At 44.9% G+C, this 288358-nt stretch overlaps 10 protein-coding genes, 1 long non-coding RNA gene and 2 other non-coding genes across 28 annotated transcripts; 5 read left to right on the forward strand and 8 right to left on the reverse strand.

Annotated features, from left to right (window-relative positions):
- The first annotated feature begins 4606 nt into the window (after positions 1-4606).
- On the forward strand, positions 4607-7313 carry LOC131664454 (heat shock protein 68-like). Its single transcript, XM_058935549.1, has 2 exons — positions 4607-4903; positions 5221-7313. Exons 1-2 carry the CDS (start codon positions 4680-4682, stop codon positions 6911-6913), a joined length of 1917 nt encoding a protein of 638 aa, XP_058791532.1. The 5' UTR covers positions 4607-4679; the 3' UTR covers positions 6914-7313.
- Positions 7314-14293: 6980 nt separating this feature from the next.
- On the forward strand, positions 14294-16108 carry LOC131664423 (lymphokine-activated killer T-cell-originated protein kinase). Its single transcript, XM_058935482.1, has 5 exons — positions 14294-14509; positions 14583-14819; positions 14926-15219; positions 15475-15711; positions 15789-16108. Exons 1-5 carry the CDS (start codon positions 14386-14388, stop codon positions 15959-15961), a joined length of 1065 nt encoding a protein of 354 aa, XP_058791465.1. The 5' UTR covers positions 14294-14385; the 3' UTR covers positions 15962-16108.
- On the reverse strand, positions 16012-23391 carry LOC131664424 (syntaxin-1A-like). Of its 2 annotated transcripts, XM_058935484.1 has the most exons (9): positions 22373-23391; positions 22182-22277; positions 21918-22011; positions 21771-21845; positions 16789-16986; positions 16643-16716; positions 16450-16587; positions 16270-16380; positions 16015-16200 (listed from the first exon to the last, which is right to left on the reverse strand). In XM_058935484.1, exons 1-9 carry the CDS (start codon positions 22403-22405, stop codon positions 16126-16128), a joined length of 894 nt encoding a protein of 297 aa, XP_058791467.1. In that variant the 5' UTR covers positions 22406-23391; the 3' UTR covers positions 16015-16125. The 2 variants fall into 2 exon arrangements, with proteins under 2 accessions (XP_058791466.1, XP_058791467.1); XM_058935483.1 differs by having other exon boundaries at positions 16012-16200; positions 21771-22011.
- LOC131664422 (condensin-2 complex subunit D3-L-like) lies at positions 17162-21909 on the forward strand. The gene is made up of 2 exons (XM_058935481.1): positions 17162-20780; positions 20874-21909. Exons 1-2 carry the CDS (start codon positions 17263-17265, stop codon positions 21367-21369), a joined length of 4014 nt encoding a protein of 1337 aa, XP_058791464.1. The 5' UTR covers positions 17162-17262; the 3' UTR covers positions 21370-21909.
- Positions 23392-23395: 4 nt separating the features above from the next.
- LOC131664426 (ankyrin repeat domain-containing protein 29) lies at positions 23396-32205 on the reverse strand. Of its 5 annotated transcripts, none has more exons than XM_058935486.1 (8): positions 31923-32205; positions 30639-30746; positions 29944-30042; positions 27180-27278; positions 26935-27033; positions 26296-26493; positions 26139-26234; positions 23396-24250 (listed from the first exon to the last, which is right to left on the reverse strand). In XM_058935486.1, the coding sequence occupies exons 1-8, from the start codon at positions 31932-31934 to the stop codon at positions 24041-24043; spliced, it is 921 nt and encodes a 306-aa protein (XP_058791469.1). In that variant the 5' UTR covers positions 31935-32205; the 3' UTR covers positions 23396-24040. The 5 variants fall into 5 exon arrangements, with proteins under 5 accessions (XP_058791469.1, XP_058791468.1, XP_058791473.1 ...); XM_058935485.1 differs by having other exon boundaries at positions 30639-30749; positions 31923-32204; XM_058935490.1 differs by lacking the exon at positions 30639-30746.
- A 1212-nt stretch (positions 32206-33417) lies between these two features.
- LOC131664636 (serine/threonine-protein kinase S6KL) lies at positions 33418-66806 on the forward strand. Of its 3 annotated transcripts, none has more exons than XM_058935911.1 (10): positions 33418-33633; positions 33843-33908; positions 33987-34081; positions 34144-34411; positions 34467-34551; positions 34619-34726; positions 34821-34979; positions 35047-35135; positions 65638-65862; positions 65935-66806. In XM_058935911.1, the coding sequence occupies exons 2-10, from the start codon at positions 33852-33854 to the stop codon at positions 66076-66078; spliced, it is 1230 nt and encodes a 409-aa protein (XP_058791894.1). In that variant the 5' UTR covers positions 33418-33633; positions 33843-33851; the 3' UTR covers positions 66079-66806. The 3 variants fall into 3 exon arrangements, with proteins under 3 accessions (XP_058791894.1, XP_058791893.1, XP_058791895.1); XM_058935910.1 differs by having other exon boundaries at positions 33847-33908; XM_058935912.1 differs by lacking the exons at positions 65638-65862; positions 65935-66806 and adding an exon at positions 35320-36072 and having other exon boundaries at positions 33847-33908.
- On the reverse strand, positions 34771-36385 carry LOC131664638 (uncharacterized). 3 transcript variants are annotated; one of them, XR_009301956.1, is made up of 5 exons: positions 36297-36385; positions 36085-36237; positions 35326-35407; positions 35026-35120; positions 34771-34946 (listed from the first exon to the last, which is right to left on the reverse strand). It is a non-coding gene; the product is annotated as an uncharacterized LOC131664638 (long non-coding RNA). The 3 variants fall into 3 exon arrangements; XR_009301958.1 differs by having other exon boundaries at positions 35026-35123; XR_009301957.1 differs by having other exon boundaries at positions 35326-35411.
- Trnaw-cca (transfer RNA tryptophan (anticodon CCA)) lies at positions 35382-35453 on the forward strand. Its single transcript has one exon. It is a non-coding gene; the product is annotated as a tRNA-Trp (tRNA).
- Positions 36057-36130, reverse strand: Trnan-guu (transfer RNA asparagine (anticodon GUU)). The gene has a single exon. It is a non-coding gene; the product is annotated as a tRNA-Asn (tRNA).
- LOC131664634 (neurofilament heavy polypeptide-like) lies at positions 41192-47042 on the reverse strand. Its single transcript, XM_058935906.1, has 3 exons — positions 46589-47042; positions 42549-42977; positions 41192-42491 (listed from the first exon to the last, which is right to left on the reverse strand). Exons 2-3 carry the CDS (start codon positions 42963-42965, stop codon positions 41412-41414), a joined length of 1497 nt encoding a protein of 498 aa, XP_058791889.1. The 5' UTR covers positions 42966-42977; positions 46589-47042; the 3' UTR covers positions 41192-41411.
- A 145-nt stretch (positions 66807-66951) lies between the features above and the next one.
- Positions 66952-179368, reverse strand: LOC131664633 (phosphatase and actin regulator 1-like). 7 transcript variants are annotated; one of them, XM_058935903.1, is made up of 16 exons: positions 171824-171878; positions 138195-138239; positions 128425-128589; positions 128194-128304; positions 127472-127828; positions 78588-78893; positions 78027-78065; positions 77702-77914; positions 77188-77404; positions 76743-76775; positions 75751-75902; positions 73373-73529; positions 72363-72418; positions 72150-72253; positions 71523-71695; positions 66952-71433 (listed from the first exon to the last, which is right to left on the reverse strand). In XM_058935903.1, exons 1-16 carry the CDS (start codon positions 171861-171863, stop codon positions 71418-71420), a joined length of 2184 nt encoding a protein of 727 aa, XP_058791886.1. In that variant the 5' UTR covers positions 171864-171878; the 3' UTR covers positions 66952-71417. The 7 variants fall into 7 exon arrangements, with proteins under 7 accessions (XP_058791886.1, XP_058791882.1, XP_058791883.1 ...); XM_058935899.1 differs by lacking the exons at positions 138195-138239; positions 171824-171878 and adding exons at positions 159499-160009; positions 162165-162385; XM_058935900.1 differs by lacking the exons at positions 138195-138239; positions 171824-171878 and adding exons at positions 159499-160009; positions 162165-162384 and having other exon boundaries at positions 128206-128304.
- Positions 179369-184930: 5562 nt separating this feature from the next.
- Positions 184931-188430, reverse strand: LOC131664637 (uncharacterized). Its single transcript, XM_058935913.1, has 4 exons — positions 188400-188430; positions 186330-186903; positions 185963-186235; positions 184931-185891 (listed from the first exon to the last, which is right to left on the reverse strand). Exons 2-4 carry the CDS (start codon positions 186506-186508, stop codon positions 185573-185575), a joined length of 771 nt encoding a protein of 256 aa, XP_058791896.1. The 5' UTR covers positions 186509-186903; positions 188400-188430; the 3' UTR covers positions 184931-185572.
- A 665-nt stretch (positions 188431-189095) lies between these two features.
- LOC131664688 (uncharacterized) lies at positions 189096-199153 on the reverse strand. The gene is made up of 20 exons (XM_058935987.1): positions 199090-199153; positions 197898-198097; positions 197616-197820; positions 196922-197268; positions 196754-196855; positions 196556-196673; positions 195396-195528; positions 194837-195068; positions 194553-194762; positions 194348-194459; positions 193970-194180; positions 193739-193902; positions 192703-192861; positions 192030-192305; positions 191729-191960; positions 191373-191600; positions 190662-190845; positions 190313-190504; positions 189576-189793; positions 189096-189304 (listed from the first exon to the last, which is right to left on the reverse strand). Exons 2-20 carry the CDS (start codon positions 197912-197914, stop codon positions 189096-189098), a joined length of 3549 nt encoding a protein of 1182 aa, XP_058791970.1. The 5' UTR covers positions 197915-198097; positions 199090-199153.
- Between the last annotated feature and the right edge of the window lie 89205 nt (positions 199154-288358).

A 288358-nucleotide genomic window follows, 5' to 3' on the forward strand; every position in this document is an offset into this window, starting at 1 on the left:
ATATATATAATAGAAGCATCCCTCCACGATATAAATAAATTTAAAATTCGTATGCACGCGCATACGCGTACGAATACAATCAAGACGGTATAAAATGAACCAAAAAGCAGACGATTATGCAGGCTCCCTTAGTAAGACGATAATAACGTCATTGTCAAACAAAATCGTGGAAAAAAATATAATATCCCGGACGTATGAGGGCCCGGAGATTTGAATCGTGTGCGGGAAGTTACTGTCTTACGCTATCCGGTCCGTATCTACTTACGCGTGTATAACGAATGCGATTTCTCAGTTTTCATATTCGCAATTAAAGTTTTTCATTGCACAGCAATGCCTCCGTTGTTTTATAATTTTATTCATAGCTAGGAAAATTTATACAGTGAGAAAAGTTTGGATAATGATTCCTTTAACCGCGTGAAATAAAACCCAACGACAACTCAGCCGATCACATTTACGAATCGATCGTCAATTTCGATGAGCGCTAGCGGAGAAAAAACATCGATCGCGGCGATTCGAAGCAACGACGGATCCATTCCGTACGTAATATCGAGCATGAGCAGCGCAATTTCCAAGTCCAGTTTGATAACCCGAATACCATTTAATTGAGTGGCGCGCGGCGGCACGAGGAAAGCGGCTGCAAAATCGGAAAACGAGATCAGGAGTATCAAATAAGGAAAATAAAGGGAAAGAAAAAAAAAATAAAAAAAAATAAAGAGAGAAAAAAAGGAAGGAGGCGCCGAGCTGCACAAAAAGAGCCGGTCTCCGGTGCGCATATCCGCGCGCGCACAGCTTGGGAGGAGAAGGAAACCACGAGCGGATCCTACGCGGACTGGAGCACCGTTATGTGCTCGCCGCACACTCCGGGCTCTCCGATCTAGATAGATACCTTTTATGCGCCGGCAGTCCTAGTCCTCCCACACGCGCGGGTCCTGCGTATCCCCCTTTTTTCCCACAGCTCCAATTCATGCCTAGCACCCCCTCCCCCCGCCCCTCCCCTTCGCCGCGCGCTCGGGGTAGGAATGCCTACTTAATCGCACGAAGCTTTGCAGGAACACGCTAACTGCGTAATCCCCGTGATGATACGCTTAGCGCTTTCCTAATGACATCGAATTGTGCTGAAGAGTCGATTGAACGTTACCGCGCGAACGCCGTCCGCTCGTTTATGGAAACAGCTTTGTGAGAAAGGCGTTTATTGATTGTCAGGCTTAATGCCGACGTGAGAGAGCTTTCAGCTATGAGGCCGCAACAATTACTGTGATTATCGCGTCGTTCCCGAGACGGTTGTCATGGCGAGTCTTCTTGTGTCGTATGAAGCTTCGAATTTTCACTGTGGAAACTTTACGCAATAATTTTTTTTTATTGCTAAATTAAATGAACATTTTTCAATGTTTTAATTACTATATTTAGCTAAGTTCAATTAATTTTTATGTCGGATCGATGTATCGTTTGGAATTTGTCGTTGAACGTGACTTTTAAATAGCAATACATTATTATTAGAAGACTATGCAGTCTTCTTGAACCGATGTAATGTGCAAACAGACATTTGTTTGTCTATAAGCTTAAAATGTGTTATGGAACAGTGGTTGAATCCACCTATAAATTGTAGATGCCGGGGGAAGAGGGCGCTCTTACAATTTATGGCCGATGGAATCTAGAAGTAAAGCTATAGCCACGTTTCTTGCGAGTGTATTGTATCCTGCGGAACGTAAACTTCAAAGGCATATTCTCTCTAGACTTAAATCTGAATATTTTCTTACATTTACCACATAAGTATAGTTTCAATTTATGCCGTTTTAATTTTTCATCCTGACTGGTTGAAAGAACGACTCTTTGGGAACCTTCTTAAAAATAGCTTGTCGAACGAGTCTACCTCGTCGTACAATCATAGTAGTATGTGCAATTGAACAGCTAGCCTGAGATTTAAAAATTTAGTGACGGTATGCGGTGCATCTATCAAGGCTCGTTTGCCATCACCCATCGGAATGAAGATATTTCAATTGCTTTACATGCCAAATAGTTTCTGTCTTTTTCTGTATAATAACATGAGTATCAACGGTAATATATTCATGTCGTCCGCGTAAAGTATATAAATTTAATTAGCGGAACAAGATTAGCTTTATATATAGAACAATATGAGTCCTAGGCGAGATTCCTTGGGAGCACCACACGTTACAGCTGGAGTGCTGCCCTTTCCAGCCACTTGCCTTAGCTAACAGCTGAATCACTTATCAATCTATGAACTAAAGTTCATTGATCTACTTAAATCATTTTTGGTTTAACAATGAACAAGCCACTTTTTATCGGGTTGGAATAATAATAATAACTAAAATTCGAAAATGGAATTCTATGCTTTGAAAATAGACGCGATAGGGAAGCACGTTACTTAATACAAAACGCCATACAATGTGTTATTAAAAACTAATAAACGTTAATATCGCGATTCATAATTGCTTTTAATGCTATCGGTTATCTCAAACTTCGATAGGAGATGCATCTTTTTTATGTACATCAACAATATACATATATTATTTGTTTCATTTAAATAAAAAAGAAAAATTAGAAAAAAATGAATATTTGGTAGAAATAGACAGATTCGAGTTATTTTTATGGAAACCGTTCTATAGATAATCGTACCTGATTCAACTGATGAAATAAGCAGTGATTCCCGAATACATCACTGAATACAATGTGCAAACACTGTAAGCTTCTGCATTTCATAACATTTTATTTTTTATGATCAATGATTTTACAAATATTTTAAAGAATTGCCAATATATACCTACAAACATATGTATTTATTATAGAGCACTTTTTCAAACAAAACTTTGTTGAAATATGTAGGAACAAGTAATTTGTAGAATAAGCCAGTAATCATGAAAAGTTAAATTAGATTTCTGTACGTTAATTGCTAATTTGTTGATCATTCACATCTAGTGATCACACATAACATCTAGTAATAATATACGATTAATTATAATACAGATTAAAAAAAATATTTTTTTAGATAAAGTTATCGACGATTAGATTAATTTTTTTCATTTATTAGACAAAAAATGTATTCAATAGTGTTCTATCGATTATATTATGTGATATACAATGGGCCAGAACAAAAAAAAATTCGAGTTCTTTCTAAACAAAGACAACTTAACGCGCAAAACAAATCTAGAACGATTCGCAAGGCTCAACGACCCTTAATCTGCCCCACGCACTGATCTGATACAGTTGACCTAAAACCGAATTCGATCCTTATTCCAGTAATGCAACTATTAGAATCCACGTTACAAATATAGATAATATATAATAATTATTTATTTATTACTTTATCGCACACATTAACTATCTTAAACTAGTATATAGTAGCACACTACACCATAATCATTATACTCAAATATTACAATTACAATGAAAAGAAATTAAAAAATAATTTCAAAATGTTTAGAAAAAACAACTTTCAATAAAATGAAATGTATGAATTATAAACAATTACAATTGAATGCGCAAAAATTGCAACTTAATCCGGCGGAATATTTAAAAAGTTTCTCGGTGACTCATAAACGAAATTAGTCTTAAAGCTCATTTAATATTTTTATTTTTACGATGTAATACGGAAATAAATTTTTTTTATCTATGGAAAAATGTACTCTACTGTAACAAAATTACATGTACATAATAACTAATTCGGAAATGGAATTGTATGCTTTGAAAATAGAGTAAAAAAAATATTAAATTACATAACTTTGATCTGTCGAATCTCACAGTATATCGTTACATATCAATTTGAATACGATCATCATTTTATAACGAATAAAATTCTCTTATATAAATGAAACCGTCAAAACGTAAATAAACGTTTTTCGCAGAATGTTCTACAAACTCGTAGACGTAGCTAGCCGTGACCCTGACTTATGAATACATATGTATAAAATAAACAACCAACCGTTGATATCCTAATATTAAGCATTTTATGGGTTCACATCTCAATCTAAACTAACACTATTATAGTAACGATTACAATAAATAACGATTACAAGTTGCAAATATCCAATGAAACGTACAAAAACAAACCACCCAGAATATTCTACAAGTTTGATGCTCCGACTCATAAATAAAGCTAACCCTTAATGGATATTTTAAGAAACTTACGCATGATAATTTTTATTCGAAACAACGTTATTTTTAAATAAAACACTTGGCGTAAAACAATTAAAGCCCACGCATTCGCGCCCGAAAACGGAAAACGTAAACAAAGCAGTCGTCAAGGTAAAACCTATTTACCGGCTGTCAGATCTGGCCCTGTCTAGAAGCTTCGTCTGTACGTCACAGCCTTCCATGGCGCCTCGATCGTTCTGTTCTGATTTGGAAAATAATTTCTTTTCAGCACTTCCACGAAATGAATTGCGACAAAATGCACACCAACGTAAACCTTATGAAATAAAACATAAAATGCGATAATTGGAAAATTGTAACAACTTTGTAAAAATAATAAAATTAAGATGGAACGTCATAGAAAGATCTCGAAAGTGGAGGAAGGCGCGCTCGAGAAACGTCGAGCATCAGTCGGCCGAGAGGTGGCGGGTATAAATACGACGTCTGTGCGCTCAGCCGCTCAGTATACGAAAAGCAAGAATACGAATCACGTCTAAGCAAACTAGCAAAGCGAAACAACACAACAATACACAATGGCACCAGCTATTGGAATTGATTTGGGAACAACCTACTCCTGCGTTGGAGTATGGCAGCAAGGCAAAGTCGAGATCATCGCCAACGATCAAGGCAACAGAACGACACCATCATATGTTGCTTTCACGGACAGCGAGCGGCTCATCGGAGATGCCGCTAAGAATCAGGTGGCGATGAATCCCTCCAACACAGTCTTCGATGCCAAGAGGCTTATTGGTCGAAGGTACGTTTTCCAGAATTAATTTATATTTTTTACAATTTCCATAAAATTTACATCAATTTTATTTCTATTTCTTTTGTTTTGCTATGCTTTTATTTTTGACGAAATTTTTTATGGGATTGAAATTAAAAATCTACGTGATGGTGTTTAAAATTTTAAAATGTCATCATGAATAACTGAAACCGAAATTTTTTATTTTTATAGAAATAATGCGTCTTTTACATATTTTTCCGTTATTCGCATAATTCAATAATTTGTATTCTACTAATTGACTATTTTTTTACATTACACTAAAATAATATTGGTATTTTGTGTTGCAGGTTTGACGACTCAAAGATCCAGAGCGATATGAAACACTGGCCGTTCAAAGTCGTCAGCGATGGTGGCAAGCCGAAGATCGAGGTCGAATTCCGCGGTGAGAAGAAACGTTTTAATCCAGAGGAAATCAGCTCGATGGTCCTGATAAAGATGAAGGAAACAGCTGAGGCATACTTGGGACAAACGGTGAAAGACGCGGTTATTACAGTACCCGCGTACTTCAACGATTCGCAGCGTCAAGCCACCAAAGACGCTGGAGCGATCGCCGGTTTGAATGTGCTCAGGATCATAAACGAGCCGACGGCTGCGGCACTGGCGTATGGCCTTGACAAGAACCTGAAAGGCGAGCGCAACGTGCTGATCTTCGACCTAGGCGGTGGCACCTTCGACGTGTCCATCCTCAGTATCGATGAAGGTTCTCTATTTGAGGTGAAGGCCACAGCCGGCGACACCCACCTCGGCGGCGAAGACTTCGACAATCGACTAGTGGACTTCCTTTGTAAAGAGTTCGAGCGCAAGTACAAGAAGAATCTGAAAAGCAATCCCAGGGCAATAAGGCGTCTGCGTACGGCAGCGGAGAGAGCCAAGCGCACGCTGTCTTCCAGCACCGAAGCCAGCATCGAAATCGATGCCTTGTTCGATGGCATCGACTACTACACCAAAGTCTCAAGGGCGCGCTTCGAAGAGCTGTGCGCTGATTTGTTCCGCTCCACCCTGGAACCAGTTGAGAAGGCTCTCGCTGACGCCAAGTTGGACAAGCGATCCATCCATGATGTGGTCCTCGTCGGTGGCTCCACGCGCATACCCAAAGTTCAGAGCATGCTGCAGAACTTCTTCTGCGGCAAGCAGCTAAATCTATCTATCAATCCCGACGAGGCGGTCGCCTACGGAGCGGCCGTACAGGCGGCCATTCTCAGCGGCGAGGGTAACAAGAGTTCTACCCTCCAAGATGTGCTTCTGGTCGATGTTGCCCCACTATCTCTGGGCATTGAAACTGCCGGTGACGTGATGACCAACATCATCGAGCGCAACGCCCGCATACCATGCAAGCAGTCTCAGACCTTCACCACCTACGCTGATAATCAGCCGGCTGTCACCATCCAGGTGTATGAGGGTGAGCGCGCCATGACCAAAGACAACAACCTGTTAGGTCGCTTCGAGCTTAGCGGTATTGCCCCAGCGCCGCGCGGCGTGCCCAAAATCGACGTTACCTTTGATATGGACGCCAATGGAATTTTGCACGTCACCGCCAAAGATACGGCCAGCGGCCGCAGTAACAACATCCGCATCACCAACGATAAGGGTCGCTTGTCCAAGGAAGAAATCGAACGCATGCTTAATGATGCTGAGAAGTACCGCGAACAGGATTCCGAGCAGCGCGAAAAGGTCTCCGCCAGAAATCAACTCGAGAGCTACGTCTTCACGGTTAAACAAGCTATTCAGGATAGTGGTGACAAGCTCAGTCAAGGGGATAAGGACATGGTCTTGAATTTGTGCGAGGATACCATCCGCTGGCTCGACAATAATACTCTGGCTGAGAAAGACGAGTACAAGCACAAGTTCGACGAGGTACAGAGACAATGTTCACCCATCATGACCAAGATTCACACCGGTGGTGCACAAAACTGTGGTGAACAGTACAGACAAGGCGCTGGCGACAACCACTCTGGCCCAACTGTCGAGGAAGTTGACTAAACCATTCAATCTCTTGGCTTAGTATGGAAAGCTTCCTAAGGTTTCAATATAAAGACGCTAGTTATAGTATTTACATTCCTAAGAGACTGAATGATAAATTAATGGCACATTATTGTTTCATTGATAATAAACCAACCAGTGTAATTTAAACTAATAACATTTTCATGTCAAGACTTGTTAACTTTGCTCCTTAAGTTTATTTGATTTTGACGGCTGATGTGAATTATCGGTTTAACTTAATTGACAAATTGTGGATCGCTACAATTAACAAGTTTTGCTTACTAGTTTAATTTACGTTCAGTAAAATTATCTTTATTTTGGTTTTAGTATGAATGATAGATAAAATTTATTCTAAATTGTGATACTAGTTACATAAATAAATTATTTATTTATTTTAAAATTGCAGTCTTATTTTACAATATATTACTCTGTCCTTGACTGTTATCCTTCTTAAAGTTGTATTGTTGCATGTGTTTAATAGTTTCTGCTATGACAATTATACCCCTTTCCCAATTGTTGTGGTAAAAACTAAATATTTCCATGTATACACTTATAATATTCACTGATGATTCAGCCATATTAAATTTAATGTTGTGTGGGTTGTATGTATCTCTTCAAATGCCTTTGGATGTTAATAGCCCTATTATTTAAATATCTGCATTATGTTCTAATAAAATTATTGTAGCTCTTTCTTGAGCAACCTTTCATTATAATTATTAGAAAAAATGATAGTATAATTAGCTGATCATAGTGGTTACTTACAAGTGCACTCAGCTCTGACATCAATTTATGATCCGCGTATTCGAAAATCGAATTTTTCTGGTAAATTGCGGGAGTACAATTTGCCACAATAAGACCTAACTTCCTTTGGTGTCATCAATGCTCAATCGTCAAAAATACTTCGGTTTTAAACTTCGCGGGTCACGAATTAATGTCCGAGCAAAGTATGAATTTTATATTTTTTTTTTATTTCTCCTATAATAACTTCAATCTGGTTCAAGCATCGAACTGAAAATATTACTGAATACAAACAAGGGATGAGCGCACAAAGTATACTTAACGACACTAGTATAATAATATAATAATTAAAATATTTATATGTGAGTAACAATGAATAATATATTTGAATTAATGAGATGCAGCGTTGCCACTGAAAAATAATTTCTAGGGACTTTGAGAAAAATTTTCCCAGATATAATGGTGTTGGTGATATGGTGACATTGTAACGTAATGTGTGAATTAATGTGACTGTTTTCGATAAGATGGCAACACTTTCCGCGTTCATTTCATTTCTTTGTGGAGAGTTGATCATCGAGCATCGAGAAAGATCGAGCCTTTCCTTTTCTACAAAGATCTTTCATATATTTCGAACAACCTGTCACTGTTTTTAGAAGTAAATATATAGAGTGACTGTGGCCGAGGTGTACACAAGCAAAGATCGTTGTTTCTGGTGTTATCAAGCTATTTATCCGGGCTCGCCCGGCTTCACATAACCTCTTCTGAAGGCACGTGCTTATAGCCCCCGTTTAACGGGCGGCGATTCAACTAACAGCCAATATGGCAAATGTGGGAAATGAACAATCTATGAACTCAAAGATGGATGTTGACGATTCAATCGTCCTAAACCAAACGAATAATAACAGAAAAAGAAGCGCTGATGAAACTCTACAAACCAGCAAGAAAATTCATATATCAGATACGCTCAACGCAAACAAGGATAACTTGCATGAAGTCACCACTACACAAGCGCCAACGACATATGCTTTTAAAGCAGATAATAAGGGTCCATTTGGTGTATGGATTAAGAGAACAGATAATAAAGCCCTCAGCGCATACAAAGTAGGCAGCGTTCTATTCAAAAAATACAGAGACATCTCAATTAAAAATAGAGGAGACTTCAAGGTCGAAGTCGTAGCCAAAATGAGAGAAGAAGCTAACAGACTTTTACAAGACGAACTTATCAAACAAAACAGCTGGGAAGCATTTATACCGGGATTTCGCCAATTCAGAAAAGGTTTGATTAAATTTATACCTCTTGATATTTCAGAAAAGGACATTATCGAAGGCCTTGAATCCCCGGCCATAGTTACAGATGTAAGACGGCAAAACCGAAGGAACAGACTTGCTACTGGTACGGACGATAAATGGATTCCTTCACAATCTATACTTTTAACCTTTTCAGGTCAAATTTTACCAAAACAAGTATCTCTCTTTTGTGTAAAAGCAGAGGTAGAGCCTTTTGTTTCCAAGCCGATGCAATGCTATAATTGTTTTGCTTTTGCGCACACAGCTAAAAGTTGTAAAGGCAAGAAAAAATGCATCATGTGCGGCTCGCTCGCACACGAAAATGGAGAGAAATGCATTGCTACCACACCGAAATGCACGAACTGCGAAGGACCGCACAAAAGCATTGATTCCACATGCCCAGTATACCAAAGAAATTTGAAAATAAATACAATTATGGCATTCGATAATGTCCCCTTTGCTGAGGCTAGGAAACTAGTCGCTGAATATAGGGTAGGTGATGCTCCTCCTCCTCCCCGTAAAACGAAAGAAAATTTCCCAAAGATTGGTGAACAGAGAGAGAACTCGTTTGCAAGCATCGCTTCGCCGAAAGAAGGCCCACCGACTCGCAATAGAAGAGCACAGTCGGCTACAACGAAAGTGACATTAGATCAACCAACACAACCACAAACTCAATCTCAATCTCAACTCATTGAAAGTGATGAAGAGGGCGCTAAAGAAGACGCTCGATCTCAATGGGAACTAACATACAACGACTCGATAGGTACAGACAACGGCTGCTCCCAGCTATCAAATGATGAAGACAAGGAAAACAACAGCGTATTGACACCTAATGTTAATAGAGATACTATACCGACGCAAGGTACCAAAAAAAAAGGTAATATACCAGTACAAGCAAAACTTAACAAAACTATTAAAAAACTTAAAGAAAGAATTGAAAATGAAAATGCGACTAATGAGTATATTTCTGATAATATCAAAAATTACCGTAAGAATCAAAATAAGCCAAATAAAAAGGAAAATTAATTAAAATATTTTCCAGATTTCTTAATTTTTAGTCTATTACATTTTTGCATACAATCTAAATTTCAAATTTTACACTTTTGCATACAACTTAAATTTCAAAACTTTATTTCATTTTTACTAGATATTAAATACCAATCTTTTTTTTGTTTTTTTTTTCTCTCAACTTTTTTTTTTTTTTTTTATTCACGTAATTAAACAATTATTTTTCTTTTTATAATGGATATCTTAAAAAACATGAAAATTTTACAGTGGAATTGTAGATCGTTATCAAATAAGCTTTGTATACACAACTACGCAGTTAACTATGACATTATAATTATTAGCGAAACTTGGCTTAAAGAAGATAAAGCCTTTGTATTAAAAGGGTTTAATACCCTTAGGTATGATAGAAACATAAATCAGGGAGGAGGTTTGGCATTTTTCATAAAAAAAAATATCTTATATAATAAAATTGATTTCAATTTGAACTCTACAAGTCTAGAAGTTGGAGCCGTTTTGGTGTCCACTAATTTGGGCGACTTAGCCATTATTTCTTGCTATAGATCTCCCAAACAGGGGAACGATTTAAAGCGTAATGAATGGCTTTTTTTACAAGAAGAGATAACAAAAAAATTTAATAACTTCTTATTAGTTGGAGACTTTAACGCTCATCACCCCTACTGGGGCAGTAATAGATACTGTACAAATGGTAATATCATTTTTAATGACACAGATTTTGACGAATTCTTTCTATTGAATAATGGCAAACCTACTCGCCTGGAACTATCTGATAAGGGTGTGACCCACACAAACATAGACTTATCTTTTACATCGATGAACCTAGCTTTTATAGCGAATTGGTCTGTTCTCGAGGACTCATGGGGTAGTGACCACTACCCTATTGAAATCTCTTTTAATTTATCAGTGAAAGAAAAAACTAGAAAAGACTATCGAATTAATTTAAAGATTATTAATTTCAATAAATTTTTCAAAATACTAGAAACAGAAAAAGATAAATTTAACAATTTAACGTTCACAAATGATACAGCTATAAGTAGATATTCTACTCTATTAGAGTTTCTTTACAGTTCCTTAGATAAAGCTAAATATAATGATAACCCAAAATTAGACAAAAATGTTAAATTTAAGAAAAAACAAAAAGAATGTATATGGTGGAACAACGTTTGTGATAAAACTAATCGACTACGGAACGCCTCTTTTAGGTCCGTCCATTATAGATGTAACCTAGAGTCTTTTATCAAACATAAGAAGTTAGAAGCTCAATGTACTAGAACTCTCAGAGAAGAAAAAACTAAATCCTTTCAGAATTTTTGTGCTTCCATTAATAGAAATACTAAGGTCTCTGACGTCTGGAGAAAGATTAGGGCATTTAAAAACGGTAGTAATAGACCAATTTCTTTAGAAGGCAACAAAAACTCCATAGAAAATGCGAAGGTTTGCCTAAACGATCTCTGTATTCCTAAAGACTGTAACTTATGTCCTCACGATAACTTAAATTCGTTCATTGATTCTCAATTTCCAATTTCATTAGGCGTAGAGAAGGATCACTTTATGGATCTTCCTTTCACGTTTGAAGAGCTTGAAAATGCTCTACACTCAGTAAACATCAAATCAGCTCCAGGAGCTGATAAAATTAGTTACGCGCTAATAATTGCCTTACCAGAATTTTATAAAAGAATCTTACTTGACCTTTTTAACGATTTTTATGATCAAGGCGACTTTCCTCAATCATGGTCTAATTACCTTATAAGTTTTATCCCTAAAAATAACAGCGATAAAGTACGTCCAGTATCTATGGCATCCTGTATACTCAAAACATTTGAACGAATGGTTAACAATCGTCTCACCTTTTGGCTAGAAACTAATAATTTCTTTTCACCTTCACAGTACGGATTTCGCAAAGGCAAATCATGTGCTGATAATATATCAATTTTAACAACACACATTCATCAATCTTTTTTTTTGAAAAAAAGTTTGGCAGCTTTCTTTTTGGATATTAAAGGCGCTTTCAATGAAGTAATTCCAGATATTTTAATCAATGACCTCATAGAACTTGGCCTCCCGAAAAAATTCATTATCTTCATAAAATTTGTAATTTTTAAAAGGGTTCTTATTCCAATAAATATTGATGACAAACTAAAATATACGGTTAACAAGGGACTCCCTCAAGGAAGCGTGCTTAGTCCAGTGCTATATGCTATCTATACCAGATTTTTGAAAACTCTCACTACACAAGGTGTAGAGATTTTGGAATTTGCAGATGACGTTGCTATTTTCACCCAATGCGAAAACCCACACCAGGGAGTTGAAAAATTGAAAACAGATATCGGAGTAATGCTCCCAGCTCTCAAGAACAAAGGTCTTGAATTAGCACTTAATAAATGCGACCTGCTTATTTTCAATAAAAATAATATTAACATAAAAAATATATCTCTTAATATCAGCAACGAAACTATTTTCCCAGTTAAAGAAGTAAAATTCTTAGGTATGATCTTAGATCAAAGGCTTAATTGGTCCAAACATATATCGTATTTGGTCCAAAAGAGTATATCATCAATGAGAATAATTAGTTGTCTAAGAAGGACTTGGTGGGGAGCGGATCCAAGTATTCTACTTCTCCTATACCAATCTCTGATAAGATCTAGAATTGAATACTGCGGATTTTTATTATCACCTTGCGCAAATTCACACTTAGAGAAGTTACAAAAAATCCAAAATACTGCTATAAGACTAGCCTTAGGTTATCAAAAGAGTACCCCTATTAATGTAATCGCTGGCGAATCGAAAGTGCCCTATCTTTCTATCAGATTCAAATTTCTAGGCAAAAAATTTTTACTGAAATGCATGTCAATAGAAAACAATGTAACAATCCAAAACATCGAAAAAATATTAGAATATGCTGAAAATTTCCAATTTGATTTCAACTATGAAAAATCTACCCTGGTTTCAAGTTATGAGGAATTAAGATGGCACTCGGATTCAATTATCAAATCAGATAAATTCTTTATGTTTTCTCAACCCTGGGAATACACCTTTGCCAACTTTTATATTGATATCACCTCTGGTAAGAAAATAATACAATCATCAAACCCCCTCAAAACATTCAATGAAACTTTTGAATCCAAAAATAAAGCAATAGATATATACACAGATGGTTCTAAAATGAATATTAACTCTAAAGTTTGTGTTGGATTTTCCTCATGGAGTTTATCACCAGAATATAAATTTTCATACAAAATACCTGATTCAGCCTCGATTTTTTCCGCAGAGACCTTAGCGATTTCCTTTTGCTTAGATAAAATAATTTCAGATCAAAATAATAATGTTTTTAGAATCTTCTCTGACAGTGAGAGTGCATTAAAATCACTCGATAACAATTTTAATATAGGCGCTTCATCTCCTCTTATTGCTCAAACGAAATCTAAGCTTTTACAATGTAGAAAACTGCATAAAGAAGTAAAGCTAATCTGGATACCTTCCCACAAAGGTATTCCAGGTAATGAAGCTGCTGACTCTGATGCCAAAACAGCTGCAGAAAACGGCATCTTGGCTAATGTTATTCTACCCTACACTGATTTCTTTAGTAAATATAAAATAGATTGTGAACAAGAAAACACTAATAGTTTACTTTCATCAAGCCTCAATAAAGGAATTTTTTATTTTAATAATTACTACACAGCATCAAAAAAACCTTGGTTTCACAAATTTTCTCATTTAACCAGAAAATCAATAACTACTCTCAATAGAATTAGAAGTGGCCACATGTCTTTAAACGCATATCTTTTTAAATTTAAGATTGTAGATTCTGACTTATGCCGTTGTAACAAAGAGAAAGAAGACGTTGACCACGTCTTTTGGCGATGTGAATTATATGTCAACGAAAGAAAGAAAATGCTCAACGAATTAAAAAAATATGTCAATACAGAACCAAAGACAATTGTACCTTTTCTTATCGATATGAATATACATGTCATAAATAGCCTATCAAATTTCATATTAGAAATAAAAATTAATATTTAATCCCGTTTCTCTAGATAATTAAGTTATTTATGTATTTATTTTTTTTACCATTAATGTTGTACTAATTATTACTAAAGTATTTCTGTATTTTATATGCGTTATCTAATTTTATATTGAAAAGCGATTTATTAATATTAATATTGGCGAAAATATATTTGTGATATGAAACTTTGTATTTATATTTGAATTTGTAGTTCAGCGCGCCCTCACCGGCGCCACTGTGGTGGTGTTGTGGCTCATATGATGTATACAGTTAAGCCAATAAAAATTTTCTATTCTCTATTCATTTCTTTGTGGTCGTTTGAAAATTTCAAACAGGCGTGGGTTTGTTTACTAACAGTGCATGCGGGAATCTCGCGTTAAAAATTTTATCGTTATTTTCAATCAATTAACAATTCATAATGACAGAATTCAAAACACCTGTGTCAAAAAGGACAAGAAATAAATTAGCAGGCAATCCAGAGTTTCAAACTCCCATCAAAATACCTGCTTCTCCATTTTTACAACAAATAGGTTATGGATGTGGTGAGAATTACAACTGATATTTTTACAATTTTATTGTTTCGAGCGATATTTTATTATAAATACGTTGAACTAGGTGTCAATGTATTTACATTCCAAAGATCTCCCAAAGTTGGATTTACAAGGTCACCATGGGCTATCAAAAAACGTAATAAGAATGTTATGAAGGACTCTAAATATAATGCTAGAATTCAGTTAGAAGCTGACATACTCAGAAAATTAAGCCATCCAAATATTGTGGGTTTTAGAGCACTGACTTATTCATCTGATGGTGAACCATGTCTTGCTATGGAAAAGTTAGAAATATCTCTTGGTGAGTAGTATACAACATTACACATACCAAGTAGATGAGAGGGATTTAAAAAAATGTTGTTTTGCTTATTATTCTTCTATTTGATTAATTTAATAATAATTTATAGGAGATTTAATAGAAGAAAAGTTAGAAGCTGGAGAAGTAGAGTTTCCAGCAAATATCATTTTAAAAATTGGTTTTGAAATTGCAAAAGGTTTAGAATATTTGCATCACACAGCTTATGTACTTCATGGTGACATAAAAAGCTACAATATTTTGACAACAAAAGATTATAAAACAGTTAAAATATGTGACTTTGGGGTATCCATTCCTCTGACAAAAGCTTTAGAAATGGACACATCAACAGGAGAATTTATGTATATTGGTACTCAATGTTGGAGTGCTCCAGAAATAATTAATGGTAAATATTTGTATTATACTAGTAGGTTAAAAAAATTTATTTATATTTTGAATCATTTTTAAATATGGTATTTATGTACATGGTAGGATATCTGTGCAGTCTAAGGTGCTAGTTCAATGTACTAGTCTCTTTGGAGACAAAGGTTTAAATTCCACAGCTGACAGATTTTTTTTTGAAATATATTTAAGAATAACTAATAATATTTATTATTTTGGAATACATAATTCTAATAATTCATTTTTATCATCAAATTAGAAAATGGACCTGTTACCAATAAAGCAGACATATGGGCCTTTGGTCTTGTACTTTGGGAAATGATAGCATTATCACCTCCACACATAGAAAATGAAGATGAATCAATGAATTTAGATACAGATGATTCCATGCTCGAATGTGCAGTTCTAAATCAAAGCAAAGAGAATGATGACCCAAATTCTGATATGGAAGATGACTTTCTACAAAATTTGAAAGATCCAGATACTTCTAATTATGGTTGGTAGATTTAATTATCTATACATAAATTGTCTGATTCAATCTCAAAATATTTTCCTTCTATTCCACATTCACAGGTACCCGACCTCCATTACCAGCTATACAACTTGGTAAAGAATATGACAAAGTGCTTGAGTTATTCTATGCTTGTACAGATGAAGATTATAAAACGAGACCAAGCGCTAAGGGCGTAGTTATGTTTTTTAAAAATTTCGTAAAAATAACTTCAGACGAAACTTCTAAAGTGTAAATAGGATTACCGCTATTTTCAAAAGAAAATTTTGAATCAAGGCAATAGATCAAAAGTAGAACAAAATAAATTATTTGCTATCAATTTTTATTTTATTTTTTAAGTATTATTTTTTACTATAAAATGTATCACTGTGCTTTTTATATACTTTTATAAAATGAATTTTATGAACAAATTATCACTATGGTGAAAAATATAACAACTATAGTACCTACGATTATGGCTATCTTAATTTTACGCTGAAATCAAAAGTTGCAAGATTTAGTATTTTACTTTATATATAAAAAAAAATGGACAGGAAAAAATACCTTTCTTTGTGTTTGTTTTTTTTCTCTAGTTTTCTTAATTTTAGTATTGCCTTTATCTACGTCATCAGTTGCTTTGCTAGCAAAATATTCTACACAGTTCAATTGTTCTCCCTGAAATAATTTAAATTATATTGAATCAAATCTGAATTAAAAAAGTTTATTATTGTATAAATATTACACCTGTCTTTCGACTAAAAATGCCATTTCAAAAAATATATCTTTAACTTCAGCAATAGACTTTTCCAATTTCTGTAATTCTTTATGCCTAGTTTCTAAGTCTGACAGTTGCTGTTGAGCCTCTTTAGTCTCTGCTAAAATCTGTAAAAATTTATAATTATTGTAAACAAGTATGAGTATAGAAATAAATACCTACATTATCAACAAATAAACTTGTTTCTGGAGATTCAATCATATCTTCTATTTCTTCACTCGTAATTTGCTTTCTTACTAAAAATATTTTAAATTATTGCAGTTTAATTTTTACAGATGACGTATAAAATATAAAAGTAAATTTCTTACATAAACGTCGTTGACGATGCAAAATTGATGAACACTTATTGTGATATCTGAATAGATTCTCATTATAATCTTGCATTATATCACTGTACATTTTAAACATTGTCATATATTGCAAAGCTTTAATTCTGTTATATACCGGTCCTTGCCTGGCAGTGTTAAATGATAAATCGTCACCGCTGTTGACATTTTTTCCTAGTTCTGAATTAAAATAGTATTATTAATAGTGAAAGTAATTTAAAAAATCAATACTGCCAATCTTTTAATTAAAAAATAACTAGATTAGAGAATTATGAGTTTCCACTATGTACAGTTACATCACCATCTTGTTTGTTTATCTTCGATCCGAACTTGTCGTGCTTATGTGTAAAAAAAAAGTAGGTTATGTTTACGTGATATATGTATATTATCGACAGTTATTGCGAACGAGTGTAAGTTAAAATTGTACGAAAGAAATGACTTGACAAAGGATAAATAATGGATCCTCTTCAAGTATTTGAAAATTTCAAATTAGATACACTTGACAACAAGTGGAGCGATGAAGTTTGGGATCGAGAGTTTCTGTCATTTCCTGAACCTCCAGTTGAATATTCCATTCTTCTGGGAAGCGAGGATATGGAATTATTTTTGAAAGAAACTCGTGATACTTTAAAAAAGTGGATGAATCAAAATCAAGATTTAGATAAATCTAATGATCAACAGAGATCAGAAGTTTCATGGCAAACACTCACTGCCTTAGATATCAACATCAGAGGTTTACTCGCAGTACTGGCTTACCTTATGAAGGTAGGCCAGGCTGCAGGTGCCGATGAAGATTCTCGACAAGCTTGTTTAGCTAGTGCAAGCCTCTATCTGACTTTACTAAATATACCTGGATGTAGCACATTTCATGTATTTCATCCCCATCTATATCAACGAGCCCTGGAAACACTTAAGTTATCTGAACATTTAGTGGCTAATAGAAAACATCAGAGAGCAAATGATTTAGAATCTTTGTATGGTGATCAACCAGATGAGATGCTACCCAGTGAAAAAAAGACTTTGATCAAAGGTTTAAATAGTATTCTATTTGAATTAATTACACTATTGGAGACCTTCTATATGAAATATCAAATGAGGTCACTAGAGATAACTATAATGAATTTAGTAGAATTAACAAAGTTAGAAACTGATAGAAATGTATTTCTAGTTGATCATATTAATTATTCTGAAGCTTCATTAACTACTTTAACATACAATGCATACGTCGCTTTACAAGATCTTTGTGATCCAAGACATGGAGATCCTAAAAATACTATAATATTGATTATGGGTCATTTATTTCCTAATCTTTGTGTCAATGTTTTAGATTTACCAGCAAAAGCTGCTAATATACTGTGGGATACAATAATACTTTTTGTGAAAAAATTGTTAAATAGTCAAGGAACAGCTGCTGAAATGGGTATGGAAATTTTAGTTCAGAATTTATTAGCAAGACATCCAGAACGTTCAGATCCAAGACAAAAGCAAGCAGGCATTGTTGCAAAATTAATAAATATTTGTCAAGGAAGAAATTTTTGTAAATCAATAACAAACTTAGTTTTGTTTTGCCATAACAGTAAAGTATCCTACAGAATTTTTGGACAAGAGGTGATAATAAAGTTGTTACCAGAATTATCTGAAAATACAACTGAAAATGAATTAGATATGAGGAAAAAAACTAAAGCAATTTTGATTGCTACGGCTTTCAGCAGATCCATTGATACATCTAGTATGGTCAGAGGAAAAGCAATGTCAATAGTTGAATCACTCATCAATGACAATAAATTCAAAGTTGAAGATTTGCTAAATATGGAACAAACAGAGAAGCCTCTTCCCTCATTGAATGAATTATTGGAAGCTCTTGAAGAAGATATTAATCCACTTCCAGGTCCAAGTACTTTCAATTCTGTTTTGTTAGATCGAATAGCTGATGAAAGAGCTTTGGTGAGACGTAGCACTATCCATGCCATTAAAAATATTGTAACATATTTTCCAACTCTTATAGATCAAATAGTACCCACACTTGGGAAACATTGTCGAGATCCTGCATTATCTGTACGTAGAGATGCTATTCAAACATTAGCAACTCTTTTAGAAAATAATCCAAATAATAATATTCTCTTACATGAATATGTCAAATCTGCATTACCAAGAATATATGATGTTGAAATCAAAGTACAAGAAAAAGTTTTAGATACCTTACAGTATCTAGTTTTAACTAAAATAAAGCCTTCTATTGAAAATAGCAGTGAGGAAGTTGATCAATTACCATGGAAAATAATACAACTGATAACAGCATTGAAAATGAGAAAAAATTTGTTAAAAATCTGTGAATACTGGGTGAAAAATGGAGTCATTACTAATTCTTTAGTTAGTAAAGTACAAATGCATGTTGGAACAGATCATGACATGGAATCATGGGTATTGTTATCGGTATTTGCTGGGTATACAAAGCTAACAAATATGAAGCAATATTATGAAGATTACAAAAATATGTTGGAAGATAATGATTTTGTTTCTTATTTAAAATTAGAAACATTAGTATTCACATGGCAAGGTATGGGAAGGGATTTTTTAGAAAATTTGCATGGACATATTTTTGAGTGTCTATGTAAATTTCGTATAAATATTGAATCTATCAGTATATGTTTAGATTTATTGAGTGGAATGACAAAGCGATTGAATCCTGGTACAGGTGATGATTTGTTACGTTCCTATGCAAGTGATTTAATGAAATTGTCAGAGGCTCAGATTGATAAATTACCAGAGGAAAAGGAAGAAATTGAAAGTAAAACCATAGATTTATATTTAAAAGCTATGAATACTTTGGGACATGCCTCATTTCTTTGTAGTAACATTGCATCTGGAACAAGTTTGCATATTGTGCAGAGTTTATTACTAGATTGTAGTAATATCCCAACATCAGCTCATAATGCAGATAGACTTAAAGCAGCTGGTATTATTTTAATAGCACAGCAGTCTATGAGAGACCGTGAATTTGCAGAGACTGCTATGCCAGTCTTGGGACAACTGATGAGCAAAAGTGGTTCTTCCGAGTCTCCTACTCAAGCTGCTATCAGAATAAACGCTGTGAAAGCATTAGCAGATCTTTGCGTCAGATTCACTGCCTTAGTAGAACCATTTTTACCTGACATGTGTATATGTATGAAAGATCCAAATCCTCAAGTAAGAGAGACTATCATTGTGATATTTGTTCAGCTGCTGCTTGAAGACTTCATCAAAGTGAAAGGTGCATTCTTTTATCACATATTAACGATGCTATCAGATGAGGATGAAACAATCAGAGAACTGACAGTGTTTTTAATAAAGCAAAGATTATTGGCCAAAAATAAAAATCTTATATCACAATCTTTTGTAAGGAGTATATTTCATTACAACAATTGTCAAACAAAGAATAAATTCAATGATAGGGCAATCAAAAAGAAAGAGAAAGACGCTTTGACACTGCCGGGGAACAAAAATCAAGCCAAAAGACGAATAATTTATAACTTCATGATGGAGCATCTGGATCCACCAAGTAAGATAAAAATTTTGATGAAATTAAATTCCGAAGTTTTCGAAGCAGCTTGCGAAAAATTTATTCCCGTGAAGAAAACTGAAGGCGCATGTGTTCTTAAAGACGTTATGTACATAATTTCTAACGAAAGGTTGCAAGCTAATTATGGAAGTAAAGTGATAGACGACGAGAATCAAGACGAAGCTCCAACCGCGATGGAAACTCAAACCAGTAATGCGGTCAACGTTATTGTAGAAGGTATGAAGAAGTTTAAGAAGGAAGTCATGTTTAACACTTTGATCAAGCTAAGAGAAATGTTGAAAAAATCTAAATCACCGCTCATGGTCGATGCTTCCAAGTTTTTCATCAAGTTTCTATCCCAATTTAACAAAGATCAATTAGCTGACATGTTTGACGAACATGCCGCATTGAAAAAAGAAATTGACCACGACATGAGGTACGTCTTTTGAGTCTTTTTTTATCCAACCAATTTAAACATGTAACTTTCATATGTATGTATATATGTATATATATTTCTTTTTTCAAACAGTCTATACGGTAGGAATCCCGAAGAGGATGAAGAAGAGGAAGAAGACGAGGCAGTATCCGAGGCTGACTCCGGCGTTGAACAATCTACTCTAAATAGAAGTGCGACTGAAGATAGTGAGAGTGAGTGCTCGAAGACCCTAAAAGACATTAATGCAAACGTATCTCCAAAAAAATTATCGCAAGAAAAAAAGTCTATTTCATCGCCGACAAAAATACAAGATATATGTTGCCAACAATATCCGAGGATAGTTTTGCGAAGATTATCCACGTTGACATATCCTGGAATAAAAGCATGGAGAAGTCCTCCACGAGAGGAAGCCACCTGTTCTAGACTCTCGGATCCAGGTCCATCAAGTAGCGGTATATCCGTTTCGTCACAAATTACTACCGAAAGTACAACGTCTCCGGATTCGTCAGAATCGGAGTCCACCAGTTTACCAAGGCCAAAAAAAATGCCTCGATATTCCGAGGATATCAGTGATGATGAAGACTCTTAAAGGTACAAGCGTTGAGCGGTTGTTATTTCAATGTTACTGACAAAATTGTTATAGAATTAGTGCCTCTGCGTCTCTTACTGTTATTTTTGTATACTATTACTAAGATTTCCCGTCTGATATGCACATATATATTATTTGTATATATATACGACGTGACTCCACTTTGATTACATGGTTGTCTATTAATAAGAATTAAAAGATAAATTTGTCATCATAATGAAGAACTCAGGACCAAGCTATGAGTAACGGTATAGAAGTAGGATCGTTCTAATAAGTTGACCGAACTTTGACGCGTAAAGAGATGACAAAAATTTTTAGATATCAACGGTAATAGACGCAGACGAGACCTATATTTTTATGAATTTCGAGTGAATGATTACCTATTGAATCGACGCACCTACCTCTTAGTTTATTGTAGATTCTATGCGCTAGTTGATTAATTGTATACGTCCGAGCATTCAACTCGTTTTGAATGTCTGTAAAATGAGAAAACGGCTTGTGTTGGATTTTTGTGAAGTGACTCATATAGTTAACTAGCAAAATTTCACCTCGATTTGTGTGCAGAAGTACATCGTTGTGTATATTTTTAACGATAACTACATTTTCAATCATTACATCTATTAAGCCGCGAGTTTGCTGAGCCTGTTAACATATAATTTTCCAATCAGTTAATATTCCTAGAGATTGTGTTCAATTCCACAGTATTAAAGGATGCTATTGGAGATTATAACCACGGCTATCTTGTATAATAACACACTAACTATAAATAATTACGAATATGTGATGTTAATATAAGATAGACGCATACGTACTTCGTCCAGGAGATCATGCAACTTTTTGTTATGCTTCCTAAAGCTCTGCGCATATTTGGAAGAGCTGTTGCTCGGCGCAACATTGCACTTCCTGTCCTACAAAAAACAAGAGTATTCCGAAAAAATCGCTGGAAGCGCAATATATCGGTCGGCACTAATGGTAAACTATTAATGAAAGCGTTCGAACTTACTGCACACAAATCGGGCAATCGGTCGCGCGTCATGGTGTGCGTAACACTAATTCGCTATCTTCTGCGGCCGGTACTACCGAAGCATCGCCGGTTATCTTCGTTATCAGAGCAACGTGTTGATCATTGATAATGTCGGCCTGCTATTGGTGGTGTATTCTCATCGGCGATTTTATGCCTCTTCTGTGCTTTTGACTTTTAGTGCTCGAGCGCGACGAGCGACGCGTTAATGTTCGCGTGTCGCGCGCGAAACCCGCTTTCAACTCGAAACGTTCGGCACAGTTTCACGCTTAGACGCGCGCGAGCAAGCCGACCGCACCAATTTGCTTTGCATTCAAAATGGAAAGGAGGAAGCGACCACTTGGCGAACTAGAGACAAGGACAAACTTGGACTTCTTCGTCGACGGCTCGTACAATAGATCTTTTTTACTTTCTAACAATCTTTCATGTGTATCAGAGATGCGTGATTCATTATACTGTCGTCGTTTTTCGTTCTGGCTTGTTCCATTGCAGCGTGGGAAATGAAAAGTGTGCGGTGCCTATATCATATCTGTTACATACCGTAATCGAGAATGTAATGAGCGCGCATGAGACCGCGCGTACTATTCAATGATTTATTTCGTATTAACGAATTTAGCTCATCAGATTATTTATCGTTGCCTGATACTCTATCTCGAGTTTATTAATATAAAAAACGTTTTGATTTTCTTAAATATATATTACGATTAATGTAAATCTGATCCTTATAATAGCCATTAGTTGTGTTTTTGATTTCTCTTTGTTATCATAGTTTAGTATAGCGAGGAGTTTGATATTTGTAGGGTTAAAGCGAGCAGAAGAGTACAACAAAGTAAAATGTGCACTTGCGTCTCTACGTGTACTTTATCGGGCTTCAAAACCGATAAGTAAGCAGATCTGTGATATTTGGCAGAGTGACACTATACACTAGCTAGCGTGTAAATTAGAACAAAAACTAATGGTTTGTGAATTATACCAATTCAAAATAATAATAAAAGCGTATAGTTTTGCATAAATCACTGCAATTTTTATTATCACTCGAACTTCTCTCAAACCTTATGTGTGTATATATATATATAGATTTTTTTGCTGACTGCCAACAGTAACAAGGTTTCAACCTACGGTATAGATTCCGCGTTAGGAAGACATTCGCAAAATATATATAATATATCTTGTATAAATCATTTAAATATACAAAATCAATAAAATTCTCTCTGACTTTCGAATTACAATATAGAAAAAACGTACGCGCTTGGTAAAAAGTACACATACTCGTTTTCTTTTTCTCGACACTCGTCCGAGCAAATTTTACGTCGCGTCAGTCAGTCTTATCGAGTTTCAGCGATTACTTAAAAATCATGTTGTTTGAATTTTTGCTTAGAGACTGCTGATATCGTCGCGTAGAAGGGCGAATAAAGCGTCAAAGATAAGTTTCCTAACAATAGCTGCACAATCGTCGTGTTTTATTTATAAGTAATGGACGTATTCGAGTCATCGGTAAGCTACTGAAGATTGCACTGGTTTGGCTCTATATATATAATTGCATCGTCACAGCGATGGTTCGCGGCACGTCGCGTCGTCGCGCGAGGAACTTCTCAGTCGATCGCCACGTGCGCGCCCCGTACAAGCGCTAGCATGAGAGATCAGCGGCGGCTAGCAGGTCTGCGGGGGCGCGGTGGTCCTGGCGCGAACTTTCTCCTTGAGGTAACGGGCGACCTGGCTCTGCGAGTGCCTCATCGCCAGCTGCAGCGGAGTGATGCCCTCCTGATTGGCCAGCAGGGGATCCGCGCCAACGCCGAGGAGTTGTCGCGCCACCGTCATGTGACCCATGAGCGCCGCGGCGTGCAGCGCGCTCTCACCGTTCTACAACAAACGTACTAGGTTCGAGACTAATGGTTGAGGTGCCGGGGGAAAGCGGCGACGCTCCGTTGCCGAAGGTCAATGTCGAGCCGCCGTGAGTTTTCCGTGGATCGGTCGAACGAGGGCGTATCGGATGGGCTCCCTCCCCTCCAGGAATAGGCCCACCCTTTAGGAACTCCAATGGGAGAAAAGTTAGAGAAACTAGTGTGCAGAGGGTCAAGCCCGGAGGACAAATGCGTTTTCGGCAGACTGGTGTTTGCGACGGACGTAGCGCGTCCGACTACAAAGTCTCGCTTGGGCAATCGCTTGCCTGGCTGGATTTTCGCGGCTGATCGGCAATCGCGTCGGCGACGTGGTGTGTGACGTGCTGCAGCATAGTGACTGGAGGAACGGTCGTTGGGCGCCGAGCATCCGAGTGCATCGACAGATCTTGTGTAGTGATACGTGCGGACGTCGACAGATTAGTATTATTATTAGTATTAGTGGCAGAAAACGCCTGAGATTCGTGCGACATGGCGCGTCGCCGACAATAAACCTCAACGGAAACCTGGACACTGACCGCGACGCGAAACTAGTCAAGATGTCATTAATGATTGTGAATCAATGGGAGGTGCACGATCTCAAAAGTATCATTCGAGTTCTGGCCAAAAAAGTCGCACAAATAGTCGTGCAATCGAGGAACGGAAGGACAAGCAAAACCGAGTGCGAAGAAAATCCACTTGTTCACGAATGGTTCAACATGTCGATACCAGATGTACAAGAAATTAACGCGAAAACGGAATGCGCGTTACAGAAAGGTTCGATTGATGCGCCAACTCCTCTAATCATCGAGATATCATTGAACACGGCGGAAAAGGATGCGGTTCTGGAACTGTGGACTCTTGGTGTATTGTCGCATCACAGCGATTCCTCTCTGAAAGTGTCCAACAACGAAGTGTACGCGAAGATGGAAATATTACTGAAGTCATTGCTCCTCGTGACGAGGATGGTGCCTGGTTACAAGATAAGTCGTCGACAGGATCCCAACTCGTACGTCGTCAATTTTCGCATACTCAAAGAAAAACCGTATTTAGGCGTGCTCGGTCCCCGGTACGAGAGCGTGCGCGTAGGAAAGATGCTGACGAAAGCAGGCACCATTCATCTGGCTGGGTTTTATCGATCGAACATGGATTTGTCGTCCATCCCAACGAGTCGCAGCCCGTTAATGCTGGTGCAAAATCATTTTAAGGCGTCAAACGAGCCTGAGTATCGAGAGAACAAGGACGACGAGAGTTCCTACGACGCCATCGTGGCAGTTTTCGCGTCTAGTAAACACGAGCCTGTCAAAAAGGAGAACACCAGCATCGCGTTCGATTCGCTTCTGTCGATCTCGGACTCAAGAACGCCGTCGGAACTCACGGATAGCGTCGGCTACGGCAGCGACGAGCCAAATATTCTTGACGAATCGACCATAAGCGACTCCCGGGGCTTGACTGACGACGGCGGGATTCCTATACTAGGCATCACCTGTCCATTCGCCAATGAGAAGAAAGGTATGGCCAACCGCGAATTGGAGCGTTATTATCGCGACATTCGACTTGCGCCGTCGCTGTGCGAGTCCGATGAAGACAGAACGCTCGCGGAGCAGCTTGGCGATCTTGCCAAGCTTCTGGAGGTGTACGAAGAGCGATCAAAAGAATACGACGAATGCGTCGAGTTTTTACGCTCGGTCAAATGACCCTGCTGTCTACCAAAGTGACGCTCGGCATTGCCGCGTCGATGTACATTTGTTACAATAATTAAATGCTTCTTCCTATCAATTGTCGGCTTCTTTTATTTCTCGCCGATCCCACTTCGCTGCGGCTCCGTGCGCCGCGGACAACTCGAGCAACCACACTCGACATATACTTACGGGAAGAACTCCGAGGTTCGGACGGTACTTGAGCAATTCGCCGATGACGGCGGTGTGGCCCTTGTGCGCGGCTTTGAACAGCGGTGTCGCGCCATCCTGAAAGCCAGCACACGGTTAGCGCCAAGTCGGCAAGTGCGGACCGGCGGCGCGTACTCACGTGTCGCTTGGAGTCGACGTAGGCGCCGGCCTTGAGCAGCCTCCTGACCACATGGTCGTGGCCCATTTGCGCGGCGATCCAGAGCGGTGTCGCGCCGTCGGTGCGGGCCGCCTCCGCCTTGGCGCCGTACGCTAGCAGCATCTCCAAAATTCGCACGTGCCCGTTCTGCGCGGCGATGAACAGAGCCGTCGCGCCGTCCTGCGAATTCAGTCCCGAGCTACAGTCTTCTCGCGAACGGAGCTGGCCGACGCCGAGTGCGTCGCTCGTGAAACTTTCGATGGCGCCTCGCGAAATAACGAAACGGCTGTGCGCTCGACAGGGGAGAGGGGCGACTGCTCGCGAGGCTTCGGTGCGATCGATTCGTCGCGAAGCGGCGAATAACGAGAACGCCGTCGCGAGGATGATCGAGCCGCTCAGCGAAGAACGAGAGGAGGATCGGCGCGTTGGGCGCGTGCACTTCCGCGAGTGCAGCGCGCCGCGAGCCCGGCAGTCGCGTGTGCATGGCTCGCACGCGAGGGCGGAATCCGAGCGATACGCGGCTAACAGCACTCGAGCACGTCACAGCCACGCGAGGATCTCACTCGACGCACTGCTGCGCGTAACAGGCCAACTTTGCCTCCCTCCCCCCAGCCCACTCACCTTCATGTGCGCGTTCACGTTCGCGCCCTTGGCTATGAGACCCTCGACCACGTCCAGATGGCCACACTGACACGCCACGAACAAGGGTGTACCGCCATCCTGCGGACAGCGAGATGCAATAAGCAATTAGCCTTCCTCGCGAGCTCTATCGTGGAAAGTTGTAGAGTAGTTCTCCTTTGCCTCGGGTGTGGCGCAGCCTGTTGATCGATTAACGGAGTGAAGGGTTTGAGTCTGATTGCACTTACGATGCTACAGGAGTCGACGGTAGCTCCGCTTTTTATCAGGATCTCGGCGATGTCCATGAAGCCGCCTTGAGCGGAGAAAAACAGCGCTGTCGTGCCCGTCTGCGAACGAGACAAGAGAGGAGCGTCAATTAGCGACCGAGAAAGAAAAACGGAGATTAGTACCGATCGCGCGTCAATTTGCAATCCCGTCGTCAAACTCTAAATTTAAAAGACAAAGTTGCGCGCGGCGAGCGTTCAGCGAAACATTCAGCGGCGGCGGAGCGGCATTACTCGGAGCGCGCGTGTACACGTATAGGCAAAGCGGCTTGCGTAACGTCTACGCTCGATCATCCGCGCCTCTCTCCTTTCGCGAGCAGTGTACGCTCGGCGCGCGCCAAAACTCACCTCTCACCGCGCATGCAAATATACCCATTCGGAATCCTCGCGAAAATCGTCCCTTTCGCGTAGTCGTGCGTGCCGCGCGGGGTCGGCGACCTTATCCCCGCGCCTGTCGCGAGGCGCGATGCACTTTCGCTCGCGCGCCGATAATTGCGCGTCCGAGCGCGGGAGCTTGCGATTCGGAAAAATCGCTCTGGCCCGATTGCCGCGCGCGCTCTTGCTGCTCGTTTCGCGAGCCGGGGCTTTCACTTCGGGAAAGTGCACCTCGGCTGCTGCGCCTCGCGCGACTTTTTTCTCTTCTTTGCCGAAAATAGCGCGTATCCTCTCGCCGGCCTATCGCCCGTCGCCGACAGCGCGCCCGAGCAACGTGGAACGAGAAATTTTCAGCCGGTCGATTTGCCGGAACATCCTCGTTAATAAAGACGCGAGCGAAACTCTCGCGGAATGCCCATCGTGCCCGCGCGCGCGCAAGAGATTGCCGATGAGATCCCCAACCCTTCCGTCGCCGTCGCTCACCGCGCCGCAGTCGAACGTAAAACTACGGCTCGCCGCCGCCGCCGGCGAGGGACAATAATACCTATCCATTACGGATACCGCAGGAATTCTAGAGTTTTGCCCGTCCGAGCCTTGTTCTGCATCGTCGGCCGTTTTACTGTTTCTCTCTCTCTCTCTCTCTCTCTCTCTCTCTCTCTCTCTCAGCTTTTTTCTCCTCTTCGCGAGCGAAAAATATGCGCTGCTGCGCTTCGGAGATGCCGTTTATCGAAATGAGCGTTGCTGCGTTTCGTGCGCGGAAAATCAATTTGACGAGACGCGGTGCCTCCGACGCGAACGCTCGCTATTATTTCGCGCTTAGCGATTGATCTGGAGTCCGCGCTATAGCTTTCCCGTTGTCGAATTGGCGACTCTGTGCATGCGCTGCGGCACAGTTACTTATCAAACGCGCTCATTGCCGGGACAGCTCCGTTCGACGCACATTCAGCGATCGAGCTTGAGTCGATGGCTGCGGTATCGCGATAAGCGTCCCAAACGTTCGAACTGGCGGCGCAATTTCAGCTCGAGATCGCTCGTTCGCGCATGGTGTCGCGCGCGACATGCGATTATCAAAATGTCACTCTTCGCACTTGACGTCGCGGCTCCCTCCGCGCGATACTACGTCGGCCATGCGATCAAACGCGAGTTCGTCGATCGTGCCAATTGCAAAATGCCTGAACTTCCTGAACTTCCAACAGTATATCGTTTCGCGAGACGCTCGAAATAGACCACGCGGGCGGTGTTCAGGGTTCGATATTGCCGTGCGAGCGCGAGCAGCTGTTTTCTGGGGGAAGACGCGAACAAAGCGCGACGCCGCGCCGGACGTCGTTGAAAAACAGCTCTTGAAACACAAGCTCGATCACGAGTACATACACGCGGTACATACTCGTGTGTACATAGTACGACCTTCGCGTTAATTACGTGTGTTCCGCGCGATAACAAGTTATGTCACCCTATCAATTAACAAACGCGCGCACTGTGACGCGCGGACTTTCGAAAGTAGCGCGCGACTTGTCCAATCGCCACGAATAAGGAGGACAAAAGGCGTCCTCGGAGGTTATTTTCGGCAACGAGCGCGGATTTCGCGGAGAAGGCACGCCGACTATACAGCACGATCGCGTTCTCGCGGCCGCGGGGGCGCACGAGTGTTTTATCTTCACGTCGGCGATATAATAAAACGCACCGAATGTAAATTCCATGTCGCGCGTTTGGCCTAAATACGAAATTTTACAGTTCCTCACTTCCTGCTTTTCGAGCAGCGGTGGCGGCGGCGGTGGCGGCGGCGGCGGCGGCGGCGGCGGCGGCGGCGGCGGCGGCGGCACCGCGTTGCACTCCATAGTGACGTGCGAAAAAAAAAAAAAAAGAAAAGTGCAACGATGACGCCAAACAGCTTTATTCGGCATTGTTGTCTTTGCGGCGGATGGGCTTGGGTGTTTTATACGATCGCTCGCTTTTTGTGTGTACTTTGCTCTACAAAGACCGTCGCTCCTTTTGTTTGCTTTTTTTTTTCTTTTTGCGCAAGATTCTCGAGAGAGGAAGTTCGTCAGCACGGCAAACACTAGAGTCGTAGCGGCTTTGAGCTCATCGATCGTTGTCATAGCGCATTCTCATAAAATTTCTACGATTGTAGAGGCGACCGGCCACCGCGAGCACAAGACATCACAAAAACCGCACCGCTTCGTTAGGCGTCGATCAACCGCAAAATGTATATCTACTTTCAATTACGGCGCTTCCGTCGATGCTTTTTTTTTCGACTCGGCGGAGATCGATCGTTGAACTTTCGACGCGGCGGCGGTGGCGACGGCAGTGCTATAGATCGGAGTGAGAGGACGAGGCGGGAGGAGGGAGAACTCACCAGTCTCTTGGCATTGGGATCGGCTCCCTGCTGCAGCAACTCGACCACGGCGTCGGTTTGACCTCCGGCTGCTGCCAAAATCAGCGGCGTCGTGCCATCCTATCGGCAACGAGAAAACCAAAACGTCAACTTTGGCTTCGGCAAAAGCGCGACAAGCATGCCTCTTTGCCGCCTGTTTCGTCGAGAAACCAGTTCCCATTGGTGTCGCTTTTATCGTATTACGCGACTTTTCGCCCTGCTCGTCAGCGTGCCGTGCAGTAGCGCGCGAAGCGTGTAATTTTCGCGTCGCGGACCGGCACGACTCGTCTTGTGATCGGTGCGATCGAACGAAATCAATCGGCGGTGGCGTGCGCACCCTCGGATTAATCCGACGAGTCCGCGTCTGCCGCGATCAAATTGCTCTCGCGCGATGATCGATATCGCGCGGTGAAATTCCCGACTGCCGTACCTGACGCCCAGCGGATAGCACGACGCGCGAACAGTCGAGGATAAATAAGCCGGTCGGAGCGCAGACGCAGGAAACAATGACGCCGGCACCTCCCACACGAACCACGCGGCCCCGTTAAGCCGCGCCGGCTAATTGAGGCTGTTGCGCAACGACCACGACACGCGACGGAGATGCGCCTCGGCCGTGTCGACGCGAGAGCGCCTAACGAAAATGGGAGAGGAAGAGAGAAACTGGCTGACTGACTGACCTTGTCCTTGCAGTCGACGTGCACACGGCCCGAGTCCAAGAGCACCTGCAGCCGCTTCGCATCGCCGCGCGCCGCTGCCAAGTGCAGCTCTACGTCCCACGGCGACTCCTTCTGCAACAGTTTTCACGCGCATCATTTATCCGTGTCGCTTGCGCTGCTACGCGTCGCCTGTCATCGTTGCACAAAACGGCAAAGCTCTCGGAGTCGATGAGCCAGATATTACGCGCGCATACTTATCGCGGCCTTCCCGCGAGAAAAAAAATATTCTTCATTGGGCCGATAAGCCGTTTAGGGAAGACGAGCGGCGATGGGATATTGTACAAAAGACTAGAAAACTCGCTAGGAGAATAACGAGAAACCGCACGCGATAAGAAATCAATGTCACAGCTTTTTTACTTGTTTGCCGAGAAACGGATTATTCGCAAAGGCTAAGCACTGGTCGAGGTGTGTGTTACCAGGGACGTCTATTTTCAGCGTTATTGTTACGCTCCGCGACGATCCGATAATAGGTGAATCTCGCTATCAGTCGACGACACGAAGCTGCGGGACAACTGCTAATCGTAAAATCACCTGCTCTGCCCGAAAGCTCGTTCTATTTGAGTCTCTCGATGTCTCTCGATGTCTCTCGATGTGTCTATAAATAAGCAAGGACGCGCTCGTTCTTGCACCTCTCGTCGCGAACAGCCCAACGCTGCTTATCGTACAACGGAACGCTTTTGTAGTAAAAGTTCCCTGTTCCTAAAAGCAAGACTGCGCGCGCTTTCGCTCTCCTACTTCGCGGAATCCCGTATTTATTTATGCTTCCGCGAGATGATCGAGATAAACGAGCTTGATCTCGCCAGCGCGCTGTTATATTCCTCGAGATCACTCGGCGCTTCGTGAGGCGAATGCCAAAAATTATCTCAACTCGCTCCTCTCAATTACCGTGCCGGAGATAACAGATACGCGTGCCGATGCCACGATTCGCTGTGTAGAGTAGCAGTGTTGTTTGTAATTAAAAAAACAAGTAAAATAAAAAAAAAGGCAATGATAAAAAGAGCGTAAAACGAGTCTCGCCGACGTGCAGGGGGAAAAGCAACCAGCAAGGTACACGCTCTTTTTTTTTTCGAAAGGCTTCGGTTGCAAAAGAAAAAAAGAAACAAATCTAACGGTAAAGAGTTTGTGCAAGAGCGCACGGCCAGAACGCGTGTTCGTCGATTAAGCGCGCGGCGAGCTTCCTGGTGGTTTCGTCCTCTTGCGAAATTGAGGAATTGGCGACGAGCGGCGATAGACAGACTGGCGTACCTTCATGGACATGTCAGCGCGGTGCGGTGTGTCATGTGTCGGCGATCATTGCGCGAGAGGCACGGTGCGCCCCTCGATGCTCGCCTGGCGGGTTGGATTGCCAGCGAGATTCGCCGAGCGACGATCAGCTGTAGAGCAGCCGCAGCCCTCTGCGACACTGGGTTTGCGAGTTTTGTCGTCCGACTTCGGCTGGTTCCGCGCCGCGCTCGGCTATCGGACCGCGAGACAAAACGACTGGCGAGCGACGTACTCGACGCTGCAGCTGCTCGGGTACACTGAGCCGCCGTTCGGCGCGGTAGCTCACGAGCCTCCTATCGAAAGCAGTCAGCGAGGGGGCAGAGGGCAGCAGGCGGCACAGGTGTCCGTCTGTATGTAGTTTCTCATTTGACGTTCGCTCTTATGATAACTGACAACGCGCTGTGTCAACTCTGTTTAAATATAGCTTTCATGTTTTACCAACTGCACAAGCTATTCAGTTTATTAAAGACTTTTTGTGTTTCAAGGCGCGTATTATTGGACGTCCCGGGAGTTAGTTGCCTGAAGTTATACTTCACAATTTACATGCGAGTATACCCGGAAGACCACTTGATTTCATATGTTAAAATCGAACAATCTGTGAACATTCACATATCACTGATAAATGATGTCTCATCGAATACACAATAAATGTGTCAGTCTTTACCTGCAAATGACGAAATGTTGATGAAGAGCGCGAGAAGCAAATAATTTTTAGTAAATTGATGTTGCAATATAAAATTTCACGTCTATATTATTTTTAGTAATTTAATTTTTCTGTTTTATAAAACTACTCCGAATTAAATTTAATTGTAATTTACGAATATTACGATATATATAATATATATTATTATAATATATATTATAATTATATATAATATATATTACAATAGTCACAAGATTGTTTAAAAACGTTCGTTTAATCGTGTATAATAACTATCATTAAAGAAAAAGTATATAACAATGAATTATTTAACTAAATTTTTATTTACCTTTCGATACAGTGATACTTATCACACAGTCTTAACTTTTCACTAAATGTTTCTGCAAAACAACCAAAACTCTTCAAGTAAAATTTACATTTAAATTTACCAATAGAAGATATTTGGATTTGGTCGATTTCTTTTAAAAAGAAAAAATAATCTATATAAAGTAGAAGTTTTGTTCAGTTGGATTCATACAAAAAGAGAAGTATAATATAAATATAATATAAGAGAAGTATAAAACATGCTTGACCTCTATTTTTTCTTCTTTTATTTACTGCTTCGTCAAAGTCTATACCTCAATAATAAAGTATTCAGTTCACGAGCATAATTGATTCTGAACCGTAATAGTGCATGAGAATATTCAGACTACTATATATATGTGTACCCAAGTGAATTTATCGATTATCGGCATAAACGAAAACAAATAGAGTTTAGTTTCAGAAAATGCCTGTAGCTATCCATATATTAATAGGTTTAGAGCGGCATTTTAAAGATCTGTCAAAACAGCAGTGAAACTGTGAAAAGTGTTTACATCGCTAGTAGAGCTATTTTCAATTGCTTTTTCACTTAATTATTGACACTTACGACTTCTTAGCCTAAATGTTTATTACCTGCAAGTAGTCATTTCAGTTAATTCATTGCTAAAAAGAAACAACTAAATGATTGGTGGAACAAATCACAACGATTATTTATTTATACTCAGATAGCAAGTAAGTAAATAAAATTTTATCGAAATATTATATTGTAAAATGAATTTACAAAGTAGTTATTATTTAATTATTTCTAATTATGTTTCACTACCGATATATATATTCTATTTTTATCGTTTGGCATATGATAATATCCACTTGTTGATGTTATATTTACCATTCTAATTATTCAATTTTAGAATGATTAATGATTTTTTTTTCGTATTGAGTCAGATCGAATGGGAAATACAAACACCAGAAAATATCATTATGCCCATCGACAATATGCCAGTCAGGTAAAAGCCTAAATTTTCTAATTTTCTAACCTAAAAGCATTTTTAAACAATTTACTAATTTGTTATTTTACTTTATAGTATAGCATTAGTGATATTATAAGTGGAAGATGGGGAAGGTCATCTAGAACATCTTGTGAAGATCTCAGACCTTGGTCTAGATTCTCTCGAAGAAGGTATTAATTATTTACTTTTAGCTTATCAAAATAACAATTTATTTACCTCAAGTCAATTTCAGTTGGAGTGTTAACACTTTAAATGATTCGTTTAATTTGTCAAAGACTGCCTGGCCTGTGCCAAGATTTGAAGCTATTTTTTTACCAGAATTTCCTGTTCGAGAAACTCCCTTAAAAAATGACTATATATTCATTGATATTATTTCCAAAGGGGCTTATGGTAGAGTGTACAAAGTAAAACATAAGGAGACAAAAGAGGTTTTTGCTTTGAAAATAATTAGTAAAGCCAAGATAGTTGCTGAAAGTGCAGTGGAACAATCCAAACAAGAGGTAAACAATCTTATAATTGATTCAAAGAAAAAATCTCATCAATTATATCTTCTAGGTATCGATACAAAGAGCAGTTGGTCATCATGTGTTTATAGCTAATTCTCCCTATCACTGGCAAGGAAGAAAAACATTGTACATATGTAAATATCTATAGGTTTTGTAAGATGTAATTTGCATTGATAAATTGTTCAAAATATTGTATTTCAGTAACACAATTCATCAGTGGAGGTGAATTATTTTCTCTAGTCGAACAATATGGCTGTTTACCAGAAGATGTGGTAAGAATATATGTTGCTGAAATAGCTCTTGCATTAGGTAATAAATAAATTTACATTGTTAATTATACCTATAAATTTATTTACTTAAAATTGTAATTATATGGAAACTAATACAAAAAACTCTGTTATAGATTTTTTACATAATGCAGGAATCATACACAGAGATTTGAAAGCATCAAATATTTTACTTGATCATGAGGGCCATGCAATGTTGATAGATTTTGGTTTAGCCAAGTGGTTGCGACCAATGCAACGGACTGCAACAGTATGTGGAACATTTGAATATATGGGTAATATTTTTACAATATACTTATCTTTTTGATGACTATTATTTACATTTATGGGAAACTTATTTAGCTCCGGAAATTGTAAAAAGACAGTATTATGGACATGAAGCTGACTGGTGGTCATTGGGTGTGTTGGCTTGTTTTCTGCTAATAAACAAGGTTAGTAAAAAACATTGTTTTTTAAACAATCAACCCAGTAATAAACATAATTATGTTTCACTTATTTTTCATATTGATAATATTGTAATGATTTTGTTTTTAACAATTTCATAAATAGTAAATGTCATATTTATTCATAATTAAAAAGATTCAGTTGATTGAATCTGAAATAATATTTACAAAGGCATACCTACATATATATATCCTCTATAAGTGTGATCTATACTCAAGAACAGACAATCACTCGACTCCGTGGCGCAACGGTAGCGCGTCTGACTCCAGATCAGAAGGTTGCGTGTTCAAATCACGTCGGGGTCAAATTTTTAAAAAATTTTTTTATTTAAATATTTTAGTTTTTTATGCGCATATTTTTATCATTTAATTTATGATTGTGTAAAATTATTATTTATTTTAATTTTAAATTTTGAATTTGTACTATATAGACTTTGTTTTTTTTCTTACTTAATGTGTTATTACGTGATAAAAATAAAAATAGATTGTTGTATTTGTTTACTTTATTTATAGCAGTGCATTTAATGCCATGTTTATTCTTTTGGCAAGTTACGATATTTATAGTTCGAGTACAACGAGCTAATTATAACTTCTAGCGAGCTCAATCATAGACGATTAGCAAAGTAATGAGAATGTATATTTAAAACATTTATATTTTTAATAACATAGCCTATTATGAAAAAACATTTCAGCAAATAAAATTTTTAAATTTATATTTTTTATATTTCTTGACGACTTTATTGATTTTCGTTTAAATTGAATGAATAAACTATAAATACTTTGAGTAAAATGTTTAACGATGAAAATTATTTCTATAATTAATAATTCAGAATCATAAGTAGACTGGTGATACATCTAGCATAATTTAATTTATTATAAAATAAAACGTATGGTATAACAAAAAAAAAACGCCCCCGGGTGGGCTCGAACCACCAACCTTTCGGTTAACAGCCGAACGCGCTAGCCAATTGCGCCACGGAGGCTTCGACAGGTTTAGCTATAATATATATGACGCTTAGGAGCGACGGTCCTCACGGAAGCCAGAAGGGAGGACGTCGTCGAGCTGGCACCAGTTGCTGCAGTGTTCCGGCTAAGTCAACGCACATGCATGATTTAAAAATTAAACAATATACTCACACACATACATACATATATACTGCACCAGGCTTAAGCAAGCTAGACTTGCTATCAGAAGCGGGTGCTGGAACACTGCTGCAACTGCTGCCAGCTTGACGGCGTCCTCCCTACTGGCTTCCGTGAGTACCGTCGCTCCTTACATATATCTTCGCCGGTATGGTGTTGTCTCCATCTCGCGCCGCTTAGGGAGCTTAGGGCAGCTTAGGAGACGCGGCTTAAATTGATTACACTATTAACTCCCTCCTTCGCCCTAAGCGAATTGTTTAAATTATTTGTATTATATGATTGTTTTTTTAAATGTATATACATATATGTATATACATATATGTATATACATATATATAAGTATATACACTCACACTGTGTGTGTGTGTGTACGTGTATATATACTTATAAATGTATTTATATATGTATATGTATATGTGTATATGTATACATGGCACATTCCAGACTGACGATCAGCTTTTTAGGGGTAGGTTTCGGATTTTCTTGAAACTTAGTCTACATATTGATTATATGGTACTGTATTCAAGCATGGATTATTAAATTATTATAATAATTATATCAAGAGTTATAAACAATTGAAAATTTTTTACGAAAAATTTTCAAAAATTTATATCTTCGCAATCATTTAAGTTATTAAAGCGAATTTTTTTCAAATTACGCATAAAAGGGTGTACTTTAAAAATATTGAGTGAACAATACTTTAATATCAATTTTTCCAAAAGTTATTAACATTTTTTTTAAACAATTATCCCTATCTCAAAAAGTATTATTTTTATTTTAAAAATTATTTTTTTATTGAATTACTTGACGTTTTATCTTTAAGAATACGTTTTAAAATTCATCGAGCGATCATTAGATGCGACACAGTGAGCGATAATAGTGGACGCCCACAGGCCCTACGACGCCGATAAGTTGGTAAGTTTGATAGCAGCGCCGATGCGCGGCCGACAAGCGTCGTAAGGTCTGTCAGCGTCCACTATTATCGTTCACTGTGTCGCATCTCATGATCGCTCGATGAATTTTAAAACGGAATCTTAAAGAAAAAATGTCAAGGAATTCAATAAAAAAATAATATTTAAATAAAAATAACACTTTTTGAGATATGGATAATTGTTTAAAAAAAATGTTAATAACTTTTGGAAAAATTGATATTAAAGTATTGTTCACTCAATATTTTTAAAGTACACCCTTTTATGCGTAATTTGAAAAAAATTCGCTTTAATAACTTAAATGATTGCGAAGATATAAATTTTTGAAAATTTTTCGTCAAAAATTTTCAATTGTTTATAACTTTTGATATAATTATTATAATGATGTAATAATCCATACTTAAATACACTACTATATAAACAATACGTAGACCAAGTTTCAAGAAAATCTGAAACCTACCCCTGAAAAGTTAATTGTCATAGTCTGGAATGTGCCTCATAAGTCTTCTGCTCCATTGTTAGATCAAATATTTTTAATAAAATTTCCTCTGATTTCTGAAGTTTTAAGAACCGTTTCTATAATATTTAATTTCATGAGTAATTTTCTCTCCTTTTGATCTAAAACAAATTATTTTATTCAAAGAATTTTATAAAATAATTTTCATTTTAGCTTATTAAATTATATTTTGATAATGATAATTTATTCGCTCTGATATTAATTTAAACTTTATTTATCTTTATTAAAATGTCAACATATTTTCTATCGATTTGGCATTTCATTGTACTTCACCAGTAAGTGGCTCCATCTATGTAGGAGAAATTACAATCTCGACTAGTGAAAAATTTGTACGAAACCACAAATTCTCATTTGGTATAAATGGAAAATCGGTATTCGAGATATTCGAAACATTTCTGATATGATGGATTCTAGTTAAACAAAATAGTACGTAATTTTACTTCACTGCTCCAATATCGAAATTCGTGGCTAACCATTAATCAGAAAAGTGCTAACTAAGCGAATTCCTGCTTTCAAATCTTTTCGAGTGTATGAAAAATTACAGGTTTTTCAAAGAGTGGAAAAGTAAATCTGCACAGGCCAAATTAATTAATTTAAAAAAATAAGCGTCTCTTGATGTCGTAATACATAAAGTGCATTTACAATTTCGCTTTGTGTAATCAATTTGTCGATTGCCATGACACTATGTCTACTGACCTAATTTTACTTTGATTATATAAATTAATACCCGAGACACTGTATGAAAGGAGCTGTAACAAGATTATTTTAATGCCTTTAGAATGAAAATAAGATTGAAAAATGCGAAGGGACATATGTGAAATCACCGATAGAATGAAAATTTCAGCTCTCCAAGATATGTATTTGAAATCTAATTCAGTAAAAGAAGTGTCTACAGACGCTCTTGAATTGATCCAACCATAAGTCATTTTCCGCAATCCATTTGTAGAAAACTAACATTTCGTTATCTAAAGCTATATTTACCAGATTGAAAAATAATTAGCGCGCTAATGAAGAGTGCACGCCGATAAGCGAAACGGGAGCGCTGCTATTTGCAAATTAACGCACAGGAAAATAAAGCTTATCGGGAGTTAAAAAAAAGAAAGAAAAAAGCGTACGACGCGACGTGAAGTTTGTCTTCCTGGCGGCATGGCAGTGTGGTTAATCGAACAACGTGTATAATCGGCGCGACGGAACGGAAGCCCACGATTATCACATCTAAGCCGCGCACGCCCGGAATATTCAAGAGAGCTGTGAATCAGTTCGCGCTGCTGTGTACGTGTACAACGTCTACGCGCGCGGCGCAATTAATTCGCACGCGATATATCGTTGCACGGGACCGCGTGACCGATCGGACGTGCTGCTCAGCCTGATTAGCTCTGCACGCTTTACATAGCATTTTCCGCTTTTTTCTTTTGTTTTTTTTTTTGCTGATAATATATACATATGCGATGGGATTGGAATTTATGAGATTGACAAGGATGATTTGTTGCTTGGTAATAAGTAATTAAGCAAGTGCGGAGATTATTTATAATTGTTTATTTATCTAACATTATCAATAAGGACAGAACAGAAGCCAGCCAGTAAAGTATTCTGATTCGATCGTCGTGTGAAAATACAAAGGATATCTATAACATATTGATTTATTACTAGATGTTCATGCAATTAGGTACTAATTACTATACAGTCGCTACTTGAGAGACACCTGCTTTGTTTTGTCTAGTAAATTCGATACTCCGTTGCTGTTATTGTTGTTTCGTCAACGAGAACCTTTACTTTTTTAAGAAGTACTAGAAAATTTATAAGATACCCAATAAAGTAAAAAAATCGACGGAAGTACAAGTATAGGTTATTATTTTTTCACGACTGATATGACGTGTGCCTATATTTTAAAAGGTCCTGTGAATTATAAAGTGATCAAGAAGACTTTCGTCGTTACGATAAGTCGCCAAATTGATATCAAAGAGATTCTCGAGGCAAAATCATTGTTCAATCTAAACGAGATCGTGAAATCACGCGTGGACGAGCACCAAATTCCTTGCAACGTAGTAGCGACTCTGACAACTGAATTAAGGTTTTTTTAGCTGCTAGCCAACTTATCTTAATTATAGAGCTTTTCTTCTCAACCGTGGAAATTGTGCTGCTGTTTTTTTTGTTTTTTTTTGTTTCAGTTTCTTGATTTTCAATGAAAGACAGCCAACTGACGTGACAAAATAAACAATATCGATTAACAATTCTAAATTTATCTATAATCCGACGTCAACGTTATTTATATACTTTGTTTTTCCCTCATACAAATGCAATATATAAACTACAGTAAATTGTGTTATTCCTCGTATAATTAATTATTTCACATGCAAATATGTATAGTAAGTACATTTACGTTTATACCTATTATCAAACTGGATTTCAATATCTTTTATCTATCTTATCATCACGTTGAATTCTTGTCAACATATTGCTCACATTACAGTAATAAGTATAATGAACGCATTGGAATTGAATTCACGTACTTGTTACTCTCGGTCAGCGTATCATTTTTTTTTATTTCTTTTTCAATTTTTTATTTTTATAATTCAACATTAGTGGATTTGATAAATTGATCGTACATAACTGGAATGTGTGGGCTCTTATCTTTTCAATAAACTTTCTTCTTACGAATTGGAATTACTTATTGTAAAGAAGAGAAAGATGCATATACTCATATGGACTGTATAGAAAATATAAAGTATAACACCCTTGAATTAAGTCTTCGACGGCACTTCGTTTACTTTCACGAAGCGCGATACTGTGATTGTTGTAGAGTGTCTGCAGTTGTGTACGTGTTTCATTTGCTTTTTTTTGCTTGCTACATTAATTCTTGCGCTGATACATGCGAGAGAAAAAAGAGAAAAAATATGGTGTAGTATATGTTGGCAGAGTAGAACGAAAAAAAACATCGTTGGAGTGTGTCATTAATAATTATTATTTTAACGAGGATGATAGCAAATAATACAAATAATAAAATACGAAATAATAATTATAATAATAGCGGTACTGTCACTAACGATAATAATAATTATCAGTAATAGGGATACTGAGAGCATGTGTGTGTCTGTATGTCTGTGCGTGCGTGCATATGTCTGTGTATATGTGTGTGTGTGTGTGTGTGTGCATTATGCGTGCAGGTGTATTTATGTAGGCGGGAATTGCAAGGAGGGGGCAATGAAAGGAATATTAAAAAAGAAAAGAAATGCAATGTTAAAGACAACTGATGAGAAATGGATCGGATGATGAAAGCGTGCGTCCCAGGCGAACTTTATAGCACCGGAACCGTATTCAATACTCTCTTTCTTTCACTCGGTGGCATTCACTCACAAATCGTGTGTGTCGAGGATGACCGGGTATTAAAGTCCCATAGTCATATTGTATAGGGTGGCTCGACTCTGCACAGGACGGTCTGGTCGCGCGCGTGCCTATGTGTGTGTGTGTGTGTGTGTGTGTGCGTGCGTACGTGTGTGTGTTTGTGTCATTCACGCGCAATACACCGTTTACACGTTCGTCAAACACTCGCTCTAGCGCTAATTTGCGCTCGGTTCTCTCTCTCTCTCTCTCTCTCTCTCTCTCTCTCTCGCAATCTCGCTCCCTCACACTCGGCGTGTTGTATTAAAATCGACGTAACATCAGATTTCGGAGCGTTTAAGATATCGGCGCCTTGGCCTCTGCTGCTTGGTTCTCCGCCGTGATCGGCGCCGATTCCTTCTTCATCTCCTCCTCGCTGCTGTCCTTCTCCTCGCTGCTTGCCTCCTTCTTTTCATCGTCCTTCTTCTTCTCCTCGGGCTTCTTGTCGCTCAGCTTCTTCTCTTCGCTGCTGTCGTCCTTCTCCTCGCTGCTGTCCTTGTCCTTCTTGTCCGTCGTGGATATCTTCTCGTCCTTCTCCTCGAGCAGCTTTTTGTCCACGGGCATGGCGTCCTCCTTCTTCTCGGCGGCAATGGGCTGAGCGACGGGCGCGAGCTTGACCTGGTCCTTCACCTCCTCGGGCTTGGGCAGCTTCTCGGCCTTGGCCTCGTCAGCCACCTTGGCGGACTTCTCGATGGTCTTCTGCTCCTCCGCGGGCACGGCGCGCTCGGGCTCCGCCTCCTTCGCCGCGGGCGCCTCCTCGCGGGCCGCCAAGGCCGGGCTCTCGAGCTCGGGAGCAGCGGCGGCGACGGCGGCGGCAGCGGTGGCGATCGGGCTGTCCTCGGAGCGCTGTTCTTTCGCCGCGGCGGTCTCCTGCGCGGGCTTCAGCGGCTCCACGGACTTGGCCTCGACTGGCATGGGCTTCTTCTCGAGGTCTTCGACTCTCTTCGGCTCCTCGGCGGCGGCGTCGAACGGCTTGATCTTGGGCTTGTCCTCTTCCTTGAGAGGCGTGGTGGCCTCGACGCTGGGCTCGGCCGCCATGACGGCCAGCCCGGCAGCGGACTTGGCCTCGACGGCAGGTGTCTTCTCGACCTCGAGCTTCTTCGCGGCGGCTTCCTCGGCCTCGCGGGTCACGCGCATCTCGTCCGGCTTGGCCGCCTCCTTGGCGGCCTCCTTGGCCGCCTCCTTGGCCGCCTCCTTGGCCGGCTCGAAGGACTTCTTCTCGATCGTCAGCGGCTCCTCGACGCTCTTAGGCTGGGCCGGCTCCGGCACGAGCTCGGCGGTGGACGCCGACTTGGGCGCCTCGGCTGGCGCGGCCGGGCTCTCCTTGGCCGGCTCGCTTTTGGCGTCCTCGGACTTCCTCTCGAGCGTGGGCGCCGCCTGCGAGAGCGACGACGAGTCAGCGCCCCGGGAGCTCGCCGCGGACGCGCCACTCACCTGCTCCGCGAGCTTCTCCGTGGGCGCCGCCTCCACCTCGGGTTTCTTCTCCTCCTCGAGCAGCTTCTTCGGCTCCTCCGCGAGCTTCTTCTCCTCCTCGAGCTTCTTGGCCGGCTCCGTCTCGAGCTTCTTCTCCTCCTCGGCCTTCTTGGGCATCTCCTCCTTCTTCGGCTCGTCCAGTTTCTTGGGCAGCGAGTCGTCGATCTTCTTCTCGGGCTCGATCGCGCGAGCCTCGGTCGGCACCACCGGCTGCTCGCCGCTCAGCAGCACCGGCGCCGTCGACCTGCTCTTCTCCAGGGGCACTACGCTTGCCGGTGCCGGTTGCTGCTCCGCGGCCTTGCGGTCGTCCTCGGCCACTGGCATCGCCATGGCCGACACCAGCAGCAGGCACAACGTTGCGAGCGTCAGCTTCATCATCTTTCGTCTCAACTGCGAATCAGACCAAATGCAAGCTTTGCGTTATTCTTTCGTCCCACGCGGCAAGTTGCTCTTGATCGCGGGCGCGCGAATCGCCGGAGTTCGGCTCGCTGGTTTTCGTGTTCGTCGGCGCGCGAAACCGACAGCCGGATAAAGTCTGGGGGCCGTGCTAGCGCGGCGCCGAACCAAACGCTAAGTCGCGGGCTGATCGATCGGGCAACCTCGCGCATCTCGCCGCAGCGAGTCGTAATGAAACGCGCGGCCTGGAGTAATTTCGATGATCAAAGAGTGTCGGCGAGCAGCAGCAGCAGCAGCAGCAGCAGCCGCAGCAGCAGCCGCCTATCAAAGTTCCGAATGTGGCAGGCAGGAGGAATAGAGAAAAAGGGTCGATCGATCGATGCGAGGCGCGCTTGGCGGCGGTTGCGACGCGCGTGCATGTGGTAATGCCCCCGCTATGACTTACTAATGGCGCGGGGGCTTGTAATTTCGCATCGGCGACGAGAACGGCAATTAGCCCCGCGGATTATTAGCAAGCAGCCGGTTTTACTCAACAGAGGATGCCGCGCGGCTGTGCGGCTCGCGACGACTCCTCCGCCAATCGATTGCGAAACGCAAACTCGCTCGGCGAGCTATTATCGTCGGCAAAACAGAACGAGAATCGGGCGCAGCAGGTAAGAGGCGCGAGAGATGCGCATCGAGCGGCGGCGCGATCCGACTAATGACTGGATACGGTGGCGCGCGACACACCCGCAAGCCGTCCGTGAAAATGCGCAGAAAGTGAAAAAGTTTATCGCGTGACGGTTAGGGACTTGCCCTTCTTTCCAATTGTTCAATGGCTTCCCGTTCATATCTGTTCTCTATCTCACTGGCCGCGGCAGAGCTTCTCCGTTGCGTAATTAACGCGACGATTATCTGTCGCTCAAAGAGGATGTGGCGTTCGGGCAAATCGATATGCAGGCGTTCGTCGAGCGAAGCGAACGGGGGAAAAAAAATTTGCCGTTTTACGATCGCGGCGTCAAGGTTGTCGACCAAGTAAGAAAACGAAGAAACGATGTTGTCGTTGACGTCGATGCACGCGCCGCTGCCACTGCACGCTGCCTGGCTATGAAAAAGCCACGTTACTCAATGCACTTGTCAATCGTTCGCGCATGGCTGGCTACCGTACTTACGAGGCGACTAATCAATTGCGCCGCGTCGCTCGTAATAACGAGCCTAGCGATGCTCAAGAGCGTGAAAGCCACTCAAGTCTTTCCAAGCGACGACTTTGTTGACGCGCTGGCTAATCAAGTCGTTTGTCGCCGTGCATCTTCGCCTGCGCGCTCGAAACTTCCCGGGGGAGATCGATCAGAGCGACGAGCCGCCGAGGGGAAGAGAGTCGAACAAATGCCAGCTCTGGCTGGCTGTTACTGATGCACCGCGCGCGCGCCTCGAGATTACAAGTCGATTCTTTCTCTATCGAACTTTTCACGGCGGGCGATAAAAGTTTCGCTCGAGGGCGATGAGGGGAAGGAGGCTGGCTAAGACTACCCTTTTATCGCGATAAATGAAACCGTCGACGGATCGTCAAGAGTCGTTCGCGATCCCGTCCCGCGGTAAGCCAAGCGAATGGGCCAAAAATTATCTTTGCCGTAAGGCTGATCGATACGACAATCGCTCGTTCGCGAGGGGAATGCCGTCACGAAAGGACGAGCCTCCATTTCGATGGATGGCACATCGAGGCGAGGCCTTTGCTCGGATATAGAAAACTAATGCTCGGCCGGATGGCGCGCGAAGCCACTGGTTCGATGGAATATTTTTTTTTTCCCTCGCTCCCCCTTTACCGACGACCTCGGGCTAGCCGAGGAAAATGCGTACACACACCGTACGTAAACGAGGCGTGCCCCATGGACTGGCGCCCTTTCCACGAGACTGCGGCGCGTCGAATCGTCGTTTCGTCAGTTTCCGACCAATGTAACAAGCTTTCGTATACGCCCCCCCCCCCGCCCCCTCCACACCCCAACCTCCCTCTGTTCTGGTGGCACTTATTTTCTCGCGTTGTCTTAATGGAAACCAACTGTATTAGGCGAACGCCAGACTCTCTTTGTCACGATAAATATTACAGCTCGCCCTGAGACCTCTCGACGCGCTTGTTTTTCTTTTTTTTCCTTCCTTTTCGTCGCTGGATTATTGAGCTTTGTCTGGCACGGCCTCTCGCGAGCGAGCGAGCACGCGGCTTTCACAGTTCTATTTTAATTTTTCAGCCGTTAGAACAGAAGTTTACGCTGACTTCCCGAAGGCTGGGCGCAGAAGCGAGCAAGGGAGCCTTTATCAATTTTTCATGCCGCGGAGGGGGCATTGCGCAATTACTTTGCACGCTCCGAAGCACGTATATGAAATTGAGAAACCTCACGTTCGATCAAATGTTGTCAGTTGTTCGCGCGAATAAAGCACGCGGCCTTCTTACGCAAAGCCAGAGCTGTTAATTTAACTGGAAAAGTTTTCTGCCGAGGTGTGTCTCCATTAAGGTTTTGCCCGCCTTTGCAATTAGAACTCTCGCAAAAGCCAAGTCCCAACGCACCAGATTGCTCGTCGCTATCACATTCGTTCGTTAGTTCGTTTGTTTTTCGATAAACCTTGGAAGTCCGAGTTACTCGCAGGAACGGCGGAAAAAGTGGAGCTCCGCCGCAAGCAAACTCCGCAAATCGAGCGTCTACGCGCTGTAATCAGCGAGCAAACAGTCGATCGTTACGGGGATGACGATGAAGATGGGTTAAGAAGTGCGCAGCCAGGCAAACATTTGCGATCGAGTATCTCGATAGCTACATCGAGAGAGTCTCCCAGGTGTACTTAGCGAAGTGGCTCCACGGAGAAAGAGAGATGATCGATAAGCCGCCTGCTGCCGAGAAGTAATCCGCGGCGGCAGATCGCAGCGACGCCGTCGCTCGGCAAAGAGGCCGACGATGCTAATTGGCCGAGGGGCTAATTAGAGGAGCTTGCGCCTCGCGATCGCCCGATTCGCTCGGGGCTCCCCGGTCTCTCCAGACTGCATCTTCGCTGCGCGTTCCCTCGGACGAGAGAAAAAGCTCGCGAGAAGCGCGCACCGTTGGCCGAGGACGCCTCCGGAGCTACGAAATTCGGCGCGCGATGCTGATACGTCGAACGGGACGACACGCTCGCGCGATCGATCCGACTTTTCTTACTCTTTTTACTTGGTCGACGCGCGAGAACCGGTCGCAGAGGACGAACGAGTCGAGCGACAAAGCGATGTCGACTCTCTCGCCTTCGCGCGTATACCTGTCCGGCCGGAATGATGCACACGTAATATGATATAACAGCCGCGGTCTCGCGGATCAATCTGGCCCTCGAGCTCTCGGCGAACCAACTGCAAGTCATCTCGCGACAGCGAGTGCTTTCTCCAATGAAAAGGGACACGAGTAAGCGAGAGCCCCGAGCGGAGGGTGGGCACGACGCAAGTGGGCCAGAGGCGAGCGATCGGTCGGGGGTAGGAAGAGCGAGATGCACAAGGTAGCAGAGGCGAGTCTAGTCGTCGACCGAGGGAGACGAGTGGAGAGCGCACTACATCTCGGCCGCAAGGGGCGAGCGACAGACAAAGGGCATGAAAAGATACATGTGCAGTTACTCACGGCTACGAGTGGAGATCCAACGGATGCGGTGGTCGCCAAGTGTTGGGCGTGAGCGGTCAGCAGTTACACACAGAGCACTAGACAGCGGCAGCAGTGGCGTCGGCGGCGGCAGCGAGCAGTTCACTGGCGCGGTTCGTCTATCGTCGTGTGCAAGAGAGCGCAAGAGTTGCTCTCTCCTCCTCTGCGGCGGCGGCGACGGCGGCAACGGCGGCAACGGCGGCGGCGGCGGCGGCGACGGCGGCGGCGGCGGCGGCTGTAGCGCGGCGGCACCGGGTGGGATTTTCGAGGGAGAGAGGAGGGCTCGCGCGCGCGTGCGTGAGCGTGTGCGATAGTTCAGTCCAACACCCAGAGAGCGGAGAGTATCACTGAGGCGCGCTCGTCGTCGTCGCTGGTGGTTGTGTGTGCCACGTCCCTCGGAGTCGTGCGCGACCTGTGTCCAAGCCGATTCCTCGGGGCTCCGGCTTTTATACGCGACGCACACAGCCGACCACCGCCCGCCCTTCTTCGGCTCGCTTTTTTTCCAGCGCCGCTTACTCGCTCGAGCGCCGCGGCTGCTGTCGTGCGCCTACGGGGAGCAGAACAGTCTCCCCCCTCTCTGTCTCTCTCTCTCTCTCGCGGCCGACCTGGCTACCCCTCTTCACCCTGCCCGACTCCCTCTCTCGCGCTGCTGTGCTGCGCTTCTGCTTTGGCCTTTTTTCTCTCCTCTCCGACTTCTCTGCCACGTCTCAAAAGGGTTGCTCGAACTTAACAATTTGGCCCGCAACTTGGCGTTCACGAGCTACGAGCCTGACGCTGCGGACTCGCTCTGAGAGAGACAGCAAGTACTCGACGTTTAATTTCATCGTGATTCCTGATGATGTCGCTAGCGAAAGATAGAACAAAAGATACAGAAGCGGCGACGAGCTACGTGAACGATTGCCAAGTACAATCGGACGGCAATTCGAAAAAGTGCACTTTCGTGCAAAAAGCCTAGAGTTCTCTCTCTCTCCCTCTCTTTCTCTCTCTTGGGAGTATCGATCGCGAGGCGCAGCGAGAGAAAGAAAGATCTGTCCTTGAACTTCTCCAGCAGCAATGGCAGCAGCGCCGGCGGCATTCCGAATCGCAGCATCCATTTGATCTTTTTCCACGTCTGCTTCTTCCTAGGCCTATTCGTATTCCCTTTAATTTCTCTCTCTCTCTCTCTCTCTCTCTCTCTGGTTTTTCTGCCGCTACTATACGTGTACTCGCTCCCGAGCGAGGGACTGGTTTTCTTCTCCTTCGTCGTCGATCTTGATCGATTAGATTGTTTACCGATTCGCCGAGCTTTTCCCTTCGGCTCGCAGTGGTTCTTGCTTTCATCTCAAGCCGCCAGTACGACGTCGACGACGACGACTAACAGCCTATCGCTTGATATTTGTTCTCTGCCTTTTCGCGACAAGCTCCGTCGCGTTCCCCGTGCTGTTCTTCTGTTTCCCTTGTCGTTCGTCTACTCGTCGCGAGCTTGCAATTTGATTTTCATAATCGTCCCGCTCCTTTTTCTTTTCACCGCGCCGCAATTGAGGTCTACCGAGTTGCCGTTCACTGAATATTCTCTCGCTAGGCCGTGAAAACGTCGAATCTGTTTGTTATATAATCGTAGAGCTCCTTGCCCCTCCCAGAGAAAAAACGAAAAGAAAAGACGATCGAACGCGAAGACCGCAGCGCAAATCGAATTTCTCGAGTGCTCGTTTCGAATTCTCGCTGGGGAACACGCAGCGTTGACAAATAATTTATTCGCAAGATTCGTCAGAATCTCCAGGGAATTTCGATAAACGTCCCAGTTTGCCGGGAAGTCAACCTACGCGAACCTTTCTTTCGCAAAGCCTCGCAAATTGCTTTATCAGCACTCGTTGAGCTAATTGATCATTGTTTAGTCATCCAAGAGTGCTCAAGTGAAGAGCAGACTCCAGCCAAGTGAAAAATCAGGATAAGACTGGCATAACCTTCTAAGCGCGCTGCGTTATCTGGTCCTAAGTTAAGTCCCGCAGAGAAGAGAAAACGACACTGGAATTGCATCTAACGGCGGTGACTTGGCTGGAAGAGAGATTTCTCGAAGGTGCATGTAGGAATGCCCAATTACTTTCGGCGGAGCTTCTCTCTCTCTCTCTCTCTCTCTCTCTCTCGCTCGCTCTCTCGCTCTCGGGTTCGACGTTCTGCTGCTCTCCCCTTTAAACGCGAGACAGACCAGTCGAGCGAGTATTCGTCTTTCTACCCCGTAGGTGTAGGTCCAAAAAGACGGCGAGAAAATCGGGACACACGAGGCTGCTGCGCGCACCGACGCCGACAACGGGCTGAATCCTGCCAGGGCAGCCTAATGCAGTGCCTCGCTCTCTCGCTCCTTTAAAGGAGCGGGTTAATCCCCTCAACCTTTGGAATTCAGAGTTTAATGCTCCGGGAGAGAGGGAGAGAGAAAGAGAGAGAGAGAGAGACCAGCTTGGCTTTATTTTTTTCTGCCTCTTGTCCTCCGAGTCCCTCTCGGTTGGTGATCCAGCCTCGTTTTTCAATCGCGCACGCACGCTTTCCTTTTGCATTGCTGTTATGCATGCGCGCTCATGGAAATTCGACGAACGAGAGAGAGAGAGGGCGACGGTGGGCGCGCGCAACGGATTACGTAAAATGGATAATGAGTTGATTTTTCGTTGCCTCGTCGAGGGGCGGCGTTCAGTTTATAACGAGCGCCAACCGGAAAGGTTGTGTCGCGCGCGTTCGTCGCTGGAATTATTAATTGCAACAAAACGCGTCGCGCTGCCGTTCAATTGACGCGCACGCAGGATTGATTTCGCGGTAATTAGATCTGTGTTGGCTCGCGTCGACGCGCGCTCCCGCGTTATTCCGCGTTCGGGTCAATCGATGAATTGTAGTCTCGAACCGAATGCTGCCCGGCGTCCGACGCGGAGCACCAAGCCATCACGTGTCCAAACGACAGTGCGTCGGTCGAACGTTAGATCGCCTCGGAAACGAATAAAACGAGGTGCGCTTGCGATACCTCGAGGAGAAAAAGCGCGCGCGACACTCAATTCTTACGGGCATTCTTAATGGCCAGGCTGCACACTTTCATTGAGAAGGGAGCTTCTTTTCGAGCCTGCACTCGGAGAATTTCAATCCAGTTATGCAAATGCCTCCGGCGAATACATTATTTCGCTCGCGCGGGTCATTATCAGTCGTGCGAAGAGCAGCGGTGCGCGGTGTACGTGTCAACAGAGCTTGCGCGAGGAGATAGTGCCGATAAAAGAAGAACGAGAGAGAGAGAGAGAGAGAGAGAGAGAGAGAAAGAGAAAGAGAGAGAGAGATAGAGGCGACTAAACCCGATCCTTCTCGGGTGCTGCACCTGCGTTCCATGTCTCTTTTTTCTGAACCCTCGTCGTACAATTCTGCTGTTACGAGCCACCGCCTCGCCATCGCCGGCCGACTGGTTCTGTCTGTTTGTTTTTCGCTCGACTGACGCATGAACATTTTTACCGAAGCTCGCTGATTATTTTGATTTAATCGGCTGCATCGGTTTATGGCGTACCTGACGCTTTTCAGCCAGATAAATAACACGTCTATGAACACTTTTATTTTCCAATGTATATTCTATAAAAATTATTTTATCATCGATTCTAAACCTGTTCGAGTTACGTTAGGATGTTGAACTTGACTCTAAATGTCAGCCTGTTCCCACAACCACTTGAAATCAGGAAGCGTTTGAAGATTTTAAAGAAACATTGAACCTCGAGTGTGTTTCAAATATTTGCTTTTCAAACAGAAGTTACTTTCAGATGTGCCTAATTATATGCCATTTACACTCGGCAGTTTCGTTGCAATTATCTGTAAAATCCAGATCGAGAGCGCGTTGAAAGAATTAGAAAAGCAATGGGGAAAATAACGCCATAGCGCATCGCTATCTTGAGCCTTTCGGTCTCTTTTTTCCAATGATAGAAGTAAAACACTGTTGAGCTCTTGGAAAACAAAAGGACGGATTTGTTCCTTTTTTCAGAGGCATTTTTTTGAAGGGACAAAAGCAGAAGTTGCACTCGAGCTCGACTACACCACTGAAGCCATCGACGCGCGCTATTATTCTCTCCAGAATGCACGGACGATTTTTTCACGAGTACAGAGTTGCCGCGCGGACCGTACAATGCATGTCAAGTTGCTTCTGTTTAATTGGACGGCTCACACAGTAGGTGTTTGTTTCTTTTTTTCTGACCTCTTACAAACATCCAAGTTTTTCAATTTTCACGACGAGTTTCCTCGCATTATCGAAATTAAGCTGCTCGGCTGTATTTCGACGGTGTCAGGACCAACACTGCGTCGAGGTCTTGTTTCGTAATTGTTTCGTTTGAGTTGACAATTTGAAAAAAACCATTGTAAAGAAGCGAAAATCCTTTTTTTAGGATAAATGCTAATCTTTGGTTCTGACATCAAAATTGGCGTCCTCGTTATCTTTCTTCGGCTCAATCCTTGACCACTATATCTCGGAGTCTTTAACAATTCGTTGCATGAATTGTGTAAAACCTGTTTTTTTTCCTCGGTCTTTCCAGAAATTTATGATAAATAACGTTGTTCTACCGTTCATTTTTATGATGGATGTTATTCAAATGCCGAAGAAAACAGTGCACTGCGTTTAAAAATGCATAAAATATGTTTTGCTCTGTAAGCGCTGTAGCAATTAAATGATTATATATCGATAGCTTAAATGACAAGTTCCTGGAAAAGTAAACTTAAAAAATTGATGGATTGCAGAATCATTTGTAATATATATTTATATATATATCCAAATAGCAATAAATTGCTTCGTTTTGAGAAAGACAGCTTTCGCCCTAATATTTTCGCTGGTTGCTGGTAAAATTGACAAAGGTTATTTTTGCGATTTGCGGATGTGGATTGATAAAAGTTACTCCTCAATAATAAATTATTATCTGAAGGCTATACTTTGAATTATTATTAGTAAACAAGGAATCGTTGCACATTGAAGATGTCTCGATAAATTTTTCAATAAAGTCATGTTTATAACAATATTAAAATTGCAGTCAAACGTTTTATTGACTTTTCAAAGCTACGATAAAAGTTTTTTTTATTTAACATTGAATATACGTCCGTTTCTGTTAAAGCACCAGTAGTCGAAAGAAAAAATAGCCGATGTATCTGACAAAAATCAAATACACCACACTAGACATTTGTTCTGGCAAAGTTGGCTCAATTGGCCTTATCTTTGTTCTTGTCGGAGCAAACAAGTCGAAGCCGTAACGTCGTTGGATAAACGGCTGACGCATTGGAAATAAACTAGGAAAAAAGCATACGAAAGAATGTGACGTTCGTCGCTGTTTTATACGAAAAAAAGCAAAAGGCGCATTCCAGATGAAAAAAAAAGCCCGCGCCGATGTTTCTCGCGCGCATCAAGAGGCGAAGACGCAACAAAAGCTTGCCGCCAATTTGCGTTTGCGCAAGGCTGAAAAATTACGCGACTAATTGCCGAATCGAAACATTCTCCGCTGCGTCTTTTGTGCTCCCCCCTCCGGCCCCTTCTCGACGTGGCGCATATCATCGCGGTCGTAAATAACGCGTCGCATGAAGCCCGCTAATGTCGTCGCAGCGAGCGTACCTAACGATGTCCCATCAATTGGAAGTGCGAACGAATCACTTTGTCAAGTCTCTCGGCCGTATCGTTCGCGAAAAGGCAATCTCGTTGTTCTCCCCCCTCCTGGCTCTCTCGGCGCTACGTGAGTTTGCACGTCCAATTGTGGAATATAATGCGCGCAGCGCGGTAACCCAGATGCCACTGATCCTCTGACAATCGACCCTCTCTCCCGGGTTGTCGGCACATTATGCCTTTTCTGTAAGCGAAACCCACACGTTGCATGCATTTCGCCGCGTCATTAAGCTCTCGCGCGTTCAGCGGCGGCAGGCCGAAGCGCTCGGGTTCTCGTTATTTCGCTGTGTGCTCTCGACGTCGGCTCGAACGATTGCGCAATTAGATCGCGACGGCGACGACCACGCCGCCGGTTTCTCCGTTCGGCCGACTGCGCCGTCCTCGCTCTATCGGCGATCAGCGGTCCTGCGAAGCGCCAACGGCTCGCCTGCCGACTTGGACTGGCCGTCGCATCTGCGTGGCACGACTGATGCAGCCTGCGCGCCGCCGTCCGATTCGAGTTTTTCAACGCGCCCAATTTTCAACGATCGACCGGTTCTTCTCGATTCCCCGAGAGTGGGTCGCGCGCGAATTTCGCACGGCGAAGGCTCGGACTCTCGCACCGATCGATCGCTCGTTAGTCGCGGATATTTGACAACCGCGCTAATTGAGCGATCGGCGCTCGCAGAGGCGGCCGTAAAATTGGCCGGCGATGGTGCGGCGCGGCTTTGCGTCGCGCAATCGCACCAAACGCACGACTAATTGGAGCTGACTCAGCGGGCGCCGTTATCCCCTCTACAGCTTCGGCGGCGCAAATGTATTTACGATCGGTATCGTTGAAGGCACGCTGCTCTCGCCTAGACACATTACTTACTGACTCCCCATCGCGGCGAACGCGTGTAAGCAAACAGCCCGGCGGAGAAAAAAAAATGGTGACACAGAAGAAGATGCTGGCGAAAAAGGAAAAGCGAAGGAAAAAAGAGCACAGCGGCGGCAGCAGCGGGAAGAAAGAGAGATTGGAGAGCAGGCTGTCTAATGGGTTCGCTGAGAGAGAGAGAGAGAGAGAGAGAGAGATTTCTCGTACAGCAATGTACGTCGTGCCTGGCGCATTACGCCCGTCTAACTTCCATGATTATCCCACAAGGAGTCCAAGGTCTCCAGAGAAAGAGCTCTGCAATTGTGCGCCGCATCGGAGAGCAAGCCCCCCCCCCTCCTTCTGTCCCCATACGGATTTTTCATCTGCCATGCCGCACGCGCTATTCAATTTGCCAGCCATTGATTTACGAGCCTTCCCGCGTCACTTCTTCGCCGCGCTCCGGCGGCAAACGATCCAGCAGCTCCCGATGCGCTTTTCCATCCAGTTCCGACACAAAGGCGGCCAGAGCCGCACCGCTCGACGCGTCGTTCGGCCGAAGCGTTCGACCGGTCCCCCTCGAGTCTCGCCGCATTGTCGCGGTCCCCTCTGCTTCTTCGACGGCGCTCCTGGCTCGAATCTCGTCGTCTGCACCGATGCGGGTCCGCGACCGAGCTTCCGGCTGCGACGCGACCACGTCGACGATGTCGCGCCCGGCATATCGTCGGAAAGTGCCGACGCGAGTCTCGCTTGGCAGAACGACGGAGCCGCGGACCGTCGACAAGGCCGAACGGGAAATCAGATAAGACGCGGTTAACAGCAGCCAGACAGGCGATAAAGCGATGAGTTTAGGGATAACGCTGTGGTAAAACGCCGGAACGAGATCGCGTCCGAGAGATCCGAGGTGCTTCGGTGCGTAGCCTCGCGAACCGGAGCGAATTCCATCGGCCTCTCTCTCTCTCTGCGCGCGTCCTGAGATTATACAATTTGTCGTTCGCTTTGGTGGCGGTGGCGGTCCTCTGGCGCGCCGCGCGCATCGTCAGCGGTGCTCGTTCGCTCTCCGCTCGCGGTCCGCGCGACTCTCGACGGAAGGCCGCGCGCGTCTGCCCACGGGCAGATGTTCGCCGCGAGGCGAGCTAATGAGAGTGCAGCGCGAGAGTCTCGGGACGTATACGCCCGAGCGGCCAGTTTTATTGCGCGCGCGCATCCTGGCGTTCTAGCGCGGCGTGCGCTCGACCGAGGCAATGTTAGGAGGAAGATATCCGCGATTATCTTAACGATTCCCCCGGCGGCGCGAAACCTGCGCGGCAACTGCTCCCTTCGAGTCCCGCGGCGGCTCTTCCTCCTCGCGCTCCTCGCGCTCCTCGCGCTCCTCGCGCTCCTCGCTGCGCTACCGTTGCGACCGCGCGAGATATCCCGTTTCAGACGGGTTTACAGCCGGCATCCGCTAATCACAGCCGCGGCCGGACTTTACGATTGGCCGCTCGCTCCGCGCCGTTCGTTACACCGCGAGCCGCGCTCGCGGCAACGTTTCGCTCCTCTATCCGTCGGACGCAATTGCTGCCCGCGAGAGCCGCGGCGGTGCAGTGCCCGAGCACGCCTCTCCGCGTTCCTCTGCCCGACGAGACGCGCCATCCTCGGGAGGAACGACGAAACGACGACCGCGGGCAGCGGGAAAGCGCATACGACGCGCGGACAATATCGTCGACTCGACACTGACACGGTTCTCCTTTTCTCTCTCCGCGTGCCTGGCAAAATCGATAGCGCGCCTCGGAGGCGCTCGCTCGCGCGTCCAGAATGTTTAGAATGCAAGCTGCATTCCGGGAACCATCCGCGGCGCCGGAATATCTCGATTGTTTCTCTCTTGTCCGCGATCGACTCGGCTTACGGCGACGGTGGCACCTTCGTTGAGCGTCAGCGTCGAGTGACTAACGCTGCCGAGTGCGGGACAGCGGCGCGCAACGACGAGCAATGACAATGTTTTTAATTCGAGTCGGCGGAGATGCTGGTGCCAGGATCTATTCCAGCGCCACTTTGTACGACTATTATCGTGATTGTCCGAACGATTGCCGCGCGTTAGACAACGATCCTACTTTTTGTCGCCGCTTCTCTCTTTTTTTCTTTTTCCTGCTCGATGCGCGCCGACGTAACTCGACGCGCTCTACGTCGTGCTGCTGCTGCTGCTGCCGCTGCACCGATCGAGCTTTTTATCTTTTCGTTTTTGCAGCGATGCTCGTAAAAAGGATTAGTTCGCCGGCGGCGCCGGCGCGCGGATGGGACGCGTTTCGCTTGGTGAATTAATTAATCCATGACAATAAAAAACTGGCCGGCACGGTGCCGTGTTAAAAGCAAAGTCCAACGATCAATTTGCCAGCGGGTAATGAATGGATACCTCTGCGGCCCGACCGGGTCCCAGAGATCGGATTTTCCACGAGCCAACCCATTTCCATTGCACGGGGAATGGCGAGAGCGCTGGAGCAGTACGTATCGTTCGTATCCTCGTCTCCGCGGAAGATAATAAAGTCCTCCGGCCAACTGCGGAAAAGTCGGCGAATTCGATGTCCAGCGCGGCGGCGTGCTTGCAACTGCATCGTCGAAGACGCCTCGGGGACTCGAATGGTCAGCGCGCGCCGTCCGACGCGACGATCGGCCGATTCGATTGCTCGCCGCTCGACGCTCGTCTGGAATAACGACGCGCTCGTTGACGGTCGCGAGTCCGCGACTGACGTTCGCGACGCGAGTCCCAACGGCGAGAAAAGACGAGGGAGGAGCGCGGAGCCGTGCGTGGCGCGCGTTGCGACGGCGAGCGGCGTCGTGGGCGTTATACGTATTACGCGTGTTATGGGTATTACAATACCGGTGAGAGTGACCTCGACAGGGTGCAGCTACCTTTCCGCGCGCCTTTTTCTACGCGCTCTCCTCGTTCGTCCTTTTACTTTCTTCGTCCGCGCGCGCGCGTCTGGCTTCTTTTTTACGCCGGCATGTCGCTCGCTCGTTGACTCGTGATTTAAGCCGATCCTTATCTCGCCGATTCCAGTTTTCGCTTCTTTTTGTTCCGCCTCGGTCTTGTGCGCGCATCCCCCCGCCCCGTCCCGTCCTTCTCGCGGCTCGCCGCGGATTCCCTTCTGTTCGCTCGCCTTCGACGCATCCCTCGCGGGATCTCGTGCTTTTTGCCGCGAGGAAACGCGACGGCCTTTTCGAGCTCGTTCGCGAACTGGTACACTGACACCCATTTCCGAATGGCGATCGCGCATATCGGTATTCGTCACGCAGGGAGTCAAGCTGCAGCCCGCAGAGGTATCTACGTTGTCTACGCGCTGTCGCGCTCTACGGACGCTGAATAATACATTGCGCACCCTTTGCGCTGCCAACACAGCGACCGATCGTCGCTCCGACGCGAATCAACGGGTCCTCGAAACTGCCGATCGTAGCAGAGAGAGAGTGTGGGCCGAGTGAGACGTCGGGTGCGCGTTTTTAGTCTCTGCTGTCGCGCGGAGCTCGATCAACCAGACGGCATCAGTGGTCCAGAGGGTGAAACAGAGTCAAACGTCCGATGATCCTGCTGCCAGCGATAAGGGCTTCGATGCGTTGTCGATCCACCCGATCGCGCTTGCTTTCGTTTTCCGGCCGAGCCAGCCCATAGGCTTCGCGTCGCCGCGGCGAAAAAGTCATCGCGACAAGAGCCTCCCTCCGTTTTCAACGCCGCCGGTCTCGCTCGTTGTTTCGCTCGAATGCAGTTTTCCGCGAGTGAATTCGCCGCGCGATAAGCTCGAGCGGGTGCCCAATGAGCTTATCGGCCGACAAGGGGGCCGCCGAGAGCGTCCATGGCGCCACGGCCGCGTCGGCGAACGGCAGCTCTCGCGAGCGAATCGCGCGCCCGCACAGCGCTTCGTTGTATGCGGCTCGCGAAGCGCTTATCCAGCGCTCGCGACTGCGGCCGTCGCGCGCGTAGCCCTCGCTCCGTCCCCGAGAAAAGGAATAAGGAACGACCGGTTACTCCGTGCGCGTACCTGCTCCGCAAACCGAATCAGGCTTCCTCTATCGACAGCCCGCGCTCGTACACTTTTCGACGACTGCGCGTGCGTTCGTTACGAGCGACGGAACGGTCGCTGTCGGATTTCGGGATGGAGGCATATCGATACTTTTTCTCGATGATGCTGCGGTTGTGCACGGCATCGCGTCGCTCGCCAACGTCGGGTCAATGAAGTGCTTCTGCCGGAAATCCGCAGGCGCATTTTACTTTGTCTGATATCGCGCGGCGAATACTCGGACGGGAAATTGAATCGATATCCGATAGTCGATTATTGAATCTTCCTCTCTTCCGGTTACATTTTCCATTCTGCGAATTAATTAATCTCGAGCGAAGCTTTCCGCCACCCCCACCCCCTCTCTCCCCAATCCTCCGCCAATCGCGGAACACGGCCACGCGCGTAGTAGCTTCCGCGAAACCGTCGATAAGAACTCGCGACGCGCAGACGGCCGTCGGCATCGCGTACGTGATCGTCCGTCCGATAATCCATGGCCTAGGCCCGCCGAGGCCACGCGCAATGCGCACACCGCCATGCGTGTCTCTTTCGGTCGTTTGTATCGCCTTACCTCAAACCTGGCGCGCATACCGAAGTCGCGTCGACGGCCTTCTCGTCGGCAAGCCGCGTCGAGATCGTTCGTTCGACTTGGCCCTCCTCGGCTAATCGAATGCCACACGCGGAACGCCTTGCTTCGCTCGAAAACCCGCGAAGGCTCGTTTATGAACGCAAATATTCCGTGACCGTAATCGCGGCGAGAGCATCAGAGGCAAAAACAACCAGATAGAGAGAGAGAGAGAGAGAGAGAGAGAGAGAGAGAGAGAGAGAGATAAAACGAACGTGAGGTCGAGGTCGCGCGTGACATTAAACAGGTACGCGCATTCTCACACCGATTATCATTGAGAGATCCTACTTTTCCTTTCCTCGAAACGCGCGCATTCTATCAAATCCACCTCACGTCCAAGAATACCACGACGCGCTAATTACTTTCTCGTAAACGCGGGAATGATAGTGGCAATCTAAGCTTGGCGAGCGAGCCCAAAGCAGCTTTTTAATTGCTGCTTATGCGAGCATGCTTAATGAGAAATTGATGCGCGTCGAGTGCAATTTTTTTTTCTCTTTCTTTTTCTTTGCAACATCTGAAAGAAAATTGCATCCTGTTCTTTGCCGATGCTATCTCTCTTTCGCGAACGCGTTCCCCGTATGAATCAGTGCTTTTAATTATTTCAAATGCTCGAGCGATATCAGGTCTGCAGTATCGCCGCGCTGTTCTCCTTGGTCGCTGGGAAAACGACAGAGAGGGAGAGAGAGAAAGAGAGAGAGAAAGAGAAAAAGAGTAAAGAAATTAGGTTTTTTTTTCGCGGGAGGATGCGCGAGATACATAAATTATTTTAATTGGCGTTTTCAATTAGCGCGGCGATGCGTCGCTCGCGTACAAAAAACGAAGCGGGAGCTGGGCGCGCACTTACACGCGCGGACGCCGCTCGCGTGCTTCCGAGATTACAATCCAAGCGCTGCCTGGTCGCGGAGAAGCCGTTGGCGCGATTGCACGGAGATTCCTGCAGTTTCGATTCCAGGCGACGGATAGCTAATTAAAATATCCATGCTCGCGCGACGCCAAGCCGACGCCATTGAATTTCCTCCGGCCGTGCGCGAGCCGTGACAAACATAACGAGTAGCAAGTCGTCAATTATCGGATACGCGCGTGCTCGTAACGACGTGACGCTCTCTCTCTCGCTCTCGTTTGCTTGATACTTATCGTTGGCAGGGTGCAGCTCTGCGAAATTCAGCCTAGCGATTTAATTGGCCGGCCCACACGACGCTTCATTTTCACGGTGGAGTCGCGCAATAATCATCGGGACGGCTGGTCGAAAGCGCAGCTAACGCGAGGCAACTCGAAAGCACCCCAAGAGAGCAGAGCGCGAAGAAGGAAGTGCGACGTATCTGTGTATGCGGCGAGCCGAAAGAAAGTTCTCGTTGGCAATTTCCTGATGGCGCGCATAGTATTGAATTCAATTGAATAATAGTCGAGGAGAGCGAGAAGCCAGCGCCCAGATCATTATATCCGTATTAGCGCGCGTCCGAGATATGTTCCCGCGCTATCGCCGTGGTTCCAGCTCAATGGACGGCTGCACCGCCGCTGCCGCCACCGCCGCCACCGCCGCCACCGCCGCCGACGGCAAATCAGCTTCGTCGACTTTTCCGCGAATCCCCAATTTCGGATGCTTCTCTCTTGCTCTCGAATGGACCAACCTCCTCGTCTGGCTTGATTGCTCCTTATGTGAATATTTCGAGGAGATCTCTTCCGTCGCGGCGCGGAGGCTCTCGTCTGAAATGCAGCTCGTTTTCACGATTCAACTTGCTTCAGGTTCGCTTCCGTAAAAAAGACAGCGGCGACGGCCGGTCGTCGTCGAGATTAATCATTCTCGCGCGCGTGCGCGCAACGTTTCGCATTGGTGTCAAGAGAAACGCGCTGCTCCGTTCGAAGAGTTATGTCCTCTCGTCATCCGTCGACGTCATCCAGGTTGTCGTCGCAAATTCAAATTTCAGGAAAGATGAAGAAGAAAGAAAAAAATGAACGACCAAGGAGGCGCCAAAAAGACGCGCGTCGATGGCCAAACAGCGAGGCGCGCAAGCGCACCGCACGTCAGCGCGCCAACTCGCGCGGCTCGCGCGCGCGTAAGTTTACAATGTACGAATCGATCGGCGCGCGCTCGCAGCATCAATTATTTACAGCCAATGAATAGCAGCCCTCGCGCGCGCGCGCGCTCGTCCACGAATAAATTATAAGCATCGCGGCGATGGGCGATAAATCACGCGAAATGAGCGATGCAGTTGGCATCCTGCTATTTGAATTTTATTGCGTCATCTCTCTCTCTCTCTCTCTCTCTCTCTCTCGCATGGCATTGCGACACTGTCTTCTTTCATTATCCCCCCTTCCCGGCCTCTGCCGCCCCGAGTACGCCTGTTGAGCGGCGCGACGCCGAAAAGACAGAGAGAAAAAAGTGACGCCAAGATCGCGCAATGATAAGTTATTTATCGCAGCCTCTTATTCTTCTTCTCAGTCGCGCGAGAAAGTGCGCCAAACGCAACGCGATGCCGTGAAAATTAATCTCTCGCGCGGAACGCGCTGTGGATCGTTCGTCGAGGTGCCGCTGCGCCAAATCAGTGCTTTCCTGCTCGGCCGCTCGGAGGTGATATACCCGTCTGTCGCGACGCGATTAGGAACTTATACGTGCGCGCGCGCGCGCGCGTAGATGCCGCGCGACGAGCTTTCAGGCGCGCGCGCTCAATATCAATCAACGCGTCGGCACAAATTGGCTTTGAAAGAAAGAGAGCGCGCCGAAAGAGACGCCGCGACAAAGGGAACATTAGGGACTTGTGCATTGAGTCGTGGGGCCGTGATTGCAGTGAATGGCATTTTTTGATTGGCTCCGATTACGCGCCGCGAGCCGGCCGAACGGCAGAGGCCAGCCGCGTCGGGAATCGGCAACGCGTAGACGACCGATGGCGATCGGCGCTCGCGCGGCCGCTCGTTGCGCTCCCATCCGACCAAGGTACGAGCACTCTGCTCGAAAGACGCACACGTGCGACGCTCTTGTCTTCTTGTTTTTCTCTCTCTTTTTTTTTTGGTTTTTAATGAGCGCGCGACAGAATCCGGGCTGTGGGCGCAAAGTCGAGGGAAAAAAGCAGAAGGCACTCGAAAGAAAAGAGGAGCGCAAGGGACTTCTCTCTCTATCTCTTTTGAAATACCAGCATCATTAAATCTCGTTTGACGTATTCATGGAACTATATATCCGAGGCTCTTGCTATTGGCCCCCTTCCTGCAGGCCGCGCGCTCGCTAAGGGCTCTTTATGAAGAATAAGTGACATCAATCACGTCATTCGTTACAACGCGAGCGAAAGCGACAAGAACAAGAGCTCGCTCTGCTATAGACGCCAATGTATTTCTCGTCCGACATTGCCTCGTCCAAAAAGAGAAAGAAACAACGGCAAATCCAATTGTTCGTTTGGGCAAAGCGTAAATCAGCAATCAACTCGGACGCTCGGCCGTCCAAAGTACGTACACGTCGGAGTGACGCAGCGAGTTCGGCCTCCCGCGAGCGTTCTCACAGCGCGCGGCGCAGGTCCAGCGGCTTCTGCGCGCGCGCGCGCGCGTCGAAAGTCGTAATTTTCAGCTGTGGCGCCGTCGAACAGCGCCGGACGACGATGGTGCCGCGAACGCGCGCGGAGCGACCTTGACGCCGCGGCCCATCCCGCGCTGGGTTTTCCCGAGGGTGACCGCGGCGCGGAGGCCGAGTCGCTGCTTTTTTCTCTTCTCTCTCTCTCTCTCTCTCCCCCCGGCCTCACCGAGGAATCTAGTCGCGCGAGCGCGCAGGTTTTTCTCACGCCTCGAGCCACGTCGAGCGCCGGCTAGATCGCCCTCCTCCCCCTGCCCCGACGAACGCGGCTCGGCTGCTTTTTGTTTTCGCCGTCGCGCGCCTCGTACCTACGCTGCCAGTGTTTTGTCGCGCCCGTTCTGCGTGCGTGGCAAAGCAGTGGCGTTAATAGTGCTCGTGATCTCTCATAATTTAGCTTATGTCACGTCGTTGCGAATAATATATCGCGTGTCGGATGTTTGCCGCTAACTAGTATTGATTCGACTCGCGCTCGTAAATTTCATAAATAACGACCAACGGTCGTTTGCTGAATCGTCGTCGACAATGTTCCGTCCGTTGGATGGATTTTTCAAATTTTTTTGACGAATCATCAATTGACCGTAAGTTCGTTCGTCGGCAATCATTCAATCGACCGACCTTGCCCGTTTAAAGTCATTCGAGCCAAATAAAAACAAGAAATTCGCGTCCAGATCGTCCGGCATTTGTCGCGCGTCGATCCTTGACGAATCCCCCTTGCCACGAGAACAATGCGTCGTACTTGGATTCGTCGATAAAACTTTGCGTCGGAGATTTTTCTCGGGGGGCACGTTCGTTGGCGCCACGGTAATCGCCGGTTCGGCCGACGAGCAAGAAAAAGCAAAGGACACGTCGACAGAGACGTTTCAACGGTACCATCAATTACCAGCAGCAGATCTTGCTATCGGTGTACCTGCACTTGAGAAGCTCGCTCGGTCGGATAATCGTCGCCGTCGCGGTGCAATTTAAGGCTCGCGCGTATCGGCGGACGAGCGGCGCCAGCGGCCTTATCCGCTCGCGCGCGCAAAAGGAAGGCGGCGAGTACGGGCGGGAAGCCTTGGCGCCACGCCGATGTCCTTGCCAGGAATTTCGCGAGGATCAGTGCTCCCGAGGCGTCGGGGAACGGACGCCTTATCTAAGCCCCGGCGACGGGCGCGTCCACGGGGGTAGGGGCGAGGAAGGCCGCGCCGAGATTCCTAGAGGCGAGCAGGATAACGAGCGCGCGGGGAAAAAGACGTGGAAAAAGGCGCGGACCCCTCCCCGACGCAGCTATTATTAGAAGCGATCCGAGCCCGGCGCTGGCGGCAGCGCGAGCAACAAGTCGCGTAGCGCGGATGCTCGCCGTCTCGCGGCACGCGGACGCCGGCCTGCCTCTATAAATAGCAGCTCGCAGACGCGGTGCTGCCCTCGGCTCCCCGCCGCGTTTTTGCACCTGCGCCCGGTGCCGCGCGCGCACGCGACCTGCACTTTCCGCGCGCGGCCGCTGACTCGCGCCTCCGGTGCCCCGCCCGGTGCCTCTTTGTGTCCCGCGGGCGAGCCGAGGCGGCGACCGGCGATCGGGGGACGGTGCCAGGCGCCGCGCCGCGCGTCCACCGTCCGCGGCGAGAAGCGCGTCGCTCGGCCTCTTCCACTCGCGAGGCGTTCTCTCTCCCTCTCGCACCTGCGGCGCCGCCTCTCGCCGCGCGAGCGCGAGCGAAAATAACGCGCGCGGTGTCGTTCGCTCCGCGATCCAAGCGCCGAAAGGCTAAGAATAGCGGCGAGCGGTGCCAAAAATAAACGGTAAACACGAGGACTGCATTCCGCGCGCTCGGCCGCGCAGATAAACAGTCGGATTTTATTAATCGGCGGAATCGTCAATTGCCCTCCCCTCGCAGTAAAGTCTATTTATAAAGGCCCGAGCGCCCGTAAAGCTGCCTCGACTCGCTCGCGGTGCTCGCGTCGCAGATTATACGCGCGCGGCCGCGCATAAAGCGAGGCTAGAGAGGCCTAATCAGCGGCGCCACCGGCCGCCACCGGCCGCCACCTGCCTGCCCGAGCTCGTCCGATCGCGATTATAACGCCGCTCCGAAGCGGCCCGTTCGTCATCCTGCGATCTCTCCGCTCGGCTCTGTCGTTTATCCTCGGTCGCCGCGGTCAAGGTTAGCGATGGACGCGCGTGCGAGAGAGAGGCTCGACCACGGCGGCCAACGTTTTTCGGACTTGGCATAAATTAACGGGCCGCCGGGGATAGCCAAGTGCCAAGTGCCGTGCCAAGTGCCGTGCCAAGGCTGCTGTGCGATCGTCTCTCGGTCGCTCAGCTGGCGCGCGATCGATTCCGCTCGACAAAGATGCTCAGCTGGGAGCACCGTCGTCGCGAGGGATCGTCACGGTTATCAGCAGCCGCGGAGCCCGACCGATCGATCCGCGCGCGCGCCGACTGCCCGGCGATAACGCTCTGCTCGGAAAGTAAGCCGCGGCCATATGCACGAGATCGATAAACAGGACAAAGCTCGCGCCGCAGTAGAGAAGAGACTGTAGAGAAGAGAGAGAGAGAGAAAGAGAGAGCCTCCAGCAGCGCGTTAACCATCGGCTGGCGTGTGTCGCGCGCCGTCGTCTGTATAAATGATGAGCTTCGTCGGCGCTGACGCGCACACGACGACGAAGCACCGTGTGTGTGTGTGTGTGTGTGCGCGCGCAAATCGATAAGCCGGCGACGACGAGCGCGCCGATCGCGAGAAATCTCCTCCCATTCGTCATCGACGATCCGTTTCCCAACGACGCCTCGGCGCGCATCCCGAAAGAATGCCCGTACGCGACGCGCGCGGCGGCGGCGGCGGCGGCGGCGGCAGTCGACGAGCCAGTCGCAACAGTCGCCATTATTATTATAACTGACGAAATCCGTGCGTTGCGAGAGCGGCAATGAGAATCGACGCAACGCTTTTTTCCCCTCTTTGTGCGCCACTCGGCGGTATGCGCGATGGGCTCGCGCTGATAAGCGGCGTGAGACGACAGGGGAGAGAGCCAGCGAGCTGATAATTGCACGCCGGCCCGAACTCGCGTCTTCTTCGTTTCTTTTTTTATTGCTCATTTTGCCTCGTGGATAATTAATGAGGTTGGCTGCTCTAAACTCTTTTAAATTTACATTTTTCAATGCGCCTGCCGTTTCTTTGAAACGAGCTTCTACATATGCATTCGTACGTATGTACATGTATATGTATTCGCCAGGATATAGGTTTGACGAAACACTTTTTCACCTCGGAGATTTCGAAGACGTCAGACGTGATGCATTTAATTTTCCATGACTCGAAATCTGAATACCTTTTAGATTTAATAAGTCGAGTGATGCAAATGCGATATAGCTATATTTCGCAAGACTCCAAAACTGAAACGGGACGCTTGATTAAATGTAAATAATCTGTAAGTCGAGCCTCCGTTGCCATGTAATACGTGACGCGATATCGATGAGTCGCGATATGATTTTATTATATACTCGAATAAATAAATAATGTCAATTGAAATAAATCAAGTACTGACTTAACTTGACGTTAATTTCATAATTTTTCATTACTTCGACCAAGTTTGCCGTCTGCGGCAATACAATGAAAACCTGGAATCGCAAACGACTGCGTATTATTGAGATCTAGAGCGCGATCGCGTATATTTTCAGAATGCTCGATAAAGCGAATCGATACACAATCGCAAAGTTGTACTGTAAGAAAGTGCAATGTTGAAAATATCTTTCGGGTGAAAATACAAGTATCGCGTGAAGCACATGACCCAATTGCTATCGCGGATCCCATTAGCGGTGCGCTAAAAAAAAAGAAAAGATAGAGTGGTCAGCGCCCAATGGAACGAAAAAGTGGGATAGAGACAAGAAAGGCTAAGGAAAATGGAGCAAGCATTCATCTCTCCAGGGAAAAAGCTGCAGCGCGACTATCGCACGGTTTTGAAGCTGCGCGCAGGTCGCCACGAGAGCGAGCAAGAGAGCCGGATAGGTTGAGGGTCGCGTGTGGCCGTTGACCCTTTGCGAGCGTGTGTGTGCGCGCCGCGCGCTGCCGCCTCTCTCGTCGGTCTCTCATCTCTTCTCACTCGCTTGCCGCCGCTCGGCTAACAAATCCTGCCACGGCTAATTCGACCGTGCGATATTCGGCCTCGGCTGAAATCGCGCGCTCCTCGTGGCGACTTTTTTGGCCGGCAAGTGCCAAGTTTTAATGGAAACCTGGCTTTTCGAGATCAACAATGTCAGGACTGCTTTCGCTATCTATTCGGCCAAATCTCTCGTGCTCTTAGCCCCGAAAGAAAGTTTTTCCACGGAAATTCTCTAGCCAGCAACTTGGACAACGGCGGCAAATCATTTTCCCCTTCTTTTATTCATTTCTTTTCGTTTGCAGTATCCGAGCAAGAACGTCACGAGTGACCTATTGGAGAACACCGAGTTCGCTGCCGTGAGTTTTGGTACGTTGCCCGAAAACCTGGACAACATTACGCCGGCTGCGATTGATTTGCTCAAAAGACTTTTGCAACCGGAGCCAAGGTTGCGTATCAGGTCTGTCATGATGCTACAGCGCATTGCATTTTACATGGGTCACGACATTAGAAGTTATACCGAGAAAAAGGTCAGAGCTTTTTCTACAAAAGTAGTGGCGCAATGATTTTTTTTCGAGTGTTGATTCAAATGGAATTTTCAGATGTCGCCATTTAGACTGCTAGGAAGAAAGATCGAGTCGACCGAAACTTCGTCTATCGAGGATAATTTCTATGATTTCGATTCTTTTGTGGGAGCCGGCAGTACTAATCGTACCTGGGCTCTCTCTACAAACAGCAGTAGATAGTGAACGATTACCGATTGTGTTTCACGATAATGTTCGATATTGTGATATTTCGTTTTTAGCCGTCCTATTACGTCATGCTGCGATATTAATTTTTAACTTACTGAGTTTTATTTATGTATTGCTTAATTTTCCCGTAAAAAGCATAACTCTTTTTTATGCTGATTATACATTTTATGTATCATGAACAATTATTTATCGTCTTCCATTTATACTTCAAAGTACAAATTTATATTTACATTGTTTACAAATATAAAAACTCTTTCCGTGATACGCTAACATAAATAACATTAGCATATCCTAATTATATATTTAACGTCTGTATTGCTGATCAAATTTGCACAATTGTGAATGAAACGAAAATATAGTAATAAAATCTTTTCACTTTATACAATATTCTTTGTATTTGAATTTCTTGAATGTAATTATGAACCTAATAAAAATATTCCTCTTCAATCAAAGTTTCTTAGTCAAAGGATTCAAATATAGTTTACACAAATTCCAAATCAGTTTACAAAAGTTTTAATTTTTTTAAGAATAGTTAACAGTATTTTTGTTTGTTACAATATTTCATTGATAATACAATAAATTGCGATAATCGTGGTGCGTATAAACTAATAACAAAAAATAGAAATGGTTACTAATCCAAAAAGAAAAAAAAATGAAACGTAGTGTTTCTTGGAAAATCGCTTGAGTAGAGTGATCCGCGATTTTTATTTATTTTTTTTTTTCAGAAACATCGATTCGTTTTTTCCCTATTACTTTAGATTTTCGAACACCCCCCTCCCCCCATCCCTTTTTCGCATTCTTGGCCTTATTACGGGTAATCGCTTCGTTTCCCTCCTTCGGTAGAGGTGCATTTTAATTAGAGTTTACATTATGATAATTATATACAATGTTCTTACAGTTAGTGGGCCTCGTTTTTTACTTGATATAATACAATAATGCATTCATTTCTTTCACTTTTGGCCAACGCACAAAATAATCTCGTAACTTACAATTTTACGCTTATTTATTACCTTCGCTGTTTCTCGAAAAAGTACGCATTTGACAAATAAAAATATACATGTTTTCACCTCTTAAATCCAAAATACGGTTAACGAGCGACGCATGACATAATTCAACAAAACCAATAAATCAACAATACAGAAGCATTTGAGATAGAACAACAAATGAAGATGATTGTGCACGTTGAAAGTACTTATAAAGTTTGTATTCAGAGAAAAAAAGATTTTGTTATCAAAGAATTTCAAACTGCGACTAATCTTCCTACTTATCAGACATGCGTAAGCACGCAGACTCATATTTGTTTGTAAACATCACCGTCGATGCATTTTGAAATTTGACACTTCAACTTCATTCGTATCGAACAAATGGTATCCACTAATCAACAGTTCATCTGTTTAGAAAGGATAATGATTATAATTCTTTTCTTTTGTTTGTTGGATACTCTACTTATTTTTTATTTTTGGTTTCAAAACACGAATGATTCTTAATTGTGCGCCATTATTCGTCGCATTATTCAAGTTGTTTGTTGGTTTATTTGGTAAAGATTAGAAATGACAGGTTTTTCAATGTAGTAACAGCTTGCGAGTGATTGTTTACTTATCTCTAAGTCACGTACAATCAAGCACGTATACACTGATTTGTTTGTTTGTTTTTTTGCAACTTTGCCAACTACATCGCGAAAGTTTGCCTTAAAATCTGGTTAACCGTTGTACCGCAATGGTAGAATTTTGAAACAAGCCCTTTGAATTTTCTTAAAGTATTATTGTTGCTTTTAAATATACCGATAAAACTACTGCTGCTATATCTAGTATATATTACAAATAGAATGACCGTCCAACCAGGCAACAATACTGGTAATTAGTTTTTATTTTAGAGTTACTTGACAACCCGTAAAATTAAAAAATTGTCAATCGTATCATTTTTTAAACAAGTCCTTCAAATATTTGTCCTTATTTCACGGTTCGCTCATACTCATTTCTTTCAAGCAATATCGCTTTTAAAACATACGCTCTTTTACTCCCTTGCAAATATCTAATTAAGCACTAAGACACTCAGCTTTGAGAATAATCTCGACGGAAAAATGAAGCTCGGTTTATTGATTATTTCACGAACCGTGGAAAGAAGTACTCAAGTATTTTTTTACGTTCGTATTATCGCTGCCCTTACAAAAAATGTCGGATGAAAATTGTAAACATTATTTATTATTGAGACAAGTATCACATGGAATTTTACTGTTATCAATCGAATACCAATGATAATTTGTAAGTTATCAAAACTATTTCTTAGTAAAATATTATAAATACACTAAATTTTAAATAGTCGATAAGCAACTAAAAAATACCAGGTCTGTTTCATACAAATACCAATTAAAAATTGTTTTTTATCAACATAATGCTTTTATAATGAAACACAAAACATAAAATCGTATTTCTTAGAAAAGATGATACTATTGAATATGTAAACTTTCCACGGAAAATTCAATTGGAAATTAATTGAAGCAAGTATTCAACTTAAAATATTTCTACAGGAATAAATATTTTAATTACATATTTGACATTCTGATCATTATTAAAAATGGTCAAATGCACGATTATATCATGTAGACTATTTTATTGATTAATAGTTAATTAATCGTTTGTTAATCTTTCTGTAGAACAATATAATTTTAAATAATATTTCATTTTTTAAGAAAATAGTATTTATTCTTCGTGTTCAATAGGAAAACATTATGTCAAATAAATAAAATAAAATAATTCGTGTTCAATCAAATCACGTAGAATCGGTAAGTGTACAAAACAAACTCTGCCCTAAAAGAGGTCAAATTAATTATTTGACGTATTTTATAAATTGATTACAAATTTACAACAAATTTTTTGTAAGGATAATGGCACCATTGTAGATTTCATTGCTGCGCATACCACACTGCGCAAGGGCGGTCGTTCAAATATTTAGCATAATGCACATTTTTATTTAATCGATAGGTTATAGTATGTTTTTTTTGTTATCTGTTATTACTGGTATTTGTGTTTGTCAGACAAAGTGCGATGATGTACACTTTGGCAATTTAAAGAAGTACGAGAAAATTTATATTAATAGCCTTAATATTTTTTGTACACAGAATACCGAATTTCCCGATGAAAAAAAATGCATTTTTGCCGCTTAAACGTCGCCATATAGTAGTCACATTACTATAAACGTGTAATAATATATCTATGCATATGTATAATATTTATATGGTGTATCGTTCGCATTAGGACGTCATATCTAAAAATTAGTATTTATAAGTAGTTTGTTCATTTTAATAATCGTTTATGCAGAATAATATCGTAGCGTATAACGTAGTTTCCTTTTCTATTACAGAGCTTCCATCTATTCAATTTCCACCTTTTCTGTGTATGTATGTATATATGTACAATAAAATTTAAGCTTGATATTATTAAACGCAGAGTTTCATGTATGTTTCGCTAATCGTACATAAATTCGTTCGTCGTTCATGTAAATCCTTAGTAACTGTTTTCTAGGTGAAAAAACAACTGTGTCTTTCGCTCTTTTCTGCACACTCTTTCATTACGTTTAACCAACTAAAAAACAGAGTTGATACTAGTTGAAACATCTCAATTGCCTACATTTTTTGACGACATCTAAAACAATAGCATGAATCAACGCAAAACATTCTTTTGATTTTTAGACAAATGATTATTTACGAGAAGTTATTCTGATAAAAAAGGAGATTTTGATCAGATGCTTATTTTTTCCCGTTAAACTACTGGTAATCTTCGAAAATGGAAGATATTATTTAATTTCTTTATTTTATGATCGATCAATCGATTCAAGTTGTTTTCAATGACAATTGATTATGTCGCTGACAATAGCGACAACAATGAACGTAATCATTGAAAATTTGTGTTAAAAGTCCTACACATTACATATTCTGTACAAGATTAATTGCACGATATAACGTTTTATTTTCGCATCAATACATACTTAGTATTTATAATAATTAGAAATCATGCATGTTTTTCGAGCTTACAGAAGTCATTTGAGTAAGTACAAAGGACAAAAAAGTCATAAAAAATCGACTTAACTAAAGTTCTAACAATCAATATAATCAATAATAACTTCTATAAAAGACAGATACAAAGAAACAAGTATTTCTTTAAACAATTTATAATTCGTCAAGATTAAAATGTTTCAAAAACACAAAATTTCACACAACTAACAATAATAAGCAGGGTAACACTAAGTTATCAAAATATCAGAAAAAAATGTCATTGTAGCAGTTACGTGTACGTCAGATGACTCGTGTAAGCTTCAAAAAAATTACGAACATGATGTTTACTAACGCACAAATATTTTATAGGGCTCTTTCACATGCGACAGACTTAAGTCAAAGCGCGAAAAAATCAACTGTTTTTTATTTATTTTCATGTTATTTGTTGATTTTTCGTTATAGAAACTCGAAAACTTCACTAAATATATTCAGGAATGCGGCCGGAGGAATGGCCAATTCTCTCGCCTTTCTCTCTTTTTTTACTTTTTTCTACGTATCTTCAAGCCAAAACGTTATAACGCTGGCGCATGAGTAACTTAAATGATCTTTATATCTTCTTTGAGATACTAATGCAGAATTATTGTATGTTGAAGCTTACAACTTTATCGAACAATACATGTTTTTTCACGCAAACATCTTTGCGCTTTTTACACGTGATGTGCGCTTTTTGTTCGTTCTCGTCGATTCCCAACGTGTGTTTATTATTATTTTTTTTTTCGATACTCGAGTTAATTAATTGCACGACAGCGTGAATTCTCATCTATTTCACTCTCTTTCTCTCTCTCTCTCTTCAATTAGTTAAATTGCGCAATCCATCCAGTTGCATACTTGATTGCGAGAATTCAGCGTTAACTGAACTAAATGAGACACACAGTAAGCTTACAATTGTCGTGATTCGGGAATTATTTACGAGAACTGAGCTTGAATCTACAGATGTATGAGCCACTTGCCATTCGGTTACGAAAAAAGAGAAAAAAACGCATTACAACAAAAGGAGAAACGAACGAGCGGTCGAACGAAGACGAAGTAAAGTGAAACAAAAGGTCGGTCGAGTGGCGCCTTGTGTCCACTCTATATCACAATCGAGCTGCCGCACTTGACCGGCGGATGGTGGTCGCGCATGTGTGTGTACGTGTGTGACTTGTATTTTTCGTTTGTTATTATTCTTCTGCGTGGTTGCCTCTTCACGCGGCATCCGGCATACACTGGTGCACACTCGCACAGAACCCACATATTCGTTAACTGCACCATCACACTCTATCACCTCTACACATTGCAATTGTCATGGTTTATGGAACCTGCAACGGGCAAAATAGAAACCGTTATTCTCGAGCACTGAACGCGCTCACGTGAAATTGCTTGTTTAGATGAACGCGAAGAAGCGTACCTTGTAAGGTGTCGACTATCTTCGTGAACAGCCATCTCCATGCTCTTGAATTCGTTGAGCTCCTTCCTGATGGCAGCTTTGTCCTTAGGAGTGAGCCGCGTCCACGGCTTGTCCGCTCGCCTGTCGTAGTCATGAGCCTGCGTCACCTCGATGTAGTCGTTGAACCTGATAATCTGTCAAAATATATGAACGTCAGTGCATCGGCATTGCAATTGTGACTGTTACGATTATCATGAAGGCTATTTAGAGCCGATTTATTTATTTGTCTGCGGGGGGTTCCCTACGTGTACACCGTTATTTGCGCGAATACTTTGCCGGAAAATTGCAACGCGAGCATGATTGATTGACGCATCCACCGTTGTGCAGTTCGAGTTTGAATATAAATGAGACTTTTGAAAAATGTTTCGGGTCGCAATTTTGCCTGGTTGAAAAATAATAAGCAAGAAAACGTGTTCACAAGCTGGCTTTAATCTTGAAACAAGACGAAAGAGAATGCTTCGAATGAAAAGTTGTTTCATCAACAAAGAAAGCGAAGATCGTTAAAAGTTGGGCAAACATTTTCGAAAAAAAAACGAAACGAAAAAAGAGTCTACCAACTGAAAAAAAAAGTGTGGAATAAAGATTTACCTTCTTCTCCTTTAGCTCGTCGACGGTCGGTCGAAAGCTGAGCTTCCTTAAGAGATAGCGTTTCTTTTCCTCTTTCTGCTTCTTCTCCTCGGCGGGGCTTTGCTCTGAAACGAGCGAAAGAGATTATCGTCTGAAAGAGAGATACATACGCTCGTATAGCGCAGCTTTTATGCCGCGCGCCAACGGGCTTCGCCTTATCACGAGCGAACTTACTTTTGAGAATGTTGCGTTCCTCCAGCTCCTCCTGAGTGGGCCGCATGCTCAGCCGCCTGCAAAGATGCAGCGAAACACCCAATTAAGACTTTGAAAAGTTTCGCAGATAAGTCGGCTGCTTTTCCCTTTATCCTAATGCGATATTTTCTTTCGATCGCGCATACAATTAATAACCGACAACTTATTACCTGCGAAACCTCTATCTCCTGAGCGAATTAGCTAGAGGAAAAAAAATCGTGCGATTCGCGAGCTCCTTTTAATTATTCGCGCAAAGCTGCTGGCGAGTATATATTTTTTTTTCTCGCGTGCTCGTAAAAGAACAATTAAGAAACGGTTGGGTTGCGAAGCGCGAAAAAAAGAGGATTGAGAGAGATAGAAGCAACAAAAAAAAACGATAAAACAAAAGTGCACAGGGTGTGAAAATCAAAAATAAAAATTTACAGCTATCCCCGAGGCCATTATTAATGGTCGCGTGTCGGCGGTGCGTAAAAATGCTCGGTTAACAGCAGCGAAGTATAAATCTCCAAGTATTTAGTGGCAGGGCAGTCAGCATGACGCTGTATATGTATAGCACAATTTCCTGGGTACCTGCATGCCCGAATGCCCGATAGCTGATGATGGACAGGCACACTACGTATATCCCGACAATCGACTTTCAGAATAGAAAGTCAGTTGAATTTCTGCGTGAAATTAAAAATAAAAGCAACAACAAACTTAACCGACAGAATGGCGGTTTCTCTTTCGCGTTTTAACGAGAGGAAAACCAACTAAAGTTGCAACGCGGTGGCCAACTTTCCAGGTGCAATTAGGGTGCATGCGCGAACCCCATCTGAATAACGCGCCAACGCAAAATAGCACGGCAGCTCGTTATGCGCCGAAAGCTTACATAATTAAAAGGAGGGACGACCTTCGCAAACGGCGCACTAGCGAATTAAAAACGGACGCGATATTTATAAGCGTATCCGGTTTCGAATTGCCGCGCCGCGACAGACCGAATCTTTTCGCCTTACCTGATGAGCCTCGCGCCGATAGCCTCCTTCGTCTCTTGGCGCTCATTGTCCGACTGAACTTGCAGGATATTTCTATTGATCAGCTCTTGTCTGTCCGGTCTGAGCGCGAGTTTCAGCGAGAGCGACTCTTTGCGCGCTATTTTCGCCGCCAACCGACCTGTAAATCCGCAGCAAAGTTTCGTTAGTGTATCGCATCGGAATGACGCCGCGTCTTCTTGATTTCACGTTCAATATGTTTCAGCAATTATAACGAGTCTAAAATGGGCAGGGTAAACTCCCGACGACAGTCGAAGGGTAATGAGAGATCACGCAAGCAGCAGTGGCACAAAGGAAGCGGGTCTATAATAATAGAAGCCAATTTCGCACGGATGAATGCATCAACGCCAGTATTGCGCGACGTATGTACACTCATACCCCCTCCCCTCTTCCCTGCATACACACACATACACACACAGGCAGGAAACGCCTATTTCAAATCACAAAACAGTGTGCACCGTCTGGCGTGCGTGTGTACCGTCGAGCTCGGAGCAGCTAAGGCTGCGCTGCAGTTGATTGGTACTACTCGTGCAGTTGGTGGGCATCCTCGAGGCTGTCGATGCGCCGGTTCTGGGCAAGTCGATCGGCACCGGTGGCCAGCCCAGTGCGTATGCCGAAGCGGCGCGCTGCACCGTCAGCATGTTTCTACGGAGAACGAACAATGATGTCATCTCTGATTTGAAGAAGATCCTGTTTGCACTTGTATGCTATTTCTCTCGAATGGCTCCGAAAGGGTTCACGGCCAGTGGGGTAGGTTCGGTCAGTCTGGGCTGAAGTGTAATTTCAGGGAGGCATTTTTTACGACAGACCTTTGTCACTACTTTTCTACCAGTTTTTTTTCTCTGTCTCTCGGATAGATACGACGGGTATTTGAAAAAAATTCCAGCACCGGAATGCCAATCAAAGTCTGCGAAATCCGATAAAAAAGGGTTATGAAAAATAAAATGGAAAATCTGTTGGTTTCACATACGCAGTGAATATTTCAAATGAAAATCTACTCAAGCGATATTTGATAAATTCTCCCAGTTACACAAATTGACTATATTGCGCAAGTTTCTCTAGTCCCGTTAGAAAAATGACTATTTTTTTTGCAACCTACACAACCACACTATCACTCGTCTTCCGACTCTTCCTTTATATATCATCTAACGAGTTATTTTTTCCGTGACGAGCAGTATAAACAGGCAAAACTGACCTACTTCCTGCGAGACGCGTCGGGTGTCCCAATGTTTGCTATGAAAACATCGATTTTAATGCATCGTCCGAGCGAACCGACAATTTCTTCGGCATGCGACGCGAGTCGCTCCATTTATACGCCTTTTTCGTTCGACGATATTTACGAAGTAGAAAATGAGCTTCGCCAAGCGGATGCATTGTTTTCAAAACAAACGGATTTTCACGCAACAGTCGCCAATTCGTTGAAGATTCACGCCGAAAATAGAAGGACGGCGTTACTTTGGCGTGTCGTTTGCGAGCGAGAGAAAGAGGAAGAAAAGGCGTCGATCGCGTTGGCATGCATTCGCGAGCGAGCGACGCGCGGCAGCAGCTCTGGAATTCCAGTGTTTTCTTTTCTTGTTTTCACGGTTGTCGAGAACATTCGAACAAGTGGCTCTCGCGATTATTTTGGTCGGAGCGTCGAATACGTTGAGAGCGGCAATTACCTCGAGACGATCGAGAGCGTCGGCGACGACGGACGGACGCACGCACGTACGCGCGCGCGCGGGCGCGCTCGGTTCTCCACTGAAGGCACGGGGACGCGCGAAGGCTCCTCGCCGAAGCACTACTGAGCGTCGTGTGTGCCAGCCGCGTTTAATATAAACCTCAAGGTGCGGTTGGCGCGCGCGAAAACTTGGAAGTTCGCGGGCCGCCGGCAGCCGCGCCAGTATAATTAGTATACGACAACGTCGATCGCGGACTCGCGGCGCGCTATAGTCACTCGGCTAATAGCCTGCGAGGGCGTTTGCTCTCGCGCTCGCTCTCTCTCTCTCTCTCTCTCTCTCTCTCTCTCTCTCTCTCTCTCTCTCTCTCTCTCTCTCTCTCTCTCTCTCTCTCTCTCTCTCTCGTTTATTTTTCGCTTATACGCTGACGCGCATCGATGTGCGCGCGAGAAACGGCTTTTCCATCGGCCTCTGCCTTCTTACGATCACTGCACTTTTCAACAATGCTTATTCATACGCTCGATTGATTCGAGAGCTTTTTCGTTGGGAGAGGATAAAAGCACGGCAGGTTCGGCCGTGTAGCTGCTGCTACGTAGAAGGCAAGTCTCGCGATAACTGTCTTGAACTTGAACATGAAATCAAAATGGAAAATGCACTTTGGACAAAGGTGTTTCCAATACTCACTCTTCTCGTCGTCGTAGTCGTCCCGATAGAGCACCTGGCTGTCATTCGAGTCTGTGTCAGAATCCTCGCGTATGACGTAAGGCCTGGCATTCTCCTTGTTCTCGTTGTTGTTGCCGCTATGCAGCGCCAAGCCAAATCTCACCGGTCGGCTACTGTAAAGATTTTAGTATAGCGATGAGTCGATTTTCCCTTTTGTTTCTCTCTCTCTCTCTCTCTCTCTCTCTCTCTCTCTCTTTCGTGTTATTCACGCAGGTCGATGAACGTGTATCGTACGCTATATTGGAAATGTGAAAAAGCTACATGAATAATCGACGAGTTCGCGCTGAGACTGTGAGCGAAATAATAAAAATTTACTTGTTTATTCATCGGAGATAGCTACGCACGGATGGCGCAGGTCAACAGTGAAATTAAGTTATTTTGGGAGCCGATTGTGCCAGAGTTTTATTTGGAATACATACTTTTATAACTGCGTTTGCAAACTATGTGTGCAAGATAAACATTAAAGTTTATAAAAAGGAGTTTACGATAACTCCACTGCGCTCGTTATTTTGCCAACGTGGGATACCATTCAAGAGTACGTTAGAGATATTTTTAAAAGGTAGTTCTAACCTTTGCCGGTAATAGAAAGTTTTCTTGCGTTAGGAAAACGAAGCTTTGACCATGAAGTTTAAAAAATAAATGATAACTAAAAGCAAGCGCGAATAGTTTTCGCTGTGAGAGAAAAAATGGGACGATACGATAATAAAAAGTGAAATCCTTGAATGGGTTCCCGGACATTTTCTCATGCTTAAATAAATAGACATGCCATACCGAAATAAAGATAATAAAAATGATTCGTAGAGTTAATTATCAAGCAGTGATATACAAATAAATCATACATGCTTCAAGGGAAACGTAAGAATCATCAAACAATGTAGTGAAAAAAAAAAGAAAACAATTGAAGAAAAAAAAAACAGAAGGGAACATTAATTGAGATAGGCTAGCCGAATTACCATAGTTTCATCCTAGACCTTAAATGAGGCCTTCTGGTGAAGCATAAGAAACATACGATTGTTTGTCTTTTACTAGTGACTGCATACAGAATGTCAAGAAAAAAATTAATGGACGAATGTACGATAAAGCATGATTCACTACTGTAATCGTTTATCATTATTTGTACGATATATTATCTGGAACATTATTCGATTTATATATATATATATATATATAAATATAAATACAATAACACTTGCTCTACTGTATTTGTACCAGAAATATATATTTAAGAAGGGAAAAGGAGAGAGGAAAAGAGGGAGGGAGGGAGGGAGGGAGGGAGGAAGAGAGAGAGTATCAACAATGAAATAATGTTCCAGTCAAATAACTCAATGGAAGAAGAAAAAGACTTTTACGCGCGAGATTGATGCTAGCTATTGGTGGGAAAAAAACGGAACGGCGTACTTGAAGGATGCGTGCAGCTCCTGGCGCAGCGTGAGTGGCCTAATTTCTTGGGTGGGTGTGCTCTGGGGAGTACCCGGACCGCTGCCACCACCCTTCTTCTTGAGCGCGCTTTTGAGTGGCATCGCGTGGAACTTAGGCTCTTTAGCCGGGATCTCCTCGACTCGCGTCGTGTCGATGCCGTACATGTCCTCGTCGTCCACATCGATCTCCTCGTCATCTGAAAATTGCAGCAAAGTGAACGAAGCCGTTTACCAGGAATAAAAATTCTCGAACCCCGTGCTTAAAAACCCGAATGAACTCTCTCAAAGGGAGCCACTCCGTCGAAAGGAGCTTCAATTGAATTTCGCGCTTACTTCTGTCTTCGCGTGCGCGAAACTGGAGCACTTTTATGAAACAACCGAACGACCAAGACGTGAAAATGTAGAAAAGCGCACAAGAAAAAATCTTTGGTATTTATTTTCTGGAACGAAGGGCGAACTATACTCTCTAGGTGAGAAATTGGCAATCTACTGACCGTCATCCTCGCAGTCCAGAAGTGGCTGCTGCTGCCTCTGCCTCGACAACAGCGTGGGACTGGGCGAGCTGAACATGGGCGGCGGCGGTATGGGGCCGATCTCGCTGAGTGGAATCGGCGGCTCGGGCAGCTCCGACAGCACCAGGTTCGGCGGGTAGCATCGTTCTATCACTTGCTGCTCGTCCGCGTTCGAGTGCAATACTCCCTTTTCCGCTGCAACATTCACACGCAAAGCACGCATTAGTACACGCCCTTGCGCTTGTCTGTTGGTACTTTATTTGGTAGGGTATACAAAAATTTGGCTTTTAAAAGGAAATCGGCTTACTTTTAAACCGTACTTGAGGCCGGCTAGCTTGGCCAAGAGCTACAATTACAATAATTTATAGTAGAGAGTTAGTAGATATATATCAATGTATACATAATAATTTTATATGTGCTTATTATAGGTATAGGCATGAATATCGCAATTAATATCGAGCATTAAAACGTCACTTCCAAAACACTCAACAGATTAGTAAACCGCAGTCTGCGAGTAGTAGAAACGTGTATATATACTCTACGAGACATTTTAAAAGTTTACGTACTACTGAGACAGAGAGAGAAAGTAAAAAAGGGATGTAGCAATGAGACAGAATGTCAACGTTAGTTCGAAGACTACCAGTCTAACCGCAGTCTAGCGATTAGGATTCCATTGCAAGTTCCTGCGCAAATTAGTGTTAGTACAAGCACACAACGACACCTTAAAACCCAAATTGCAATCAGGTTAGTGAAAAAAACTCGCGCGAGGCACAGCACAGGCTCGCAAGCACTCTCGCTTTGATCTTTGAACAGACACAGCTGGCCAACACAGACGGAGCTGATGCCAAAGACGCCGGGAGGCCCTAACCTGCGAGGCTGTCCTCGGTCGGATGGTAGGCCGGGGGTTTGCGCTCGCTAACGAGTAGCCTCTGGGGCAGATTGGCCACCGGATTAAGAGGACGTCGAATGATCCTCGCGCTCGTGTCGAGGCTATTCGGCCGAATCGGCTTCTTGTTCGCCGACGCTTGCTCCTCCGTCGCGGCGGCTGCCGACGACTGCACGTCCGCGTTGTTCGCCGAGGTCGCTGTCCCATTGCCGCTGGCGCCGTTGCCGTTGACGCTGGCACCGCTGCTGCCATTGCCGCTGCTCTGCTCGCTCTTATCCTTCTTCGGCTCTGAAATTAGCAACGTCGTCCAAAATTTCACTCTCTCGTGTTACGGTAGCACACGCATACACAGAAAAACAAATCGCAGAGGTTTTTGTTTTTTGTCAGGAAAAAACACGGTCTGTTAGGTAGCAAATGCACAACTCGCGTGGTTCTAAAATCGTTCCCGGATAAACATTCCGCGCACATCCGTAAATGACTCACCAAGGCGATGACGACTTGACAAGATTATATTTCTCTGTTTGGTTTTTTTTTCTTGTTTGCTTATTTTTTTTCGAGAAAAAACAAGAAACGTAACGATCGTTAGTAAAGTAATTAGCGATGATGGTGGAGGCGTGCACGTGACGGTTTGAACACGTGCGTGACCATCCGACTTTTTCCGCAGAGTTGTTTTCAAAGTTGTCGTGGTCGTAGATTGTGCTGCAGCAGACATCCGCATCTATCCACGGGTGTCCTAAGTTGGAGGGAGGCTGGGCAAATCGTATTTCGCAAGTGTGCCGAACGAAGGTGTTACGTGGCAGTTTTGCTCGTGCCAAGTGTCGCCCCCCTCCCCCACTATGTACACATCACTGTATGCACTTTATGAAATGATTACTAAACAAAGATTGTTGCGCGTGCTTGTATTGAATGTCTGCACTAATCGAGCACTAAATCTTCATATGTACGAATTGACTGCCAATCGTTGAAGCAAAGCTAACGAAACAGTTGGCAAATAACAAAAAAAAAAAACATAACTGAAAGAAAAATCGAACGCGGGGTCTCTTTTTCCTCGAATTTTTCGCATTGCCGATGCTGGCCATGAGCCAACTCGACCGACGCCACCGATCATCGCTGAAAATTATCACATGGATGCGCGATTCTCTCTCTCTCTCTCTCTCTCTCTCTCTCTCTCTCTCTCTCTCTCTCTTCCTCTATCTCTCTCAATGGATTTGCGAAAAAGGTAAAAATAGCGTACGCGCTGGGGAAGACCTCGAGGATTTTCCGGCGTAAACTTTTGGAACGGATGCGCCATCCTGAGTCATGTGTATTGTTAATGACAACTGCAAGATCCGGTGGGAAATACGACTTAAAATAGACGAATTTGCAAATGCGATTATTTAGGGGGGGGGGGGGTGATAGATAGTTCAATTATCTTCTGAAAAAGGAAAAAAACTATTTTCGGATACAGAGGATTTTTCGCGATTCCAAAACGGATATTTTTAGCATGCAGTTATCTATTCTAGAAAAGAATGTTGCTGTTAACGACACGTGCACACGTGAAGTATCCAGCGGATTACACAAAAAAGAGAGAGAAATACAACTTGTCTAGCGTAATAATAAATACACGTGTATAAAATGTTCTATCAATCCAGCCAACCAAATTGACAGCAAAACGGAAAACAACGTTCGTCAAACTCACTTTAACAAACTAATCAGTCTGTATCGAAACCGACAGACCATCGAGCCGCGTAGTCGCCCCAAAAAATTAAATAACCGAATGAATCTCACGCTTGCGCGCACTTGTCTGTCTAATTCTGAAAAAAGACAGATAGAGAGAGAGAGAAAGAGAGACGTTATTTCTCACACGTGAGCGGACATGGTCAAGGTTGATTTACTTACCTTGCCACTTGAGAGCGACGATTCGGCCCATCGTTCGGTTCGCGCTGCGTATGACACTGGCTTCTGGAGTCTCGTGCGCGAGTCCGGGCGAGCGGACAGCCGAGGTGGAACTGGCTGCGTGCGCGACGGATCCGGAAAGCGTGATCGCGTCTTACGCGACCGCCACGCGGGAACGTGACGCCGATCGAAAATAGCTCGTTGGTCGTCGTTTGTACGCGCGCGAGATCGAGAGGCGCTTTGCCACGATACACCTAACGAAACCACTTTAACCCATGAGGAATTCCGTCGAACGAGCTTTTCCGCTTCGTAAACAGATTTTTACGACGACGCGGCCTTGGCTATCGAGTGCGAGTTCCAGCCGATCTATTTTCACCGCGGGAAGTACGTGCACACGCGCGCAGAACTGAGGCTGTTCGCCGTGCGGCATTATCCGAGCGAGCAAACTGGCAAATTTCCCTAACGAATAGTGCGCTCCCGCCGAGTGGGTAGCACGTGTGTTTTCACAGTCGCACGACAATAAAATCCAACCTCGATCAAACAGAACAATTAAAGAAGAGGTCGAATGAATCGTCGTCGTAAGGTTGATGCAAGTGTTGTCGTAGAGGCTCGCGTCGCAATGCGGCTGGCTGCTACTGCAGCTTCTCTCCGCCTCTCTCTCGCTCTCTCGAACTTAATCTTCGCCGCAAGCACACTGTTCGACCACTGACCACGCAGTGTAGACAAACGCCTTGTTGTTTGAATAGTGAGAGACAGTGTGAGATGCGTAGGTTCTCGCATCGCCTTCTTTCAGACGACAAAATTACACGGACTTGCTGCGACGAGGGAAGAGCCAAAGGACTTTAGTAGTGGAGGGATTGTAATTATAGGCGGTGTGCTTCCGATAATACGCCATATCACGTAACGCACCTGCGCGTGGCGAGAGTAATTTTCGCAAACGAGCGCCGCGAGATGGGCTTCTGTCCGAAAGTATAAACAAGGAAGCGAGACAGAAAGAAGGCCGTAATGACGCTGTCGGCGGAGCTGATGAGACTCTTAGTTATGACGACAACCTCGCAAAATCCAATTCAAAATGTACGCGGCAGAGCGAGAGAGAGTAAGAAAAATAGCTGCGGGAGTTTGTCAAGTGTAGTCGATATTTCTGGCATGCGATAAAAGAGAGAGAAGCCAGACGAACACTGGCGTTTGCCGTGGAAGCGGAAGCTCTAGAAGAATCTCCCGCGGCGTTCGCGCAATTTCACGCTTGCGCATTGCAATCGAAGCTCGTCGTCGTCACTCGTCACTTCCTAGGTGGTATAATTAAGGCATTGCGCTACGAGTCCTACGCTTCCGTATATATGGAAAATACGATCAGCTTTGACGCGTCGAGGACGCGATTCACCAGTGACACGTGTTGTCCCAGTCATTAATTTTAGACCAAGTTCGTCACACCTCCTTTGACTTTTCACTTAGGACTTTGAAGTTCGTTCTCTCTTGCTCGACAGCGCGTGTTTATCCAATTGCAACGGCGCTGTTTATTCGCCCTGTGCCGCGGTGTCAGTATATACGTGTCTAATTGATCATTTCATTAATTGCTGTCGGGGACAAGGCTATAAAAATCGAAGAATATCCGTTGATAAATATCTTTCTCTCTTGTTCAGCGATGTAGAGGTTAATGCTGCACACGAGAGAGCGAGAGAGAGAGAGAGAGAGAGAGAGAGAGAGAGAGAGAGAGAGAGAGAGAGAGAGAGAGAGAGAGAGAGAGAGAGAGAGAGCCCGCGTTCATTCAATACCCCCATGCAACGAAAATTAAAAGGAGAAAAAAAAGTCAACATCGATAATTACGCCGGGCTGTGACTGTATATACGTAGAAAATATGTATGAAAAACTCGAAGCCGTAATGAGGTGTGATTAGTCGACGAGTTTTAAGCAGCCTGCGTATCATCCTGTTAATAATTGCGATCGATAATAATTCTACGATATTCAACGTCGCGCTAGAGAGAGACGGATAGCTGCATTGTTCATAATAATACATCGTCGGCGAGTGCGTGCTCGATACTTTTTGTTGGATTTGCCCTCGCACAGCTGCTGCTGAAGTGAAATTCAAATCAAAGTCAAACTAAAGTTTTTCGCTGATTTATCGACCACGCGAAATTCCATATTGGATTTATAGAAATACGATGATTCGGCGTGTAATCGGTAAACTGCATGCCTGCGAAAAATACCTGCGAGTTATGCGACCTTGAATGAAGCGAGCATAGTTTTCGAGAATATTCACGAAATAATTGATAGTTAGTCGGATATTAACGAAAAATAAAAGAAAAAAGAAGCGATCGGATTCTCTGTTTCTTTTTCTTTCTTTTTCCGCGTGTCTCCCGCGCTTTTTCTCCTAATTAACGTCCAACGCGAAGAAAATCCGATAACAGGTGCGGATGCAATTAGCCAACGCTGCAAACTGGCGAAACGCACAAATACGAAGTTACCTTGCGCGTATGACATATTCGGGAAAAGAGAAGAAAGAAGCATATCGCGAGACAAATTTTGCGGAGATCGAGAAAAGGCGAATGAAGAAACGCGTTGCGGATTTCGAGGAAATGTCTGGCCTCCTTTTTGCTTCTTCGTCTTTTTGTCGATCTCGAGTGGCTGACTTCAGCGCGGCAGCGCAGCAGCGCAGGACGCGCGCGCGCGCGCACGCGTATGTATTTTTTTTTTTTGCCTGCGCCGACTCGCCTAGTCGTTCTTCTTTCTCAAGGGTTTCCAGCGAATTGGGATTTTCACAAAGGGAATGAATACTACACACGCCGTTCCCACCGCGGAGATGGCTTAACCACGCTCTATTTTTCTTTATACTTTTGACTTTTTACATTTTCGCGTTGCGACGTTGGAATCCTGAAAACGGTGACGTTTCAGTTGCTTCGTTGGACCAATAAATTATATAACCAATTCGTATAGCATTCGATTGTAATTACACGAGCGAAGGGTACCGCATACCCGGGGGAAACTCCATACGCGTTTTCAATTACTACACTTCATTCGTATAAATAATAATTAACAGACAAGTGGAAATGAATACTTTCAATATATATTCCAATCGCATAATTGAACCGTCTGCCTAATATAGAAACGACGGCTGATATTTATAAAGTCCACTTGCTGATTTTGAAATATCGCGAGAGTAATTTGAGTATTAAATTATAACGACAATTAAAGCGCATTCACAGAGCAACGAGCTAAATTTGTCCCCATGCTTGTCGCAAAATGAAAGCTCGAGCGTCTTTGTCGCGAGTCGACGCTTCCTCCTTTGTTTTAACTCTACGAGAGAGCGCCTCATTAATAATGCATGCGCTGGCGTGAAAATCCAATTGAACGCAGTCGTCGAGTCCGAGTTTACCTCCTCCGAGAGCAACGCGCGTATTCTCAGTCGGCGCTCACTTTGTCGCGTTTAATTCACCGCTGCGCGAGCTTTCAGCACCCAAGTAAAGAATTGCAGTTTATTTTGGCTGCGCGACAACCCAGTTCGCGAAATAGGCCGAACATCTCCCTTTATTTTTTTGTTTTTCGCTCTGCCAGCGCCAAGAGAGCGTTTCGTCGATAATTCAACGGGTGGCTATCTCTCGCCTTGAATTAAATCTCATGGGAGTCGCACAGGAATGTTAGACTCTTTGTCGAGATACTACTGACGCAAGCTCGTGCGCGTGCAGGTTGAACTTGAACTCGATGCACGCGCGAGGTCAACAACATCTCTCCGCGACTTTATTATTTTGTCTTTTTCGCGGCGTACGCGGATGCGTGAGTTAGCCGTCAGTGAGCTTTCGTTTATTTGCCTTTATCCTCGGGATCCGCGCACGCCAGCTTTCCTGTTTCTCTCTTGGCCGAGCTGAGCTTTTGTGGTTGGTAACCTTTCCTTAGACCTTGCTTCTTTCTTTTGTTTCTGCCAAGATTTTGCGAAAGAAACCAAAGAAACTACTCCGCGCCTAAAATGTATCAAATAATTTTCACGCGTGTGCTCGCTTAAAGGAACTTGAAATTCATATAAACTTGCGAGAGAAAGAGAGAGTGAGAGCTAAACTCGTTACTTTGCGTTAATTGCTCGATGCTTTTCTGTCATTAAGAAAGTCGCGAGTTCGTAATTGAGTTTAAAAGTCCGACGTTGGACTTTTAAATTTAATCCGATTTACGTAACTTCGCCGCTTCAAAGCAAAAGGAAGAGAGAGAGAGAGAGAGAGAGAGAGAGAGAGAGAGAGAGAGAGAAAGGGGGGGGGAATGAAAAACAAAATTAATTAAATAATATCAATTCGATGCTCGACTTGCTCGAAGAATGATATAAAGATCTTAGTTAAATATTTGGACATCAACTCAAAGTGGACGGAAGTTTACATTAGTTCAATCGCGTTAGCAAACACAGAGAGAGAGAGAGAGAGAGAGAGAGAGAGAGAGAGAGAGAGAGAGAGAGAGAGAGAGAGAAAGAGAGAGAGAGAGCTGGATGTGGGCAAAGCAGATAGAGATCCAATTTTCGGACTTCGTCGCGCGGAATTCGAGCGCTTGGGCTCTAGTGATCGTAGTCGTTGGCTTGTCCGTTGAGCCCAACAAGCAATCGAACTCTTGATTGAAAAAAAAAGTATATTACGCCACTAGGAAGTACAGTAGGTAAACAAGCACTATGTGAAATGCCGACTGAGCGAAGGGGCATCGCTTAGTATATCTATTGTACGTTGTACTCCCTTGGTGCATAATGTATTATTTCCCTGCATTCGAGTTAAGTTGCGCCCTTAGAATGAGATACAGGCGCATGCGCGAGGTATACTCTCAGCCTGTTCGTGTGGATTCTGTGTTCCCTGCTAGAAAAGTGAGTAGTAGTAAAAGTGTGAAAAATCAGACGGGAATTAAACGAAAACGGCACGAGATTTACAATCTCTTCATTGCGTATTCATCAAACTCTGTACACATGAGTACCGTCAATGTTATGATACTATATAACAAGTTTTATTTCTGACAGCACCATAAAATATTCATAGCTTTTTTTCTAAGTGCACACAATATTAGAACTTGATGTGAATCGTAAATGCGAATGAGCGAAAATGGAGATTGTCTGCAAAGTGAGTTTTGAACGAACACATAAGAGAAGTGTGATACATATATGCGCATAAACGTTACATAACTGGCGGAAAGACATCTGCCGTGCACAGTAGAAGTGCTCAGACTGTGGTCAGGCACTCATCGTGAATACGTTACGACTGCTCAAAAACTTTTCTCTCCCTACTCCGAAAATTTGCATATCATTTTCCACTAATCGCATTTCCTTAGTTAAGGTGATCACGAAACTTTCTCGAATAGTAGCCTCATTGTACAATTACATCACAGTCCTACAAGTTCACATTGAGTCTATTCGCTGTTAGACACAATGTGCGGTAACTTTAACTCTTAACTATTTTTACGGAACAGAAAAGATGAGTTTTCTCAAAAGACAAATGCAAACAAAAAAAAAAAAAAAGAAACAAATGTACTTTTAGGACAACTATACATGTACTTTTAAAACTGCCACTTCATCGTTCGCGTGCAATCAAAACAGACGAGCGCCGTTAATTCGCCATCTCCCAACAGCACAAAACTCGCGCGCAATTGCCGAAATAAAAAGTTAGGAAAAGCGCACCACGCAGCTCCTTGACTGTTTTATCTCGCGATCAGCGCTCGGCTCGTCGCTCACCTGAGCGAGTGAAGCCCTTCTTGTAGCCGGGCGGCAGAAAAGCCGCCGGTGGTGTGATGGGTGGCGCCGAATCCCAGATTTGTACGTCGGGCAACGGCTGCTGCTGCTGCTGATGCTGATGGCAAGTGTAGCCGGGCAGATCCATGGCGCGACGACGACGTCGACCAGTCGGCCCGTAAGTATTCATCGCGGTCATGTAACCGACACCGCTCATCCCGTCGCGGAAGTCAATCGTATCGAAGAATCGTAGATCGAGAGGGAAGAGAAGATCGTTCGCACTCGGAGGACCAGCCTCGTCGCTCAGACGGAGAATCAGATGGAGACAGAGGCAGAAGAGCAAGATAAGGGAGGAGAGAGAGAGAGAGAGGGAGAAAGAAAGAGAGAGGCGGAAGTCCGGAGCCAGCCGGACCGAATAGTCAGACGCGCGGCATCCGCTCTCAGTGAGAGCGTCTCCCGTACTACGCTTCGTGAGCGGGGATCAGAAGTACTCGGCGACTCGTGCTGCTCGCCGGCGCGTGCGCTCAGCGTGGGCGTCTCTCTCCTGCCTTCGCTCGTTCTTTTTTTCGCTCCGCCATTCATCGTCGAATACTCGTGTGTAAAGCGATGCTGCTGCGCGCAGCAAATGAAATTATAGACACGGTATGCGAGCCCGATCAGGTATCAGATTCGTCTACCGAGTATCCGGTTGTTACTGACTCTTCATCATTGGCTCGACAAGCCTCATGTTTTTCTATTTCTTTATTTATTTGCGGAATGTTTGTCAGCACTGTTTTTTAACGCATAATAATGGCAGCAAATGGAATGGCTACGCAGATCTCACGTCGAAAGCCAAATAAAAATTGCTTTGCTCGCTAATCTCGACAGAAATTCGAAGAGATTGATTTATAATACACCAGCACAAGAAAAATCATTCACGTAGCAGGGAACCCACTTGAAGAAAAGGTAAAGGGGGATGTTGTATCAAAAAGTTAGCTTAATACTTTTTTGCCTCTCTCCGTATGTCTGATAAGCAAAAATATTTCCTTTGAGGGTAGTAAAAAAACAAAATCCTTAACATATCAAACCAAGCCTTGTGACCTTTTTTGTTCTTTTTTATGAAAAAAAACTCCTTAATGAATTTGTTGCACCCCTCTCCAGAACAACTTAGTTGGGCAACTGAGCTGTCGAATAAGAGATTTTTTTTCCTGGCTTTCAATTTATTTCTTTCTTTGTTTGAGCTTTTAATCATAAAAATCATACGGTGTTCATAGATCTCTGTCAGGCGTGTAATTGGATTAACGAGACATTTCTGGAGATTTAACTTTTTTTATTTCTGTCTCGATAAACGTTAACAACGTCGCACGTGCTGCCAATTAAGCCGAATATTTTTGCCTTTCGGCAACAGTATTTTCTTTCGAAGCCAAAAAAGTTCCATACCATTACAATAGACGTGAGGACGACAAAATTGGACGTGGCCAATGCTTTTCACGTAAAAATCGCGTCCGACCAAACTCTCTTTGCTCTACTTCAGCGTCAGCCAGATTTTCCTGCCAAGAGCTTGCACGCGCTTACGAGCGTACTTTCCATGCAAATAAGCCATCGCGTCGGCTGACTCTCTCTGTGCCGCTACTTTGCGCCTGTTAACAAGTGCGGCGAACTTACATCCCGGCTTGAGCTGTGACTCGGCAGCGCAGCTCTCGAGCGCCGATTTAACTTATATTTACGGTAACTGCAGTCCATTCACAAATTTACGAATTATTGTGCGCAGAGTCAACGTTTTTTTTTGTTCGGACGTGCAAGAGAACTAAGTTTCTACCAGCCGACCTTGGTAGCCCCTGGGGTGTGCGACATTGATTTGGGAAGAGTAAGAAAGAAATCGGGAGGGGGGATCTTTAAAGAGAGGATATTATTGGAATACCTCGGGCGAAGAGCAAACAAATCTTTGCCGGTCGGCACAGAAGAGAAGCTTTGTTCGCTGTGCCACAGGTCTTTTATTTTTGTTTCTCTCCTTTGTTTTTGCGCATACCCTTTGCACCTCGATATACAGTTGTTCGTGTTTAATTCGTTTGAGGTGCTTGCGGGGAAGAGTTGTAACGATGGGAAAGGTTCATTTGAATCGGAAAAATGTAGCTCGATGGACGAGCGAGCAGCCAGTCATCTCTCTCGTTGAGTTACATGCTTCTTGCGATTGGCACGGGAAACTTTGACATGAATGTTCATATATTTATACTTACTCGTACGGCGAGTGATTTATCTCTAACGAAAACAATTAGTGCTAGCGTGCGTCGTAGTTTCATGGACTCACCTGCAACAGAAATAAGAGAGACACGTGTTATTCACGAAGTGGAAATTCCTTTGAACGCCAAGTCAAAAACCGATCGCGGTGATGAGCGGAAGGAATTCATGACTACGGGTGATTTGAGTAAAGTTCGACTGAAGAGTCAGTTTGTCGCACCGCACAGAAAATCGCCGTGAGCGGCAGATTATCGGCGTTCCACCACTTAATTTCAGCGGCAATCGATTGCTTTTAAAAGCTATCCCAGCCTTCTCGTCTTCTACGATTTGATTCTCCTACTCAAGGTAAACTGACCTCCCGCATCTAATTGAATTTCTGCCATTGCGTTCTTTTTGCTCCGGGCGAGATCTGCTCTTTATTGGCTCATTGTTCTTGGTGCGAAGGCGTTGAGGCACAATCAACGGTGCTGCCTTTGTACCGCGAAAAATATGTTTTCATTCCCAAAGGTCAAGGTCGTGCAAGAAGAGCGTTTTCTTTACTGTGTGTGTCTTTTCGCATTTACATTGGAGTTTTAGTTGCAGGGGGAGCTTATCAATGCATAATGAAATTCTAGCTGAATCAACGGATATACATAGCGAAATAAAGTGGCCCCCCATCATCTAGATTACATCGCTTTATTAATATCAACTGTCGTTGTTCGTTGCTGAGATATATTTGGATTTCTATTAAATCGGTTCATCATCGAGAAAGGACAAACCCCTTGGGAGCATTAAGGTACGATTATCGCCGCTCAACGTTACGAGCCCGAGGGATAATTCGCTCACGTGATATCTTTGTTTCGTGCGGTTTCACTGCGAATGCTTCTAAAAACGAGACAAAAAACTTTAGCAATTTGGTAAGCCAATAGAAAGTCGTTCTTCATACGTCCCATGATGGCAATCTAATTAAAATTATGCACTCTGGCCATAGTTGGTTTAGTCGCGAAACAACTGTTTTCGATGCAACGCCACCCCGCACACGCGAATTGTCTCGAAATTTGCATGATTTCGGCATCAAAATGCGAGCCACAAGGCTTCCTTTTCTGAATGTCACAAACGCGTTACTCCACGGGGCGTAAATATTTCACCTTGGTATACGCAAAAGTTGGACGAAAGGGCTTAACTGTCGATGGGATGACTTGTGCGAAATAATGATCAGCAGTCAGCGGAAGCTAGCTCGCTTAATAAAATTAGCTCTTTGCTGTTTTGGCACGCTCTCGTGTGACCCACATTCGGTATGTCTTCTGTCTCTCCATCTCCCTCTCCCTTCATCCGGCCAATTCCAATTCTCGAATTGAAGTATCTGGCCCTCTCTAACTCGCTTGAAATTGCTTGGACAAGCCGAGAGAAGGAGAAAGTGAAATGCACGTAAAATGGCGTTTACACATTAGCTGGATTGGCCATGTGAACACTAGCGTTACATTTTCATCCTCCGCGATACGTTCGTCAGAGCAAATCTATAGGTAAACTTAACCAAACTGTTTCAACCGAAAGGCCGCCGAAATGATCGAGCCTCGTTATATCTTCCTCGGTTTACGACCAACGTTTATTACATTCAATTAACCTGCTCTTGACACACTCTTCTATAATCGCTCGTGTGGTCAAGCAGAGAAATCACATTGACGAGGGAGCGCGCAACGGATTGGAAAAGAAGAGCTGAGCTAACGGCTCGTTTGCGCCTTGACGATAAAGTCATGAATGTTTCAGTAGAAGGAACGGCAGCTGACGTCATCCCGTCGTGGCTTAAGATGCCTGGCATCAACAATGCTCGCGTACGCTCTCGCCTTCCCTTTCTCGATCTTCCGATGAATGGATCGTGCCGAGCTTACGGTCGCTACTTGTTCTTTTTTTCATGATATCGCTTTTTATTTTTGGTCGTCGACAACGAAATAAAGCGCGACATTCTGATTTCTTTGATCGATCTCTCGCCTCTCTCCCCTTCCTCTCTATCGATACTTTTTCCATTACACGCGTCCGCAATATTTTCAAATTTCTCTACGGTCGTTGAGGATGATGGAAAAAGTCGCTTCCATTGTTCCGATGCGAACAATAGCTGCGTGTTTCGATGGATTTTTGTTCTTGCTTCTGCGACCATTAGGAAAAAGGAGAACGAAGAAACGAAACGTATATCCTCAATTAGAAAAAAAGAAAAAATATGTCCTCGCGCTTTAGCAATATAATCCTGAAAAATACAATCCATAAGGGTGCACAAAAGCACATGCGCGCGAGCCATCGCAGCGATAACGGAGGGTCTGTCCGTGGTTGTCGCCCGCATCCGACGCCCAGCGCGCATTTTTCAAGGTCCGGAAGCGCCGTGGCGCCCCCTCCCCGCGATCAACCAAGCTTTTCATACTCCTCGCAGGGGTTTCCCACGGGTACGATGTCTTTTCTCTCTCTCTCTCTCTCTCTCTTGGATATCTCGCAATGCGCGAACCCGGTCAGCTCCTAGCCAGCGACAAATCGATTCACGCTTCTTGCCGTATAACTTTACGCGGCAGAACAAACATAATAGACCTTGACCTTCGCCTTGGATTGTCGGTGCTGCTGTATTCTGAGAAAATGAGAATCGCACCGATTGAGGTAGCTCTTTGAAGGGCCGAAGAATTTATTTATGTGTGCATTCGTCGTGACTTGATTTCACTTGGACAAGGATATCTTGATAAACAAAACCTTGGTAAATTGACGATTTGCCCGACTTGATGAGAAACAGTTGGAATGGGAATTGCCTTCGCTCGTAATTTACTTCAAAGTTGGCGAAAGATCTGCCGGATGTAAAGTAAACAAAAGTTCGAAATGAACCCAGCAAGGTCGCGACTATACTTTGCAATGTGAATATTTCAATCAATGGTTCACAGCAAAAAAAAGAAAAGTAAGAAAAACGAGTCCATAGCGAAATTCTATTTCGCTGATTAAACAAAAATTGTCTATTTTCTAGCAAAATAATTGAATAAAAGATGAGCGTGAAATCACAGGTCGAAGGCAGAAGGATTCCCCGAAGGATTGGCGAAGCGCGAAAAATTGTTTACACGAAGTGAGAAGAGAAAAGAGAGCTCTATCTCTCTCGGCAACTGTATACATGCAAAGTCAATTTGATTGATTTGACTTTGAATGGTCGCGCTACTCCGTTTTCGTTCTTTCTCTTTGAATCAAGAATTTTTCCTAGTGATGAGTGTCGAGCGTGTTAAACAAGTTCCTGTTCGTAGGATTTAAAAAAAAAAAGAGAAAGAGAGAGGATAAGTGAAAACTTATGCCTCTTTCTTTCCCTCTCTCTCTCTCTCTCTCTCTCTCTCTCTCTTTCTCTGTTTTTCGCCTCCCCGGAGAGTAAAAAAGCTTACCTTTTCTCCAAAGTTTGTCGACTATGAATGATCAAGTTCCTGAACGACGGGCAAACATCAGCGCCACGGACAACGATCAAATAATGTTGTTCGGCATAAAAAGAGCATAAAGGGCTTAACGTCTCGTCCATTAGCCGCAGCAAATATTGAACAAAGTTATTCCATTGGCTTCTAAAGCTACGACTATGTCAATACTCGCTAATATTTCATACAAAAGTCTAAGCGAATTTCGGCTGCGAATGCTGTATAATTGAGAAGTAGTCGCGGACGTCAAAAATTCAGAAGTTCATGCATTAGACGTCAACGTAGCCGGCTCGATCGAAACCTTGTTCAAATATGTGTAAATAGAATCTGTTTCCGAACGCAAAAGAAAGAAAGAACATAAACTTCGTCGGCCTCAACGCAAAGGACGACGTCGACAACGATTCGCTTCGGAGGCTTTGGCTGATGGAAACGAGAGAGAGAGAGAGAGAGAGAGAGAGAGAGAGAGAGAGAGAGAGAGAGAGAGAGAGAGAGAGAGAGAGAGAGAGAAAAGACAGGGCGGATAAGCAACGCGCGAGAAGTGAGAGAGTATAACACGTCAGGCGCTGATAGCATAATGTCAATCAAGGTCGATGGATTCTCCGCGACCAACGCGTACTACACGCGCGCTGCTTCGTTCTCGCGACGACGAAAATCGTAACGCAACATCGAGCGTCGATCATCGACGCTGCGGCTTTATAATTTGCTTCGAGTGAGGCGCCGAGGAGAAATTTGAGTAAAACGCAGCTTGAAAATGAAGCGAAGAAAGCAGAGCAGTTGACGCTTGAATGCGAGTGGTACATCTCGACGTTCCGTCGTACGAAATCGAGATCCGCGTCTCAGCATTAGCGCTCGACAAGCAATCAAGTTTGTATTTCATTCCGGTTGGCTTTCGCTTACGTCTCGCGAGTGAGGGGTAAGGGGTGCACGAGTTACGAGAAGCTATTAGGCTACGTTCGCGGAGAGAATGCGAGCATCATCCTAAAGCACCAGCTTGATTTTCGAACGCTCATGGGGCTTGCAAATGAGACGCCCACGACAAAATACCGCCCCTGGTCATGTCAAGAATGAGAAGCACTTTCGTGTCGATTGCTCGATGAGGGCTGAATAGTGCGTGAAGCGAGGCGAACGTGAAAAAATCGGAAGGTTAACGCGCAGGATGAGGTTGCAATCCTCGTGTAACGAGAATTCCCACAACAATTTCGCTCTGCTTGGTTTAGCTCGTGACAGGCAACTGCTGTCGAAATCGCAAGACCTGCGTTAGCGCATAATTCGCTCGAGGCTTGATGCCCTCTCAACCGGGTTATCATATGCCAAGCGAGGGGAAAAGCTTACAGCCTTCGACCTCGAGCGCTCGCCGCTTTGCCACGTGGAGCCTCTGTAAACGCGCCAAATACTCTTCTCGTCGAGTCCCGCTTTTCCATATTGAACGCCACGCTGACGTACGTACGTTACATGCGAATTGTGGCTTCGAGCTTCTATGAGCGTTATTATCAGCCAGGATTCTCAATATACATTAGAGGAGAGAACGTCAGAGGCAGCTTAGTGCTCGATCATACTCGCATCTTGGAGTGACACGCAAGGCTGCGAATCGTAAAAGCGCGCGGGCAGCGTTGCGAAAATGCTCTGAGAGCTGACTAGGCGACTGCCCGACGAGAGCGATTGCAGCGCAAGAGCGCCCAGGCTGAATTTTTAATGCTGGCGGCGCTGCGAAAATAACAATTTGCGTGTGAATAGCGCCGAGAAAGTTTCACCTCTCGCTGATTCGACATCTCGCCGAAGCTCGTTTCTGCAAGTTGTATTATTTGCGATTTTCGGCAGGGGCACACGCGGTCCACTCATTGTCGAATCTAGCGATCTAATAAGTATGCGCGCGCGAGTTGACTCGATAAACAGATGGAATTGCGTGCCGTGAATGAGCAAATGTTTCTCCCTCGCCTGCTCATTCTTTTTGTGCCTCGAGTGGTAGCAGCTAGCAGCAGTGACTCTCGTGAGACGGAAAATTCTTGCCCCGAATAATCGGATGAAAAGGTTGTGCCATGCTACGGCACGTGTCTGTGCGTGTGTGCGTGTGCGTGCGCGCGCGAGCTGGTTCAGCGAACCGATGGAAAAATATTGATTACAATTGAACAGTCGGCTTGGGCTTCATATTGCAGATGATTTTCATTTGTACTACAATGAGAATATTGGCTTTCAGCAATTCAGTATCGGGATTTCGATATTTCAAAAGAAACATATTGTCCCTTTTTTACTACGGTCATTCTCATCGGCATTCTTCGTTTCTCTCTCTCTCTCTCTCTCTCTCTCTCTCTCTCACTTCTTCTTTTTCATTCTTATACGTTACAAGTGGATTGTAAAACAATGTCTACATTTTACGCTGTCCTCGTATTTCCCATTCAGCAATATCGCGAATAATGCCCAGGGAAGATTGAAGAACTTGCTCCACTATCGTATTTTTTAACGAATCGTATTATTCTTGGGCAAGAAATCTTGGTACGAGCAGGACGAATAAAAAAAGAAACGTAATGTTCTGGAAGGCAGACGTTTAAGCGAACAGTAAACAATGCATGAAAAACGAAATAAGAAAAGAAAAGATGAGGTACGGGAAGAGGAAGGCCAAGGGAGTGCGAGAAACCGATCGCGCTCGGCAGCGTTACACGGCGCGTGGCATCGTCGTTCGAGGGTCAAGGACGACAAACGCGAGGGAAGCCGCCTTCGGCAATTCTTATATTTATCCCCGTCGCCGTGGCGCGCCCGCATTCTGCACGAGTTCGCGGCTTTCGGAATAATGAAAATACGATTTTGCGTATTGCACTGTCGAGGCCGAGCAGAGTGTCGCTCGAGGGCACCAGACAACGCGAGCAGCCATGTCGGTTCGCTGCTGATTCCACCAGCTGCGACTTCATTTGTCGCTCCCCTCCGGAAGACGCTTTTCTTCAGGCTACGAGTTTCCCTTCGCCGCGCTCTCCTCGACCTCCCGTTTCTCGCGCACTTGTGTTACATTTGGACAGTCGTCTTCGACAGGCGGCTAATCGACTGGACTAACTACAGCTAACGTCAGGCGAGATCGAACGTTGCATAATTGATCGAAAGGGCGCGCGGCAAATGCAGCGTTCAGTATTTTTTCGGAGAACTGCCGTACCGCCCTTCCCTCCTCTCTTTGCCCGCGTTGGAGTTTCAGAAAAATTGCTGCAATTCAGCACTCGGATAGGAGCACGTATTCGGGCGTGATCTTGCAACGCGTTCGCGTCGAAAGTTTGCTGCGCGCTACATCGCATGCCCGACAAATGTTAACGAGCAAAAACCGATGCTTTTTTGCTTTGTCATATTTACTCTACTTATTTGGATCAAGTTGAACCACTTGATCGAACGTTCGAGTGACCTTTAACTCGTTGATGCAATCGAAGGCGGTCCATTGATTATGCCATGACTTTCGAAGGAAACGATTAGGACATGTTTGCATGTCATCGTTTCGCGACTATCCACTCCGATACCAAAGCAACGAGCATACCGTCGGTGCGCACGAGCCGGCAAATTGACTTGTTAGCGAGCCATGGAGACAAATTTTCAGCCGGACAGGGACACACGAGGGCTACGGATTACGTGTGAACGCGCAAGTTCGCCGACGGCCGAGTAATTGCGTTTAAACATGTCACGTTTGCAAAGACTGAAAATAGATCGACAGCTCGAAATTGCTAAGGGTGCTCTTTGATCAAGCTGGAATTACAGACGTTTGACGACGGCAACAAGCTAATAAAGAGCGCGCAAGACGTCCAAGTCTTAGAAATGAGTTTTTCATAAAAAAAGGAGAAAAGTGAACTTGAAGAAAAAGGAAAAAAATAGATGCTTATTTATAAAGCTCTCCCTCTCCGTCGTCACCCGAGAACTGTAATAAAGTCAACTCACAGTTGAGTTCGGCTAAACTGACTAAAGTATCAACTGAGGCGCTTGATTTTCGCTTCTGAAGTTGGAAATGTTAAAGAAGAAGCGCTCGTGAGAGATACTAAATAATCTACACGAAATATACAGAGGCACAGAAAGGAGCATATGCTCAAGTCCAGTGGGCGCTTAGTACAAGTACTCCAGTGGGAGAAGCTCATCCTGCTTTGCGACTAACCGTCCAACTCCCGAGAGTTGCGTATTCCAGCGGATAAGCCTGAATCCGCTACTTTTTTCTTTCCTCCAACTCGCATCCGCTAGAGTGAGCAAATAGATATTACGATTGTGATTTTGACGCGAGGGCGGAGTTTTTAATTAAAAAGCTGACGCGCGATTAACAGTCTCGGAGATAGCTTCGAAGGAAAGGGGATGAAGCGTCGTCCTTTTCGCGCACTCGGCAGTGCGAGCCAGACAGTTATGAGGGCGCTAGACTATTACATTCACCCTCTAATGTTTCTTTATGGGTTCTGCGGGATTACGGAATTTTTTACAACACCCATACCAGATTCTTGCCTAGTATAACGCTCAGGGGACATACTTTCTTACTTACGCTCTAGAAAGAGGAGAAAAACGGTCAATTAATTGTTGACAGGCTTGTAGTTTATAGATGCGGAGTGCGTTCTTGAAAGGATTTGTCCGTCTACGGGAGTCCGATAATTAATGAACATCGAGAGCGAAGCAACGGTTCCCGATACATCTCGCACAATTTTCGCAATATATATAGGTATATATGCATAAATTAGTAGCTTCGACAGTTCCCTTTCTTTTTGCTGCGAAAGTCTTAAAATAAAGTCGGCTATCGAGTCTCTAATGAACGAATACAGTAGCACTGAAGGCAGGTGGGTGGCAAAAGAGAAGCTATTGAGCCCCTAACGAGTGTCTTCCGTTCTCGAGTCGTCTTCCATTTATATCGCTCAAGTTAGTCGCTTTAATGGGTGCACTGTCGGCAATAGCTGTCGATGCGACTGTGTCTCTCACTCCCTGTACGTATGTTTGTGGGTGTCCACCGCAAATGGCGCTCGATCAATTGACGACAGATCGTTGTGTTGCTCCTCGTCGCTTGTTTTGTTCTTACACTACGCGTACTTATTAATACGTCAATATACTTTCCGCGAAATTCCCTTTTACGTATGGATTAAAGTTCAACACACGCACAATCAAATACTAACGATGTTCAAATAAACTAGGTTCTTCCTAGAGTTCGTTAATCAATGACGAGCTTGAACTTCATTAGCGATATAGCTCTTAAAATCCACTCGCTTTGAGTTTCCGTGCTGTGAATGATTGGCAAGTATGTAAGGGCTACGTCAATTTGTTCGCGCGCGCAGCCCGGAATTCCGGAATTATTTGCACGCGTGGTTCAGCCGAACGTAACCTAAATTCGCTTAGCGAGACGTGCGATTTGTCAATTTCGCCACGCGCGCACTGGAGGGAGAGTTTGCGCGACGCGGCGCGAGCGTGACGCGCGATCGATGGAATTTCACCGCTTTACGCAGCGAGTAAAACGTGTTTTCCAGCGCAGCCAATAGAGGAGGCCTTGAGTGATCGAACAAGAAAGAGTCGTTTGGGTCTTTCGAAACGAAAATCAATAGGAGGCAGCAAAGCTTATTCCGAGTTGAAAAGAGGATGCGGCTGAAGCGAAACGGCAACACTGACAGTTTCTTTTCGTTCTCGCCTCTCTTGATCGGTCGTTCGTAATTATTGCACGTCATTACGAGCAACGGTTGGCGATTGGCGCCGGTTATACCTACGTAGCATCCACGAGTGATTCATTCGGCGGGCGAGGGCGTCTGAATTTCAATCGTGCCTTTCTTTCTCCGTGCCGGAAGCAAGATGAAAATATCGCGAGCAATGTGTGATTTATTAAAGTCTCCTCGGCGCGAGGATAGGCGGTAAATATGGGATATTCAACGATAAAGAAGCGAACTTTCAATAATGCACATTATTCATGGAATATCAACAAAAGGCATATCCATTCTTTCTCCCTCTCTCTCCCCCCCTTGTCGGCGTCAATGTTCCGCTGGAGAGGAAAAGTTGAATTCACGAAGAAACGACGGCCGACATGTGGAGAGGAAATGTGCGCAGGATATCAGAGGACGAAGGAGTCTGCAAAATGCATCATCATTTCCTGAAGATGTATGCGCGAACCGCTTGAAGATCGATGTGCAAGTCTATTTACGCTCAGTTACTCGTAAAAGCGCGAGACAATGGGGAAAATTAGGTGACATTTTCGAAACGACTCGAAATTTCTCAGGCAGTACGGGCACAATGAGATAAATGAAAAGCCGGCGCCCGCACTGCCTTCCGCAATGGCCAACCCCTCTCACAGGCGAAGATTTTAAACTCGGCCGGCAGAGTGGGATGCGCGCGGCGACGCCATTGTGGCTGCTGCCAGAACAAAAACCAGCAGGAGAGGCCCGGCGACCTCTGTCTTACCGAAACAATTTTTACGTGGCTGCGCCGAGAAACTAATTTACCAAGGCTTTTGTCGTTACAACTGCTGGCCTCCTTCTCGACAACTTCGCGTTACTCGTGGAACTCGATATTGCAAGATGAATGTGCGTTGTCAGAAGAGCTGAGCGATAAAGATGTCTTATTTATTACTGGCGGTATTTTGTTTTGTCGAGTGATGGTTTGTGCGCGAAACCGGTCGATACCAAAGCTCGCTGTCAAGTTGAAAGCTGCTTTCCATTTGCTTTCGATTTTCTGATTCGAATCAATCGACGCATTTTGCCGACGAAGCGAAAGCAGTATCCCAAAATTGTCTTTTCAATTGTACGGCATTTGGGGGAGCTCACGCGCATCTCTCGAGTCTCATTAGGAAGGCGTCTCGGCACAGGCGTGTAATTTGCTAAAGCAGAGTCGTCGATCCTTCGTGGTTTTGACATTCACCCGCGCAAGTAGATCAAGTCGACTCGCAGTCGGACCTTCCCCACCACCCCGCCGTCGAGTATAATACGATCGCACGAGCGAGCTCCTCTTTCGACCGACGGTAATCCGGAGTGTGCAGCACGCGCACCCGCCACGACCTTGGACTATCCCCGCTGCCGCTGCCGGGAAATCCGGCAAGGTCGCCGGTTAGAGCTCACGTGAATTGAACTGGGCGTGGCGGACGCTCGGGCTTCATTAAAGAGCAACTCCGAAAAATACTCGAGAGCTTGATTATGTGTCTTGACTCTTTTTCTCGCGTCGATTTGCCGACCCCCTGCGAGTGCTTCTTGGAACGCGAGTCTTGGATGAAAAAGAGCGCGCGCCTATGCTGTCAATCGGAGGGGAAGAAGCCGCGAATCGACCGAGCGTGAAAGAAAAAGTTTTCAGATTTTCATCCGTGAAAATGCGTGGACGTGCATCAACCACGAAGTTTTCTTTCGCTTGAGCCGCGCGCGAGCTAGGGCTTCGCGCAATCGGCTGATTAGATTTCTAAGGCGAACTGTTTCAAGATCTGCGAGTAAATTGGCGACAACTAGAGTGAAGTCTTGTGCGAGGGCAGGCACAACGAAATTCTTTCCGAGCGAGAGGAAACACGCTCGCATAACAAAGAGGCATTGTCATGATGATTGGTAAAACTCGAGGCGAACGTTCATTGTTGCTCATTAAACTTCTCAAACGAATCTTGACGAGTTTTGTCTAGCGGCAAGTAATTACCAATTCTTTTGGTTTTGTTTATACGTAAGTACGGCCGAACTTATAAACTCGCTTTTATACGGATATCGCAACAAATCATTTGTTTTCTATTTAAGCAACGTATCACTTACTCGCAACGAGGCATGATATTTGTTGTTTTTCAACGCAGGGACTTCCGCGAGATTGACGACTTAGTTGTGGGAATAAAGCTTCAAGCAGTCAGGGATGGAGGACAATAATGGCCAAGTTTATCCTCGCAACTCTCTCTCTCTCTCTCTCTGTTGAGACAGTTGAAAACCACCTCGTGAGTTATTGCGATTTCGCGAATAGACTTTGCTCGAGCGAGAGCGAGGATTGGCTGTATTCCCAACCAAGGTGATCATCACGGTTGCAGCTTAAGCGCACACAGGAAAGCAGCTTTGCTTTCGAGATGTAAGCGCGATATTTGCCCGAATTACGACTATAATTTGGATAATTTATTCGTGTTTAATGGTACAGAGGCAACTCGAGAGCGCGGAAAATGATTAATTGGAAAAGTTGTGAGGGAATTTCGCGCAAACGCCATCAATCATAATGATTAACTTGCGAGTGTCGAAATTGTAATTCGTTAGAAAGTCCTTGGCGCAAATAAACGCCGAGCATTTTCAATTTAACGACGCTTGTCCCGACGCGCGCAGTGCGAACAGCTGCAAAACGCTCCGCGGAGCGAAAGATCAAATGCTTATGAATGGCATTCGCGTCTCTCCAAAATCGCGCAGTCGTTGGCGCATATAATTTAATCGGGAGAATGATCGGAGCCGGCGCGAAAAGTCGCCTACGGTATACACAAGCGGCACATAAAGCGACCACTGCGAGGCGTGTGTGCGACGTGAAAATTGTTCGCAATTACGCGCGCAATATCGCGTGTTGATTTGATGCTGTCAACGGGCTGTCGATCTAATCAATTGTTCGGATATGTGTCGAGGTTATTACTATCCTCGAGTTGACGAAATGCTTCGCGCTGTGGAGTTGTGAAGCATGTTGCCATCTAGAAAGCAATCTGTCCGTCGCTCGTGGCGCATCACCATTTATACGACTAAATTGGCAAATCAGCGCTGTCCGGTGAAAAATGCGCAACGCTAACAAGCTCCTTTCTCAAACGAATGGATACACGTCCGACCGCACTCGGATCTTACTACTTGCATCAGCAAGTTAAATGCGAGAGGATAGCATTTCAGCCAATTGTAAATCGAAATGTCATCTGTTTGTCGTGGGCTAGTCGAAAGCTTTCGTGGATAAGAGAAATCTCGGTAGTTTTGGATTTCGTTTGGCGGTGATCGATCCTTGCGATCAGTAATACGATACTCTGTTTACACTGTCGCCCATTCGAATTTCACGCACGACTTTTGTCCCGGAGATGCCAACATGAGCAATTGGCTTTAGCCGTCGGTGTAACTCAGCGAGAAAGATAGCCAAACTGTAAATCAATGGCGCGTCTCTAGTCGACGTAACGGCCACAGGACTGTTGCGCTTGTGCGAGAGATAGTGGGCGGGAGCAATGCTGTGCCGCGGGGACGAATCGCAACGATTTTCCAGGCAAGAGGGCTGAATATATCCTTTGAGAGCAAGAGCGAGGACGCGCTTATCAGGGACAAGGACGCGGAACTGCACGGGTGCTTGTGCTCTCTCTCTCTCTCTCTCTCTCTCTCTCTCTCTCTCTCTCTTCCGAAATTTTTCGACCGGCGCGCTCTCGCGGAAGAAGAAATTTATTTATAGGCGTAAGTTTTTCAGCGGCGATTATTCATACCAAAAAAAGCAGGTGATTTTTCATCGAGTTTATTGTATCTGACGGAGAAAGTTTGTCTTCGTTATGTACTGGACGAAATAAGTCTTATGATTTCAGCAACTTCGACATGTAAAAGCCAAATTCCACGAATCCATTGACGTTTCAACAGTAATTTGAAGAAGCCAAGAGCGACTCAAGTGCTGGATCATTAAAAGCCGTATAAGAGATCTCGTTGACTACGCGGATTAATGAAACAAAAAAAAAAAAAAAAAAAATAGGAAAAAACCGTAACGTGCTACAGGTAGTTAGCAGGAGTGGCTCGGCAGCAATCGTGGGCAGTACTACACGCCCGGAAAGTTCTAGCGAAGGTAAAATGTTCAGATGGCGCGACCTAATCGCACGGCCTTCGTCTGCTGTTCAAACGCGTGTTTTTAAACGCCAGGCAGCCATGCATAAACAGCTTACTTTGTCAAATAGCACAACCAAGGCTGTTCCGGCAAAACGAAGTAATTTTTCTTCTCTAGTCTGACAAAATGACTTCTTGACGTGCGAATGTCCTTTCGAAATGTTGTACACATATTCGTAGACTCAGAAAGTAATTTCAAAATGCACCAAGGGGAAGAGAGAGAAAGAGAGAGAGAGAGAGAGAGAGAGAGAGAGAGAGTTGAATTTTCGAACTGAATTCCAAAAGAGAATGCTGCTGTTGATGCGAGAGCTTCCCTGGGATATATCGATTTTCCCTAACGCCCGGCAACCTTAACTTTGAAGGATTAACAAACGTGCTAAGACTTTCATTAAACATTTCGTCCACTCGCAGAATAGTTACCTCTTTGTTACCGGAATAAAATTCTTATCGGGGACAAGGCAGAAGGAGAAAAAATAAACAGCATTATAGACGCAGTTTTCTCGTTTATATCTATTCAAGGCCCTTAGATGCGCCAAACGTAAAACTTTCCAGCGGAAATTTGCCAAAGCCGTAACTTTGATAATCTACGCGTAAGCCATACAAAAAATGGAGTTGCCAAGGCAAGAGAGAATTTTAATCCAACGACGCAGCGGCGGCTGAATTACCCGGACTACGGCATTAGGCTGTCTCAAGTTTCGCCTAACGATCGCCTCGTGTTTGACGCTTAGACAATTGTCAAGCGCGCGTGCAATGACGCGCTCGTGAAAATGGACTGCATTAAAGGATAAGCGCTGTCACTGTGGACGGTATAATCGCATGTTCGATAAAGCTACAGCTTTGGCAAAGAACGCACGGAGAAAAGTAAAGAACGATAAACTGTCAATGTCGGTCAGCGGTGGTAGCAGCTTGACATCGAAATCCCCGGTCCTCTCCGCTAGTGGCCAGGATGAACAAATCGAGGTCAGCGTGTCTACACGGGAGAGCGAGCTCTCGCAGGCTCAACTTGGCCGGACACGATCGATATACTCAGCTCCGGCTTTACCGGCCGTTTCGCACAACCGCAAGTTCCACTCCTACTCGTGGCTTAGCGCCCAAATCTTGCATTACTGGAGCTTGGCAGCGATACCTAACCTTTTTCTCACGACGGAGATGGAAGAACAGCGTCGCAAGATTTCATTTGAATTTATTTTTTTTTTGTCGAACACAATCGCGGACGCGGACGAGGAATCGAGCTCGCCATTAGCAGTTTCAATCAAACCGAGCGGTATGACGTTCCGACGAGTAATTCACTTTAGTGGTATTTCGACAAGGCTGGCCGAAATAACTGTACGTCCACGCGCGCGAATGACAAAAGGCTTTTCAAAGTCGGCCCGTCAAATTAAAAAGTTTGGCCGGCAGTGAGGCGGAGCGGGGAAAGTATGCGCGATAGCCGATCCGATCATCGGATCGTCCTCTATTTATTCGGGCGCCGGCGAGGAAAAGCAAACCCCGAGATATCACGCGCGCAATTTCGCAATTTCACGCAGTCGGCGACGCGTGGCAACAGCCAGAGCGCCGAGTATGCGCGGACGAGGAGATAAGCATCGATGTAAATCAGTGCCCGCTGCGGTTCATCTGGCCCTGCAACGGCGATACGACACGGCAAGGCAAGGCGCATCGCTCGTTAACGAATAATCAATGCTACGCGGGCCCGACGACGCCCAACGACGCCCAACGACGCATCGACCGAATTGATTTCCGAGTGCTGTACTCCTGCTGGATTGATTAGCTTGATTATAATGGATCCATTGTCGGGGATATTAGCATAATTAGAACGGTCTTCCTACGGGCTATAATTGCCAACTGAAATAATTATACTGGCAAGGTATGTGATTAATTGGCCGCCGCGAGTGCAGAAGACACGCGGCTCGGTATTAAATTCGCGGCTACTCTGCGCGCGCAAAGAGCTCGCCAATACAAATATTTGAGAGCTTTCCAATTAAGCCCCGATTCTTTTTGATGATTTGCAAGCGTTGAATTCTCTGGAAGCTTTATTTGGCCAAGCACAATTTTGCGCATTTGATGAAATGACTTTAGGCACGTTCAACTCTACGGGGTCGACTCGAATTCGCGCTAGAAATCGAATGACGTTTGCAGATGCCATTTCTAATATCATTTCGGAAAGTGCAGCAGGTGGAAGAAGGGCTACGTCAAGATTGTTGCTTAGACTCGTATGCTCGTCGAATTAATGGCGCACGGTCGCGCAGTAAACGGCCAATCGTCAGCGGACTCGACGATTAAGCATTGAGGTGCGCACTTATGGCATTTACTCTTTCTCTTCCTCGAGACTGGCAGCTTTGTCCAACGCGGTGCGCGAACAAGGATAAGACAACGGCACGAGACTCCACAGTGTATCCGCGTTTATACTCGTAAACAGTTCCAATGTACGACTGTTGCCGGCGTCGCGCCGCCGCCGAGTTTATTCCCCGGGATCAAGTTTATTCGTCCCTAGGGGCTTCCTATACGGATAAGTCTTTTGTTGTCGGGAGACTGCTATCGCGCTGGGAACACGCGCGGGGAATCAATAGTCCACGCGAAAAGATCGTTAAAACATCGTAACTGTCTTTCGCGGTTTCGCAACGCTGCGTCGCTCGGACACCGCGCCAATTCTCGCTCTCTGTATACCTGGCGCGGGAGAACCCCGGCGTATCGATAGTTTGCAGGGTTCTACAAATACGCCGAGACTATTTTTTTCACGGGGCTTTGTGTCGTTAACTGTTTCGTAAACTGCCGAGTTGATTACTTCGAGTTTGTTCCAGTCACCATACGGCTTCCTTTAACTTTCCAATTTTTCTCATTACACTGTATGTTTTGCGATAAGAACAGAGTCCAAATATTAGACTAGGGGATCGTCTATTTAATTATACGTATGCGCGGAGCCTCTTTTTTTTCTATTCTCTGCCTTGATGTCTGAGAAACAGACGGGCGAAATGGTTGACAAGGTAGTCGTATTTACCGCTCTTTTCTCTGCTGACTTTGTTTGACCTTCACGAGATTATGTACTCGCGTTTTTTTACGATTGTCGCAAATCTAATTTTCTTGTCGTTTTTTACTTTGTTTTGCTTTTACGCGGCTAGTAAAGAAACATCAACGACATTAATAAAAAAAACTTTTATCTATTTTATAGAACGGCAGCATGAACTAGATTTTTTTTATATTTCATTGGAAAATATCGGCGGAAAGTTATTTTCGTTCACCTTTTTTCCCGACTTCAATGCCACGTACGCTCTGTATTTTAGTTCGTTGAGTAGTTAATCCAAGTCGAAAGCACCATGCGCCTGCAAGGTGCAAGCGTACCAAGAAGAGATAATTCACGAGTTATGCGCATGTCAGTTCGTTAAGCTTAATTCAACTGAGATAGTAAAATCAAATTAAATGCAGCAGCATTATAAGAGCTCCGGATGATTATCGCTACCTCCGGTTTCAGCCGCACGATAACAATCAGAGCCGCCCTCTCTACGCGCTTTCGCCAAGCAAAGCGTTTATCGACTGGCTCGTACGATAAATACTTCTGATTCGTGCTTTCGTTCGATAAGACGCGCAAACATCACGCGATATAATGTTATTTACGAATGGCACGATGACGTATTTGTTTTATTATTATATGAATTTTTCGCTCTAGAACAATAGTTAAATTTAGTAGTTATCGATAATTATTTATCGATAATTTTATCCTAAAAACTCTAACGATTTGTTAATAAATGGCTTTCACGAATAGAAATGAAAATAATACAAATCTTTATCGACGCGAGCCCTTGGCAAGCAGATTTCTGTTATCACCTCGCAGGATATCGAGCAACCGTGAAAATTGAGCGTAGCTGACGGGATGGCAGCACCAGCTCGAGCTCGTCGAGCTTTTCCGCAGGATCGATCGATCTCGGCTGGCGTCGCAAGAGCGCGGGATGGCGCCACGTGCGCGCCAATGCGGAATCAACGAAAACAAATGCACACGCACACACGCGTGCCGCGGAGCGCGTCTCGTCCAACAGAATGGCGCGATCGATCACGTTTTCTTCCGCGCACACAGTCGTCCGAATTATATTCGCGCGTGCCGTTGCCGCGACTCGTCGAATTCGTTAGCCAATCGCCATGCAGTGTAGCCGAGAGAAAAATGCGCTCGTCGCGCGACGATAAGGCGCGCGGAACATTTTTCACCGCGAAAAACTTTGATTGCTCCGCAAAAGTTTCAGGTCAAGACGTAAATTTCTCCATCGTATTTTTTTTTTGTCGCTTGTTTCTTACGAGATTCTTTTCTCTTCCTCAGTAGGTGTATAAGCCGCCGCTAACGTTCGTTCTACTTGACCTAAAACGTCGCTCGGAGTGCTTTTCTAGGCAGCAAGATTCAATTTTGGAAAGGCACACCATAGTCGTGCGCCTGACGACGAAAATTCAGATCCGCGACATGAAATTCCCATCGTTCGACGGCTATTTATGAATAATTGAGCTTACGTTCGGTGGCAGACGTGCGGTATAGCATGATATTTACCTGAAACAGACAGAGAAAAATGCGTATTTATTGATACAGTTCAACGGTGAGACAGACGAAAGCGTGCGCTAACGAGAATTTCTTTTTATTCCGCGTCGGGAGTCGTGTGGCGCTCGACGATCACGACTTTCATCTCGAGTACACCTGGCCTGCCGTCGTTTACGCGTGTACGTCGTTGCCCGCGATGGCATACGTCCATAATATTTTGAGGCTGTGCGAACTCGCACGCGAGAGAGAGAGAGAGAGAGAGAAAGGGGGCAAGCTCGCTCTCGCCAGCCAATTCAACGCTTTTGTAGATCGTAAGATGCACTCGTGGGCAAGAGAGCTCGTTCGCTGTTTCATCGACAACGTCACCAGTTGCTCTATCGCCACGCGATATACGTACGTAAACGCGATGGTTTACATCGAATGTTCCACTCGAGTGACAAAGAAGTTAGTTGCAAAGCTGCAGCTCGGAGTATTGATCGGCGAAATGGACAGCGGAAGGTCGAAATGCACACACTGCTCCATACAAAATTGCTCTCTCTAACTACGATCGATACGTGCACATTCTTATAATCAGGTGACTGATTCGCGCCGGGTGTCTCTTCAATCAGCTCGCAATTGTCAGGCAGACACAGGTAGTACGTCGGTGGATCGTCTCGGATTTCTGCGAGTGCGAGCGAAGGTCAGCGCTCGTCGCCGGTTCCAATTAGTCCTCGGGCGGGCTCACCTTGGCGACGCGACGAAAATCCGAACGATCGACTGTGTCGGAAACGAAGCGCGTCCGACTAATCGACGCCGATTAACTCGCCATTTCCGCGAGATTCTCCTTTGTCCGGGGTCGCCCGCGCGATGGTTTTGCCTGTGCGAGAGAAGAGTAATTGGAATATCGAAGCGCAGGAGCCTCTATTTTGTTTTTGGCACTGTGCATCGTCTGCTGTGTGCGCGACAAAGAGGAAGGGTTGGGGCGTCGGCGTGGATCCGCTACAGCGCGAACGAGCGACCAGCTCCGACTCGCGCGTACGCAAAGGAGCGGGTAATTAGCGCTTAATTTGCCTTTGCCACGACGTCGGGTTACTGCAGCGAAAGGAGCCGCGATGCCGCCGCCGCCGTCGACGACGACGACGACTGACGTTTTACCCTCGAGGAGCTTTTCAATGCTACCCCGAGGCCGCGGAGCCTGCGACAGTTTCAATTAAAATTCGTCGCGGACGATATGAAAGGCCTACCGTTGCCACTCCTATAATTTCGATGAAATATTTAGCTTCAATTAAGAGAATATCAGTCGTGCATCTGTTCTGCAAATGAACTACTAGCTATTCAATCATCCAATTGCTTTTAGAACAAAAACTTATTAAAATAACATTTGCCACTCTGAATGTCGCGTCATAGCTTGTCTAGTCTGTTTCGGTCGAACAACGCATGTACACCGCAGACGCACGCACGCGCGTGCACACACACATACACACACGCGCGCACGCAAAAGAGCGTTGCGAGACTACATCGAAGCCGGAAGAGTAAAATCGTGACAATGCGATAAACGATGCTCAGTTCTGCAGATACCGTTATATCGCAAGCTATTAGGTCGACTAAAAAAATTTACAGGACAACTAGTTGAGTGATAAAAAAACGCCTCGTGTTGGCGGAAAAATGGGTCCTCGATAGGATTCTATCGAAATGGAGATGCATGCATATGAAGAGAGAGAGAGAGAGAGAGAGAGAGAGAGAGAGAGAGAGAGAGAGAGAGAGAGAGAGAAATGAAATGTTAGAGTGAGAGCACGAACCTTGAAAGAGATGATTCAAGCTGGTACCCTTGAAACACGTGCAGCCCATAATAAATCCCATCATCGGGTTTTCACTGGCGCTTGTGCGTTTCTTATGCCTGATGATCGAATCGGGACCGACAACTGACACTTCGCCGACACAACACTGCACTGGCGACGTCGTGCGCGGAGGAGGGAGACGTCGAGAAAGCTAACGGACCAACGACGCCTCCGCCGCTCATCGTCACTGCTGCTGCTTCGCGCCGCGCGCGAGTCTTTACTGCTAATGAGTCTAACGAGCTGCTTAGGTTAACGAACTCCAACGATAAGCTTTGCCGACGCTCACGATAACGCCACTCGCATTATCTATCGGCATTGTTTTTACGTTTCTCTCTCTCTCTCTCTCTCATCCTATTTTTTTGCTCTGCTGTCGACGATCATTGCGTTGCGTCGAGAGTAATTGAAAACTTTCGGTGCTTCCTTACGCGGAAACGGACAATATCTCAGCAAAAATGCATTCGGAATCGCACGCTGAAAGTCACATCGCACGCACAATGTTGCCGAAGCGAGCTCCCCAATAAAAATGCTACTCGTAACCTAAATAGCACGCGATGGAATGTATAGAATAACATTGAAAACAGTGCGTGTCGCAGCGAGCAGATACATTCAGTGTTTCCTGTCCACTTTCAGTCTAATTCAGGTACAAATAACTCGCCGCGTGAGTCATTGTGTAACGAACAAACGTTTACGTTAGGTAAGCAGCAGGTAATGATGCTCATGCGAGCGTGTCAACTGAAATCGGCTATAATCGAGCATATACGGTTGTCACGCGACGTCCTTTCCGATTTGATCGATGCGTGTTAAAAGTCGTGCCTGTCTATTTGTCCCCGTGCACGATCATCAAACACGGCATTTGTCGAAAGCTGCTTCGACGCTTTATTTAATTATACGCTCTTTGATCTTTCGCCCGCCGCAACCGTTTATTGGATTTATCCGACGATCGCATGTTTTTTGACATGACATCTACGTTATTGCAATATTTTGCTAGTTGAAAAAATCGTACACGATCTTGTCCTTAATTAATTTTTAAAGATCACTTAGTTAAGAAATTATATTAAAAATGTACGAAAAGTTCAACACGTTCTAATGGTCTCGTGGCGGCTTAAATTTTACGACTCTCGAAGAAGCAAAAACGATGTCAAACGGATTATGTACTTATTCAGGAGAGTAAACATATATACGCTTTTATTGACGGATAATTATTTTTCCAGCAATTCAATATTTCGCTAATTCCAAGATTCACTTTTTCAGTTACTACGGTATGCAATTAAAAATACAATATCTTTTTAGAGTGATCATTGAAAGGAAATATATCACAAAAATTATAGCAGAATTGTATAAAGGTGTAACATAAAATTTGTTTTTTATTGAGAAAATGGAATTTGGTAATTTCACTGAATTTGCTTTGCAGGGCATTAAATAACTACGAATCAAAAGCTGCGCTCGAATGAACGTATGGAATTTAAATATTAACGTTTAAAAAGGCTCCATTAAATTTTCCCTCTGAAACTGTTGAGGTCAAACTGAACTTCCGCGAAGTTGCTTAAATTGCCTCTCCCGCCACCCCGTGACAGTTTAGTTTGCAAAATCAATTGAATCCAACTTATCATTCTACAAGAACAACCAGACACATAAACAATCGACTCGATTCGCATGATACACAGGAAATAGAGTGCTTACAATGCAAGCTTGCCGCATAACATAGTATAATGGATGCCCGTTGATCCGCGGTAAGCCACAGTCCCGGATAATCTCGGATCAGTTTCAGGACTCCGCCACGCGTACAGTGTTAGTCAAGCAATTCGATTTTCAGCATTTCTAGCCTCTTTCCAGTCCGTCTCTGCATGCCAATTACGCACATCGCGTGCTAACATCATAAATGAGACGCCATTCTATTTGTTGCGAAAGAAAGACACGATGGAAAACATGATTAATAAATTTACCTTAATATAATAATTCTTGTGCATTATTTTTATGAAAATGTCGACCGCAGAGTGGATTAACGCATGACAGTTATTTATGCGTCGAATCAATAATGCACATTCGAGAATCAAGACAATCCGTAAACGCGTATCTATTTTTTTGGACTGTCATAACTAGTTTCATAAACAGAGCACGGCGAGTTCCAGCGAGTGTACATCCCGACGTATAAGACTTGCAGCAGCAGCAGAAGCCGAAGCACTAACTCGCCGCAACTAGAATGAAAAAGCACTAAGCCAAACTTTTCTCGATGGCAGAAATAATACGGTGGCGATGATTGCTGCGAAGTATCTTTCTCGAGCATCCGAGCTGAAAGATACTTCTTTCTTTTTTGCGCGGTCACTCGTCACTCCGTATAAGCAGACACGGCTCTCGGACAAAAGATATTTCCCATGCCATGTAATTGCAGCCCAGGAAATTCTTTTCTCTTTTTCTTTTTACAAATGATAAAGTATCGGCGGAGGTAAACTCAATAGCGATTTATTGCGAATGGAAACGCCAAGCTCTAGCACGTCGTGCCATATTTCCGCGGGGATACATCAAATTTACGGTCAAATGAAACGGAACGGTACTCGAGAAGATGCCGAGATGCCGCTCGGATGCTAGAACCGACAAAGGCGAATGGCGAACTCTGATATTTTTTGCTTCTCTCTCGCTCCTTCTCTTTTCAAAAATAAAGTGCATGGGCCGAAGCGAGTATATCTTATTGGAAATCCATACGACAGGTCGTATTTAATGGTTCAACCTCAAAAGACGATAGTTTTTTCATTTAGCCAATTGAATCGTATCATGAACAGCAAGAAAAGTAGAAAATGGACGAGTCAAATATCATTAAACGAGAGCTCGAACGTCGCTGCTATCTGCAATGGAACGCAATTAAGAGTCTTTTGTCACCGACTAAAAGGCTCAATTAACCATCGTGTCATAACTCGCAATGTGTGTGTGTGTGCGTGTGTGTGTGTGTGTGTGTGTGTGTGTGTGTGTGTGTGCTACAGGATCGATGACGCTTGGCAGTCGGGATTTTTTCTTTCTGTGCTCGCGTCACGGCTTGCACGCAAGAACAGCGGGGAAAATGCCAGACCCAGACCCAACAGGAACAGCGCTGAGTGGATAATTTCGAGAGGAGTCTGTTTGAGAAAGTTACTGGTGGTGAGAGACTTGGGCAAGTCGAGATGCCTGAGCGATTCACATACTATTTGGTTTTGTTTACTAATTTCGCCTCGAGAAGATGTGACCTTCTGATGAATATTTTTTTAAACTATCAAACTTCTCACGATGAAATGTCGGAGTCGGCACCTAAGTATTTTGGATTTGTTCTATTCTGTTGAGTAATCGAAAACCGAGTCGGAAATGAATTGCTCGGATAAACGCATTAACGTAGAGTAGGTAAAAAGCTCCTTTTGAATGAGCAGTTTGCGAATTGGGGCGTTTAGTTATTAATGACAATCTACTCTTCTCGAGTAGCACTTTTTGCCCAGCTGTACTTAGCGAAATAAAGCTTAATTCAATTGCATTTGCCCCGTGAGAAATAGCTCAGGGCGCATCAATAAAAATTGCAAAGAGCATCTTGGGCGCCAAGAGCAACAGCGAGCTGTCTGGGAAACTTTGTCGGGCAAAGAACGAGCGAGAGACGGTAAGTGAGTTAGGCGCGGGAAGCCGAAACAGGGTAGAAAGAAAGAGAGAGCGAGGGAGCTTGCGGTTCGGAGCAACGTTGTCTTCGAGAGTTTTGCACGATCCATGCTCTCGAGCGTCGACGGCTGAATCAGTGCCGGCGTGCAGCTGAGAATGGCAGCAAATCAGCACCGGCGATGTCGCCGGTTGGCTGTTTGTTTGGATCGCAACGCGCGCATTTGCATTCGAGTTGTCGAGGTCGCTCGTAATAATCCTATTGCGCGAAGCCGCGCGTGCGAAGACTCGGATGAAGCGCGTTATCGGCGCTGTGCGGCGAGTTGAACGTCCTACACCCGTCGTTCTCATCGATTGGTTCACCTGGCGAAGCTCTCGCGCGCTCGCGCGCTCTCTATAAATAAACACTCGCGAATTAACCCACTTGTTTTCATACATCCGGCCTTAGCAGCCGCGCAAGAGGAATTACACGGAGAGAGTAAAAAAGAGAGAAAAATTTTCGCGTTGGCCATTACTTTCAATCACCCGCGGCTCTTTCCGGTTTTTTTTCCTTTCCTCTCGCCTCCCTCGCCCAACTCGTCCATGTATATGTGTCTGTGTGCACAGGGCGGAGGGGCTCGAGGGGAAAAGAAAGGTTAAAAGTAAAGGTGGTAAGGAACGCGGCAGAACGAATCGCTCTTCCGAAAGAATAATGCATCATCCGCAGCTGCGCAATTAGCGAGTGTGTTATATATCTTTATAGAATTCGCTCGTTATAACCCAATATCATTTTGCCTTCCGACGCCGACATTGAATCATCATCGCCGTCATTGAAAACAATAGACGCGGCTTATGCGAAAGTGTAGAGGAGCGGGAACGGCCTTAATATCGACTGCATAATGCTGGTCGTCTCGGCGCCTGGAATTTCTGCAAAAACTTCAAGATCGCTACGAGTTTACGTCACGCCATCGCGATATTACCGAGGAAATTGAAGAAAGAGAGTTTCTCGCGGCGCGATACTCTGCGGAATATTAAAGTACGAATCTTTCTCTCTCCTGCCTATATTCTCATTGAGTTTGTTTGTTTAATTCAGAACCCGGACTTTGGCACTCGACTGGGCACGATGTACACGTTAAGCACTGACGTTGCATATATATATATATGAATGCACGTGAGAGCTAAATTCGAGAAAGGCTGAAAGAGGCCGTGATCAAAGTATTTCGGTGGCGCGCCAACGAGGATATCAAGGCAAAAGCCCTTTCGCCGGTGGAAGGCGCGTACGAATAGTTTGCGAGCGACTAGTATCCAACTATTCCCGACGCCGGGTACCGCAAGCGCAGACTCGTAACGGCAGCAAAAGAGTGAGAGAGGCGGTGATGCATTATGCAGCGAGGAAGCGGAAAGCGCGCTGTCGGCCGAGAGACTAACTGGATAGAGGCTGCAGCAGCAGTGGCGGATCAATCGAATTCGCCTCGTTAAAGCTCGCGTGATTGACTTCCGCCCTCTGACCCTGGCTTCGAGAGCCACGCTGCTTCTCGATTTTACCAAGCCTGCGGCGACCTTTGATTATTCAATTTATAATTGGCGCCTGCGACGGTATTTCACCATGAATTCCTCTCTCTCTCTCTCTCTCTCTCTCTCTCTCTCTCTCTCTCTCTCTCTCTCTCTCTCTCTCTCTCTCTCTCTCTCTCTCTCTCTCTCTCTCTCTCTCTCTCTCTCTCTCTCTCGTGCACGGCCTACGATATCAGCTGCCTCTTCTGGACTGCCGAACTAACGGCAGAATTAACGAATCGCAGAAGCCGAAGCGATCTATGAAGTCGAGGCAGCGAAATATATAGACGCTGTAAAAAAAGAAAACGCATCGCGACATGCGGTCGATTATTCAATCGAGCATTCGCAAATTTGTATCGCATTCCGCGGGCCGAGGCAGCCTCTTGCTCGCTACGTCACCGCGGCTATAAATATTAACATTGAGTGTCAGCCGACTCTCGACCGCAGCGTCGTCGCAGTTATACTCTTGGAAGAATTAGCAAGAATTTCCTATCGTTTTTTCGATATGTTTCTTGTGCTTGGAAATGTTCTCTTATGATTCTTCGTCGCGCTTATCCGATCGCTGACTTTGTCAACCGTATTTGAAAGTATAATTTTCACGCAGGATGTTATTTCATGTGTATCATAACACTGCTACCGATAACTTAAAAAGAAAATGCATTGTGGAAATGCTCGAATAATAGGAAATAAACGAACGAACAAGCAGTCGGATAATTGAAAAATGAAGCTGGGTCGCTTGGGCATTAAGTTCAAAGCTGAGCTCTCGCACACTGCGGCATCTTCACCTTTATTTTGGATGCGCGCTTTTCATGGTCGAGCGCTATTTTTACAGATCTGCCCGTCGCACGCGCACGCGCCTCGGTGCGATGCGACATTTTTGTGCGCTCACTCGCTCGCTCGCTACGACCGTTGAGCTTCTGTCTGCTGCTGCTGCTGCTGCTGCGCGATTTTTTCCCTTCCTCGCTCCTTCTACTTTCCTCGCCATTGTGTGCTCTCGAGAGCTTTTGTCTCGCACGCTTTCTGTCTGTCTGTCTGTCTGTCTCTCTCTCTCTCTCTCTCTCTCTCTCTCTCTCTCTCTCTCTCGCGAGTATTTTTTTGCGATCGCAGATTAACGTTTGACGAGCTACGTGAAATAATTATCTTGCTAATGAGTGCACCGATGTTTTTACAGCGGATTACTGACAAATTAAATTTTCGTTGTTTTAGTTTTCTAGCACGATATTACTTTACTGGGAAAAATGCCGTTTTGTTACAAGTGTTATTGAGGAATTGACGAGATCTGATGAATTATGCATTCGCGCATCGAGAAGCCTGTACAAATTGAGCTTTTTGCAACGCACACTAAAAAAACGTGGGGGTGGGGGCTTCAACAAGTCAAACACAAGCAACAATAAGGGTCAGATTGCCAGCTAGCTCGCAACATATATCTAGGTTCGCCTGTGTGCGTTCACTCTAAAAATGTTCACAGTCTCTCGACTGCATTACTGAAGTTCCGGCAAAAAGAAAAAATGATAACAACAACTCGAAAAGCGCTATCGCTCAACGAAGTCATACAAGAACCTATCGGAAAAAGGAGAGATGGAAAAGGGTTGAACGTACCACCCTTCTAAAGTCGCTAACGAGCTTAGCGTTGTTCGATGACCGGAGCGTGAAATCGTAGTCTGTCGTATTAATTGCATCGACAATTTCGCCTCGCACAAGGGACGACTTTCGAATTTCTCCTTATTTTTTTTATTTCTCATTGCTACTTTGAGTTCAGAACAAAGGAACGATTGACGTTTCGCAATCAGCCTATTTTTAATGATGCGTTGAGCTTCGAGAATAGGCTATTATTTGGCAGGCAAAAGTTAACGATATTCATCAAAAGTTGACAATAGCGTCGGCCACAGTTTCCTAAATAAATCGAATTTGTGCATTGAATAGAACGTCATTAAGCGCCAAGGAGAGGATGCACAATCTGCACAACAATAGGGCATTTAAAAGAAACGGCGGCGGGCGAAAGTCATCCGTATACGCGGGTCTATGGTTTCAGGCGAGCTCGTGACATTGGATCCACCAATTACACTGAGCGAGGAGGGGCGGATATTGGTTTGTAGGGCTGTTGGCTCGCTGCCTGCCGCCTGGCCAAGTCGACTCGAGTGCTGACCGGAGCCGAAGTTTGAACGTGTACCGAGGCGGAAATTTCAGATATGGATCGAGCGCCTTCGGGGTCCGGGAAGGCGTTCATCATTGTTGGTTGTAGATGTGTTCGTTGCTCGCCAGAGCAATCGCCGAGATTGTTTTTTTCTTCTTCCATTCTACTTTCGCGCAGATGTACACATACGCCTCTTTAATGGCGTTTTCTCACGGGTGGAATAATACCAACTGGCAGTAAGCGGATCTCGCACGAGAGTTTTGTGAATTTTTAACCGCGTTCTCGCGCACATCGCGCAGTTGCGTGGTGCAAGCGAGCCTCGCTTGGAATACTCGAACGCACTCGAAATGAGTTTAAAATGAAACCTGCGGTGCTCAAGAATTTATACTTTCCGCAAAGAAAGCAGAGAGGAGGAGGACGTAACGAATTCAAATCCTCGTTGATGATAAAACTTGAATACGCTTCGTATGAGGCATTACGTGCGGAGAGCCGCTGCGTCAAAACAAGTCGTAGCCGTCGTTGTGAGAAAGAAGGAGGAAAAAAGAAAATCGATGAACGAAAAGCGGCTTATTAGACGCAAAAAGAGGAAATTCGAAGAGATAAGGACCCTCGCGGAACAAGCTGTCATTGAGGATGGTCGACGCCACTCGAGTAAGGCACGTAGTCAGTGCGGGTCGATCGCTCGCGGCCGATAAATGACAATGCACCGAGCGAGCTACATATCTGCATGCCAAAGTCAACAGTCAACAGTCAAGACATTACAATAACTTTCGAATCTGCTTGTGGATCTGCTTGAGGCAATTTCAAGGGCTTTTTGCCCGAATGTAGGTGACTTTTCTAAGCACGATACTACATTCATACTCATCCCCGATTTATTCGCGAATTCGCGCAATTGTTGCGATAAGAAAACACCGAGCACAAGTTTCTGGCAATATCCGCTGCTTTTTCGAGCAACTTCTAAAAACTTGCCGGCGTACGTATGAAAGTAGCCGAGGATCAAATTTTCACTTCTATTGATGATTTTTCTTTGAGCGTTCGCTCGTGGCGCCCGCAGATGAAGTTCGAGAGTCACGAGCAAACGTTTGCAAATTGATGAATGGCTGCGATCCGTCATAATTAAGCCGATCGGATTTTCTTATGTTATTGTAATAACATTTCAATAATCTTTTTCCGACGAGTTGGCGGCTTCTGACATTTTCTCCACGCTAGAGCATGATTTTATGACGCGGGGCCACGACGAAGAGGCACCGCGGATAATCGTTTATTCCAAGCCATATATATAGGATGCATCGTTCCCCGGGGAGAGTGGATGCTCATAAGCGAGAACAACAAAAGTTTATGGCCGTAGGATATCACAGCTCACTTTTTTACAGCCACAGAAACTTCGCTGAAGTGATTTTTCATCGTATTCCTTTTGCCACTTGCATTAATATCAGCGAGCTGTGTGCAATATTCACGAGGCACGTATATAGGCACATCCCGCGGGATTTCCGTCGCGAAACTTGGCGAAACAATTGAGTCATCCGACAGTCGTATATGCTTAGACGTTATCTCATCGATTGAAAATTTAGCATTGGCTCGTCGTTGCAGAGAGCGGTTAGCTGCTATTTGAAGCGCGCTTTCGCAAAAACTTTTGCGCGCGCATAAATGTTTCACGAGAAGAAGGGGGGGAGCAATGCTTTTATAGACTACCGTCGAAGTTCTTCGTTCTTTCCTCCTATGACCATTAACTAGTTTAAAGTTATTCGCAAGTTTTTGAAGTCCGTTCTATATGTAGATACAGGCACGCGAATGTCAAAGTTGGATGACGATGATCGAGCGAGCGTTACACACTAGCACACACGAGAACAGAAACATCAAAATGGACTGTCGGGCGATGTAACTGGCACGATAAGCTCCGGCCGCGAACGCTCGCGTATCACCTGTGGCCGTGATACAGCGAGAGCGCATTGACCCCATGGACGAGAGAGCGAGCAAGACGCTTTTCTCGGCAGAGCCGTGGGCTCCGGAACGGTGTTTGGAAAACAGTTGTCGCCGTGCCAGAGCTTATCGCGTCCGAGCGAGTGTGTGTGAGTGTGAGGGAGAGAGACAGAGAGAGAGAGAAAGAGAGAGAGAGGAAACGAAGCGCACCTTTGCGTCGACGTCGTATGAAACACCACTGCAGCATGAAACATGACACTCTGCGACTGCAGGCGGCGGCGAGTGTGTTGGTCCTAGGCAGAGCGTGATCCGCATCGGCACTGCGCTCGCGTTATCGAAGCGAGCATGCGCTGCACCCCGTCGAAGAGGCTCCGCTTGCAGGTTAGGTCGCGTCGCCGCGACGCGTAGGCACGCACAATCGGACCCGCGGACAGCTGATCTCGACGGCTACACGTACGTAGGTGTGCCGAGCAGCGTAGCGCGCTGACGCGCGCGGGACGTATCGGTACGCTTAGGCGCCTCGAGGTCGGCCCACCGACTGACTCGGGCATCGCGACGCCGACGCCACCTTCCTGCGCGCCACTGCTATATGCTCGTTCTCACCCCTCTCCTCCTCCTCCTCCTCCTCCTCCTCCTCATCCTCCTCCTCCTCCAATTCCTCTTCCTCCTCTTTCCTTCTACATCGCGACTCTCACTCGCTCGCCACCGAAAGCGTACCTATAATACGCTTCCTTGCTCTCTGGTGCTGCTGTTGCTGCGCGCGAAAATATTCACGACCGGCCTTTTCTCTCCTTTTCTCGTGCTAATTCACTCGCGAATGTTCTAATTTCCACTGTTACGTCGGCATTTTAATTACGAGAGGAACGCTGAAATCGTTGTTTCAGTAGTGTGCAGGACGCAAAAGCGTTGGGTAAATTTAAAGAAAATATTTTTGCTTATCCTCGCACTCTCCCTCTTTCCTCTCTCCTCTCTCTCTCTTTCTCTTTCTATCTCGTTGAGCTTGCTCTTTTACATTAAAATTGCTGATGCTCATACTCACGGATAGTAACTTGAATCATAAGAACACATTCGGTATTTTAATGAAACGTTCGTTTGAGACAACATTGAGATGTGCGGTGTTATTATTAGAATATTTGAAAGTTGTATAAAATAGTAGTATCGAGTCAGTGGTACTACTCTGTCGATTCTTTTCTATCGGTATGACTAATCGGCAATCGATTAGCCTTGACTGACGACACGACTAAGCCAATCAATTCCACGTTTATTCTCTCTCATAATATCTATTCAGTGAGCACCTACGTCAATACTAGGCGTAATATCACATCCGCGACCTGCGTTATGCAGCGATAATATGTGTGTCGTTACTCTATGCACGCTTGAGTTTGAGTGTGCTCCAGTAAGGTTTTTATTCATTATTGACGAAATCCTGATGAAGCCGAGTGAGAGAGTCGGAGTGGCGTCATTAATTTGTCCCGAAAGTAGATCAAATTTTCTAACCCGTGCAGCGCTGTGATTCTATGGCTGTAAAAATCCAAGTGCATTCATTTCCTCTCACGCGCGGAATATTCAAATGCAATTTTCTTTCTACGAGGTTTTGCTCACCAGCTTAATGAATCAGAGAGCGAGTACTTAGCTTCCGATTCAATTTAGTTTTTAGGCGTTTCAATATTGATGCTCCCTTCCAGCTGGGAATAACTTTGCGTTCACTGGTATTGATCTTAGCAGCTGTGATATGGCGTGTCGTACTAAACTTATAGTCGTACTACTGACGACTTGCAGCGCGCCGCGGTGATGGCGCAGAGTGCGCGAGAAATTTTATGAATTTACGATGGTGTTTAGACATTAGTTTTCACGCTAATTAACGGCATGCATGGCGCGCATTGTAATGCATGAGATTGAACTAATAGTTAATTTGTGAGTTCACGCCAGTTACTATCCCACTAGCATACGCCCACTCGAAATTGCTTTATGGAAATTAAGAGCAATAATGTCGGAGATTATACGACGAAACTATCGTGTTGTTTGTTAGTCCGAGAGCGTATTTTTGTTAGCCCGAGAGTTTATTAATTCACGTAAAATATATTTTGTTTCTCGACAAATACCACGCGATCCAATAAATAACAAAACCGAAAACAAACAAAATTGAAACCACCACTGTCTATTGAATTCGACGTGCGTCACTATCGACAAGAAATACCGTACGGTAATCCAGCGCGGTCGTCATTCGAAGCGTACCGCTGAAATAATCGGCGTCGCGCGCAGAGCCTCTCGAAAAAACGTGTCTGTCGCGACCGGACGACAAAAAAGAAAAAGAAAGAACTGAAAGTGAATACAAAAAGCCCCGAGTAAAAATGGAGGCGCGAATATTTTTTTCACGAATGCGAATAAAAACGTCCCAACGGCAGCGAAAAACGTGACGCATGGCCGAGGATCAGAATGGACTTTTGGCTCACCAGCGCTCTACCGCTCTCGCGCGAAGCTAGTCTCGCGCCTGAGGATTGTCCAATTGAAAAAATTCAGCTCGCTGAATTGGGATCGATAGGGGCAAAGTTCTCTTTCTCAAACTAAATTACCAACGCGATTGCGAGCTTCGCCTTGCGAGCGAAAGGGGAGAAACGATCAACTCGATGAGTCATTCGCGCCTAAATGAAGATTGCGCGCTCACGTCGGGATGCTGGCTGGAAAAGCGATTGGACACTATTGGTCTCAATGGGAATCGTATGGATAGTTTCAAGCGCGATCAAAGTCAAAGGCAATTTCCTCGAATATCCCATTAGAAGCTAGAGCAGAAGTCGTTGGCTGACGGTCTATCTATCAAAAGATGCGGGACGCGCGATAAAGGAATGGAAAAGCAAGGGAGAGAGTGCCGAAGCAGAAGAGGGTGGCAAGTCTCGAACTAAACGGCTTGATAAATAATTGATACGCGCGTATTACTCTTGCCGTGTCTTACGACACACGAGATGATCGAAGGGAGGTCAATGGTGATGGGGAATCAAGTGTCATCGGAATACAAATGTCGATACGTGAGGACGAATACGATGCGCGGTAAGCCAGTCCCGAGATCGTTCCCGTGTAAACAGACGGCTTTTTTTCTGTCCCCTCAATATATATCGTCGACAAACCAGCGCGCCAGTGTGACGGCGCGGCTTTTTGGGTTAGCAGCAGAGTAATCAGCCAGAGCGAAGCCGTGCCGACCGCAAACTACTCGCTGCCGAAATGATGCATACAAGTATATGGGTAATTCTTGGCTATTTCGATTGACTTGTAACCCTTAGGTTACGGTTTTTTTTTTTTAATTTGGCACAATTGTTGTACACATAAAAGTGAGATTTTTCCCAAATTTTGAAGACGATACATTAATTATATAAAAAGTTATTAACAATTAAAGAAAAATGATAAAAAATGTTCAAACGGCTATATTTTAAAAACTAATAAAGATATCGAAGTCGGATTTTCTTGAAAATACTTATAATGCCTTAAAATTTTGAAATAATTACAACAATAAACAATAAAGAATTTTTTTCGAAAGTTATTAACTTTTTGTTTAAACAATTGCTAATATCTCAAAAAGTATTTTTTTTTAAATTCTTGCTCCTGCGTGTTCCTGAGAATTTTTGCTATCGAAATCAAATAACTTTCGAAAAAAATTCTTTATTGTTTATTGTTGTAATTATTTCGAAATTTTAAGGCATTATAAGTATTTTCAAAAAAATCCGACTTCGATATCTTTATTAGTTTTTAAAATATAGCCGTTTGAAAATTTTTTATCATTTTTCTTTAATTGTTAATAACTTTTTATACAATTAATGTATCGTCTCCAAAATTTGGGAAAAATTTCACTTTTATGTGTACAACAATTGTGCCAAATTAAAAAAAAATCCGTAACCTAAGGGTTACAAGTCAATCGAAATAGCCAAGAATTACCCATATATCGAATACCGATCCTCGTGCACCTTACAATCATCCGCCGCGCTATAAAATACGCCAGTCTCGGGGCAGCTACCGTACTTCTGCAACGCGTGATGGACAGAAAAAATTTTAATATAAATTGCTTGCGTGCGAATCGCAATTTTCGAATACTCGTTTGCGTTCTTGTCTTTTTTCTTTTGATTGAAAATAAGAGCCTCGTAAAGATCACAAGTAGGAGCCAACCCGAGTTATTCGAGTTATTTCAGTCGAATACCAGCCAGAGAGAGAGAGAGAGAGAGAGAGAGAGAGAGAGAGAGAGAGAGAGAGAGAGAGAGAGAGAGAGAGAGAGAGAGAGAGAGAGAGAGGGGGGGGGGGGGCAAATGAGCAAAGTGAATTTTACCGAGATGCGGCCGCGGGGAGTTTGCTCGCTTAATGCAAAGCGAAACGAAGCTGAAGATATTGAAAGCAACGGGCTCGCAGCCGTGAAATTCGTAAGCGGGAGGATACTCTGCACGTCGAAAAAGTGAATAATCCCTCTCCTTCATCGGCGAGATTGATGTTAATTGGATTACTCACAGACGATGCTTTTTCAAGTGATTGTTCGTAATGCGAATTGCTTTTCGATAGTCACGCTCGTGAGGACGGCAACTTTTTTCTGATACACAGAAATCCAATGATATTGAAAAATGGATTATTATTTTAAAACACTGATTCTCGTTCTCGCTCGCTCTTTCCGTTCGATCAAATAGTCGTATATGTATGAAGGAGCGTCAGTTTTAAAATTATCAGGGAATCTGATACAGGTCGAGATCAATGTTTCATCAATCAATGTTTCATTCCATTAAATTCTTTATTTTCTCAAATACAAAGCTGCTCTGACTTTTTGAACTTAATTCGAATATCATGGGACTGGTGATACTTCATATATATCATTTCTTTTACCAACGAGAACGTAAACGATAAGCGCGTCTTTTGAAAATTGATGATCCAAGAGGAACTCTTCACAAATCTGCATGACCTATCAGTTCTCGAGCCATGAAAATGAAAATATCGCGAGATCAGCATATCATCGAAATCTCAACAGCAAAGGCACATAAGGAAGGAAAAAGAAAACGGCAAGGAAGAAACTCCCTTGAAATACCAAGGCGCTGTATAGTTTCCATCGCCTTTGGGGAATTAACAGGAATTTCATTCGCAATGGGCTTATCGTCCCCAGAGTTCTTGAGTCGTACATTTATTTGTCACGCGAAACGCACAAGCGGCTTTAATTGGTTTTGCTGACTTTTATAAATGACCGATGTCTCCCAGCAAAATTTTCTGCGAGCGCATCCGCCAGCACCGCGATATTTTTAAGAAGGGTCGTGCAAACAGATTTCGATTATCCAAGCTTTTCGCTTGTGCAGGCCGCGACGGTGTATAATTTTACTTTCAAGCAGGGCGGAGGAAAGAAAACTTTGGTTAGTGCTCCGCGTACGAGAGGAAAACTGTTCAGACGGTTCTGCATTATTCTCACATTCTATGGGGTGGGCTCTGTAGCTTACTCTGGCGAGAAATCGGTGCGAAATTATTCTACGTGGTGAAGACTGGGCGAGTTAAAGGAGAAAATCGAGTCCTGCCGTTATATTGTATTTTCCGCGAACAATGGCTCGGCTAACGTTGGGCACGAGTGTAAGTCGATAGAGCCCAAGTTTTTCCTCATTAGAGGCCACTTGTCTTCTGCTTCGTTTGCCCGGATGAATCTATATAGGATTTCTCTCATTTCTCCACGCTTTGGATCGTGCATTCCTCTTTCGAGCCGCTCGCTATCTGACTAAACGAAGTGAACGGGGGCTAAGAGTTCGATCGAATACTTCTCGAGTGCACGCGGCTAATGTGATTACTTTGGCCCTCGGGAAAATCCGATTTTTATGCAAACTTCAACATTACGAATTTTTCTGTCTCACCGAGAGTGAATAGTTCAGGTTTTAACTAGTTTTCAAAAGCTAGTCGTGAGGACTCGCTGCAAGCCATGATGCAAGCTTATGGGAATGCAAATTGAATCGCATTGCACTTTGCTTTCACTCTCTTGGATCTCTATTGGAACAACTAAAATAACATTTCTCCTTCTCACTCTTTAGCGGAGCTTTCGCGCTTTGTAGTAATTAACAGTCTTGCGTAAATGGATAAAATAATGGATAAAATAAAAGCTATTTGATGAGAAACAACGCGCATGCGCGAAGAAGTAAATAAATGTGGAATAAGAGACTTTCTTTTAATCGACTGGTAGTTAATAATTTTTAATCGACATTATTCTTGTATAATATTTGCACCGACGAAATTTAGCATCCAGTAGTTGAGGTCAATGAGCGATCAGCCGCTATAAGATCAAAGATTGACCCTGAACTTCAGATGGTCAAACAAGTGCCATGCCGCTTCCATTGTTCATCCTATCTCGTACTAACTCAAAATTAGTGTAGCATCGATGCATCAATTCGAAACTGTAACGACGGTGTCGGTGTGTGCATTATCCGCACAGGAAATTCGATTCAATCGCAAGTTTGCGAAATTGCCCGCAAAAGCGGGAACGTGACTTAACGCCTCCTTAGCGCCGATCCATGTACAACTTTTAGATTGGAAAATTTCTAAGCGTCGTTTTATGCTACGTCGCGCCTCGTAACTGCTCCCCCCCCCCCCCGCCCCCCCGAAGATTTGCGGTTTCCTGATTTTGCGACGTCTCGCTTGCGCTCGGATTGAAAAGCATTGAGAATTTGTAGTGCGAACCGCAAATATCGCGGTAAATTTACGGCGAAAGCTTATTTACGACGGGAAACTTTTTTTTTCTTCGAACCAGGCAAACGGCAAATGCTCGGTCATCGTCTGTTATCTCGCAGATCTTTGCGCCCAAAATTGGGTTCCGACCGAAATTACTCGGTGGCCGAATTTCCAGAACGGATTCCAACGCAGTATGAGTCGTACGGAAGTTTCGTTGTATACAGGCGAGCGCGCTTTTTTCTCCAATGAGGTATGCTACATGGCTCGAAAGTGATATTTCATGTTGCTTAAGCGATTCGTCAAAAAGGCGCATACGATAGGTTCATTTTTTCTCTTATTATTTTTGTTAAAGAGAAATCTGACTATTTTGCGACATTGTCTACTTTGAGATAAAGACTATTTGGAAGAGACAGCAGAACTTTTATTTTTGAAAGCGCGAGCTCACTTATTTCTCGTCACATTCTTATAGATCGAGGATATAACGAGTAGGAGGATCTTTTCCCCAACGCGCAACTTGATAGTGAGTGCTTGTTTTATCGAAAGCTTCTTTACATATCCTAAACGGCTGGCACGAAGGGCTGCTCTTCCCACTATGAAATTAACCTAGATTCCGGTTGGCGAGCGCATGTCCTTTCAATATACCGCGCAACATAAAACGAAACTTAGTCCGCGGCGGGGAGACCATTTTCTGCGGAAGAAAACATTACACACGCGCTTCCAAGGGAAGGAGGGTACGCTGATAAAGTAAATCGACACACGCGAGGGAAGCCCACCAAGGAGCCGCGAAAAAGACCAAAAGAACGAAAGAGAGCGAGGATAAGCGAGGCAAGAAAAAGAGGTTGGCCCGTTAAAGTCTCGAGCGACGACGATGCTGTGTGTACGTTGGCCGAGCTGCTGCCGCTGCCGGGGGTATTGATCGCTCTTGGCTGGCGCCTATCGGGTCGCTTCCGCCTTATCATGCGAGAAACTCCTATGTGTGTTAGTGCGCACTCAACTGACCGAAAGTTGGTAATTTCGACAGCAACCCGGGGGGGGGGGGGGGGCAGGGAGGGATGCAACAGAGCCACCGTACGTGGATTTTTACGAGCCTTTAATTGAGAGCGATTTGTTTTCATCCCGTTTCGATTGGTGGCTTTCGCAGTAACCACGCGCGAACGCGTTATTTCGATTTCCGTGAATTATTGCCGCAGTGGCTCTGAATTAGCGTTTAGGATTAGATAAGCGCACGCAACGCGAGCAGTGAAGAGCAATTAATTCGAGCCAATAAATATCGAGTATCGTACGTCGACAGTGCTAATGTATACAGCAAATATCGAGAATATATTTACCCTTTCGGTTATATTGAAAAAAAAACATTCACAATCCAACAGCGGCATTCGCGCAAAACCCTTGTGGAAGCGATCGAAACACGAGACGGAGAGGGAGAAAAATCGAGAGGAAAGAAACAACAATGGCTCGGGCCAATAGAATCCAATTAGCACAGCGCTTCTGAGCCAACTGATATTTCTCTTGCACGAGGCTACAATTTATATCTACAGAGCGACTTTGTGCGAGAATTAGCTTCGTCGAGCAAAGCTCAGGTCCGCGAATCCCTTTTGAAATATTCAATGTGCGAGCTAAGAGCACGACTGACGCGAAAATAAAAAATGCGTCGAGACCTCAATGCGACGTTTAGAGAGAAACAAATGTAAGGCCGTCCGCTTTTTCAATTCGTCGAGCAAATAGAAGTGGACTGCTGCCGTTGCTGCCGCGCCGAGAAAAGTAAACACCGAATCCCGAAGGCACGCGCATGCATATATGTCGCGCGCGAGCTTTGTTTTTCTATTCCCGGTGCCTCTTCGCTCGCATTAATCCAAAGATCGCGCGCAAGCGAGACGGCAAACGTCACCAGTCACGTAATGCACTAATCCTGTGCTTCGCAAGCGTCGACACGACATACACTTGGAGAAATTCGATGCACAAGGCGCATTCATTCGGACAAATGAAGGTTTGACCCATGGGTGCATATACACTGCACTTTACTTTAAGACTAAAAATGTGAATATACTCAAAGCGCATTTTTTTTTATTTTTTACTTCGCGTGATATCGATAAAGAAGATGCTAGCGTCGGGGCAAACTATTGACAGCGATAAATGTCTCCGCGAAGTTTCTCTCGGTTCGAGGAAAAACGGCCGCTGAACTTTCGCAGTCGATAGTCTAAATGAATTAACGCCGCTCGACTTGGCGCTCGTTATTTATAATTGCCAGCACGTCGCGCAAGGCATTCCGACTTTCCGCGCTTCGGATAATCGATTGCTCCTTTCATTCGTGCGTATCGCGAGCATACCAATGGACAAGAACAACAATGAAAGCTTCGAAGAATTCCAGGAAGGAAAATTCAATTAGAGAGAATTCAGTTGAAAGTTACTTAACAGTGCGATTGAGAGAGGGAGGGAAGTAAGCATCTCCTTACGCAATATAATCGATGGGGCAATTAAGCGTGCTGTAAGGGGGTCGGGGGGGGGGGAGGGTAGTCACGTAAGATCGCAAAGTAGATGACTCGACAGCAAGGCAAGCTTGTTGTAGAATAATAAAGACAGTGTACATTCAATTACTCGAGCGTCAAGCGATAGCCCAAGAGCATAGGGCTTACAGGTCATTGATCCTCCACGGTCTACGGCGGTGATGCACCGCGCACACAAGTATGCGACTGTGCAACCGCCGCCCCCTTCTCCTTGGAACTCGCGCGGACCGGCATGAAGGTGTAAGAAAGTACCAAAATAACGAGAAATAAAGGACTTGCCGACACGGTAGGGTGTCCCATCCTTGTTGATCATCGAAATGCGACATTCTGTTTTTCGTTCGGTTATCGAAAATGCATTTGCCTAATCTGCTTCAGCAAGAGATGGCTTTTTCCTTTTTACCGGCACGGATTGAAGGGTTTCGCATTTTTCTTTTTCTTTTATTCTTCTTACACTGGTTCGCTCTAGATCAGGGTAGATATGCTTATTGACTTTTTGAGAAAGGCAAAAAATATGTGACCTCGTGGCTTTTTCTATCTTTGTGGTAAGTTGTGGTTTCTTTTGTTTTTGTATCGAGGCCTTTAGAAAGTTTTAGGTAATTGAAAAAATCGAACTAGAGAGGAGTTTGTATTTCAGCGGTTTCGAATTAGTAAAATCATGAATAAGCACAAGCTCCCACCAATATAACCTAATATATATTGACGAGGAGGGGGAGGAGAGAAGTGGCATTTTGCTTGGCTAATCTAATCGGTCCAGCAACTTGTACGTACGTTTGCCTATGTATGTATGCGTGTCCTTTTCTACCCGCCGTCGCCGACACGGCGTTACACATTGAGGAATTGGGTCATCGCCGCAGGCTGCCTGGCACTTCCATGCCTAAACCGCGCTAGTGCTTCCTACTTCAAGTACGCGCGCGGGATGACTTTTAATATGAGCTTGCGAAGCCTTTCCTTGACACTCTGCTCGAAGTCGCTTATACATATTTTGTCGGAGAGAGTCTCGGTGATGTAACCAAATTTGGAAGTCATTTTCTAAATCTCTATTCACCTACATTTTCGTCGTGTCTTTTGTTTCAATGACTTTTCTCAGAAGCAAAGAATCAGACAGGAGATTAATTCTCAGCTATATATGCGAAAGTCTTCGAATAATTCAGTTTCAATTGTGATATTTTATAAGCGTATATAAGGGGTTGTTTCATCTTTTCTTTACTTCTTTTTGAAGAGGCGCAGACAAAGATAGTAAGCCTTAAACTTAAATAATGTGAGCAGCGAGCTGTGACTTACCTTGGGAGTTGTGCTGATTGGAGGAGGGTAGCGGGGGCATTCCAGGGTAGAGCGGCGACGGATGGGGCGAGGCCCTGTTACTGCCGGGCGGTTGCTGGCTGGCATTGGTAGGTGTCGGAGTTGCCGGCTGCTGAAACGTTTGCGTCGGCTGCGAGGTAGGCGTCGCTACGGGTGTACTCCCGTGCTGCTGCTGCTGCTGCTGTTGCTGCTGCTGTTGTTGTTGTTGTTGTTGTTGCTGCTGCTGCTGCTGTTGGAATTGTTGTTGTAACTGTTGCTGCAGTTGCTGCTGATGCTGAGCTTGCTGCTGCTGAGGCGTCGGCGGCTTCTGAGGCGCGCTTGTGTTGTCACCCATGGGACCTGCAAAATAATATTGTATTTTAGATGTTCCGAGTTACTTGCTTGAATTTTGTGGTACAAAATTGTATGAACTTTTAGTTGAGTAATTTCGATTATTTATTCGTAAAATTTACTGAAAAGATACGGAAAAATAGTAGAAAACTACTTTTCATTTTTCACATCGATAAAATAGATTGCCACTGTATCATTAGCTAGTAAGTAGTATAAAATTTACTTTTTTACTAAAAACCTACTTTTACAGTAACAAATACAAATTTTATAAGCTTTCGAACATTTCTACAAATTGCTAAACATTGTGGCAATAAATATTTTTAACGCGTTCTTTTATAAATTTATTTTTTTTTAGATTGTAAAATAGTACCTACTCGAATACTCACTATTTTCGGGAATGGGAGACGTAGGACTTTCAGGCAACAATATGCCTTTCTGTACAAGTTCATCTCGGTTTGCTCGAACCGAAATTTTCCTCTCAAGTGCTAAAACAAAAAAAAAATAAACCCATCAGTCAATAGTATCAATGTAACATCAAAATAAGCTTGAGAACAATCCACCATTTGATTCATGAACGGAAAAAGTAACAGTTATTGTCAACTCACATCTGGACGCGGCCTCAAACTTGTCAGATTTCTTTTTCCGTTTCCATTTCCATGGCTTAAAGAGTCTACCAAGGGCTGAAAACTTGCTTTTCCTTTCGAGCGGCGGTGTCCGCGTTCCGGAACCCAAACTGTTTGTTCGAAGTGCTGCTCCATTCTGTTTTTTCGCTGCAACAAGAAAAGAAAACCATTGAAATCCAGTGATAGGTCAGTTCGCGTGAACATGTATCCAACAATGCGTTTTAATTTATAGCGCATTGTTTTTAACTGAAAGAGAGAGACGGAGGGAGAGAGAGGGAGAGAGAGAGAAAGGGAGGGAGAGCGAGAAAAAAGTGCGAGTTCCGCGATACCGACGTTAAAGTTTCGCAACCTATTTCGCTTTGCCGCGCGACCTGCATTACCGCACTATGGGATGCGTGAGGCTGCTGCTCTCTCTCTCTCTCCCTCTCTAGCGGTTAATGGATCAACGATGAATAAAAATAACTCTGCTCGTACGCGAATAATAAAATACAATGGGATGACAATGATTTAGCGACGTGAATTTCGATCGAAAGTGAGTGTAATTGTTACACCTGCGGTTATATGAAGAGAGAGAGAGAGAGAGAGAGAGAGAGAGGCGATTACGTAAATGAAGCACATGAAATACGCTCGTATTTTTCAAAATTACAGCTGCTGTGGCACTTGCAATTGTACAAAACTTGGTCTGGTCATCGTCTTGAGTTGCTGTTGTTGGCGACTTCCGTGAAACATAATGCGCAAAAGCGAAGAGCCTCTCCCCCCCCCCCCCCCCTCCTCACCCCCCTCGCTACTTGTAGTTTCTATCAGTGAGAAAATATTTCTCCGCGAATGTGAGAATAAAGCAAGGACACTGGAAAACAACTTTTCAATCGTTAAATGAAAAAAATAAAAATGCACGTTAATCATCGGGAATTTCCAGCGGGTGAATCAGCAAGCAAATAATCCACGCGCCTCGCGCGTACGTAACACGGCGATCGCTCTTAAGCGAAGAGTCGTCAACTCGACGTCGAATTAGCCGAGCGATTTCTCAGCGAAAACGCGCGCGCGACAAGCGCGACAGTAGCAGCTACGAACTCCACGTGCCGATCAATACCTCGATATACGAGTATAATAGCGCGCAAAAGAGACAACAACCCTCCTTGGAGACAGACGATCAGACAAAGTAGAAAACGTCAGTTTGATTCGAGCCAGTGCTCTCTCTTTCTTGTGCTTTCAACGACCACCAAGTGTGCGCGATGCGTCTCGTTGCGCAAAGCCGGAAGTCTCCTCTCCTATCCGACACCGGGAGTTTTTCTTTTCTTCCTTGATGATGCACGACAATAAAACGGCTCTTGCGCGAGCTCGCGAGAGCTTTATGAAAATTAGTTGCACAATAGATTCGCGGCCCGCGCAGCCATCGTAATGAGCACGTTCCAAGTAGCAATGGTATACGTTTCGTTATGCTGGCGGAGAGTCAAATCGATCTCGAGCGGGGCAATCTACGCCGGGGCAGGGCTTTTTTTCCGAGCGCCATTTCACAGAAAAGCAAAGATGGAAGAAATGAGATCGCGTTATAGGGCCATCCGACGCCTGCGTGTGCGCTTAAGATTTTCGGGGCGGTTAGTGCAATGCAGATAGGATTCTTCGGGGGATTCCAGAAAGCCGGTTTCAATTCGCTAAAGGGTCAGGGACCTCTGCCGGCTTTCGTCCGGGCGCTAGCCGATTGAAATGGGATATCAGCCGGGCGTAGTGCTCGCAGCTCCCTTTTGCCCGACATGCTAATCTTCTTTAATGGAATGCGGTTTTTCGCGTGGCAAAAATTCAACGCTCCGCGCTGTGCTGCGGCAGATCGTAGCCGAGATAATTGCCGCGAAGCCCTCACGCTGCAATTATTGATTTGACACCTGTCCCGTTTGAAAAATAAAAATGAGGATTGCAAGCGTCGCCGTGCATTCCAGACGTTCCCACGCTAGAACTAAGAGGCTAATTTTCTTGAGGATATCTCCGCTGATTTATTAATATTTCAATTACGGGAATAGCGTACTTAGCAAACAAGCAACGAGCGATGGCCGCACTGTTTTTAATAATGAAATTCTTCGCTCGCTTAAACAGCGATTCGGTATTCCGCGCGGTTAATTAAAATTTAACGAAGGGCAAAAAATTTTTTTGCAATTAGCTCGGCAAAATGCATGTGTACTTGGTTATATATAGCGCACGCCACTCCTTCAAGTCAGCGGCCTTCTTCGTGCTTTTTCTTGCTCTCTCATCTCTTTTTCAGTGCAGCTGTAGCGGACGCTCTCGGAAAAGTTCTTCGCTCTCTTTGTGCGACTACCGCGCGTAAGTTCTTTAATAAAAATCCTCGGAAAACTTTCTCCCGCGTCCATAACGATCGGAACTTCCCGTTCGAGCGGCATTCAAATGGAAAAAAAACACCTGCAGATCGAAAAAAGGATAAGCGTGATTGTGTACCTACGCACGCTAATGGCGATGCTACGGATGTGCACACGTTCCACGTGTCACAAAGTACTTCCGCCTGCCCCTGGAATTTTCGCGTGATACGCAATTAGAATAGCCTCGGGGCCCGACGCGCCGCGTTCAATGCGCTCTGGAATTTCCTTTGCATTGAGCATCTCCTTTCAATGTTGCTTTCTCTTTTTTGCCCAGCTTTTCAAACGAACTGTTGAGCACTGCTCTCACAGACGATGCCTAAATGACACCTGTTCGTGTCCCAATTGAAATCACGTTGAGACATTCAATCACACTGTAATTGTGCTTTTAAAGAGATGTCAGTAAATACATCACACAAATAATTTGAGGTAAATCGAGTTTAACGGAATAAAAATTGTAAGAGAAAAAGCGTTACGTTCATAATGACATTGTTTGACAAGATGTAATGATCAGTTACTGCACCAACGATTCAAGTCGTTCGTCCCTCTAATAAATTTCAATTTGAGATCTTTACTTCAGAGGTACTTTTCCAAGTTGCTTGGCTAGCTGTGTGCGCCGATTGAAAATCTATTATATCCACCGATAAATCTCAAGGAAATATAGCTTTGTGTATATGCGCGTCGCTGCTACAGAATTTATGAGATGAAGAAAAAGCGAATTGCATTTCGTAAAGAAAAGGTGCAAAAGGAGAAGAAAAGAATCAGATTTATGCTATTTAGTTTAATAGATGACACATAAATGTTTCACGTAAGTCGATAGGGAAGTTATACTTTTTTATTCAGGATCGTAAATTCATTGAATTACTGATTTCTCGGAGTAAATTTGGTCTCCACATGAATAGCAACATTTCTTTTAGACGTTTAAGAATAATATTTGTGCAGCTGTTATAGATGTACAAACTGGCATTGCATGTACAATTCGAGTATGCAAATTTATCGCAATGGAGGTTCAACCAGCAAACAAGATTCAATGAAACGAGCAGCTGCTAAAGAAATACTTTGATACATGACACGAACACATCATACAAATTTTATCAATGGTATATTTAACATTTTAAGATTTCAAAAAGAAAAAAAAATACATATCAATTGCGACGTACGAAATCTGTCCTTTCAATGGAGATTGCTAAAATTACCCTGTGAAGCTTGAAAGAGAGAAAAAAGAGCGATCGATCGTTGAGCTACAGACTCCGTTAGCCTATCGCGTCTCGCGCGCGATAAAAATGCAACGACGACGACAACGACGGGGGAAAGAAAAGTTGAGAAGCTGCTGCTGCTACCGCCGCGTGTGCTTTACGAGCGCGATAACGGCGATCGAGACAAAGAACTAAGAGGCTTTCATACCGACGATACTTGGCTTCGATATATTTGGAGTATCGATTCTTTTAGGGAAATTCGCGCGAGAGTATTTTCTTTTAATTTCAAAAATTGGAATTAGCCGAGCGAGACACGTAATCATTTGTGTAAAGTTCGTGTTTAATTTGAACGTCACGTACCGCAGTCGAAGTTTGAAAATGGTGGATTTTCAAAAATAACTGGTTCAAACTTCTGTTTAGTTTGTACGTTAATCTGAAACATTTTAATCTTATTGGCAAATATCTTGTTCTTTTATTATCAATCTACCATGCTTAATTAATGGAAAACATATAGTTCAAAAGTTAAAAATAATAAATGTTCTGCAGTCAGGCAGTCCTTATGAGTAAATAAACTGTTACGCTGTTTATACAGTTGATCCGTGAATTTCACTGTGAACGTGGGGTAACTAATTGAATAATTCATTAGACAATGATTTGAGTGAAACTGAAGTGTCTTATTGCAAAGGCGAATCCTTCACTTTTGAGGTTCGAATTTTGAGAAGTAAATTGCACAACAGCAACTCGATTGGAATATCCGAAAGTTTCACAGCTTGAAGTGCCAAGGTTCCATTTCAAGCCGTCTAAATTGAACTGGGCTGACCTTGCGAGCAGAGCTGCGTTAAGTCACTTACGCAGCCGACTAGGGTCTTCAGCAGGCGATAGCCTGAGAGTCGGGCCTGCCGACGACATCGACCACTGTAAGGCTACGCAGAGAGAAAGTGATTTGGGGCGCAAGCAGTGTAGCGACGACGGCGGTGCACCCGATGCTGCAGATCGCTTGCGTTTGCAGGGATGGGGCGTTGCCATGGCTGCCGCGGACGGCACTATATTTTCCGTTTCCAATTAGTACCTGGCGAGCGTGCACACACGGGCAGGAGAGCGCCCTCGGCCGTCGAGCTCTGGACTTGACCGTCACTCTATGCTGCCAGTTCGCCGGCGCTATCAATGCCGAAGCTACGGCTAGGCCGTAATGAGCGAGCTTTCAAAGCTGCCACTGCCTCGACAGCCGTGGGTGGGGTGGATGCAGCGCAAATGGATTTCCATTCATGTCTATTTTCGGGCCAAATTTGTCGGCGGATTTCTCTTGTAGCCACAACGTGGGTGGGACGGTAGGCTGCGCAATGTAATAGGGTGCCGCAATTTTCACGTGTATGCCCAATTATTTCCTTGCGCGAATCGCGCAGACCAAAGGGGCGAGCTCTTTAAACGTTATTCATGGAATTTTTCAACGGCAGCTTCCAAGCAATAGCTCATTTCTCTACGACACGTTCACTCGATAAACACGTGCGGACGAATAACTGCGTGCAAAAGTCCATACAATCGATATCGCTGCTCGCGAAGGACTGGCGCTCGCGAAAAGGGCTGCTACTCGCCGACGGCGTGCGGCTAGGTGAAGCAAAAATCGATGTTACAGGGACAAAGAGAGCGAGCGAACCGCCTCCTTCGCGGTCACGCCAGATTTCTCATCGATGTCGCGAATATATATCGCTGTCCATTTAACTGGCACACGATGACTCGAAAGGTTTGGGCTGGGGTTCAAAACAGAACAAATGTCTTTCGCTTCTGTAATGCCGTATTTTAGCAGTTATTGAATTTCAAAAAGTTGGAGACACCACCAAGAGGCTTCTCCAGCAGCGTCTTGGTGCAATTACGCGAACAGCCAGTTGGAATCTCTACGATCGAGCCAGATGCCCCGCTGCCTGGTAATTGGATCGCACACGAGGCTGCCGAGCCAGGGAGGACTTATCAAAGTCGGATTTCCGCTAGGGTTCGTCTTCTCTCTATCTCTTTTTTTCTTATTTTTAGACGCGAGCTCGAAACTTTCACGTTAGGAGCCTTAGCTAACCGACGTTCTTTCAATAACGAGATCATTGACGAAGCGCCCACTAAATTCATATTTTGAAGAAAGAAAAATTTAAAATATCAAACTTTGGGTCACAATAATATTTCATTTTGACTTTGCTTTACTTTGAAAAATTATCATTGCGAATTCCGTTTGCCTGATATGGATATAAAACTTTGTTCACGGCGAACATTTCGATATTTCGATCCCGACTACTAAACCGACTACTTCAGGTAGAAGACTCTTTGATTTTGTCTTTGTCAATGCAATGCTAATTTATACGGTTTATAAGAAGTTTAATAAATAGCTCGTAAACAACTTGAAAACTGCATAATTTCTTTCTGACGCAAACGCGCATTCCAATTTCCCCGTTCGTTTTCATTCATACTTCCAAAACAACAATGAAAAAAGAGAACATACAAGTTACGTATCTCATAAATGATTCAAAACCAGCTCTCTGCGTTCGAAACTTGTTTTTTCCTAAACGTAAATCCCATCGCTCCGAGTGTTGAAATTTCAGTGTTCCTCGGAGAAACAATATTTTCCTTCCCAAAGCTCGCTATGACGATGGTTATTAAAAGGCAAGGAGGAGAAGCAGCAGCCGCAAAATGAAGTCCGTTAATTCGCGCGAACAAACGAGAAAGTAAAAATCGCGGCGTCCAGAAGTGCGCACCGGAGAAAAGCCCCTGAACAAAGAGGCGCAACAGTGAAGCGATTTGTCACGGCGACTGATTTTCTCCGAAGAACCGGTTGAAAAAGCAGCACCGTTTCTCCCATCTGAAAATATCATCTTGAATGTGGCACCAGCGCTGCGTCGATGATGGAATCGAGCTAAGTTGGAAAGTGCGACACGCGGGGCCGCGGGTGCACCTTGTGGCGTGTGCGTTCGCGCTTAATAAAGCGCGCGCACGACAGGCACCGCTATGACCGAGCGCGAGAGAGAAAGGGACACGAGAGCGCAGAGCGCCGTGATACGGTAACCCCGAGGCCGCGCTCGCCGCCGCGTCACGCGCGCGCGCGAAATAAAAACAGCCAGCGTATTCACGTACGTTGTTCGGCGGCGCGTGCAGCCCGGCCGAGAACTGCCAGAGCAGGTGCGAGACGCTTGTCGCTTTTGCGATTGACGTGCGCGCGTGTACCTCGAGAGAGATCGATATGCACCCCACTTCCGCTACGTATTTCAATACGCGGCCATTACTTATTCCAACCGGAGACTCCCATTCGCCCGACTTATATTTACACTCGGCACAATCTCGTTCGGCGCCTCCTTCCTTCGCTTTTCCTTCGCTTTTCCTTCGCTTTTCCTTAGCTTTTCTTTCGCTTTCCCTTCGCTTTTCATTCGCTTTTCATTCGCTTTTCATTCGCTTTTCATTCGCTTTTCATTCGCTTTTCATTCGCTTTTCATTCGCTTTTCATTCGCTTTTCATTCGCTTTTCATTCGCGGGGAAGATACGAATGAAGATATACAGCCAGCTAGAATTTCAATGTAAATGCAAACCTGATAACACACGTTCTGGCAGAGACAGCCCCAAAGTTCTAGCGCATCGATCGCTAAACAAACGCCAAAAGAGAGGGAGAGAGAGAACGGAAACGAAAATAAAAGAGTACACGCGTTCTCGTATACGCGCCACGCAGTCGTGGGTGCATGCACATGTATAACGAGTTCTATTATTAGGTCGCGACCTCATCTCGTTAGACGCGCGGGGGCGTTCAACACTCAAACATTAAACGACTCTTGTCGATCTTCGCCTGCGTTCGCAGCGATTTCGAAACGAATGATCCGAGCTTCGGTAGAGGTAATGCTTGGCGATTCGAACCGACAAGCTCTGATCTCAATCTTCACGGGGTACGTCACGGGACATCGATTCCACGTTTTATCGGGGCTCGCGTCTCGTTGAAATTCAAGTCGTCGCGAAAAAAATAAACGCGGGAGGAAGAAAAACGGGACTCGGCTGTGAAGGCAGACGAAGTAGGCACATCCGAATCCCCGGGGATCCAGGAGAGGAGTCCCCGTTCCCGACGTCGTCGTCGCCGCCGCCGCTGGTAGCTGACGCTGACAGATTCTTACGTGGGACCTTTACACACCAATACACACATGACCAAATCTGCAGCACGTCGTTTACAGACAACTGTCGACAGCAAAATCGCTCAACGCAATTAATTCAGCCGGCTTTTATACGGCGGCGCATCGCAGTTGTACGACCGTGAAAAATCCAATCAGCGTTCGGTCGAAAAGGACTGAATGAAACAGCACGTAAAGAAGTGCACAGCGGACAACTCCGGTAATCGAGACTGATTACCCGGCCGCGAAGGATTCGATTGACGCTCCCAAAGAATGCTCTCCGATCGTTGCTGCAACGAAGAGGGCTCGTCGGGCATGTCGCAAGCTCGCGAGAGATCCGCGCCCACGCACAGCGTCACCACGACGCTCGCGCGACGCGCAACGATCGAGGACAGCCTTCGTAACGCGATGCGGGTTGCTCCGGATCGATCTTCCGTCGCTGCTCGGCTTGGATTAAGGCCGTGGCTCGCTTTGCAAAATCGTTCGTGAAGCTGCGCAGTAATATTTTCACGCCGATCGAACAAACGTTATTGCTTCTTCTTAAAAATTTTTAACGGCGCACACGCTCAGTACCGGAGTTAGGTGGCCGTCACGACAAACGTATTTCATTCTGGAATAAAACTTCGCTTCGAGACGAGACTCTGCCTTTTGGCCTTTGCATGCCTACGATTTCTCGTGAGCTATTCCCTTCCCGTAAAAAATGCCTTTTGTGAACTTGGTTGCATTCTCAAGCTAATGAAAATTCACTTTGAGAAAACAAAGAGAAGATGGAAGGAAAGTAGCATATCTCGGCGTTGAAAACGAAAGAAGAAAGAAGAAAATACAAAGGCGAAGGGTGTCTGAGGTGTAAAGATACGCGTCGTAGCAGTGAGTCAAGTGGCGCGGATAGTCCGTGTTCGCTGTAAATTTTCATAATGCGAGGAGGCTCGTTGTCGTCGCCGTCGTCGTCATCGTCGCGAATAAAGAAAGCTGCGCGAGCTCGAACAAGGAGAAGAGGCAAAAGAAGAGTCGGCTACGAGCGAGAGAGGTGCAAAGCTGGACGAGAGAGGCTCGTCTTGTTAACGGTGTATTGCGTAATTCAACTCGCGCAGCTATGCACATACAACTACACTTACGTTGAGAGGCTACGTCTCGAGACGCATCGCCGAGTAACACGAAACGCCGCGGCATATCATCGTTTCTCCCAAATGGAAAAAAATATTTAATTTTTATTAAGCCGAAGCCGAGGAAAGTTTGCGGACTGCAAACGCGATGGATTTGGTGTTTCGAGCGCGGAAACTGTGGAGGAAAGTATCGAGGAGTCAAGTGGCTCGAGGGCTCCGAGTATGCTCGGAGCTCGAACTTGAACGGTGAGGAAGCTAGGAGGCTGTTTATCTTCGTCTGCCTGGGCTGCCGAGAAGATGACGGAGTAGGAACGCGCCGCTTGGGTACCGACCAAAGCGATCGAGCAAAGATTACCGTCCACTTCCTCAACGGCCAATTTCTTTTTTCCCGCCGAGGGCTCCCTCGCCTTTTGATTTACTTTATGAGCGGAGCTTATTAAGCCAAAACGACGTTACGCAGCTTAGATAGGTGAATAGATCGCCGCTACGCAAAATCTAATGTTTTGGCTAATTAGGCGCGGACTGGCTCGTCGGAGCGCAACGTGCATTCGCGGCGCACTCGCACCATGGATAACGAGTGAATTATGAAAACATCCATTACTCGAGTTCGCTCTCTGTTAGCTGTAAATTATCGAGAGAGAGAGAGAGAGAGAGAGAGAGAGAGAGAGAGAGAGAGAGAGAGAGAGAGAGAGAGAGAGAGAGAGCGTCTTCCGCTGCGCTATGGATAAACGAAGCCTCTGATGGTGAATTACCAACGACAAACAAAAGCGAGGTGAAAAGAGAGTTCGCGCGAAACAAAGAGCCAGCCTGACTTTCTTCTTCTCCGACGATTTTTTTTTATCTCGCGTGGGTGGTGAGCTTATAAGCCACGGATAAATGACGTGCGAAGGATAATGGAACGATGCAGCACCTCTCTTTCCTTTACTTTCTTTTTGTTTTTTTGTCTCTACGAAGTGATCAACTTACGTGTCGTGGAAACTTTTGCAAAGCGGTGGCTTCGTTTTGACTCACCTGCAACAAAGGAAAAACAAATGATTGCATTAGCCAATGAGAAAGAAAATTCTTGCTGAATTTGTTCGAAAGGTGAAATCATATTTGAACGGAGAAAAGGGGGATTTAAAGAAAAAGTACAACGATGGGTTTCCCGGTTTTAATTTCAAAGAGATCGGGGTCACGGGTGCGACGACGACGAGTTTGCGAATCCATTGTGTAGACGCAGTTTTGCGTGCAATAAGCTTCTCTCTCACGTAGATCATACACGCCTGATGTGTCGGCTATTTTACGTTTTGCATTCCGACATGGTATAATCTTTTTGTGTTTTTGCTCAGGTATAAAATATACTCTCCATTTATGAATACGCCTTATAAATAGTACTATAGGAATATGAAATGGGTGTTTAGAGATGACATATGTACCTAAGAAAACGTGTAAGCTATACAGTGAAATTTCTGATTTGTATTGTGTATCTAAGAGGGTCCATTTTTCTAAAAACGCAGTACTTGAAACCTTCCGAAAATGCAAATCCATTTGAAACATCGAACGCATCACCGTACGAAGTGAACTTCATGGTGAAGTCATTTTTTTAAGAAAACCACGCACATACGCGATGGATAGACGAATAGAGAAAAGGGGAGGGGATCAGAAAAGACACTGAGCGGGCTAAATTATTCAGCAGACGCTCATCTGCATCCGGGGTTCGTTTAATGCGAAGAGGCATAGGCTCGTGCACAGGGGAGAGCAGAATTTCCGTGGCTCCGTCAATGACCACTTGGTCGCGCGCGGCATTGCATGCACATATCCCCGAGGAGTTTGCCGAGGCACGATCGCGCCCACTTTACTTTTACAAACTGCGAGGATTTATCGCGCACGATTGCCTCTTATCGTGCGAGTTTGCCGTGCCGTGGATGACGCGTGAACGCAGAAGAGAGACAGAGAAAGAGAGAGATCAAGAGTATACCGTTTGTGAAAATAGCCGCAACGCACTTTTGAAGCTTTGAACGACGTGGCAGCGCGTCGTTCCGAAAATATACGAGTCGCACCGAGGAAAAAGAAAACAAGCAGCGGACTGTCAATCGCGCTGTCGATTTGCGGTAACGACGAGCGTAGACCAACTGGAAAATGGTTGGCGGTGAGCGCGCGAAAGAGAACGGCAAGCCGAGAACTGTCGATTGCTCGCGCTCCCCGTGTTTCCCAAAAGATAGCTGATGGCCTGCCGCCTGAGTTGGTCGCGCGATCAATCGATGTAGGTCGCGAGCCACGAGGCCGGAAGTGATTCGGCTGAATAAGATACGGCGAAAGGGATCGAGAAGCGAGCGCGGACGTGCGTCGAACGCAAGTCTGGAGAGGCGCGTAGGCGTACCGTATGGCAGCAACAGGTAGCCTAACGTAAAGGCCGCCCGGCTACAACGTTGAATTTGACTCCTGGGATTCGTGCTTCTCTCTCGCGAGCAACATTTCTCTTTTTCGGCTGCGCTGGAGGAGTCGATGGGAGTACCTCGAGGATTGTACATGTACACCCGCGAGAGAAATCTTATCGTATTTTGGTTCTAGTGCCCATCGCGAATACCTCAAACAAATCTTCCACAAGAGTTATGACTAATGGCCGGCTAATGCGAAGAAATTGTTTGGACTGTCGGCGCTGTTACTGACACGCTATTTTTTATTTTTCGCGTGTTTGAAGCCCAGTCAAAGCACCCAATAGGCCCATTGAGAATAGTAGCGGTCTGACGCTTTTATGTCGGCTAATGGCTGTTTTAACATTGTTGCTGCGAATTGCCTTTGCGCACGCTACCTTTTTCATTTTCATTTGATCGATCTTCACCGAAATAGCGCTATCACTCGCATCTCTCTTCTTTGTTGTTTTGCCTGACGAGTCTGCGAGTACAATAATATTTTTCGTGCTTGCAGTTCTTTGTTCGAAAAGAAAGTGAACTGTTGAGTAAAACCGTGTAGACTGGGTGCAAATTATCGTTCGCTCGCTCCCTCCCTCTCTCTCTCTCTCTCTCTCTCTCTGTGCTTCCAACTCCTAAGTGTAATTTAGAAGCGCGAGCGCGGAACTTGACGACTACGCTATACGGCAATAGCCTTTCGCGCAAGCGAGACAGTTGAATAACAATAACAATTGTGCAGAAACCGCCACCGTGACTGCACTTGCGGCCAGGAGAACTGAGAGCGTATAAGTTAAAATCGATAACATATACCCCGAGGACTGTACCCACCAAGATGTGTCTGCAGGCCTTTCAGGGTTATTACCAGTGTACTAATATGTCCGCTCATGAGGAATCTATCTGGTCGATATTTCTATCCATAGGGGAGATCCGGACAGGGGCCGATTATTTTGATATTGGTTATAACGAATATTATAAAAATCTATAGATATATTCCTTATATTTTAATGATAAGAATTTCAGTATGTATGCGGGTTCGCGGCAATAACACCAAGTCTAAATGATGTTTACTTTTGACGTCTTACCATATGGTATGTATAAAAGTGTATTATTTATTCAGTCTACTAGACACTTTAAAAATGTATAGCAATATAGTATTTACTTATATTTAACATATCGTCATCTCAAATTGTGATTATTTCTTTTTTTATAACATTACAACTGATTCTGCAAGACGGACACCCCCTGAAATAGACATTTTTTAAATATTAATTTCTTTTTAATTTCAGTAGTTTTATAAGTAATTTCGATAAATTATTTGTTTTTTAGAATTTATTAATGAAAATGGTCAACAAATATAAGAGAAAATCGAACGACTTTCGACTTAAAAAAAAAAAAAAAAAAAAAAAAATTCTGTCATTTATTTATTGTTATATATACACAGAATTTATTTATTTTCATTTAATGTATTTTATTGGAGAGTGTCCATCTTGAGCGACAATTTTTCAAGCACTTAAAATTTTATCAATTCTTTTATCAAATGTTCGGATTAGTTTAAATAGTTTGTCATGGCTACTATTGCAGAAATGTATTGGTTACCATACCCACTTTACATTAAAACTATAATAATATAAATTTGCTTTCTTTGGTACGTTTTTTCTCGATTTTCCCCAAAGGTGTCCATCTTGCCCGGATCTCCTCCACGTACTCTCTTCTTAGCATCGACCGTTTGTTGGTGCGCAAGCAAATTTTACGATCAAATGGGAAAAATGACGTTGCTCGTAAAATAACGGCTCTGCGCGAAATGGTCGTATAGAAAGGTCAATTGTAGGACTTTATTTGGTCGAAAGAAAATATCCATGCCGTGGGTAATTTGAGCAACCTCCTTCGCAAGATACTTTTCTCTTGTACGTTTCAAGACAAAGGACGAGAGTGGACTCTCTCGCCCATCCGACATTCACTCAGCGCTTGCATGACAGATTCGACAAAGTTGTTAGCTGCAGCCCGTCAGGAGTGGTAATAAAATAGAAAGACGCAACGCGCACGAGGCAGTGAAGGCACACCCGAAGACAACCGCAACGAGCTAATTGCGAGCGAGCGATCGGGCGCGTCGGTATGCCAAGCCGACAACGGTGTCAGCGGGCGTGCGCCGCGAAGCCTCACGATAGTCGCGAACTGCCGGATAAACAGCGAACCACAGGGCTCGCCATTGATAGGAGCAATGGGAAATCGGTTAGATGCGTCTCGGAGGCAAACTCGTTAGCGCGACTATCCAATACTGCGGCTCGGCCCTCTCGCGCTTCGCTCGGCCATTACGGCCGATCGTACGGTGCCCGGGAACGGTAGCACTGCGCGTTCGAGTGCTCGTTCGCTGCAGCATCGGATTGCCCTGTTAAAGCTGCATCGCTTGAGCTCCGATTTCCCGTTCTAGCCACCTGCCGATTCTCGCGTCCGCCGATCTGTTCCGTTGCTTTTGGCATTGATCTTCTCCATCGCTGCGAGTCGTTCGACGACAAGCTACTCGCGCTTTTTGATGCGGCAGCATCCTTTGCACGTTTCATCCGCGGATCATATTAATCTTGTTTATCCGTTCGCGGACACAATCCGTTTGGAGCGCGACAGGCGTACATTTCGATCAGTCTTTCAAACTTGACATCACATTCGGTTGCACTCTGAAAGCACGAATAATCGATCGTCGCGAAAAATGCAGCTGACAAGGGCTTCGCGGGTGAGCCGCAATAAACATTGCGTAATTTAGCGGTATTGCGGGAAAAGTGATAACGAATCACTGGCCGCGATAGGAAGCTTCGGCTTACCGCGCGACTGCGGAAGTTCAAAAGAATTGCTAGGCCGCGATGCACTCTTCCGTTACACTGCTGATGGGATCAACTGTCGCGTGCAGGCTTTATTATGCTAATCTTAGAGCCAATAAAAACTCTTCATTATGCGCCAGAGGGGCCTCGACCAACAGTCTCATCTCGAGAGAGGCGGTTTTCGCGTACGCGCGCACCTAGCTGAGGGCAACGAGAATGAGCCCATGAAAATTCAATTGGACAAAGCCGATAAATCTGCGAGCTATAACCCGAACCCAACCCAAGCTCGGCCGTTGAAACGAGCTTCTGGAACGTCGATTCTTTTTTTTTTCGCTTTGTGTTCGCGTTTCTTTTTTTACTGTGGCTCGTAATTGCTATCGTTTTTAATGACTTTCCATTACTACGTATATTGCCCCACATATATACTTTATTGAAAATTAAATGACTCGCATTGAAATAACGATACAAGAACGGCTTTATTACTTATGTCCGGCGATTCGCAATTTCCTTGTAACCATTCAGACGCTCGTATATGCATCGACATTGTTGCACCTGGTATTCCGTGCCGCAGTGTAATTCAAATTAATCGACCAGCGGTGTTTTTATACAGGCTGCTCATCGATTCCCACTCGATATTCCATAAATAACGAACGAGCGGACATCAAAATGAAATTTGCAGTGTATGTCAAAGACGGTCAACGTGTTCAATCGCCGGAATGACATTTCTGATTTCGCGCGAAGAGAACCTACGGAGGAGCGACGAGAGCGATTAGAGGATAGAGAAAACGGGTTCGACTATTTTTGCGCTTGGCTATAACGCGCGAAAGGTAAATACACTCTAGCTCGATTCTCGACGACGACACGACCCTGGAAGCTATGTTGAGCCTAGCGCGAGGTTGACGGTCAAGGTTCAGACTGGTCGCCGCCTCTGCTAATTCCCTAGAGATTTCTGCGGAAATTGCATTGGGAAAGCGCGATGAAAGTCTCGCGTCTAGCCAATTTTTATACGAAGCTGTATTTTCATTAAATTTCTGGGTACATTTAACATGCTTTTATTTGATTTATTCGGTTGTAGCGTGCGAAAGGAAATTCGTCATTGAAATTGACTTTCGAAACGAGTTCTTGATGGAATTGTTATTTTCCACTTTGATACAATGGATGTTACGTTTCGAGCTTGTATACCCCTCAGCATCAAAAGTTCTAATTTTATTCCCATTTACTAGTAACACGAAGATATAACAAAAAGATTGTCCACCTTTTTTAAGCTTTCTTCAAATATGCTGCTCGTCCGTTTTGGACTGTGAGCAAGGCAATTAATCACCCGACGTTCAGTTTATTTCATTTGCTGTAAACATTCTCGAAGCTCGTAAACGTTTGCGCTGCTGACTATTAAGACTCATAAATTATTTAAGAATGTAGCTCAAGGAGGGAAATGACTAATATCCGATTTTGCAGACATAAACACTTACTTTATAATGTTGAATCATAGTTATCGCTCCACTTTCTCATTGAACTAAAAAAGAAGCAACGAAAATCACGACGAGTTGATTCACGAAAATAACTATTATCTCTCTCTAAGTAAAATATTATTTCTTATTTGTAGAAGTTAACCTGTTTTAAGATGAAAGCGCAAATACAGCGAAGTAAGTTGAAGGATGTGGCTTTAGAGAATAGAGCGTGCCCGAAATTCTCGCGAGCAATGACATTTAATCGAGTTCTCCGTCTCTACTTCTCGTGTCGCAAGCTAATTTTCTGAGTTTAACGATTATTCAGGAGATCGAGCCGCTCATTTTAATTGTTCATTTATGCTAATTAAATACACTTGCATCCGCGGATCATTGCACGTAGATTCGTGTGAACAAGTAAAACTTTGCGCCTCTCTCTCCAATTAAAATTTTAATTGTATTTTTAACGAGATCCTCGAGCTTGCGGCATTTCTCTGCCGCTAGAATACACAAGTATAGACTAATCAGATCGACAAGCTTTATGTATAGCGTTCGTTGTAAGAGGTTCGCACGAGTCGCGTAGTCGGTAACTAGATCACGCAAGCGAGGTCGGCGGTGCGCGGCGCGGTCAGCAATAGATTTCCGCGATGATGCGCGTAGCGGGATTTTCTCCCTACGGCGTGTTCCGTTGCGCGAGCGCGTGCCCTCTTCGTTTCCTCCGACGTTCCCGGAAAAATCTGTTAAATTCGGTCAATTAACCGCAGCCGCGACGCTGATAGGCTGCGACGTGCTTGTAGCGTGATTTTTGTTTAGCGCACCCTTCTGCCAGCCAAGCTTTGTGGGTCGAGTCTCGAGTAGGAAGTGGATGGGCGTTTTTAGTGAAAACTTCGATCGTCCCACGAGAGTTCGAATTAATGATGTACCATGCCGGCACTCTTTCGATTATTTAATGTAACCTGGTTTCTTTCGTACCACCTTCTGACTAATTACTTTTCGAGCGCAACTTCCTCGATGGTCAGAACAATCACGAAGGAAGAAGCTATTCGGATAAAACTGAAGTATCGAATGTCGGTTTACACTGTTAATAAATCAAAAAATATTTAGCTTGCATACAATACTGGTTTATAGTGGTTAAGTGGGTAAGAGCTTTGGCTTCCGTGCACAAGGTCGTGGGTATTCATACATTTGTTACCGTGATTCCGGTGGTTCAGATTTCACCTTAAACTGGAGATCAAGTCATGATGCGTGTAAAAAATGTGTCCTCTCTCACCATTTCAAGAATGCTAGGGAGAGTAAGTCTACGTGCTAGTGACTGAGAAATCAAGACTAATGCATACTAGTATCTAGTATACTCGTACCTTTGCAGCGTTTCACGAGAACGTAAATCTTAAAGTAATAATGACAATAATAACAACAATAACGACGTGGACTTCGTATATGTTTTTGTTAATGATTGGTTACTAACCAAAAATTATTGATCTCGAGTAGCGAGATTTATTAAAACTATGGTTTTTACTAATGCAGGAAAAAATGTTGCACTTGTTACATTCCATTTCTATTAGCTCTATAGTTATTCGAATAGGTCGATTTTCAGAAATTGATATGTTTATTATTGATATTTTGTTATTTAAAACCGAGTTTACTGAAAACCGTGCAACCTGAACGCTCGAAACTTCAGACTCATCTCTTCCAATGAGGAATAATTAGTCTTAGAAAACAAATTGACGGAGCTTATCAAAGCTAAATCCCGGTATATAACGTGGCTGTAGCTTCGGTTTGGCCGTTAATGAATCATTTAACGCGGAATCGTGAAATATTATGATGCTACGAGTAAGCAGGTGCTTAATTGAAACTTATCGTATCGCCTTTATCAATTCGCTGGCAGCGATCTTATATAACGTAAAAAAGGCAATCGATTTGTCGTTCTGCTGTGGACCTGTTTCTTTTTTTGTTCCGTTGCAATTTCAAGCGAGTCTGTCTTTGTACGTTTGGCCGATAATGGCAGAACAATGCGAGTTAGCAGATTTTTCCGCGAGAAATGTGTCGAAAGAGAGTGGCTATTGTGCGAAAAAAGGTGGATGGGGTTGCGAGCCACACGGATAGCTATGAGAAATAGTGCGATTGGACCAATTAAGGGTACGCCATAGAATGCGGAATTCAGGATGTTGCGTGACACGCTTACTTTCGATTTCGAGCGGTTGAATAATGACGGAAAGAAACAAGGATACCCGGACTGGATAGACGACTAAAATGATAACTTTTGCTATCGTTTATAATGCCGAGATTATACAACGACAGTTCGCGATTAGAAATTATATACGGAGCTTTACTTATGCAACCTGCAATGCACAGCTCGAGCGCGTTTGTTTCTTTTGACTACGATATTGAGTCATGGATCTGCAAGTTTGTTGCGACTTTTTCAACATTTCGCAATTTAGCGCAATCCTCTAATGGAATTTCGATTTGTTTGTCATTTTTTAGCAAAGACAATTGTCTGCCAGGGTTAACAAGATTATTGGGAACCAGAAAAAATTGCAGTTAATGAAAACGTCGATCAGCCTTCCGAGTTGGTAACCCTTCGCTGCAGCAAAATCGATTGAGGCAAATAGCGATTTAAATAATTGGTGAACGCTAAAGTAGAAAGTAACAATCTGCAGGTATCTGTGGTCGTGTAGATATGTGGTCTGATGAACAAACATCAATCTAGTCTGGTTGCAGTCCGCGATACTAACGAGAAACAAGTGATATTACACTATCCAAGTTTGCGGTTAGCATCATCGCTAGGATGATCTAGCTTTGGTGATTTATTACCGCATTCGTCACGTACACGTACATGCACAAGTGAAAAGCAATCAGTCACTGACATCGATAAATTTTGAGGTTTGCGAATTTATACTCTAATATTTTTGGAAGTTGAAATTTGGTGCCGAGCTTTCTGGCCTAAACAAAAATGAAAAGAAATAAAGCTTTTTGTTTTTATTTTACTTAATCAATAGCGATTCCTCGGCGTTCGATTGGCTGTCCAGAAAGCGAGCCGCTGGACAGAAAGTCCGCGGGAAGGAAATAAAAAGTGTTGAAGCACTTACAACGCGCGAACTTTGACAAAGACCAGAGAGGGAGAGAGAGAACTACAAAGCCGCAAGTGTTTCGTATGTGTCGAATCGTCGTGCAACGAGCATAGACAGAATTTCGCTTCCGGGTAGCAAAGCAGTTGTTCTATTTTGTCATGAAAAAAACACTGTGAGTATCAGCACGCCAGAAGAAGCTCTGCGTATCTGTGTTTTGGAAAAAGTACGAAATGCAGTTGAACGCGAGTGCGACCGGTTCGATAAGCATGGATGAAATTCGAATCGAGATTACGCGCGTGCAAACTATCGATTAGGGGTCCTCTTGTGTGCGTCTGTATGGTGCCGTGATTTCGAAAGATAGAACGAGAAAAAAAAAGAAAAATGCACGGCAAACAGTCGGATACATAGACAAGTATCTATCTCGTGGTATTTGGAATATTGCCTTTGGTTATCGATTCGCAACGATCGTTTGTGTGTAATTCAATCGGAAAAGCGGCGTCGAAAATGCGAATGGCCGGCTGGAATTTTCAGTTGTCAAAGAAATTTACTTACTGATCGTTCTTGGGCAATTGTACGGGTTTATCTGTGCGCGTAGAGTTTAACTTCCCGAAACAAAACGCGACAGGATTTCTATGAGCGATATCAATCGATTACAATCGAGTAGCGTGAAATAAACAAAAAGAATGGTTTTTTGAGGGTAATGTCGGGTTTTCAATCCGCTCATGAGTGACATGATTCAATCGTAAGCGTACGCGCTTTCTTCGCGCTTGTTTCAATTAAAAGCTCAACATTGAAAAATGCAGGGTAATTCTCCATTTTATCAACTTTGAGATACAGTTTAGCGAAATCGACTGCTTTTTTTCGCATAAGTGCACCGCACCGGGGAGTCGATTGAGCACTTCGAGTTATTGTGTCCACCGTGTATAAAAGGATGAAAGAAAGTCAGAAGCTCCCGCTTCGAAGTTGCGCTGAACCGATAGCTTATCATTCAAATGGCTACGGAAATGATTGGTATTTTACAGCTCTCGTTTTCGCAAAAACAGTCACAAACCGTAGCGCGCGGACGCGATTCTTCGCGTAGAGTTGAGTTTACAGTCGATCGTTCACTCGTGCAAAAACAGTCACTGCTACTGTCGACACTTGGAAATAATAATCGATAGACAACGGGCAACGCTGTACCGCTCGAAGGAAGCGCAGTTCTCACGATGGAACAACAAACAAGGCGCCGAAGAAAATCGAGTTTGCTCGCATCACTCCGAGCTTGCGCTAGCCATATTCACCGGCTCGGATTTCCTGGCAATTTCGCGGCACCGCCCAAAGCGGCGCTGCTCTCCTCCGAATGAACACGTTAGCGCAGAGGCAATGACAAATTAATCGCGTACACGGCCGTACGCGAGTGCGCCCTTAATCGAATGAGCTGCGGGCGTCGCTGCAGTTTCGCGGGCGTGTCTGCGTGCGCGTGTGCTCATAATTCGCGGGCAACAGCAAAGCGGCAGCAACAGCAGCATCCGACGCGCTACAATTAATTCCCTCGCGACTAGTAGCTTAACGCTCGTGTGCATGACTTGACGCAGCGACTCGCGCGATTATTGGACGCGACACGCGCGTCACGTGCCAGCGGCGCTACGTTCATTCGGCTATCCGAACGGCCGACCGACTTTTTCTTTTTTGTTGCTGTTGTTTTCGTTGACGCAGCAATGGACGACTGCTCGCGCAATGCGTATAACCGCCTTGTGTACCATTGTTTGTCCTCGATCGTTAGAACGTGTCTGCTGCGCGCTACAACGCCTAACGATCTAATTAACAACGATACGCGTTCAATCGGAGTCGTAATCTCGATCGCTGCGTCGATGTTGTCGATAGATCACGCAGCAGCGATTGCACACGCACACACACACACGGACACACGCAGGCACCATTCACGCGTCGCACCATGAGAAACCGTTGGGTCGGCCGCGCCGCCGCTATATATTCTCTTCGATACTTTTCACTTTCGAATAGCAATTCCACGCTCGGCACAGCGCCGGCTCATCGATCAATATTCCCGAGGCATCTCGCGCTCGCTTTACTTTCCACGTCAGCCTGTCGTAGCGCGCGGGAATGCCGATGCACTTGGCCCTGGATTCCGCGCGCGCTCTCGAAAATGCAGACGGGCAGTCGAACATCAACGGAGTTTGCCGCGCGACGACGGCAAAGTAGGCGTACGCTCTGACTTTTACCTCGTTGTCGAAGCGAGCTATCTTTCAGCGATCGATCGAGATTTCTCTAATGCCGTATCGATCGCACCAAACTCCACCGGAACTACACGATGCCTAATAGCGAAAACCTGGCACGTAGTACAGCGGTGCAATTGTGTGTTTGCGTGTGTGTGTGTGTGTGTGTGTGTGTGTGCGGCACACGCGAGGAAAGCGTAGACAGCCGAGTAGTCCGTTGTGTCGCGCAGGCGGGCCGAGCGCGGGGCGTAGTCGGTTGTCTTCCTCGGGCGCGTGCCTTTATTTCGCTGTGCCGTTCGCGACCGTAATGCCATCTCCATCGGCAGATATGCAGGCACGCTCGCGCGCGCGCACCGAGATCGTTCAACTCGACGCAGGCACAATTGCAATTAGAGATGCCCCGAGAGCAGCGCTCGCGCCGGCGGCAATTGACGCGTGGGAAGAGCACAGCGCATCGACGACCGCGCGAGATCGAGCAGACGAGATAATGGGAAAGTGGATTCGACGCGCCTGCATTTGACTGATGGCCCGAGTGTTTTCCCTCTCTTTTTCCTTTTCTTTCGCGATACCGTTTGCACGCGAACCGAACTGTTCGCTCGCCTTTCAACGCTAAACAAGCGAGAAGACATATTCAGTGCCGCAGGGAGCTGGGCATTTCGAAAACACGCTCGAAAGGCTTTCGGGTCCAGCTCGGCCGGCAAAACACAATGTCTTTTTGTCGTCGACGATCGATGTGTCGTGACTAAGCCTACTTAATGAGCGCTCAGGAGGAATTTATATTGCGGCTCGCAGTATATAAAGACATCGAATCATTTAATACTCGCCACACACGCGCACACACCCAAATGTGCACGCACGCTTCGGTTTTTAATTTCGCGTAGACAGCTTGAGCTCGAGCGATCCATCACCATTGACTTTTACAATGATGAACGACCGTTACGCTCGTATCGTTATTATTACTATAATTTTTGTCAACACTCCCACGTAATGTATTCCCTTGATTGTTGTTATTATTTTTCGACGTATCGAATGAAAAACAAACCAAAGCGAACTGGTTGTCTCGATAGGCAACAGCAGCAGCAGCAGCATCGATTGACAAGAAGCTAATCTCGAGCAAAGTAGAAAGGCCAACGCGTCGTCGCGAGAAAGTCGATCGCGTCTAGTAACCAGAGAAAATCCCACGGAGAGCCACGGCAGTACCACACCCGCTATAGCCACTAGACGATGACAAAATGACGTCAAGCCATACGACTCCGGTTTCATTTTGCTCTTGGCCGCTTGCACGCCCTGTTAATTAATCGGCGAAAACAAGAAAAAGCGTCAACGATTATTTCGCTCGTTAATAGTTGCACGGTCGACGGTATCCAATTTATCCAATGGTTCATTATGTGCCGCCGCGTGCGTGAAATAATTCATCACTGGTAGCTGAGCCACGAGTACGATTAAAATGTGATCAAGCACTTTTCTCATTACGAAAAGGAAATTATGTGGAGGCTCGACCGATGCATTTTATATCCGAACGCTTTTGTTCTTGTTGTTTGTTACTCTCGATCGATTTAATTTGGAAATAAGCGAAAAAAATGAGAAACAAAAGATTGTTTTACGAGTAGAAAGTTCGGCGTAGAAAACCAAGTCGTATATTGTTCTCGTCTACCTGCGCCTAATTACCTCGGGTCAAGAATGGCGAATAAGAGGAGGAGGAAGAAGAAGAAGAAGAAGAAGAAGAAGAAGAAAAGGTCAGGCTTGTCTTGCTTATATTGGATCTCGAGTCTGGAGAAACAAGTAGAGAGAGAGAGAGAGAGAGAGGGAGAGAGAGAGAGAGAGACACACACACACACACACACAGAAATCTCAGCATGCCGAGATTCAACAGAGCGCCGGCTTCTCTCGTCCCGTCATTCTATCACATTTCGTATGTTTTTATAACTGAGTTGGCCAATAAATCGTGATTGACATTCGTTTGGTTCGTTGCACGACAAAGGCAATGCAAAACATCGTTTGGCCCTGTTACCTGGTCGAAAAAACGGTAGGACCCTCTCGTACACTTTGGAACCATGTGTTTCGGGCCGGCGCTATTTGTCGAACCAACTTTTGAAAATATACATTTTCCCTACATTTTCAAATAGAAAAATGTACATAAGTGACGGATGATTGAATTTGTTAGCGAAAGGCCAATGATTTAATTAGCAATCGGGGAAACGTGCTCTTCGTCTGACTGACGCATCATCCATCGATCAACGTGGCGCAACAGCGGGTAAAAAATTCCCTTATCTCCGTCTCTCAATCACTTAACCTGCTGGTGGATCCTTTGTCTGTCTGGCATGAAAAAAAGGGACGAACTAGGGGGAGTGGAGGAGGAGGGGTATTTTTAACGTTGCCGTGGCCGGTAATCAGTGCGATTCCACGTTGAAAAACCAAACGCGGCAGAGATTGTCTAAGCTGCGGCACAATGGCGCGAAACTCTCAATTAGCCCTTTGCCCGCTCGCATTCAGCCAATGGCATTAAGCTGAGTATGTGAGCGCGAAAGAGAGAGAGAGAGAGAGAGAGAGAGAGAGAGAGAGAGAGGCGCCGGGGAGAATGATAAAGCTGCACCGAGCGCATTGTTTAATGTGACACAGGCGTTCTGCATACAAACACTCGCTTCGCAATAATAATTCAGCCGAAAGGGCGGAGGGGGTTGGCTTTTCCGATCGTTGAACTTGCCAAGTGAAAAGCTGTCGTTGCTCTAATTACGAATCACGACAAAAGCGTGCTCGCGAGAGCGTGAAACACAGTCGCGACATTGCAAGGGCGTTGCTGATTGTCACGGTAGCTGGCCTGTGATCCAGTTCGTTGGACTCGCGCGGCAAGATGCGAGTGTTGGCGTCGTTGTGAAATTTCGTTCAATCGAGTCATTGACGTGTCCACACAGCCAGCCTGACGAACTGAATTTCGACAACTTTTGATCTCTCTCTCTCTATCTCTCTCTTTCTCTTTCTCTCCGCGCCTCGCCGCACCGCGCGGTTTGTTTTCAATGTCGTACTCGATTGTCCCGCAGTCCTCGGTATACTATATTATTTTCGATCTAGGGCCACGGCCGCGATTGAATTTCAAAAAAAATAATCACCGCGCATTAGAAAAAGAGCGCAAAAAAGTAGCTTCGAGCGACGTCAGGGCGTTTTACGTCAGGCGACAGAAGGTTCTTGTTCGCACGATTTTCCACGAAATTTGCGACAGACGAGATAGCTACACCGCGCGGAGTAATAAAACTTGGAGGAGATCAAGATATCATGGCTTTTTCGTCAAAGAAAAACCCTTAAAAACTTCCGTCTCTCGCTCTATCACAGCTGGGGAAAAATATAAAACTAGCGCTCACGCATGGAGAACTTGCGATGCTACAAATCACGTAGCAGCCTAGTTCCATGTCTCATTGCTCCGTAAGTTTTTCCACGACCGGCAATACGTGCTCGCGCGTAAGATAAACCGAGAAGCCAAGTTTCAGGCACTACGTCGCACGCAAACGCCCGGCGCACTCGTGAGAGCGTCTATCTCGCGGCTGCACCTTGCGCTACCGTTCGCCGTCGCGCATGTAGCCAAACGAGGGCCGCATGGAAAATTATATGCAGAGCGCATATGGCGCCGCCGGCCCGCCTGCTTCGCGCGATCGATGCGATGCGCGCGCGTAGGCCGAGTTCTTCGCCCCGCAGTCGAGGCAGCCTTCTTTTCGTTCCGTAGCGAAAAGGCTAAGCGGTCCAAAGGACACCTACGTAGCGCCGGTCGTGCGGGCAATAAAACGAGAAATACGCGCTCAGCCTTCGCATTCCGCGACGACGCACGTGGCGCGGAGACAAAGTTCTGGCCGCGACAACGGCGACGAAAGGCAGGAGGATAACGCATCTACCCTCGTTCACACAAATCATCCTTTGTCGAACTGCTTGCCCGACATCTCTATTGCCCTTCGCGTTTCTCGTTTCAGTGTGCGTGAGTGCAGTTCATTCTGCGAGTCACTTGTCGGCGTTTATTTCTTCTTCTCCTCCTCCCCCGCCCTTCATCTTTCTCTCTTGAGAATTGAAAACGGCAACCGCTCGACGATATCGGTCAGTTCGCGCGCACGATACATCGGCAAGACTCATTTCAGAGATGCTTACTATGCGCGGAGTAACAAGAGATGAAATCATCGATCTACTATATCCTGCTAATTTCTCCAATCAACTCCGATTTTGTCGTTCGCGCCAGCAAGCAGTCGCGTTTTTCGCGTAAATGCTGGAATACCCGCTCGGAGAAGCTGAATTCCAATCGACGAATCGCGAGATTTTCCGCATCGCGAGCGACGTTATAACCGATTAGTCGCGCGCTTTGTCTCGCGAAGATCCGAGGCGAATATTTCTGGTGTCGGATGTTGAAATTCGCTCGCGCATTGCCGGAGAAAGAGAAATAACCAAGTTTTCATCCGAGAATGTCGCGTGACTGTCGAACGGCTTTTCTCGGAACAAATCAACTTTATCACTGCGTAATTACAAGTCGGAGGTGTGCCGTCGCCTGCTCCTCTAGTGCACAAAACACAAACAGGTTTTGGAGTCACCTTGACGAGGCAGGCAATAACGAGCATCGAGCCGAAACTAGACGAGAGTAGCGGACGGTCAAGGCTCTGCCACGTAAGTTGCGCGCGCGCCCGCGTCTGCCTCGGGCGTAGCTTTAGTCTCGAAAAAAAAAAACACGGGGGAGGGAGGAGGGGAGCGCTTTTCCGTGACACAGAAAAGCGAGCGCAGTAACGCCGCAGATGAGAAGCTGAATAATCCATGAAGCGTTGGCTTTCAGGCTTTCCGTTTGCTCCTCGCGTCTCTTTCGCGAGCGCGCGCAAACATCACTTCGCCCAGTCGCTATTAATTGGCGTAAGCGCGAAGGAGGAATGAAAAAAAAAAGAACCGACCGTGCTCGCGGACGACGTTCGACTGTAGCTCGAGCGATCGAACCAAATTGCAATGACGACTTTAGTCAGCCGAAGACGATGGCGACGACGATTCGTAAAATGCAGCGGCGCGAGGAAGACATTTGCGCGCGGCTGTGCGAGGACGTGACGCGCGAATAATGGAAAATATGACGACGAATCGGCTGCGATGGACTCTCAGTGCGCGAAAAAGGAGGCACCGAAGAAGATAAAAGGGATTCCTTGCAGTCGACCCTCAGGGGAAATAACCCGAGAAAATACGGAAGGAAAGCTGAAGCGCCAAAGTAATAAGCAAATACTTGCTTTTCGAGCCAGACCGCCCCGGCATTGCGAAACACTTGGCCGTGCCGGCGCCTCGATCTGCATCGTCGACTTCGTTTTTCGTCGTTCTTAATGGATTTTCCAATATCTCGAGCTACGCGCCGAAACGGCTCAGCCGCAGAGCCCGTTGTTATTGTCGCGCGCGCGCACCTCAGCCGCGGCAGCGGAATGCGAGAGTCAAAGTACAAGCAAATCTGTACGATCAAACAAACACGTAGCAGACGTTCGTCAGAGCCGGAAAGGATTCGCTGGCGAGATAAATCGCAGATTCGTGCAAGCTTGTCGCTCGCGCAAAGTCAGTCCCGGCGGCTCCTTTCCTTAGCCGCCGACACTTGTGAAACTCTCTTTCGACGAGAGTTCCTTATCTTTTTTCCTTTTTATTGTTTGCTCTTTTGGCTGTCGAAAACTTGGTGTTTCTTAGATTGAACGAACCGCGAGAGTGAGAGGAGGAAAAAACGCGAAAACACCGTTGGCTATGGAAATCAATGCGCGCGATAAATCGTCCTCTTGCAGGTTGTGCGCGTATACGCGTTTTCACACCCTTTTCGAGATGTGTATAATACGCTCGGAGCGCGATGCTCTCTGTGCTCTCCTGCCATATGTACACACTCGATGAACGATTTCCGCGCGCGCTGCTGCCACGTGTACGTGTCTGTCTGCGCGCTCTCGCACGCACGCACTCTTCTCATTTTGTACACTTATCGATTTTATAAGATTCGCGCAATAACAACTGGCACTGGCGAGACAGACAGGACTCGACCGATTTTTGCACTCCGTTTCTCGTTACGTCCGAGGCTTGTGCGAGGCAGTGGAGCTAGCGAGCGCAACCTAAGGCCCGAGTTCTGCAAACAAGAATCGTTATGAAAAAAGTTGAGTGTTTGATTAGAGCGGGAGAGGCACGATCAACTGCTCTAAATAAACAAATAATCGCAATGAATTGAGCCTCGAAATTCGGTCACTCAAGTCAATGGGAGCGACTAATTGGCAATTAATCATGGCGGTATAACAAGTTGCGACGCGTAATAGAGCTCAAAATACAGTCAGCACAGCCATGTCCCGCCTCGAATTTGTTCTGTCGCAGTCTCATGAGCGCTATCATAATTACAGCTCTGCGATAAGCGGCCTAAAACAGAGCTCTGCGGTGCGGCGTCCCGCGGTGTCCCGCGGCGCAGGTCCGAAAAGCTCGTCGCTCGCGTTGTAGCTTACAGCGAGAAAATTCCGCGACCTTACTCGACATGCTGCGCGCGCGAGAGCATGCGATAGGTGAAAGGAAGAAGCGCCGCTGCTTCTTTCGACGCGTTACGTCAGAGCGAGGAGCCGAGGAAAATCGCTGCGTGGAATTTCGCGAAATGAAAAGGAAAGCAGCCGTTGTAGCTTCTTTAGCGCTCGGATCGCGAGCACGGCGCAACGCGGGAGTCAGCGAGCGAAGAAAGAAAAAGGACAAGCAACCGAATATTGCGCGCGTCCTTCCGAAAGCAAGGGTCAATTATCCACTCCGTCAGTTGGCATTCAATAGCAGCGAAGGCCAGCGCGCGCGACGCGAGAGCGTGTGTAACGCCGCCGCTGCGCGGATGCAGAGTGGAAAGAAACGAGGAAAAAATATCCGCCGGTTACGTAAAGCCGCGAATGGTGCAATTTACTTCTGCTTCGAGAACAGAATTGTGCAGCGCGAAGCACATTGTGCGCAGTGCTGCGGAGGCGAAAGCCATAGACCGATGGGCAAGAGCAGCCTAGACTACGGGGCCGTTTGTAATGGCACATGGTCGTGGAATTTAAGGCAAGCTAATAACAGGTTTCGCTGAGTCGAGCGCGTGACTAGTGACTTTCGATTAATATTAAGGTCCGCAGGTTATCTTGTCGCGGCACCCAAACATCAACATTTTTCGTACGAGGATGTACACAACAAAAGGAACTATGCCGAGTAGGATACAGGTACGAGCAGTCTTGGTTCGACTCTCGAGCAGGCTACGATTCACTTAGAACTGTAGAACAGAAATAAAGTCAAGTGCCGTTGAGTGCATAAGATCGCGTCCCGGGAAGTTTGGCAACAATTCGTTGGCCACGCGAAATCACGCGGATCGTCGCTAAGAACACATTGTAAGTCATGCGGACCCACCAAGTAGGAACTGCAGCGTGCGAGACCGAAAGAATACTTCAATTTCGTTATTTTACAGGAAAATCGCCAATCCATTGTGGCAACTCGAGGCAGCACTGTTCGTGCTATCATCACAAGTTGCCTAAATACAATTTCACGCGAAAATCGTCAGCACTCTCTGCTCAAGCTGTACGAATAAACAAGACTTGTTGCGTGATTTTGGTTTCTGTTCTGTTTCATAGTAATTTTTATTTGTGTCTCGTATTAACGCTATGAGACCGTTTTTTATTCATATTATATTATTTATTTTCATGTTACGTATGACAGATTACATTATGAGGTTGCCCTTACTACGTAAACTTATTAATAATCATGTACTGGAATATCGCATTATTCCGGAAAGTCGTGCCAAGTATCTAATTAATAATACCAGGTTTACGAATTTAAAATAGGTGTTCTTATACTTTTGTATTTCATATATACTGCGGTTATTATGGCAAGTGACGTCCACGATAACCACAGCATATATAAGCTTTTCTATACGAAATCCTTGCAAGCTCAACCAGAACGCATCTTATTTAGATAAAGAATTTTAACAATGAAGTGTAGAAAAGTTATTTGTCACGAAGTGGAAATTTTATTAATCGAACAAATTTAATTTTAAATATAAGGAAATACCCCGAGGATCGACGCTAAATATAAAACTTTGAGCAATTTTATTAAACGATTCCGATGTCTTGTCTTGTATATTTATTGATTTGCGAAATGATGTTTCATCGATATTTTACGTAAAACTGAAAACGACCGATACGACTTGTAAAATGGCTTCAATATTTTATATTTTATAATAAGATCCATCTTGTGTCAATCGTCAAGCGACTACACGTGTACAAAATTCAAAATAGAATTGTCTTAAGTCATTCAATTTTCTCATTTTCATTATTGTAGCGTTCAAAAAATGTCTAGCAATTATTGTAGATAAAGTATTTTCTCATAGCATGTAATCATTAACAAATCGACATAATTAAAGTACTTACACGCGAGAGGATTCAAGTGTACTTGAAAAATTCTTACCACGTAGACGTTATTTACATCCATCTTACTTGTGGTATCTTACAGGACTGATGATTGCGTTGGCGAAATGCGAAAATTCAAATGGTCCGCATAAACCAGTGGCGCGTTCAACGTGCAAAATGTAAAATAGTAATGCTGCAAGAGGTCGTCGATCTACACGCCTGTCGATTGGTTTTGCCGGTTGGATGGGATCGCTCGCACGGAAGCTTTTTCCCGAAATACAGCGAAGCGTCGATTGGTTTTACCTGCTCGCGAGTACGGCCGCCTCCGAGCTCGGTCCACGGCGCGACTGACGAAACGAAGCTTCGCGCGCGCTAACTGCAAAGCAACGATGCACCGGGCAGGACAGTAGTCCTCGCCAGCCTTGACCAGGTAGCTATTTACCCGTGGTCGCATTCCGCGCGCGTTTCTGTTTACTCGCGCGGCAGTGTGCGCCGGCCGTTCTCCGGCGTGCGAGCGCGCGAGAGTTCCTTGACTCCGAATCGAAGTGGCAAGCGAAAGGCCAGGGATTCCCTCTTCGTCCGCCCCCGCGGCGGCGTCGTCACTCCATTGCGCTGCCACACGCACTTCTGCGGGCGAAAGCGCGTTACGACTCTCTCCTCTCCGCCAGTGCACGTCGCGCTTGCTTCCGAGCGCTTTGACCTCGCGAGCCCGATTTCAGTGCTTATCGAGGAAGCGCTCCGAGCTGGAACGACCGTGTACGAGCAATCCGTCACGAGCGATCGATTGCGCCGCCAGCGAGTTATTGAAAAGTGTCGATCTTTGACTTGAGCGTTCCGCGAATTTGAATAAGCTTACGCAGTAAGTGGCTCTGTTGAGAAATTGTCGTGTGCCATATAGCCTTGCGCGCCATTGTTTGTGCGTCGTTTTAAGCATTTCATTATGATTCGTCCGGAATGCCATTACGGCAAAGTGGCGATTCTGAAACTCCATGGAATTCTCGTACGCTTGCGACGTGTAATTTTATGACGTACTTATGCCAATCCCATTTTTCTATGGGACGACGAATCAATTTTTTTATGTCTTTTTTTTTCATTTAACGTATCGGGAAATGAAAGTTCCGTAATAACGTTCATCCTACTGGTAGAACCGTAACAATGACAGCAGGCCTCGTGCCTTGGCCGCTTTATATCGTGGCGCAAGATAAATTTCAATAATAAAAGTCCCGCGAGCCTTTCCATCGCAGAGAGGAAGAGAGCGATTTCACGTGGAAAGCCTCCGAGGCAAGTGCGCTAGCGATGCGCGTACACGCGGCTATTGCCGCCACTGCAGGCACGCGGAAGCAGACGAGGAGAGAGCAAAGTTTCTCATCTGCGGTGGCGGCGAGAAGACTTCAACAACAACAATAACAATAACAACGACAGCAATAGCAACAGCAATGGCAACGGCAAATCGCGCTATAGGCGTGACTGCCGACGCTACCGCGCGCAAACCTTCACGGCCTCTCGCGCTTCGCTCTCGATAAAAACAATCGGCCCGTTTCGGCTTTTCTTTTCAAGCCAATTCTTCCGCGAGGGAGTTCTCTCCCGTTTTTGTTTTGCCTGAATGTTTCAGGTTCAGGAGGGGACGAGGCGACGGAAAAAAGCGCGTCTCCGCACGAGATTGAATTATTCACGGGGAAATTGGGAGAGCGGAAAAGTGAAAAAAAAAAGAAAAAAAGAAAAAAAGAAAAAGAGCGCGAGGCTGAAGTGCACGCTCGCGAAGTTTTACTCTGGAGCTTCAACAACTTGGAAGTAATAAAGGAGAAGGCAAGGGAAAAGTTGGCCTGTTTTTCAAGAAAGCGGTGGTCTAATAATGCCTCTGATCTAATTGAATTGAGAAAGTTGGCGGGGGCGGGGTGTGGGTCGAGAGACGAGTGACAATTTCCGAGTATTTGCGACTGTCGTAAATCGCAGAGAGTTGCGACAAGTTTTCCGGCAAACTCACCTATGACAACGGTATTGGCAGCGACTTCCTTGGCGGCGGCGGCAGCGGCGGCGGCAGGCCCATGTGCGAGGAAGTCACTGAGCGACAGAGAAGACGCGATAATCTGCCTCTTCTCTTCGAAATTCAGGTAATCCAAACTGTTGCTCCGCTGCGGGCCGCCCGTGACAATGGTCACCGTCTTGCTCTGATGATGATGGTGATGCTGATGATGATATCGCAGATGATTGTTGGACTCGTTGTTGTGCTCGGAAATGGGCGACGGTGACTTGTCGTTGCTTGTCTCCTGCTGCAGCAGGTAGACACCGCTCACGCGTATCGACATTACCAGCACTTCTTGCCGCCCGTCATTTCGTCGTGCTTTCGCCGCTCGTCCAGCTCGTCGTCGACTCTCCGGTAGTTATTGTCGTTGGCAGTAGGCGGCGAGGACAGCGCATGACGGAGACGTCGCCGACTGTCGCCGTCAGGGCAACATCCTCGCGTTGCTTTACGACCGGGCAACAAGCATTTCCCGCTAAGACACAAAGAGACAAGAAACGATGGATTTAACGAGCCAACTCTCATCGGCTGCAACAGAACGTCGACGACGATCAGCCCCGGGCGAGAGAGTTCACCTCCCCGTTCACGGCGGTGCGGCTCGTTTGCATACGTTCGCGTCGACTGCACGCCGCCACTGCTGCCGCGACGTATCGCTCGGCTGGAATAATCCAGCCTGCTTTGGCTTGACGCGCGCTCTCCGCTTGGATTTCACAGAGCGACTCCGAATCCGACCGAATGCCGCTGACGTCGCGTCGCCTCGCGGCGCACAGCTGTCGAACAATTACACGCTTCGGCAGAGAGAAAACGATGAACCCGCGAGGTCGGCTCGATGGATAAAAACGCGAGCGTAAAAACGAACAGCGCGTCCTACTTTCGACAGTCGTGACAAAAGAAAAGCGAAGAGAAGCTGCGAGGACGCCGCGTCTGAGCGCACATCCGGCGTTCCCTAAAGCCCACGCACTGTAACAACACACGCGGGTCCCTCGTCAGAATCTCCCTTTCGCGTCCTATAAATAAAGCAACGCGAGTGCTTTGCAAGCCGCTGCGGCGTCGATCTCTCGCTGAAAACTTTGCGTTCTTTCCCTTTTTTGCTCTTAGGGGCGTTAATGATGGTGCGCGCGCGAGAGAGAGAGAGAGAGCGCCCATAGAAATAATTGCATTCTACCGCGGGCGCCGCGTAGGAAATCGTTCGCGTTCCACGGATAACTGCGGCGCGCCTTCTCCCTATCCCCGTTCACGGATTGTTTTTGCTCGATTCGATTTTTCCTTCGATACCATTCATTCGGAGCTTGAATTATTGTCTCTCCGCGACGTGAGCAAGAGACAACGACTGATGCAGTTCTCTATTGGCAATCGGCGAGAGCTGTTTCCGCATGAGAGCGAGCCAATAATCATCGACGATCGCGCCTTCCGTGCGAATCGAAGCCGCGAGCCTATTACAAATGGTAACGAGCAATCGGGCGCGCAGACGAGCGAACGAGCAGCAAGTGAGTCACGTTCGCAAGTGTGAGGACCGCATTCCTCTCCCGTACGTATGCATGTAGTCGAGCTTTTCAAAGTTCAATCTACATCCGCTGTGTGTACAGCGGAGTCGTCGCACTTACGAACATAACCTGTAAAAGTCTATGGGGCTGCAACATCGTCGAGGCCCCTTGTCTTTTTTGGGCAGCGAGAAAAATATGCGACCACCACCAATCCCTCTCCTCTGTCTCTTCTTCTCTCGTGTTTACGTCTCGATTATTTTTTTCCTCCTTTTGCCGCGCTCGAGAGACACCTGTGGCAAGACGGTGCAGGTATACAAATGCAGTAAGAGAAGGCACGTATTCGGCAGTTTCCTCTGGCTGCTTGTCGTCGATTATATACGATGCCTCTTTGACCATTTTGAAAACAAGCCCCGCAGTGAACTTTAAATGATGAACGATTTGAAAAGAAAAAGTTTGCAACAAGTACAAACGACGGAAGGACTTTTTGCTTCTCGTCGGCAAACAAAAGCTGCGAGCATCGGGTATCCCTATAGCTCTCCGGACTATTGTTGGGAAGACCGTTTGTTGCTATTTTTATGCGCTCGTCATTTTAAAGTGCATGCCATGCCCGCGCTATTAATAAACCTTCGCGACGTAAGTTTCCTGCTTCCATACATCGTATTAATTTAATACTGCTGCTATGTCTAGCCGGCAGTAGCGAAATATTGAAGGCAGCGAGATTTCCGAAACAATTAAAAGAGGCCGCGCGCAAGAGCATGTGCAAAACTAGTGCAAGCGTCTCGACAGGCGAAGGCTAATTTGTAAGCGGCTTAAAACTTGCTAACAATAGTGCAGTTTGTTAGAGCACAAAGTAGCAAAGGCGGAGTGGAGCCGAGCCGGGGTTGTAATGGTAGTGTATGCGCGGTGTACACTAGTTGGTGCGCAGGCCCGGTACGGCGGTGGTGGCAGCTTACAACATATTTCGGAGCGAGACAGACAGGCCGTTGCACTTGTTCTTCGGCGAGGCGGCGAGACTAACAGCCATGGCTGCCGATTAAATCAGCCGCGCGAGCAAGAGAGACAAAGAGAGCAAGAGAGAGAGAGAGAGAGAGAGAGAGAGAGAGAGAGAGGTAGAGGGACGCCGCCGTTGGACGAAAAAACACTTACACCCACAATACGCTTCCCTTCTTCTTCTTCGACGGAATACAAAATCACTGCTGCGTCTCAGCGATAAAACTCACTCACTTCCGTGCGTAGAAAAACACTCACAGAGGCGCGCACAACTGAAGACTATTGCGAGACGTAGGCGAACTAGCGACCACGACCACGACAACAACAACAAAACACATACACGGCCTAAAGAATGCGAAAGAGAGAGCCGCGACCACGCCGAGCAGCTACTACACACTGTTAGTCAGAGTGAACGAGCGGTGGCAGCGCGAGCGGCGGTGGCGGCGGTAGTACGCGGCGAGGCAGCCATCGGCCGACACCAGCGCCACGCAACAGACACGCTCAACCTGCTGGTGTTGCACCAGTACGGCACTCCGTACTGTTTTGTGGGCTGCAGCCGCCCGGCGTCGCCGTGCATAGAGTCGGCGGGGGGAGGGACGGGCGGCAGCTATGCTACGTTAGCACGACGAAGATGGAGCGATGAATGAGTAGCTGCAGCGACGAACCGCGAGCTAACGACTGAGCGATACACGCGCGAGTCGGGTGCGCCGATGTAGCAGGTACACGCTGCTTGGAAATTCGGGGAAAAAGGAGGGACGGACGTACGCGGAATCGGACGTTTTCCAACGGAAAATTCAACGAGTTTCGCGGGGAAATCGCAAACGACGACTTGATTTCTGGGGACAATTGGAAGAACCGACTGTAGAAAGCCGCAGCGCGAAGCTATGAATAGCAACGCAGACACGAGAGACAGAGAAAGAGTAAATTGATAGGAAAAGTTTAGCAGTCCGTGTGCGAAGGCAATCAAAGATAAAGATCTCGAGATGAGCGAGCTGGGAGACAAAGAGGAAAAACAGGTTTGTAAAAAGCGAGACATCGTCAAGTCGAAAACTGAGTAGACGACTGGTCACGTGGACGCCTCTCTGCATGAAAAGCTGATGCGCGGCATAGGCAGACGTGTCCGTGCTGCACGATTAGCCTTGCGGTGATGCCTACGAGCGCATGTGTACTTGCGCAACCTGATGAAACGAGAGAGTGATGGGGTATGAGACAGGAGGGCTCCTCCTCCTCCTCCTCTCCCGATTGATTTTTATTTCCGCTCGTCGCGATGCGCATGCAATATGCAAGCCTCGGTTTTGCTATTGTATGCCCCCGCGGCAGACAGGTACTATTGCGTGATTGATTTTGAAAATCATCCTTACCGCCGTGATTCAAGGCATATTGATCATAGACTTATGTGTTTGTTTATTGTTGAGTAAGCGCATTTATAGTTGAAAGATTATTTGCTTCAATAATGCACGATGCGCACAATATTCCCAGGAATCAGCCGTTTATGGTGGTCTTTCTATTTTCATCCGCAACTGACCTTGTGCATAGCATCGAAAGTTTTCAGTATGAAAAAAATTATAGAATACAGTGTTTTATAATTATTGCAATCATTCCTTTTTTCTCCCGACGAAAAGTGAAAATTGTAATTTACATATTTCACATGGTTTCTTAGACGTCCAAACGATTTCTAACTCGTAAAGTATACCTAAGAAAGTCATAAAACGAATTGTTCCAGGAAACCTCACATAATTCAGGCCAAATTCTATTTTGTAGGTGCAGACAAGAGAATCGTTTCAAAATACAAGTCACGTTTTTAAACTTCTTATCACATATGAAAAACTCGTACAAAACAGAGTAGTAAAGTTAATGCCTTTTCTAATGTGATTATTGCCATATGCTGAAAGATATCTCATGTAACATTGAATCCCCTGATAATCCAAAAATCCCTAAGAAAAAAAAAAAAGAAGTTTCAATATGTAATAAAGCGACACATCGAGAGCATCCAATACGAGCGAAGATCGCTTAGAGCGTGTCGAGTAATAAAACGAGGCAGTAGAGCATTCGCCGCGCGCCCACTCTCGCAGCATAGCCACTTTGATCAATAAATGGTTCTTTTTCTTGTTTTCTTTGACTCGCTCCTCGACAGTGTAACACGGAGTCGAGTAGGTAGCCGCCAGCACATATCGCGAGCGCTCAACTAATAATGCATACGCCGAAGTGGGAGGAGCAATTATGCGTATACGCCATCGGCGTCTAGACTACTCATTCCAAACAATCTATTCGAGCGCCTTTCGCAGCACACACGCGAAGTCTAGTCACTGTCGTAACAGCAAACACACGAGGAAGCTTCCGAACGAGATCGACGAACTAGGCTCGTTTTATTGGCGTCCGTTTTTAGAAGTTCTGAAGGATAGACACACAGCTCGCACTTTCCTCGATATTTGTCCGAACGGAAACGAGCTAATGATTGTACTCACAAGTTTGTAATTTTGTTTTATGAGTTTACACTTGGGAAGTCGCTATTGTCCGTACTTTCACGAGAAAAGAATCCTTCGATCGAAGCAGCGCACAAGAGTGGGAGACGCGTGCTTGTGCTTCGACGTAGATTAATCAAGAGTATGCTCCTATCAGAGGAAAAGCCTATATGTGATAAGCCGAGACGTTTTGTCCGACAAACACACCTACAATGCCAAATATTCTCTGAAAAACTCGGTCTCTCGCATTCAAAATAATATATTGAGTTTATGACTATATCGCAATGTATCATAACTTTTGTAACGTAATTTTTGTGATGTTGGATTCCTGTTTATAATTGTAACCAGGAAACATTATGCTTGAAAAAGAATGCATAGTTGTGATTTTAATAAATGTTTGCATTAATGTGTCTACCATGAATAAAATTTATATAATAAAGTTGTATTGGCTATATTTGTATTAATTTTATTCATTGGACTTATAAAATTTGTATAAGTCACATTGAAATGGTATACATATTGAAACTCAAATGTTTGTTATACCTAGCGTCGATAATGAAGAAGCCTACTCAATTACCATTCTATTTTTTTATTTCTCTTGTATTGTTTGTAAAAAGTAAAGTGTTGTTTATTATTTTTATATACACATTTAATTTTACATTTTTCCCCACTTACTGTTCATGCTTATTATTTTTTACGCGCAAGTTGTGCTGTCGAATTACAATTTTAAAGATTATTTAAAACAAACATTTTATTATAAAGCACTGATTTCACGTTACTCGTACTACCGTGAAGTCACGGATCAAATACATATAATAAAAAAAAAGAGACAAAATTAAAAAAAAAATTAAAAATATAATCTGTTTGACAGGTTTAGTATATGGTTATTGCCATGAAAACTGCAATCCAATGTGGATCCTGCCAATTTATTCTCCCTCGCTAATCACCGTTTCGTCCAGTAGACGGAATCGAAACCATTTTATCAGAGCGAGGGGGAGAAAAGGATAGGAGGAAAAAATCGCGCAAAGGAGAAAGTCGACACCACGGCTTAACTTAATTTGGGAGCGGTCTTTCGCTCCTGCGATAGACAGTGTTCACCCATCCAAGTACTAACTACGGTGAGCTCGCTTAACTTCGCTGAGTGAACGTGCTACGCTCAGGCGTACGAGCCAAGAATAGGAACCCTGCGGCATCTTATGCTACCAATCACGTTTTCTATTTGCTTGCTACGCTATACTACGATTCTAATTAGTTACAGTGACAATTATTTATAATAATATTTTTGACTTTAAAAATTATTATATAATACAGAGTTACAGTAAAAAGTGATAATAAATTGTGATTTTATAATGCTATAATCCGAGCTCCGATAAGATTTGTTGACCGATGTGCTTATAAAAACTGATAATACATAATAAGTAATAAATAAAAGCAGCATTATGAGCACTCCATATTCGATGTGTCATAAATACACACGAAAAAGTTATCTTTTCCCAGTCCATTAGAGCTCGCGCCAACTAAGATTATCAGACATCAGAGAAAATTGGGTAGCTCGACGCCAGTAGACAACGGGACGACGATAATGACGGAGAAATGAACAATGGAAAAACAGTCAACTTCTATCATATATATTTTAATCTTTTAGAGGCGCGTCGACATTAGTTCAAGTAGGCTATGTCAGTTTATTGATACGAGCCGTTAACAGCAGCTTGAGAATATCGATCGAGCAAGCTGTAATTGAATAGCTTCGTTGTACAAGACAACGGCGATGACGACGTCGTGCCTTAAAGAATCGGCTATACGCGAGCCGGGGTGTAATGTCATTAAGGGAATTGATATCTAATACCTGCACTCATCGAGGGCATAACTTGATTTTCCTCATCTTCCATTTCGTCCACGTGCGGATTAATTAACATTTGATCTCGCTGATGAAAATATGATCTCGCGCGAATACTGATTGCCCGTTGGCTATTTATTTAAAAATTGAAAATAATGAAAACTGCCGAGGTCCATACCAAAATATTGCTGCGAGCAGCTCGAATGACAAAGTCATGGAGTTTTAACGAACCCACGGAACGTAGGACGCAAGGAATGAACATTATCCGGCTACGCAGCGAACCTCCGCGGAAGTTTGAAATGCCAGCGGGACTCTCCTCTGTGCGCGTGTTTCGCGCAAGACTTCCTATACAGCCTAGGCATCATGGAGGAATGTCGAGATGACGGAGAACCTTCGGTAACTTCTCCGATGTAGAGTGGTTCCCCATGATCAGAGGAAGACAAAAACATCTCGCAATCGTTGACGAGTAAAACGACGCAAAACAATTTGCCATCATAAAAAGTCCTCTCGACATCAGTCAATTGTGTATAGAAAAAACGCGCAAGCTCAAATTTTCACGTATCTCGTTTGATCAAAATCAAAAGTTTTTGTGATCGCCCAGTCAATTTGAAAATCAAAGCATGGGAGTCGAAAAAAAAAGTGAAAAAAAAAAAAAATGCTCTCGATGAATTTTCACGATTGCGGCATTTAGGGCTTTCCACTCGGCTGTTTGAAAGTTCGCAATAAAAAAAGAAAAAATGAAAGCGAGGACGGAGAGCTGGCTTGGTCTAGACGAGGGCACGTCAGTGCTCATAGTGTATAGTAACCGGTAGGCCGGAACGACAGGGACGAAGCTTCAAAGAGAATTGAGTGTTCCGTGGTGGCGCTGAAAAAACTGACCTACTATCGCATAAAACGACTAGGGGAGTGAGGCGCACTTAGCATGCCGCGCCGCATCGAATGAAGATTCTTTAAAAACGTCTTCATGGGCGGTTAGTATTCAGATGTGCCGACATCGAGGGGAATTACATTTCTAGTATCTTAAATTTCAAAAAATGTTGGGATAGATTCAATAAACTTACGTGCGAGGGTGCATTAAACAAGAGTCAAAAACTCACCTGAAACAGACAAAAAAGTTGCAATTAAATTACTTTCCGTAATTAAGTACTTATGGAGTATGTATTAATGAAATATGAAAAGATTCTTATACAAATGTACTCTTGCTTGTTTTAATTTTGAAAAAAGACTGCAAGTTTCTCAAGTGTTCCAACAGTGAAATCCGGTTTGTTAAGTTCGCGAGTATCAAGTTAGTACAAAGCAACAGCGCCGACGAACTTGCGCCGGCTAAATTAATGCTCCGCATTATTCTCGGAGAACTCTCAAAAGCTTTTTTTCAGAGCAAACACGCACGCGCTAAGCAGACTATAATAAGGTTATAAGCTACTGTCGTCCTGCCTACTGGACACCGCAAGCTCTTTCCTTTTCTCGACAATCATGCAAAGTGTGTCCACTCGCCAGTGAGAAAAAGAATGTGAGAGCCCGACCAAAATGTCTGCCAGATTACGGAGACTTGCTGAAAGAGTGGAAATGGTCCCTTGAATATGAGCATCCATTATTCAAAATAAAAATGTACAAGTTTCGCGCTTGCACTAACGGCCAGTGTATAAGTTCGTTGAGATAAACTGAGCTTAACCCACTTTTCAATGCAGCGCCTACTCTCCTCGACTTCTTCATACAAACAAGCTGTTCTCGATCGCAATACCATTCGTTACTAGTGTCAACACCTTGAAAAGAGCCGTTCTCTACAATTTTTTTCAGTATCGACAGTCTGTATTTTTTAAAAGTTGAATATTGTATTTATTTTGGTTTCATTGAAAAGCACCGAATGTGGATGATGTACTTATATAGGGGATGCAATTAACTTAAACGGTAAATCAAATTGAAAGCATCGCTTGTCAATTACACTTTCAGCGGTCGATTGACGTATTTCATATAGAATATCATTTCCCCTCTCGCAAGTGCACCTAGGAAAGTATAAAAAAGAGAGCATACGCGATGTGTTTTTCTCTCGACGTACACGCCGATGGATGAGACAAAAGCGCGCATTGAAAAATTTTTTCACGACACAAAATCAAAGTAACGAGCCCTCGAGAGCGCATAATGGAATAAAAATGTAGCGACCGGTTGCAAAAGCACCGACCGCAGTTACGAAATAGATAGAAAATTCTTTGGAAATTGAAAAGTCAGGTAGACACTTGGTTTTGCAAAGTCGAATCCGCGTTTTATGTCCTGGCGCGTTTCAAAACCGTCTATCTGAAAGCACTCTCTCTCTCTCTCTCTCTCTCTCTTTCTCTTTCTGTCTTTCTCGCTCAATGGAAAAAAGCTCTAGCTCAACCATCCATGCAGTTCAAGGTTGCAAGCGGCCGGGCAAATCTATCTGGTTTTTTTTTCTCTTTGGCCGCTCGCACATACTATCGTCGATTTGCCATGCGCTGCTGCAAGCAGGGAGCGCTCTATTATTAGACGCCGAGTGGAGCTGCGTTTGGAGGCCGTATAGAATAGCAGCGCCGGTGTACACGGCCCTCCAGGCATTACAATGAGAGAGGCCGACGCGCGCGAGCATCTCCTGCACACACGCTTTGAAAACATGTAATTTCGCCGAAGGCGATGGCAGCTTAAGCGTTGAAATTTTTTATTTGTTTCCCCTGTGTTCCAGCGGCGTCGCTCTTGCAATTTAATTATGCCGCCGCTACTGCAGTCAAAAAGCTTTTCAGCTAATGTTCTTTTCCTCGTATTTTCGTTAAAGAAAGGAAGCCTAGCGTGGTGCTTCTGTTGCGAGGACGCCGCGCGCATTTTTATTGCACGAGTGCACTCGGTGAAAGTCATTTGACAAGCTTCGCTGATACTTTGTTTTGCCGCGAAAGGAAAAACTGTTGTCGCAAACTCGAATGTTGCTCATTTTTATGCATCAAGGGCACTTTTAATATTTAATAATAACAGTGTTTGATTATTGAAGATATAAATAATGAACAAAAATCATTGAGCTATTCATTGTGTATATGCATCTTGCATATACGAAGCACATTGTTGTACCATCGAGCTAAAACCCGATAATTGGTTACCCGTGCATTACAATACAATGCTTCGCTAGAACGTGTTTCATCGAGCCAATCGATTATTAAAGATGCACGTAGGCTCAAATCGCTGAATGTAAAAATAGCCGTGCACACTGTAAAAATACTGTCTATATGCAGCGGACTGTCGCGTTTACAATCTGCAAATCTTTCAGAGCCCACGCGCATGCAATCGGACGAAATCAGCATAAAAGGGCCTTCTATTTTCTTTTTTTCCTTTTTTTTCTTTTTTTAATAAAAAGCTCCGCTCGTGAGTTCGCTTATATGTACGCTAACGTCAGCAAATCAGAAATTCCGAGTATTATCAAGACTGCAGCACCATTTGCATTGTATTACGCGTTTGCATAAAATATTTCCAGCTGGTTGCTTATCACGTCGAATATTTCCGTATAGAAGATCCGTCAGAGCACCGCCATCGCCGGCTACATTCTCCCTCTTTTTCTGTGGCGGCAGGGCGACGCGCTGTTAACGAGCTTTATCTCCCTACGCCGCCCTCGCGTGAAAAAATATACAGCACGACAAGTGAAGAAGCAATCCGCGCGGGAAGGCGTTTAAGCGGAAGCGATTTTCTCACGTCATCACATATCCAACACATGTCGCGGATTTTCGCGTATCACGCGCCGATAGAGCGGATAAATTACGTATGCGTAAAGAGCTTCTACAAAATCCACACTGTATATTTCTTTTTTATAAGCTTTCTTTTTGTTCGTTAAATACAAGCAGGAGAAAGAGATAAAGAGAAAGGAAGTTTTTTCGTTGGAATTTGCAATGTCACTCATTTTGCCGACTTAAGTAAAAGGAAGGTTCTGTACTCGATTTCAATTTGTGTACACATGTTCGCGCATATCTCTGGAACGGTTCAACCGATGTCGACGTAGTTGAGCTAGACTCACTCGATAGGGTGTGCTAGCGAGCCGTTCCTATTTTATTATTTAGTCGTTCTGTTTTTAGCAATAACTCACTCCAGTAGTATTTTCTTCGACATAAGAAATGATTCACCCTTGGCGGGCTTTCGAACATTTATGAAAGAGTAAATAATAGAGGTGTAATGCTCGATCCACCCTCGATTATCGTCTCAGGTCTGGTGATTTTTCACTGGCGCAAACTGTGGCTCTTGATTCAATTGCGAATTAGACCGACCGCGGCGGACGACGCAAGAGAGAAAGCTTTGTAAATTAGCAGCTTAATGCGAAAGCTCCGCTACCGCCCGCGCGACGATTAAGCGCAAAATTCGACCCGCACATTTGTCAGGAGACAAACAACTGCTAAACTAATGAATTAGGTGCGCGAGTTTTCTCTCCATTTCCAAACGATTTCATTCTGTTCTACAAGAATACCTTTTCTCCGTTTCATTTTCAAAAAAAGTAAAGCACAAAGAGAGAGAACTTTTCGGAAGAGACGAAATAGGTACACGGCAACGAAACCTCATAAAAGAGCTGAGAGCAAGGCGAACGCGAAAAGTGCTAGAATTGTATCTTTGAAGGAGCACTTGGGGAAGGATGCAGACAAGTGGCGCGAAATGAAAGTGAAATTCGGAGACGGAGAGAAGGCGACGCAAGAAAACTGATCGATATCCGTTCGGTATAAGCATTGCCGTGGAGATTTCATTTATTCATCTATTCCAAACGAAAGAAAATCATATAATCAGGACATTCCTAATAAAGGCGTAGGATATACGGAAAAATATATAAAATAAAAAGGAAAAATGAATTTACAAATAAATACAGAACAAGAGGTCATTAGACTCTAAGGAAGATTGGAGATTTTTCGGTTAAGCAGACTCTCTCTCTCTCATTCTCTCTCGAGCTTGACAAATCATCAGGGAATGACAAAAGAGTTTATGCGAAAAGATGAGACGAGGGTGTGAGAAAATCGAAATCTCGTTGACTACAGCTGCCGGACGTAAGTTCAATGACTTGAGATGTGGCCAGTTTTTTCATTATTATGTAGGAGATGTCGTCATGCGGCTCAACACCCCCAGAAAATTGCTTCACGTGCGAGTATGCAACCCTCGATCGTCCTTCTTTACCGAGTTTTCGGATAGAAAGCAGCTTGTTGCATAATGCATTCTGCGTATCCCTTGTGGCTTTCGGAAATGTGGTTTATTCTTACGGCCATAACAGTTCACACTAAACGATAATTGAGCGATTCGCAAACCAATGCAGGGTATTTACGAGGTGGTCAGCTGATTGGCCTTGTTGGACCTTTTGGACTTATGCATTGTGAATGTGGTCTAAGTAATAGTCGTCAAAGCTAATTATCACTTGTGCAGAGCATTTTATTTCTTAATGAAATATAGTAATGATTAATAATTAACACATTGTTAAAAGAATACAGAATGATGAAATGCTCGAGTGACGCTCAGGATAAAAAAAGAGGAAAAATACATGAAATATAACTCACCACCATCCTTAAAAGGAGCAAAACGTAAAATGCTGTTCATTCTTGTTGTCAGACACAGAGTTAGAGTAAGTACGGAATGCCGTAAGTAGAATAAATGACCCGTAAAGGATAGGATCACGTTCTGCGGCTGCAGCAGTTTACTTTCATTTGTCTCTGATCAAATTTGTTTTAATTTGCCCATTATTTTCTACAACTCTTGATTTTTTTCTTTAAATTCAATCTATTAGGCATGAACCGAGTGTTTAGATAAAAATGATCAAGCACTTTTGCGTGTTTCCATGTAATTTGTTAATTGTCTGTTAGACAGGTCTTTTTAATTCAAGTTGTAAATAATTTTTCATAAAGAATTTCGATGACATTTTTTTCACAGGTGTTTTAAGAAGGATAAAAAGTTGAAAATCAGTTTTGAAAACTTTTACGCGATGCGTCGATTGAAAGTTTTTATATCCTTTCAAGATCAAAGACGTGAAGTGTGCCAAAATTTTTGAAAGATTTTACTGTTAAAAAGAGTCTTTGGAAAAATGATGCTGAAAGCTATTACAAAAATAAACAAAAAATTAATAAATCAACTGTCACATTCTGCCTTGCCTCCCTTCCGAGCCGTCAGTCAATGTAAAGAGAATTAATTAATGAAACCGCCAACTAACTTGCGGTCGAGCCGCACACTCGAAAATCGTAAAGGTAAGATAATCAAATCCATCAAACAAACTGTTAAATCAAACTGGGAACGCGCACTGCTGCTTGAGAAGGGCGATGATCAGCCAAATACAACGTACGTGTAGAAAGGCAGAAGAGTTAAACGAGATGGCGAAACTGTGCGCAGTGGTCGGTGGTATCGGGTGTACTGAGACTAGTAGCAACATATTTACTGGCAGGTCTGGCGCGGCACACCTAGGCTTCACCAACACAGAAGCCCTTCGTTATATCACGGATCTGCGACGTTTATAGCTTGACACAACTAACTGAGAAAAAGAGGCTTGGCCTTTGTGCGACCGGCCAAGCGGGAACGATTGGAAAAAGGGGTATGTTGTAGCAGGTGCATCCACGCCTAACTGTAGCGAAAAACAAAGGAGTGCCTCTGTGCGCCTGTATATACAAGCTTGGGATTTTTATGATGATTGTTCGCTATTGGAAATTCCCTTTTTTCATTTTTTTGTTCGCAAAACTTTCTGCGGATTTGTCGTTGCGGGACATGTGACTTAGCTGCACGTAATCAGTATTGACTTGATTCACATTCACGTTGCTGTAAAAATCTATCACGCGGCGATGGACTACGAGAAATTCTAAAATTGTCAATCAGCTGTACTTTCAATAACAGATTTTAATGCATTAAGCTTACATATCAACAGCAGAGTGCAGGAAAAAAAAGCGAAATCGCCCGTTTCGAAATTACACAAATTATCCTCGCCATTAACTTAATTACTGTTTAACGCGTTATTAGTATACAGTAGATCGATACCGTTGTTATCTCGCGCTGTCTGAATTGATCTAAAAATCATATTATCTGCGGGCCTTTTTGTTGAGAAAACCAAGTCATTAACGTGAACTCGAGTGGCACTTCAAATTATGACTTATGGTCATTAAAAGAGCAATCTGCATTTTAATCTTTACATTTTGCCTCTCTGCATTTAAAAAAAAGAAATTATTTAACGAAAAAGAGGGAAAATTTCAAAAGCAATCTTCAGTATCATACAGATACAGATATTATCTGGACTACAAAGTTGGTTAATTCAAAGCGCGCCGAAAATATGCAAAGTTTAATAATACAGTGAAGCGAAAAGGGAATATAAGCTTTCGAAGTAAAACCGGGAAAGAAGTTGCAATACTTGTGAATGAGGCTTAGAAGACAATTCCTCTCGGTTTGGCGAAGCCAACGTCCGGAAATAGGTTACTTGCTCAGGGAGTGAAGGGACTCTTATCGGAATTTCCTGAGGAGTCCAGACCCTCACACTCTTCCCTCCTCCGATAAAGCTAGTTTTGCAAAGTGAATCTTACACTGAACTCGTGAATGCCAAAATCTTCAAAGTCAACACGAAAATAAAGACGTCATCTTCTCGTAGGCTTTAACTGTATATATAATCTTGCATCAATAATATGATGGCCTAGTAAAATTTTAACGAACGCCGTTTAGAATCTCATATACAAATTTAAGAATCTTGAATCACTCCACGGCATTTTATAGGATCTGGTTGTATAAATTTAATTGTTTACTTTATGAGCAAAATAATAAAAACACTTATCATAGAAATTGCTGTTTGTAGAATTTAATGACACATAAACGTAACTTTGTGTAGTTTCAATAAGCAGCTTGTATAAGACGACACTTTTATTTTATGAGCTACATACGCGTTTATACAGTTTTAACGAGCGTTAGATACATGATCGTTTGGAAAGCTTATGGGAATAGGCTGGTCGGGAAAAAGATAGAGATAATAAGATAAACTTGAAGTGAGAAATGCACTCAACGACTTGACATACGTTTGGTGAGCAAACAAAGAGGTTTCTTTCGCCGAAATAGACCACTACGAAATACATACATTCATTCATTAGTTGATAGGACATAGAGGTTTCTAATCGAACTTAATTTTGTCCACAAAATTTTTCAACTTTTGTTGAAAGCTTTTCATCTCATCGATTAAAAACACGTATCAAAGTTTTATGGTAATCAGTTTAATTGTTTTCCAGAAAATTTCGATAAACTTGTGAGGCGTATGTGTAAAAAACAATTCGAACAATTGTCACGAAATTTTAGCACATGCTAATCGATAAAACGAACAGCGGCTCACTCCGGAAATTAGAAAAAATAGATATTCTTTCCAGAAAAGGTGCAAAGACTGAAAGTAGATAAAATAAAAACCTTTATTGACCCAACGTTCACTAATCAATGGTTTATTTGTAGATAGCTGTGGTTTGTTTTCAAGTCTCTAATACTAGCTTAAATATATATTATCGTTGAGTACGTTTTTTTCTGTATAGCATCATAATTTCCAGTATTAACAAGAATATGCTAACTTGCAACTACTTACAAAGTTATTTTCAATTAAATCAATAGCGAAATGTGATTAGGCTGTGAACTTGACTTTTGAAGTATTGAAAATTCATTTTATAACATACACGTGAGTGTTTTTATAATATTACTTTTTATTGTTTATTTTAAAGATATTTAGAAGAAGCTGTAATTTTCATAAAATTATATTGATTCATTTTTACAAATTTCCATTAAATAAGCAAATTGATAGCAAAGTAACCAGAACAATAAAATATCGAGTAGTCACAGTAAGAATCACAGTAGCAAAGATGACATTTTCAGGATGCGTTATTCAGCAGCTCTTGTGCTCTCGGCAAACTCATAACAACAGATGATGCTAGATTGCCATTAGGGGTTACGTTTTCATCTCGCACAGTGTAAAAACTTTCAGAGACCCTGACAATATCGATTTTGTCAACATTCACTACGAGCATCATTTGAACAGCGAGAGATCAGAATCGTTTTACGTCAGTGTGGGTTATACGAGTTTGCATTATGGTCATAAGAAGTGATAGACTTTAACCGAATTTGTTGTTATTACACATAGGATGATAAAAATTGAATATTTCTCCGCTTGTCAAATCACTGAATTCTATTATTAAACAAACGAACTAATCAGTGATTTCTATTATTAAATAAACTAACTGTTAAGGTTAATAACGTTATCGCATCAACACAAGATTCTGCCGAGAAAATATAGTTGTACCACAAGTTATCGCAACTTTACATCATCGTAGATCGATGTCTAGAAAGTGAATGAGCTAGAGTGTGTTGATTATACCGGGAGACAATGCAAGATGCGGCAGAACATAAATTCATAAGAACATTAGGAAACAAGAGTTACTCTGGTATTTGGTAGGAAAATTTTCTCCAAAGAATCATTAACAATAAGCCACATACGTCACCATTTTTATTATTAGAAGATTGCCGAAAATGATAAAAAGGAATTTTCAATCCTATGTCGTATTTATAGTGTATGTATACCTTGTTGGCATAAATTGGCCAGAAGCTCCAGCTACGTCTACATAATGTACCAAATTCAAACCACATTCCAATAGCTCGTAAGAATGTGCTGGTTCGAATTATCATCGCATAAGCGAGAGAGAGAGAGAGAGAAAGAGAGTTGGCTTCTAGCCAGACTTCGGACTGTTAGTTTTGCGCATAGATTCTTCCCTGTATGCGTGTTTTCCGTTGCGAATGTCGCTATCGCCATTCGTTTACTTGCGGGCGGACGCCAAGATCAAGGGGAATGCGATAAGTTTCTTTTTTGGCAGAAGTGGTCGTGGATGATCAAAAGCAAAGAGGAAAATGCTTAGGAATTTGGCATTATGTGCACCTGCGGTAAGCATCATTTTACAGTCCGATGAATTCCCTTAATCGCCACTGCTGCTGCTACCGATGCGCAACTTTCAATTTCTTTTTCACTATCACGAGATTCGCACGAATAAATTCGACGATTACAATTTAACGTTAGGTCGAGCGTTAAAATGGAAATTCCTTGAACAGCAACATTGAAAGATCTGAGAAAAGAATTTGCAGTTTGACAGCTGAAAAGTGCAGTACATGAGTATGTATACTGACTTAGCTCGTGTATTACTCAATGAGAAATACTTCCTGCTAAGGTCAAAACGGAAACATTGTACGTGAACGCGGCCACTCGCTTGGTCAATAATTTTGTAACGGAGTTTGAAAACTACTACGACACGGATCGAGCAGAACGCTTATGTTCGCTATTCCGAAACATCGAATATGAAGGCTTTGCGAAGACGTATAAAGTACGCGACGATATCTCGTTTAATTGATAACATACAACTTCAAGACGGGAGAATGACATTTCAGCGATGAGTTGAGAACAATAAGTTTTTTATCACTGAAACTTCATTTGTATGTTTTCATCGAGACAATTATGTACGTTACGAGCATGAGATTAAGAATTTTAATTCTCAAATAAACGGACGCATGTTTAGTTGTGAAAGTTTAATTTGATGTCTAGAATACGTATAATCCTTCAAAAGGGCTGATCAGAATTGCGAACTTTTTAAACGTCAAAATATTATTTTGTATTTTTTTAGACTGAGAGAATTGATATTATAAAATTTGCCATAATCTAGTAAAAATACTATAAAATATAGTAATCTCGGTATTATTATTACTATAGTAAAAATTGCTATCTAACACAGTAAAATTTAAATGTTGAAAGTTTTACAAGTAACGTTGTAAAATTTCAGAAGAAACTCATAGTAATTACTATTATACGGAGAAAAGTAAGCGCAATAAAGATGAACAAATTTTTATCATAATACAAGTGGCGCCGCCTAGCAACGATTAAGTAGATTTTGGGTTTATACTACCTCGAGATTATAGTACCTCAGGAGCTACTCAGTGGTACGTGCATAGCTTGGCATCTAAGCGAGCGCGAAGATGAGAATTCTCGGTATAAAGTGCCCGAGTCTCGATGCGGATAGACTTACTTGTATGCGTGAGGGTTTTTTTCATTTTAAGAATTTCCGGGCTGAAATTTATTTATATGTTCATTGACATTAACGTAATTATATTTTGTAAATAAAATTGGTTCTATGACTTTAGAACATTATGATCCATTCTACAAAAAAACGTAAATAGAAACGAACTATGATAATTCTTTTTCTTATTTACTTTGGTATTCTTTTATGCTTTTCATATGTATACATGATAAATTATCGTTTCCTCTCATTGATGAGTTTTAATTGAATTAATTGAAATATTTATTTATATGGTTACACAGTTGTCTATGACTTTAGGGTTATTATAAGGGTGCTCTTACATGGGAGCAGAAAGCGGACAGAGCGGCAGCGGACAGACGCTCTCCGCTGCGTCCCTAGCCGGCGTCTTACGTGGTGCATCCCTCTTCCACCTCTCCTCTTATTTATAGCGTCTCTTTCTATTATTCTAAACATGCTATCATTATAATTTTCTTATATATACATGTGTATACATAGGAGAGGGGGAAGAGGGATGCACCACGCAAGACGCCGGCTAAAGACGCAGCGGAGAGCGTCTGTCAGCTCGAATCGGCTGTCCGCTGCCGCTCTGTCCGCTTTCCGCTCCCATATAAGAGCAGTCTAACTCGTAAATAAAATTAATTTAATAAAAATACAATTACAACAATTCAATTACATTAACATTTTTTGCAGAATTAATTTATAATGTTTTAAACTAATTAAACCAATGTTTTTTATAAGATATTACGTTAAAATCATTGGCAATTACGTTAGCGTATAAACAATAAATATTTTAGTCAGTTAAATTTTGAAGTGAGAAAACCCGTCAATCATAGAGCTCGCTCATTGCGCAACGGTGTGTATACCTGAGGTACTATCAATTCAGGGTAGGGAGTAGTGCCCAAAGTTTGGTTGGGCGTAGCTAAACGGCATCACTATTATTATTATAAAAATTTATCTATTTCTACTTTTCTTGCTTCTTTTCCATTATATAAACAGAATAAAGGATATTAGCTCGGTAATTAGGTTGTTTCTACACAATATGCAGTTATTACTGTGCAAGCGTTAAGGATTTCAGTCCGACGTTAGTAATGTCTGCTATTTTCATTATAAAATTATGACCTTCGTAGTAGAAATTAATAAAAGTTTAATTAAGTCTTGTGTAACTTTAGCATATTTTATTATAACAACTCTCTCAAAATAGAAAAGCTATCAGCAGAAAAGCGAGGAGTGTCGCTCACAAAAAATCATTGGTCGGCGCAGTGACAAGTATACAGATATTAACTTTGCTGAGTGTTAAAAAGATCATTTTTTTATTTTCACTCTCGCTTCGCGTTATTTTTATTTTAAATTTATGCAATAATTTATGGGATGGAAAAGCAATTTATTTTACACTATACAATGTAATGTTTACTTATACAACTATAAATTTACGCACTTGAAAGAATTTATTTTAATTTTTATTACATATAAATAAATGTTATATTGTGATGCATAAAAATAACTAAAATGTCAATGTGAAAGATAAAACAATTAATCTGAAAAAATTCCAAATTAGCAGGCTTTCATGCCTCATTTCACACTCATTTCAGCTCTTCCTGGATCCGTCGACTGATAAGATTTTCTATAGCCGAGACTTTTCTCATTTTCTTATTATCAGCTTCAAACTTAATCCATATCATAAATCATGTGTTGAAAAAACCATTCGTTAATGAAAATTAGCCCAGAAAGTTCATCGGTAGAATTTTCACCCTTTCCCCGCTCGGCAGGTTCACCAGTCAACACTATAAAACGGGGTTCCTGTCCGGGAGTGCCTGTTCTAATCTTCCCGGGATATACAATAATCATACGCAGAATTTTAATCGAACTATCTCGATAAATCACGTAATCATACAAATTTTGACATGGCTCTGAAAAATGTATATATTTACAAAAGGAAAGAAAAGAAAAGAACGTTCAGCAATGTCCTGTACCTTGCGAGTAAATTGGAAATTCCCCGTCGCTGTGGCTGTGCGTTAGCATTCCCGCGGAGTAAAATTGCCACAGGACTGATTTCCTGGCTGCTGCTGCTGCTGCTGCTGCTGCTGCTGGATCTGGAGCAGACTTGAGTCGAGAACTGTGGTGCGCGGATCGCGAGCTATTTTCCGGCCACTCGCTCACTCTCGATCGACCAATTCAATTATTACACCCTTTCTATATCTTCTTCTTTTTCTCCTCCTTATCGCTCGGCCTTGCCATTAATTAATTGCATCCTATCATCCATGGTATCTTTAACTCTGCTTTGTTTCATAAATCACGGCGACACCTTTCACCCTTTCTCGCGTCCTTTTTTTCAAATGCTGTTGTTGTTACCGCTAGTCCCTCCTGCTCTTATCTTTCTCTGGAATGTCAAAGTTGACGACGACACTAAATCAATCTTTGTCTCGAGATGCAGCGACGACAACGACATTGTTTTCGGTGCGATTTCCACCGAAAAGATATACATTTGTATATGTACGTCTCTTTATTTTCGCGCTTCATGTCAAAGCAGATGACTGAAAGACAGATCGTATAATCTACCATTACGGCTGATTATTTCGAAATTTAATCAAACTGCCTCGTAACAGTTTATTAAATTCTATCGTGGATATTGATGAACGGAAAAAAATTTCATAAAGCTAATGGTTTCCTCTCGTGTTTTTTTTTATTTCATCATAACGTTTTTGTTTGAGCAATAAAGTTATCGTTAAAGTATTCATCACGTTGCTTAGATATTTAGAGCTTAATTAGCCATATATACAAGTAATTTATGATATGAGTAAAGAATTTTTAATCGAAAAACTGTCGATGTATAAATTGTAGTATACACGTGAAAATGAATAATTGCATAATCAACGTATTGACGGGCATTTAGAGGTCCGTAAAATCAATTTTCGTTGTTGGCAGAGTGAAAAAATGTGTTATCAACGAGAACAGCGGGAACAAAGCGTACATATCTATGCGAACGATTGATTGGGCCGAGTCTCAATAAATGGATTAGAAAACGAAGCTTGGATGCAGAGATGTTGTTATGTTTGATAATTACTAACTTTTTTTTTACGACGTGACAACCGAAAACAATGAAGCTTTTGAATTAGAAAAAAAAAATTTCTAACACACTTGAAAATCCGCCGGATATTTTATGATTACCTACTTCGAGGACTATCATTTGGACTGTATCAAGAGAATCCAAATGAGAAATCGTACTTGGCGAGAAGTTAGATGAAGAATACGAGGCGCTATCTTCCGAGGGAGAAGAGAATCGATCGCCTTCTCACAAGCGCATAATGCACAGATACTGCAGTAGCGTCAGGGATCCGAGTGACACGCTTTATTATCAAAACCGAGGCAGTCAGTGTATTTTTAATATCGGCGCGCTTGTTGGGCCGACGCGGATGAAGAGAAGCGCCTGTAGTGAGGATTTTCGCGTCTTGATGTTGCAGGCTCAAAAATAATAAGCTTTCGTAATTAAGCGTCTCGTGCAAGTATAACACGCGGAGTGGACAGAAAAAGCAAACTCGAAAAAAAGAACTGCTGATATTAACTCGGGGACTGAGCCTAATAGGGCTTTAGTTTTTTCTCGGTATTATATCAGACTATATGTTTCATCAATTACATTCAATTTCCAAAACAGTAAAAGTATCTGTCAAACAGAGCTCAATGACAAAGCTTTTTTATAGCTCTTTCCACTGTAAGTGCATTGGTCCGAACGAAAATAATTTGAACGAGACGCAACTTTTTACTTTGGATACCACAATGAAATAGATTGAATATTAATTAAATGTATCGATATTAACTTAGTCGTAATATCATGTTTCGCGTTGGAAAATGATATTTCAGCGAAGCGGCGTTGAGGTATTGAGGTATTTATAAACCACATTTATAAAATAATTCAATGAAAACTCATGAAAACAAGTAATTAATGGAAACGCGGGTCGAGTGTAACTTTAGCACGGCCGTTAATCCAAGTGCTACATAAGGTGCGCGCGTAAATAGGGAGCTACAGTCTGTACGAGTATTTATATGCAGCGGTTCGCGTGACATTGCGAGGAGCTGCCATACGCGGAGAATATTGCTGCAGCTGTCTCCTGACCTCACGCGCGCTTTCCATCTTGCTTGCGTATAGAAAAAAACAACAATGTTAAGACCGTGGGTACTCTGGTGATATTTTTTCTTTTTCTTACTTTCAGTTTACGTAAAGATAATTTTTGCGAGAGCAAAAACTGTATATTTTCACACGATGGCGCACCGTTCACTGATCAGCTTTAACTCATCGAATAAGTTAGCTCGTAAAATTTATGGACAGAGTAAGCATCAAAGTGAACGAAGAAAGATTGAGTGCTGCGTGCCTAACGGATGAATGGAGCAGGGACACAGATGTCTTAATAAAGAAACGTAAGTGTTTTTCAGTATGGTGTTGATCGGAAAAATTGCTCTCGCGGCATTCGTTAAAGAGAACGAGAAAGTGCAGCATTAGCTTATCTCGTCCGCGATGGTGCCGTCGTTCAATTTGCAATTTTCATCAAGCAAGGCGCTTTCAAAGCCGTAATCGTTCGATACAGTTAGTCCATCTATGCTAGTGGCTATAGCGGTTTCTTTGGTGCGCGCGGTTATCAAACAGCAGGTTGATCCATTGCCGACAATCATTCGAGAACAGTGAAACGCACGCCAATGCATGTACAAATAAAATAGGGCGCGGAAATACCGTTATCTCTTTTTGTTGGTTCCACAACTTTTCTTGCAATTCAGCGTGTCCACGGTTCGAACAACAAACACTTCTATTCATCGCAACTTCACCAGCGTCTCTGTATATACTTGTAATGCTTTTTCATCAAAATTACACTGCACGCGAGTAAGATATTTTTAGTCAAATTAAATGCATGGCCGAATTGTTTGCATTGACAATGGAATTGCTGAAATACATGGAAGGCTATGTAAATATACAGAGACAGTCAAACAATACCAGATAATAAGTACAATGTGCTGATTGTACGGGAACGTACATGCTTATGCTTCTGTAATGGACGCTAATTAGGTTAGTCAAATGCGCGATTAATTAATTATTGATTTTCTGTGCCAGTGCATTTAATTATAAAAAAAAAAAAAAAAACAGGAAGCAAACTGATACAGCGGGATTTAAATAAAAAAATGTTAGATTTTCGAATGGTGTCATGCAAATATTCATTGGGTATTTACACGAGATTAAATGTAATGTTTACGGGCCGGTATGTAACAGGGTCGTCTATTGTGCAACCCGGTATTTCCGTGACATCAATCGCTGCATCGAGAGACACGAACTCGAGTCAAACTCAACTAATCTCTCGTTAAGTTTGATAAACAATGAAAAGCTTGGCGCTACACAACAGCTCTGCTCTGTAGGCTGCCTGCCACGCGACAAATTTCTAATTAATTTTTGTCCGGTGAAGTCGCGAGACGCGTTTCACCGGTGCAAATCGTCCGCCACAGTGCTAATTGCGACTCGCACTTAAGAGCGTAAAAAAGTAAGGAAACGCGCACAAGGAGCGTGGCGATGAAACGAGACACAGCTGCGATACAAAAAGTGTTCTCCAGTTGCGCACACTGCTGGTGGTCTTCGCGTTTGTCCTTAAGGCAAGGCAATAAAAAAGCGTGTCGCGTGTTGGCAGACGTGGCCCGACTGAGGCAGCGAGCGTATGAATCGCGCGAGCGCGTGTGGGGTAGGGTGGGCGCAGGCGCTAAGGACGAGTCCAGACTCACCAGTCTCTCTCTCTCTCTCCCTCATTCGCGGCCACGAGTGAATTGCTTTCAACCCGCTGTACCTATCCCCAGCTAGGTGTTGCAAGTCCGCTGACCCGCTTCTCCATCGTCGCTGCTGCTGTGCTATTTGGACGTGTCCGCCACCGCTAATGACTTGTCGCCGCTTGCGTACCGTACTTAAAAATAAAGATAGTTTCCCCGGATAGTTGTCGCCTTTTTCTCCCTGGCGATATCTAGCAGCGCCTGATTGAACGGTGAACTTTCCAATTGGACTGCTTAGCAGCGCCGTAACGTTGCTAAGTAGCGCGCTTGCTTCTGATGCGCAAGATTGCCTAATTAGTCATCTCGTGTAAATTGAGCCCTGAGCTTTGAATGTAATTTTGTCAAAGGTTCTGCGCGCGAACTCGTTAAATGATCATTGAGTCAATGAATCGTACGCGGCGAGCCCGTGGAACGCACGCACCCGAAAATCCAGCGCGACCCAGTTTCTACTGAGAGATAGTCTATCGGAACCGTGGGCGAGGGTAAGTGCGGGAGATCCCATCAGCCGATGCCGATGAAAAGGGCTCGTCTTTAGGCGCGCCGCTTTGATCCGATCAGTCAAGACAGAGCGATTATCCACGCGCCGGGAGACGGTTCGACGGGACAGAGTGATGATATTAGCACGGTGAAGAAATGACAAATCTCATAATTGCACGCTCCCGCTCTCTCTCTCTCTCCCTCTCTCTCTCTCTCTCTCTCTCTCTCTCTTTCTCTCATTGTTCCGATGCACTTTCACTTTTCGCTCTCTCGGCAGCAGCTGTCGAGTGCCGAGGTGTGCTTCGGGAGCATTAAAGCACCATCCCACGGCTTGCCGTAAAAACATAAACTCATACTGTAGTTGTAAAGCTTAGATCAGCCGGACAGCGGAGCTTAGACAGAAGCCGGTACAACGCTACAATAGCAATAGGTATTCTCCACTTGGCAATCAATCATCCCGCCACGCCTTAATTGCCCGGCGATGGACTCGGCCCGTAGCGTTCCGACAACTGTTAATTTATTATCCCCAAATGCAAACAAGTCGAGCCATCACTCACGATCGCAATTTATTAGAGTTCCAGCGCTGTTACAGCTGGTCCTCGTTGCTAGTATTACCCTCTGAAATCCGAAAAGAACATCCGAAGAAATGCTCACGCACAATGAGCAGCCCTGTTTTCTCGGTCTCGACTAAGGTCGTAGGGATGCGCAAGTGCGAGTCTGCCGAGAGCACGTTAATTTACGATCCACTTAGGATAGTGCTGCTGCAGCAAGTCCTCAGCCAAAATTCAATACTTCCTAGCCGACGAATTTCCACTGCTTTCCTTGCATTTCTCGCTTTTATCTTAATACTCGTGTTTTTATTTCAAAATTATTAAACGAACGACTTTCCTCGGGTAATTTGCTTACAATGTAAATAATGCCAATGTGCTTTATTTTGCGGAAATACAAATAAATCTTGCGAAGTTTATTCAAGTACGCGTTGCCAAAAAAAAAGTTTTATTCTTTTATTTACGAATTATTGTTTCATTTATTTTTATATTATATTTTTATTTTATTTACGAATGATTGCGTAATACTATGAATTTGTAAAAAGTTTTAGTACATTCTTTAAAATTTAATGCACTCACCGATATCGCCATTGCTGAGCGCTTTATCGAGCTCTTCTAAAATACTGTCATCGTTAGTTTCATCATTTCGAATATCTTCTGGCTGATCTGAAAGGGTAAAGTGAAAACTATAATTAAAGTAATGTTCAATTTGTAATAAAAATGTAATGGTCAGCAAGGTAACGCAGAATAATAGCGACAGTTTTTTCTGTTATTGCGAATGACATTTCTTTATTTCGCATGTTTCACTCATACAAATATAAGCTAGGAACGTTATATTTACACTATTATTATCTATAAACATATCACTTTATAAAAATAATGTCATTTCAATTGTTTTACTTTTATAAGAAATATCTGATATTTGTACAATATTTATCATCAAGATAAATTTGAATAAAGATTGTATAAAAATTTATAACTTATGATTACTATATACTATTACTTTATACACTTCATCATTATTGAATATATCAAAATTAGCATTTACGGGTCTTTGCATTTCATTTACGTTGTATATTAATTTTTAAATATTTTTCAACATGTCGTTCCGAAAGTATGATTTTGCGGCATACTCGGCACAAAGCATACACCCAAATTCACCCTTTCCATACGTCATTTTAAAAAATACTGTACCTAACATATTTGACAAAGAAATTCTTGTTTTGTATGCCTTTCCACCTTCGATTCGCTTGGGCATAAACCTCACACTAGAAAAGAATCTATTTTTCCGGACTAGTTAGGTAATGTACTATTATTCATCAATATCAATTGATGTAACAATCAAAAAACACAGAACATAATCACGTGTAAGACTAAATGTGATCAATTGCTTAAAACAAATATTGAACAATTGAGATATTTAGTTAAATATACTAGCAGGTCGTTTTCGAGATCTTCTCAATGCTTCCATTAACCGTGGTCTTGGTTTTGGTCTTGATAATAGCCGTCTAGTTGGTAGGAGTGTCACAGTTGGTTCAACAGTTGAACCAACTGTGCTACTCCTATCAACCTTAATAATTTGAGGGCATATTTGTGCTAAACTTGACCGACTTTGCTTGTCTAACATGTCAGCAATGAGAAACTTGATTTCAAGAGGAAGTCCTAGAAGACATGGACCAGCCACACCAATTTCCATCATCATTTCGCCATGTAAAGGTGCTAACAGCTTATTTTTAAAACTGCAAAAGTAAACAAGTGATAAATAATACAATATTTTAACTGATGAATATCATTCTGTACTGAAACATACTTTAGACCTAATTCTTTCATGTGCCAGAATTTTCCAAGCTCTTTAAGGCACAAGTTAATATGCTTGTCAACATGAACCGTCATTGACCTTGTATTACACTTTTTACTTGCACCTCTTGCCATTAGATTTAAAATAATCCAGTCTCCCATAGGGATACCAATAAGTTTGCACTGAGCTTGTTTTCTATGACCTAATATAAATTTAATCTCATAGAACTTATTTCTTGGTGATTTCCAAGAGTTCCACACCAATGAAAAATCATCAGACCAGGATCTATAATATAGAGAATGAAACGCCAGTTAAAATATGTAAAATAAAAAATTAAGCTAGAAATGGTGATAGATTGTGACATGATAATAACACTTACTCAGCTCTTTCGTTGTATAAGCAAGCTGCTTTGTATCCAAATTCTGACATTACAGTGACAAAAAATGTCATAACATGATCAAACTTGTTAGCTGTTTTGCTCAAATTATTAATTCTTCGCGATAAGCTTGGAGCTATCAGCGAAAGATGACTATCTTCTGCCAAAAACGGAGTTGACATTTTACTAATATATAAACAAACAGTTCACATAAACATAACCTATCAATTCAGTTTATCTCTCAGCAACCGCTCACACTGAATAAAAAGTCTGTAAAGACAGTCAGTTCATTCTTTCACTTTCATTATTACTGAGACTTGTAGTAATTTATGAAAAATATTTGAAAAAAACCAACTATTCGCGGCAAGAGTGTTTATTTCAGTAAGCTTCGTGAAATCTGACAAGTAACACAAGATGAGGCAAACGCTCTTGTCTCTACCTTGGCTCGACGTTGAATGGCGTTGTTTGATTTGACTTAGCATGACCTGGCGGCTGGCGTGGCCAAGCGTGCCTCGTGAATGTCAGTGGGCGGTGCATAACAACATCACTCAGCGCCACCTGTCATTGCTTCACTTAACTGGGAAAACAGGTGAACATGCAGTGGGAAAGGTCAAATTTGACAGTTCGACGGGTCTCATAGTTTATAATAAACACACTCGCGTCGAAAGGAAATTGGCAGACTGAAAATTTTATTTTGCAAAGTAATCAATAATAAATAACATGATATGCGATTGATATCACTATTAGAATACAATATTATTAATATTGTTTGGTCCTTTTACTTTACAACTACAACGACGACTTTAATAAAAATAAATTAGTTACGATTCTACAACGAAAATAGTTATCTATATAAATTCAAAGCCGATATTAAAATGTACCGCAATCCGATCGAAAAAATATTCGTCGTATTTTATTTAGATTCGTCGGCCTTTATATATAAGCTTCAAGATTAACTGCACCATAGCGCGTAAAAAAGCTATAATAAACAAAATTCATCATTACAAAACTACGGCCAAAGCGGTTTATTATTGTGACGACAACTTGAGCGTGACGATCGAGGAGGGAAAGACAAACGGACAGTATCTTATCATTGTCAATCGTCTAGATAAATCAGACTCCACCTGCCCGGTCTCATATAAATAAAAGTAAGCGCGCGCGTGTGTGCAGAGAACGATCAAGCGACATTGGCAATCCTCCCTTCTTTTTTATTTCGCAAAGGCTTAGAAAGATATAGCATGCAAATTTGGCGCGTTACGCCTTTACAGTTACGACGGGTCTCCTAAAAGCCGATGCTCGTTCTTTTATTTTTCGGGTCAGGTTTCCTCCGTGGGTAATCGAGCGAGAGACACGATAGCTTATCGAGCTCGATGTGCGCCTGAGGAATTTAGATGTTCAGTTGGTTTTTCTCACTGTCATCGGTTATGACAGCGAAATTTTTCCGGCCTTGGCAAGCGATCGGTTGAATTCTACCTCGCGAATTCTGTGGCTTCTTTCTTCTACCAGATGATGCCAATTAAAATAACTGTATTGTCCGAGGCACGATCGCTTTCATACGTTGGAGAACCGGCCGACGATCGCCAAAAAATAGCGAGCGAGCGAGCGGACCTACACCTCTCGGATTTTGCATTATGCCAACGAGATAAATTTGCACGCATAACGAGACAGCTTCGCCGTATAATCCAACCGATTTCCGAATGTTCTCCATAGTTATCTGACTCACGTCGAATTCCTCGGCCCGCTCGCGCGCCTACACCTGAGCGCTCTTAGCCTACAAGCGCGCCCGACTATATCCTTGCCATATATACTGTACATTACCTGGCGAACGCAAGCAACAGAAAGGAAAAAAAAGAGGTGTACGCAGACACGCACGCACGCATACACGCACGCATACATACACACACAAACACATACGAACGCGTATATACGCGGACAATAGTCCGGCCTGCAAAAAAAGTCGCCGACTTTTCCGAAGGCCGTCTACACTTTCTCTCAGTTTCTTATAGGCGCATCCTTATTGAAACCACTTGTTGCTCGCTTGAAAGGTATACGTGTGAGTAAGCAAGCGCGTACCTGCTACTGCTGGAGTTGAGTGTTCGGCGAGCGGCGTCGTCTTCTCCTGCTGCTGCTGTTCGTCCGATGCCATAGCTTTTTTTCGAGGTTAACTACGACCGCGGCACATTCGAACTGCACAACTATACACGCACTACACTGCACACGGCTTTGCTTTACGTTGCCCCGTCCGCGCTTGTGTTGTTCTTGCTATTTTCTTTTTATCGCGCGCGCACGCACGGCCGGAGCACTGATCGCGCGCCGCGGCGGTACCCTCTCTCTCTCTCTTTTTCGCGATCGCCACAGGTAACCAGCGAGACCTGTCGTTACTGTTTTTGACATTTGAGCGCCGCCGGTATGCCCAGAGTCCTAACGTTACCACTTTACCTGATTGCGACGTGGGACTTGGGTTGGGAGGTTACTCAAGGTAACCAGAGATGGCGATGAATGGCCAAACTTGTAGGTGCTGCCATCGCACGGCAGAGCGTTACAACGAACGGCGCGCTAACTTTTAATATTTACCTAAGCGATATTAATGCTTAATTCATTTAATTATAAACAATCTTCACGTTTTGCCTTTAAGATTTGTTTACTGTTCCTCTATAAACTGATGAGTACAAAAGTAACCGTATCGCTGAAAATACTAGTCTAAAATACACGCTTAAAATAATAAATACGAGTATTGTCTTCGCCACATAAACCTTTGTATATATAAAGTCATTCACCATCGGTGTAATTTTTCGATTGCGAAGACTTGTCGAGTATATTAGTGAGTGGTAAAGAGACTGTTCCGTGACCGGAGATGGCAAGAGGCAACGAGGAAATGCCTCTTGTCCAGTTATCCTGTGCGAAGCAGTAGCATTCGACGCTTTTCAATGCTTTCGTGTATTTGGTCGTCACGCCACCCATCACCAGCAGCTGATTACCTACGTCAAAAACCAGCAGCTTGATTTTCCATTGGTAATTTGAGTATAGCTTTTGAATCTTGAAGCTCTACTGAAAACGGCAAATTTCAAAAAGTGAAAATGAATCGGTACGCTTGCAACCTGAATCAAAATGAACGAAAAAAAAGAAGAAGAGGACGAGAAAAAGAATGTAGCTACCGAACGACAATGTGAACAAACAAGCCATACAGAATACGGGGGGGGCGTCTGAAAAGGAACAAATCGAACGTCACAAGCGCAGCACAATGCTGACCAATCGAGCTAACGGCATGTCCGTGTCGAGCAGTCCGTAGTTGGGTGTATCGCTGCCAGCTGCAACGACTCACGTCCCAAACGTCGATGTAGCCTACGCTCTCGATGCTACTTTTGGTGCAGGTCTCGCTCGCGCCGCCTATTATGAACAGCCGATCCGCCACTACGTGCAAACACGAAAAGCACCTTGGGGATAGCAATGGCTCCATTACGTACCATCTGTTAAGAATGCCATGAGTTTCAACTCTGTATAGCCTTTCCAAAGCAATTCAATTTTATACCGAATATTCGCGCATCGAATGTACAGGACGTGTTTTTCTTTGTTTTCTTAGATTTTTTACCCGAAGCCGAGTTTTAATTTTACGATGTTCATTTGAAAAAATATGGGTAAAAGTACCGCACTGTCAGGACATTTTTTATGAAAAATTTCTTTGATTTCATATTTCACCGAGGACATATCAGAATCAAAACAACACGCAGCGAAATATTTCATTTGATCTGACAACTTTTTTTTTAATCTAAAATATACGGCCGATACGCCGATTAAAAATAATGATCGCTAGCTGTCTTTTAAATTAATATTGAAAGCTATAGGTCTAAAATTTGAAATTTTCGGTGCTTTCGGAAAGAAAAACAGAGCAAGCGATCGTGCCATCGCAGTAAAAAGATTGCCCACGAGAGCAAAGTGAACGCGACAGCTGCTATTTAATTATAAAAAAAGGAGATAAAGATACGCACACGTTGGCAATGGCATTATAGCACTCGACGTCACGAGTGATGGGCTCTCTGCTGGAATTGGTCATACCCCCGGCGACCCAGATCCGGGCGTCGTATTTGACGGTGGCAGGGCCTATCCTGGCAATACGCATCGATCGCCGCACCGTCCATTCGCCTGCCAACGGATCGAATGCCTCGACTGTTTTCAATGCCCTGAAAGCCACCGCCGCGAGTTGACGCCACCGCCCTTTCCACAGATGTAATTGCAAAAGTTTCCGCGCGTTTTTGGGTCGTCTACTGTTCCAGTAAAAGGTCACGCGAGCGTCGGGCAGAAAGCGAGGAAAGCGTTTGAAAACCCGACGACACTAACAGTCCGTCGGAGCTCTGGCCGCCGATGGCGAATATTTTGCCGTCGCTCGCCACCAGCCCGAAGTTTTGCCGGCAAGTCAGCATGTCAGCCTCGCTGCGCCAGCTTCTCGCTCGGGGATCGTAGCTCCAAGCTGTGCCCAAGGCAACGCTTTTGTGGATCGCGTCGTCGCGGGGGTTACTCCCACCTGCTTGTACGGATGTCAACACTGATAAATCACGCGATGTGCTCTGCATCGCTGTTTCGCTCGGCTTTGGTAAATCGCAAGCAATGTGATGAACTCAGTCAAAGACAATAAATATTTGCGAGGTTTTTATGTGTTTTTATGGGTTTATGGATTTTCATGGGTGGCCAACGTCGTTACGCAGTGATAAATTAATGAATTCGCGCGTAATGACTGCTTCATAACAACAACGATCGTTTAAACGAGCATCGAAAACTGCAAATAAAATTGAGGACGTGCGTGCGTGTTTTCTCGCGCTAGCCTAAAATCGGCCAAATACGTAGACGAAGCGCTCGCGGCGCTATGGTAACCTTGGATCTGAATGGCATTCGTAAACGAATTGGCCGCGCGCGATTATCCGGCAACGTGGAATAATTGAACTACAACGGGTGACCTGGACTGGTCTATGAAGTGGCTCGGTATAAACAGATCGAGGCAATGGAGCGGCTAGCAGCAGCGGGGAGCGTGTCGATATCGGTTAACTCGCTTACCGGCCAAGTAGACGCGACCGGCGAGGTAAGCCAGCGAGTGATGGTGCCGCGGTTGAGGCATCTCGGCGACGAGTCTCCAGCCGTGACGACGACGGTAAGCGAGTACTTCGGCGCCCCGTTGCTGCCGCTGCCGCTCGTCATGCGGATCGATCCCGCCGAAAACTAGAACGGCTTCCTTTTCCTTCGCGCGTGACTTACGGCGCAAGGTTGAACTTCCCCGACGCTCGACTGCAAGCCGCGAGCGCGCGCGCGCATCAGAACAGGGCTTTCCCTTAGTCAAGACTAATAGGCTGCGAGCTACAATTGATTCTCTGCGAATTCTCGGAGACAGTTTTTGCGACTCTCGGCAGGCTTACACTTCGACAATTGCTGCAGCAGGCTGTCTTTCGTTTTCTTTCGCGCTCGCACTTCGACGTTCGAGGTGAGGCCTGCTGTTGTTGATGCTGCTGCTGCTGCTGCTGCTGCACCTGCTGCTTCGTCCATACTGTCGCGCGGCGTGATACTGCTCTTATCGTCGGTCGAGAAGTGCGCCGGCGACATAACTGTCTTAATTAGACTGCCGTTCTCCGTCGATTCATCCTCCGACATCTAAGCAAATTGAAATCGCAGCTGATTACAAGACTTCGGTGCGCAGGCTTTGTTGGCAATTCATCTAACTTGAGTCTTCTGCTCAAGATCGACAAAGGTCTTCGTGACGCGATTATCGAGTCGCCTATCTTGGTCGGCAATAACCGAGGGCACCGCTATCGTTTCACCTAAAGCTGTTTCCTTATCTGCTGGCGATTCGCTTCGCTGCCTAGCGGCGGCGGCGGGACAGGAGGCAAATTTGATGGGTTCGAGGGGTTTGTGCAAACTTTGCCCGACCGGAGTAGTCAAGAGATCCATGACTCTTTTCGTCCTCGTCGCTGTATTTTCAGAACCTCCCCTTTTTATCTGCGCGTATTCACGACAAAGGAAACCAGACTTTATTTTTATTTTTCCTTTCTTTGCTTGAGGATATTGCGGTTTTTATGCTCTTGCGGACTTGCAAGGCTATTGACGGATTTGCTTGTGGAATAAGAGAGGGGCGAAGAAAACAGCTATTTTATGCAGAAGGAACATCAAGTTTCTCTCGCGAGCGTGATTTGCGTTCTCAACTTTAAGAAAGTTCGCATTGAGAAAAATCCGAAAGTCATGTGGTAGAGGATGGTTTTGTGCTCGAGTCGAAGGAAAAAAGGGGGAAAATGAAATTCGGACAAACGCTTCCTTTGTGAATCAACCGAGTGTGTATAGATGAAAACTTGAAGCAGTTGCTTGTGTACTTTCTGATTAAAATATTTGCCGAACTAACTTGAGCGACTTTCGTTCTCCCTTTGTATCCACGGTAAACAGCTTGAGCAGTGGTAGCAGCTTCCTCTTGCGAGTTTGAAGAGTCGCTCGGTCGCTTCTGCTTTTCTTCGACGCACTTCATGCTCATGAATTTTGTAGGCAGATTGCTCAAAGCGGAATGCTTCGAATGCGAAATTCCGGGCGCCTGTTTAGCGCGACACGAATTTCCACGCCGCTGCGAAACGGCGGTCAAAGTACTTTTAAACTCGAACAACTCTGGCCGACAAATACGTTAAATTATTCATGCGATATACTTTGATATTGGCCCACTCGCAAATATTTTTCTCCGATTGTCCACTTTCAGCCTTGGTAATCGGACCTTCGTCATCGCCGCAATTTCGTCGGGTGTAAATTGTGCGTAACTCTGCCTCGCTGCGTTTACCAACCCTCTCTTCGCCTGCCTGCGACAAAACAATGGTTAACGTATGTCAATTTTCTTTTCAAATCTCAAGGCAAGAGCTTATGTGTTGCAAGTGTTGTTACCTGGTTTTCTTACCGCGCAAAATACTTGAGCCGAAATTGTAAGTTCGATACTTGTTTGTTCTTTCTAGTAATACATAAACTCTGACCTCGATTACTTTCTCAAAGAATTACCATGTAAGCCGCCACTTACAGACACGCAGCGATACCGAGAGATTTTCTTTTAAAAATACTGTAAGATAAAACTGTAATTTTCGCTAAAAGAGAATTCAGTTATTAAATTTGCAAATTCAGTATCTTTCAGTCTGGACGTTAATTACTATTTCTCATTATATTCATATTTATTTCAATTATAAAATAATGAAGGTATCGTCATAATGAACGTACGAGATATCAGGTTATACTGTATATATCTTATATTTGTACAAAATCATTTTAATGGCTTTACAAAATTGCAGCAGTGCGAGTTCACTATAAATTGACAAATTTTTACAGAAAAATCAACGATACACACAACAGAATGCAAATTTAAGAAAGAACAAGACGCATTATCGTGTGATTTCAAAAGTGTGTCAGTGTTTGGGTCTTGAAATCCCATTGGTTGATTTACTCACCAACTTGCTACTGTTTCTACCCATACTATCGAGGTATTGTTGCAAAATTTCTGGCGACATCATCATGCAAGGTGGCACATTGCTAGCTGATGCTTCCGTCGGGTTTTTCGATGGCCTTGCATTGGCTGCTGCGGAACGAAACGAGCTCGTTAATAAAATGGCCCAGCTCAGAGAATGAACGCCTTTCAATCTTACTCATCGAAGCTATCTCTGCGACTTTAGAATTCTGATGGCTCGTCGTGCGTTTCCTGAATACGAGTGGAGTCGTCTGCGGCGAAGAATTTTCTTTCGGAGGTGAACTGGGCGGCGACGGCTTCGCATGTGACTTTTTATTTTTCAACGCCAAAAGCTTCGTCCGCTGATATTCCTCCAGGTATAGAAGGAATTCTCTGTAGGTGACGTAGTGCTACGAAAATAAGGCAGGTTTTCCTTCCACGAATAAAAGCTTTTCCTGGATTTTCATATTAGCATTTTCGGGAAACGATGCCGCTGACGTCACGTAATTAACGACAAATATTTGGAGTCGTTGCTTACAACGCTCTTGTATCATGTTTACTGCTCTGAATTGAATACCTTATCTTCACCGGCCCAATTCCTGTTCGTCGGCTCCGTTAATCCCAGCAGGTCAATCCAGTGGTAATAATCTTCAGTTTGATTGCCGTACCAGTACTTGATGATAACGAAGCTAAAAATATCGTTCGATAATTCATGATAATATGAAACGTGCCATTTCCGGATTACGCTATGTAGTTATATTGCCCAAAATATTGATATTTACGCAAGGCCGTCGTCGACCATTTTCTGAATCTCCGGATAAGACATTAACTCCATGAATTCCGGATTTTCGGGGTTGCGTTTGACGTCGACAAGTTGCCAGGGTGCGATCAGACCAAATCTGACACACTTCATAACTTCCAGCAAGTACTGCTTTCTGCCCTCCCAATCGTACATAAGCCATCTTACCGCGGACATCAAAACTTCCATTTCGCTGAGGCGCATTCAAAAGCCTGTTTAGCCGTGTACGCGGCGTTAATTATCCGTTTGGCCACAAGTTTTAAATACCTATTGACGCAGATGTAATTGGAGCGCAGCAGCAGACATAATTCGTCGACGGTCAACTGCAAAAAGTCGCGGGTGCTGACGAGCATCAGGAAGAATTTCATGATTCTCGGGACCATTAGCTCCATCACCGCGGTATTTCCCGCTTTTCGTGCCTCCAGGTATAGCAGGAATGCCGTGTCCTCCGAGAATAGCTCGTCGTTATCGATAAATGCCCAGCATTGTTCCTCTAATTCTTTTCACCCGTGTAATTCTTTCGTTACTTTTTCTTTTTTTTTAAATATACTCAACTTTGAAGAAAGTACAGACTTTCTCAAGGTTACTCTCTTTTTTTTTACAATGCTATTCAAGCCTATTCTCATTTTCGCTTTTAACAGCAACAAAGCCTCGCGAAAAAAGAAAGAGAAGATGCCGTTCTATTTTTCCACTTTTTCTTTTGTCATTTAGACATCAGCGCGAGTACAGAAGTAAAAAGCGAGTCGAAACAAAAGATGCCCGAGAACGAAGCGAAATAGAGAGGGAAAAAGCAGAAGATGCTAAAAGATAGGCGAAAGGGTCGAACCTTTGATTCCAAGATGCTGAGCAGCCCTGAAAATCTCAAGGATGTTGTCACGCCTGAGTAGATGACAGCTCTCGCTCGTTGGACTTATCATCCAGTCGTAGATAATGGAGAAGGCTGCCGAGGTCACGCTGCTCTGCATTTTACTCACGTGATTGTACTGCTCTCTCTCTCTCTCTCTCTCTCTCTCTCTCTACACCTACACTCACTTATAAGCTATCCGAACGCGCTCGCGCTGCGACGACTTATTTCCCCGAGGAAATTACTCGGGGCTTTGAAAGAAAAATACGCGGGCTTGCGCGAGCTTGCGCACGCAAAGAAGAGAAACCATATTGTTTCTTTGCTTGGCGCGTTTTGTCGCGTGATCAAATTCATTAAGAAGGTGCCTGATAATAGTAGTGCTACGTGCATCGACAGTCGCCCCTCCGCGCGTTAACCGAAAAAAAAAACTTGCTACTACCTCTCGCACCCGCTACATAATAATTACAGCTCCGTCATTCAGAGCAAGACCGCAAAGAGGAGGCGAAAAATTAAAAGGTTCTCTCAGAAGGTCTGCATTCAATTTTTTGTCCGCTCAAAAACGAAGTGGAAGTTGAAAAGGAAGAAGAGGAAGAGGAAAGCACGTCTGTGAAAGCCCGGAGCGCGGGCAATCATTAGAGCTGCCCTTTCTCAAGTCGAGGGTCTCGCCCCGGCATTTCAACCGAGCGAGAGTCAAATATAGCCCTCCAGCCCCAAGGTCAGCCCTATTACTGCAGCGGCCTGCTGACACAGCCAAGAGAGAGAGAGAGAGAGAGAGAGAGAGAAAGAGAAAATCGGGGTCGAGCTGTGTGCTTTGTTATTTTCATCGGAGCCGTTCTACGCCTGAAGTGCTTGGCGGCGGCCTCCGTGAGGAGCAGGCTTTGCTGTCCGAGAACGATTCTCTGCGCGGTTATACGGCCAGTCGTAAGTTTGTTCACCAATGTTTACTGCCTCTTGATGGCTCATTTTTGCCGGAATTCCCGATTTATCGCGGCCCCCGCTCCGTGCTTCCTTTTCGTCGTCGATTGAAATTAATTGCTTTCCATCCCCGCCAAGTTTTACGGGCTGTCGCGTCGTATCAATTAGGCGTCGAGTGCTTTTCATCAGCCACGAGTTTTTGATGCAGAGAGGACAACAAGGCTCACCCCACTGAGTTCGATCTCTTTCACGTTTCTCTCATCGAAGAACGTGCTGTAGCTCTGCAGCACCAGCAGATGGCAATGGAATTCGTCATCCGCGATGCGGACGATGCAGTCGGCGTTCCTGCAAAGTGCGCACCAGTCTCGCTTGCGGGCTTTCGAGAAGGAATGTAATGTAGGAAATTAAAAGGGATTCTCCCACACGTGTAGGTGGTGATGCGCCTGTGGAGCTCGCGATACAAGTCGGTCTTCTCGGGCAGCGCAATGTTTTGCCAGTCGATGGGTTGCTCGGCCGTGAAACCCAGGCTGCAACGTCAGCAGACGCCGTGTACACAAGCGACAAGCGTAAAGCCCGCGAGAGATGCATCATACCTCGCCAGCGCCACCTCGTTAACGCCACGAGCATCGGCCTCGTGCTGACTGGCAGAGTTGGCAGCGGCATCGGCAGCCTCGTGTCTCGGTAGCATTTGCGCTGGCCTTTCGCGAGCGTCGCCGCTGTTTTTGGCTGCTCGACTGTGGGGCTGAGTGCGCGGCCGCTGCTGCTGCTGCTGCTGCTCCGGCTGCTGGCGGTCGGCGCTGCTGGGCGCGAGCTGTGCCTGTAGCCTCTCCAGCGTCGAAACCGTGACGCTGGGCGGCAGCCGCTGCTCGGCCTTAACGTCGACTTTCGCGTGACGCGGCGACGCTACCAGCACGCTCACCTTCTTCGACTCGAAAACCACCTAACGAACCTCTGTCGCTTGCAGTCGCAAGCTTTGCGATTGGATTTTTGCGTTGTACTTTTCGCGATATAATTAGATCGGACTTATTATTCTCATGACTTGGATGCTTGATCGTCAAAGGGAAAGCACTTTACATATTTGTTGTGTTGAAATCGAAAGCATCAACCAATAGATTCCCGACGACGTTTTGCCGATATACGTTTTCCACGACACCGAGTGAAACTTAATTTTCAGGTAGTTTGATGGACATCATATAATACACGGCTAACAATTTAATTTAAATACAAATAGAAGATTAAGCCGAGAACGATGCACCTGTGGGCGCTCCCGCTAGCCCGCGAACTAACCTGGTTGGGAATAATTTTGAGGTTGCCGCTGGGAGTCGACTGAAATGGGAATACTCTCTGCGAATCGTTGGTGTTTAGCGCAAGTGGATTGGCCGGCGACTGGACTGCTTTCAGTTGTCTGGCGTGCAAGTGTTGCATCAGCTGTCCCAACTCCAAGTTTCCCGAGCCGTGTCGCTGCTGCTGCGGCAAACTCTTCGCCTGAGAACTAAACCGCGAACGAACAGAGCTATAAATAACGAGCTCGAATTAGTTCGCAGTCAAAGGTTATGGGAATTCGATCACTTGGAACGCTCATCCATTAGTACAAGCTCAGAAGATGCAAGGCATGGCGTCTCCTCAAAGCCTCGTGCCGTCGTCTCTCGGCCTTCGCTGGATAATCGCGCGCTAACTCCGCTTCCCGACTTGCTCGCTTACTTGCTGGATACCCTTGTATTCAAGGACGTTTTCCGTGATAGTGAGTGCCACAGCCAGCAGCTTTCAATCTGCAACGAAGCGCGAGTCAACTCGGAGAAGTTTCTGCGCTGCCAGTAGTGCGGGTCAGAGTTTGGTCGGGCGCAGCGGCACCGGCCGATTACTTTGCGCGCGTAGTCGAGCGTAACCCCCTTCCCTGAGAATTCGAGCAACGAGTTTACAACAACGTCAGAGTTCGCCACGATGAATCTCCCGATCGAAACAAATTGTCGTCTCCTCTAATAACGAAACTGATCAATTTATCCGCAACGAAATTAATTCCAATTATGGCTTGCGAGAATTGCGTCGGTTAGGATGAAATCGATAATTCAGCCGAGCTTTTCCGAAACATTGCTCGAGCGCTTCGAACTCTTAGCTCGCTCTCGCGGAGCCTCTCGAGACTGTGCGCGATGGCCGATGTATACACTCGACTTTCAAGTGGACGTCGCACTACCACCGCGATGCAACGCCACTGAGCTGCTTTCACTATTGTCCGTGCTCGCGACTTTCGTGGCGACTTTGCTGCACTTGGCTCTACAAAAGCGAGCCAATTTCCAATTCGATTACCCGCAGCTGTTAGCTTATGCTTTACGATGGCTTTGGGAATAACTTGCGCGATAACGGCCGCGCTTTCAGTTTAAATTTCATTTTCTCCGATTTAAGTTCGATTGAAGAACGCGAAAATAAAAAGAAAAACGCCTTCTTTAGAAATGGCGAGTTATTCGACGGCTTATTTCATTTCGAGGTAGTAATACCCCGCGATTCGATCGAGGGTAAGTAGCTCACTCTTCTCGAACGGAAAAAACGGCAAAGGAGCAACGATGGTCCGAAAAAAGCCACTGGCGAGACTTCCGGTCGGCTATTCCGTTTCAAATCAGATGATCGCCAAAATAAGAATCCAACACTTCATTTGTGATTGCGCTCTCTCGCTCGAACAGAACGTCAAATGACAGTTCGTCATCAAAGTTTGTCGTATTAGTCAGTTCAGCCGCTCCTAGAAGAGGTTAATGGCTTTTATAGTTACCCTGAATTCCCGTTTGCCGCTTACTGCTTCGCTGCTCGTGGATACTTTGTTTCGACAAGTTTGCTCCTCTGCCTGCTGGTACTGCTGAAGCAAAGAACAACATATACGGTTAGTTTTGCGGCAAATTCATTTTGCCAAAGTAGAGCTATGATTTCGACGTTGACAGAAGAGTGAATATGCACGAGTGTGAGTACCTGTTTTGTCGGCGTAATTCGGAGCGCCACTTGAGGCACAAAACTCGACGTAATTTAGCGACTAATTGAATTTTCTCGGCTCCAAAGAGGATTACTTGGTCTTTTTCTTTCGTAACAACGAATTACAAAAAAAAAAATAAATAAATAAATAAATAAATATAACCGAACGGCACGGCTGTGCCAGAAAAAAAAGTTGAAATAATCGGACTAACCTAATACGTAGAAAAAGAGTCTAATTGCAGGCGTAGCGGTGAAAGACCACGCACGTTAAATACAAAGGTATTAACGGCTAGGTGAGAACGGCAATTGGCAGTGACTTGCATCACCGGTGTAATTTAGTCTGAAAGGCGTCGTGAGCAACGCGACGGAGGGTCGCGTGGAGTTTCGTCACGTCGTTGCTGGCGGCAGCGAGGATTAGGCAAAAGTCGGTCGCAGCAGCAATAGCCTCCCCGCCACTTGCGCACTAGTCCTGCGGGTTATACTCCACGGCAATTTCGTGGCTGGACACGCTGACCTACATTCCGCTCGCATTCGGCCTCAAGATTATGTGCATCAAAGCGTTTACTCGCAGAGAGCCCGGCTCTGGCTGTGATGTATTACCTAGGAATTGCGGCGCTACAATATGGCCGCCTGGCTGGCACTGTAAGACTTAACCAAACGCTTTTGCGAGTTGCAAATCGTTGTCGGTTAATTACTCTCGGTCCCCGTTGATTTGTCGAATTGACGTGTACTTTTAACTTACTTTACGAGGAGTGCGAGCACGGTAATAATATTACGAGTCAGACGTTCATTCAGAAGCGAGGCGAATTTGACGCGCTTACGTCACGGCGAATTTCAATGAATGTACTTATGCTGACATGAAAGACCATGCAAATAGATGCTAAACTATTCCGAAAATAATCAGGACATTCGCGTTGAAGAAAGGATTGGAAGCGGGTGCGCGCGCCTGACTGCGGACAAGTTCTGAGGAAAAGCGAAACGAGATGGCTGACAGAACCGCGTGAAATTGTAGTTTTTCACGATCACTTTTTATATATTCATGAAACTCGTTGCCTATTCGACGCGTGCACGCGTTGTGCGCTCTGTTAGCTTGGAATTCGAATCGTAAATCCCGCGAACGTTTATCGACGAGTGGAGAGGCACACGCCTGCGTTTACATTTTCAATCGCGCTCTTTTCTAACCTACACATTTTATCATTTTTGACAGTGCGAGATACGAGTCATTTTTACGAAAAAAAAAAAAATAAATAAATAAATAAAATAAAATGTCCGACTTGAAATTTACTTTTGAACACGCGAACGTTAATCCGCGAGGAAATCGCTATCGCGAGCGAGCATTTTTCGAAGCCAAAAACGCGATTGGGCGCACACGAATGACTGGCAATCGAAGACAGCAGTTTGCTTGCTGGCTAACGGGGAAATGACTCAATTCGCGTGGAAATAATCCGAGAAAGTGGCGCGTAACACGAAAAAGTATACGTAGCGCGGGGGTGGGGGGTAGACGAGCGAGTGCAGCGTCGAAAGCTTTTCGGCGCGGCCAACTTCTTTTATCTAATAAATATGTAAGCAGCTCGTTGCTCGAGAAGGAGCAAAAGAAGAAGAGAAAGAAGAAGATTCGAAAGTACGCCCGGGGCCAAAGTAGCAAGAAAGAGATTTTTCGGAAAAAGTAGAGCGCGACAAACAAGAAAAGAACGAAGACTCAACGACGACGAAGACGCTAAAAGTGTAGAGCTGGAGTGCTGGTTTTCTGACAGGGGCTATTAGGAGGCCAACTAACTGCTGTACATAAACTTCTCGAGAGCGAGAGAGACGACAGGGGAAAAAGTTGCAGCTAAGTGGTGCAGGCCGGTTATAAAACTGCATTGAATTAAAAAGTCGTTAAAAAGAATAAATTGAATGCCGTAAATAAGGCTGGCGAAAGTTGCGGCAATAGGGGATCGAAAGTGCCAATTAAACAGTATTCGCGTGCTCCTTGTGCGCTGTCGCTCGCGTCTGACGGCCGCTCAACCTGCAGCTTTTCCAAAACTAATTTTATCTCGGGAGCGAGCGAGCTATTCAGCTCTGTTGATAGATCGCGGTCAAACTCCAATCGATGCGCGCTCTAATGAGCCGTCTACCCTTTCACGCACGTACAATGGGCTAGCGGTAAAGAAAGGCCAGCGCGCTCGCAAGACGTCCGTTTTTTTTTCACGCTGTTCCGCGAACTCATCATCTTTGCAATTTATCCGCGGGTAAGTTACTTGCCGGCCCGAAATTCCGGCGATCGTTCGGTCGGTGAAAAACGAGGAGGGGAAAGACGGATCCCACGAGCCAAGCCGCACGCGCGAGGCAGGGAGAGAGTGAGAGAGAGCGCGCGCCGGCAGAAGCGAGCGACGCTACATCGATCAGCCCGCCGTTCTGGTGACCTCGACCCAATGCCAGAGCTATGCCAGCCCCTCGATTCTCTCCTCCCTCTCTCCCCCCACCATCCCACGCATTGCTCCTACCGTATATACGGCTCGGTCACTTGGCAAGCATCAAAACACACGCGCGCGCGCACATGATTTTCGATAGCGGCTCTAGCGAAAAAGATTCCTCTCTTCGTCGTCGTTTACCGACCTACTTCCTTTCTTGCTTCCTCTCGCCTCGGCTAACTCCATTGTAAACCGGCGAAAGAGTATTATTTGCCTCGATAAGGGCAGCGAGCGGAATTACCGGGCGTCGAGCGCGCCCCGGTGGAGTGTAATTATCTGCGAGGGCGGCGCGCGAGCTGCGTTTGTAAATGGAATTTGCGAGAGAGAGAGAGAGAGAGACAGACAGACAGACAGACCGATTGCACCCACGCCGAGAGTGGGCGAACTGAATTACGCGGCGATGAAGTACTGAAAAAGAGAGAGAGGTGAAAATAGAATTTGACGCTGGATGCTCGTGCCAATGTTAACATCACACGCGAATATCAACGCTCGTGGCGCGACGCGCCATCGGCATGTCGTTCCGGAAATCAGCGGCTTTCATTTCCAACTGGCGCCTCGATTAACATTCCACGCGTAATTGTTTAGGCACGTTAATCAAAAGCGAGCAATTGCCAGGCTGCTGTAATGCGAGGAGCGAACAAAGCGAGAGTTTAGCTTGCGTTCTACTTTTGTACGTCTTTCCGCAAAAGTTCGCGGCAGTTAATTATTTAAACAATGGAAGATGATTCTGTGGGGATAAATGTTTTGCTTTCCATTCATTCAATTTATTCCTTGAAAGTCAGCGAAGCAGAAGTAATTTAGAAACGTACGTAAAGAGAGAGAGAGCGTTTAGTGCGAGATGAAGTACGAGTCGGTAGAGAACGATCGCTCGGAAAATCAGTCGAAATCATCGCAGGCACGCGCGCGCGCAACAATCGTCAAGCGTGCAGCAGCGCGTCTATCCAGTCGACGACGACGGAGGGGCGTAGTTGCCAAGGTTACATTCGCGTCACGCGGCCCCCGCCACACACACACCACCTGCGCACCTCCCTCTCTCGCTCCATCCTTCCTCTCGCTTCTCCCTGGGTCGCTACTGCAGTCTTACTTTTTTTCTCTCCCTCGCGAGTTTTCAGCGCTTTCTGATAGAGCCTTGAACTTTGAAGGCTACTGCCATATTTTTTAATGGATTCTCTTGGTCGGAGCTTTGATCGCAATGTTAATTAAGCCATCGATGCGCTTGCTGTAACGCGATTCTACAATTTTTGTTTTTCTTCGACGATTTTCATTCTACTCTAAATCTGGATACCTTCTTGAAAATTCATTGAATTTCATGAGCTGGTTTCCATTGAGGTATTTAATCTATCCTTTTCAAGAGCTATAGAAGGTTGGCAAAGTGCGGAAAAATTTTGTCTTGTTAACACGATAACATACTTGCGGCTTCGTGAAAGTAGTAGACACGAAAAGAATCAAAGCAAATTTTCAGCCAGGCTAGACATTTTCAGTAGAATAAGCCAACTTACGATCAGACTACTCTGGCGTGTTTTTCTTCGTCAGCGTACATAAGCGATAGTGCCACGGAGAATTTCTCAGGGCGGTGGTAATCTTGTTACGTAAACGAGAATGGTATCTCTTTCGCTCTCTTTTTCTCTCGTGCACGCCTTCGGGGATAATGTTTTCTTTGTTCAAATGAAGCCCGCGCGCGCGAGCGAAGAAGGACAAAAAACGGCCCGTGACGGATATCTTGTTCGCGGCCCCGCCGCGACAATGGGCGGAGCTTTTTGGAACACGATCGAATCCGGTAAGGCGCTTAAAAGCTCGCAGAGCTGATTGTAATGCTTTCGCGGCTCGACGCGGGGTGACAGCGATGTATTTCTTTTTTTTTTTACCAAAGAGTCTTTTGCATTTCACGATGACGCGCGCATGGAACAAACATTGCCGTTTTCTAAGGTATTTCCGAGGCTAATTTTCATTTGGAACGAGGTTTTCTTTTCATTCGCATTTTGTCGCAACTTTTACGAGCCACAGCGATTAACGTTTCCACACATGAGAAATAAGTTGTTTTGATACAGCGCAGTTGTCCGTGTATTTTAGGATTTGAGCAGATAAAACGTATTTAATTTGCTGCGTGTGGTCTTGTAGTAGATGAACATCCTTATCCGTTTCACGTTAGCTCAATATTTGCTCGCAGTCGAATTACGTGGAGCCGAGCCGATAAAAACGATAAGAATTGAGTTAAGAGGGGAAAAAACTGAGGTATGAAAGTGGAAAAGAGGATGACGGTATCGACTAATCGAATTTCTGCTCAACGTAAAGATCAGCTAATGTGGCATTCAAGCGTAAGCGCCGGAAGTAACCCGGCAACTTTCAATTAATACTCGCGCTTCAATTCTCAAATGCACGCTTCTGTCGAGAACAAAAGATCCAAAGCTCGATAGTCAAATAACTTCGGGAAAGCAGTAGGAAAAGCAAAGTCGACGATAAGGAGTGCGCACAGCTTTAATTAATTGATACTGGAAAGGGAAGGGGAGTGACGCGCGAGATCGAGACGTATACTCTCGTATAGCTCACCGCTGGATATAGTTTGGCAGTGTTATTTTTTGCGGCAATCTCGCTGAAAGATTCTTTTCTTGGGCACTCGGGACTCGAGAATAGCTCCTAGCTTGATTTACACAGCTCCTAATTAAAATTGACGCTTGATCACTGGAATGAAGCGCGGCAGCAGAGCTTTTATTAAAATGGAATGACAGTATCGCGTCCTTTTCCAATGACCGTTCAAATATGCATTTCGGTGCAGTCAAACTAATGTTCGGAGAACTACGATTAAAAATTTGACGCTGAAAATTGCAGGAGGGCGTCGAATAAAGCCGCTTTCAAGGAAACGGGGGTATTCAAAAACAGCCGCTATTTTTACCTTCTCTCCGTATGCGCCACGGTGCCACATAGGGAAAAGTATAAAAACGCTGTTTACTCAATGTCACTACTTTATCCAAGTCGCGTAGTCGTAAACTTTTATTTGTTTCGCGCGAGCAAAAAGCAGCCGCGAGAGAAAGAGAAACGAGACGTAGTATCGATGTTGTCGGTTTTCCAGATAAATGAGCGCGGAAAAGCGAAACGGAGAGTATCAACAGAGAAGCTGGTGTATAGGAAAGAAAGAAAAACCGACTAGTTTTTCAGTTCGTTATTCGTGAATCCATTATACCGGATAAGCATCTGGAAAGATATACAATTGGTGTTCGCTATTGTATTTAGACATTTACAGAGACAGTGATTCCTCGCTGTTGCTCGTTTATACTTGCACGCTGTCGTATCCGAAGGAAAACAAGTCGCGTCATATATATTTCTAAAGTTTGCCAGCAGCGACTCCCGTCGTGCTGACCGCGAAACAATCGAATCGTCCGGTCTCTGAGCCGACGCGCGCAGCTTTTCGTCGCCATTTCTGTAAATAGAAAGAAAATAAAAGCAGCGAACAACGAACGAGGAGAGCAAAGTTAAGCGGCGCGCAGCAGCTAGAAGGCTGCCACGCCGGCGCGCGTGGGCCGAAAAAGAATCGAGCTCGGGGCTCGCGTTCTCGCGAGTGGGTCCATATTTCTCGCCGGCGCGCTCCGCGGCGCAAGCTAACGCGAGGGAGCTTTTGTGCGACTACATTGTTTGTGCTTGGCCCATTGTTGTCGCTCGCTGGCACAAAGGCTGCTGCTGCGAAAAAAGCGTCCAGAAGTAAGCGACGTCTTTACAGCCCTCTTCTTCTTTGTCGGCCCCTCCGCCACGCGCTGCTCGCAGTTGCCGTCGTGCATCCGCCACCAGCTCCTATGACCCACATTTTGCCTTTCTCTTTTTCCTCGTTGGCTGCCATTTCCGGGTCCACTCGTGTTGGTATAGGCGCGTTTGAGCTTTTCAACTTTTTATCTTTAGGCGAGCGCTGCCCGATCGGGCCATCGAGAATTTTGATCCGACCTTCCCTTTCACCAAAGTTGTATCTGAATTTTCCTTCCCTTTTTTTCCAGCTGCAGAAGGTTTTCATTCGGCTGAGTGCTTTGCTTTTCGGTTTCTAACGCCGCCCTAGCAAAGTTGGCTGTGCTCGTGCTACTTTGACAAAATGTTTTAATTAAAGACTTCACGAGGATTTGTGTAAAGCGAGATAAGGATTATCCTCTTTCACAAGAATATCCGCGCCTTTGATCTTTTTCTCGTTACTCTGAGCTGTCACCTTGTAGTTACTTTTATGCTTGAAGTTGGATCTAATTTGATGCATAAAGTGCCACGTGAAGACTACGTTGACGATCACAAGTCAAAATAGCAATGAGAGGTCAAAAAAAAGAGTTCGTATCTTGAGTCGGCTCGGCTGTCTAGTAACAGTATCTTCAGTATTATTCATGTTTGCCTTTCCTTGAAGGTTGAAAGTGACACTTTGGGAAAAGTTAAATTACGCGTTGAAACTGGAATATGCAATTGTAGAAAAGCTAAAGCTACTTATAAAACTTATATTAATTACACAGGCCGACAGAATTTGACAAAAATATTTTACCAAGAACCCGAGTATAGTTTTCCGAAGGTTTTTTGCGCGCTGAATCCGAATCCGAGGTCAGAATTACTCTGGTGGCTCCGGTTTTCGAGATATCCTAACGTTAAAGTGCAAAAAACGCGATTTTTGCCTATATTTGAGGTTATGTAGCAAAGAAAAGAAATTTTTTTTCAAAAAACTGTATACATCAAATTAAAGTATGAGTTTTCTTCTTTCAAATGCCGTTGAGTATGCTCGGATATCTTTTTTTTTCACGAAGTTACACAAATTTGAAAATTTCAAATTTTATGAATTTAAAAAGCACCACATCATTCAGCCCAAGCTATCTAACAAGTAACCATATTAAAGAGCCACTCACCAATTTAAACCAAACTTGGAAATATGACAAAACACTAAAAAATATTATGAGCATCGTGCTTCTATTTACAAAATGCTCTCTTACGGGTAGAAACCACCCCTGCCAACCCCTAAACAGGCTCACCCACATAACCCTGGGTAAAGCAAGTTTAATTAACTGCTTTTTGATAAAAAAACTCATTTTCTAATCACAGGTATGCGTACTAATATGATCTAGATAGGCCTCATCCCCAAATACCTCCTCAACCCTTTAAAACCAGCCCTCCCAACCCCTAAGCAGGCACACCCACATGACGCTGGGTAGAGCAAGTTAGCCAAGTGCTTTTTATTTCAAATTTGTGTAACTTCGTGAAAAAAAAAGATATCCGAGCATACTCAATGGCATTTGAAAGAAGAAAACTCATACTTTAATTTGATGTATACAGTTTTTTGAAAAAAAATTTCTTTTCTTTGCTACATAACCTCAAATATAGGCAAAAATCGCGTTTTTTGCACTTTAACGTTAGGATATCTCGAAAACCGGAGCCACCAGAGTAATTCTGACCTCGGATTCGGATTCAGCGCGCAAAAAACTTTCGGAAAACTATACTCAGGTTCTTGGTAAAATTTTTTGTCGGCCTGTGTTATAAATCACTGTGTGTCTAGTCTCGAAACATAAAAATCACGGGTCAGTGCGAAAATAATTATTTGTCTACCACATTCCTTTCAAGCTATAATTACAGATAACGGGATATAAGTGTGCTTTACAAAGCGTAATATTTATGAGTATATCATCCGCTAGCCGTATCGACGGAAAAAAAGAAAAGGAAGCGTTACAGTGTGGATAATTTAAGTGCGGTATGGCACGATAAACGCTCGGCTTTTATTCAGTGTAATGCTATCTTTCGTGAACAAAAAAAATATAACGACTTTTACTCGCATTTGGCTATTGAGTAACAACGACTTGTAAATAACAGTCAATATCTCAAAATCAATTTTCAACGCTGCGCTTTTACATTTTTGTCTCGAAACACCTATCGGCTTTGGATTCGGACGCGTATTTTTTTTTCAGACGATAAAGGAAAACATATTTAAAATTTTTTATCAAATCGAAAGAAAATAAACAAACGTGGCGGCCGATTCGTCAGGTCGACTCGTAAAACAACGGGTCGAATCGCGTACGTTATCCAGACCTACCATCGCGTATCGCGGGACGAGCTGGAATCTAAACACAAGACGCGATCGATGCATATATATATATATATATATATATATATATATATATATATATATATATATGTATTTTATTTTTCCAGAGATACGTACATTTACGAGGAGCGAAGATTTTGACATATTGCATAAACTTTTTCCTTGATCCTTTCGGGTGGAAAAATTGCTTGCATGAACAATGAAATCGATCGTGGCTTTCACAGCTCTTGTAACTGTTCTTTTACTTTTCCGAATAAAATATAAAGATAATAAACTTAACTGTGAGTATAGATGAAGAAAATATAAGCTCAACTCGAGAAAGAAAGAAAACCACATAAGTATAAGTCAAGAAAATTGAGGCGTTAAATTAAGACTTGTTTATTGGATTAAATGGTCATACAGTTTATTCCTTAAAACAGACAATGAAACATATCGAAGATCTTCCTTGAAAGATAATGAATTCCCGTTTTCTAAAGTACCAATTTCACCCAACACGAAAGATCATTTTACAGAAATGAATCCCTCAATATTTATTGCGATATATAATAAATTAACACAGCGTGTTTACGGTTAAATGTGACGTGGTGTGTGTTGGTCTTCGGCTCGATCGCTCAGGCCTAGCGCAAATTTCCAAGGTAGATCGAGGCGGAGGAGAAACGACAAGTTGCCGATGCAGCAGTTTACATCTGGTTAAAGAAAGTTCGTTTTCTTCGAGTGATACTCATTATCAAAGGAAATTTGACTTGGTTTTAAAGAAGCGTCGCTCTCACTTCTTGGCTTCGAGCGTGGCTCTTGCTGCTGTCCGATATTGCAGATTCAGCAGGCGGTGAGCTAGAGAGACTGAACTTTTTCGAAACACGGGCATGATGCCCAGTAATCGGCCGACAAGCGGCATTTACCCGCCTGCGATAGATCGTATCGATACTCGATCGCATCGAGTCAATATAAAATGGCGAATCTATTCAAAATCTGAAAGTCGTTCGTCACACTTTTTTCTGCATTTGTTCACATACTCGTATTTCGTAGACAAGTAATTTTTGCTAGCCACTGATAAAACGGAATTAACTCGCCAGCATACCCTTTCAACTGAGCCCATCCGCGTGGGGATCGGATTTAGATTTAAAAAAAAACATGTCGAGTACCGAACCTCCTCCGTTTTTCGAGTCAACAGAATATATGAGAGTATTGTTTGCTTTCTGGAATTTCCTAAGTGATTTTGTTTCGAACGTTCGTAAATATTACACCTGAATGTAAGCTATATTCTCCCGGAAGAAGAAAATCCTATTAACGGCAAGATGCAGCTTCCGTACAAACGATAAGCTTAATGTGGTCACCGGGGAAATTCTTTTTCCACTTGAAGGATTGAAATATGAACCTTGTATCCAGCAAATACGAGCAAACAGTTCTTTTTACTCTCGCATGCGAAATAGAATCCAGTTTAAATGAAAAAATAAAAATGCATCTATTTCGCTTAAGCGAAAAATAAAAACACGCGCTCCAATAAGTCAGAACGTCCTCGTTTCGAAACGGGCAAAACATGCCAATCGCCGAGGCAAGCATACGAGCCAAATTACCGAAGCGTTGCTCTATCAGCGTATCGAGCTCCGGAAGGGGCACAATAAAAAGGAAAAAAAAAGATAAAAAAATGCATGGACAGCAGCAGGCAGTAACCAGCATCCCACGTGTGTACATGACACTCTTGCAAGCACCGGTCACGTCCTCTGGTCGAAGGCCTTTTTATATCCCCCCTTCTACTCTTGCACACATACATACGAGCGTGCGTTTTCGTGTGTTTGGCATTGTTAGGTAAATCTTCGACGCTCGATTCGCTTGCCGAACACGTTCCGTTGCACCCCTTTGAATTATTAACCAGCCGGTTCGCTTTTTTTTTCTTTTTTTATTACGTTCGGTCCTATTTTCATTTTCCGAGCTACGCCGCGTGGATTTTCTCGTTTTGCCACTGCAAGGAAACGCTTCGAAAACTGATTTTTTCATTTCTCAATCGTTTTCCAATTAACCGAATTTGCACGAGTCGAGAATGGCTGTTGGAGTTTCAGCGAATAAAGTCAATTTAATTTTCACGCGGGCAAGAATCAGCTTCTCTCTGTCCCTCTCTCTCCCTCTCTCTCATTTGCAATTTCAATGGGGATCTCTCTTGGTGTTTGATTTGCGGTGGAAAAGCTGCATATCGATATGGTCGGTTGGAAGACAGGCAAGCATGCAAGCGAGCTGGCTGGCTTCGACAAAGTTGGCGCGCGCTCATTAGCATAAATTTGCGCTCGCAGCGCGGCGGCGGTGGCGGCGCATGGTTAGCGCGAGGCCCGTAGGAGGTCTCTTCGCTTTGTCTGGGACGCACTGATTGGCTCATGAAATTTGGCGTCGGCTCTCTTGCAGCAGCCAACGCTTATACATGCGCTTGGTAATTATGACTGCGCCGCCTCGGCTAAATCAGCCGTAATTTTCTCCGCAGAACCGTGCCTTCGCGTCTGTGAGTTCTGCACAGCGATCAATCCAAGTTGGACGAGCAACGATACTTTTATCGGATGAAATTTGACGGTTTCCACTCGGTACGTAAATGTGTCGTTAAAAAACCCTGGCGAAGCCTGAGCGAGCGATAAAATCGTTGCACGAATTCGGACACTAGTAGACGCGCCAAATGCACGAAACGATGGCTGGGGCTTAGGAACCGACGTGGAAGCATTTTATCACGCTTAATTAACGTGGCTGCGCTAATGAAGCCGATTGCTATTAGCATGGATAACTAGCCGACCGAGAAACAGCCTCGATTCCGAATGTATGCGCGCGTTTAGCTGCCGCTGCTGCAGCTCAATTTTTCTTTCTGCCCTTTGATAATTACGGCGCTTTTGCTAAGTGGATAGCGAAGTGAGAAAAGTGCACACTTTTTTTCCTCCGAAAGATGATCGCTAAAGTCAACGATGATCGGAGGATAATTCTAGATTCCCAATGTTCGGGTGGGCCATGATTAAAATTCCCTGGACTTGTTGTCGAACGCAAGCGGAATCAGCCCTTCTCTGCGCTGCCGTCGGCGAAAACGTTGGTCCAATTCAATTTGCAAGTTCTGCGTGTAAGTTTACAGCGGCAGCAGCAGCAGCAGCAGCAGCAGCAGCAGTAGAAGCAACCTCTTCGCTGCGGGAAACTCGGGTGGCAAAAGGAAGGAAAAGTAAACGGTGAATAGAACACGGGAACGGGAGAGAAAGCTAACAGAGTAGAAGAGGCGGTAGCGGCGGCGAAAAGCCAAGATAGAGAGAAGCGAGGACCCTGGTCTGGAAGAAAATTATTGCTTGGAAACGGAAGGGAATGGCACGTCGAATCGGATAATTAAATTTCCTCTCTCTCTCTTTCTCTCTTTGCAATTCTCTAGTGCTTCTTTTATTGTTTTAGCTTGTTAGGACTGAATTTGCAAGAATTAAATAGCTCTCATTGCTGCGCAAACGAGCAGCATTATCTGCTCTCAAATGAGCTTTCTCGCGTGTACACGCTCGACGACGACCGGCGCTACTCTGTTTTTCTTCTAGAGGTTACGATGCGTGTTAAGGCTCGCACTGTTGATATAAATTCTGAACGCGATCAAAGTGTATGGAATTTTGAAAAGCACTTGCGGAAACTCTTGATCCGTTGCCGTACGCGGAGAATAAGAGCAATGTCACCAATTCGTCGATGATAAAACTCGCGGGGCGCTCGAAGAAGTAGCAACGGAATTTTTCGTGCGCGACTGTGTTCGTGGCGCAGAACTCGAATAAAGAAGAAATAGAACGAAATAGAGTTGGCAAGACGAAGGGTCAGAAGTTGGTACGACACTGCGAATGCACTTTAGGAACTAAAGGCAATGTAGCACATCAAAGAGACGAGCGCGACTTTCAGCGGGCATTCGCCGCGGAGTAGGTAACTGCGATAATGGCTGGCACTAAATTGGTCGGTCTCGCGCGCTGCACAACTCCGTTCTGGCCAGCTCGTACACGGTACGGCGCTCGAGGGCGTGCTAATCATTACCGCGCGCGAAGCCCACGATGCTCGTATATTAACGGGCCGTCGTAACTAGAGTCTAACGGCGAGCAATCACGGCCAGCAGTAGACGAGCCAGCGGCAGCAGATCGCTCGATTGTTATGCTGTCTCTCGATAAAGTTTTACGCCGCGGAATAAGACCAAATCGAAGGTTACGCGACGTGTTTCGCGCTTGATTTTCATTGCTTTTCAAAGATACGACGGTCGTGCTTGGTTTACGATATTGGTGCACTATAGCCGAAGCCTTGGGCGCGCCACTTCGGAAAAATAGGTCAGCGAGTACAACGACAGCAGCGAATCGGTCGCGCGCGCCGATTGGCGAGGGTATCGTAAATCACGGCGTAATAACGCACGGCGCGCGCAGCGAAGATTAGCGATATCAAGCATTCCTTTTCAGCGATGGCAAGCGTGGCCGCTGAATAATTCCAGAACCGATGTACCCCGTGGCTCTGTCGCCGTCGATACAGATCGGCGCGCGCTTCAATGCGGCTCAATTTTCGAACAGCCGAACGCGCGAGGGGGCATAATCGGCCGGCCTGGCAGAGCTTGCCCACGCTCTTGTCGCTCGCCCACGCGGCTTTCCGGTCCGTCGGCTGCCGCGCTTGCTCCTTGGATAATCATGCGTGACGTTGCCGTGCGTCCAATTGTCACTTTCGATCCCTACGCGCTCTCTGCCTTCGAGTAAGCGCCTAGATTTTCAGTATAGAGTCGTCTCACTCTCTCTCTCGGGCTTTCGTTTACTTATCCGCGCTTTTGCATCAAAGAAAAGCGAATGTCTTTTGAATCAATCATCAATCGATGTTTTGCAAAAGCATGGCGTTGGGTTAAAGCGATACCCAAAACCAAATCGTTTACGTGATGTTCGGTGGTAAAACTTAAAAAAATAAAATAAAAAAAAGCCGTATGACGCAAATGAGAATCAAAGCTTTAGTAATCTACAAAGCCTCTTGCTTCTTTAAGCCGCCCCACTCGAGACGTCGCACATACAAAATCAAAGGTTTATTACGTCGCTAAAGGGTCCTCAAGTTCTTTTCCCATTTGTTGTTTTTTTTTTTTCGTTTTTCAACACTCGTCGCAGAGGAAACGACGCAAAAAAAAGGAGAGGAGAAAACGGAGTCAGCTCAACACACACGCGGATACGGAGAAAGAGAGAAAGCGAGCACGAAGGGGGAAAATTAAGTGGAGGGCACGCACTTGGCACAGAAATTAATGTTCATCGCGCGCGCGCGCGCGCTGCAGCGTTGCAGCGCTCAGCCCTTCTTGGCTACCTCGAGGGCCTTCGCAAGCTCGCGTCCTAACCCAATTAGTCGGGGCTAATTTCCTCGACGTGACTGGACTACTTCTTTTCTTGGTTCCGTTCTCGTATCTTCCTTTATTTTTTTCGGTGTTTTCGCGTAGAACGAAAAAAAAAGGGTTTCTCGGAACGTCAACGCTTTCTCGATTCTCTTTTAACGTGATCGTCTGTTCTCATTAGTTTCTACTTTTAGGTGTAATTGAATGACGTCGATGCATAATCCGCGTTCGAGGCAATAACAATACGAACTCGCCAAAGCAAGCGTCTGTCTGATGCAACGGCAGTGGCGACATCGCGGTCAGTAATTAAGCAATTAATTAGACTCCGGTCGCGGTGTGTGCGTGCGATGACGACATCTCATTAGGCCAGTATACTCTCGCGCTCATACGTGTACAGCGCACGATGTATTGTACGCGCAGCATTTTCCAGACGTGGCGCCCACACCCGCTTACACGCGTCATTGGCGCGTTTATCCTCATATCAGTCAATTTATCCATACAATACTCCATGCCGATGAATTTTACCTTGTCAATCAACTATCGTCGCACCAGCTATATTGGCTCATTCGATGTCATTGTTTTTTCGGACAAATGAAAAAACAAGGAATATCCGATGGAAACTGGTTTACATTGGGGCGCAATTAACTCGTACGCTTGGCAAAAGAAGCTTTTCGACCTAAATCCAAGCGAGAGAGAGAGAGAGAGAGAGAGAGAGAGAGAGAGAGAGAGCCGCAAGAGGACTGATTCCGCGAGGCTAAAAGCCACGACCCATTTTAGCGCGACCGAATATCGCTACGGCACTCACTCGCGTTAATTCGATAGCCACTACCGCAAAACTGGATTTCATTCGCAGCGCCGTTGCTGCTGCGCAATGCAACGCCAATTGTAGCCTCCGATCCGCGTGCAGAGCTGCAGTCTTACGAGTTGGCTCGTCAAGTTGGGCGAACAGATAAGCGCTTATCGGTCCGATATGCCTGTCCTTTTCTTTCCCGGGCTGCGCGCGCGCGCGTATGTATACATACCGTTGCTTGCACGCTGATAATTTTAATTGGGACGACAAGCTGCGCAAAGGTCAGCCTCTCTTCGCTCTGCAGCTGATGTTGTTTGCTCGCGCCCAGGTATCGACCTGTTTACTTGTCCGACTTGTACTCTTGCTCGCGTAGCTATTGTGTTCTGGAGAGAGAGGGCGAGATTGGTTCGATCGTCGTACTCTTTAATCATCCGCCAGTGCAAACACGCCATCGCTGACGCACTTTACGGTCAGCTGCAATGAATTTTCTTAATAACGCTCGAGCTTCGGCTTAAGCTTCGATAAGCAATTTCAGCTTTCAGCGGACAATATTACTTTGGCCCGCTTACGCTGGCGCAGCACCGGCGCTATGTGGTTATTATCGAATTTCCGATAAATGGCGCGCGCGTTCGCTCGACTTTCTAAAATCCCGCGAGCGGGGCTAGCCGAGCCTCGTAATAAAGCCGATTTTTTTTTTGCTCGTTCGCTCGCGCGACGCCGGTGCACGCGTATACGGCGCCCTCGCGCGCGCTCGCACGCGTGGCGTAATGAAAAGCTTGCTGAAATATCATGCGCCCCGAAAAATTGTAATAAGCGAGTGCCGGGCGAGATAGATGGAAAGTAAAAGTTACATATCTCTGGGGAAACCGCGCGACCGCAGACATCAACATCGCAGGCACGCGCGGAGCGCAAAGCGAGCAAACAACATTGACGAAAAGCCGCAGCCTCAAATAGTCGCTGCCAAAGAGAAACTCTCGAGTAGACCAGCGAGAGAGAGAGAGAGAGAAACGAGTTTGCGTCAAACCTTCTTTAGCGTTTTATAGCGTCTAATGCTGTCTGCGAGTGTACGCGCTGGAGGCGACTCGATGCGGGATGCCAAGGTGGGCGTCTCGGACGAAGACAGCGGATGAAAGACCGATGACGCAAGCAGCTGCGGCCGCCCTCTCGCCGCTTTTTTCCCTGCTTCGCGCGAAATTGAAATGTTCGCAATGCCAAGCGACTCCGCATGCGGCGCGCGGAATGCGCGCCACTTTAAACTATACAAAGTAGGTCGCGCACGTATCGTGCAAAAACAAAGGATCTAGTCCGAGTCGATATTAATCAACAGGGGAGCTGCTTCGGCCGAGTTTTCGCCGAGAACTCGTCCATCTCGGGATTTCTTCCTCATTTTGTTTCCAAGCAAATCAATGCAAAGGATTATTTTTTTTCTCTTTTCCAAGGGGCTCGAGAGGAGCGTCAGCTATCGGAATAAAAGTCGTGGAGTTACTCCTCCAACCACGACTTTCATTTGCCCACACAACTTTTAACCCACTACCTAGCTGTGGACGCACACACACATCCAACCGCAGCACTGCAGTAGCAATTTATAGGTCTTTGCGTTAGCAGCTAACTTTCTTTTCCAAACAATAGCGGGAAAATAGAAGCGCAAGCTCTTTTCGAAAGAGAGAGAGAGAGAGAGAGAGAGAGAGAGAGAGAGAGAGAGAGAGAGAGAGAGAGAGAGAGAGAGAGAGAGAGAGAAAGAGAGCTAGATAAAGGACAAAGTTCGAGAACGTAGAGTCGATTATCGTTGTGAAAAAATGCCACTGGTTCTCCCCGGGTGCGTCGTGCTCCGTGCTCGACTCTCATGAGAAAGTCCGTGTCGCGCGTGCCTCGGATGTCAGCGTTAGTGCTAACAAGAGAGCAAGATAGAGGGCATGACCGAGTGCGGAGCAAGCCCGGGAGCTCGATCGACCGAACATCTGACATTGCCCTGGAGCTTGCGCGCACGCGAGCTGCAGGTGCAGGCCGTGTTCTACAGGTTCAATCACGCTGCTACACCTCTACGGCAGCGACTTTTATCAGACTTGCTTGCCGTAAGAACATCCGCCGCTGCTGCTCATTTCTCTCTCGATGTTGAACGCAAACGCGAGACGATGAAGCGTTTCATTGCGAACCTCGTTTAATGCTGATGATTGCACGGAAACAGATGTAGCATCGCGTTAACAGATTCGAGAGCAATAACATTACGTAAATATAGAGCGATTTAGAGGGCATTGCAAAAGCGAGCGTTTGCTTGCCATTTAATAAGGTCAAGATTTGAGAAAACAGCTGGGCAAACTCGAGATAGGTCGGTTCTTTAATAAGAATCAAGTAATTAGCATTTAAAATTGCTTGGCATTTTGTTTGTTCAGCGACGGCAGTGGCGTCGGCGACGGCGGCGGCGGGAGATTGACCCATTTAAAAGTAGGTGCGCGAGCCCGCGGGCGTTCTATAGTTGTCGGGCGCACGCGCCACCACCACTTGATAACGAAAGTTTGCCAAGACCATTAGACACGGAGAAAAAGAAGTGTCCTATTATTCAGATACACACGCAAGAAAAGTTATGTTTTCTTGCTTTCCTGGAGCACGTGCGCGAATCTCGTTACCTCTCCCCCCACCCCCTCAACTTACCGAATAAATTTCGAATTCACTAGCGGCACTTAAGGGATGTAATGTTACTCTCGATCCTTGAGGTTGAAGTTACGATTTTGACCCACTTGTGCCTTTCTTTCCGTTTCCTGTTTTCTTGTATTTTTTTTTTTTTTTTTTTTTTCGTAATATCAACGACCAAATGCTCGCGTAAAACGACAATGTTTAACATGAATTTTTCCCAGGGATTACACTTGTGCTCAACAGCGTGAAGCTTTTCTTTTTTTTATGCATGAAATTTATGGCTGTCTTGTTGACTTTATCCGTGAAACTTGAGCTTACGCCATAATATATTCTATTTTATGCGAAAAAGTTTTTCAAAGACGTGGCCATGCAGTGGAGAAATAAAGTTAATTAAATAACAAGAGAGCATACGCAGAGATCTAATTTTATGATTTTTCTCGCTGTTGCGGACAAAGGTCAGTTTAATTATAAAAGCAGCTAAAGAGTATTATTTTACGTCTTATCTCGTACTTAAAAATATGTACAGGCGTGAAGAATTTTGAAATTATACTTGAGCTTTTTTTTTGTTCGAAAGAGTATGTGTATGAATTGTCATCCGCCAACAGATAATTTAAAGTAATTTGAATGTTCCAGGTAGGACCAAGAAGGTGGATTAGAGCAGCTTGTTAGCACAAATTCGCATCGACAAGCTTAAGCTGTGGACACGGGCGGATGTGGTTTTACATACATCCATGACGCGCGATGTTGCGGTGCCCAAAATTTCATCGAAAAATTCCGGCTGCTACGTACAGGGCAGTAATTTCGTTTCGCAGCCGCTCGCGTACAAAATTCGTATAGCTCAAGCGAAGGCCTTCCGCGGCTATAAATAAAGGGACATTTTTTTTCCGCTGGTGATTGATCGACAAAAGCAAAACCGATTTGCTGGTCGAAGAGAAAATAAGCAAGTGTGAAATTACCGAGACGAGTTCTGCAAACTCGGATATGGAATTGGAAGGCGTTGCGCGGCCGACGTAGTTATTAGTGATTAGGAGCGTGCGGCGCGGCAATCGACAACGCGGCTATCACCTCGCGCGTCGCGCGCAAACCGAAGCCTCCGGCGAGGCGTGAAATTTTCGACAAATGCAGCAGTGGCAGTCATACGGCGCACGCTACGCGCAACTACGTACGCGCGAGCGAGCATGCAGTGCCAATTTCGATTGTATATTCAGCGAGTCGCGTAAGGGCCTGTCGTTTCCAGCAGTCGACTTCCAAGTTACTGTGGCGCCTACCCCTGCAGCGGCTACAGCATCGGTTCTTCGCGAGCCTCGGCAAGCAACACGTAAAGACCGTTTTTTCCGCGAAAGCTAAGCAAAATGAAAATGCATTCTGTTGCCACGGCGAATACATGACCTCGTTACGGGACTTGCATAAAAAGATTTGATTAGTAGTGGGAGTAAGAGGGAGAGAGAGAGAGAGAGGGAGAGAGAAACGCGGCAGGCTTTCTTTTCGCGCTCCGCTGAGAAATCGATATCGCAATTTCAGCGAGTTCATGACTGCGCGATTATTCGTTTCGAGGCAGGGTACACAACAAGTCATCCTTATGGGATTATTGAATCGACGAAATATCACCGACGAAATGGAAAAGAACAATGCGCGCGACCGGGATAAAAGTGGATAAATTTTGCAAGCGTGATCGAGCGTCGAAGATTGCGCCGACGTATCCGCTCCAAATAAACAGAAGAGACGAGTGTAAAACACGAGAGTGAGAGGGGGGGGGGCGCGGAGATACGCTGCACTCGCGCGAAGGAAATCCAGCGAAGGATAATGGACAATGGATAATGTATTTTCTAACATTTACTCTTGCTCACTTTACGTAATACGCTGCTGCAGGGCTTAACGCTTCCTGGCGCCACCTCTTCACGGCCATCAGCGAAACGGAATATTTACGTGCATTATTGAATTCACCCACTCTCCCTCGCGCGCGCTTGTTCAAGCTGGTGCTTGTGAATTATTCACTTGTCGAGTGCAGCTTCTCGCCCTGGCTCTCTGCTCGTTGCAACGTAACCGGTTGATAATTTCAATCCAGCTGCAGCTGGAATGCGAAAAAAGCAGCGGAAAGCGGACGACAGTAGTACAGCCAGATTTTGGTCATCCAAAAGGCGGCGCGCGACTTCGTTGGCCATTACACCCGACATTACACGTCGTACCTTTGATCAATCGAAAGTTACGATAATAGAAGAAGGCTCGGTACGTTCGAGTGTGTCCTAATGAAATGAACGACTAGCAGCATCGATGAATTATTCAGCGAGTGCGTGTGGCCTGTGAAACTCGATATCTGAACGCATAGCTTGCCGACCCGAAACAATCATATCACTTTACCTCATCCATTACGCAAGACAGCCAATCTTGCCGAGGCAATTGTAATTTGCTCGCGACTCGAGCAGACTCGAGAGCGCGCGCGCAGCCACGTCATTATGCGCGGTGCCTTGAAAACAAGCCTCTCGCCCAAGTTAGCACGAGCCCGCGCGCCCCCGAAACGCCAGCCCGTCCTCGTCTCGCACAAAGCGGCGACGACGCACGCTAATTGAAGGCGAGCCGAGCAGGCGCGCAGATGCTTTGCTCCCGGCCACAATGACCGGCGACAATAGGGCAAACAATCCCGGGTTATCGCGCGGATGCACACCCGAACGGCTCTCGAATCGAATGATCGGCTCGCGTGGACCGCGCGGCCACGCTGCGGCCATTAGCCCGCAATCTTGCCCGCTCGCTTCCCCCGGGCGTTTGCCTACGTTGCGCTGACGCGCGCCGCTCTGCTAATTAGGGTCTGCGATCAGAGCCGAACTGACGACGCTATCACTTCCGCTCGACCTTGGCAGCTTCGCGTACGAGTGACGGGCGCCATCCCGAGACTGATTCCGATTATTCTGTCCCGCGCGACGTGTCGTTGCATTAGAATCGTTTCATTTATTCCTGCAATTTTATTTCATTCGATAGCAATGACTCGATATTTCTCTGCGATTGATTACAATTGAATTTATGCAGTTTACGCGTCAGCTCGAACTCTATCAGATTGAACATTCCGCTCACGTCTTGACCGTGCATTGCGATATTTCAACAAGGTTGATGAAATGAAAAATCATCATGTTCGATTGTGCCAATATCGATTTTCGATTGCGCGTAGCTGGGAAACGCGCGGCGCCGCTCTTCACGCGGAAAGCTCAAGCATCAAGGGCAACGCACGACGCGAACGTTCGCTCATTTTCTCGCCTTAACTTTCTTGCGTGCCCTCGAGAATATGCGGACGCACGCGCGCGTCAAGACAAGCTGTCGTTGGACGTGGAACGGCGGCGCACGGCCGGAAATCGCTCGAACGAGTGGGTCGAGTGCATCGATGCGCTCAAATTAATATGCGCGCTCGCGAGCGTTGATTTCGACGGTCCGCGCGCGGGCGCACCATCGGGATCAATTGCGACACTCGCACTGGTGCGAATAATTAAAAGGCGCAGCGTAAGCGTCCAATGCTGTCGTCCCCGCGCAATTAAAACATCTACGTTGCACCAGATGGATGTTGAGTTTCAAACAATCGTTGCGTGAATTATTTGCGAACGTTGCATCAATTTCATTTTTTTATCAATTAATTGCATAAACTATTGGCCATGAGATCGCAACTCGGGTAAAGGAGAAATCAGGAAAAAGAGCGCATTCAGCTTACATACTTTGATATCGACTTTTCAAGTAATTCATTATCTATTTGCAACAGCAAATAAACGATATTGGGTTTAGTATTGGAGATGCGATAGAAACATTTTATGGCGTTATGACAGACATTTTGAATACCGACATTTTCTATTTTTCCATTTCATTTATCAAATCTCTTTTTCGCAATTTCACAAGCTCGACCAAGTTCGTTTGAGTGCACTCTTGCATTATCATTCGTATAGAGTCCACCAAAATTCAACCGTGTCGGCGCATATATTAACATGTCGTGCCGTGAACTGTAGCGGGCACATCTATTTTTAAATGGAAATCCACAGTACTCGCATCCGTACAATAATCTGAATCATTTGTTTGAACTAACATGCGTACAACGTTATTCTGTATGCTAGGTGGTCATGTTAAGTAATTTACTAATACTGGTGAAATAGTCCGAAAAATTTTACACTTTAATGTCCTCGAATGAATGGAAACAGAAGTGCGTAAAAAGAAATCCATATTTTCTAGTTAATAAATATTTGTGATAAATAAACAAGAAAGCGCTGAATATTAAATAGTTTTATTTTAATGTGATCAGTCAAGGTGAGTGTTTTTTATTGTGTAGTATATCATTTCTGTAATATATTCAATGTTTTAAACTCAACTTGGTTTAAGAGACTTTGCAAAAGATACAACAGAACATCTGGAGTTTAATCTTCATAGTAATGTATTTTAAAAATTAAACTATATAAGAGATAAAATGTTTAATTTATCTAGATATAGAAGAAATAATAAAGCTGCAACGCCTACTCTCAGATTTACGTTGTGCTCGAAAGTGGATGGATTTCCGTTCAACTTATTTTAAAATTTGGACCAACACACTTAGCAATGTCTAGTTACGCACGTATTTTATATAAATCTGGAAGAATGAGAAGTTCTTTCGTGTCTTAGCACGTCGTATCTTGTTCTAAACTATTGAGAAATAAGAAGTCTCGGTAACGAGCATCTAAATCTTCGTCGGTCAGCTGTGCCGCTTCTTTCCTGGATATTGATCCTTGTTGAAAATAACAACGAAAGTATAAAGCTTTTATCCGCAGCGCGTTCGGGAAAGCACTTTTGATTTCCGACAAACCGCGAGTTACCGGGGCAGCTTTTCCACGCAATAAAATCGATAGCAGAAAAGAGAAAGAACAAGTTGAAGCGGAGAGAGGTCCAGAAGATTCTAGAATTAAATAATCTCGGAAAGACGGTACGTGCTTCGCGTTGCATTCTGAAACCGAAGCAATACTTTTTCGCCACTTTGAGAACTCCCTGGAATTACCTGAGAAAACACAAATGCACGGGAATGGGAAACGCTTTAGCGAGTTACTAGCTTCTATAAAGCACCGACAAAATTGTTCGTGGACGAGGCCACGACTAAATTTTACTGGACGTGATTGCTCAAGAAAAGTAAGTCGACAATACATATTTTTAAATGAAGAAACTGTAAGCATTCGCGTCTGTTTTATTCATTCAGAAATATTGTTTGTTCACAAATTGTTGATACGGGCTCAATGTTAGACATTTCCAATGAATGAATCACGTGATCCGACCGCAATCGAAATGCCTCTTGTAAAACATGATGGTAGCGTATCGCAGGGAAGCTCGCGATACTTATAAATAGATAAAATTAACGTTTAATCAAGATACACCTCGCTGAGTGCAAGGCTCAGTGATGTGTAAATTGATACGCTTCCTCTGCCCGCGGCCCTCAAGGCTGTATAACGACACACCCACCAGCCTGCAGTTACTTCTGCAAGCGATCAAACTCTCCCCCTCTCTCGGGCTGTCGAGATGGAGGCGAGCGCGCGCGCACGTGCACGGATCCTTAATCGGCTATCAAACCAGTTGTATAAAAGCGGAGGAACGCGGCATCCTTGAACTGGTTCAAGGTTAGACTTTAGTAGAGAAATCCTCCTTCTTGCCAAGCTCGTGCTCTTAAAGCGGCGCTGTCGGCTGATAATTACTGGCGCACGAGCCTATTAAGTCGGAATCATGAAATCCAAAAGGTCCAATATTCCAGTCGAATTTATTTTTTTGCAAAGACCCTGCCTTCTCACCATCCGAGTCTGGCAATTCCAGGCCGTTGCAGTCGCGAGCGCGATGTATACAATTACGAGCTCGCTCGCTTTGTTTGGCGTCTTTTCAAACTAACTCGCTCTTTCTTCACCCACCCGACGCATAATGAATTTTCTTTGATTTTGCGGCTCTATACATATACACTTCTAGCAACTCCAGTCGGACCAAATTGTGGGCTTCTGCTTTCAGACGCAAACTTATCACGGCGCCCATTGTTCGGGTTTCTCCTCGCGAAGCCAAATGCGTTTGACTCGCTGGCATTATGAGTAAGTCCTTTTCTTACTGCCAATGGACAAATTAACAAGTGATTGCATAACTTTTTCATAAGTTGCAGCTTTTACAATAAAACAATGCCAGAAGAAAAAGTTCTTAACATTTAATTTCTTGATTTTCCTACACTCAACTGTTCTATCCTATTCATCAACAGTCCATGCATAATGCTTATACTTTTTCTGGATTATTAACTATTCATTAAATAATACTTAATAATTTTTGTTAAATTCTTATTAATTTTGTCTAAGTCAGATAAAACATTAATCATGCGAGTTGATCGAGTTACGAAGCGTATTGATGCTACTCCATACGTAAAGTCGATTCACTCAACACTTTGTAACAATTTCCAACATAGTCACTAATCCAGACCATGGGGGGTAATTGTATTTGCCGTTAGATCTGCTGTTTGACATCGACCATCTTTCAATCATCTAACCATCTTGAAAATGAACTATATAACTCATTATTTTCTCTTTATGCTCCAATATCATAGCATTGTAACATAGCATTTTTTATTGAAACTTCTAAACATAGCAATAGTTGGAAATCAATAGAAATACACGATCGCTTAACTTGTTTGTTCTTTAATGTATAGCTACAGACAATCCTTTTTCAGGATTTAAAACCAAAGACGTTTGCGCCAACTACTTCGGCATTTTTGGTCCTTTGCCAGAGGACAAATCGATACTGCATATTAAGGTCGATTCGCTCAAATTATTTCTCGAAAATACGCCAGAATGGTTCAATATAAGACGTTAATGAACCTTTCAATTGTTACTATCAGTCGAAGCAAATATACAAAACTGTTAGTTAAACGCTATCAGGATATTATATGTAGAATGAAAACGACAGAAATATTTTACGAATTTTTCAATCGAATACTTGCGTCACATTTTTCCATATAAGAACGATGCAAAATTGTTTATACTTGGAAATTGACCTAATAATTTTCATAGACCTCGTGTTCAAAATTTATAGAATGCAATGTAAAAGTAAATGCATTTTCAGAGCGAATGTTGAAATTAAATTTAATAGAAACGGAATGAATTGTGAGCAATATATACAGCAGTAGATTCTTCAATATAAACGTATATTTATATTAAAATAGGACGAAGTCCTCGAAGCCAAGAAGCCGCAGGCAGCTGTAAGTAATTTGATCAGCTCGGCTTCGATTTCAATAGATTGCTCAAAAATTTATTTTGCACGACAAGCACTTTAAAGCTGGAGCAGCTTGGGCTTGCGAGGGTGTAAAGATGGCAGATTTATCGAGCCGAGCTAGATCCTCCCTCATACAGCGGCAGCAGCAACGGCTGCCGAGTAGTCGTGTGCACACTTCTTTCTCGTGCAATTTTATTCGTGGCCTAGTTTTACTGGCAGTCGCTCTCTTTCTCCCTTCCTCCGATCCCCCGATAGATTTGAATTTCCATCTTATAAGATATGAGATACTCTCTTTCTTTGACCTGCTCAAGATATTCATTGCACGAAAGTCCCGGCAGCTATATTAAAATAATGAAGGCGTTTGACTTTCCAGTCGTTGTGTTTTCATTCGATTTCGCCAATACGTCTGCTTTTTCAATGCAGAACCTTTAACAGGTTCATCCATCTATGTGATTTTTCTTCTGCGCCTAGAATTTTATTATGCGTTTTTTTTTTTCGGCAGTCACATTTTCAATTGTGGTCTGATGTTGCGCTCTAGAGAGCACGTTTTAATTTGTCAGTTTGTCTTCTTTTTTTTTCTTTTGCGTTGACTCGCATTAGAATTTCTTATGAAACAGAGGAAAATACATTTTGCAGAACGAGCCTAGCTTCAAACGGATCAGCTGGATTGAAATTTAAAACATTATAAAACCAGAGGATTGTGTAGATACGCTCGTGCAAGCGAATGCAGTTGCCTTGGCGACACGAATGAAGAAGGCCGAAAGCGAAGGCAGTGATTTACTGGGAGCACGCCCTCCGTTAATGTTACCCACTCCATTACCCTCGGCTGCATGTACACTCTCGTTGTGCGAAAATGTACAACGCTGCATCGGATAGCAGCTAGTAAACGAGAGTCGACCGAGAAAAAACTTTGAGCATTTCAATTAGATTCTATTGTGCTTTTTCCCGAGCTGCGAGGCTGAAAATTCCCCGAGATTTTCTTCGATCAGGACGAGCCATCGATCAAGTCTCCTTGCTTGGGTGCTCGTCCTTTTGCGTCGGCACTTTGCATGTCAGACAGACAGCGGCAGCGGGATCCGCGGGCCGCGGAGGAAAACGCCCGATGATGAATTATGAAATCTCGGCTGCAGAAAGTTTTCCAATATGAAATAGACCTTCGAGCTCTTGTTCCGCCTCGGAGAGAGGAGCGAGTTGCATACCGGTTAGCGTGCAGCAGAGACGAACCGAGTGGAGGAAAATAAAAGCTACCTCCGACCCAGTTCGCGCCATCCGTTGTGTTCGCTTAATTTAGAGCGCTCGCGCGAGAACAAATTTAATCCAATTTTAAGCTGCGCCTCCGCACCGCTGCTGCATGCTCTTCGAACGGTAATCCCGTCGATGTGTTTGCACTGCGCAGTCTAAAGGGATCTAAAAAAAGCGAGCTTTATTCCGCTGCGGCTTGTTGACTCGTTCGGACGCGAAAATCGTCGAGTGGCTTTTAAAAGCGCCGAATTCCCATCGGAACGAGGCTGCGTGGACGAGTGCCGCTAATAATCCCGGAGCGGCCGCTGGCCTATAAAACACACCTGCGCGAGACTTCATCCAAGGCGGCTCGCGCGTCCGCTTCCAACCAAAGATCGCACAGAGGTGGAGGTCAAGGTCGGATAACTTTGCCAGCCAAATAAACCATCCCCCTCGCTCCGAACGTCCGTGCTGCCTTGCGCCGCTTGTAAGGGCCTCTCTCTCTCTCTCTCTCGCTCTTGGCTATTCTTCCGGGGCGCTTTGTTAACGTCTATTTTCGGCCGGCGTCGCCGCTATTACTGCCGCTGCATTTTAATCGAATGACATTGGTCTCAGCTGATTGTACATAGCGGTGGACGGTTCTTCAATTTTACGCCCAGCTTCTATTGAGCGTCAATGTAATCGAGGATGAGCTCTCGCCAGTTGAAATTATTACTCCTCGGAATAAACGGACCACCGTTTCTTGCCAGTTGTGTGCTTTGCCACGTAGCGCAATTTTCTCCTGATTAAAATGAGCGGCCTTGCACGCGCGTAAACTTCTGTATTGTCCTATGAATAATGGTAGCCAGAGGCACTTTGAGTCGTCGTAAACACTGGACACGAGAGCTATAAAGTATCGTTCTAGCATATTCAAAGACCACGATGAGTTATGATGTTTGAATACACTCTGCTAAACTAGTTTCATGGGAAAACTATTATTAATCGCGGTATTTCCGGGTTCCCCTAATAAAGCGAGCTAAAATGAGGAATTTCGATATTCAACCGATTGATTACAGCTTCGTTCCATTTTGTTTCTCACCGTCGCTTCGCCCCGACAAATGCAATAGAATTGCTCAGCTAGGGCAAGTCGACGCTCGCATGAAAACACGAAAACGGGCAACGAAGAGCTTTACCTGGACCGAGCGACACTTTGCTGCAGTTTCCCGCGAATATCAATAGGCATCGTCATTGAAAACTCATCGCAGCGCGAACATGCCGTTCATATGGACCGATGTAATTCACGGCGAACATGTGTACTCGAACGAACTGAACAAACGCTCGTTGTACGCGGCTTGAAAAATCCACAGGCGCACAATACCGCTAACAGACCCCCGGGATAATCATCCGATACACGCACGCATACAAATCCATCGAACCGGAAGATCAATAGAAAAACCTCGTCGAGATCTGGAGTGGTTTTGCGAATCACTCGGCAGCAGCGCAGCCCGTGAAATTTCGCATCGCCCGCGGAGAGAGCGAGAGAGAGAGTCATCAGCGTTGGCGCATAACGATCGTCGAGCCGTTGGCAAATACGCGCAGTGCCACCGCGGTGTGCGCTGGCGCCCGCCGCGCTCTTTCTCGTCGCCCGATAAAGCCGACACGCGCTCGTTATTACCGTACTGTCGCGAAGGGTTGTAAAGCGCGACGATGATCGTATCGATCCTCTGACGCGAGCGCGAGCCCTTTGTCGGGTGCTCGATTGTTGTTCTCCTCTCGACCGAGCAATCCGCGAGCAAGCAGGGCTCTCGAAAGGCACGGCAAATTATTCCGTGGAACCGTTTGTCGACTGTTAAAAACTCGTTGCGAGCGAGGGAAAGAATGCGCGCCTACGGGACCTCGTAAACCTACTTCCGAGTTGAGTCTGCAAGCTTGGTAAGTCGAGGTCCGATCCGTCCTCTTATGCTCTCTCGTCGCGCGCGAGCAGTTTCTCCAGTAAAGAAAAGGTCAGGAAGATAATAAAATCGGAGGCGTTTTTCTTCCGGGCACTGCACGCGCGCCGTACCTGGGCTTTCTTTGCAGAGGTCGCATTGATCGCAAGCCCACGTCTCTGCTCTCTTCCTATATTTTCCTCCGTCTATGACTTTTCTTTACTTGCGTTAAGCTGCAGTCCGTATTACTTTAGTACTTTCCGCCCTGCGGCTTCGTTATTAATAGTTACTTTCTTCAAATCTTGCGCAGAGTCATTCGAGAATAATCACCGTTCATTTTCCTCTCAATAGTAATTGTTTCCCCGTAATTGAAGCTCAGTTTTCTCTCTCGCCTCATTTTTCATGCAGCCTTTCAACCACCTCCTCTTTCACATTGAATTGACTTTATCTCGTTTTAATTTTTCCATTCCACGAACGCAGCGCCAGGAAAAATCCTGACTCTCTTCATTGAGTTTCTATATCGAAAATGCATTAGCCTCCTTTTCTCGCTCGCTCATCTCAATTATTGGCTAGTAAAATAATTTATTTTTTCGTTCTCATAGCGACTTGATTGCGAGTTCGCGACATGTCGTACTTCAATGTGTTTTTCTTTTCTCGTCAGGGTTACAAGAGCTCGAGACACAAAAGTGCCTCATCGTTCGCGTAACAAATGTAAAGCCTTGCATCGTGTCGTTCGTCACAGTAAAATGTCACACTATACGCGCACGTTGTTAAATTTGTTATAACGTAAAATAATCGATCGAATGGTGGTCAATGGAAAAATGTCGAAATTAAATTGACATAATACTAGAAGCGCGCAATGCGAAAATGAAAAAGAAAGAAAAGGAAAAAAAATTTACTTTTTCTCCGCTCTGGCGGCGCAAATCAATTTCTCGACAATAGCGAGCTGCGTCACAAACAGCCGCGATTATTATTTCCGACAAAGCTTGTGTCAACGCGGGTTCTTTTCAATTCTCAAGTTTTCCGTAGCTAAATGTTCTTATGCCTCGACGATTCGCTCGTCGCTCGTCGCTCTGACCCATTTCAGCCCAGCCGTCGCAACATATATCTCCTGAAATAAATGTAAATCAATTACTTTGCGCAGATAATAATTCTGATTAGCAAATCCGATAGAGTCCACGTGTGAGAGGCGCGCACGTGCGGCGCATAAATGATCGTGACGCGCGCGCGCGATTTTAGGTCACGCGGCAATGTATGCTCGTAACATTCGATAATTGACGGGTTGCCTATTAATCAGTAGCACGTAATTAAGCATATATGCCATCGCGCTGCAATTCGCGAATTTAGTCGGATAAGGGCAGAACGGTTGGTATTCGACTTCCAATCGCATTCATTAGGCGATTGTGTGATCATAAGTCACGTGCCGTTCTGCACCGATTCAGTTAGACTCGACATTAATTGTCCGTGTATGTTTACAGGTGTCAACTGGATGGGAGAGCCACGTCGCTGCTCGGAACAACAGCGAATTCTCGGCGCTCGCTCGAATGCAGACGAACGAATTCAAGTCCGGCCGAAAATACGACGGCGAGCCTTCGCGAGTGTTGGTGATCGGTAAGCAGCTCTTGGGCTGTCGTGGACGTTGCCTCTTTTAGCGGTGACAAATGTGTAAACAGCACAATGGCCTCGGCGAGATTTTAAAAATGTATGCGTACTTTCGCGATGCATATCTCGCTCGCGAGAGAAGCAAACGCCAGAGTCGACACTCCGAGGCGCGTTGCGCAACCCGAGTAGTGGACGTAAGGAGAATAAAAGGAGAGAGAGAGAGAGAGAGAGAGAGAGCTCTCAGAGACGGAGCGTTCGGAACGAAAATACATTTGGGCCCAGGTGGGCGTCGGACAGCGCAATCGAACGAGCCGCTGTTGAGAAATTTTTTCGTCCGCGAGTATTTTTGGCTGAAGAGGGGCTCTCCGCGGACGCCGCGCCACGGTCGGCCTGTTCCAGTTGGAAATAGAGTCGAAAGATGACGGAAGGCAGCGGCAGACGCTGCACTAGTCGGCACCGAACCACCGGCCCTGACGGTTTCCAGGTTATTACGTGCCACCTCGCGAACTCTGCAATTTTCCGCCATTTTTCATCTGCTGCTCTCGCGCCCCCTCGTTAGCAGTACTCGCCTAAGTCCCGCCCCCGCGCCCGTAAATTTTTCGACCCGGCCTTTCTCCACCAAGCGGAGCATCCATGTATTAGCGAAAATTGAATTTCCACGGCGAGGTCGGGGTAAATACCGTCGATAGCGTTATTTATGAGCTCGTGTTATTAAAATTTTAGTGGGGCCTTTCATGCGTGTCCTTGGCATTAATATGCGCGAACGTCTGAGTACGCGAGTATTAAGAGCTCGACTATCGACGATTTTCAATATCGGAAAAGAACGTCCCGACCAATTTGTTTATCTGGCACGACGGAAGTGCCTGGCAAACGAGCATCACCCGTCGACCGCCGACGAGGAAAACCACCAGCGCGCAAAAGTGATCGCGCGATGATCCATTTATTGCGGGCGACAGCATGTAAATAAAAACATTTTCGGCCTCGACGAGCAATCGAAAGAGTAGTGCGCGCGAGCTAGCAGAGCGAGCCCATATTAGGGAACGCCCGTGGCTGTGAATATATACTGCAGCCGAGGACGAGGCGACGCGTCAGGGGCAGCTGACGCGAGCGCAGCGCTGCAGCCTTAGCGGGCAGGCGCAGGTGATGATTCGCTTATCTCCGCGGGAAATGGACCGAGCGACGTGTAATTAGAAGCCGCAGCGCGGATGGCGCGGCGCGAAGGTCGCCGCCGTCGCTCTCGTTGCCGCCTCAATACGCGCGATTACATGCGAAAATTGTGCAGCCAAGCAAGGTCGTCGAAGACAATGCCACTTGTAGTCCGAGTTTCATCAGTGCCATTCGACCCGCTTACACCAACTGCGCAGTAACGCCACTTTGTGTACTGCGCTTTTCCTGGGGATTATACGGCTGTGCATACACAGCCCTCTCTCGTACTTAAAACTCGTGCAATCTCTATTTGCTGGCGAGGGAGAGGCAGCCAGAACCCGCACTTCGTTACTCGGGAGTCGAGCTACAAGACTAAATTTATGCACTAGTGATTGTTCTACCCCTCTAATTCGCGGCTCGTTACGTTGCAAAAACATAACGGAATTTTCGCCTGATTTTAGAAAACCGCGCTCTTGCAATTAATTTACTTTAAAAGCTACGACTAGCAGTGATTACTACTAGTGATTAAAAATTCCAAGGCATTAAAGGCTGAAAGTTATTTTCCTTCTCGTATTTTCTACATTGCACTCGGCCCAGATTCCTTCTTCGCCTGTTTTTTTTTTCTTCTTTTCTCTCGCTCCCGCTCTCTGTCTCTCTTTTTCTCTTCTCCGCGGATTCTGAAATTTTTCTCGTGTATACACTGAGCGCGCGTCTCGTAAAAATACCATTTCAGTTCAAATTAAAAACTTGTTTCACTTTTCATTTAAAAGTTTCATTCTTCGCCAGAAGTTTGTCTTCGCTGCGCACGCGCAAGAAGCAGGTCGGGCCAAATTAAATTTTCAAGATAATCCGCGTGGTGTAGGCAATGTGAAGCTCGCGAGCGAGAAAAGTCAGATACTTTGGCTATTATTCAGCTGCGGAGCTTCAACTTCAATACTGCCTTACGAGTCCCAACAAATTCAGCCGGCGTTTCCTCCATTTTTCTCTTGTAGCTTGCACGCGTTGTGCGTGTGTGTGTTCGTTCCATTTTGCGAGATCAAAAATAAATATCAAACTTGGAAATTTATTCATGAACGGCACAGTAATGCAATGGGATTCCCGGCTTCGATGCTACTTTTAGCATGCTCGCTCTCGGAAAATGGAATCAAGTTTCCAGGCTATAGCCACACACTTATATCCCTACGACAAAACTTCTTATCGCGCTTTGGACTCAAAACAGCTACTATACGTTGTTCACATCCGAAGCCTCGTGGCGAAGAAAAAGTGAGACGAATGAACGGAGAGGCCAAATTCATTAGCGTGATTTCTCGCGTATAGGGTAGCACATCAATTGTATTATCTTTGCTAAGAGGGCAAAACCTACTTTTGCAGCAAGCCAATTCTAATATAAAGTAACGGGACTTGCTCGCGCGCAGGTTGCAAGCCCGAAAACTGCTGGATTGAGAGGTAGCAGCGTCGTCGTCAGTGGTGCGATCGATTTTACGAGGCTGCTAAGCTCAATCAGAAACTGGGCCAAAGAGAGAGAGAGAGAGAGAAAGAGGAACCCGACTTTCACGTCTTTTACTGACCGTCTGTGTGCATGCACTGCAAACTCGATACCGAGAATGAGCTGCGTGCAGTTCTTTTTATGGCCCAGTCGTTAAATCAATTCCAACTGAGCACAAAAGACGATTGCCGTCATTTGATGCTCTATCGGCTGACGTTTCCTAGTCAGTTGATCGCTGTGGAAAAAAAAAATCTTTTTTTTTTCTGTCGCGCGCGCTTTAAAAATTTCACTCGCGATGTAAGTGACTTTTATCGACTTTTTCTTCCAGAGCGTCTACATGACGACTATAAGCCAACCCATTCTTAGCGAGTCAGAGTCACTCGGTTATCCATCGAGAAATTGAAAATCCATTCGTGATAAGAAAGGAGGACAAGAGGGTGGGGTGAGCGGCTCGCGCGAGCGCTAACGGAAATTCACATCCGTCGGCCCGTCAGCGATGCTTTTTCTCTTCAGGAACTAACGTTTCCACGATATAGCTTCTTTACTCTTCTTTTCCGCCCTCTTGATATACGTATAATAGAGCTTCCATAAAAAAAAGGAATCTCATGGCGTATACTCGGGATTTTGTTAAGATTACTTTTTATCGCAGATCAACTCGAGCGCTGCTACACTATCTTGTACTTCCAAGTATATCGTCAAAAATAAAATGGCACGGCTTTAGAATGAGAGGCATTCAAAGCGTTTTTTCCTTGCCAAACTTCAATCTACGATATACGCGGGAAAAGCTTCCAAAAGCTTGCATCGTCCGTACTCGAAAGAAAAAATAGGTTGCGTGGAATTTTCAATGATATTAAATTTTCTATGCGAAAATGTTTTCAATTATCGCTCGACGAATAAAGTATATAAAAACTTTTCGTGTAGATGTCGGGGCCACCGTAACATTACTTTCAGGAAAAAGCGTGAATAAATATTTTTCTTTTCGACTGACGTTCGGTTGAATTGCAGCTGATTTGCATTTGGTCTATTTATATTCTGAAAGCGTAGTTTTTTTTTACGAGAAAGAATACAAGAACACTCTTACATTTTCAGGAAAATTCTTTGGAATGAAAACTTAATTATCACGAGCTTCAGTATATTTTAAGCAACGTTGAAAAAAAAAACTTGCTTTATTATGCTCTCTGAGGAGACGCGGTTAAACTGAAATTATGCACCTTACGCGAGTGAGAAAAAGCAACCAAACGGCCCTTTGCCGCGTAGAATAGTGCAAAGTAAAGGCGCATTCGTGAGAAATCGAGAGCAAGCTCGCCTCTTTCGCTGTTACGCCAGTATAGCAGAGATTCTCGAACGCTGGGCAAAATAAGAGAAACAAAGCTGGATGCAGCAGGAGCCTCCGGTGCACGAGAGCTTCTGTCCGTCGGCGAGCGAGCGTAACGCCGATGCATTCGTTACTCGCGTAATATCTCTACATACATAAATAAAGACATATTTCTTAACCCGCCTCTGGCCACTCGACCTTGCCTTTCGCGCTGCTCATCAAACTACACGTAAGAACTGTCATTTTTAGCGCAACCGACGTTTTCCAGCCAGCCCACCAGAGCTTAGACACTTTTCGTTGATTCGGGTACGAGTCTCCACCGACACAGCAAATCCCGAGACCTTTGATCGAGCTTCAGCTGCGCAAACGCGAAACCGCCCGGCCATTCGACACAGGCTTCTTCCATTCCCTCGGCATTGCCGCGTCGTTGGAGCTTTGTTTTTTTCGTTCGACGCACGGAACCGGGTAGCCACAAATTTCCAGCGGCAGCAGTCAATTTAAATATGCATGAGGATCTGCACCCGCGCGCGTGTCACGCTCGCGGCGACCTCGTTAACTTTCACAGTGCTTTTCGTATACAGAGAGAGGGAGAGAGAGAGAGAGAGAGAGAGACAGAGAAAGAGGCTTGGGGATATTGGAAAACCGACCAGTCGGATTAGCGTTGCACACCGCCAGAGCTAATCAGCTTTTCACATTAAAGGGCCAGCCTTTTCGTGTCACCGTTGCCGATCATTGGCAGCCAAGCAGACGCATCTCGTTCGCCTTGAAAATCTCGTCTTCGCTCTGTCGGCGTACGTTTACGAAGTGTCGTGCCGGGACAAGCCGAGATGCCGCCGAGCTTTGCCGCTTTATTGCGGACGATTTTCTGCATTTTTTATACGCTCGGCTGCGGCGAGCAGCGCGCGCGCATCAACATCGTCATATTTCAAACGGCTTCTTTATTCCGCGCGGAGACGAGAGAATACACAACGAGGAAAGTTCGGCGAAAAATAACTTTAATGAATGCGCGTCGAGAGAGTATATTTGGGTTGATTTTGTAGCCGTCCGAAATGGGTTGATTTGCTGCATTGAAACATACACGCTAGCGTGTACCGATTCTTTCTCTTCTTTTACTTGAATTATTATTTTTTTTTCCGTCACGCTGAAATCGTTTCACGCCAAAGTTGTGCCTCGATCGTGACCTACGCGTGGTGTGGCGCGGCGCAAAGTAAGCAATTATAAGCGAGCGACAGATAATAACGAGACGCCGAGAGCGGGGCGCGCGCGCCGGCTGGCGAGTGACGAGCGGCTTGGGAAATAAATTAATCGTTGGTCGATTAGCCGTCGCAATGTGTATTAATACGGCGATGGCGGCGGCGGCGGCGGCGGCGGCGACGGCGACGGCGACGGCTGAAACACGACGCGCCGCGCATTCGTTTCGTCGGAATTTATCGCGAGAACGGCTGTCGCTAACGAGAAAATTTATATTCAAATTAATTTTGCCGCCGTCTGCGTGCGCGCTGCCTGGACGGCTCGAATTTATTTTAAAAGCCGCGCGGGAGTCGCCGCCAAAATCGATGCGCCACCGGGCCGCGCGTATCTGGGTTTTCAATTGACCGCGTGCTCTCCGCGCGCACGGCATGTGCAGTGCCACACGCGAGCGAGCGAGCGAGCGGCTCCGTTATCGAACGACAGCATCTTTACGACGGGCCGGGCGATAGCCATTGTCTTGCAGATCAGCGCCACGTCTGTGTCCGAGCATTTATTCGGGCATTTCTCGAGGATCCCGGAGAAAACGAGTTTTGCCAGTTTCTGCCTTTTCCCTCCTTCGTCTCTCGCGACCAACTTCTGTTATGCGTGCGCGTTTGCTTAGATTTATAGATCGTTCGTAGCGCAAGTCGTCCAACGCTTTCTCCTCTTTGTTACATTGTAATGTTCAAGTTTCGCGTCGACAACGTTGCGCCCCTTTCGAAAGCTCCACCTTGCACGTTGTCTTCGCGGCGTCTGCCTTCGATTTCATCCAAATGGTTCGATATCAGCAACATGGTCCGACAGCTCTAAAAGAGCGGTCGCGCCTCGTCAAACGCAACATTGAAGTGTAGCACAGCTTTCTCGTCAAATTGAGAAAATTGAAAAATGAACGAGATAAGTAAAGAACACGATAACGATTTGTCCGTTATTGCTTGTATTGGCAATTGTCACGTAACATTTGTCGCACAAGTACTTTTTCTCTCGCAATGGAGGAGAGAGGAGAAGGGAGAAAATCCTCGAATCGACTCGGTGTAGCCAAGGAAAAAGAAAAAAACAGGCCAACTAGCAGCGTCCGGAGAACAAAGTAATTTTAGCGATGATCGATCCTGTCCATGGCAAACATCAATCTGCGGTAAGAGTCCATTACTTTCCGATCCTCGCGATACAAAATGTCCCCCTGGCAATTTACACAGAGAAGTTGGCCGCTCTCTGCGCTTTCCTATAAGCTGACAATTTATTTTCTACGCGCGACAGAGGCTACTTTCACCGTTGCCGTTTGTCTTTCTTTCTCTATTTGAGCAGCAGCGGAGATCTGCAATAAAAATAACAATTAATTTAACAATCGATAAAGCATTGATTAACAAGAATAACCGAATTAAGTTAGGCATCTCCACGCTGCGTATTACGTCCCCACGATTGGCTCTGAATTTCATTGCAATAATTCAACGCCACAGTTTAAAAATAACATTCGTAAAATTAAACATTTGGATGAATTGGCCGCGAAGGCTAAAAAACTTTAGTGGCACTCGGTTAGTGCCAAAGCTCGATGCTCGATTTGCAAAATAATTCTTGGCGAGACTCGGCGTCGCGTCGCCCGAGTAAATTGTCGTTCAGATTTCGCCGAGTGCGTTATTATTATTAAAGTTGAAAACCGCTGCGTGCCCCGATAGTATTTATAACCGCGCTCGACCGCGGAAAAGTGACTAAGCGCGTCCTAAAAGTCTGCCGAGGTGGCCGAACTGGTTTTTACTTACCGCCGCCAGACTCCGCGCTCGCCCCGATGCATCATCCGTAGCTTTCCGCTGGGAAACAGCGCGGCCCGCTTCGCTCGCCGAGGTTACGAGGACTATCTTTCCGTTTGTTTTCTGCGCCGGATCCGCGGTAGGAAATTCTCGAGATACCCGGCGGTTCAGCTTATTTGCCAAAACTCACGGCGTCTCGGACCCGTGGGCTTGGAAACAAGCGGAGTTCCCCGCGAGATTTTCATTTGCGAATTTGGCACCGCGCGAGCTGCCTGAACTTATTTGCTGTTCATTAGCACGTAGACGAATGTGTCGAACCGCGCGCTTATTTTTAGATTGCTTTATTTAAGTGTCGTTTGTCCAAGGCGACTCGGGCACCGCTTTTAAAACCTCTCTCCACGCCATGAATGTCCAATCAGAAGATTATTTTGCTGTCTCTGCTCGACTGAAAATTCTTGGTAATTACTATTAGCGAGCACGGAAGCATCGCTATTAGTCAGTTCCCGTCGATCGGTACGCATGCTTTTTCATCGGAGATCGACGAACTAGCTCTGATTAGCCGCTTCTGAATCGAGTATTGGCACATTCACCGCGACACTTTTCAATTTTTATTTTTCAATCCTAAATCCACGGTCGATTAGACTTTAGCCGAAGGTTATGTTGGTATGCTCATATCGCGATCGTGCATCGTGCATTCGCAGGGAAAACAATGGCGTCGACTCGAGTTATCCGGACATTGGATCGGCTACCGAAAGACGCAAGTGCAAGCAACGAGAGTACGGCCAAGAGCAGAAATTTGTAGGTAAGCTGACAGATATATCAGAGGCTATTATCGGATGGCATTACACGCTCGAGGTCTCGGCAAGGAGGCTCGCGTGGCGCGCAGAGGCCGAGTGTACAGAGCAGCTCAGCACTGGTGAGCGGCGCGTTATCAACATTCATTTTCATTAGGGCGCGCGAGCTTGTCAAATTATTAAACGAGCAGCGGCAGCGGCGGTAATGCCGACCTCGTGTTCCACTTAAGCTGCCCACTGCCTAAACGAGGCGGAGGCTCGTGCCTCGCCAGCCTCTTCAGCGCGATAAATCCAGTGGAAATGCACTGGTGCATAATTCGACCGAGAGAGGAGTGAGAGCAACGAGATATTCGCCAAGATTGCAGCAGCTGCTGGCGGAACGAGCAGCGCCGAATCCTCGTGCGCACTGACTCGATGAATTACAAGTCCGGGCGCGTGTGCGGAAGCATAAAAACTCGAATATTTACGGGATGGCGCTCCCCCTCCGTCCCTCTCGCCCTCTCTCCCTCTCTCCCTTCCACCGACTGCTGCTGCTTTTTAGTCGTGCAACGCCCAGCCTTGTTATTTATGGGATATGTGCTTCTGGACCATCCCAACTTTCTCTCTTCTCCGTTTTTTTCCTCCACTGGCTATTGTGCGTTGCGGCGAGCCTGTTTTTGTTCACTAGGTTATTGTGTGTGATTTTGCGTCTTCCGCTCTTGTGGCGAGATTGCGCGAATTTGGCCGGGGAGGGGGCTACCGCTGGCGTCTTTCATGGAAATTTATGGGAGCGGGGGAAGGGGATTTGTTAAAGGAGCCGACCGTTTTTTTCACTGATGTACGCCGTTCGTTATCATTTAATTTGACATTCCTGCGCGCACACGTGAGCGCAAAAAGGAGCGCAGTCAGGGGACGCGACAGAATCGTCCCGCAGCAGAGAAATTCACTTATTTCCGTTTTTCAGTTCATTCAACTGTTGAACTGTAATGAATTACACGCGCACGCTGACTTTGCTTGTGGATAATCAAACCGCGCGCCTACTGCTGAGCACAGCTAAATAATAAAAGAGCTTGCGAATCACGCCGAACGCGACCATTACCACGTCGCGCTGAAAAATCTGGTATCTGTCTGTCTGTCTGTCTGTCTCTCTCTCTCTCTCTCTCTCGCTCTCTTTGTACGCATTCTTTCAACACGTAGTTTCGGTACGTAGCGGCCTGAATTACGCTTCTTTCAGTATATTTAAAAGCCACTTCGAGACGTCGTTGCCGTGGAGTAATCTGTTACGTCCAAGAAATGCGTATTGAAAAACATTGATAATCTTATATATATCCAGACATTATATTTCAACTTCTACTATATATTTCTACAGTTTCAGTTATACTTCATGATTTCTAAAAATTCAAAATTGACTGTCCAAGAATTGTTTCATATGACAACTGCATTATCTACTCCATATCTACTCTAATCCTGCTGTAATAAAAAGAGCTCCGATTTCTTTAAAATCTTGAGAAAATTCTAGTCTAATTATTTGTCTAATCTATCTATAAGTTAGTATGTGTGTTGTACATTAAATCTATTATTTTTGCTGTGAATATCCATTTGCGTATAAATTAAAAGATTTTACTTGAAAGTGAACAAAAAGGTATGTTTTTACCGCTTTAGTATTTTCCAAAAGCAGATTGCTACTTTTGATAAATTATTCAGTCTGTCAACTGTGAGGTTATAGCATTCATGAATATACACCATGAAGCCTTCTTTGGATTCGTTTAAGCAGGCATTATTTGCTTACTTGCTCAATGGTAATTGCAATTACAGATCTAGAAATTTTAGCTTATATTGGTGGCTTTTATATATTATATATTACATATGTGTTTGTGCAATGGATTATTCCTAGTGATGTTAAGGATTAAGTTTGGGTATGATATATAGAGCGAGCATTTATTTTTATGTCATTATCATTATTACAATTGCATTACTTTATTTTTGCTGATTACGTTATAATACCTTTCTTATAATAAACTACTGATTGTTTATTACTGCTAAACTGTTTCGTAATACTCTTAAAATTTTTTATAATCTGGTTGCTTAATATGTGTCTATGGTAAAAATTGTGTGATTGTATATAGAATGTGTGCTACCAGGCTTGAAATTGGGCTTTAACACAATCAAGTGAAGTTTTTCAATGAATCGCTCTCTCTCTCTCTCTCTCTCGTCGTTGCCATCCGTTAGTTGGCCACGCAACTTTCATGTATTTTGCAACATTTCGCAGCATATCTTGGTAACTATGCGCAGCAAGCTCGTCTTTCCAATAGCTGGAACTCAAGGGCGAAATCCCGGAAATGTCAAGTTTTTCAAAACCGTAAGTCTGCCCGCCGCGCAGAAATAAAACGTCGTACAATAGAATTTAATTTGGCACGGTGGCGCGCGGCAATTAGCCGAAGTTTGCAAGCGGTCGCCTCCATGAGAGCTTCCATTGTCCCGGACAGCTATTAACGCCACCCGAGTAGATTCGCTCTTTGTCCCCGTCTGGCTGGGATTTTTGTAACGGGAAGTTTTGCACGAAAACAGATTGAATAAGCTTCGAGGTGGCATTGTATTTCTTCTTCTTGTTAGCAATCTCGAATATTAAAGTCCATCAGTTTTCAATGAACCGAATCGGACCTAATCCCCGTTGAAATGGCAGTAAACAAAGTGGTTAGAGTATCGCGAAATGAAAAAATAACGAACGAGAGTAGGGATTATAGAGTCGGTATAATTGGAAGAAGGAATCTTTGTTTACTTGACGCGGTGAATCCGCGCGTCGCAGTCTTTCAGCAGTGTTTACGTTCGAGGCAACACGGCAGCACGATTGTGCGACACGATAGGACGCCATTCGCTCCAGCAATAAAACGAAACAAGGTATCTTCGTCAGCTAGAGCTGATAAAAATCTGTCGACCCTACGGGGCTCACCTCATCTCATCTCTGGCGCACGACAAATATCACAGTCCAGTTACGCGCGTGAACCCTTGGTTTTTACGAGACAGGGCGCGCCTGCCGTACTACAATCTGCCCCTTCGTTGCTCGCTCGCGTTCTCTTCGTTGCACGTGCACCGGTCACTGACCGAATAAGCGCGCATACGCGCGAGACACGTAAGCCTAGATATCTCGCATGCAAAATCAAAGAGAACCTTGGAGTCTGCGCTCGCAGACGTCTAGTTCATGTATGCAGACGGCGAGATGACGATGACTCCAGCCTTCTTTTTCTCCCGATCACCGGCAACGTGAGTCCCGACTCTCGTTGCGCTCGAGCGAAATTGGCTTGCGTAACTACGCAAGAGTGCGTTATCGTCGGATTTTTCATACGCGAGCTTTCTTGAAATTCATAAAAGGCGCCGCAGAAAGTAAACGACACGGGGTGCAGCTTCTTTGCCTAATGCATTCGCCACCGGCCGGCGTGGATTTTTCCTTTCTTCCTCTCTCTCGTTCTCTCGCGATTAAATACACTTTGCAGTTGAGAGCAGCGCAAAGTTGGTCGCCGACGAAAATTAACGAGGCGTAGCCTTTTTCCCCGGCCAGAGAGGCGAGCGACGTCTCTCCGGCGAACAGATCGGTCGCGCCGCTAAGAAGTGGCCCATTCGTCGAGCTTCTCTGCGGGCGAACGCCTCGTTCCCGCGCCAATTTGACACTGGACCGCCAGCAGCACTTGCGCCGATCAATCGATCGACCGGCACGTAAAATTTGCGCGCGCCAACGATCCTGTACGCATTTCTCATTAAGCTGGATACGCGCGCGCGCCCAATAAATATTCCGATAGACGGGCAATCTTATTGAATAACAGAAGAGCTCGGTTGCTGCATAAGCACGCATCTCGAATACGTAACGATGCCCATCTCGCGTCTAACGCTCCTCGTAATACGAGCGATGGCGCCGTATATTCATTTTTCTTCTCCCGCTTACAAGGCCAATACAATATTTCCTGGCACGCGCGCGCGCGCACGGAAATACCCAAATGTATTATGTACGCGGGGGCCGAACAATAATCGGACTTTTCGTTTTCTCGTCCCCCGCCGTCTCGTCTCGTCGCGTCTCGAGAGATGAATTCGTCACTCGTCGCGAAATTTCCTAGGCGGGCCGCTCTCGTCGGCAACTCGTGCAAATGCGTATCTCCCTTCGTTTACGATCGAACGCCAGTCGGGCCGGTGCTCCTGCACAGGCGGATATGCGACGCGTAAACAAGGCCATATAGGAGTGCCGGGAGCCACGGCTCTGGAAAAGAGCCGATCAGACGAGAATGATTTACTCGTGGCATCGCGCGAGCAAAGTTAGAAGAGAGCTGGAATCGGCGTAGGCACAAAGCTCGCCGAGGACGACACTGCGCACAACAGGCACGACGAGGGAACTATAATCTCGGCAGTTTGTCACGAGATGGCTCGCCTCGCTAGCTGTAAAAAGTTTTGGATGGCGCTCGCTACTCGCGTCGGGATTGCCGCGAGAAGGGCATTAGGGTTTATATACAAGCAATCGTCCCCCGCTTACGGCTATACCGCGCTCTAAGAGCGGCATCCCCTTTAATGAGACTCGAGCCCCAAGTCGCATCGTAATCTTCTTAAAACTTTTCCACTCGAGGACAGATATTTTCACTTGCGCGGCAACGCGCGTACGTGGCTTCGAGATGCAGGAGAGAGGCCAGGGGAGGCCGCGGCCTCTAATCAAGCTTCGCGCTCTCGTTCGGTTTCTCTGCCCGCGCGACAGAGTTGCGCGAGGCGAGCACTTCTCGCCGGTCTCTAATCTGTACCGCTCGCCATTACTTATCTACTCTCTATCGAAGCTCGCGCCGGAATCCGACTTTTTAGCCCGAGACCTCGATATTTACGAATCTGCCGATCGATAATCTGCCGTTCAGTCGCATAATCTTTCAGTTTCTAACGTTTCCCAATTGTCGAACACACGACACGTACATTTTCGCGTGTTTATCAGTTACAATTTACCGCGAGTTGCCTACGCGATTGCATACTCAACGATCTGGCAATGCCAGTCAACGTCCGAAAGATTCCGAAAACTGCTTACACTGAAAGTGGCATGAACTTGCATTTAGTGCGCTAGTGGGGAGTCTCGTCTCCGACCGACCGATAAAACGATTCCGTGGAAAATGAACGACTGGAGAAACGTAGAGCATGGGGAACGATTAAACGCTATTTCACGGGCGAGATCAATTGGAAGCTTCGTCGTGATAACTTCCTTACGCACGCGACTGATTCGCCGGCAATCGGGCACGCGATCGATGCATCTCGAGCGTCCTCTAATTAAGCACTAACGACGACGCCTCGCCAACCTCGCCGACCTCGCCGAAATTCTCCTTGCGCTCTGCGCCTCGGCCGGTTTGTAATTTAACGCGATTAGCATGCAAACGTACCCGGCGCGCGCAGGCCAGCGGAGATAAGGCGATACACGCATTAGGATGCTAATTATTTGTCCGAGCCGCGCACAAGTTTCGCCGCTGCTATCGCGCCCAACGCGTCCTTCTTTCGTGCCGCCGCGGCGAAAGTGAACGCTGCCGTGTCGCGTTGCTGGTTTTGCGGCTGCGCCGCTGTCGCGATAGCTCCGACTATCTTGCCCGATAAGGTTCGTGTGGGATTCCGAGCTTCCTGTTTGAGCACACGGGGCAATGATTCGTGTGCTATGCCTGGCGGATAATATTATAGCGACGTCGTACGTATCCGTCGACGCCGTCGATCCCAGGCGCCGAAGAAAATTACCGACGTATCTCGAAAACCATGCGAAAGCGAGGCCAAAACGATATGTCAGCAGGCGAACAAAAGGCGCCGCGTACGCGCGGCAATAAAGCGGAGAAAGAAAAATCGAGCGCCGGCTTGCTCGGCCGGCCCGCAGGTGTCGAGCGCGCCGCGCGCGTCGTGCGCGATAAGAAAGTGTGCCGCAGGACGGGCCGCGGAGCGAGTCAACAGCGCACGAGGGACGCGATATCGGATAGGTCTCTCTTTTCCGGCGTTGTCTCCGCGCTCCTCTGGCGGGCGGGTCAAGTAATTATAGAGCTTAAGGCATCCACTGTGCCAAGAAACTCGCCCGAGGGAAAACTCGCGCGGGGCACTGATTGAAGTCTGACCTGCTTCGTCCCGCGCGCGCGGCTTTGATAATTGGCCTGCAGCGCCAGCAGCGCCAGCAGCGCCGGGGTAATTGATTTTTCGCGGCTGAAAGGCCGGATGAGGCCTCTCTCCGCCTAGGATATTCAGCGCTGATACCTTGATGCATTAAACTTTTAACGCGATCAGGCGTTTATTTTCGGCGGGCGTACACGTCTACGGTGCCAGCCCTGGCAGATTACCAAAACGTTATTGAGCCTTCGACGAAGCAAGCTTGCTTTCTTTTCTCGCTTTTCCGACAGATCGCGCGCGCTCGGCCGAGTTTATTTTTCTTTGTTTCTCCTTTTTTTTTCCTTTCCCGTGCGTTCATCAGCAAAGAATCGTTTTCTATCTGGATCACCGCTAAAGTGGAGGGCAGGCAGGTTTTTGCACATCCTCGAAAACTCATTAGTCGATGCCAAACTCGATTGCAACCACGCGTACGTCGTCGCGGCAAGAGAGATTTTGAAAGCAAAAACATCATAGCAACTATATGCGCGCGGCTAAGTAGTCGTTGAGAACTACTCGGCTAGAGTAATTACAACAATTAGCATGGCGAGTCATTAGCGTTTATCTCTCTCTCTCTCTCTCTCTCTCTCTCTCTCTCTCTCTCTTTCTCTTCTTTTTAGCGCTGTCGCGAACTCCGGGAATAAATATGTATTAAAGTAGGTAAACACGCACGCAGGCGCTGGACGCGAGTGTCAAAGTAACTTTTTCCCTCTCCGCAGTTCTCGTTACGCGCTCCACTGAACTTCGCTTGATGTACGAAATTTCGCGCAGCAACCCAAATAGATAAAACTTGCCAAGCAGGCAGCATATCAGCAATGTTTATGTCGTAATTAGGGTCGTATCCACGTGGGCTTCACTGCGGATATAATAGCTATCATAACTGCAAGCCGCACGTATCTCTCGCTCGTATTTACACTCGAAAGCGAGGAGAAGAGGTCGACTACGATGCTTGCTCACAGCATACGCGCAGTTGCTTTTGCTGAAAAGATCGGGAGCAAGGTGAGCTCTACGCTTGTGTGCGTACGTCTGTGTGTATGTGTGTGTGTGTGTGAGAGAGAGAGAGAGAGAGAGAGAAAGGATTCGAATAATGACACATGCGCGCACAAACGCGTTTCATTTGCGCACCAGGTAGCGCATTTGAAAAGACTTTGAGAAGAAGGTTTGGGTATTTTTTTTCACGAAAACTGCTCGATAATTCGTTTGATCGGGTCTATTTTTATCGGAATCTAGGTTGGACGCACAAGTGCTATTGCGCTATTGCGCACTATTGAGGTGGTAATAAATAGGATATATGACAATGAGGTCGCCCTGAAGAGCAGTTATCGCTCGATATCGCTAATTCTTTTTTTTCTCGCTCGCTCGGCGTACTCGCTGTTTCAACAAGCCGCCAAGAATAAACTACGTCGACAGTGATACAATTAGCATGTCGCCGCCGCCGCTGTATCTGCACTATACCATTGTCGTCGTGCTCGATTACGTGCAAACGCACAGCTTAAGCCATGCAGCACTAATTGCGTTCAAGCTCATTCGTCGAGAGCGTCGCGATGCTAACGGAAAGATCCTGGTCGCACAGCCTCGACTCTGTCGCCTCGCGGCTCTTTTCTTATTTAGTTTGCGTACAATTGAATTTGGCTGATGAATTTTTCGATTACAAGTCACACAGCAAGATGCTCGCGGAGAAAATCACTTTAGCCCAAAAGCCGCAAATTTCATATCTTCGAACTAAAACGCAGCATTGCGACATGACTCGCCAACGAAATTGAATAATCTCGAAATAGGGAAAAAAACTACAGTCGCTCTCTCTCTCTCTCTCTCTTTTAATCTCGTAGTATAGCAATCTTGTCGACTTTCATCACAGACTGAAGGTGCTGATCGCTCGCCGAGAGGCAGACCTGTAAATCATCCTACTAGGCGTGCAGGCTCCGGAAATGAGATGCGAAAAAATGCGCGGCACTGTCTGTAATAATCCTTCGAGAGTAGTATCTTCCCCTCCTATCCTTTCTTTTTTTTATGATGTTATTACGTAGCTCGCGCTTTTACTTGTCGCGTCGGCCGGAACGTTTTGTGATCTAACGCTCCATTCACGCATCAATGGAGACGGTCGATGCTATCTTATATTTTGTGGGGTCGTTGCTCTCTTAACGCCGACTTGAAAGTCCTTTTCCCCTCTTATCCCTGGCGTCGCTGTTTCTACGTGTTATCGCGACAACTGATCTTATACCTGCACGACTTTTTCGAGGGGGCAAAAGATGAGTATACAGCGATGAAGAAAGCATGCTCATACGCTGAGTGTAGGGGTTCGAGTACAGTCGGTGCACTATTTAATCCTCTTCGTGTTGTCGATCTTCAAGAAAAAAATACCTTTTCTCTTTCTTGTTAAAAAAAAGAAAAATCTTTATTATCTTACATCATCCGAGCATAACGACTACTTCATACTTTCGTGCGAAACTCATTGGATTTCTATTCATTCCGCGCTTAATCATGGTTTTCAACGATTAGTCTACAGTAAAAGTCTGAGCAGTTCATTAGCGAACTTTCGGCCCAGATTATTAAGGACGTCAGCGGTAGTGGCGCGGCGGCGGCGGCGAAGGCGACGACGGCGACGGGTTATTCGCCTTGACACACACTGCCGTATAGCCGATCTGCGCACACTTATGATACATTATAAGCACTCCAGCCAGTGTCTACAGCTGCTGATAACGATTTACAGCAAAATCATCAAGTTAAATTTGGGCCGACCACAAACGTAATACATAGTATTCTCACGGATTCCTTATCGTCAAAGTGGTTTGTCGAATAATGAAAAGTCATCGTCGTGCCAAAAATAGCGTTGTGAGCTAAAAGTTACATCGATTGGCATAGGACAACGTTAATCATTGACTTGTTGCGAATCGACTAAAACGCGATAGCGAGCGGTTGTGTACACTCCAACAAAGCATTGATTCACGTGACAAATACCTACGCTCGCTTTGGCATAAATACACCATGCGATATAAGCCGTACATCTCAATTATTATGCGTGTAGTCGCGACGCCGGAACATGCAAATACTCAGCGTCAATCGCGCCTCTGATAAGCGATTGAAAAACATCGGCGGAATTCTGAAAAATTGCAAGGGATCTGAATAACGCCGTCTTATACGATTACCGTAGCCTATTTATATTTTTCCTTGCCACTTCGCAGTCGTACGACTCGTTTGCAAATTACTGTGTTTTGCTTTGACTGCTGTGGCAAATAAAACTGCCTAAATTTTGAAACTCACCGTCGTTTCGCAACGAGATTCACGATATTTTTCGAACAGTCAACGCGTTAAACTTCAAGAAAAAGAGGTAAATTATCCTTGTTTGCAAAGCCTGTTAAACTATCGAATCCCTCACCGTAACAGCGTTTGCGCTCATTACACTGTTTTAACGACGAATTATCGAGACTTGGAGAAATTCCTCATGATATGGCTAACCGTTCGGCTGCGCATACACAGAAACACTCGGGAGCTAATTAGTCTTTTAAAGTAAACTATCGATTTACAATATACACGTGCTTCTGTAATTGTAATTCTGGGGCTTGTAAACGCATGAATAATTTAGCTCAAATTACAGTTTTAGTTGCCGATGCATTTTTTTTTCAATTTTGACGAGCGTCCATGAATAATAATTTTCTGTACTGGCAGATTAGCTACACTTATAGTGGCATTGTTGTCGGCTGTAACCTTCTGCAATGGACTTCCTCTTCTGCGCTCAATGACCGCGGTCCAATTTTCACGCTTCGTGTTTTTTCTTCGTGGAAAACATAAAGCAACCTTGTTAAAAGAAACTCGCTGTTGTTTACAAAAATATAATTGTTTTGTACTTCGGCTTCTTTTCTTTTCCTGATTTCTACTCTTATTTTACGCAGCTTTGTTTTGCATCAATCGCCTTGAATATTCATTTTAGCGACCAAAATATTATGCTTCGCTGTAGTTACGTTGACGAAAAAAAGGAAAAAAAGAAACAAGTTCGCTGCCCGATACTCTAGCATTTGTAAAGATTTTGTGCTTCAAGCTGTAATTTAAAGCACAAAATAAGTTTCTACAAATAGTTCTTTTATTTAATCTTTTGAAACGAGTTTTGTGACAAAAATACGCTTACCTTTATTCATGATTATGCCAGGCGCCGTCTAATACGGTATAGGATTGATGTATCATATACAACTGTCTTCCAGGAAAGCAATTTTCGTGTAGAAAGTTTTGATTCGTGTATGATTGTGAGATTAACATCAACTTTATAATTGGTACAGGCAAAGAAAACCCAGTCTCGAGACTATGCTGGAATCAGTTCAAAAATTAACGCTTGAAGTTATGTTTGTAAATGCCGCTGTTCAGAGCCTTTAATAGTTAGCAATTACCTCTAGCTTGTACTCGAGCCAATATCTATAAATCGATCCAGCTGCATTAAACCCTGACATCGTTCGTCGCATCATAAAGAAAATAACAAATTGTACGCTCGTTCGATTATAAAGTTGTTATCACTTGTAAATGAAAAGTTTTCTCTTTGCAAAACTGAAGACATTATGAAGCGACTACGGACTGTACATGAATCTGCGGTAAAAAAAAAGTTCGGAAAGGTTAACAAAGCAGCAGTCTCGATGAAAAAGTCAGAAGAAAGTATAGGTGTGCGCGAAGTGTGCTACCATATTAGCGGGACGAGGCAGGTCCCGTTAAGGCCCGCATGTACACGCGTACGCACACGGGCAAACGATGATGGTCGAGACAAACATGTGTAGCTCGCAGTTATTGTCATGGACGGGCATTAACGAGCCGGAAAATACCGGGCATTTCCTCGTTAGCGAGTCGCCGATGCGCCTTCTTACATATTTTGGTCAGACGGTTAGATGGTCCTCCTGTTCCTACGTCGCGCGACGAGGATATACTTTGCCAGCGTGCCATACGGCCGTGTAATGAGAGGTGACCGACAAACAATGGAATACCAATCAGCCGTGATTACATGTTATTAGCGAAATTGCGAGAGCCGAGCGACGGCTTGGATTATATTACAAGTGAAAATTGAAACATTGTATAACGACCTATCAAAAGGAGCGCTGACTATGTATGACCTGCAGTTGTAGAGCGACATTTTCCTCCTGTTACGACATTAATCAGACTACGCTTGTGTATTAATTTTCGGACATACTATATTGATGCAAATAAATTTTAAGCAAAAAACTACCCGCGTCAGCAACAAACGCTCGTGTACGCGTTAAATAAACAGTCAGGCATTTCAACATTCTGACAATTATCTTACGTTAATCTAAAGTAAACTGTCGATTCTTAATTACATATTGCACAAAGGCTGAATTCATATACTCGAACGGTTTAAAACTATTAGTCTGATGTATCATGCGTTCGATATAAAGCAAAAACTTCCAAAACAGTTTCGAATTTCGAAGATTTGAGCTGTAGTTAAAAAAAATTATTAAGAAAATCCCCAGTTTTAAAATGGAAATGAGGTCATTTGAAAAAAGCACATTTCAATAGAAAGACGAGTAGAAATAGCGTTCTAAATTTAACCAAAAGCCATCATGCATTATGTACGGCGTATCGATTTCCATTCAAGAAAACGAGATAGTTTAAATGTGCATATGTAATAAAAAAAGGGGAGGGGGGGGGGGGAGAAGAGGAGAAGGACGCAAAAATCGCTCGCTCGTTTTATCGCATCTTGCGGATCTCCAAAGTCGAAGGTCGATTTGGCGCTAGAACTCGCCTCGGAATCCCCGACGATTTAACGTGCACGCGTCGCGCGCCGCTGTCGCGGATGCTTCGCCCATCTAGCCGTTCGCGATTGTGCAACTGCGCGCTCTCGCTTCCGAAGTATCGACAATGGTTAGACAACCTTGGCCGATGCCGAAAGGAAACCTCTATCGCTGATGCTTAAAAGCTGCCATCTCGACAAATGTGTTCGCCAATTTTAACACGCTCTCTCTCTCTCTCTTCTCACGATCGATTTGATAACTTGCGATGTGCGTCGATTTCTCCTCGTCTTTTTCCTTCGTACTGAGCACGACACTTTGTTAACAGTCATCGACAGCCAGTAAAGTTTCGGATTTTACAACTGCGAGCAGCAGTCAGTGGCAAACTTTGCGGAGGTTCAGGCCGGGAGAAATAAACTAGAACCAGCCGCGCGAACAGTGCGAAGGGCATAAATGTCGATGTGATTAACCGTCGACTCGTGGCTACCCGCGGAAAGCTGTTTGATAGCTGCCGACTGACCAAGCTGCCTTGCTCGCGACTACGCTTTCTCGGTTTATTACTAATTGCATAACGAATTGGTTATTGGGAGGGCAAAGCTGGCTAGCATTTATTGGCTTTTTCAGTGGACACTTTGTTTCCTGCATTTTTCATACAAGGAGATGTTACGTTACGACGTTTGTTATGTCACGGCGATCGATTTCGCTAATTGATCAATTAGGCTACGTAAGCCGTATATACGTTCAAAGTCTACATAACATGCGATGATATTCATATAGTAATCGGCTGAATATCGCAAAACAATTTCACACAGAGGTGGGTTTAAAGTTAATAAAACGCCAAATGCAAACAAAAAATACGAAAATAATGAAAACCTACACGAAGAAAAAAAAACTAATAGATCGTTTGTCGCCGCATTCGAAAAATATTATATTCCATTCAGTTACTAGAAACAACATTCGAATCGCTGGATAACTATGCAAAAAGATGGTCTCTCGCCTCCTGCGAGCAGCAGAATTCTACGCGCGAACTCGAATGACGAGAGCCAAGCATTTTTCTCTATTTTCGCGCGTAGCTGGCCAAATTACGGAGAACGCACGAAACAATGTGACACGAGTGCGATTCGCCGTTAAAACTCGCGGACAGACACTCGCGCGAGGTTGTTAATTGGTCGGCGTTCCCCTTTTTTCTCTCCACACCCATTTTCGCGCGTTCGTTTGCAAGTGCCGCGAAAAAAATATTTTCCTCTCGTGCGCGCCTTGACAATCGCCTTGAAAAAGTGGAAGAAAAAAGAAAGTCGTCGACGAAAGATTGACTCTCCGGAGACTTTTCGTTAGACTTTCGCGAGCCAAGAGCGTTGCGGTCTTTTTACTGCGTTACGGTGGAGCGAGGACAAAAATGCGCGATCGATTGGATTGACTGGGAAACATCGTCGAACAGTACAGGAACGCAATCGGTTTTTGATTAACTATGTCGAGAAATGCAATTCGAATTCGCTCATAATCAAACTGTGCGCCCGTCTCTATTTTGTACCGGTGGAGAGAATTGCAACAGCCCTCGAAGCCAAAGCACTTGCGGATAGTTAACAATGCTCTAAGTCAAGGGCTCAGGCTCAAACCGCCAATGTAATTCACTTTAGCTAGCTGCGCAACCTCCAATCGGATTAGTCTTGCAGGAGAGTCAAGGCAGAGAGAAAGAGAGAGAGAGAGAGAGAGAGAGAGAGAGAGAGAGAGCGAGTGAGAACCAGTTCTGCGTCACACACAGGCACAATACCAAACTCCATCGGCGAAAGTCGCGTCGTCGTCGGTTTCTATGTATAGTCAGCGCGCGATTTACGTTTTTGAACATGATCAATATTTGTATACGTACATACAGCATCGAAATTTCGAACAACGCGAACGTTTGCACGGGCGATGAATGGTGGCTTGATGATGATTTCGCGTCGTCGAGCCATTTTTCGATAAACTTAATTTTCTCTCCCAAACATCCGTGACGACAGGTCAGAACAAAGGAATTGTTATTGGCCAGTCGTCGTCTCGCTTTCCGTTCGTAGCAGCACGATTAAAACGTGGAATCGTTAACGGGCGTTGGCGCGCGCTTTAAAGGCGACATTGATTGATCGACTTGTTCGGCATCGAGTTTGTGCAAGCGACGTCTTTAACGAGAGCGGGAAAGAAGGGAAACAATGTAACAGTAGAGCATTATCGGCGGGAAAAGCTCACTGCGTTAATTATTGTACCTGCGCTCGTGGCAGCGACGTGAGAAACGACATTGCCGTTGAATTATCAAAGCAAACTTGGAAAGTTGATAGAACAGCGAGGTCTGGGCAGCTCTTGATCATTCCATAATGCAGGCTAGCTTGCGAGCACGCGAGTAATAGACAAATAATTTGATGAAATGCTCGAAGGGATGCTCACGTAAGACTTAGCAGGAGGAGGCTCCTAGCCCCCATCAAAGAACGTGCGCGTGCCCATTAGATATTTACCCATAGTTTATGCTCACCGGGCTCCGTGCTGCCTTTGATCAGCCATGCATCTCGTATCAGCATCATTGGCCCTTATCCGTGGAAGGTCGCACAATGCTTCTCTCTTTCTCTCTTTTCTTCCCTCCGTCGCAAGCTCCGGGGCATAGAACGACGTTGACGTTGTACATTTGGCCTCGAAAGCTCTTTCGTAAATCAAGTTCATCTCCATCACGCGCGGGCGGAACGCTACTGCTAATCAACGTCCTTTTCATTGGGTTTTGTTTACATCTAACGACCAGCAGCCATCAATTACTGTTTACGCTGCGTTCGACGACGACAAGCAATATCCTTCGTTGATCCACACGCCCGCATAACCTACTTTCCTTGTAAATACACCAATAACGATGAGCAATTCCTACCTCCGTTGCCACCATATTGCGCGTCATTCTCGTCCTTGCCGCGAGAGCAACTCTCTCTCTCTCACTCTGTCTCGACCTATCTCGTCGCTCTGCACTACAGACTTCCTCGCGCGTGGAGCTTCCCGTTTGACCTACTTTATGAATCCCCTTTCCTAACCGCGCCGACACTTGTTATCGCGATTCAATTATCCATTTTGTTGTCGGCAGCTTTCTATGAATGGCATTCTCTGTAATCTCCCGCCAACGAAACCATCCCAATTTTCCCAAAATACAGCAATATCAACAAGAATAAGTAATTTTTTCAAAAAATAGGCGATTTCAAGCTTATTTTTTCGCAAAGTTTATTAGGAATGTATTGCAATATATTTGTCAATCAATCCAACATGACTAAAATAAAAGCTCACTAATACCCTTTTAAATGAGTTCATCCCCATATTAAAATGATATGCGCAAATATATACGTATAAAAATGAAGCAATTTCTTTCTTGAAGACGGCAAAAAGTAAAACTGATTACAAGTTTCATCCAAAGATAATTCAAACTTGTTTGCACCTGCAACTAAGTTAAGACTTAACAAGTTGGCTTTGGAAGACCAGTCAAGTGCCAAGCAGCTGCCCGATAACTAAGCATCTCACTACAGCCACCATGCTGTCAGTTGAGGAAGGCCAATTGAAAATTTTAACGAGCTGCCATGCATCGGCGGCACAAACTCCCCGGCAAACTCGTACGTATAGCCGCGCACCTCCTCCGTAAATCAAAGCCACGGTTCGTAATTGAAGCTCCAGCTCCATCTCTCTCCTTGCAACTCCTCGCGGATACTTCACGCCGGTGTTCGAAAGTGAATTCCCCGACGGGCGCTTAATCAAAGTCTACCCCGTCTCCCTCGCGCTACTACTGATCGCTCTGCGATTTTATAGCGAACCTCGTGTCCCCGCGACCCATATGGATCGCAAATCCCAGCAAGCTTAGCAGCCTCGTTCCTTATGCTTGCCGAGCCTCGTGACGCGATACACGTATCGCCGTTCTGCGCTTGCATGGAGCGCCAAAGATGAATGACGAACGCTTCCAAATTTCCAAAGGCCGGCGCTAATTTATTCGTTTGCGCGAATACATTTTCTTTAATGCATTTCTGCCACACAGTTTTAAAGCAAGACTGTTTTTTTCCGAGCGAAATTAGTCACGTGACAATCACCCCGTTGTAGCGCTCGAACGGCGCTACCTCTCAAGGGTAATTATTACTTTTGACGATTTAATACATCATGCCGATGACAAGAAAAGCCGTGCACAGAGTAAGACAATAGAGGCAAGTGTGATGCGTATGTCACATGCACGTGAGGCAATCAAGCCTGATACAGTTTTTAGTGCTTAGACAAGATAAATGGTCACGAGCAGCACATGCATACATACCTTGCAACAACTTACGCGTGCTAAACCTGTTGCCTCTAATTACAACGTCATTAGGATGAATGAATTTTGCGTTACATCCGTGGAGAGTATCGAACAAGGTTGCGCGTTGTATGCATGCTCGAATCATCATCAATCTTGAGCGCTTTGCGGAAAAAAACGGGGTGGCTCGGTGAACTTGCAAAAATAGAACGAGAGCGACGGTCTCTGTACGTCATCTGTAGATCGATTGTGCGTTCTCGCGGCCACCTCATTTTCTTCGAGTTTTCCATCGAAAAAACTTTCTTTTCAGCTGCATCATCGTCAACCAACGGCGGGAACGGCACCAGTAGCGTCAAAAGTAGAAGCGATGAGTTTTTAGAGAAAAAAAAAGAAGTAAATAACGAAAAAGCGAAGCTGTGCACGACGCGTTCGCGATTATCCAGCGAGCTCGGGGCAGCGTCTAATCAATCATTCGAGCGGCGTCGTCAACTTTGCTGCAATGCGAGGCGATGGCATCGTCCCTTCGCAACGCGGCCCCAATGCCCGCTCAAAAGAAAAGCCCCGGGAGCAGCGGAGCACGGGCATAACGTAATAACCAACGGCCGTATGGCGAGACTACAGGCACACGCGAGGGCCGCGTCTGTCGCGGCGGGGCGGCGGGGCGGCGGAGGGGCCAGCCATTAAAACTAAGCTGTTGCTCGCAGCGGCTCCTCTCTCTCCCTGGCTTGACTCTGCGCTCGGGTATCCCGTGACGTCACTGGCGTCGCTCCCATCTTCAATGACGAGTTGGCTGCAGGTGCGCAGACGCGCGCGCCCGCACAAGCGTCCAGCACTGGGTTAATGGGTTACGCTATCGATCGTCCCACGCCCGAAGCTCTTCCCTCCCTCTGGGCGTCCTGGCCTCCTGCCCCCTCTCCATTTATACGCCAAACGATTCCATCCCTAACCCTCGTTTTCGAGTGTTTCATCCAGCGGGAGCAGCGCGAGCAGCGCGAGGCGCGCAGCCCGGATCGTCCGCGACGGGCCCACGTGTGCACCTCGCTCGCTCGTTTACGGCCTCTGCGGCTCGTTCTTATTAATCTCTCGCGAGAAGCTGCCGAGCTCGTTGCGGCCTAGCTTTGGCCTGGGATGCCGCTTGCTGCAAACGAATGCTTTGTGGGTCATTGTTTAGCCGAGCAAACTGGCGCGCGCGGCTCTGCTTTACGTCTCACTGAAGCTTGCCTCGACCACTGCGCTCGCGCTCGCGCTCGGCGCTCTCGAGCGTCATTACTCGCGCTATTTACGCTCACGACCAGTTTTAAGGCGTAATGCTTGCAATTAGTTGCAATTAGTTGCTCGCCAAGCGTTACGCTCGCAGGAATAATTGTCGGCATGGCTTCTTTCACTAATACGAAGCTTGGATCTCTGTTGGGCTAAAATAGGACCAACTGCGGACGCGGCGAGCATGCGAGAAAACATACTCGAGTTTATCGAGCTCTCGGGTGCGGCGAACGCACGACGAAGGAATGGAGTCTTTGGCTTTGAGTGGCCGTCGGACGTCTCGACGGACCGCTGGCATGTCCTCTTGGGGCGTAGCTTCGAGCGTGTAATGCCGACGGCGCTCGCGCCATCACCTAGTCTCTTTACTCGGCGTACTATTTACTCAACGTTCCTCTATTTTGCCCTTCGGGTTCAGAACGGCTTGCGAGAGATTACACCCGTTACAATCGTGAAAACAAAACAAAAATATCTATCGATTCACAGTCTTCAGCCAGAATGCTGAATTTCGTGCGCGCATTGGTCGGGAAATTGATGGTCTGAACGCAGTCATGAAAGTAAATCTAATCACTTTAGCAAAGGAGATGGCTGAGATTTTATGTGATTCAGTAGAATAAACCGGCTGTGGTAAGACGAGTCTGCAGCAATGTTTCCAAAGCTCTTTGAAATCTCCGTCGTCTTCCGTAGATAACATTACATAGGATTCTCATTTCTTATACTATGGCCAGCGATAAATAAGTCAAGTGCACTTCCACTCGAGTTCACAAATCGGCAGGCCGCTTTCCCTTCGCTCGGCTCGTTCAGCTTCTTATCTCATCTCTCCAGATTCACATTTTCTTCTACGTTACTCGAATATGTATATATATATATATATATATATATATATATATACTGAAAATTATACATATATATATATATATATATATATATATATATATATATATATATATGTATAATTTTCAGTTGGTGCGATAATAAAATTAATTGAATCGCCCCACTTTCCACAGCTTCCACTCTTAGGAAGCAGCCGTCCTCCGACAGTTATTCTTATAAAAGTTAGGCGAATTCCGGAAATTGTTTTCGCTTTTCATAAAGTCGAATGACATAGCTATAATTAAAATTATAGCCGTGTCATGTTCGGAATAATGATTGCCGATGGATTTTTCGTTACAGTGGCGTGCGTTTAATTCGACAGATGACGAACGAAAAGTGCCAAGACTAGCCCAGCAATAAAATTTATCTGGTGGTAAACCAAAATCGCTATAACCAGAGTCTATTAATTAAAAAACAAATGTGTCTGACGTCTGTCTGTTTGTCGAAAAAATCTCGTGCTTCGTATCGGTTACACGTGGCTTGGCCTTTTGAGGTCGTTCTTTTCTCTCTCTCTCTCGGCACGTGTCCGGAAATTCCAGGCTTCCTCGCCGGCGCCGACGTCTCTCGGTGTCTGTGCAGTTTTGCTTTGAGTATAGACCTCCGGGGAGGGATTGGGGTAGTCTTCGAGGCTACCTCCCGAATGAATAAGCGACGATGGAGATAAAGGACGAACAAAAGGTTATTCAAACCAAGAGGTGAGCTGTTGCTGCTGCTGCTGCTGCTTTGCTACGTCGTTATGCTTACCCGAATTATTTTACTGTGAGGGCGATTAGCAAGTATTCAATTTATTATCCTCTCAGAATTTTATCTCACGGTTAATCGCATACGTGACGAAGCGCGAGTTTGTTTCTCCGAGATATTATCAAGTATCGAGTTTCATTTGATTTATTTTGCACCCTAATCGAAATTAAAAGTCCTGATTATTTTTAGAACAGTTTTAAGATAAAAGACATGCTGCGTTATTGCGACTTGAGTTATATAAAAAATCACAAAAGCTCTACCAGATAAATCGAGCAAACAAACGACAGAGAAATAGAGAGAGAGAGAGAGAGAGAGAGAGAGAGAGAGAGCGGATGAAATTTCCTGAAGAGAAAAAAATATTTCACTCTGTCACGCTCACATATATTATTTTGTTTCTTCCGTATCAGCGTCTTTTGTTATAATGCGGCAATAGTTCAAATCTCTTTTTTCCACAGCATCCTCCGATTTTTTCCCTTCCGTATAAAAAAAAAGAGCTTTCCGCGCACGAGTCTTCGGAAGCCGAGTTTGCCTCATCTTAAGTACGTAGGACGAAGCTATATCCCGTCTCTCTCGCCGACGAAGAAGAAAGCATCGTGTCAAGCGCGCTTCGGATGATTTATCGCCTGCACGAGTCACTATACTTGCGTCTCTCTCCAATGGAAGTTCTTGCTTGGAACTTTGATTGTGTGCACCTCCACGTATATGCGCTTCCTCGCGAGAACGAGAGACATAGCGAGAGAGAAAGAGAGAGAGAGAGAGAACGTACAGGAATGTAGGTCACGAATGATGTACAGTTCCAACACGAGCCTTTATCTATCTGAACGCACATGTACATATACATGCACCCAGGCAACCTGACTCTGGGTTTATTTTCCTCTTTTCTTTATCTTGCTACTGGCTGTTATTTCTCTTGCTCGAATTCCGAAAACGTACGACCGGTGGCTACTGTCCTTCTAGCTTGCGAGTTAGCAGCCCTCATGTATATTTATGGGCACTCATGGCTACGTGTGTGTGCTCGTAGATTTGTGCAAGCCGCGTCGCAGGGAAATTTGCCGCGGAGCTTTGTCTCTCTCGCTCTCTATTTTGCCATTCGTGAAACTTTTTCTACGCTGACTTTTACTTGCAAAATAGTTACCTCTCCCTTTCTCTCTCTCTCTTTTTGCGATGTCAAATTTGTGCCGGAAAGCTTACCCATCCTGCCCGCCTCTCCCGCGAGCGACACTTGACGAATCACCGCGTCGCGATACACTCGGCACGCTGGAGCTCGCGACCACGTAACTCGACGAAACATTCAAGTTTCCGGAAGAGCACCAAGGCGGATACGTGGCCATCGGGCAGTTTCTTGGAAGATATTTATTTATTTGCCGAGAACTTCAATCGCATAATGTCTATTTCATATATCGTATTGTGCTGGGATCGGTGCACGCGCTTCTTGTTTCGCGAACCCAAACGATTTGATTTATGGATGCCCTCCTGTTTTATAATTCAACCGAGCCAGACATTTCTCGAGACGATGGCGCACCGCGGCATTACATTTTATAAGCACATCGCGTGAATTTCACGCGCGCGAAAAAATGTTTTATTTTCAGCTCTTCGACTCTTGTTGCACATAAACATTCAAAATCATTCGTAACGTACCTGGTATTCATATTAAATATTAGGAAAAGGAAGAAATATTTTGATACGAAACATCGTTCAGGCAGTGTTTAGCGTAAACATAGTGTGCGTATGTGTCAAGGCAGTACTTGATTAATGATAAAGGCGAGCTGATACGACGTATCAATCTTCTTGGTCTCTCTCTCCCTCTCTCTCGACTACGAATATAGCGAATGAGAAACTGAGAGAAAAAACTCTACTGTCTTTCACGCGCAATAGAGAGAGAGAAAGAGAGAGAGAGAGAGAGAGAGAGAGAGAGAGAGAGAGAGAGAGAGGAAGTTTTTCCCAAAGGAGGCTCGATCGTCGATGCAAACGAGTCCCGCCGCGCAATCCAACGAAAAACACTTTACTATAAAGAGAGAGAGAGAGAGAAGATTTCTTTTTCCTTTCTGTCCCCTCTATCGTAGTAATTTCATTCGTTCGATCAAGCGGACGAGAATTTATATTACCTATACGGCGACACTTGTAGTTCGAGGAAAGGAAGAGCGCTTCATAGTTTTGGTCCGGGTGTGAAAGAGCTTACGTGGCAGGAAAGAAGAGACAAATAAAGAAAAATGGACTTTTACCCCCAAGCGTTGCGTATAGTTGCCGATGGCGAGGCAAGGATAATAGCTCTTATATCGAGGGCCTCTCTCGCGCGTTCTCTCATGGCGGTGGAATGAAAATTACGTTAAATAATGCTTTTTCCGCTCGTAAGTGCGTGAGCTCGTTATTTTTGAAAACAAAAAGACGTTTATCGAGTAACGATTTCAAAATATTGACTCGGCCCGACTTATTTCAAGTATTACTACTCGAAACATTTCAAAGAAACAACGCGTCGGCGGGTAAAAGCCATCGTCAGTGAATAAATCGATTTACGCGGGATTGTATCCAAACCTAATGCCACTTGGGTTATCGAGAAAACACCGAAAAGAGTAGTGAAGGTCTAACGAAAAAAGAAAAAAAGCAATTTTCTGAAAGAAAAAAAAAAAAAGAGTCGACTTTAAATTTATATTTTGCAAAGTTATTCGTCAAATCGCCAGCGTGCTCCTGCAAACATACCCACCCCCATCGAAATCTGTTGAACCATTCCAGAGATGTGCACGAACGTGCATGACAAAAAAAAAAGGAAATTCACGTCGGATAGAGAAGCTTCTACTTTTCCGAAGTGGGCAAAAAACGAAGACGATGGGGGCAAAGGTACAGTTCTCTGTCTTTCGTGGGAGAATCACCTTTGCCGAAGATTGCGCTCTGCTCTTCGGCGCATACAATCTCGGCGTCGGATCGGCCGAGCGTACAGTCGCTCTCAATTGGAATATCGAGGGAAGCTCCTCGTACCCTTGTACAGAGCGAAAGTTATACGAGGGTCTGTCTGACACCGTGTGCGCGCGCGTGTGCGCAGGTAAAGAGCATGTGCGTACCGCCGATAGCGTCTAGAGCGCGATAAGCCGTTTATGGAAGCTCGCTCGTTTTTTTTTTTCTCTTCCGCTCTCGATCTCTCCCCGAGAGTACTGACACACGATTGCGTGGAATTTATACCTTCTCCAGTCTGCATTCGGTGGCTGGACAGACGCTGCAGGCACGAATAGCGCGCGCGGATGTTTTCACGTAGACACGGCGTGGAATCGATTTTCGCCGCTACCCTCCTCGAGGGCTGAAATATTACGGGTGAATTTCGTGACGCAAGAATCGGCACGCACGTACCTACCGCCCATGAGCGCCACTGATCTGTACAGCCATTGTCGAGAGAGACGGAGGCACGATTCATATCGCGGTTAATAGCTTTTCTGCTGATGGCGGGACTAAAACGCTCTCCTGCGCTTCATATTGCTAACGATCCGCTTCTTTTAATAGAACTCAGCTCTTTATTTTCATTTCGATCACTTCGCCTTGTTCTCCGACTTTTATTTTTATAAGATACTTATATGATTGAATCACTCGTTCATAATCATGCAGATCGTAAATCAAATCCTTGATTTAGTATCGAAGTAATAAATCAACGGCCCGAAATAAAACAAGATTAAAACAACGCGAATCGGGCTATCGAAGAAGAACGTCGCCGTGAGAAGATGCAGCAAAGCAGCAGCTACGAAAGCTCGGGCAGGCGAAATTACGAGTGGAAACTGCGTGGGACGATAGCGCGGCGTTCGCGCCCGTCGGATGATTCAGCGAGAGATTAGCTTGAAACTAATTTATCTGGGTAAACTAATGATACGGCATCAACAAACTTGACTCGCTTGTAATTCAGCAAGCAAAGTGAAAAATTGCAGTCCAGCGAAAGCGAGAATTCGCGAGCCGACGCGGGCGAAGGAGTGAGAAGAAAAAAAAATTAAGTCGTTAAACGCTTGGCACAAACAGTAATATGTCACTGTCAATAGTCCAACTTTTTTATCAGGACTCTCCGCGTGATTCACTGGCAGATCGAGCTGATCGCGCGCGCTATGCGCTTACGAGCGAGATCACGCAGAAAAAATATCGCATAAAGAGAGAGACCCGATAAAAAAAGAACCAAGTACATAGCACAAAAGTGAAGAAAAAGCGCGTTGGAGTGCGAGAGCGTGCCGCTCTAGTTTTGCCTTTGAGCCCTCGGGCGAAGCAGTAACCCTTATTCAAGGGCATGAACTAGCTCCCGTTTCTCTCTCTCTCTCTCTCTCTCTCTCTCTCTCTCTCTCTCTATGAAGCGCTACTGCTACTGCTGTACTGCCGATACGGCTCCAAGACCCTCGAGAGAGCTGCCTAGTTCTTGCTGAGCAAGCTCATTTTTGAGGGCACTCGCGCGAGTTAATCTCTCTTCTCATGAATATTTCACATACACGCGCGCGCGCCTCTGAATATTTTTTTTACTCCTTCAACGACGCAATAAGCGATAAAAACACATTTTGGAAATCGATGCAAAAAGGCGATATGCGTTCAGGCTTATCGTCGCTCGTGATGTACCGAGATTCAAGGTTTATGGCTCGCGCGCGCGCGCGCGCGTGCCTATTACGTACTAGGAACGGAAAAAAAAAAAGAAGAGAGTCACTCGGCGATAAAGAAATGCGAGGCACAACAAACGAGTCTAAATTGCCGCGATATTCGCTTGCGTGGCTGTACGAGCGTATGTATGCAAAGTCAGGCAGAGAAGAGTCATGACGCGCGTGTGTCACGAGGTATGCCCGCGACACGGAGACGCGCGAACGATGCTAGCGCGAAAAATGTGTGTGACGTGATCGGTGGTACTAAAAGAGAGAGAGAGAGGTCGATATACTGAACGACGACGACGACTACGACTATAACGACGCTCGCGTTTCAATATGCTAATGCACCGAGCTGCCGCTGCCGTGACTCTGATTTGAATGTTGAAACTGTAGATTTTTTTTGAAATGACGCTCTTCTCTGCGTCTCTTTAGCCAATTGAAATACGGCTTTCGCGCTTTATGTGGACGTGACTCGTTTTAATGATGAGACCCACGAGATCGATTTCCAATTGATTCGCGGAATGGCAAATTCAGCGCGGGTTTGAGAATTTCTTTGCATTTGCATGTATGCATTGGTGTTGATCGCAGTTCTGAGAATAAGCGAAATAGTTTGCCAACTGCAATGCACGTGGTGATGGAAGTCGAGGGACACCGGCCGACGATGATCTCAACCGGGTGTCAAAGAAGCCCATCGCGAGAGCGGCGCAAGCGAATTGTAGTAGGTAGTTCCACGGATTCTTAGTGCACACATTGTTGCCTGCAGGTCGACCTTGACTTTCTCGAGGCTTCGAAACTAATCCAGTAACACACGTGCCAGTGCAACGTGCGCATGCGGCACTGCTCCCGCGACAACTTGGCCGGCGAAAGCCCTGCTCGCGCGTCGAGTTGCAATCATGGAACAGCATTTTGTGACTGCACGACTTTCGCGCAGGCAATTCTCGTCCTTGGACCGAGCCGGACGCAGCTTCTTTGAAAGCTTCTTTTTTCTCGCGATGTAGGTCAAACAGGGTGGACGCGTTCTGGTAGTCCTCGCTCTGCCGCGCGCGTCCATTTACTTAAGTAAAATTTCGCAAAGTAATCTATTAGGGCGACAGCACAAAGTGCACCCCGGGGGAAAATCAATATCGATTACTCCCTTTTTGTCTGTGGCTCGCGTGTATATATATATAGCGGACGCGCACGCGAAGAAAGCGAGCAGAAAACGGGCGAACACAATTTGCAGTGGGCTCTATGAAAACAATTCAATTGGGCCATGAATTATTCAGACGCGCTAAAAATAGCGAACAGTTTGGCTCTACGCAAACAGTGAGTGTGTCTCTCTCTCTCTCTCTTCTTGGCACTCACAGGACACACGCGAAGTATCCACTGGAAAACAAAACGTTTGAAAGGCGAGAAAACGAGCAGGCGCCGCGAGACAAAAGAAGCGAATTGAGTAAGTCAAGCGGAAATGTTCTCCGGGCATTATCAGAGTTGCGGCGTAATTGAAAGCCGAGCGAGAGACAGAGAGGGCAAGATTACGCTGCGCGTGTCCGATCGTAAATTAACGGCGCCACTCTACGCGAAGCCGGGATTACGACGACGGTCTTAACCATCTACCCTCTCGATAATCCGCTTTGAATTCTCCAAGGAATGCGTATACAGCTCGTCCACCTATATTGCCGATGTAGAGCTTTCATATACTGTGTGCTTACTATCCCCTATCGAATGCGTCTCGTACCGTTCAGCCAATGGATGTTTCTCTATTCGCGGATAATACTCCTTTTTTGCGCATTTCTATATCACGTCATCTCGAGCAAACACTCGATTGTTAGGTATATCGATTGCTCCGCACGATACGTGTTTTCTTTTCTTCAAGACATAAAAAAATAACTACCTAATAGTCGTCATCTAAATTACAGGCGTATACATTCGTTCTTTGGAGCTTTATTCGCTGCAATTGGAAAATAACTTTGGAAGAGGGGGCGTAAGATCGACCTATTACGCAGAAACTTATTCGACAGCAAAACGGCGATGTAAAGTAGAATGCCGTCGTCGTCACCGAAAGTATACAAATCCAGTCGAGTGGATGGATCTAATGTCCTCGCGCGCTCGCACGTCCTATTCTGGTTTCCGGATATTGGCTCTGTCGGAAACGTCGGTCACATTGTGCGGCTGCGCCCCCACGAATGATCGACTCTCGAAATGGACTTTCACACCCAGCTGCTTTTGTAAATTGCAAGAGAAAAAAAATGTCACTTCAAGAGCGGCGATTCCTTGGGCTTTACGACGCGACTTCCACATAAATAGCCAGCGTCAAAGTGCTCGAGACGGTTGGCTCTTACCAGAGCCGATTATCCAGCACCCCAGCTGCTCGCGAGTCAACATCTGAAGACAGAAAGAAAAGAAAAATAATGGTAAATAATATCGCGGTTAGAGAGCGCTAATTCCTTCGGAAAATCTGATAAAGTTCTTAAAGAGCGGAATCCCTCTTTCTCTCGCTTTGGCTCGTATACTCTTTAGAAGCGCACTCGAACAAAGAGCTAAAAGCACTCGGCCTTAAAAAACGAGTGCTTTCGCGAGATGGAGAAAGAGGATGCCGGCGGTAAAAGGACGCGCAATAACAGAAGAAGACGATGGCGCGATTAAAATAATCGCGAACGAGCCGAGAGGCGGGAAGGTGGCGAGGTAGAGAGCTCACTGCGCGAGCCGTAAAGCCGAGTGAACTTGCATTGCCTCCCCCCCCCTCCCTCAGTCTCTCTCTCACTCTCTCTCTCTCTCTCTCTCTCTCTCTCTCTGCCCGGCAATTTCAGTTATCGGTAATTGCGAAACGAGCTTAATCGAGGCCTTTATTTTTTCCAATAATTGCGGCCGCTTGGTAATTTCGTTATGCGCTCTTATCCCAGCGTCGAAAAGCACACACCGCACTGTCGAGGCTGGCCTCCTCGCTGCGTTACACTTGCACGTGGCTAGCTCCTGATCAAAGTGCTCTTTGCGTAAGGGCATTTTCTGCGCCTTTGTTTCCGCAATAACATGCGCTTGCGCGGCTAATTGACTTTGTTCGAGCACGCGAGAGTTTATTAAATTACGTACGGTGCAATTTTTTATTTACGAGTACGATTTTGTCCTCCGAATTTTGATCGAATTCGGAGCAATCTTATTTGACGACGCTCTTCGATAGTTCTGTAATTTGGACAAATAGGCGCGCCTTGAAGCATCAATCACCAGGATAAACTATGTAAAGGAAATCGTTTAAGTCCTCAATTATTCGCGCACGGTAAAGTTATTCGAGGAATTCATCTGAATTTAATGCGAGCAAATTTAAATGGTTCAAATGTGAAAATTAAATTATAACCTTTCAGCGGGTTCGTTGAATTCCAAACACATTATTACATTAAATGATCACGCTATTGCGTTCACGGTATGACAGCTTGACTTTTGTATATTCTACGAAAGAAAGAACTTACTCGCGATTAATGACAAGTATTTCATACGCTAAAGCGTGCCTATTGTATATACACTCGCTTGATTTTACCGTATTGCCAGAATTATCATTCCAGGAAGATTCGGCAAACGAGTTCTCAAAAGCACATTAACAGACAGGATAAAAAGAAGCAATTAGTTGTGTCGGCCGGTCGCTCGCATTTTTGCTGCTTTAAGAAATTGTACAAAATCAATGGTAATTATGAGGCGAAACACTAGCTCAACTCAATTATCAGTAGTCGCCAAAGTCCGTATACGTAATTCTCGCTTGCGCAGCGGTGGCAGCATGCAATTCAATTAGCATCGCGTCATAACCATTAGCACATATAGCCGTCAGCCGTCTTCCGGGGCAGCCGGGAATGGCAGGCGGGAGGGGGGGGGGGGGGCTAAAAGAGAGAAATACCTTTCATCAGGTCGCGATCGATCGATTTTCTTCTGCCCCCTTCTCGTGCATTATTGGCTCGACATTTTTCTTCAATCTCGTCGTGGCCCAGTTTCAAGAGACACACTACAGGGTGCGGAGCGGAGGGGAGGAGGATTAGGCGAAAGGAGATATGGCTCGATGGGGGATTACGCGATCGAGTGGATGCACTGACACGGCGGCGTTTGTACGGAAAGAGGGTTATTACTGTACCGCCGACGTTGCTGTGTGCTGTTCGCCGTGTAATTTATATGCTTGGTAAACGTTTGCCTGGTCTACAGTCGGAGTAATGAAAATTGATGTCGGACTATTAATTATTCTACGGCGCTTCACCACCGAGCCAAACTTTCTCTACGATTGTGAGCACGCGTGTGTCAACCGAGGATTATGAAGCTCGATAATACTTGTACCAATTGAAAATACAAGGTTAAGTGCCGCTCGATCAGCGATATTCAATTGTTTCCTCAATCTTAATTATGGAAGCAGTGCTAAGCGATTACGATCGAGAACGACAGTTCTTTTTTTTTCTTTCTTTTTCAGTCAAAAAGAAATTGAAGACACTTGATTTCGCATAATTTTGAAAAATAGCGTTACCGATAGCGCTGATCGTACAGGACGACAATCATGCATATAGCAAATATATATCGGCCTCTCGAAAATCAAGACACGAATTTAAAGAAACTCGAACTACTCCCTTGTGTAGGCATAAACAATACAAGGAAAAAAAAAATTGTATCCGCAAGCGCGGGCACGTGTACGCTTTCTCTAACAGCAGCTCTCGGAAATCGAAACAATCCGCCCACGTAATGTATATTTCATGAAGGAAGGATTTTGCCATCACGTAATAATCTCCCCCCCCCCCCCTTTTCCCTCCCGCCACTATTCTTTTCCGTAAGGGGAAGTCAAATACTTGTGTATATGGAAGCGCGCACTGACGATGGCAAGTTGATGCGATCGACTGATTCCTCGAGTAGACCGCACTTGTAACTTCGATTTTTCTTCGCTCGAGCTTTAGATAAGTGCCTGCTCTTACGCCAAGAAATAAGTCAAGGTCTATTCGGTTACAAAATAAATGGCTGTTTCTTTTTATCAGGCGATAATTATTTATCTATTGAATAAATTCGCGGTACATTGAGCTTTCGTCACTGCATGATATATCCTAAAGAAATGTTCATACCTGTAAATCATTAGCGAAATCCAAACGTTCTGTTCGAATCACTTTCAACGGTTTCTGGCAAATTGAGCACTTAAATTTACCGAAAAATTACATTTCCGTGCCGACCACTGTACATTTAAAGCCAAAAAGTATGGTTAGAAATCCCTTTCAATTGACCCGTTCTACGAATTTTTATTTTCTAGCCCATCCTCGTCAGGAAAATAGAATTAGCGTAGCATATATATACACGTCTCTCTTTTTCTCTTGTCGGCGCCCGTTCAAATGAATGCTACTGACGAAAATCGCTCGTAAAACTTCAACCGAAAAATATGCAAAACCACGCGAAAAAAGACACGAAGAGCGGCTAGACCAGAGAAAGAGTACAGAGGACGCGGGCATCCACGCGCTAGGAGAGAAAATGAAAGGCTTCGAGAGAGCTGATCTCGCGACGGGATGACATGACGTTCCGGATGCATGCGCGTTAACGAACGAGTTTTGCCGTTCCTCCTTTTTTTCCAAGGAGAAAGTTTCTTTCTTTTTGCGTTTATTTGTTTACTTATTTTTGTTGGCGGCGTCGAAAATAAAACTATACGAGCGCTCATAAAGAAAAAAAAGCCACAAGCTTCGTGCACTTCCAAAAGCATTGAAACCGGGCAGAGAGCTGCGTCAAAAGCGATTGCAGTTCTTTTTAATCTTTCCACATTCGTACGCTCGGCTGAATATCAATGATTTATACTTTTTCATTCGATTCCTCTGCGCGCGCGATCATATATAGATATCCGTAGAGCGCATGTCATCGTCCGCGAAGCGTCGATGCATCTGCAATCGTTTTGAAAAACATTTTCTACGCTTCGACGATTCGGTCGCGGCACCGTGCGAAATGCATTTCGCTGCCTTTCCACCCCCGAAAAAAAAAAAGAAAAAGAAAAAAGAAAACGCACGAGCTTTGCTACACATCCGCGATCGCAAATCAAATCCAAGTATAGTAGACACGTATACGCGTATCGGGGTCGTCCGACGTCTGATCATAAATTAGGTGACTGCTCGTGCGCGTAAGTGCGGCCGATTAATTGCGGACGTACGCAACAAGGGCCGAGCGATTAGGCAAGCGTGAAGCTCGCGGCAAGCCGCCATTTCGAAATATCGCGCTTGAGCGATCGCGCAGCGCGCGCGCGCGCGTGACTATTGTGCGCGTCCACGACAGTAGTCAGTCGAGCAGTGGTCACAGTCTATCAGATGAGCTCGGAAGCTCCGGAGGGATTCATCTTGCCCCTTTGACAGCTTATCGATAACTTGATCTATCGGACGTCGTTGCCACCTTTTTTTCGCTTTAATTGATTTATCTTTGTTTCCTCCGCTTTATTCGCTGATATCGATACACTGCAGGGCGCAGATGTCCGTATTGTGAAAATATTATACCTCCCATTTTTCCTCCGTCGGCGCGCAATATCGAGATGTACCCCGCATTCTCAAGAAATTTTCTTCGATATTGCTTGTGTCTGTACCAGGAACGTTGTTCGGAAAGTAACACGACGTTATTTTGTTTAACCGTGCGCTCGACGTTCCACATAACACTGCAGTATTAAACTGATGGTAATCGAGGTACTCGACAGCTCGCGCATATATATATATATATATATATATATATATATATATATATATATAAACGCGTTTAATCGATCAGTCATTTGCATACCAATTAAAGTGCCTTTATCGAGTTCCGTCTGCGCGCGTATACGCTCGCGCTCGCTCGCTGCGCGTCCACGCCGAATATGCATATCCGCGAGCCCGATACATTGGTATACATAGGACGCAGGGCTCCTTTGCTCGCGCGAAGCAAATAGAACGGCAAATTGAAGAGCGCGCTCGCGACGCGCTCGATGCATATTTAGATGCCGACCCCGGGACCTTGGCGCGATTTCGGTTACGTTTCCATGGATCAGGCACGAGAAATCGGGAAACCTTACCGACTGACTCTGACGAGACCCAAGAGGGCGTGGATTTTTCGGTCGCCGAGGAAGCGACGTCCCCGCAGTGTAATCGCCAGCAGCGAACGGCCTGTCACGTTTGATCGCTCCGAACACGCGCATCGAGAATCCATTTTTTTTCTCTTCATCTTTTTTCAGCGAAGCTCATCCGCTAACCCGAGCAGGGCAGATCGCGAACGTCACGTGGGAAATCACGGTGGCTGTTGCACGGAGGAAGGCGCCGGCACGCGCGTACTAAACACACATAGCTCTCCGGCAGCAGCATAGCTACTTTTACGAGATGCGCCTCTGTGCGCGCTGGTTGCTCCCAGTTATATCGTGGTATACACGCGTCGCGAGGCTTATCGATTCTTGACGAGATACGCGCGCTTTCCCCAGAAGCTTGTCCGCAGAAAGGGAGAGAGAAAGAGAGCCCGAGCTCGCGCATACGTGCTTCTCGATTTCGGCTGCCGCCGCCGCCGCCGCCGCCGCTGCTCTATTCGGCATTCATGTTTTATGCAAGATACTTCCTTTAAGCTGATGCCGCTTGTGGCCGGCGGTAAATTATTTATGGAGCCAGTTTAGCACCGCGCTTCACTAGCTTACCCCCTACCTTGCTCTAACTACCTCGATTATGTCACATCTCGCGGAAAGCGGCAGCCGCCTTTACGACTAACTTTCTTCGCTGGGGCTCTCATTTCCATGGAAAGAATATTCTCGTTTCGCGGACAGCAGGCCATTTGTTCGCTATATGCGGCGTGGGCATCGGTCAAGAAAGCAACGAACGGGATGTAACCGAGTGAAAAATGGCGCTCGTGGATCGTCGAATATATCGCTGTCGCGCGGGCAGCCGGGGCTTTACAAATTTATGCAAATCGCGCGCTGCCGCGCGGTCGATGCGCGGCGATCGATTAATCGACGAGAGCGCCCGAGCGGTTCTCGATGTACGCAGCATGAATTACGAATTAGCTCACGCGTCCTGCGCTGTACGATTTCTTCTGTCCTACGCGCGTTGTACATCCACGAGCCTTGACCTGCTATTCGCTCTTTTGCTTATTTTTTTTTTTTTTTTTACTTTTTCGACATCGGCCGTCTTCGTCATCCTCGTCGCCGCCGAAGACCTTAATGTGCGACGAGTTTACACTCGAGTCTCTGGACATTTTTACAACGTCAAAATACTACTTTACTGCTGCGAATGATGGTCGCGAGAACAAGGAGACACGCGAATTGCCTTCGACGACGTTTCGACGCGTACGACACAAGTGAGATGCGCACACGGCGAGGCGACACTTTTTTGTTCCATGAAACAACTTGAACTAGGAGTGGTGCTGCGCGCTACTGCTCTAGCAGTGGCGGCGAGAAAGAGATATATACCGCAGGCATTGAGAGTAGAGAAAAAACACAATAAAGCTCTAACGAACTATCCAATAATCCGTCGAAGCTTTCATTCGCGCGAACGAACAAAACCGTTTTCGATTGTGCGACTCGCTCGGAACGAGCAAAAAATCAACGATTAGCGAAAGTCTGTCTGCTCTCTCCGCGGCGTTTTGTCGCGCAAATTTGTTTGGTAGGGTACGGGGAGCGATACAAGCTTTTTCTGATGAAACGCCCGCCGCTGACGAAATGGTATACGCGCGACTCACCCGCATTGTGCGTGTGCTCACTCGTTCGCGCTCTTGAGCAATAGCACCGATGTGTTAAATGTGTTTCGTTGAAAATGAAACAGCGAGCCACGGCTCGGCCGCGACCGAGGGCTTTCGCATTAGCATGCGTTCGGCATTTGAAGCGCTGCTAGACGGCCGGCGATTTCGTTGCTGACCTGTCTATTGTTATTGCTTTGGATGTGGGCACTTCTCTCGTTCCCTTTCTCGTTTAATTTTGCTTTCTGGGTCAACCGAGTATGCGCTTATCCGAGTTGGACTGTTCGCTTTTTGCGTTAATTTAGTCAGCATTTTTTCAGGATGAGACGCGCATCGGACTGCCAAAAGGTCTTTGCGCGCGCGTGTGTGTGTGTGTGTGTGTGTGTGTGTGTGTGTCAAGCAAATGAAGCATTTATCGTTGAGAGTAATAAAAAAACTCGAGGATCCCTTTTATTTGGCTGCGGACTTTTATTTTTTCGTCATCCGCCACAGCGAGGATAGCCAGCGGCGCGTGTAAATAATCCAGAGAAAAAAAGTCCGAGTCCTGAGCGCAAGGACAAAAAATAGCAAAGGACAATCACGCGGGCATGAATGTAATGAATAAAAACGAGGATATAAATAAAAATCGACAAGCAAGTAGGTCACGCACAGATATCCGCGACAACGACGCGCACGTACACGTATGAGCGCAGAGGTCGAGCAATCGAGTTTGCTTTTGTATCTAAAAATTATTTAACGCGTGTGTGTAGGCCAACTTCGGATGTGTGTTTTCGTGTGCTCGTCCACCGTGAACACGGATAAAAAGCTCGGTATAATAATAAAAATTAACGAGATGGAAAGAGGGGCGTAGGTAAAGGATAATTGAGTTGGCGAAGAATGGCGCAAGTGAAAAATATAGAGAGAAAAAAGCGCGAGAGAGAATGAGCAGTGAAGGAAAGTCAGAGAAGAGAAGGTGCGGTCTCGTGCCGATCCAAAAGCAGAAAAATCTCATTTAACCTATTTTCCCTTTGGCTTTATAAATTTTCACCAAGCTGTGAAAATAAAAGCTCGGGGGTTGAGGAGGGTAGCTGTGCAACAAAAATGCCATTTGTATCGTTGAACTGACGGGCTCTAATTATAAGAATCCGAAAATAAGTTCTCTGCAAGAGGTCGATTTTAAATATGAACGAATGCAAGAGAGAGAGAGAGAGAGAGAGAGAGAGAGAGGGAGAGGGCAGCTTTCCATGTACATACGTAAAGGTACAACCAAAAGCGTATATGCCCACTGAGAGAATTGATATTATATAATTTGCCAAATTTAATACTGAAAGTATTACCATGTCACATATAGTAATAGCTACTATAAAAACGCTCTCAATCGCTTTCTCTTTTACATTTGTGGAACTGTTATTTTGATTTAAACTTTAATTTTAATTGTTACATATTTGATGAATTACATGCGATATGTTCAATATGTTCAATTCGGTGCGGTTTCATTGAATCATTATATATATATGATAATGTTTGTGTGATTCTATGATTCTTTAAAGCACATAAAAAGTAAATGTTTATTTTTTAATAGTTTTTAACAACAACGAAAATCTGCAATTTCTTGCCGTACCATTTTTTCGCGTATATGGGTTACTGCGTTACTTCACTTCTATAACAATTTCTTATTTTATTTGTTGATTCATCATAGATTATTCTAATATTTCTTCAATTTCATTTTTGAGCTCCTACACATCTACAAAAAAAATTATATTTAATGTGTTTTATGATTTGTTTTTTTATATCTACTAGTATTATTATTTAGCGCTCTTTTTTTCTTTTTCTGTTATTTATTACATTATTTTAATCATGCAGTAATAAATTTATCCGATAGCAGTAAGTATTATATTAGTATTAGTTATACATTTCAACATCGTATGTTCTTTTGTTGCCTCGTTGAAAATTTAATTTCCGATAATTATTTTTCGTTTTTTCACAAAAATGTGATATCCTCCATTTTATTCTATTCACGTTTTCTTTCTTCCAATCACATTTTAAGGCGTCACTATTAATTTCACAGATGACAATCAAATTATCGATTCGTACTAATTATTCCGGCATAATTTGAAAAGATTACCTATTGCTTCATGAAAATAATTTATTAACTGGATCATTTCATTTTTGCAGATTATTATTCATATTAATTATTAATAAATTGGATTTACAGCTGAAATATAAATCTCACGCGTCTAAATAAATAATATAGCTATTTCAAAGTATACGAAAATTCATAATTTCACACTATTTTTTCGCATTAACCAATTACAACGCTTAATGTCGGCGATTCATCATTTTTTAAAGATAGGATTTGAGGATTAAAAGGGAAAATTGAAATAGATCGTCGTAATAAAAAAAAGCTGTTACATAACCAAATATGATTTATGATATCTTGTTTACGAATGAACCGAATGATTTGTACAACAAACTCGTTTCATAATTTGTAATAAGCAATATCTGTACCGAATTGCAGACCGATTTGAGTAAAACTACTTTAATTATCGTAAAAACTAAAAAGATGTATTTTTAAACATAAGTTTATTTTTTTTCAAATGTCCAGAGCGCTTCACGCCCTCATCGTTTTTGTATATTTTCCGCATTCATTTTAATGCATGAATATAGATCAAAACTTATCAGCAAAATTGAAAATTCGAAAATTCAATATACATTAAATATTCTAATGATTTGATATGAGATATAGCCGATGATATTTATTGGTTAATAAATATGCAGTTACGTTGATACTCATGATACAAAAATGTTACTAATGTAGTTTTATGTTTTTATCAAAAATCTGCGAAAATTATCAAAGAGTTTCAAAAACACGATAAGAAGTGTAATATGAGGTCTAAAAATATTAGTTTTCTATAATCGTAACCTTCACGATGTAAATAACAGTTCAGTAGTCATTTATGATTGTAATTAGTGCATTCTCCCCAAAAAATGTCTAATATTTTACGTAACTGAATAGATCCGAAATCACTGTACAATATTTTATCTTGATAATCTATTGATTTGCATGTCCTAATTCATATGTATACTCTGTTTATTAGAAGCTAAACTATCGCATAAAGTAAAGTTTAATTAATTTTTCTATCAGGGTATTAGTTAGTTTTGATTTTGAGGTTAATATAATTAAATCAATCAATTCATATGAAATTCATGTCAACTATACTAACACATTTTTTGAACGTTTAATCGTCTATAAAATTCTGCAGTAATCTTTCATGATGTATGTACACATCACATAACAGCTGATCACGTGACTATAACTATTGATTAAAAGTACTCAGAGAGATGATGCTCGTTTCCAATCAAAATAGAATAAAAATACTAGGATATTTTGGATAAAATTTTACAAATTTTATTCATAACACCACAAATAATGGAAAAAACCAAATTTCATAAACTAAAAAATCACATTTTTTTCTAACTTTGAAGATTTTTGAAAGACTTTCTCGTTATAACTATATAAATCTTATTTCCAATCTTCATTCGGTCAAAACAAATCGGATCGTATACAGAAATGTTGTTATGATTTCTCGAACATTCAAAACATATTTTTTCACTAAAACAAAACTTTCTCTATGAGGAAGCAACATAATACAGGAGATTAGCACAGTAAATTTGATAATTTTTACTATGTAAATAGTAATTTGTACTGCTTTGGGATATCAAATGAAAATGTTATATTTAATTTGGATCATTGTCTAAAGTTATATTAATCTTGACATTTTTCGGAGTAGAACGTACAGAATTTATTAATACATATTACCGCGTTACTACCTATACACACGTACATTGCGTATTTTATCTATGGCTTAGTTCGCAAGTTAAACAATTCTATATATTTTGCTTGTTAGTCACTTAACTGCACGAATTTTTATACGCATGATTCAAACTGAAATTTTCTTATATATAGAAATAAAATATTTAATCTGCCACTTGTGAGAATCAAACCGCCATTTATACACGGCTCCTGCAACTTATTACTTGTCCAATTTCTTCTGCATAATATGCAGGTTCTATTGCGCATCTTCTAGAGACTTCAAACCGACTTCAGTAACGTTTCCTAAATTTATTGTAAGTATTCTAACATATATTATTAGATATTTTAATAATGATTGGAACATAATACTTGTTATTATAGTAAATAATACTTTTGATTACTTGTTATAATGAGATTTTCAATATCGTCATATAAAAATTGTTATGACCATAGTAGAAATGAATAAAAGTTTAATAAATTATTTAATGACTGTAACTATGTTTTTCAGTAAATTTTACTACAGCTATAGCACATTTTATTATAACAATTCTGCCAGTGCAGCTCTCCCCCGACAAAGTGTAATTAAATTACGGAAATTTAATGGTTCCTTTGATCAATAGCGCGAATCACACTGCGGTAAATGGACAATAGGAATGGCCTGCTGGAGTATAGCGTCGGCGAGCTGTGTGGGAGGCTTTGCTCGTGCGCGTACACGTATACACGTATACACGTGCGTGTTTGTCAGTGTGCGGCATTACGGCGGCGGCGCGGCGGCGGCGGCACGGCTCCTGCAGCGTACAGTCAAGGTATCCAAGGTGACAGCGCCAACATCTCGGCTTACACAATGCCTGCACAATTCTAGATTGTAATTGAATTTCAGTCGGCGAGCCCCATCTCCCGCGCACGCTCCGCGTTATAATTATTCCTCGGTTAAAATCACAATTGCACTGCGCCACAGCTGCTGTGTAGGCGGATAATTTGCCAAGTGAAAATACGCAGAGGTCGCCGCCGAGTAACGAACGAAACGTGCGTTCCGGCGCAGCGTTAATATCGACGAGCTCGGCGCGGCGCTCGTTGCAATTGCGATGCGCAACCGACGCGCGGCGTCTTTTTCAATGGCACTCGGAATAGAAGGGGCTCGGCGTCGGTCAAAGTGCAAAGTCGATCGGAGAAATCTCACCCCGCGCTCGCGAGTGAGCCGTCCGGCGGCCGCCATTAGCACAAAAGAGGCGCGCGCGCGCGCTCAGCGCTTCCGTGTCCCAGTGGCACTAATGACCCGAGTATCTCGCCGAGGCCACTCCGCTGCATCCCCCTCGATGTGCGCACACACGCACGCGGGCACACAGTTGCGCGGACAGAAGTAAGCGCCGTCCGCTGGTTGGCGAGGCTCGAGATTACATTACCGCGGATCTCCTGAGCGCTGACACGTCGAATTGCAACAGCTGTAACTGCCGTGCATGCCTCGCGTTGTACACGCGCGCTTCTGCTGTTTCTCTTTGAATTATGATCTTTTGCTATATTACATCCTCGACACGAGTACGCAGTTTATGTATAGCTTGTATTTGAGTATTAGCGTTTGGGCAGCGTGCTCAAATTTGACTCGCTGTATTCCTGTGGCTTTCAGCGCTAATTTAGCCGCTGGCGTGTTCCGGTCCACGTTTCAAAAGTTACTTGATTAGATGAATCTCCGTAATGAATTTTATCCAAGTGGGTTGATCGTGGAATAGCGGCCAACGGCGAAGATAAACGGATCTGAATTTAACAATGGAATATCGCTATTAGAATGAGAATGAACGGAAAGTAGCGCGTATATAAGCCCGGAAAGCTCGGCAGCTCCTTGCAGTGCTTCAAGTTGAGCTCGAACTTTGTATTATCCTTCGCACGGCTCGCTCTCCAAAGACGGGCATTGTTATTCTTCGGAAAGTCAAACAGCGCGCAAGTTTCTAGCTGCGCGATGATCGAGCCGTTTATCTTGGAATTTCCTCGATTATTACGACAGCGCGCTCTCGTTAATGGCGCGATTCGCATCTGCAGCAAGAGATGGAAACCGAAGCGCTCGCCACCGATCGCCAAGTTGTATAACGTGTTGATCGTGCGTTACGAGCCAGCGCGATACTCATCGTATAGCACTTGCGAGCATTGCGAATTAGACGGAGAGAGGGAGAGAGAGAGAGAGAGAGAGAGAGAGAGAGAGAGAGAGAGAGCGAGGAGGGAGGGGGGAGTTTAATTCCCTTCGCTGCGAAATGAAACGAGGCACCATAAAGATCCATTGTTTACGACTGCATAAACTCTTGACTCGCTCGCTCGCTGCAAAATTAACAATTCTAACTGACACACTGTCCGCGCAGTCACGACGATTATGATAAAGTTCCAGTCTGTAGTCGACAAATCCGCCTTTATTTATCGCAAAACATCCTCGCGGCAAGTCTGTCCGGTGCAGGTGCGGCGGACAAGAAGTGCAAATTGCCGCGGTTCCATCGGCCGGATGGAAAAACGAAGTCGCGCGAGATTAACGAGGCGCTTCGAGGGCGCGCTCCGCGACGCGGGGCTGTTAAAAGTTTTATTAGCCCGTCAAGCCGACACATACGTCGAGACTCTACGTATCTTTCTCGCGGGCGGCGGCTACGCGCGCCGCTTAATTATGGATGACCCTCGGCCGATCCGACACTATACTTTGCGCGTCGCACTCGAACTTGATTTCGCCGCGCGTGCGCTTCGCTAAATCAACCGGCGCCGTCAGATAATGCACTCGCGGCTGTTTTGCTTTTGCCGAAATATGTCCATCCGGCGGTCCAGCCGGCGGTCCAGCCGAGCCGTCCGACTGTCGATTCGCCTGCCTCGTTAGTTAACTTTATTTTCTGCTCGCACACTTCCAGTCTCTATCTCGTGGTAGCCGGTGAGTTATGCCTCGACGGCTGATTTCATTAGGGTCGCCATTAACTACGCCGGCAAGCGACCCACTTCCCGAATTATTTACCGCTGAGAGCGCGCCCTCCTCCTCGTTATTGCCGCATCATACCCTTGATTTGTCAAAAGGGGCAAAGAGCTGCAAGAATATTTTCGAGCGCGCACTTGGCGTGTACGCACGTGCCTCGGTCACTCGGAAAACACAACAACTTCTCGAAAACAACAAACGATTTGTCTTCGCGGCACTCTTTTTTTAACCGATCCGAAATAGTTGCTGCAAATCTCTCTTTTCTACGACGCAAATAGAAAAACCTCCATTTCCGAGTTGCCAGCAAACAATGACTCATGTTTTGTTTCCCTGGCTTATCTTATCCGAGATCCGCGAAGAGCTACACGCTTTGGCGCTCGAGAAGTTCGCCGAAATAGGAAAATACGTTGGGACGAATATAAATTTGGAAAAAACGGCGGTGCGCTACTTTCGAAAGAAGTTGGCGAACGGCAAAACACACAATATACACAATATACATTTCCGAGACTGCAGAGCCCAGCTTGCTTGCGTATACCAGTTCGATCCGCTTTTCAGCCACCGCGAATTAACCAAACACCTGGGCAATCCCGACGTCGGAATACGGGAATGGCGATTGCATAAACGAGCGAAGCCGTTGTCTATCCTTCTTTTTTTTTCTTTTTTTACCGTGAGTTACATCAACGATGATGCACATTACACACGAGGACGGTGGTGGCGCTAACTCATTCGGTCTGCCAGAGCGAGTAAAACGTCTCTTCCGTGCTTGCGAGCACGTTATGCGCTGACAGTTTTATATTTGCTCGTGGCTTCGCGCTGCCCTGCAACGCTCTTACTGGCGGCAAAAATGTATTTTCATTCTGCCGTTTTGTTAGCGGAATAAATAAACGCGCTCGTTTGCAGCAGCGATCGGCCATTTGAAGCTCGCCTCTCCTTTATAATGCCTTTCAGAGTCACTGGGCTGACTGGACCGACTCTGAAATATTTAAATGTCAATCGACTCCACCCCTCTCCCTCTCTTTTTCTCTCTCGCACCATTATCATATCGCTCGCTATTTGCTTATCCTCCACCAACATGCGATTAAAGTGCGCTTTGCCGCTGCCCGTCGCTTTGTTGCGACTCATTAGAATAATAATTTCCAAATGATAATCGTTTTCTTCGATCAATTTGGTTTTTCATTCGCGCAATGTAACTCTCGTGTTTGATTAATTTCATTTGGTTCTCGTTCACGCTGAATATATAAAAAATTCAATTTACAAACACCAAGCTATTTATACAGCGATTGCCGCTCGAGTATTGAATAAAACAAATGGACGCGACTCCAATTAATGAAGCCGCAATTGTTCTGCTCTATTTACCTGCCAACAATACTTTATAGGTTATTTAACTCTTTCTCGTTCGTTCGTGAAACGGGTGGCAGATCATTCCTTGACAGTAGATAAAGCATAGCTTCGATCGGTCCAAATTATTCTTCAATTTCTCCCGCGAGGAATGTATACAGTCTCCTTGAATTGCCCGATAAACTAGAGAGAGAGAGAGAGAGAGAGAGAGAGAACAAGCACGCTGCGGATAATAGTGGATGAGCTACGCGGCGATCGATTGCACGTAAATATAGAGCAGTGATTCCCATGCCACCGGCGGAAAATACACTGTTGCCGCTATTACGCACTGTGTACCATTATTTTTATTGCTAAGGATGCGACCTCGTGAATGGCTTCGAAAAAATATCCCTAAGCGACGACGCCACTGAACCAACAATTACGCGATCTATATTTAAAAAACTTTTTCTAGTGCCTCGTAAAATGCTTGGTCCTGTCTACAAATCAGTACAGCAGCTCCCGACCGAAACTTACGCTCGTCGAAATGTTCTCCCTCCCTGTCTCTGCAACGATTTATTGGTGTATGAAGTGAGAATTCCAAGGAATGTGAAAACCCACGACGACCGATGCCTCCGTTAATTCGAAAATAGATTTCTTTTCTGCCTCACGCGTCATCCGAGACGCTAGCCTTTCTTGTTTTCAAAATTGTCGTCTCGCTCGCTATTCCGTCCTCCTTCTTGCGAGCATATCGCCACCGAAATTAACTTTAGCTCATTAGACGGGCGTCGCTGAATGAAAACTCTTTTGCGCGCGAGACGCAGAGCGCGAATAAAAATTTCCTTCTGTACTTTTTTTTTCAAAGACGTCGTCGTCTGAAACGGCGCGGAGCTTTTATTCGCGCGACTCGACTCGTCTGTTATTTTCTCGCCATGCCATCATCGAGCTTTCTCTCTCTCTCTTGCTTTTGTTCGGCCGCTCACGCTCTCTTTATTTTTAAATGCCGCTCGGCCTTATGCATATTCATGCGAGACTGAAAATAACTGTGTCGTTTCGCGCGAAAGCTAGGAATTAGAAAAATTGCGAGGCTCGCGCATAGAAACGAAGGAGGAATTGTTTGTTTGGCCCTTTATAGATTGATAAACAAGGTCGACGGGAAGATTCGTGAGCGAGCGGTTTTGCCCTATGATCTTTAATTAAAGAACTTGGCCGTTCTCCTCTCGTTGTCGGGCGAGCAGTTGCCGAGCGCGAGCGCAAGGGAGGGAGAAAAAAAAGCGAACGAGAGCGAAGGAGGATGGAATGCCCACGCGCTGTGCGTTCTTTGGCGTATAACTACGTTACTGGGAAACCCGCATAGTGTCCTCGCTAATCTAGCCTGGCATGGAATTAATTTTAACATTAGGAAGCCCCGCGAGCAAACTTGCTATCTCTATACGTGGCCGCCGGCGAGCGGCGCGAGGGCCTTTGTGCCTCGCCGGAGCAAAAAAGACGACGGGGAAAAGACCAGCAGAAAAGTTAGTCGGCGCGTAGAGGCATGCGATTCGCCACGGTTGTTTGCGAATCCGCGCGCAGCGACCAGCGCCGATCTCAATTAAACATTCAGCCGAGTCGCGCACAATTTGTTCAAGCTCGGTGGCGCGTGTGCGTAGAGCTTTCGCCGAAAGAGTTGATAAAACTTTGACTAGTCGAATTATACGCCTGTGCGTGTTCCTCCCACCCTCGCTCACCCCCTCAAACTTTCATCCGGTAATAACCGTAGACAAAGCATCGCGAATTCCAGCGCGCGATCAAATATGTATGTTCCCGTCCCTAGCTGACGAGACTAATTTCCAAAACTACAACAGATTATTCAGAAGCTTTGTTGTAAGGGAAACTCCGTCAATTCCCGTAGTGATGGCATTTCAGCACCTTTTATCCGCGAACCCAATGTGTTTGCAGGGAAAAAATCTCCGTCTCCGTTGCTCGCTGCACGATAAAAATCAATTCTCAAGTATGTCGAACGGACGAGAGCTCGAAGGTTAAAGATTTCCGTTGAAAAATGAACTTTTATCCGACCAATCCAATTACCAGACAAACTCGAAACTGCTGGCGAGCTTTCGAAAGCTGAAAAGCCAGAAGATTTCAATCCTCTAATCAAATTTAAAGCGTCCAACCGTCGAATATAGGAAAAAAGTGCGCGCCGCTTGAAAGTGCGATATTTCTGCAGAAGAAAGGGAAAAAAATGAGAGCGCTCGCGGTGCTGACGGGGCGCGAAGTGGAGCGGACGCGAGACATGCGAGGGGCGAGAGCGGAGCGGCCAAGATTCGAATTGACTTCCGACCTTTTGATATTTCCTGGGGAATTTCGCCTTTGACAAATCTCTTTCTGGGATCGCGAAAGCGCGCTCCACCTATATATTTCATCGGCGGATCCTGCCAAGTCAATCGCAAAATAATGATCTCGTTAGGTCGCTTCAATGTTTCACCAGCGAGTGCTTTTTATTTACAAGTTTCGCGGGGGGGGGGGGGGGGGGGGGTAAACCAGAGGGTGGAGAGGAGCGCGAGCGAGAGGGATAGTTGCAACGCTGTGCGAGTATTTATGAGGGCGCCACTGTCGTCGCGTGCGCGCGGGCGGGTCCACTGGGTCACGGGTCGATCTCTCCGCGAGTGCGAGCGAGAGATGGAAACGCTCCAATTTGCGCCTGATATTGATCTACGCTTTTCCGCCCACGGGAGTAAACCAGACGACTGCCGTGACGACGACGTCAGCCAAAAGGACTTGCTTTCTCTCTCTCTCTCTCTCTCTCTCTCTCTCTCGTGGGGACACGGATACAAAACGAATACTAATTCTGGGTTAGTTTCCCTATTAACTTGTTCTTTTTTTTTCCTCTATACACGTACTTTTCACTTTGACCAATCGCATTGCAACGTCGCTTTTATTCTAAGTACTTGTGCGCGAATGAGAAACCCACTTGACAAACACACCCAACTTGACCGATGCTTCTTTAAATTAACAAGGCGCTTGTTCCTTCCATAATGAAATATGATTGAGCTATCAAGAACTGGCTTTTTGATTGAAACCTACAGAAATTTAAAAAATGAAGAAGAGGATCCTTTCTTACAGACCAGAGATCAGAGACAACTTGAGCGGCTTTTCAACGAAGCAATGATAGACTTTCCGTTTAATTTGAGAGCAATTGGTCATTATAAACTTGAATGGGTTATTTTATTTCAAAAAGAGCTATAACTGATGAGTTGATGTTACTGACGCGATTTCGCTTTCATAAATTAATGCTCTTCAATTATTCCGCGTTGTCGAACAAAATAAGAGGCGTTTTATTCAGTTGAACTGTAATCAATAATCAGCACTTTATTACTTTTAATGTAATGTCATTCAAAGTAATGTTAAAAACGTAAAACAGCGATACTCGACAAATCCCAAAAAGCGGATAAGCCAATAAACACCTTTTCGTCAACAAGCTCCCCTCTCGGCTACAATCATATTTTCTCGTCGATATCAATACTGTCTATGAAAATACAACGGTGCTATAATAGTGAGCACGCACGGAAGTACGCGGAAACGGGGGGGGGGCGGTCTTTTCCCAGTGGAAAAATGAGTCTCTCGTAAAGAAACGGGCCTAAAAAAGGTACCAAAAGCTCGGAAGCTTTATTCCCGCGGCACGCACGTATACGAAAAAGGAGGGTTATGGCTGCACACTCGAACGCACGCCTCTGACGTCAGAGAGCGGGAGAGCAGCGGTAGCAGCGCGCGCCTCTCTTAATCCAATATCGTCCGGCTTAATTTTCTAGGCTTTGCCGCGCGTCGCCGTCTCCTTCGCACGCCGCGTTGGTAATGCGATTCCGGCTCGCGCTGCAGGTGGCCCCTCGACGCTTCATGGATTATTCATTTAATGTTTCGCGGATTTTTCGGCGAAGCGAGAAAGCGACTGTCGCTAAGCAGTAGGCAGATGCATGCATGCGACGTGTTCGCGACGTGTAACGTGCAGCAGCAGCGGGAGCTGACGAGGCGACGACGACGACGACGACGACGACGACGACGACGACGACGACGATTCGGCCTATATCTATTTGCTTTCTCGCGTCTCTTTTCTCGGCAAAATACGCAGCCACACACGACGCGCATTTATATTCTTCTTCGTCTCCGTAGACGGTCTTGTCGCACACTTTTTATTCAATATGTCCCTCGCCCCATCACTATGAATTCTCGCGAAAATTGTGCGCGCAACGCGCTTGGCGTTGTGCAGCATTGATTTTCATACTCCTGGCGTTGAGGATAAATAGACCTCAAGATTTTCGCGTAAAATCGACGACAGCGCGCGTAGCAATTTGATTTAACGTCTACCGCGACGTAAATAACGCCCCGACACCTTTCCGGATCTCTTTCTCGCTCTCGCTGGCGTTGGTGATGTGGAAGGACCAAGCGCGCCGGTGTCTTCTCTATATCTCCCTCCGATGTTTTTTCTCGGCGATCAATACACACGCGCGCACTGCTTTTGCCTTGGTTCGCCGCCGCCGACGCTGCTGCTGCTGTTGCCGTTACCGGAGTATTCGCGGGAAGACTTCCCCTTGGGATTTTTATTTTCGCAAGCGCGCGAATCGCTGTCACTGTCACGTAGCTTGGCGCTTATCGCCCACCCGTCCTAACTTCTAGCCACTTGTCCTGCACATACACCCGTGACAACGGCTTGACCTGCAATCGTTATATTGTCGTTCGTAACTATAACGAGTTCAGGACTATCGTGTTACATGATCTTCTTTGCTTTTAAGAATATCTTGTTATCTACTTTTTTACCGAGTTTCTTTTCTTTCTTCTCGATCGCTTGATCTTGTGTTTTACGATCGAGTGTTACAGTCATTTGTTGCAATGGAAATCGCTGCCGAGTGACTTTCAACTGAAGGATAATTTTATCGATACGGTTGGTGTACAAATGCAATGAGACGTAGTTTGGAATTTTGCACTCCGATTAATTATATCACGATGCAATACTTGTGGATACTATATTCAATTTTTACCTGGAAGCGATTTATCGAAATACTTTCTTATATGCCGATAAAATACTTGGTTTCAACGAAGCATCAAGCTGATTTTGGAATGCTCGGATATTTTCCGGATCGACTAGCCTCCACGGAGACTGTTGGAAATTTGGTCCGCCAGCCTCAGCTTCGTCAACCGAGCGTGTTTTACGAAGGAACTTGTTGCGGAAGCAGCCTGAACGATATTAAATTCATTATCGAGACGTGAAAGAGACCTCACTAAGGACTCGAGGACAACATTCGTTCTTGCAATCCAATCAACTGCGATGACCTTATCATTGTTTTCGTCGCTAATGTTTGATGAATCGATCGATATGATCATGAATATTCCATAGCTGTCCATCGGGATTTGAAGCAAATACACGATTCGCGAAGCGCTTTGAAAAATAAAAGCGAGGCAACGAGGAGCGATTGCGCGTTGGAAAGAAAAAAAAAGAAAGAGAACGAGCGGCATCGATAATCGCTTTCACCCGACACAAAAGGCGCGGACAAAAAGCGCCGGTCGGGTGGTTGGGCAACACGCGCGCGCTCGCTTCCGGAAACCAAATGACATTTTCTGCGCGAACGCCAACTCTTCCGGACGCTCTCACGCCCGCGAGCTACACGCAATCGTAATGCTTCTTTTTTCTTGTTTTGCAAAGATGGATTAGAGCGAATGGCGTATTTGCCTGGAGCCTGAGCCGCGAACGTTTGCTTCGTAATCTCATGCGAAGTAGTTCGAGCATCGAACCGGAATGTATGCTAATAAACTGCAACTCTGTCTGTCGGTGTTTTCGCGATGTAACTTAGTCGCAGCAGTAAGGGAGCTTTGGCTTAAGTAGCTGTAGGATTATCACAACAGTTATAAATTAGTTGCACAGTAGTTTTGTTAAGGCCGCGCAGCAGTAGAGAGAAGAGAGAGAGGTCACGTTAATTAGCATTTTGTTTAGTTCTAATCGCAGCGAGCGCGATTGAGAATGAAAAAACATAGCGCTTATCATCGACGAGAGAAAAACGACGCGTTCAAAGCGAGAAGACGCGCTCGAGATAACGAGTGCAATCGCGGTGAGCATCGTGGCCGCGAGTACGCATAGGCCCGCGAGGGAAGGGGATTCGCACGCGAGAGCTCTGTTATCCCGCGTGGGCGGCGAATAAAATTCTTGATTGACTCGATAACGAGTGTAGACTTTGGCGCGCGGGAGGCGCCCCCGCGCACACATTTTCTCGGATTTATTAGCGCGCGGTCGGCGCGCCGGGATCGCATTTATTTTCGACGCGCCTCTGCTCTTTCGCCGCGGGCGCGCAGAAGCTCGCCGGCCGCCGCTGCACTAGATTTTAATAACCTTGCGCTTCGCGCCGCCGCGGCGATCCATCAAAATACCGCTGCGCTGCAGCTTTTACGACGCAAACATGTTTTTCGCTATCACGCCGCGAGGCGAGCCACCGCTCTGCTCTCTATCTCTCTTCGGAGCAGATATTTTCGGTCTAGCCGCGTTGATATTCTGCCGTTCTCGGTCAATTTACCTTTGACAATTAATGACCCGTCCGACTCTTGTTTGCCTCGTCTTCGCCCAAATCCCATCAATTGCGAATAAAAGTAGCTCTTTGAAGTTTCGCTCCTAAGCTCGCGGTTTAATGTTGCACTCGACTCTATAGTTTAATGCGCCTGGCTAATCATCGCTGTGAAATACGTAATATGCGCCTGCATTTGAAATTTAACACAAGTTCCGATTTCACCGCGCTGCTGGTCTTATTATAATTACTTGCACCATTCATTCGCGATAGACACGAAATTTAATTATATTTTCAAAGGTCGCTGTCGCTGACGATCGACCTCTATCTAATTGGCAGTTACACCACGCGAAAACCTCATTTACCGATTTTCACAAAAATCGCTATTCCGTTGCCACAACCTAATTACGCTGCATGAAAATGTCTGACACCTTATTCCACTGGCTTTCTATCTCATAGTGTCCAAAGTGGGTAATGTGCACGAATGTTAATCAGGTTTCTTTTGTGCAATAAAACAGAGCGTACTTTAAACTTGAGTATGAGTTTTTTTTACATCAGGGACAGTAGTGCAGAGGACGATTTATCTTATATATATATATGTACGTGATCTATAAGACGCTTTGACAAAAGTCGTTGAAGCACAGTAAAGGAAGCAGCTTATAGCTAAAAAGCGAGCTTTACACATGCAGTGCTCTCGAAGCTACCTACTATTTCCGCTAAAATCGTCATAGCAGCGTGCAAAAGCTACCCTCGCTCTCTCTCTCTCTCTCTCTCTCTCCTCACAACGGCAAGCAAACAAAGGAAAGCACTCCGTTAGCGCGAAAGGACTGAAAGAAGTAATTCCCAGCGCCACTTCATCTCAATCGATCGTTTTGCCCGTTTTTCCTTCGCCCCGCTCGACACGCGCGGAAAGAACGGGCGCATTAAAGCACACGCTGCACGTACAGCTATTCGCATGTGTGTGCACGCAGAGCGCACTCGCGCTCTCTAAGAGACGGAGCCTCGGGCGGTCACTCGGGCGCGTATTCCTGGCCGTTATACAGCCAGCGACGCTTCTATTATTAAATCTGGGTCGTCAAGCGAGCGAGAGAAAGAGACAGAGAGAGAGAGAGAGAGATGCATCTCCCTTGCATTCCCGGCAAGCCGAAAAACGATTTCGTCAGAGATGAAGCGCCGCCGCACGCAGTTACAGCCGACAGCTGCAGAAACACGAACGCCGTGCTGCCTGATTATTACCGAGTTATAATTGGACCGGTGTACGCGCTGCGCTGCTCTCGTTGTTGCGTTTGGCTTTCTGCATAAAGCTCCAATTGGAATTGATCGGATTGTTCCGTGTAAAACCGCCGCCGGGGGAGGGGGGGGGGGGTACAACGATCGCGCCTACATAGCAGAGCGGCGAGGTTTACTTTTCTATACGGATAGTTCAAGTACCTTCCGATATGAGACGACCGCCCGCGTACGGCAGGTGATTCTGTCGCGACACAGCCGCAAATACGTGTAATGATAAAGTCTTCAAACTAGCGTCTCTTCTCGGTAGAGCGAGCGCTTCGCATTCGACGAGAAATTGGCGTCACAACGCGTTCTTACGTAAAAAGAATTCCTCTTCTCGCTCACAATGAAAAGAGACGCATGGAACAAAAAAAAAAAAAAAAACAGTTGGGTAAGCTGCGCATTAAAATTCAGCATGGTCATTCACCTCGATATTAAAGCATACACCGGGCGCGCGGGCAACTCATTGCTCTTACCGAGAACCGAGCGAAGTTGATTGTCGTAGAAGAACCGTTGGCAAGGCGCAGGATTTTTGTGCACCGTTCCTTTCTCGTTGCGGGACTTGCCCGCCAGCCAGACTTTCCTCGCTGTCGTTGTTTTTCCTCCTCCTCCTCCTCCTCCGGTGACAGTGCGCGCGCCTCTATTATCCGGCGTTACGCAAACGTCCATAAGACGACGCGATGATTTGTCGATTTTTACGCGCTCTCTCGCCAGTTCATTCATCATTAGCCGGGCTTTCGACTCCTGCGCACTCCGTTACGTTTCGGAAGCAACCTTCGCAAGCTGATTCGCGGGGTAGTAATTGCTGGACTTGGAACCTGCCGATATGTGCTTCGAAGCTCTTCATCGTTGGCTGTCTCTGCCACTGCCGGGCGTCTTAAATTAAAAGCATATAACTATCTTGCACAGACTGGTTATTGCCACACGGTTTTTGGCAGGATACGCGAGTGGCGGCGGCGGCAGCGGCGGCGGCAGCCACTGCGAGAAGCGCGACATTGCGGAGCGGTCGCGCTCTGGTCTAGATTGCCACTCGTTGCCTCTCGTCGACGGCGCTATGCAGGGCGCTGCTCGCGAGCCGACGCCTCTTCTGTCGCGCGACGCTCTAACCGTATCTCTCGTATCGTGCACTCTGCGCTTCTTTCACTGTAACGCCATTTGTTGTTGCTATTTTTCTTGACCGCGCAACTGCTGATGCGCACCGCTACGCGCGCGAAATATGTATCTGGAGTGCTCGTTTACCCCTCCCCTACCCATCCGAAACGCTCTCGCGAGATATGTCGGCCGATTTTTGAATAACGCGCGATCAGAGCCGTATCGTTGGGCCAATATTCGCATGCCATGAATGATCTGCTCCGACGAGCAGACCGTGAGAACGCGGGAACGTACCTCGAACCGACGCTTACGATTATCGGAAGATTTCGATGGAATCGATTTTCTGAGAACGTCATTTTCTCGCGAGATAACACGAGGATCGATCAAGTTTCTCTAGCGACTCAGCGACTGTAATTGTCGCGAACGACCAGTTGAAATTCAAGGTTGCCGCAGTCAATCATAAGCGTACGCGAGAAGGGAAACATTCTCGTGAAAAAATGTAAGCTAGTTGTAAGTACGTCAGAGTTAATTAGCAGCGACAAAAGCGAGGGAAAGAAGAAAGAGAGAGAGAGATGACATTTCGCAAAAGCTCGTGATGTGCGTGGCTAAGTTTGTAAATTGGTGGGCGATAATTGTTGGCCGTGTGCAGCGGCGGTGCGGCCAACCAGGCGCGCGCGGCGCTGCTCGCGCTGGCTCGCAGCCGCGAAGGAATTTTCGGGTATTATTTTTAGAGGGTTGCTTGACTCATCGCGGCCGCCGCCGTCTGATCGACTATCCTCCTCGGCTGGCAGCCGACCGCTGCGAGCGTTCGCCACCACCGCCGGACCGAGCTTTTGTTTTTTTTCTGTTTTTGCAATCGAGCGAGAGCGCGACGCTTGTATTTTTTCGCTTCCTCCATTATCGGCTTCAGCGCATGGGATGTACGTCGCTGGGTTTTTCGGCGTTGTTATTTTTGTAACCTTACCGCGCCGCCACTGCTCTGGTGTAACTTTTTGCGGGAAATTTTGTTTTTTTTCTCTCTTCCTCTCTCTCTCTCTATTTTTTCTTTTTTTTAGGGGGGGGGGGGGGGAGAAACTTTCCAATCGGATGAAGCGTTTAGTTGTTTTGAGATGAGTAAGAAAAAGTTTACCGGAACTGATATAAGAAAAATAAAACTCGAAAAAGGCTTAATGGACCGACAATTTTTATTTTAAAATCTACAAAAATACTTGCGAATAGTTCTATCGAACTCGTCAAGGCAGCTGCACGTGATTGTTCGGAGGATGAGGCATCATCATCATCATCATCCTCGCGGCACAAAACTGCGTTGCAGGTTTAAAAATAAGCGAGCGAGCGCGTGCTACAGTCGTGACTTGGCGAATCATTACATAAAAAAATGAAGTGCTGCTGTAAGTAAAAGAGGTGCCGTGAAAAAAAAATGCCTCGAGTAATAATCAGTATATTATAGCAGTAGTCGTTGAGCGACGCATATCAGTTGGCACGTGCGCGTACACGAGTTTGCTCGCACCCATTATTCGTTGCCACCGCAGGTATTATTCCACTTGCCGGTACATAGTTTTCCAGCTGACACTGGTACAGTTCCGTTCTGATTTCCTTCTTTTTCTCTCGCAGCATAACGTTGACATTCTGACGAAAAAAAAATAAACGAGGAAATATATAAATGATACGTAGGATGATCAAAGATTTCCATTAATTATTTCTATATGTAGGAAAAAAAGAGGAGGCCTTGCGCATTGAATATCGAGAAATTTATGTTGTAACCGTGCACTTTTCTCTCTCTCTCTCTCTCTCTCTCTCTCTCTCTCTCTCTCTCTCTCTCTCTCTCTCTCTCTGGAGAGACACTTGTGTTGTTTCTATAGTGCGCCGAGCGTTTATGAGCGTCATGCTGTACACATTGCGCGTCCTCGACGTGGAATATTGAATTACTAGAACGACGATTAAAATTGATTAATTGCACGCTCGTTGCGCGTGAGGGCTCGTTTTCGTGTGTCTATGCGTGTGCGCGCACCATCATACTCTCACGTAACGGCGCCTTTTATTCGTTTACGTTTTTTTCACTCCAAGCGCTAAATTTATACAGCTTTTTTTAAAGAATAGCGGTATGAAACAAGAGTACGGCTTTCTCTCTCTCTCTTTCTCTATGCCGCGATTACACGAGAAAGGCTGTGCGATCGTTCTACAAATACTAATAGCCATATCTCATGCCGCAAATTTCGATATTGTAATTCCAAATGTGCCATTAGGCACTTTTGCCGTTGTTGTTAATGTATCGTATGCTCTCCCCTTATCTCTATTCTATCGTAAAACGTGTTATCGTGTTACGCGACGATATTAAAAGATGATTATTTTTTATTCGAACGACTTTTTAATATAGCGCGCGCGCACACACGTAAGATAATATAAATTGCGGAGCGAGTTTTATAAATGTGAATCCGTATAGAAAGAAAGCCGAGTAGAATGTTTCTCAAGCGATGAATACGCCTCGTAAGCTCTTTTTATTTAAGTCATTGTTGTTGAAATATATACATTGAGGCAGCTGTTGAGCGTAACTATCATTACGTACCAACTGTGTTCGTTTTATGCAAGACTTTCATAGGAAGCGCTGCGCGACAAATTGGACCATAGACAATTAAATGCAATTACAGCCTGAAAAGTGCAGCTTATTCAATATGTATTAAAATAGTTTTGTAAATATGATTTGCATATCATGGTGTTACGTGGATAGCAAACAATGAGCAAGGTTCAAATACCTTCACATTGAAAAGACAGAAAAAGAGAGAGAGAGAGAGAGAGAGAGAGAGAGAGAATTAACCTGCAAGTGTCTGAAATCATCGAAAACATATATTCGGTGCCGTTATTCGTCCATTAAACAAAGTTATCTCATCGAATATTGAACGAGGCTGTCGCGCGATCGGAATGACGAAATTTGTGCGTCCCAATCGCTTATTCAAATTGTCATTCTCGTTTTCCGCAAAACACTCGCTCTACGAGTCGGTGTACATTACGGTTGCCGAAGGTAAAAGAAAATATATATGTATATGTACAAAAGCTG

The sequence above is a fragment of the Phymastichus coffea genome, unplaced genomic scaffold (genome assembly GCF_024137745.1).
Source record: "Phymastichus coffea isolate CEN01 unplaced genomic scaffold, Cenicafe_Pcof_1.1 PCOF00044, whole genome shotgun sequence".
Lineage (NCBI taxonomy): Eukaryota > Metazoa > Arthropoda > Insecta > Hymenoptera > Eulophidae > Phymastichus > Phymastichus coffea.

What these genes read in the sequence shown, in the direction of transcription:
- LOC131664637 (XM_058935913.1), bottom strand. Translation starts at nt 186,508, where the DNA reads ATGTCAACTCCGTTTTTGGCAGAAGATAGTCATCTTTCGCTGATAGCT. An exon ending in TTATACAACGAAAGAGCTGA is followed by an intron (nt 186,236 to 186,329) that starts GTAAGTGTTATT and finishes TCTATATTATAG; the next exon opens with ATCCTGGTCTGATGATTTTT. An exon ending in ATGAAAGAATTAGGTCTAAA is followed by an intron (nt 185,892 to 185,962) that starts GTATGTTTCAGT and finishes TTACTTTTGCAG; the next exon opens with TTTTAAAAATAAGCTGTTAG.
- LOC131664688 (XM_058935987.1), bottom strand. An exon ending in AATTACATCTGCGTCAATAG is followed by an intron (nt 194,763 to 194,836) that starts GTATTTAAAACT and finishes AATGCGCCTCAG; the next exon opens with CGAAATGGAAGTTTTGATGT. An exon ending in CGCAGAGATAGCTTCGATGA is followed by an intron (nt 193,903 to 193,969) that starts GTAAGATTGAAA and finishes TTCGTTCCGCAG; the next exon opens with CAGCCAATGCAAGGCCATCG.
- LOC131664454 (XM_058935549.1), top strand. Translation starts at nt 4,680, where the DNA reads ATGGCACCAGCTATTGGAATTGATTTGGGAACAACCTACTCCTGCGTT. An exon ending in AAGAGGCTTATTGGTCGAAG is followed by an intron (nt 4,904 to 5,220) that starts GTACGTTTTCCA and finishes TTTGTGTTGCAG; the next exon opens with GTTTGACGACTCAAAGATCC.
- LOC131664636 (XM_058935911.1), top strand. Translation starts at nt 33,852, where the DNA reads ATGGGAAATACAAACACCAGAAAATATCATTATGCCCATCGACAATAT. An exon ending in ATCGACAATATGCCAGTCAG is followed by an intron (nt 33,909 to 33,986) that starts GTAAAAGCCTAA and finishes TTTACTTTATAG; the next exon opens with TATAGCATTAGTGATATTAT. An exon ending in GTTTTCTGCTAATAAACAAG is followed by an intron (nt 35,136 to 65,637) that starts GTTAGTAAAAAA and finishes TTTCGTTTGCAG; the next exon opens with TATCCGAGCAAGAACGTCAC.
- LOC131664633 (XM_058935899.1), bottom strand. Translation starts at nt 159,820, where the DNA reads ATGTCGATACGCGTGAGCGGTGTCTACCTGCTGCAGCAGGAGACAAGC. An exon ending in GTTTGAGGCCGCGTCCAGAT is followed by an intron (nt 128,305 to 128,424) that starts GTGAGTTGACAA and finishes TTTTTGTTTTAG; the next exon opens with CACTTGAGAGGAAAATTTCG. An exon ending in GACCGAGGACAGCCTCGCAG is followed by an intron (nt 78,066 to 78,587) that starts GTTAGGGCCTCC and finishes TTGTAATTGTAG; the next exon opens with CTCTTGGCCAAGCTAGCCGG.
- LOC131664634 (XM_058935906.1), bottom strand. Translation starts at nt 42,965, where the DNA reads ATGATGAAGCTGACGCTCGCAACGTTGTGCCTGCTGCTGGTGTCGGCC. An exon ending in CGGAGAAGCTCGCGGAGCAG is followed by an intron (nt 42,492 to 42,548) that starts GTGAGTGGCGCG and finishes TCGCTCTCGCAG; the next exon opens with GCGGCGCCCACGCTCGAGAG.
- LOC131664422 (XM_058935481.1), top strand. Translation starts at nt 17,263, where the DNA reads ATGGATCCTCTTCAAGTATTTGAAAATTTCAAATTAGATACACTTGAC. An exon ending in GAAATTGACCACGACATGAG is followed by an intron (nt 20,781 to 20,873) that starts GTACGTCTTTTG and finishes TTTTTCAAACAG; the next exon opens with TCTATACGGTAGGAATCCCG.
- LOC131664424 (XM_058935483.1), bottom strand. Translation starts at nt 22,405, where the DNA reads ATGACGCGCGACCGATTGCCCGATTTGTGTGCA. An exon ending in TGCATGATCTCCTGGACGAA is followed by an intron (nt 22,012 to 22,181) that starts GTACGTATGCGT and finishes ATATGTTAACAG; the next exon opens with GCTCAGCAAACTCGCGGCTT. An exon ending in CAAGTTTATTTGTTGATAAT is followed by an intron (nt 16,588 to 16,642) that starts GTAGGTATTTAT and finishes AAATTTTTACAG; the next exon opens with ATTTTAGCAGAGACTAAAGA.
- LOC131664423 (XM_058935482.1), top strand. Translation starts at nt 14,386, where the DNA reads ATGACAGAATTCAAAACACCTGTGTCAAAAAGGACAAGAAATAAATTA. An exon ending in ACAAATAGGTTATGGATGTG is followed by an intron (nt 14,510 to 14,582) that starts GTGAGAATTACA and finishes ACGTTGAACTAG; the next exon opens with GTGTCAATGTATTTACATTC. An exon ending in TCCAGATACTTCTAATTATG is followed by an intron (nt 15,712 to 15,788) that starts GTTGGTAGATTT and finishes CCACATTCACAG; the next exon opens with GTACCCGACCTCCATTACCA.
- LOC131664426 (XM_058935485.1), bottom strand. An exon ending in ACGTCGACTGCAAGGACAAG is followed by an intron (nt 30,043 to 30,638) that starts GTCAGTCAGTCA and finishes CGTTGCCGATAG; the next exon opens with GATGGCACGACGCCGCTGAT. An exon ending in CGAACCTCGGAGTTCTTCCC is followed by an intron (nt 24,251 to 26,138) that starts GTAAGTATATGT and finishes CGTTTGTTGTAG; the next exon opens with AACGGTGAGAGCGCGCTGCA.